This window comes from Trichosurus vulpecula, chromosome 1 (genome assembly GCF_011100635.1).
Source record: "Trichosurus vulpecula isolate mTriVul1 chromosome 1, mTriVul1.pri, whole genome shotgun sequence".
NCBI lineage: Eukaryota > Metazoa > Chordata > Mammalia > Diprotodontia > Phalangeridae > Trichosurus > Trichosurus vulpecula.
Genome location: NC_050573.1, coordinates 511,173,441 through 511,461,798, shown reverse-complemented (window position 1 = coordinate 511,461,798; position 288,358 = coordinate 511,173,441). Strand labels below are relative to the sequence as shown.

The window sequence follows — 288,358 nt, the reverse complement described above, 5'->3', positions numbered from 1 at the left end:
TTCCATCTTTGCAGTTTAGCACATCCACTCTCAAGTCTCTGATTTGTGCTCAGAAAGGAGAAAAAGAAAGACAAAAGCAACTAAAGTTCCAGGAACTCCCCTTTTGGGCTACATGGGCATCAGCAGGTATTTTTTAAACATTCTTGAGGAGACAAGTACTTAGAAGTGAAGACCCATTGAGACAGAAGAGGAAATAAAAGTCTAGGATCTGAACTAGAGGCCTTAATCTCTATCACAGTCATCATCTATTTTTGAGAGCACTAACAATGGGGAGAAGGGGTTAGGGAGGCAAGACAGTCAAGCATGTACCATTTACATTTAGTAATGGAAGTCTCCTGTATTCTACCCATCTTATTTGAAGGACAATCTTTGGACAAAAAGTGATTGCATGACCCTATATCACCCGTTCAGTAGAAACTAGGACCTAGTAAATGGCAAGCACCTGTTTTCAAAAAATGATATAATGAGGAGCTCTGGGGAATTTGGAGTTCCATTTAACAATGGCTTATTCTGGTCACTCCTTGGCACCTGCCAAATACACCACTCAGCCTGGGCTTTATGGACAGAGATCTTCAGAAAAATGGAGCTTGCAGGGTCATAAAGGTCCAAGAAGATAGATTACTAAGTGGCCTGCTTTTTTATCTTCTAGTGCTAGGCCTGTTTGGGACCTCACTTGAAAGAGGCAAATTGTGGGTGACTTGGTAAATGGGGGCCACCAGGATACTCAGGTAGGGACTGTGGATTCTTCAAAACTAACTAAATTATTAAGTCTCTGAGCTGCCCTCTTAGATCATGGTGAGGCTGGTATCAACAACTTATTTTGGAGTGTTTCTGGAATCCTTTCAGTTTTCTCCAGTCACTATATCCCTCAAAGCTTGACTGAGTGGGCTAGACCCTGAATTTTCTTTTTTTTTCTTTTAAATTTATTTATTTAGTATATTTAGTTTTCAGCATTGATTTTCACAAAAGTTTGAATTACAAATTTTCTCCCCATTTCTACCCTCCCCCCAACTCCAAGATGGCATATATTCTGGTTGCCCTTTTCCCCAATCAGCCTTCCTTTCTGTCACCCCACTCCCCTCCCATCTGCTTTTCCCTTCCTTTCTTGTAGGGCTAGATAAATTTCTACACGCCATTGCCTGTGTATCTTATTTTCTAGTTGCATGCAAAAACTTTTTTTTTGTTTTTGAATATCTGTTTTTAAAATTTTGAGTTCCAAATTCTCTCCCCTCTTCCCTTCCCACCCACCCTCCCTAAGAAGTCAAGCAATTCAACATAGGCCACATGTGTATCATTATGTATAACCCTTCCACAATACTCATGTTGTGAAAGACTAACCATATTTTGCCCCTTCCCAACCCATTCCCCTTTATTGAATTTTCTCCCTTGACCCTGTCCCCTTTCAAAAATGTTTATTTTTGATTACCTCCACCCCCATCTGTCCTCCCCTCCATCATCCCCCCCTTTTTTTATCTTCTTCCCTCTTCTTTCCTGTGGGGTAAGATACCCAATTGAGTATGTATGGTATTCCCTCCTCAGGCCAAATCTGATGACAGCAAGATTCACTCATTCCCCCCTCACCTGCCCTCTCCCCTCCTCCCACAGAACTGCTTCCTCTTGCCACCTTTATGTGAAATAATCCACCCCATTCTATCTCCCTCTCTCAATATATTCCTCTCATCCCTTAATTTGATTTTATTTCTTTTAGATATCTTCCCTTCATCTTCAACTCACCCTGTGTCTGCTCTCTCTCTCTCTCTATATATATATACACACATACATATATACATACATACACATTCACATATATATGCATATTCCCTTCAGCTACCCTAATACTGAGGTCTCATGAATCATACACATCATCTTTCCATGTAGGAATGTAAACAAAACAGTTCAACTTTAGTGAGTCCCTTGCAATTTCTTTTTCTTGTTCTTTTTCTTGATTACCTTTTCATGCTTCTCTTGATCCTTGTATTTGAAAGTCAAATTTTCTATTCAGCTCTGGTCTTTTCACTGAGAAAGCTTGAAAGTCCTCTATTTTATTGAAAATCCATATTTTGCCTTGGAGCATGATACTCAGTTTTGCTGGGTAGGTGATTCTTGGTTTTAATCCTAGCTCCATTGACCTCCGGAATATCGTGTTTCAAGCCCTTCAATCTCTTAATGTAGAAGCTGCCAGATCTTGGGTTATTCTGATTGGGTTTCCACAATACTCAAATTGTTTCTTTCTGGCTGCTTGCAGTATTTTCTCCTTGGTCTGGGAGCTCTGGAATTTGGTGACAATATTCCTAGGAGATTTCTTTTTGGGATCTATTTGAGGAGGCAATCGATGGATTCTTTCAATTTCTATTTTGCCCTGTGGCTCTAGAATATCAGGGCAGTTCTCCTTGATAATTTCTTGAAATACGATATCTAGGCTCTTTTTTTGATCATGGTTTCCAGGTAGTCCAATAATTTTTAAATTATCTCTCCTGGATCTATTTTCCAGGTCAGTGGTTTTTCCAATGAGATATTTCACATTGTCTTCCATTTTTTCATTCCTTTGGTTCTGTTTTATAATATCTTGATTTCTCATCAAGTCACTAGCTTACACTTGCTCCAGTCTAATTTTTAAAGTAGTATTTTCTTCAGTGGTCTTTTGGACCTCCTTTTCCATTTGGCTAATTCTGCCTTTCAAGGCATTCTTCTGCTCATTGGCTTTTTGGAGTTCTTTTACCATTTGAGTTAGTCTATTTTTTAAGGTGTTGTTTCCTTCAGTATATTTTTCAGTATTTTGGGGGGTCTCCTTTAGCAAGTCATTGACTTGTTTTTCATGGTTTTCTCACATCCTTCTCATTTCTCTTCCCAATTTTTCCTCTACTTCTCTAACTTGATTTTCCAAATCCTTTTTGAGCTCTTCCATGGCCTGAGACCAGTTCATGTTTTTCTTGGAGGCTTGTGTTGTAGGCTCTTTGACTTTGTTAACTTCTTCTGGCTGTATGTTTTGGTCTTCTTTGTCACCAAAGAAAGAATCCAAAGTCTGAGACTGAATCTGGGTGCGTTTTTGCTGCCTGGCCATATTCCCAACCAACTAACTTGACCCTTGAGTTTTTCAGTGGGGTATGACTGCTTGTAGAGTTAAGAGAACTATGTTCCATGCTTGGGGGGATGCGCCAGCTCTGCCACACCAGCACTCTTCCTTCCCCAAGAACCCCCAACCCGGACTGGACTTAGATCTTCAGCAGGCTCTTCACTCCTGATCTGATCCTCCACTTAATTCCTCCTACCAGGTGGGCCTGGGGCCAGAAACAACTGCAGCTGTACTCCTGTAGCTGCCCCACCTCTGCTGCCCCCAGGGTGGTAGCCGAACCCCGAACTCCTTCCGCTCCTGCAGCTTTTCCCACTAACCTTCTCTGCAGTCTTTGGTGTTTGTGGGTTGAGAAGTCTGGTAACTGCTGCAGCTCACTGATTCAGGGCATTAGGGCATGCTCCACCTGGCTCCTGGTCTGGTTGGTCCGTGCCACTCATGCTGGGCTCTGCTCTGCTCCACTCCACTCTGCTCCCAGCTCTGTGCAGGATAGACCTCACCCAGAGACCATCCAGACTGTCCTGGGCTGGAGCCCTGCTTCCCTCTGCTGTTTTGTGGGTTCTGCAGTTCTAGAATTGGTTCAGAGCCATTTTTTATAGGTTTTTGGAGGGACTCGGCGGGGAGCTCATGCTAGTCCCTGCTTTCCAGCCGCCATCTTGGCTCTGCCCCCCAACCCTAAATTTTCTTAAGGTTGATTTCTTACCTTTTATCCATCATAGGAGCCCATCATTTGATGTAGTTCCTCTACCACAGAGGCTACATCTGGCCTAGTCATCATTATGTCACTAATATAGTGACATATATCAATGCTCCCAGGAAGGGAGGCCTCTTTCAGTCATTGCCACCACAATGTGATGGTAGGAAGGAGAGTTCAAAGTTTAAGGGAGGACAAAGGTAGATTGGACTCCTTTCCAGGTGAACGTCAACTTCTCCTGAGTAGTCTTCACCATAGAAATACAAAAAAAAAACCATTTTCAAGGTTAATAGCTCCATACCATTCACTCTAGGCCTGAACCACCACATAGACAAAACAATTGTAGAGATGTCATTGTTGTAGAGATTGTAGAATTGTAGAGATGGCCATAATGAATCTGTTCAGCTCCCTATAGTCCACTGTCACCTGCTCCTGCCTTCCTCACAGGTAGCATAGGGTTGTTGTAAGATCTGAAATAATGAAATACTCAAGTACTCCAACTTCATTCCATTCCCCACATATCAACCCCCATCAAACTCCCTGATGCACAATGATTTGCTGTTAACTACATGGCATAATTTAGGTAACTCTAAGGGTTCCCATTTGGTCCTACTCACAATAACACGCTGAGAAAGTGATGAAAGGACCCACACAGATACTAAGTTCATAATACTTCTTTCCTCTATCATCTGCCCTCTGCAGCCTTCACTGAATGATCCAAATGGGGCAGGGGCTTTAGAGGTCAGGCTTAGGTTGGGCTAAAGAGCCATAGTTCTCTGCTGTTGAATTTCCCTTAAAGTTTTACTAGCCATCCCATGGGTTTTCTAATCAATTCCATGTTTAGGAGCCATACCTTGGAAAGAGTGTTATTGTTCTCTGACCACTTAGCAAGACAATGGTCTTAGGAACTTCCCAGAGCTCCTTCTCAATGTAATCTTAAGAATTCATTCTGGACTTCCGGGAGTCAGAATGGTGGAGTAAGCAGTAAATTGCTGTCACTCTCCTATACTCACCTCTGAAAATCCCTAAAATAGCACCCCAGAACAAATCCTGGAACAGCACAGCCAGCAGAAAGATAGGGTGGAGTAGTCTTTTGATCCAGAAGACTTGGAGGAGCAGCAAAAAAAAAAAAAAGATCTGTATTACTTGGGTAAAAGTGGGGCACAGTCCAGGACAGGAAGCATCCCAGCAAGCCAGCAGCAAGCGTTACCTCAGAAAACCAGCAGGAGATCCTGAACCACCAAGGTGGTGGAGAAAGCAAATGCCAACACTAGGATCCCCCACATGCATTAGTACAGCTAGGGGAACTAGCTCAGAGAACTGCCAAATGCTTCAGCACAGCCCTTATAATGTAAATGGAATGGAAGATCTTCCCTGCCCATTAATAGGCTTCACATGGAGACCATTAAGGGAGGCTTGATTAAGGGAGGCTTGTTTGTAGGAAGGCTCATGCCTTTTGCTAATTTCTAATTAGGCACTGGGTCACAAGGGTTGTGATGCCCTCTGGCCCTGAGAAGTGTATATATACTCTGAGGTTATCATTTTGCTTTGGGGCTCACTCATTGGAAAAGTGTTCATGTGATTTGACCAGACGAGGTGCTGGGTAGCTGGCTTTGAAAACCCAGATGTTGGTGCTTCTCTCTCTGAAAGCTATGTGTGTATTGCCTTGGTCAGGTAGTTGGATCTGTCTGTTGATCTGTGCTAATTTCTCAGACAGTTAGAAGCCCTATCTGTTGATCTGTGCTATTTTCTCTGCTTGTAATTTCTGTTTGTATTTTCTCTGAAGTTCAAGGTATTGACTTTTCCCCTGAACTAAGTGAATGACATATATGTTTAATTAAAGAAAGATTTTGACCCCTTTAAAGTTGCTTTCCTTTAGAAAAGCAGGTGAAACAACTGGTGCTGGCAGCCATTCTAGGTATGCCAGTGTGATTGCTGTTACAACCCTGGGCAGTCAGGAGTCCTCCTGCAGCCAGACCTCTTCACACTTTGGTGCAGCCCAGGACAGTTAGGCATCTTCTGGCTGCCAATCCTCCAGGTGCTTCAGTGCAGCCTGGGGCAAACAGGGATCCTCCAGGGGCCAGACCTCCAAGTCCTTCAGTGTATCCCTGGGGAAACTAAGAAAATCCCCGCCTGGCCTCAGTACACACCAGACACCACCACTAGGACCCCAGCTTAACACAAGGTAAGCTGCCAGACTCCAACAGCCTCCAGCTGCCAGCACCTAAGGCCCTAGCACGTGAAGCCAGTTAGGAGGCCCCTGGACCCCAGAACAAGAAGCTTGGGACATACTCCAGCAGGAGAGTTACTTTAAAAGCCAGGAAATAGGCCAAAAAATGAGCAAAAAGCAAAAAAGAACATTGACCATAGAGAATTTTTATAGTGACAGGGAAGATCAAAACAAAAACTCAGAAAAGGGCAACCTGTCAATATACCTACATCTGAAACCCCAAAGGGGAATATGACTTGGTTTCAAGCCCAAAAAACCTTCTTGTAAGAGCTCAAGAAGGATTTTAAAAGTCAAATAAGAGAGGTAGAAGAAAAAATGGGAAAAGAAATGAAAGGTATGCAAGCTTGGAAAAGGAAGGACAAAAAATGACTGCAGAAAACAACTCCTTAAAAAGCAGAATTGTCCATATGGAAAAGGAGGTACAAAAGCTAACTGAAGAAAATAACTCCTTAAAATTTAGAATTGGGCAAGTGGAAGCTAATGAATCTATGAGATATTAAGAATCAGTCAAACAAAATCAAAGCAATGAAAAAATAGAAGAAAATGTAAAATATCTCATTGGAAAAACAACTGATCTGCAACATAGTGTTGGGAGAGATAATTTAAGAATTATTGCACTATCTGAAAGCCAAAAGATCAAAAAAAAAAAAAAGAGCCTGGATAACATCTTTCAAGAAATTATCAAGAAAACTGCCCTGAGGTCTGTACTAGCAAGTAAAGTGGAACTTTTTGTTGTCTTTTTTTTTTTTGGAGTACTTTTCAGCACTAAGGCAATCAAGTGCCTTTGAGTCTTGCCTTTGTTTCATTAAGATTGAATTTGATTGAATTGGGAGTCTTTGATGACCTGCTTAAGTCACAGGAAGGCTTAGGTCACATAGGTTGTGATGCTCTCTGACTCTGAAGTGTATATATACTCTGAGGTTAGCATTTTGCTTCTGGGGGCTTACTCATTGGAAGATGTTGGTGCTTCCCTCTCTAGTAACTGTATGTATTGCTATAGTTAGATGGTTAGATGGTTAGAAGCCTGTCTACTGATTTGTGTTTATTTGCTCTGTTTATATAGTATATGCTTGTAATTTCTGTTTATATTCCCCCTGAAGCTCAGGGTGCTGGCTTTTCCCCCTGAACTAAGTGAATGTAGACAGGCTTCTAACCATCTAACTGTAGCAATGCATACAGTTACCGGAGAGGGAAGCACCAACATCTGGGTTTTCAAAGCTGGGGGGCTCCGATGGCTACTGTCTAGAGTCTCACCTGCCCTGAGGTCTGTACTGGCAAGCAAAGTGGGACTTTTTGTTGTCTTTTTTTTTGGAGTACTTTTCAGCACTAAGGCAATCAAGTGCCTTAATTAATTAAACATACATATATTGTAGCCAAATTCCAGAATTATCAAGTCAAGGAGAAAGTATTGCAAGCAGCCAGAAAGAAACAATTTAAATATCATAGAACCACAGGATTACCCAAGACTTAGTAGTTTCTACATTAAAGGATTGGAAGGCTTGGAATATGATATTCTGGGAGATGAAGGAGCTTGAATTTTGACCAAGAATCATCTACCCAGCAAAATTGAGTATAATCTTTGAGGGAGAAACTCAGCTGCCAAGATGGGGGCATGAAAGCAGGGACTTGCTTAAGCTCCCCACCAAATCCCTCCAAACACCTGTAAAAAATGGCTCTGAACAAATTCTAGAGCTGCGGAACCCACAATATAGCAGAGGGAAACTGATCTTCAGCCCAGGAGAGCCTAGATGGTTACTGGGAAGGGTCTATTGCATGGTGTTGAGAGCAGAGAGCAGCCCAGCATGGGCCATGCTGGGACAGACCAGACCTGGAGTCAGCCAGCCGGAAGAGGCCTTGGGGCCATGAAACAGCGAGCTGTGGCAGTTACCAGACTTCTCAACCCACAAATGCAAAAGAGCAGGTTAGGGGGAAACTACGGGATGGAGTTTAGAGTGGTCCAGCTGCCAGCTCTGTGGGTGAAGGAGGTTGTGCAGCGGTGGAGGTAGCAGCAGCAGGAAGCTCCTGAGGCTGCCTCCAGAGAGCCAGCATCAGTGGCTTCTCGAGTCCTTGGCTCACACGGTGGGAGGAATCTAGCAGCAGATCAGAGCAGGAATGCAAGGAGCGCTTTGTGGGCACAAAGGCAGATTCTCTTGCTGTGCCCTGCCTGGATCTGAATTGTGGTCCTGGTTGACAGTTCTTGGGGGAGGAGGAGTGCTGCTGTGACAGAGCCTGGGGTGATGGTGGAGTAGAAGTAGCTCTGAAAACAGCAGTGCTTGGACCCTAAAACTTGGGACCAAGTACTCTCTACTCTACAAGCTGTCCTATCCTGACAAAAAGCTCAAGGGTCAAGCAGTTGGCTGAGAACATGAACAGGCAGCAAAAACGGACTCAGACTCAATGTCAAACTCTAGATTCCTTTTTTGGTGACAAAGAAGATCAAATCATATAGCCAGAAGAAGTCAACAAAGTCAAACAGCTTACATCAAAAGCCTCCAGGAAAGATATGAATTGGGCTCAGGCCATGGAAGAGCTCAAAAAGCATCTGGAAAAGCAAGTAAGAGAAGTAGGGGAAAAATTGGGAAGAGAAATGAGAGTGATGCAAGAAAACCATGAAAAACAAGTCAATGACTTGCTAAAGGAGACCCCAAAAATACTGAAGAAAATAACACCTTGAAGAATACACTAACCCAAATGGCAAAAGAGATCCAAAAAGCCAATGAGGAGAAGAATGCTTAAAAGGCATTTGAAAGTAAACTACATCTTACTAAAAGGTACCATAGACAATGAAGTAATATAAATACTAAACATATATACACCAAGTGTTATAGTATCCATATTCTTAGAAGAGAAGCTGAGTGAGTTACAGGAAGAAATAGACAGAAAACTATACTAGTGGGGTACCTGAACCTCCCCCTCTCAGAACTAGATAAATCTAACCACAAAATAAACAAAAAAGAAGTTAAGGAGGTGGATAGAATTTTAGAAAAGTTAAATATGGCAGACCTTTGGAGAAAATTGAATGGAGATAGGAAAGAATATACCTTTTTCACAGTGGTACATGGCACCTACACAAAAATTGACCATGTACTAGGGCATAAAAACTTTACAACCCAGTGCAGAAAGGCAGAAATATTATATGCGCCCTTTTCAGATCACGATACAATAAAAATTACATGTAATAAATGGCCATGGAAAGATAGACTAAAAATTAATTGGAAACTAAATAATCTAATCCTAAAGAATCAGTAGATGAAATAGTAAATCATAGAAACAATCAATAACTTTATCCAAGAGAATGACAATAATGAGATAACATACTAAAACTTACGGGATGCAACGAAAGCTGTTCTTAGGGAATATTTTATAAATCTAAATGCTTACATGACTAAAATAGAGAAAGAGGAGATTAATAAATTGGGCATGCAACTAAAAAAGCTAGAAAGAGAAAAAAATTTAAAAATCAATTAAATACCAAAATAGAAATTCTGAAAATCAAAGGAAAGATTAATAAAATTGAAGTTAAGAAAACTATTGAACTAATAAATAAAACTAAGAGCTATTTTTATGGAAAAAAACAATAAAATAGATAAACCTCTGGTTAATTTGATTAAAAGGAAGAAATAAGAAAACCAAATTACCAGTATTGAAAATGAAAAAGGTAAATTCACTACCAATAAAGAAGAAATTAAAACAATAATTAGGAGCTATTTTGCCCAAGTATATGCCAATAAATCTGACAATCTAAGTGAAATGAATGAATACTTAGAAAAATATAAATTGCCCAGATTAACAAAAGAGGAAATAAAATGCTTAAATAACCCCATTTCAGAAAAAAAAATTGAACAAACCATCAATGAATTCCCTAAGAAAAAATCACCAGGACCAGATGGATTTGCAAGTGAGTTCTACCAAACATTTAAAGAACAATTAATTCCAATACCATGTAAACTGTTTGGAAAAATAGGTGGAGCCCTACCAAATTCTATCTATGATACAAATATGGTGTTGATACCTCTGAAAAGCCAACACAGAGAAAGAAAATTACAGACAAATTAATAAATATTGTTGCAAAATTTTTAAATAAAATATTAACTAAGAGATTACAGCAACTTATTACAAGGTTAACACACTATGACCAGGTGGGATTTATACCAGGGATGCAGGATTGGTTCAATAGTAGAAAAACTAGCAGGATAATTGCCTAAATCAATAAAAAAATGGAAATCATATGATTATTTGAATAGATGCAGAAAAAGCTTTTGACAAAATTTGGCACCCATTCCTGTTAAAAACACTAGATAGCATAGGAATCAATGGTGTTTTCCTTAAAATGATAAGTAGCATCTATCTAAAACCATCAGCAGCATTCTATGTAATAGGGATTAGCTAGAAACATTTCCAATAGGATCAGAGGTGAAGCAAGGATGCCCATTACCACCACTATTATTCAATATTGTACTAGAAATGTTAGCCTTAGCAATAACAGAAGAAAAAGAAATTGAAGGAATTAGAATCAGCAATGAGAAAACAGAGCTATCACTCTTTGCAGGTGATATGATAGTATACTTAGAGAATCCTAGAGAATCAACTAAAAAGCTACTTCAAGTTATTAACAACTTCATCAAAGTTGCAAGATATAAAATAAACCCACATAATCATCGACATTTCTACACATTACTAACAAAGCCCAGCAGTAAGAGATAGAAATAGAAATTCCATTTAAAATTACTGTAGACATTATAAAATATTTGGGAGTCTACCTGCCAAGACATACCCAGGAACTACATGAACACAACTGCAAAACACTTTTTACACAAATAAAGTCTGATCTAAATAATTGGCAAAAATATCAGTTGTTCATGGGTAGGCTGAGCTAATATAATAAAAATGACAATTCCATTGCAATTAGTTTACTTATTCAGTGCCATGCCAATCTGACTATTAAAAAAACATTTTATAGAGCTAGAAAAATAATAACAAAATTCTTCTGGAAGAACAAAAAGTCAAGAATATCAAAGGAATTAATGAAAAGAAATGCAAGGGAAGATGGCTTAGCCGTACCAGATCTAGAACTGCATTATAAAGCAGAAATCATCAAAGGTGGTTGGTACTGGCTAAGAAATAGAGTGGTGGATCAGTGGAATAGGTTAGGTACACAAGATACAGTACTCAATGACTGTAGTAATCTAATGTTTATTAAACCCAAAGACTATAGCTTCTGGAATAAGAATTTAGTATTTAACAAAAACTGCTGGGAAAATAGTATGGCAGAAACTAGACACAGACCAACATTTTACAAATGTTGGTTACCAAAATGGTTACATGATTTAGACATAAGGGGTGATAGCATAAGCAAATTAGGAGAGCAAGGAATAGTTTTCCTGTTAGATCTATGAAGAAGAGAGGAATTTATGACCAAAGAGGAGAGAGAGAACATTATGAAATGCAAAATGGATAATTTTGATTTCATTAAATTAAAAAAGTTTGACATAAACAAAGCCAACATAACCAAGATTAGAAGGGAAGCTGATTTTTGTAGTGGTTTAATGATGTTTTTTTAAAAATTAATTAATTAATTAATTAATTTATAGTTTACCACACATGGTTCTACATAATTTTGAGTTCCAGATTTTCTCCCCTCCCTCCCCTCTCCCTCCCCAAGACGGCATGGAATCTCATATAACTACCATGTATAACTTCGCATTGAATTAATTTATACACTAGTCAAGTTGTGGAGAAGAATTATGACCAATGGAATAAATCATGAGAAAGAAGAAACAGAACCAAAAAAAAAAACCCCAGAAACAAAAACAAAAGAGAGGCAAAAAAGGCGAGCATGTAGTGCGCCTCAATCTGTATTCAAACTTCACCATTCTTTCTCTGGATGAAGATAGCATTCTCCATCGTGAGTCCCCTAGAGTTGTCCTTGCACCTTATGTTAAAAAAAAAAAAAGAAGGGAAGCTGAAAGCTGGGAAATAATTTTTACAGCCAATGTCTCTGATAAAGGCCTCATTTCTCAAACATGTAGAGAACTGAGTGTAACAACGTTACTTGCAGCTACTGTGGCTGTGTAAGGCAAATAACACCAGCATACAGGAGGGCTGCTAGCAGAGATTCTTTCATCTGCTTTTCTAAGGAAAGCAACTTTAAGGGGTTTACAATTTCACTTTAATTAAACATACATATCTCATTCACTTAGTTCAGGGGGAAAAGTCAGCATGCTGAACTTCAGAGAACACACAGACAGAAATTATATAAACAGAGCAAATAGCACAAATCAGCAGACAAGGCTTCTAACTGTCTGCCCATAGCAATATATACATAGTTACCAGAGAGAGAAGCACCAACATCTGGGTTTTCAAAGCCGGGGACCTTCTTAATGGCTACCAGAGTCTCATCTTGTCAAATCACAAGAAAGCTCTTCCGACTAGTGAGCCCCAAGCAAAATGCTAACCTCAGAGTATGTGTATATATATATATATATATATATATATATATATATATATATATATATATATATATACTTCTTCAGGGTCAGAGAGTATCACAATCATGTGACTCAAACTCATTGACTTAAGCAGGTCATCAAAGACTCTTGATTTAATCAAAGACTCAATCAAAGGCACTTGATTGCCTTAGTGCTAAGAAGCACTAGAACTCCAAAAGAAAAAAGAGCAAAACAAAAAGTCCCACTTTGCTTACCATTGTACTGAGTCAAATTTATAAGAATGCCATTCATTCTTCAATTGATAAATGGCCAAAGTTTTCAGAGGAAGGAATTAAAGCTGTCTATAGTTATATGAAAAAGTACTCTAAATCACTATTGATTAGAAAAATGCAAATTAAAACAGCTCTGAATTACAACCTCATACCTATCAGATTGGCTAATTTGACAAGAAAAGGAAAATGATAAATGTTGGAGAACATGTGGGAAAATTGGAACACTAGTGCCTTGTTGGTGGAGTTGTGAACTGATCCAATCATCCTGGAGAGCAATTTGGAACTATGCCCAAAACTGTAGATACTCTTTAATCCAGCAATATCATTACTATGTCTGTATCCCAAAAAGATCATAAAAAGGGGGAAAGGAAGCACACATAGAAAAATATTTATAGCAGCTCTTTTTTAGTGGCCAAGGATTGGAAATTGAAGCGATTCCCATCAATTAAGGAATGGCTGAACAAGTTGTGGTACATGAATGTAGTGGAATACTATTGTTCTATCAGAAATGATGAACAGACAGATTTCAAAAAAACTTGGAGAGATTTGAATGAACTTATGCTGAGTGAAGTGAGAAGAACCGGGAAAGCATTGTACACAGTAACAGCAACACTGTGAGATGACCAACTCTAATAGACTTAGTTCTTCTCAGCAATGCAATGATCTAAGACAATTCCAAGGGAAACATGATAGAAAATGCTATTCACATCTAGAGAAAGAACTATGGAGTCTGAATGCAGATCGAAGCATACTATTTTCTTTTTTTTCTTTCTTGTGGTTTTTACCTTTTGTTCTGATTCTTCTTTCACAATATGACTAATGTGGAAATATATTTAATACTATTGTACATATATGGCCTATATCATATTCCTTGCCATTTTGGGAAGTGGAAGGGAGAGAGGAGGGAAGAAAAGAAATTTGGAACTCAAAATCTTATAAAAGTGAATGGTGAAAACTATCTCTACATGTAATTGGAAAAAAATAAAATACTGTTAAGGAAAAAAAGAGTTCATTCTAGAGGATTCTGGGAAGATGGTGGAATAACACACAAAATTTCTTGGCTCTCCTAAATTTCTCCACAAACAATGTCTCCTTAAAAATTAGAATTGGGCAAAAAGAAGCCAATAACTTCATAAGACATCAAGAAATAATAAAATAAAACCAAAAGAATGGAAAAAAGAGAACAAAATGTGAAACATCTCATTAGGAAAACAACTGACTTGGAGAACAGATTGAAGGGAGAAAATATAAGAATTGTTGAACCACCTGAAAGTTATTATCACAAAAAGAATATAGACACTATAGTTTGAGATTATTAAGGAAAATTGCCCTTAAGTTTTAGAACAAGAGGATAAAATAGTAGAAAAAAATCCACCAATTGCCACCTGAAAGAGAACCCAAGATGAAAACTCACAAGGACATCATAGCTGTTTTGAAGCTCACAAGTCAAGGACAAAATGCTGCAAACAACTAGAAAAAAACAATTTAAATGCTGTGAAGCTATAGTCGGGATAACACAAGATTTAGCCACTTCTACATTAAAAGACCAAAGGGCATGGAACATTACATTCCAAAGAGCAAAGGAGCTGGATTTGCAACCAAGAATAGTTTACCCAGCAAAGCTGTGTGTGATTCTGAATGGGAAAAAAAATGGATATTTAATTAGCTAAAGGATTTTCAGGTATTTGTGAAGAAAAGACCAGAACTGAATGGAAAATTAGTAGACTCAGGAGAAACATAAGAAGGTAAACATTAAGGACCAATTATTCAGGATTTAATAAAGTCAAAATATTTACTTATATGGGAAAACATTATCTGTAACTCTTAAGAATGTTATTATTACTTGGGTAGTTTGAAAGAGCATACATAGATAGAAGGTTTGGGGTTGAGTTGAGGATGATGGGATGATCTTAAAAAATAAAATTGGGTAGGGAGAGGCAAAATGAAACAACTAACTCATACAAATGAGATGTGAATGAAAAATCTGTTATAGTGGAGATAGGAAGGCATGGAAGCCTGGTAGTGCTAGAACCTTATTCTCGTCAGAATTGGGTTAAAGAGGTAATAACATGTAAGTCTGGAATGGTATAAAAGTCTTCTTAATTTACAGAGAAATAAGAGGGTGAGAGAATAGGATAAGGGAAGAACTTTTATAAGGTGCACAGATCAAGAAATAGGGTAAAGAGAGGGGAAGTTTAGCAGTACCAGATTTTAAACTACATTATAAGGCAGTAATTATTAAAAACTATCTGGTATTGGCTAAGAAATAGAAAGGTGGATCAGTGGAACAGAGTAGACATACAATACACAGTAGTAAAGGATTATAGTAACCTTGTATTTGACAAATGTAAAGATTTAATCTTTTGGGATAAGAATTCACTATTTATTAAAAAATTGTTGGGAAAACTGGAAAGCAATCTGGCAGAAGTTGGGCATTGACCAATATCCTACTCCATGTACTAAGATAAGGTCAAAATGGATACATGACCTAGGGAGATATCATAAGAAAACTAGAAGAATATGGAATATATTACTTATTAGAATTATGGATAGGAAAACAATTATGAATAAACAAGAGATGGAGAGTATTGTGAAGTATAAAATGAATAATTTTGATTACATTAAATTAAAAAAGTTTTGTACAAATATAACCAATGACACCAAGATTAGAAGGAAAGCAGTAAATTGGTAAATACAGATAGATAGATGGATAGACAGACAGATAGATAGATAGATAGATAGATAGATAAATGATAGTTCTTGGATAAAGGTCTCACATCTCAAATATATAGCAAATTTTCTCAAATATGTGAGAATATGAGTCAATCCCCAATTGATAAATGGTCAAAGGATATGAACATACCTTTTTCAGACAAAGAAATCAAACATATGTGTGTATATAGATAGATAGATATAGTCACATGAAAAAATGCTCTAAATCCTTATTGACTAGAGAAATGCCAATTAAAAAACTTTGAGATAGCATCTTGTACCTATCAGATTGGCTAAAATAATAGAAGGGGAAAATGACAAATTTTGGAGAGGATGTGGTTGTTGGTGCAACTGTGAATTGATCCAATGATTTTGGGGAGCAATCTGGAACTGTGTATACCCTTTGACCCAGAAATACCACTATTAGATCCAATTCCCAAGGTGATCAGAGAAAAAGGAAAAGAACCCATATGATGTGAAATATTTATAGCAGCTCTCTTTGTGGTGGCAAAGAACTGGAAATTGAGGGGATGCCCATCAATTGGGAAATGGCTAAACATGTGGTATATGATTGTGATAGGATACTACTGTGCTTTAAGAAAAGATGAGCTAGTTCAGGGGTGGGGAACCTGCAGCTTCGAGGCCACATGTGGCCCTCTAGGTCCTCAAGCCCTTTGACTGAATCCAAATTTCACTAAACAAATCCCCTTAATAAAAGGATTTGTTCTGTAAAACTTGAACTCAGTCAAAAGGCCGTACCCGAGGACCTAGAAGGCCACATGTGGCCTTGAGGCCACAGGTTCCCCGCCCCTGAGTTAGTTGATTTTAGAAAATATATGGAAAGACTTGAATGAAATAATGAAAAATGAACCAAGAGAACATTATATGCAGTAACAGCAATATTGTTCCGAGTATAATTGTGAACAACTAAGTTATTCAGAGTTATAAATGCTAAAATCAGTTACAAAGGACTTATGAAGGAAGATGCTATCTACCTCAAGAGAAAGAACTGATAAATAGAAGTATGCATAGTACAGTTTTACATATATTTATAAATCTGTAGCAAATGGTGTCCTCTAGTGCAGAGTGGGGAGGCAGGGAGGGAGATAGTTCAGAATTTAAAATATAACAAAATAAATAGATTAAATTAAAATTTTAAAAAGAGTTTATTTTACTGCCTTACTCAGTTCATATGTTTTACATATATGCCCTTACTCCATCTGATGGAGTCCCATTCTATCAGTTTCTTCTTCAAGCTAGCATACCTTGGACTAATCTTTAATTTAAACAGCACAATGTTGTTGTTAGCTGGATCTCATCTGTCTAAAGCCCCCATTATCAGCATATTGGAACATATCCTGTAGCCTTCCTGGGCCAGAAACTGACAAAATACCTGGTATTTCTCAAATATATGTTATCAAAGGAGATGGTGATGTCTATGATAGTAAGCAGTATAGTTCTAATTAACAAAGATTATGAAATCCAGTCCTGAAGGCCTTTCTTAGTCCTGGAACTGTCAAATTTACCTGCATCTCAATTCTTTCAGTTACTTTGATGACTAATTCATCTATTTAAAATAGCATTGTACTGTTGGGTAATAGCCCCACTCAAATGAGGACCACAGTGACAGAGAACACTGCAATGCTTGTCCCCAAGGCCAAATCTCTCAACCTCATTCAATGGCATACAGTCCTGACTGGCTCTGTGAATGAGTTGCCAGTCCATTAATTGGGTAAAGGCTCCCTCCTTCACAAAAATATTTGAAGATACAGCTGTTTGACCAAGAGTACCCATTCACATTAAGAGCAGTATTTGCCAGAACCAAAATTGTCTCAACTTCCTGTTCTAAGTTCATCAATTGATTAACCCACACTTATTAGGTTGTGTGTGTTTGGAAGCAGGGGGAGAGGAAGAGTCATGGTTAAAGTGGAGCCATTCAGGTGGATCTCCACATGGAAGTCTGGATCTAATTGCCCCTGAGATAGGTTGGGCACAGAGTGTGGCAGTTTGTGGGGGAAGAGAGGTGGTGCTACATAAATCCAGGAAACCAAACCTAATTTATTTAAAAAGTTCCCCCTCATATTTATAGCAGCTCTTTTAGTGGTGGCAAATAAATGGAAATTGAAGGAATATCCATCAGTTGGGGAATAGCTGAACAAGTTGTTGTATATGATTGTGCTATAATAAATGATGAGCAGGATGCTCTCAGATAAACCTGGAAAGACTTGCAGGAACTGACACAAGGGGAAATGACCAGAACCAGGAGAACATTGTATATAATAATAGCAATATTGCGTGATGATTACCTGTGAATGACTTAGCTGTTCTCAGCAAGACAATGATCCAAGACACTTCTTTTTTTGTTGTTTTTTTGGCAGGGAAATTGGGGTTAAGTGACTTGCCCAAGGTCACACAGTTAGTACATGTGTCAAGTGTCTGAGGCCAGATTGTTCAAGTCCTCCTGACTCCAGGGCTGGTGCTCTACACACTGCGCTACCTAGCTGTTCTGCTATTCAAGACAATTCTGAAAGACGTGATAGAAAATGCTATTCATCTCCAGAGAAAGAATTGATGAAGTCTGAATGCAGATCAAAGCATACTTTTTCTTTACTTTCTTTATTTTTCTTGGGTTTTTTGGTCTGTGTTTTCTTTCACAACATGACTAACATGGAAATATGTTTCACATGACTGCACATGTATAACCTATATCAAATTGCTTGTGTTCTCAATGAAAGGGGAGGGGAGGGAGGGAAGGAGAGAATTTAAAACTCAAATTTTTTAAAAACAAATGTTAAAAATTGTTTTTACATGTAATTGGGGAAAAATAAAATATTAATTTTTTTTTAAAAGAACTTACCTCCTCCCTTGTAGATCCCCATCAGGGACGTGGTTGCAGTGGGAATTCATCTTTGTAAGGCCAGTTTCAGATAACCCCTAATCTTATCTACCTAAAAAGGCAGGAAAAGCATTCCTCCTTTGGAGGCTCTAATAAATTTGGTTGACAGTAAAAGCCCATCCTCTGAGAGCTCCCCCAGGCTATGGAAGTGAGCAGCAGCAAGTAGCTCAACATTGGCTCCCTCAGACCAGGCCCTCAAAGCTAGAGATTCCTCAGGTTTGAATTTCTACAACCACCCCAGCTCCTAGGTGGAGAAGATCTGCCCACTGTCTGATCCCTAAGGACAGGGAGTCACCCTTCTCAAGGGAGCAGTAATAAGATAAACCTGACATTTTCTAGGTGGCATTGATGGGAGCTCCAAATCTCTACCCCTAGTCTGTTCTCCTTTCTCATGACTGGTTCTAGTAGCAATCTAAATCCAGATTTGGAGACCATGGGGGAATGTTCCTGGCTGCTATAAATCAGTTCACACTCCTATCTTGAGAGATCCCCTCACTTGTATAGCCCTCACCAACTCAGCTAGTTGGCCTTTGGCTTTCATTATGTAGTCTCTGAAAGCCAAGACTTCCATCGCAAAGTCTCCAACTGTTGAATGTGCTGGTCCAATTTCCTTTCAGTCTTATTATGCTGGAAATCCAACTTATGCAGAACAGTCAACAACAACCAGGGAATGCTAAAGTGAGACACTCACAGGTCACAGAACAGTTAACAAGAGGAGGTTGACTTTGTTGTAACTCAGCAAAGATATGCAGCAAGGATCCAGTGATACTTAGCTTCTCCAGATCCAGCCCTATATGTAAGTGAGTCTGGGCAAGTTTGGTTGTCAGGGCAGGATATGGTGAAAGATATGATCACTTATGTGGTACTCAGAAGTCCACCAAGTTAAGGGGCCCTGACTACTTGTGCCTAGGACTTCAAGTCTTCAGATCTCCAGGAAGCTATATTAGAAAAGAAATCAAGGACCATCAGATCTTGGGGAAAGCTTCGTGTCTTTTTATAGAACATTAGTCCGTAAGGATTAGGGAATAAAGAGAGTCCTCAGCCTCCCTATGTTGTGGGAAATGTTGATGCAGGTTCTAACTTTGAGTGAGGTAATATCCATTCAGTGAATAGGCCTCTTTAAGAATTTAATCAAGGGATGGCCCCTTTAATTAAAACTCCAAAAAAAAAAAAAGGTTCTCACTTTGAGTGAAAATAAAAGACCTTACCCCAAAAGGGCCAGGGTCTCCCAATGCATCCTGGGCCATCTCCAGTCTTCCTGGTGAATATCAGGCCACTACACCCAGAGGCTCTGGAGGAGAAAGTGAGGCTGATGACCTCGCTCAGCCTTCCCTTACTCAAATCAAAGTCGACTGCAAGTCATGTCATCATTTCCCTGATGTCATGGTCCTCTTCGAGAATGAAGGGCAAACACAACCAACAACAACAACTTTACCTTATAGCCCATTGTCAGGGATGATAAAGTACAAATTGGTTTCTAAGGAAATCATGGGATTCTATAAATTGTATTATAAAATGTTTCTTAGAAGCCTTTTGAAAACAAACAAAAAATCCTTCTTTTTAGAGCAATGGCCTACAGTTTTACTAAAAAGGTAAGGGAAAAGACTACATAACCTCTTTAAGGGATCAGAAGTTATTGGTTATTAAGCCTTGATCCAAATATTAAAGAGTTCCCCAAAGACCCTGAAACACCATTTGTCACAGAAACTATGTTAGGAACAAGATACAAAGTCTTACTAAGATTCAGTGGAATTCTTTCAGGATTTGGAGATGGAAACAGAATATGTAGAGATGGAAATTACTAGTAACTATGATTTTGTCCTTTGTCCTCATTAGGTGACTTATTATCACCAACAATAATACTGATATTTATATCATACTTACAGTATACTTTGCAAACCTTTTTAGCTTCTCCAATCCTTACAGCAACACTATGAGGTAGAAACTAGAGAAATCCTGTAATAGGAGACTGAGCAGTGGCAGCCTAGTCCTTGGAGCATACACAGTATGCTCTGCCTGCTAAAATCCAAATAGAGGCTCAGTGAGCTACTTCTTTCTGGAAGCTCACAATGGTTAATAATGGAGGGGCCATGCTCCCTAATTCAGAACATATATAGGTAGTCTGTGACTATTTCACATAGGCTTACTACATGGTGATGAAAGGTTCTTTAATTGTCTGCTGAGCTGGAATTGAGTGTGTACACAAAAGGCATGAACAGATGAAAAAAGTTCTCTCTCGTCTGGTGGCAAGTGAAGCAAAAGCTGTAATTCTGCAGGTGATGAGAGAGGCAGCAAGCACTCCTTGTGGCTGTCTTATCTCCCTTCCCAGCTTCCAGGTGGTCATGAATGCATGGTAATACTATTTTTCTATTTCTGTTTTATTTCCTTTCCTTCTGACCCTAGGGGAAAGGGCATAAGAGACAGAGTTGCCTTGTGAGCTTAAAAAGACCAGAGAATCCATCAGAAGTCCAGTGATGTGAGTCCATGGCAGATTCTTCAGTGGCCTCAGTGGCCCAGCTCAGTGAGTTAGCCCAGCCCTGAGGAGCAACTTGCTTAAACAAACCCAGTGGTGAATTGACCTGGCAACTGAGACATGTCACGTGGACAAAGGAGTGACTTGTCCATTAGTAGTGCCACACTCAGATGGGAACGTCATAGGTTTGATTTTGAGCCTGCTCTTCCCAAACTGAAGACTTAGGTATAGAGGCAGGGATGTGCTGGGAAAAGTTTAACAACCAGATCTCCAGGGAGGGGAAATGTCAGTATGACATATTTTGAAGTTTAAGATGCCTTATTAACATGTTCTCCATTACTTAAATCTAGATAATCAGCAGAACCATAGAACTTACTTATTTGTAACATTTACTGTTTTCTGAGGTATAAATTCTCACCCTGAAAATTTAACCATCAACTGTGGAGCCAGTTTGAGCAGGTTCTAGCACAGCCCAGTTTAGATGAAAGAGCGCACCCCAGTTTGGAGAATGTTTTTGTACTTCAGTTCTTGCTATGTGTTCTCAGTGACTGTCCTTTTGTAAAAGCTAATTGATATTAGTTGGTTAAATTCCTATGGAAGGACTAATGACTATAGATTAGGTGATATTGAGGAAATACTACAGTGATTGGTATTAGGGAAATTATAACCGGCAACAATATAGGCAGGGAAACTATACCATAGCTCAAGAGTGATAATAGTAGAACTACTTAGGATTATGCCTAGAATATTTAGAGAGAAGTAGTCAATTTCTGGAGACGAGACCCAGCAGTGAAAGTAGGAGTGTATATGGGTTACAACCCATTATAAACATCAGCTTAAGCAGCTTGCCTGTGGTCATACAATAAGGAACACAGCTGAGATCTTAACCTAGATCTCTTCTGATTCTGAATTCAGTGCTTACTCTGCAGTACGATATTGTCCTTGGCCTATTGTTCAGAAGTAACTGTAAAATCATAATCTTCATTTTAAAAGACTGGACAGAATACTATTTCTACGTAACAAAAGTGTGACCTTGAGTAAGTCATTTTATGTCTGGACTTCAATTGTCTTTCTGTAAGTACTATGATCCTATGATTTTGGTTAACCAGAGCCTGACATTAAGAACTGGGGCTTACTGACCTTAGCCCAGTTTTCTTCTGGTGATGCACAGGCTTGGCATAGGTAAGGGTTAATAAGCTACAGATACAAATCTAATATTTGCTTATTAAATATATGAGATATGCTCTCCAGACACATACACTCATACACAGACTTTTTACGGGACACACACCAGGGACACCAAAATCCATGCACATACACCACACGTGCGGCCACAACAAATAAAAGACTTGTGCCCACTGGTCATATCAGTTGCACCAGTGGTGGGGGAAGCTCCCTCAAGGCTACCTGGCAGCTATGGCCTCCCAGCTGGATGCATCTATTTGTGCCCTGATCGGCATCTTCCACAAATATTCAAGCAGGGAAGGTGATAAGAACACTTTAAGCAAGAAGGAGTTGAAGGAGTTGATCCAGAACGAACTCAGCCTGGGAGCTAAAATAGAAGATTCAGATATTGCAGCATTGATGGACAGTCTGGACCGGGACAAAGATCAGGAAGTGAACTTCCAGGAGTTTATCTCCTTTCTGGGAGCCTTGGCCATGCTCTACAATGAACTACTGAAGGGAGAGTAAATAGACTGCAGAGAGGGAAACTGGTGGGAGCCCTGCCCCTGCAGTCCCTAGCTGGCCTGCCGCAGCAAGGGGTACATGGTGGGGGTTTTGTATATTAAATAAAGTCTGGAATTGTGAAAAAAATATATGAGATATGTATCAATATCTCTTATAGGCATATTTAAATATATTATTTCAGCGTGAATGATTTTCTCTCCAAGGAATTTGAGTTATTAAAACAATACCCAGATCAAGGATTGGACCATGTACTCGAGTGAATTTTTTAAGTGGAAAAAATATATATCCATGTGTTTGATCATTTATTAGGCCTTAGAGTAAAATTACATTTCACAGCTCCCTTGTTCCCAGGCCAGGGAGAGAGAGGGAGAGAGAAAGAGAGACAGTCAGGAAGAGAGAGACAGAGTGGCAGAGAGGGACAGAGAGATGGAGAGAGGGGGCCAGAGGCAAAGACATTCACAAAGAGCTGAAATTTCAACATTATTTATGTTACACATTTGTTTGACTCCCTTGAGAAGAATTGTCTCATATGATTTGAAGCCTAGTAATTCCTATGGAATGACGTCTGTGCTATAATTATAGCAAGAACACAGGCTCAGGAGAGTGAAAGTTAATGTACTTGGTTTCTGACATTGTTATTTTATTAAACCGCTGCTCTTTAAAAGAAGTACCTGTGGCTATGGAGTCCCTGTTCACCAAGGTGGGGTGATTTTTCTTCCCATTGGGGAGAAGAGATAATGTAAAATGCCATTCCCTGTTAAATGCATATTAACAAAGCTAATATTATCCTTATAGGGTAGGCAAAAAGAAGTCTTACAGTGAATGCTGAGCTTTCCAGTACATTTCTCCACATGTAACATTGCTCCCAGTAGTTCAGTCAAGCACAGGAATTTGCCCCAGGACCACAATGGGAAAAATGATTTGTATTTTTTTTAAACCACACGTGCAAAGGCCACAATTTTTGTAAGGGGCAAGAAAATAGTTGTGCCAAGTACACACTGAGCATACTTGCTTTGTGAGTGCATGTGCACAGGAGCAGTTTGGAAGGGATTCATAGAATCATGGAGTTGGAAAATTCTTTAGAGGTTTAGCTGTGTGGCCCTAGGCAAGTCATTTAACTGTTTGCCTCAGTTTCCTCATCTGTAAAATGACCTGGAGAACCACTCCAGTATCTTTGCCAAGAAAAACCCAAAATAGGATGGTGAAGAATTGGACACAACTAATTAAAAAAAAATCTAGTGCCTAAGAGGATAGGCATGTTGGTTTCAATTTAACTCTACAAGCCTTTAGTTCTATATATTCTGTTCTATTGTAAGCATTGCACTAGGTATTGGGATATAATTTTTTTAAGGAAAGGATCCCTGATCTAAAAGAGTTTAAATTCTACTAAGGATTAGATAAGCAACTACAAAGTAATTTGAAAAGAGAGTTGTATTAACAGTTAGGAGTGGGGGAGGATTAGCAAACATTTTGTGCAAGAGCTAGCACCTCTTCTAAACCACAAAGGAAGATGAATACTCTAAGAAGCAGAGGTAAGGAGACAGTGCATTCCAAGCAAGGGGGACATTGCTTAAAAGCATGGAGATAGAAGATGGAATAGGCCAATTTGATGGCAATATAAAATTAGCAAAGGAGAATACTACGAAGCAAGTCTAGAAAGTTAGATTGAAGCTACACTGCAAAGGATTTTAAATGCCAAACTGAAAAATTAGTGTCTTATCCTAAAGACAATTAAAGAGTCACTGAAGGTGTCTGAGAAGAGAGGTGCAATGGTTAGAACTGTGCTTTATGAAGATGATTTTGGCAGTCTTGCAGAGGATGGATTGGAGAAAGCAGAGACTGGAAACCAGGAGACCAGTTACAAAGCTGTGGCAATAAACCAATTGTAGTGGATTGAGTCTAATTCAGGCCCGTCTCCTGGTAGTTTAGGTCCAATATTGGAATGACATGAGACACTCATAGGTCCCTCAGCATTTAATAAAATGAGCTTTAATAGCATTCAGTTTGAGGAGACACAACTTTCCTCATCTCCATATGCATCTGGTCCACAGCAAGGTGGTGACTCAAATGACCTTAGGGCATACATGAAAAGGACCCTGATTCCATGTGGGTGGGCCAAAAAAATGTCCTTAGTTGACTGGGAGGAAGCCAGACCAACTAGGCTGGAGGCCATCAGGAAATAGCATTTAAGAGATTTAACTTGATCCTTAGTCTCTTTAAGGCAATCAAGTATTGAGACAGCTTCCTTGTATTTTCGATAAACAAATAGGCTAACCTAAATGAAAATAGGGGGCTGAGTGGAGGAGGGCAAGAGGAACCTTAGTGTATTACATATCATTACTTGGTGGCAAGATACTAAAAGTCATCTAGAGAATATTTCCCCTTTTAAATTGCTTTCTGATTGTTGTTGGACAGATCTAATCTTGGGGATGCAAAGAACCTTTCACAAACAGGAAAAAGATAGCAAGAGCAAAACAAACAAAAAATTTAATGCTCCCTGTAGGAGTGACCAAATGTGAAAGAGAATGAAGATCGGAAGTCCTAGGCTTCATTTTGCCACTTTGAGGGGACCAAGTCCTAGATCTACATGGTATGGTCTGTGTGGTGGATGATGGCAAGTGTTTGCAGTTCACAGTGGTCCTCTTGATGTAATTTGGTAATGATAAACAGAACCAGCACCAGGAATATTTGGGCCACAGGACAGAGGATAACAACTCTGACAGTCAACAATTCTTCATCACAGGTCAGAGTCATCTGTTCTAAGGTGCCCGAGGAGTCTTAATCCTCTTGTGTGTAGTCTATCCTTTTGCTGATGTTGAAACCATCACCACCCTCAATGTTCCTTGGCCTGAAATCAGGATATCTTTTTCCCTTTAGGTCTCTGGACTTCAATGCCATGATCACTTAGGAGATCAACTCTGCTGGGGAGTTGCATCTTATTTTATAGGAGTTTCTCTTTCATTATCATCCAGGAACTCAGTATTCCACTAAATCAGCCAGAGGATCCTGCTTCTTCCCAGGAAATATACATTTACCATGGCTATGTAGCAACACAGTTCCACCATGTTGTTGGAAAGTAAGGTACCTCCAAACAATACTACTCCCGTGTCCCCCAAGACCCTTCTGGCAAGCCCTTTCCTCACACTATCCCAGCAGAAAGGCAATCTATCAATTGAAGGGGATCTGAGTTGTTTCCCCAGGGCATATGGTGCCTTTTGAGGGGTAGGTGGAGTGGGGGGAGGCCAACAAGCATTTATTAAGCATTTACTATGTGCCAGGCATTGTGATAAGCACTGAGGATACAAATAGAAACAAAAGGAAAGTTATTGCTCACAATAGCTGACATAGAGGTTATAGAAAAGGCCTGCATAGATAGCACCTCCCACGAGTTCATGATACCCCTTCTCTTGAATATCTGCTCTCTATAATTTCTCCTTGAAAACTAGGATGCTCTGATGAATCCATTGGGGGTCTCTTGTTATAACAGAATCCTAAATTCTGGTGTCCAGCAGACCTTTATATCTAAGTGGGTTAGGTCTTTTGTTGTTAAATAGTTTCTGTCGTATCTGATCCTCCAGGTCCCCATCTGGGGTTTTCTTGGCAAAGATACTGGAGTGGTTTGCCATTTCCTTCTCCAGCTCATTTTACAGATGAGGAAACTGAGGCAAGCATAGTTAAGTAAGTGACCCAGGGTGAACATAGCTAGTAAGTGTCTGAAGTCAGATTTGAACTCCTGTCCTCTTGACTCCAGGGAAGGCACTCTATCCCCTGTGTTACCTAGAGTTGACAAACAGAAAAACCTGGGCAAATCTGAAGGGCCTTTCTTGTCCTTGATGCTGGATATTATGTTCCGGTATTACTGGCAATCCCATAGGTTTGCTATTGGTATCATCCTCATCAACCTTATGTTTCCCTTTTAACTCCTTGTGATGCCCATCAGTGATCTTTCCTGCCCATTCAGTAGGCCTCAGGTGGGGCTGAGGGAGGATTGATTAGAGGCAGGCCTACACTCTTTACTTACTAAGTACCAGGCCTACACCCTTTTGCTGAGTGGGCATGAAGTCCATGGGCCCTAAAAAGAGAATATGTACCCAGAAGGTAGCCATTAAGAATTCAGAATTCAGCCCAAGGAGGAGATAAGAACTTCAGACCACAGAGCTGCAGTGAGAGTGCAGAGTGGAGAATGGGAACCAGGGAGCTTTGGAGACCAGAAAACTGAGCATGAGAGAATGCAGGCAAGCAGACAGTTGGGATTCTTGGTGTTTATGGGGAGGCCCCAGCAGGGGGGAAGGTTACAGAATGACTTGGTTCCTTGCTGTAATACTGTGTTATAATCTCCTTGCTGTTACATTGAGATGGATTTACTGGTTTTGGAATACATACTGCTATATTGAATTGGAGTTGTTGGTTCTGGGATTTGATCCTCTGATGTCTAAATGAATGTTCTACTTCCCCTGCCTTCTACCTAGAGCATCTCTTATACATTGTGATTCTGAAATATACAGGCATATTCATGATTGTCTTCGAGGTCATGAATCTTGCCTTACTGATACACTCTTTATGGGAGAAATTGTTGTCACCCTCTGCCTTTAGGTCTATGTTTATTTCTATAAAGCAAGAGTTGTTAATTATTTTTGTGTTATGAATCCTTCAGAACCCTTTTCAGACCAATGTTTTTAAATGCATGAAATAAAATACATAGGATTTCAAAGGACACCAATTCTATTGAAATGCAGTTATCAAAATATTTTAAAGAAAAACAAGCTTATGCACCCCAGGTTAAGAGCCCTGCTATTAAGAGTGATTTGTAGCTATATCCAGGTTCCTGTTTGTCTTGATAGGTGAACTCCTCTCAGTAGAAAACCTGACCTCCTATATATTTAACTAGAAAAAAAATTGAGAACATTTGCTGAGAGCTCCCTCTTATCCTCTTCTTATGTCACATCGTCTAGAAGCTTTTTGCCACTATTTCCTCCTTCACCCCAATTTCACATGAAGAAGCGGCCCTTCTCCTTGCTAAGGCAAACCCATATACATGCATAAGTACTTCCATTACTTCCCGCCTTCTCCAGCAGATTGTCCCCTCTATATTCCTGCTCTCTCTAATCTTTACTCTCTCTTTGTATACTGGTTGTTTTCCTACTTTTAACAAACATACTCTTGGCTACTCCACCTTCAAAATGCTCTTATTTGATCCATCCATCCCCCACCTAGCTATTATCCAAAGCTCTCCTTGCTTTTGTAGCAAAACTCATGAGACTATCTCCACCTTCATTACTATCATTCTCCTCTTCTCTTCAGTCTGGCTCCTGACCTCATCATTCAATTGAAAGTACATTTTCCAAAGTAATCAATGATCTCTTGATTGACAAATCTTTTTCTAATCCTTACGCTCTTTGACTTTCCTGCAGCCTTTGACACTGTGGATCATCCTCTTCTCCTGGATCCTCTTCTCTCTCTAGGTTTTCATAACACTATTCTCTTATAGTTCTCCTCTGACCAATCTTTCTCCGTCTCCTCTGCTGAATCTTCATCCAGGTCATACCAGCTAGCCAGTAATGTTCCCCAAGGCCATCCTGGCCCTCTTCTCTTCTCCCTATATACTACCACAATTGGTGAGCTCATCAGCTCCCATGGTTTCAATTATCATCTCTATGCCGATGTTTCTCAAATCTATTCACCCAACATTAACCTCTCTGTTGACCTCCCATCTCTCATCTCCAATTGCCCATCTTGTAGACATCTGAAGTTCAACAGGTCCAAAACTGAATTTGTTATCTCTACTCTGCCCCAATCTATCCCCTCTTCCCAAATTTCCTATTACTATTGAAGGTGCCACCATTATCCCAGTCACCCATGATGGTTTTATTCTATACTCCTCCCCTTCTGTCATCCCCTAAATCTGATCTGTTGCTAAGTCCTGTTGTTTCTACCTTAGTAATATCTCTTATATGTGCTCACTTCTCTCCTTTGCCCAATGTCAAAGGGCAGGGCCTATCTTTGCCTTCCTTTGTATCCCCAGAGATTGCTTACTTGAATTTTCACTTGTGTGTTTTCAATCTGTTTCTTTTTTTCTTACCGTAATAGCATAGGTCTAAGGTCTAGGGAAAGAAAGAAAGGCAAAAACATCACCCCTGCCCTCAAGGAGCATACATTTGAATAGGATGGACAACAGGCAAACAACTATGTACATACACAATATATACGGCGTAAATAGGAGTTTATGTCAGAGGGAAATCACTAATATTGGAGTGGGGAAGGGCAATCAGGAAAGGCCTCTTGAAGAAAGAGGAATTTGACTTATATAAAGAAAGTCAGGAAATCCAAGAATCCAGGAGGCAGAGGTAAGTAGAGAGAATATTTCAAGCATGGAGGGACAGCCATTGAAAATATATATTATATATGTTATATATATTATAATATATATTATAATATATGTAATAAAGTACCTTGCATGAGGAACATTCCGAAGTCCAGTGTATCTGGTTCATAGACTATGTGGAGGGAAGTAAAGTATAAGAGGATTAGAAAAGTAGTAAGGGTTAGGTTATAAATAATCTTTAAAGCCAAAAAGGGGGGGGCAAGGGGATTTTATATTTGATCCTAGAGGTAATAGGCAATAACAGGAGTTAACGATTAGGATGGAATGGCACGGTCAGACCTGTGCTAAAGTAGAAGACCACTTTAGCAGCTGAATGGCGAGAGGGATTAGAAATTGGGAGAGAGAAATTAGAGAGAACGAATTAGAAGGTTAGTACAATAATGAAGATGTCAAGTGAGGAGCGGCCTGTACAGTAGCATCTGTCTGAGTACAAAGAAGGAACTGAGAGAAATTGTGAAGGTAGAAACTATCAAACTTGGCAACAATTGGGTATATAGGGTGAGTGTGCATCAAAAGTGTAAGATGTCACTGAGATTGCCACCTTATGTGACTGAGAGGATGGCAGTGCCCCAATAGTAATATGGAAGTTTGGAAAAGGATAACATTTAGGGAGAAAGATAATTAGTTCTGTTTCAGATATCTTGAATTTGAAACTTTTATACCAATGCTTCCTAAATTTTTCATCTCAGGACCCCTTTATACTCTTAAAAATTATTGAGGACCCTAAAAGGCTATTGTTTTGTGGGTTATAAAGATTTTTACTGTGTTACAAATAAAAGCTGATAAAATTTTAAAATATTTATTAATCATTAAAAATAACAATAACATGTTTATTATATGTTAAAACAAATAAAATATTTTTCATATAAATAACTATATTTTCCAAAACAAAAATAAATGTGAAAAGAATGGCATTGTTTTATATGTTTTTTGCAAATCTCTAATGTCTGGCTTAATAAAAGACAGCTGGATTCTCATATGAAGAAAATCTGGTCCCACACAGATATGTAGCTGGAAAAAAGAAGTAGTTGTAGTATTATAGTATGGATAGTATTATAGGAAAATAACATTGTAGTATTATCGTGAAAATAGTTTTTATCTCAGGAGGGCCCCTGAAAGGGTCTTAAGAACCCCAGGAATCATTTGTTTATAGGGTATTTAGTTTCTGATGTCCTAGAAGCAGTTAGAGATGGGTGATTGTAGCTCATCAGAGACTTTAGGGCTGTATCAATAGTTTAGGGATGATAGTTGAGATAACCAATTGAAGTAGTAAAGACAAGACAAGAGTGTCCAGGAAAGAACCTTGAGGGACACCCATTGTCGGTGGGAGTGACCTGGAGAAAGATCCAGCAAAGGAGACTGAGGAGTAGTCAAGGCAGAAAGAAAACCAGGAGAGAGAAGTGTCACAAAAGGAAAGATTATCTAGCACAAGAGGGTGGTCAACAATACCAAGTGCTGTAAAGAGGTCAGAAAAGATGAGGACTGAGAACAGGCCGTTGGATTTGGCAATTAATTGATTAGTGATAACTTTGGAAGGAAGAGTTTCAGTTGAATGATGAGGATGGAAGCCAGATTATGGAAGGCTTAGAAGAAAGAAAGAGGAAAGGAAGTGAAAGCACTGATTTTAGATGGCTTTCTCAAGGAGTTTATCAACAAGAGAGGAGAAATATAAGATGATGACTTGCAGGCAAGGTAGGATCAAGTTGAGTTGTTTTTTTTTAAAGGATAGAGGAGACATGACTACGTGTCACAGCAGGGAAGTGGTCAGTAAAAAGATTAGGAAGAGAGTATGGATGATAGAGAGGTCAATCTGCTGGAGAAAATGATATTAAATGGGATGGAGTATATGTATATATATAGAAGGGTTTTTCTTGGCAAGAAGAAAGGGCACCTCTTTGTTTGAGACGGGGGTGAAGGAGAAAAATTTTAAGTAAAGTGAGATGAGAAGGAGGGGAAAGGAGGAAGAGCTCAGAGAATGAACTCCAATTTTTCAGTGAAGTATAAGTCAAAGTCCTCTTCAGGGGAGGGTTGGAGGATGGGATACCATGGGAGGCTTTACTCTGTGTTGGGGAATCTAGGCTCCACTGAGTATTAACATACTTCGTCACAACATTGAAGCCAGAAGTCCATCCTCAGTCTTTTGAAGTCATGATTATTTGCTCTTTTGGTCAGAATTTTGAGGTCTTTCAGAGCTTTTTCTCCTTACATTTTTGCATTCATCCCTAGGATGAATTCATCCCAGGATGCAAGACTTTTCAGATCTATTCATACTGAAGATCTGGACTTTAACCCTTTGCACCTTAAACATCCAAATGCAAAGTAACTGAAAATCACACAGATGGGTCTTATGACCATTGCTAACACATCTAAGAGTTGTTACATTTCTATCTGTGTGACCTGTTGTGTAAGTGTGCCTCTATGATCTCATGAATTCTGTTAGCAAGTTAGCCTAGCTGAAGCAGCAAGATGCCCTGAATGTGAAACAAGAATCAGTGGGTGCCAGGCAGGTCAAAGAAGTGCCACTCTGAGACCCCAGTATAGGCATCCCAGGACCCTTTGACCAAGAGCCTCCCGAGAACAGTGGTGCTCAGACTACCCACCATCCCTGTTTTCCAGATCACCCCTTATATTAATTGTCTGTGGTAGAAACCAGAAAAAACATGCCTTTTCTGCCACCACCAAATGCCAGTCAATTGCCACTGATGAACAAGTAAACCCAAGAGCCCTGGGAATAACAGTACTCCCAAGACTCGTAACCATAGTCCGAGGGAATTACCTTTATAGAGAAGGCACTCACCATTGCCACCCTATCAACACCAATTATTGACCAACTTCTACAGAAGGGACAAGCAAACCAACTTAATAGCAGGACACTCCGAGGGTGAGGCAAGGGATGGCATGTGCACATCTCTACATGGAACCATTTTCCCCCGGACTCAGTTGGTGTAAACCCAGGACTCTGTGTCCAAGAGCCCTAGGTCTAGCAGCATCCTCAAGAACATCCATTCTTCTTAGAGTCTAGCTCCAGCAGTTGTCCTCCAGGGGAGTAAACCTAGTGGAAATTCAGACTGGCAACTGCTTCTGCCAGTGCCTCCTCAGCAGCCACCAATGTTAAAGACCCAGGAAAGGAAATGCTTGGCACTAAAACTCTTGGTGTTGTCACATGGTCCAATATCAGAAACAGACATGGTTTTCTTGTACAAAACGGTACTAAAGAAGATGCATTATCATATGGACCTTTCCATCTGACTTGGGGAGAAAACCTGTGTGTATTTTCTCCCTGTATTAGAATGTAAGCATGTTAAGGGTAGCAATTGTCTCCTTTGCTACTTGTATCTCCTGCTCTCAGCACAGAGCTTTGTACATAGTATCATCTTAATAAATGCTTTTCTATTCATTCCTTCTTGTTCTGGGAAAGAAAAGCAGCTGTATCATTTCACTTTCAGCATTTTCTTCTTTCTTGTTTGCTGTCATTGTGGGGTTTAACATGGAACCCTGGAGTAATGTACAAAGGTCACATTGGTTTATACAATTGAAGTCAACTTTGTGTCATCTTTACATTATACAGATGAGGTACAGATTAGAGAGACTTTCATTTATATCTGTACATAAGAGGCTTTCATTTATATCCTATCATTTTTATCTAAGTAGATGTTGAGCATATGAAATGTGAAATCTTTGTGTGGAGGCAGAATTAAGAGAAGATGAGAAGATTTATTAGCGACCAAAACAATATATGTTCTCACTGAAGCTTGATGGAGATATTAGAAAAATAGTAAAAATGCTTAATGTTGCATCAGCTGACATAACAATTGTTTCCGGAGACTCAGACTTCTGAATTCTCACATAAAACACCAGGGAATTTCAACGAGGCAAAAGAATGTAATGGGTAGGGAAGACAGGGGAGAAGAAAGACAAACATTAAGTATGACTAAATTTGACTTCCTCAGACCTTTCTAAAGTGGAGATACTATTGAAAGTCATAGCAGAGGGAGCCAAATGAAAGAGAACATGTTTCTAATTTTGAAACTTAAACTTGTGGAAAGAACTCTCCTGAGCACAAAAATTTAATGTGCTCTTCTCAACACTGAATGTTACCTTTCAAACATAATTCAAAGGTTGTTATGGAGGTACTTGTGGCTGAAATTTAGAAAAACTTTACTGTACTTAAAAATAATAACTGAACACAGAAAAGACTGTTTCCTTCTTAGGGAAAAAGATCTTCAAGATAATTTTTAAAACCTTTTCAGCTAGCATTACTACTACTACTACAACTATTACCACTACAACCACTACAACCACCATTACTACTATTACTACTACCACCACCACTACCACCACCACGACTACTACTACTACTACTATTGCTACTACTACTCTAGCATGTTGTTTCTACCCAAATAATCTAGTACTCTATTATCTGACACTTTCTCAGTCTCAAGTCTAATCATCACACACACACACACACACACACACACACACACACACAGAATTGACCTCATAGAAAAATATTTAGCAATTCTCAGATGCTACTGTAACAGGAGCATGGTTTGAAGTAGGCACCTTCTAGTGGCACATGTGCCCTGGCCCTTTCTAGCGAACCACTTAATAAAAGACATAGGCAACTGAAGATGATTGTTGACTGAGCAAGAAAGACTCAATAGACAACTTCTACTCTAGAAGAAATCCTTCCTATTTAACAGTTCTCCCCTAGACTTTTGCTTAAGGACATAGCTATTCGTATCACTCGGGCGATCAGGAAGTTACCAACTACAATCCTTGAAGCAATATGGCGAAACACTCATCTTACCATTTGACCTGATGCTATGTCCTCTAAATCTTAGTCATTGCCACCAAGCTGCTATTATAACCTAAAGACCCTGGTTTTTATCATCTGACATGCTGCTGCATTTTAAGGTCCACTAGGCCTTTTCATCTACCCTGCAGCTTTACTCTCTTACGTGTATTGTCTCCCCTAATTATCTACGAGCTCCTTGAGAACAGGGACTGTCTTACTTTTATATTTGAATTCCCAGAGCTTAGCACAGTGCTTGATGCATAATCATAATAAATACTTTTCCTTTCCATATCTATCGGTAGAGGGATTTCTCTCTTCCTCTGACCTCAACCCCCACCCACAGCTATGGAAGCTGTTCACACAGCCCAGTAAGAACACATGCTCATTGAGCTAGGCCTGAGACCGGATCTGGAGCTCCAAGATGCCTCTTCTGCCTGTGCTTCTTTCCCTAAGTTAGGAAGCAACCATGTCAGTTTCAAGAGGCTGGGAGCTCCTGGATCTAGGTGCTGGTTGCCTGGCAGAAGGTGGTCTCCAAAAAAAAAAAACCTCAGAGGAAAAGATAATCACCAACTGGATGATAAACCTAAGCTATGCTCTGACTTGCCCAAAGGTATGGACCTCAGACAATCCAGAACTGAGGTGAAGGTAGAATGACTACCTTCTACCCTCAAACAAAAGAGCCTAGAAAGGGTTTTTGGCTCCTAAGTGGTTGGCAGCAGCCATTGATGGTTAAGATAAAAGCCGAACATAAAATAGGACACAATTCAAGATAAGGAAGAGCCTCAAATAGTGCCATGAAGTGTTTCAAGTATTAAATTCCCAGGACAGCATAAATAGGAGTAATACTTATGCTTTAAATCAGGGCTGTCCAACCTTAGGTTATCTTAGCGCCGCATTAAAATAAAATAATTATTCGAGGGCCGCACCCAGAATTAAAAATACAGTACACTAATAGAAAGTAGGGGAACACCCGTTATCAATATGACAGGTGAAGGCACAAATCACAAAAGCAAACACAAAACAACAAAGAGACAACACAGCAGTATAAAGGTAGGTGCATTCTGACTAGTCTGCACTGTATAAATGGAGCGCATCCCACAGATGTATTGAAAATTCCATGCGACAGGTTCAATCTGTAATACTGCTTGAAAACACCAAAGAAAATTAACATCAACAAGATTATTTATTAGTGATGGAATTAAAAAATCTAATATGCATTCCATGCAAATTATTATTTTATTTTTTTCACTCTTGAAAATTAAAACCCACAGGAGGGCCACATAAAATTGCACTGCTAGACACATGCTGCCTGTGGGCTCTATTTTGGACAGCCCTGCTTTAAATATTTGTCTTTGCAAACTTATGAGTCTTGTTTCACATACTTCTTTTGTGTTGGAGGAAATAAATAGCTGTGAGGTACCTGATCTACTTTGTACAATGAGTACCTTTTTAGAAGGAACTCTCTTAACCCCATGGGAAGACATTGTAGACATGGGCCAAAACTAAGCTTTGTTTAAGAAATGCCTCCAAAGTTCTTTATTGAGGGTCTCTTGAGATGGGGACGTTGGTTGAGGGACAAGTCAGAGACTTTGAGAAGAGCCTTTCTCCTTTCATTTAAAGGTCAGAGTCTTCTAGAACTAAATCTGGTACTCATGTTTCTAGGGCAGGAACACTCTAATAGGAAAAGACATCCTCTCCCCCCTGGGCCTGTGGATTTTTATAGGACCAATAAGCAATGGGGGGAGTTTACACAACTGAGTTCTCCCATATAAGAATGTATACTTTGATATGCCAGATAAAGAACTTTGAGACCATTTACAAACATAAAATAAAAGGGCAGTTCCTGCCATTATGGGTTACAGACATGAGAAAAAACAAAGCATTCTCACACATTTTAAAGATGTGCATTCACTTCACATTCTGGAAATCAAATAAAAAAGGCTAGGGAGGGTTTTTGGCTGCTAGCTGATTGGTAACAGCCATTGATAGTTAAGGTAAAGGCCAGTCATGGAATATTAAGCTTTCAAGATATGAATCTCAAGTAGTCATCTAGTCTAACCATCAAATTTTTGTCAGGATAGTACCTAGATTATCCAAGATAAATGACTTTCCTACTCTGGAAATTCCACAGGAATCACCATTTCACAAGCGGCCCAATTTTCATCCTGCAGCTTGTACCTGGGCTTTCCTTTTTCTCATTATGGCACACTCACAGTCCCTCCTTCCTGTTCCAGGTTTTAATGCTAGGACCATAAACCAAATTGGATCTCTGAATGGGAATTGTCCCTACACCCACAGTGAAAGAGCAAGAAAAAAATGTTAACTAAAAGGACATCTACTGAAGATATCAAGTACCTGCTTTGTGCCAAGTTGAAGTTTTATTACATTCTAATTAAAATCAACCATAAATCCCCCCATGAACAATTCCATTCTTACCTCTTTTTTAAAGCAAAAAGGAAACGATGACTTTGGCCAAAGGATTTCACAATTTCGTGAGCAAAACCAGCCAAGTTTGAGAGAAAACAGTTTAGCCGCATAAAGATGTGATATCTTCTATGTCAAACAGCCAAGTTTGGAAAGGACTAGATGTTTACATAGTCAAGTTAGACAAGATACTCATTGACTCTGCTGGAAACATGTAGTTTTTTTTCTTGGCCATACTTCTTAATCTATTTCATACATGACTTTTTTATTTAAGCCAATTACATATAATTAAGCCAAGCATACTCCACTTTGGAATGTGCCTTGGAATAGCATTTGTATAAGTGGTAGTTAAAAATAGTACTGTGCTGTATAGCATCATAGCATTTCATGACCAGCCCACTTGTGGACTGATCTGTGACTGTTTTCCCTTCTGCAAAATGGGAACAACTTCAAAGAGATTTCGAGATTTGTTGAGCTTATATACAAGATTATACACATTGAAAAAAATACAAAGTAACACTAATGTTTTTGTTTTGTGGATGTTTTCCTTTTCATGACTTCCTTTCGTTCAGTCTCCTTTCCAGCCAAACAAGCCGACTGCTGTCCCCCAGGCACAATATTCTATCCTTTGCCTCCATACTGTCAACCCTGCCTGGAGTGCTCTCTCTGTCCTTATCTCTTCCTCTTGGAATCCTTAACTGCATTCGAGGCTCAATGACAAGTGTCAACTTCTACATGAGACCACAACTAATCCCCAAACTGTTAGCACTCCTCTCCCACAACACACTGCATTATATTTACCTTGTATATATTTTATATTACCTTATTTATGTATGTATTGTTTCTACCAGTAAAATGTAAGATCCTTGGACTATTCATTTTTGTCTTTTTGTCCTCAGAGTTTAGTTGTGCTACAGGCACTAAATAAATGTTTATTGAATTTCAGGATCATTATTATAATGATTGAGCATGATTCTCTGATCTGCAATGTTAGGTATTGTAATTTCACACAAGCAAGGAAGTCCTCGACAGATTTGTATAGGGTTGGGAGAATTTAGATCAGTTCTCTGAGTAGAGTACCACTTGGCTTTTTCTCCCCTTCACAGCTCCAGGAAGTATCATTTCAACCTGTGGAGCTAGAATAGAAGCAAGCTAATTCTATTGCTGAAACACATCAAATAATCCTTTCCTTGACATTCCCACTGTTACCACTTTAGTGCAAGCCTTCATGACTTCTTGCATGAACTATTCCGATTGTATCTTATGTAATGTTCCCTCCTCTACTTCGGGTTAACCCTACTATTACACATCTCTAACCACATCCCTGGCACATGGAAACCACTTTCTAAATGTAAAAATGAAAAAGTGTGGCATGATGGACAGACAACTGGACTTCGGGTCAGTAAGATCTCTGTTCCAAACCTAATTTGATATTAACTAACCATGTGACTATGGGGAGGAGGAAGGGAACCAACATTTATTCAGCACCAAGTGCCAGGCATTGTACTAAGTGCTTTACAAATATTATCTCATTTTATCCTGGGAGGTAGGTGTTATAATTAGCCCCACTTTGCAGTTGAGGAAACTGAGGCAGACAAAGGATAAGTGATTTGCCTAGGGCCACAGAACTAGGATGTGTCTGAGACTAGATTTGAATTCAGATCTTCTTGACTCCAGGCCCAGAGCTCTATCCATTGCACCATCTAGCTGCCCCAAGTGACTATGAGTAAGCCACTTAACCTCCAACAGTTCTCTAAGACTACAAGTTATAAATAGATTGTGATCATTGAATAGTTATTGCTCTTTTATTATTCCTGAACTACTGCTCATCCTAAGTGGGCACTTTCAAAATTTATTTTATAACCATTATTAATATTGTTTTAAGTTGGATTATATGTAATTTTATAGGAATGGTAACAAACTTCAGGTGTCCACTCTCTCGGGGAACGTAACAAGAGTTCAATGAATTATACAAATCATGAATATAATAAATTTTTAACAATGTCTCCTTCTAGGCGTAGAGAAAAAGACATAGACTGCACTGTCACATTTTTAATGGTTGTTTTTAAGACTGCTTAAAATCTCTCTTCCATATGTAACAGTATGCCATATGGTGGGACTCTGGGCCCCACCACCTGGAGGCCAAGTGTACTACATTTCACCACTCCTCCAGGATTCTCCAGAATGAGGGTGTCTGCTCTCTCTATTATTGTTGCAAACCCCCATGGATTGTGCTCTACCAATTTTGGGAGTCCCCTATAACCCAAGTTTTATTTAACCACTTAACGGTAGAATTTGCTTTTACAAAGAAATATTTACTTTAAAGATACAACAAATGTACAAACATTCCCCACCACCCCCAACCCTTGTGGATCATAATCACTCTTATACCAAATCAGTTGCAGGGAAGGGGAGAAGCATTAGGTTCACAGAGTGTCTCACTTACTGTATAGCATAGTTGCACCAAGTTACAAATCCAAAGCCCCCAACCTGGGATCAAGTCCTGGGCCCTTTGGCTTCTCATGGCTTCTCTGCTGGGTTGGCTACAACCTTTGCCTGGAATCTTGCCTTCAAGGTCACTACGGTTTGAATTTGGGGGACTCTACTGCCCTATGGTTAGAACTGAAAAGGACAAATGAAACCATACAAACCAAAACCCGAAGCCCATTCTCAGGGCCACTGGGCCAAAAAGGGGGATCAGGTGGGAAAGAACCTTCTCCTTGTAACACCCAAATTGAAGCCCACCATTAATCCCCTTTGAGCCCACCATTAATCCCCTTTATATTTTTGTCTTTGTTTCTGTCCACACTCTGTAATGGCTTGAAAGGGCTTAAGGCATAGTTCTGGGTAGATTGCCCAAGGCTAGTCCCTTGACCCCCACTTTCTCCTGATTCAGCATTCTATATATTCTAACTACATCAGCATTACGTGCAAGGATCAGTTTCAGGGTAGGGTATAAGTTCATCATAAGGAAGGACCACCCTGTTACCAAATAGGGTCCCCACACCCTGGGTTATGGTGCAACTGTTCTGCTGACCAAGCTAGGTTCCTCCACCCTGGTCCCTCCACCCATTCCACCCATTCCAGGAAGCTGACCACCCTGGGAGAGACTCCCTTGTCATAGGATGGTCACACCCGTATATCCTTGCGCCATACTCCCAAATTAGCTTTGAGCTACAAATCCAACCAATGGCTGATCTTTGCTTCCGTACGTCATTGCTTCTGCTAGCGACCCTCCCTCATTGTGTAATTGTGGTTTTTGCCTTTATAAGCATTGTAGTCCCTTGGTTCGGGACTGCCTGATTTGAGTGTACTTCAAGTATGAACTCCAGGTAGTCTCACACTTGGCCAATAAATCTACACTTAAATTTACCTTGAACCCAGGTCTCGTCTTGCTGTTATTTTCTACACAACATCCCCACCCAGCTCAGTTCACAGTATCCATAGTGTGGATAAGTATGATTTTCACCCACTAGAAAGAGACAGCTAGGTGGCATAGTGGATAAAGCACAGGGCCTGGAGTTAGCAAGACTTGAGTTCAAATCTGGCATTAGACACTTAGCTGGATGACTCTGGGTAAATCACAACCTCTGTCTGCCTTAATTTCTTCCTATGTAAAATAAGGGTAATACTAGAACCTATTCACCAAGGTTATTGTGAGGGTTAAATGAGATATTTGTAACCTACTTGATACATAGTAGGTGCTATATAAATGCTATATATTATTATTATCATTATTTAATATCATTATTACTTGTCAAATGGAGAGACCAGAGACAATACTGAGCTAGATTATAAACTTACTTGTAAAAATTTTTTTTTGTTTTTGTTTTTTTGTGGCTTCATTGTCCATTTTTGGGGGGGATTATTTATTTATTTATTATTTTTAGTTTTCAGCATTGATTTTCACAAGAGTTTGAATTACAAATTTTCTCCCCACTTCTACTCTCCCCCACACTCCAAGATGGCATATATTCTGGTTGTCCCATTCCCCAGTTAGCCCTCCCTTCTGTCACCCCACTCCCCGCCATCCCCTTTTCCCTTACTTTCATGTAGGGCAAGATAGATTTCTATGCCCCATTGCCTGTATATCTTATTTCCTAGCTGCATGCAAAAACTTTTTTTTTGAACATCTGTTTTTAAAACTTTGAATTCCAAATTCTCTCCCCTCTTCCCTCCCCACCCACCCTCCCTAAGAAGGCAAGCAATTCAACATAGGCCACATGTGTATCATTATGTAAAACCCTTCCACAATATTCATGTTGTGAAAGACTAACTATATTTTGCTCCTTCCTATCCTATCCCCCTTTATTCAAATTTCTCCCTTGACCCTGTATGTATATTCCCTTCAGCTAACCTAATACTAAGGTTTCATGAATTATACACATCATCTTTCCATGTAGGAATGTAAACAATACAATTCAACTTTAGTAAGTCCCTTATGATTTCTCTTTCTTGTTTATCTTTTCATGCTTCTCTTGATTCTTGTGTTTGAAATTCAAACTCTGGTCTTTACACTGAGAAAGCTTGAAAAGTCCTCTATTTTGTTGAAAATCCATATTTTGCCTTGGAGCATGATACTCAGTTTTGCTGGGTAGGTGATCCTTGGTTTTAATCCTAGCTCCATTGACCTCCGGAATATCATATTCCAAGCCCTTTGATCCCTTAATGTAGAAGCTGCTAGATCTTGTGTTATCCTGATTGTGTTTCCACAATACTGAAATTGTTTCTTTCTGGCTGCTTGCGGTATTTTCTCCTTGATCTCGGAGCTCTGGAATTTGGCGACAATATTCCTAAGAGTTTTTTTTTTTTTGGAATCTTTTTGAGGAGGTGATCGGTGTAGTCTTTCAATTTCTATTTTACCCTCTGGCTCTAGAATATCAGGGCAGATCTCCTTGATAATTTCTTGAAAGATGATATCTAGGCTCTTTTATTGATCATGGCTTTCAGGTAGTCCAATAATTTTTAAATTATCTCTCCTGGATCTATTTTCTAGGTCAGTAGTTTTTCCAATGAGATATTTGACATTGTCTTCCATTTTTTCATTCCTTTGGTTCTGTTTTATAATATCTTGATTTCTCATCAAGTCACTAGCTTCCACTTGCTCCAATCTCATTTTTAAGGTAGTATTTTCTTCAGTGGTCTTTTGGACCTCCTTTGCCATTTGGCTAATTCTGCCTTTCAAGACATTCTTCTCCTCATTGGCTTTTTGGCGCTCTTTTGCCATTTGAATTATCCTATTTTTTAAGGTGTTATTTTCTTCATTATTTTTTTGGGTCTCCTTTAGCCAGTCATTGACTTGTTTTTCATGGTTTTCTCACATCCCTTTCATTTCTCTTCCCAATTTTTCTTCTACTTCTCTAACTTGCTTTTCCAAATCATTTTTGAGCTCTTCCATGGCCTCAGACCAGTTCATGTTTTTCTTGGAGGCTTTTGATGTAGGCTCTTTGACTTTGTTGACTTCTTCTGGCTATATGTTTTGGTCTTCTTTGTCACCAAAGAAAGATTCCAAAGTCTGAGTCTGGATCTGAGAATGTTTTCCCTGCCTGGCCATGTTCCCAGCCAACTTACTTGACCCTTGAGTTTTTCATCAGGGTATGACTACTTATAGAGTATAGAGTACTTTGTCCCAAGCTTGAGGGGCTGTGCTGTTGTTTTCAGAGCTACACAGCAAACTCTGCCACACCAGTGCTACTCTTCCCCCAAGAACCACCAACCTGGACTAGACTCAGATCTAAGCTGGCTCTGCCCTCCTGCTCAGATCCACCAATTCATTCCTCCCATCAGGTGGGCCTGGGGCCAGAAGCAACTGCAGCTGTAGTTCTGTAGCTGCATCACCTCTGAAGCCCCCAGGGTGGTGGCTGACCAGCAAACTCCTTTCACTCTGTCCCAGCAGCTTTTCCCACTAACCTTCTCTGTTGTCTTTGGTGTTTGGGGGTTGACAAGTCTGGTAACTGCCACAACTCACTGATTTCAGGGCACTAAGGCCTATTCCGCCTGGCTCCTGGTCTGGTTGGTCCACGTGACCCACACTGGGCTCTGCTCTGCTCCGCTCCCCAGCCCGGTGTGATAGACCTTACCCTGCACCCATCCAGGCTGTCCTGGGCTGGAGCCCTGCTTCCCTCTGCTATTTTGTGGGTTCTGCAGTTCTAGAATTTGTTCAGAGCCATTTTTATAGGTGTTTTGAGGGACCTGGGTGGGAACTCACACAAGTCCCTGCTTTCCAGCTGCCATATTCTTACTTGTAAAATTTTATGAAGGACTATGGACACTTATGAATAGTTACATTTAATAAGTATCCAGAAGAAGCATATGGTAAAAAAAATGTAATGCATACTGTCATAAATATTATTCAATACTGTATTAGAAATGGTAGCAAAAAAAGAGAAGAAAAAGAAATTGAAGGAATCAGAATAGGCAGCGAGGTAATAAAACTATCTCTTTTTGCAGACAATAAGATGTTATGTTTGGAAAATCCTAAATTTTCAACTAAGAAGTTAGTGGAAATAATTTTAGCAAGGTAGCAGGCTATAATATAAACCCACTAAACCATCAGGATTTCTATATCACCAACAAAACCATGCAAAAAGGGATACCCCATTTAAAATAACTGTATACTGTATAAAATACCTTGAAGTATAACTGCCAAGACAAACCAAGGAACTATATAAACATAATTATAAAACACTTTTATGCAAATAAACTCAGATTTAAATAATTAGAGAAATATTAATTGTTTATGGGTAGGCAGAGCCAATATAATAAAAATTGTAATTCTTTTACCTAAACTAATCTATTTATTCAATGCCACCCCAATTAAATTACTAAAAAAACTATTTTCCTGAGCTAATAAAATTTTAAAATTCATTTTGAAGAACAAAAGCTCAATAATAGCAAAGAAATCAATGGGAAAAATATAAATGAAGGTGGTTTAATAGTACCAGATCTTAAACTACACTATAAGACAATAATTATATCCTTTGACCATTTGTCAATTGGGAAATGACTTGTATTATAAATTTGTCTCAGTTCTCAGCATATATGAGAAATGGGGACTTTATCAGAGTTACTCGCTATACAAATTGTTTCCTTTTAGTCTTTGTTGCATTGGTTTTGTTTGTGCAAAACTTTTTAAGTTAATATATTTAGAATTACCCATTTTACATGTCATAATGTTCTATTTTCTCTTGGTTAGTCATAAATTCTTGTAAGGCAGTAATTATCAAAACTATCTGGTACTGGCTAAGAAATAGAAAGGTAGATTGGTGAGATAGAGTAGACATACAATACGCAGTAGCAAATGATTACAGTAACCTTGTGTTTCTAAAATGTAAAGATTTAAGCTTCTGGGATAAGAATTCATTATTTGGTAAAAAAAAATATTTGGAAAGCAGAAATTCAGCATAGACCAATATCTTATACCATTTACCAAGATAAAGTCAAAATAGACACATAATCTAGATATAAAGGGGGATATCATAAGAAAATTAGAAGAACATGGAACATATTTCCTATCAGACTTATGGATAGAAGAAAAATTAATGAATAAATAAGAGATAGAGAGCATTGTGAGATATAAAATGGATAATTTCAATTACATTAAATTTAAAAGGTTTTGTACAAATAAAACCAATGTAGCCAATATTAGGAAAACATAAAATGGGGAGAAATTTTTAAAGAAAGTTTTTTGTATAAAGGTTTCATATCTCAAATATATAAAGAACTTTGTCAAATTTATAAGAATATGAGTGATTCCCCAATTGATAAATGGTCAGAGGATATGAATAGGCAGTTTTTTGATGAAGAAATCAAAACTATATATGGTCACATGAAAAATACTCTAAATCACTATTGATTAGAGAAATGAAAATTAAAACAACTTTGAGATATTATCTTACACCTATGAGATTGACTAAAATGGTAGAAGAAGAAAATAACAAATGTTGGAGAGAATTTGGAAAATTTGGGACACTAAATTACTGTTAGTGGAGCTGTGAATTGATCCAACCATTTTGGAGAGCAATCTGGAATTATGCCCAAATAGTTACAAAACTGTGTATACCCTTTGACCCAGCAATACCTGTTTCCCAAGGTGATTGGGGAAAAAGGAAAAGAACCTATATGTTTCAAAATATTTATAGCAGCTCTCTTTGTGGTGGAAAACAACTGGAAATTAAGAAGATGCCCATCAATTGGGGAATGGCTAAATGAGTTGAGGTATATGATTGTGATGGGGTACTACTGTGCTGTAAGAAATCATGAAGTGATTGATTTTAGAAAAACATGCAAAGACTTGCATGAAATAATGAAGAGTGAAATGGACAGAACCAAGAGAACATTGTATACAGTAATAATGATATTATTCTAAGAACAACTGAGTCATTTTGAGTATTGTAAATACTCAAATCAACTACAAAGGACCTCTGAAAGAAGATGCTACATACTCCTAGAGAAAGAACTGATAAAGTGAAGTACTTACAGTATGAGTTTACGTATACATATATATCATATCTGTGTCTAATAGTGGTCTTCTCTACGGTGGAATGCGGAGGGAGGAATAAAACAAAAAGAGAACAAAAGAAAACTTGGAAGGAAGCACAGAAAAGCAGGGTAGCTTAGAAAACGATGTTTAGTATTTATTGCATTTTTTTTTTAAAAAAACCAAAAAGTGTGAAATGGAAATTCTTAGTTTTATATTGAATCATCTTTTTATGATGTGTTGGACATGGAGATGTTCCTTTTTTGTCTTTTTATATTTAAATTCCAAATTAATAAAAATTTAAAAAAAATTTTAAAAGCTTGGTTAGATATCTAACTAAATAAAGTTATTCCAAGGGCAATCAAGGATTAAAATATAAGGACTACTAGGAAAAATTTTCACCATTTTCACAAACTCTTATCTTTATGAAGGACAGCAGAACCAGCACATTTTGACCTAATGTCACGGTACCAAATGGAGGAGGTGGAAATGGCACTTGGAAAAACAAAGACAGGAAAAGCAGTAGTATTGGAGAAAGTATGTGTGAGAAGATCCATACAGGAAGTGTTAAAACTGTAAGGGCCTTTAATGACTGTTATATAAAGTATCTGAAAGAGAAAAAGATACTAAAAGTTGAAAAAGAATCTCAGACATTATTAATACCAAGAAGGGTGATATACAGAATACCTACATGTTTACTGTCTTATCTGTAAAAAAAAAGTCTTGTTTAAAAGCATTTATTATGTGTCTATTCTGTGCCAGGGTTGTGCAAGTGATATTCAACAATGGGCCATATCTTTACCATTTTACAATTAATATGATGTAGCAATGTAAGATTACTGCTGTGCTTATTGTTAGTTTATTGCCAAAAGAAGAAAAAAGGATTTGATTCAATCAAACCAAATATCATTTTACCATCTCTTTCACAAGCTGTCTCCCATCCACATGTAGCACCCTCTCTAAGGCTCATTCTCCAAGCTCACACTTCACTGACAGATTAGGTTCCCAGAGGGGAGAATATTCCTTTCCTCAGGGTTCTAGCTTCTAGTACTGTCATGTACAAGCATGACACATGACACATGACATACACAAGGTGTACTTTCTAATATCACTCAGTGAATTGGCATTGACTAGCTTTTACAAAAGGGATGTTACTGAAAAGTTATGGCAAGGTCAGAAATTGCAAAAATACTTGTCATATGGGATACCACCTCCTCTTGTACATATGCATAAGGTATCAAACAAGCCTCCTCCCCCCACCCCCCAAACCAGAGCTATACCCTCCGTCCTGAGCACACAAGGTCCTTAGGATGGAGAGCTAAGCACACATGCAGGAAACATAGAGCCAAGGGCTGCCTGGAGACTCTTGGCCCCAGGAATCCTTTCCTGCCTTTGTGGAGTTGTGCCATCACATTCTCTACTGAGTGTAGCGTAGGAATGGAAGAATTGATCCCCTTTTCCTTGCAGGGTGCGGTGTCTTGGATCACACATTCAGTCAGCTGCTGGGCTGCATAAAACAGGTCATGGCTTCTCACCAGGCTCGCCCGCCTCTGTGGTTACTAATTCAAGTAACTGCTGCTTGATTCCAGTTGCAGTAGTGGCACATCTGCCGGCTCCGATGGGTCTGCCATACTCACTGGGCAATCTTCTCTCAGGTCTTCTCTCACCGAAGATCAAGAAAGCACAAATACATACATACGCAAAACAGACAATAATATGTCTTCATGGACCTATGCAGGGCAGGTTGGGGAACACTGCTCAACTCTCTCCTAACTAGTGGTTCACAACTGTTCTGCCCCCCTTGCTGTCTGAAAGGAAAAGAGTAAAAAGGCTATTGGAGAGATATAGTAATCCTCTTTGTATGAAAATTCAATTCTGGTTCGATGCCTCCTGAGTCAAAAGTTTTTTTGGCTACTCCGCCCAATGGGAAGTTCTTTATCACTCTTCAGTACTAGTCCTTCAGTCACATTACAGAAAATTGGCTTACCAGACTTCTACATGTTGAATTGAAATCTGGGAGAGCTAATGCTCTGTATTCCCATCTGGAAAGGTAAACCTGAGGATGTAAGGACTGGGTCCTCTTTGGCCATTCCTCCCATTATACATACATCAATATTATCCAAAATTCCTTGGAAGATAATGAAATCAGAAAGAATAATAATAAAATAGTAATAAAAGAAATAACCCAGTTCAATGACCCTCTAATAATAAACATCAGGTGAGTTGATAAAATGAGGAGATATATGCTTGCCAAAGCATATCACCACGGTGATAGATGAAATCCAGGGCAGAGTCCTTGTCAAAGGGGGATTCCTTGTGGGTGATGAGATCTTCCAGATTCTTTTGTTTCCTTATGAGATTGTGCTGATTGCATCCAGAACATTGCATAGCCATCTGGAAGAGACACATAATCCTCAAAAGAGTTTGAAGTGCTTGTCCATATAGGAAAGAGCAAGTGGATGAAGAGAGTCTTGCCCAGATTTCAACATGTATTTGGACCTACAGAGCTTTCCCAAAAGTGTGTATATATGGGACAGACAGTACAGATGAACAATGAATGGGACGATTGACAGGAGGAGGAAAGCAGGCTAGGCATCTCATGAAAGCAAAGGTTCATCTTTTCAATGCTAATATGTTACCACTATTGCTATAGGCATCATGGCATAGAACACCAGTTCTTCTGGAGAACTAAGGATGAATATCACCCAGAATTCAGTGGGTGCATGAATGGCTGGTATGACAAGGTTGCAATATGTAAACAACAGAGAACTCCACAGGAGTAAAAGATATGATCAAGGCATTGTACGATAGGAAGAGAAGATGGTCTGATTACAGTGTCAAATTTGAAAGATGACAAATGGATAGGTAGCGTGCTCTACTGGTACTCTCATGACATTGGGAGAAAAAGAGGACAGTCCTCAGTATATTGGATGAACTTCCTATGGTGAATTTTTGGGAGAACCAGGACAAGACTCACACAGGATTGGCAATCATGGATGGGTCACAACCTGTATCACTGCAGGAAATTCCTGAATATATGAGATCACAGTTATTTGAATATTTGAATGGGTTCCCTAGCTCATTTGATACTGATGTATTATTTCCTTCTTTATGTTTCACATACATTTATCATTAAGAATTTAACTGAGCCAGGAACTTGAACCCTGACTGTCTGATTACAGTTTCAAAGATGACTAGAATGATGTTGCACTGTATACGTACAAGGTTATGAGTTTTTGAAGGATTTTGAAAGAGGCTTCAGAGGGACAAGTTCAAGAATAAATTAGATACTTCAGGTTAAGGTGAAAACATAAAAGGTTATAGAGAAGCCCAGCTCTCCCTTATAAACCCCATAAAATAATCTGAAAACCAGGCCATAAATAACCCATAAATAAACAAAACAAGGATGAAAGAAGCATGTCAAGAAATGATAGAAAAAGAGGAGCCATGCCAGGGAAGCCAATGCAAATGCAGGTAAATGGAGATGACTGCAAAGGATAGGATGGGAGCTATCTTATATACCGGGGAAGCCAGTGTGATTTCTTGAAAACGAATCTCAGTCAAGTTGGGGTTTTGAAAAATAGGAGACTCAGCCAACCTGGAACTCTAATAACTGAGAATCTGAAGCCAGATCCTCACCCTAGCCTGTCAGAAGAGAATCTTGGGACAAAATCAATCCCCAGAAGTCACTGAGCCCTCAGAGGATTGGGAGACGTACCAGGAAACAAAGCCAACTCAGCACCTAAGGCAGAGGAAGGTGAGCAGGACTGTAAAAGGGGCCTTAAAAAGTGTGATCTGCAACATCTTGCTGGATGCTATCAGGGCCATGACAGAGGATGAAACAAAGTCATGGCCAGGATTCATGTAAGAACACTGAGACCAGCTGAAGTCCAACTTACAGTCTGCCACCAGGGGACTGAGACAGGAACCACGGTTAAGGAGTAATACAAACCACTCCATATTTATTGTCATTTTCAGCATCAAGACCATAGAGCAGCCAGAACCAAAAAAGACTTATCCAAATCACCTGAGAGCACCAAGGAAACTGGTTCAAGTGCTAAATCTCAGTCCCAAAACTGAGGCTGAAAAATTATCAAACAGAAGGGAACACACAGAATGAATAAATACTATGAGTTAGTAGAAACCCTAGAGGTAAACCAAGGAGAAAAGACAGCAACTTGAAGGAGAGGCTCAGAGGGAAAAATAAAAAGTCTTCACCACAAGGACTACAAGAGTGGCTGGAAAAATGAAGCAAGGGATTTAAAAATGAAAGGAAAGTTTGTGGGGAAAAATGGAAAATAGAATACATAGTTTAGAGCGGAAGGTGAAAAACCTTACCCAAATAGAGCATTCTCTGAAAAACAGAATGAAGCAAACAGAACTTAATGACCCCACGATATTAAGTGGTTTTAGAGCAAAGTCAAAAAGGAAAATAGAAGAACATATAAGGTATCTGGTACCAAAAAACCAACTAAAATGAACATCATATTAAGGAAAGATCATTTAAGACTCATAGGATGCTATGAAAACTATGATCAAACCAAAAAACCTGAATGCTACATTTCAGGAAAACATTTTTTAAAACTGCCTAGATTTATTAGAAACTGAAAGCACAGTCAAAAATTTTAAATCACCACCTGGAAAAAGAAAAAGAAAACTCACAGTAATATTATAGACAAAATCTAGAGTTTCTAAGACAAAAAAAATATTGTTAGCAGTCAGAAAAAAAAAGAGTTCAGGCACCAAGGAACCAGAGTGGTGATCACAAAAGAGTAGGTAAGAAAGAAAATCTTAGAATACAATTTTCTAAAGGCAAAAATTAAGGGTATATGACCAAGAATAGATTAACATGCAAAACTGAGTATAATTATAAGGGGAATGGGTGTAGGGGAGGAATGGATTTTTAATAAAATAAAAGACTTTCAAACATTCTTGATGAAAAGATGAGAGCTGAGTAGAAACTTTGAAAAGCAAACACAGGAAACAAGAGAAATTTGGAAAGTTAAATATATTTGATTAATTGGACATGACTAAACCATGATGAAGTGCCTACATATTAATAGGGAGAGAAGAATCTAATGTTTTTAAAGCTCACAAACACAGGACTTCGATCTGGTCTTGTTCTCTTTTGTTAGTTTTAGGAGAATAAAGGAAAAAGGAATATAATATGGATAAAATGAGAAAGAAAGGAGTAAAAATTACTATGTGGAATAAGTGGAATATTGGTGAAGAATATACAAACATGGAAGAAAGGGTCAGAGTAGCAGTTGTCTAATGACCTAAGTCTTATCTGAATTAGATAAAGGAAACTTGAAAACACATGAACCAACACTTATAAGCACAAAGAGTGTGTAGAAATAAATCAGTCATGAACAGGGAAATAGGAAAATTAGAGTCAGGAAGGGAAAGTTACAAGCAAAAGAAACTTCAACTTCAGAAAAATAGATCATAAAAAGGAGATCAAAAGGAAACAAAGTATGTGAACTGGAGATCAGTATCTAGTTGGGTGAATAGAGGAGTAGCTAAACTGTAGTAACAAAGCATTTCAAAAATAGAATATTGGTGTCCATAAGACTTTTTTTCCCCTTTCTCCAATCCCTTTTTTTCTGGTGAAGAGGAGGGAGGTAGAGAGGGAGAGAAGATAAAGTATACTCTCCCCATCTCAGCAATTCTGAATCACTCCTCAAGTACAAACCCCATTCCCCATTCTTGCCTAATAGATCTGTCACAACTATCTACCTCAATACTTCCCACCAAAGTCCCGTTCCAGATCTGTCTACCCCCTTTTACTGTGTCCTTTAGAATCCCTGTCCTATAATTAACAAAATTACTTTTGCTTTATACCTCTTTGTTATTCTTTCTACCCTCTGGTCCTTATTGAGATATGACTCCCTCCCAACAAAATGATTCCCTTACCAATCTTTCCAGTATTAATTATATGCTCTCTCACACTCCCTGACATGATGTGTCATTATAGAAGAGTAAGAATACTCCTTGCTTCCCTTTGCAACTTCCAGATCTTCTCTCAACCACCATTGGTCAGCAAATCCAAAATTACTATCCAATGAAAATTCTGTTAGCTGTTTCCTACTAAGTTTCCTTCATTCCTCAACAACTTCCATGCCTTGCTCAACCATTCTCTCTATCCCAATGCCTGTGCTCATGCTAGGGAAATTCAACATACTCTTTGATCCTCCCTCCCTAACTTCTGAGTTTTACAAGTTACTCAGTTACCATGTCCTTTTTCTCCACTCCACCTCAACTATATACACAGGACCAACATTTGCATCCTTCACTCCTATTCATATATTGATGAAGAGGTAAAGGATATAGTGCTAGTTGGGCCCATTATAAATTTGTTATCTCATCTTAGCTGGACCCTCACTGCATCAAAGCAAATACTCTGCTTCTCCCTAGTTGATTTGCTATCACAATTTCCACAGGGGCTATTCCCAAACTTTCTCATCTCTTCATAAGCCTCACATGGCATCCCCTTCCCCAGACTCTAAGTTGAGAACCTGAACTCATACTTTACCAGATGGAGTTACAAATGAATTCTATCAAGCATTAAATTAATTTCAGTAATTCATGAGGGAAAGAAGGGATCCTATCAAACTTGTTCCAAGAGAAAAATATGGTCCTGATACATAAACCAGGAAAGAGATCATTATGAGGGGAAAAAAAACCTAAAACTATAGACCAATATCTATAATGCAACAGCAGTGCAAAAATATTGAATTTAATAAACTAAAACAACATATGATCTGGTTGGATTTATACCAGGAATGCTGGATTGGCTCAGTATTGGGGGAAATATATAAACATAGTATATCATGTTAATAAAAACAACAAAAATAACATGAATGTATCAAGGCTTTGACAAAATAAAATACCACTTTATGTAAAAGAGACATTTAAAAGTATATGAAGAAATGGATGGTTTCCTAATATGGTAAATATCTAAAACCAAGCTCTAGAATTATTTGTAATGAAGAATTGCTAAAGACCTTTCAGTAAAATTGTGTAATATAGTTCTAGAAATGCTAACTATAACAATACAGCAAGAAATTTCTCTTCCAAAAAACAAAATTATTGTTTTTGTAGGTGATCAGGTACTTCACATAGAGCAATCTAGAGGTTCAACTAAAATTAATTGAAACAATAACATAAAATAAACTCACAAAATTATCTGCTTTTCTGTATATTATCAACAAAAGCCAGCAGGAAGAAATAGAAAAGGAAATTATATTCGAAGAAAAAACATAACATACTTTGGAGTAAAACTACCAAGATACACATAGGAATTACATGAAAACAACTAGAAAACACTCCTAAATGAATGTAGACTTAAATAAGTGGAGAACTATCAACTATTCATAGCTGGGCCAAGACAATATAATTAAAACAATAATTCTACCTGAGTTAATATGCAGTTGGCAGGCCATACTAGGTGCCAAAGCATTACTTTATAAAACTAGAAAAAATGCAAAAATTCATCTGGAAAAATCAAAGTTCAATAATCTTAAGGGAAATAATGAAAAAAATGGGGTAGGAATGTATGAAGGAAAGGGTTAACCATATAACTAACTTTTACACCAAAGTACACTATAAAACAGTAAATACAAAATTGTTTGGTAGTGGTTAAGAATATAAAAGTTACAGATTAGATGTACAAAACTCAAAAAACAATCTAACATAATAGTATAGTATTTAATAAACCCAAGGATTCCAACTACTTGAGTAAAGATTCATTATTAAAGAAAAATTTCTGGAATAATCTGAAAGTTTCCAGCAGAAATTAGGTTTAGATCATCGTCTCACACTGGATACCACACTAAGATACAAATGGACACATTACCTAGATACCCAAAGTCTTTTTATTTTTTCAGTAGAGCTGCAGGGAAGGTCATATCTTTCATGACTATGGATAAAGGAAGAGTTCTTGACCAATTGGGAGGATTATGGACTCTCTCTCTTTCTCTCTCTCTCTCCCTCCCTCTCTCTCTACGTATACACACATGCATATATATATATGCATATACATATAAATACATACAGACATAATAATATATGAACAATTTTGTAAGTGTATCCATAAAGAGACAAAATGGATAAGACATTCATATAGACAGAATATGGATTTGATTACCTAAAATTACAAAGTTTTCATACAACCAAAATCAATGTAATTAGTAAAGAAAGAAACAAATAGAAAGTTTATTTGATAAGGGACTGAGATACATAAGGAACTGATACAAATATATTAGAACAAGAACTATCTCCCCAGTAGATCATCAAAGGATATCAATAGATAGTTCTCAAAAGAAAAAAAGCAACTTAACAACAATATAAAAAAATCTCTAAATTACTAGTAACAGGGAAAATGAAAATCAAGATAGCTCTGAGGTTCTGCCTTATACCTACTAGCTTGACAAAGATGGCGAAAACACAAAATGACAATTATTGGAAGATCTATGGAACGATAGACACTCTAATATATTGTTGGTGGAGTTGCAAAGTTATTCAACTATTTGCGAAAGCAATTTGGACTCTTACCACAAAAGCCACTAAATTCTTCATACCTTTTGACCCAGTGATTATGATTATGTTTTGTACTCTAAAGAGATCAAAGAAAAATTAAAAAGAACCAATATACAAAAATATTTATAGTGTCACTTTTTGGTGTAGCAAAGAATTGAAAATAAAGTGAGTCCCCATCGATTTGCGAATGGGTGAGGAAATTATGTTATATAAATATATGGGAAAATTAAGCCATAAGAAATGATTAAAAGGTAGAGACAGAGAAGCCTGGAAGACATGCATAAACTGATGCAGAATGAATTGAACATAACCAGAAAAACAATTGATACAATGATTGTGACATTGTAAAGAAAAAAGATTCTTAAAGACTTAAGAATTCTGATCAATGCAATCACCTATCTCTAACAGTCTGACAATGAATGAGGCTTCTTTCCTGTTGGCAAAAGGTGATGGCCTGGGGCAATGGGTGTTAAACTTAATTAGAAAGGGGGGCACTAAACCTTACATAAGGATCCCTGCAGGCTGCAAATTGACTTAGAACACCACATATTAACATTATCTACATTCTATTTTTTTAACTTGTTAAATATTTTCCAATTTCATTTTGAACTGGTTTGGGCCATATTTGGAAGTGTCTATGTGTTTATACCTCTAATCTAGATTTTCAGGAGACTTACATTTTCAGATATGGCCAATATGTGTAATTGTTTTTTGTGAGTATATTTATTTGTTAATGGAAGGCTTTCATTTTTTTTTTATAGGGGGATGGTTAAAGGAAATTGAGAAGAAGTTATAATGACATTTCCAAAAAGGAAGGAAAAAAAATTAGCCCAAACAAATCATTTAAAAACAAAAAGAAAAGAAGGGACATTTGGAAAGGGATAGAGACAAGTAGGACAATGACAGAACTACAAGGATAAATTTGAAATCCCCCAAATCTGTAAATAATGGAGATTCGTGGCTTCATATGCAGTCCTTTTCTGGGTTTGGTTTTTTTTTTTTGGTAGGGAGATTTTCATGTTTGTTATTCTTTGTCAAGCTGATAATAATAAAATGGAAATTTTTAAATAAATGAATTAGAAATTATAGGCCATATCATAAAGTATCATAAAGCTCTCACCAATTCATAAAAGTGGGGTTTTTTCATGTCTTTTTTAAGTTGACTCATGGGTTTTCCTTCTTGAAAAAATATTAATGTTGGAGCCCTTTGGAACTTTGTCTGAACTTCTTTCTTCTGCTTTTCTTCTACTTTTTTTTCTTGCATATGAGGTGAAGTCTCTGACACAACTAAACAATTAAAAAATAAACACACTTTACCTCTTAAATAGAATGTCTGCATTTTACAACTCCTTGATTACTGTTAAGCCTGGGCTCCTATTAATACTGTGAGAATACAGTTGCTCAGAAGCACATTTTCCCCCAATGGAACTTGTTTCTAGAAGCAGTTAAAGGGAAAAACATTCCAAAGAAAAAAGAAACCTGGTAAGGATAATTTAGATGTTATTTGTAAGAAGCAAACAAAAAAACCTCTCTAAATGTAATTCGCTATTTACAGCCACATCTCTATGATTTACATTATACAGAGGTATTTCATAGCACAGATAACCCAAAAGCATCAAATAACTCCCCCCAAATCTAAATCTGGCTCAGAAATATATTGTCAGGCTTTTGCAGCCTAATCATAGTTGATTTATATTAATTGTAGTTGATTTATGTTAATAGTATAGTTACTCTGTATTGACTTAGCCTTCAGAAAAGAATCAATTTGGGATTCAACATTTGTAATCAATAAAACAAAAAATAGATAATCCACATATTGCTATTAAGATTTATAATATATGTGGTTCATGTATTGTATGACACCTGATGTTCCTACAAACAGGTATAAAATATACTTTTCGACTGAAATGCCTAAATTGAAAAATCTGCTCTTTCAGTATGAGTGTCTGTCTACCCACGGCACTCTCTGTGGGGAAAATGATGGATATTTTCAATAATTTGAATGGCTATAATGTGGAGGTGGGATTAATTAGACTTGTACAGCTGAGTCCCAGAAGAGCAAAGTAGAAGTACATAAAAGTTGTAAAGAGACAGATTTTGGCTCTATGTAGCCAATTTCTAAATTTTCAGTGTGAGTATAAGCATTTACACCTTAGCAACTGGCAAATCACTGCAAATCAGGGATTGATTTATAGTTTTGTTAATTGTCCAGACTTAAGGTGATGAACAAAAAGTTAATACTTCAGATTAAGCTTAAAAAGTGTGCCAAACAATTTTTTTTCATAGAGTTAGTTGTTAAACATTTACCGATACACCCCATTTCATGTAAGGAAAGACTCTCCTAACAAGATGGATCCAAAAATGGGATGGGCTAGGATTCCCATGCCTAGAGATCTTCAGTAGAAACTTGAAGTGTTGGGGAAATTAAAGAGAGGATTCCCCTGCTGGAACTAGGTGTCATTGGAGAGCTTCCAACTCTAAGATTCAGCTTTTTCATTATTGTGCAAAATCCTGCCCTGAAAGTGTTCATTTCCTTGATGATGAGGACCTGCAGCAGAGTGTGAAAAATTTAACAAGGAAATTGAAAATGTAGTCAGCAAGGTCAGTTAACAGTTACCATTTTCCAGATGATTTAGAGCTATGATAGATACGAGATGTGTAATTTTTTATGAGAACATGTTGACTACATCAAAGAAAAAACAATTTAGATCAGGACATTTTCAAAGAGATTCCCAATCACCTTTTCATTTTCTAGCCAGAATCAGAACTACAATGAATAAAATCCTAGAATTGAAAGGGATCTTAGAGGTCATCTTGTCCAATATCTCATCCAATGCAGGAAACTCCTTTAGAACGCTATGGACTGACAGTCATCCAATCTCTGATTTCAAAAATGAAGGTATTCATTCCATTTCTGTACTGCTTTTTCTATTAGAAAGTTCTTTCTGTCTTTTCATAAAATCAGGGGTGGGGAACCTGTAGTCTCAAGGGCTCAAGGCCTTCTAGGTCCTTGGGTACCACCCTTTGATTGAGTCTAAGTTTCATAGAACAAATCCTTTTACTAAGGGGATTTGTTCTATGAAGTTTAGCCTCAGTCGAAGGGTTGCACTTGAGGACCTAGAGGGCCACATGTGGCCTTGGAGCCACAGGTTCCCCACCCCTGCACCCTCTGTGAGACCATAGAACAGGTGCTGCTGCATTGCCATAAAAACACTTAGATAATGTGCTCTCTCTCTCTCTTTTTCTCTTTCTTTTTTTATTTTTCCAATAACATTTTAGTTTCCAATTAAGTTTTCAATTACATTTTAATCTGTTCTAGAACACACTTGCCTCTTCTGCCATAGAGGATGTGATTTCCAGACTCTTCAGTATCCTGGTTGGCCTACTCTAGTTAAGTTCCAACTTGTCAACATCATTCTTTAAATATTACACCCAGAACTGGACACAATACTCTAGATATATTTAAATAAATCAGAGTATAGTGGAACTATTATCTCCTTCAGTCTAAATATTATGCATTTTTTAAAGTATCTTCTTGGGTCAAATACTGCATTTGTGGTCATTTAAAATCCTTTTTCATTGGTGTTTAAATTTTTACTGTAACATCAATATTATAAAAATGAACAATTCTGAAGACATTTTCAATATGCTAAAGAAGGAAATATGCAGAACCAGAAGAACAATTCATATAATAATGACAGGATGGTAAAAACAAACAATTTTGAAAACCACAAGAACTATTTTCAATACAATGACTTCCATAGTTACAGAAGACTCATGATGAAACATGCTATCCATTACACACAGGTGATAAATTTAGGGTGCAGAATGAGATATGTGTGTGTAAATATACATAAATATGTAAGTATATATGTATATTCATGTTTGTATACAGTCACTGAGGGACTTCATTTTGCTTAACTATGCATATGTGATATAATAAATGTGATGTCTTTTTTATGGAGTGGGCATAGGAGGGAGAGAAAATAGATTTCTCTTAATTTTTTAAAAAACAGATGTGGGAAGTGTTATGAATGTGAAAAATTGCATGCATTTTTCAATGAAGTCACTGTATCATTAGTTTTACTTAACTGTTTTACTTTGTTATAAGAAATCTCTCAAGAAGTGGGAATAATATGTAAATGCAATGTAAAAACAAAACACATCAATAATTTTTTAAATTAACTGTTGTTTAAAATAAGTCTTTTCCCTCATCGTATATTAGTGTAATCCTTAAAACAAAAATAAAACACCTAAATGCCAGGCTTTTTTTTCCCTATTAGATTTAATCTTATTCATTTCTGCCCATCATTCCAACCAATGGGAATCTTTTTGAATACTGATTCTGTCATCTAATGTGTCAGTTGTAGCCCTTCTAGTGTGATCTCTTGCACCTTCAGACACAAAGGACTTGAGCAGCAACAGAAAGAGAAAGCTCTTGCTCATTTTATCCCTAAGTTCTCTCAGGATGAACATTGATTTCTGTTACCAAGTTTTCTTAATTTTTCTCCCTCTACTGCTTCTATTTCTCTTATAAGGTGATATTTTTCATAATCTTCTACCATCCTTCTTGGTATAAGATTTTTATGGACAAGTTTATATTCTAAACCACTCTTTCCTCTAGTTTCCATTTCTCCAGCTAGCAAGATTATGTTTACTGTTTGAGGCATTTTCTAGGTTCATTTTCTAGTCAATTGATTTACATAGGTTAAATTTGCATGGAGACAGCTAGGTGGCTCAGTGGATAGAGTACTGGGCCTAGCACCAGGAAGACCTGAGTTCAAATTTGACATCAGACGCTTGTTAGCTGTGTGGGCAAGTTACTTAACCTCTGTTGGCCTTAATTCACTGGAGAAGGAATGGCAAACTCCATGGGCTCACAAAGAGTCAGACATTACTAAATGACTGGACAACCAAATTTACATGGAGGAATGGAATAATCAGTTTTGACTTGCTCTCCTCCATCTATTACCCACTTTTTTGCACAAATAATTCATTTAAATGGCTCAGGTAGAGTTATTTAAATTATTATTAAATATTTTTATTATTCTAGATATTCATTAATTCTAACCTTTGCTCTAATAAATTGGTGGCTTGGCCACATTAGAGAGTTGATTCATAGATGATTAATGAATCAGTAATGAGTCAATGTTCTGTCTCTTAAAATATAATGTATTTAGACTTTTGGCCAAGGGAGCTGCCTGAACAGGAAGCAAACAACTCAGCTATCACATACCTACTCCAGCTAAGCCCTTAAGCTCACCCTAGATAAGAAGTGAATTATCAAGAAACCCAGTGAAAAACTATAGTAAATTATTTATATCTCAGAACTGTACAAAGAATCAGTCATAAGCCACATCAGTAGGAAAGAGGACTTCTCTAGCAAAGTTAGTACTTTCTAGCCAACAAGAGACTGGCAGAGTAGCCTGCAATATTGTATGTCTGGAGGTAAAAAGAATAGAAAGCTATTCTGAGAAATCCCCAGGATAGAGAGGCTCTAAGGAGTGCCTTCAGCACTCAGACCCAGACAGTCTAGTTCCTTGGTCACTGAGGCCTCTAATACTTTGTCCTGAAACACTAGAAAGAATTTTGAAGATCCAGTACTCTTATCCTCAAAGATCCATGTGAAGCCTAATCCTGGGTGGTAGTGGTCAGTGCAAGAAGCTGGGGGACTATGGAATAAACTAAACAGGGTTTATACTCATCCCAAAATGAAATATGGGGAAAAGCCTGAACCTAGCACAAAGCTACAGGTCAGGAACTAAAGCTAGGGAGTTGAGTAAATCAAAGGAAATACTAATCGATATTTTTAAAAAAAATTACAGCAAGTCTAGAGATCTTCCAAAAGGAAGAGCAATTATACCTGTATGCAGAAACTCAAAGGAAAAACTGGATTTTCCTCAAGAATTACATAAACGCTTAGAAGAAATGAAATAAGAAAGAAAATGAATAAAAGCCATGGGATACAGAATTGGACAAAGATTAAGAGAAATGGTATACCATGCCCAAGAAATGGACTCGTTGAGAACTAGAATAAGCCAAATAGAAATCAAAGACTCCATAAGACAGTAAGAAATATTAGAGAAAAAAATCAAGTTTTAAAAATACAAGAAAATATAAGACATTTGATATAAAAATCAACTGACCTGGAAAACAGATCATTCAAGAAACATTCATCTCCCAGAAAAAGAACTTTTAGAAAGCTTGGACACTATTTTCAATAACTATAAATGAAAACTGTACAGACTTTTTAGAAGGAGGGCAAAGTAAATATAGAAACAACACACTGACCACCTCCTTAAAGAAACTTCAAAATGAAAAATTCCAAGAATGTCATAGAACTCCCATAAAAAAGAAAAAAAATCCACAAAGAAGCAATTTAAGTACCAAGGAACTACAGTCAGGATTATACAAACTTGGCCACTCCTACTATAAATGAGAGAAGATATTGGAATACAATATTCCAAAAGGCAAAATATATACATTACAGCTAAGAATAATTTACCCAACAAAGCAGAATATATTTATACAGGAAAAAGTAGGCCTTAAATGCACTAAAAGACTTCCAAGTATTTTTTTATGAAAAGACAGGTGATAAGTAGAAACTTTGAAATATAAATACAAGAACCTAGAGAAGTTTAGAAAGGTAAACTTATTTGAGAAGTTAAAAGGAATCATATGCTGATTTAGTACTAACATTCTATGAGGGGGAGAAAAAACAAGTGTCCCTTGAAAAACCTTCATTTCTTCAAAAAGAACTGAGAGAATTAAATAAGAAAATAGAAGTCTTGGGGCAGCTTGGTTTTATTCTGAGGGCTTGGAGAGAATAAAGAGGAAGGAGGGTATAGAAAGGAGAAAGAAGGGGATGGAATTTGTTATTTCTCATAATTGAGATGCATTAGAAGAGTAAAGATGGAGGAAGAGGTCAGGCAAGTGAGCATCAAATTGACCTCACCTGAAATGGACAAAGATAGCCAAATACACACAGAGTTTGGTATAGAAATAAATGAAACCCAACAGGAAACCAGGTGGAGATAGGAAGGGAGGCACATTAAGGGGCAGGATAATACTGGGTGGGGAATAGTTCCTAGCAAAACAAACTACTTGAGAGGCCTCAGAAAGTGAAAAAGTCATATCAGCTCAACTAGGGAACATAAGATCAAAAAAAAATCCTTGGTATTAAGAAATTCACAATCTACTGGTGGAGATAACATGCAAAGAATTACATGCAATACATACAGGATAAATTTGGGATATTCTCAGAGGAAAGGCAAAACAAAGAATTAAAAGAGTACCCTATATGGCCTCTTAGATGATTGGGAAATGACTCAAAAAATTATGGTGTATGAATATAGTGGAATATTATTGTGTGGTAAGAGTAATGAAAGAGGCAATGGCAGAGAATCTGCAAATGGAACAGATGCAGAGTAAAGAAAGCAATACCAGGAGATCAATGTATACAAGGACAGCAATATTTAAAAAAACTACTTTAAAATGGCCAACCATGCCTCCAAAGGACTTGTGACTTATTCCTGGTAGAAGTGTGATGGACATAAGGTACAGCAAGTGACATATATTTTTGGTCATGGCCAATGTGTGAATTCAATATGCTTATTTGTTAAAAAAAAGATTTTTTCTCTCTTTCTCTCGGTTTTTAGGTGTCAGGTATTGGGTGTCAGTAGGACTGGTAAAAATTATACCAAAAATGGTCCTGTAACGTTTTTTCAATGCATGAAATAGAACAGAAGGAAATTGAGAAAAAAGAACAGACAAGCAAGATAGTTTTGAAAGTTATGTACAAATATCTATATTATATATATACTTAAAAGAAAAAAGCAGTATGAAATGGAAGAATCCTAGTTTTGTGTTCTTCTATGTGTGTGGAAATGTTTCTTTTTATATTTACAATCAGAATTTTTAAAAAATATAATCAATTTCATGTTTTGTGATTTTTACTTGGTGCTCACTATGTTAAGGACTTCTATATTTATTTCTTGAAAAAGGTATTCATGATGTATGTACATGAGACTTTTACGTAGTATACATACTGTTGGCATCACCTATTTTTTACTCCTAAATGATATTTTCCAAAATATTTTTGCCTGTTCCTTATGTCCACCTTTGCATTGAAATTACACAGTACTAGTGTAGCAGGGTTTAGGAGCTGACTGCCATTATTCGTAGCCAAGGTGGGGTGATTGCTCCTTATCCTGCTAATTCATTCTCATAATCCTGAGTTTGAAGGTAATCCAGGGATTTTATTGTATATTTATTAATTCCCAAAATGACAAATTCTCATTAATTAATTTATCCCACACCAGTTTATTAATTTTTAAAAATTTTACAAACTGGAGAAACCCTCTCCCAAAAATTGTTGCTTATCTCTATGTATCAAAACCCCTTATCTTCTAGGCTTAAGTCAAAATCAAAGTTTTGGGCTATATAATTCATCAAAAGGGTTACAAATAATAACACACACACATAATTATTTACAACATTTTAATTGTGAATATGACCACCATCATAGTCTTTCATAAGCATCATTTCTACTCTTGATTTCTCCACACTACTGAAAAATTATCCCACCATTCACTTTTTCCAGATATCAGCCAAAGTCTCTCCAGAATCCTCCTCCACAATATTAAGGTTAAATGAAGTCTGTTCAGTAAGTAAATTCTTTCCTTTTGTCCTCTCCTTTCATAGTCCCTTTCCAGCCATGACCAGAAAGCAGTTTCTTCACAGATGATAGTTAAAAGTCTCTTTACAGATGACAGTCAAAACTCAATCTCTCTGTTATTGTTCACTGATGTCTGACTCTTAGTGACCTCATTTAGGGGCTTCTTGGCAAAGATAATAGAGTGGATTGCCATTTCCTTCTCTGGCTCATTTTACATATGAGGAAGCTGAGGCAAACAGGGTTAAGTGACTTGCCCAAGGTCACAAAGCTAGTTTAAGTATCTGAAGCAAGATTTGAATTCATAAGAGTGGGCTTCCTGACCTCAGGCCTGGTACTCTATGCCTTGCACCACCTAACTGTGAGAAAGGAACTCTGTCCACTAAAGAGATGTAGCATGCAGGAGAGAACACAGCTCAGAACCAAGAAAATATAGGATCAACCCTGATGAATAGTTGTGGGACCTTCAGCAACTTATCTAATCTCTAACTGTATTCTAGGTCAGTGTTCCTCCAACCATGCTGCAAAGGAACTCTGAAATACCGTTTTTTAAATGAATCTTATGTTGTTTGTTAATAGAAATGAAAATAGCAATTTTAGAGGATTTTACTACAAGGATCCTGCCAAAGTTTTATTTCAACTGACAGGTTCTAGCATGGGAAAAGTTTGAAAACCACTACTCTAGGCAACTCTCTAAAACCTAAGGCTATCAATTTCAGATAATTTGCTGACCGGTATTGTTAAAGAACATTTCCTTACACTCTATACTAATTAAACTAGTTTATAGTACCTCTCTATACTAGTGAAATCACAGGATCAGTCTGTATTCTTAAAGAGACAGTTACAGTTTCCTATAGTGTCTAGCAGGGCTTCTTAAACTTTTTCCACTCGTGATCCCTTTTCAAGTTTCAGCTACATTTGGCATTGTGTGGCCTGAGGGCAGATGCAGTGCAGTGCACATGCTTTGGGTTCAGAACCAAGGCTGCAGTGAAGTTGTATAATGCAACATGGGCAAGTGATGCCAGAAACACCTCAGATTCGTTATGCATTTGATTGGAAACTTTTACTGTTGCCAAATTTTTCATGACTCCATGTGAGTTGGTACCACAGTTTATGAAGCACTGGTCTACAGAAGTGTTTGGTAAGGCTATTATCGCAGGAAGATATATATATATATATATTGATTTAATCTGAATGGTTTTGTAGAGTTTTTTGTAGAACTCTCTACTTCATTCTTTGCAATCAATGGTGTTTAATAAACTACAATTTTTTAAATACTTATTATAAACACTGCAATGCTATGAGAGATAACATTTAAATCAGGCACAATATTTGCCTTCAAAGTTCTTGTAGTCTGGTAAGGAGGTTTCCCTAATTAAAAACATTTGGGCCCCAGATAGAAGGGGCTCCTCCATTTATTTACAAAATGACAGGAGCACTAAGCAGCCATCTAAAGAATGTATGTCACAACTGCCCAGTAGAACATAAGCTCCTTGAGGGCAGGATAGTATCATTTTATAAAAATCTTTGTATCTTCAGTGTCTTGCTTAATTATAAGTGCTTAATTTCATAATGGTAGGTGCTTAATAAGTACTTGTTTAATTATTGCAATAGTTTCTAGAGAAGCACCATATATTCATTGATTTATTAAAATTGATATATTTTGTTTTGACACAGTAAACACTTTCCAAAAATTCCTACCCTGCATTCACAAAAAGAGTTGAGTAAAAATGCTTAATAGTACAGTAGCAGCAGACATTTGCATGCCCAGACTGCTGCCTGAATGTGTCTTACATTGGCTCACTAAAGTATAGATAAGGAAGAAAATAGTTCCCCAGTTTTCCAGCACTGTCCTTTGTCACAGAGTGGATGAATTGTTGGTCTGCATTAATCAGTCATCAATAGTATAACAACCAATCAAAATTGTTGCTGAGTGCCCTGAGGCTGATTGATAGCTTACCCAGCTAATGACCCTGGTGCAAAAAGTCAGAGGTTAGTTCCTCCCCCTACATTTTTATAGGCACCATTGGTTATTTCTGGGGTTTAAGTCAGACAATTCATTAATTATTTTTAAATGTTAAAAATAAATAATTTTTAAAAACTGATGATAGTGGATTATCTCTCCTTTAGCTGGATTGCAACATCACTCACTCAATCATACTAGTGTTTATTCAGTGCCTACTATATACCAAGCACTGGGGATGAAAGTTCAAAAATGAAGCAATCCTTACTACCTACTAGCTTAGATTATAATGACAGAGACATGTACAAATAAAATGTATATTGCATAAGAATAAAGTTAATAAATACATATATATATCTATATATATATATATATATATATATATATATATATATACAATGTAGTTACATACAGGGTAGTTTGCAGGCGAGGGCAGTAGCAGTCTGGGGGACCAAGAAAGGCTCCATTCAGATGAGGTGGGGGTAAGGGGGGAGTGCTCTAACACACTGAAACACTGCTATCCTGCCATGATGAAAAAGTTAAATTTTCCACGTTAGTGGAAATGAACATTTTAAATTATTGCTGAATATCTGATTGTAAGCTATTATACCTATTTTTAAAACTATTATAAGTTAAAATTGAAAATGGATACCTATTCTGCAGAACTCTCTCATATAGAGACCCTTTGCCAGGAGATAGCCACAAACTGCATAAATTCAAGTCAACTTTGCCAAAAATCCTCACCCAATCATATCTTCAAGCTTATATGGACCCTGTTGCAATAATTCCTATTTATGAGCTCTACCAAATCCATGAAATCTTCTGAGAGTGACCTGGGAAAGGATAAAAAAAATAATCATTTTAAAAATGCTAGGCTCTTACTCAGAGAGTAAAGAGAGCTGGAAGACTATTCCTAAATCATGTGACCTTTGCCCTGAAAGCTCTATTCTTTGTTATCAGGGAAATCTTCCAATGGTTGTTAGCTCATTCAGGACTGACCTCATCTTGCTTCTCTACTGTTGGGCACAATGTTCATGCCAGTCAGAGGCCTTGCAACTGGGATGTTCTCAGGAGGAGTGTCTGATTACACCACATGTGCTAGTTGTGGAAAGTGTATGAAGAAGTATCTTGAGGTAGTTTTCTGGTTAAGAAGGAAAACTTATTGATGTTTATATCTAGTAACAAGTTAACTCTCTAAGGACTCTCCTTAACTATCAAATAATCAACCAGTTCTCCTACCATAGGTTACTTCTTCAAATCTGAAGTCAGTGATGAAGGCTTGCTTCTTACTCCAAAGAATAGCTTCTTGCTTTTAACACTCCAAACTTGAGGGAAACTTCTGGCTTCCTCTTTTCAGTGCAGCAACTTGGATATGCTGGGAATCCCAGTAATCCAAGCAACATACTAGGGCATAGATAGCCTGCCATGATGTAGAAGCCAAACTTTTGCAATTTGATGAAAATGGAACTTTAAATTACTATTGGGAGGTGATTGGAAACTGTTCTGTCCATTTTCACAAAAACTGCAAATAAAAATGGGTGATTTTGAAAATGGATTTCTATTGTACAGAACTGCCTAGGGTGGTGACCACTTACCAAAAGGTAACCATAAACTGTATGGATTTGAGTCAGTTTTACATCAATCAATGTGCCTTGCAGATTGTGTTGTTGCTTTTTCTATTTTAATTTAGTGAGCCATAAATGGTGGATCCAATCATTTAGTGTTTTGAAGAACATTAAAAATTTGCTCTCATATCTAAGCAGCTACTGAATATGTTAAAATATACAGTTCAAAATATATTCTGTATTGACATTTAAACAGTTGGAATTACATGGTTTGTTAGTAGGTTTGTTAATGTACCTGCACCAGATTTGGAGATTCACTCTGGGAACCTTCTACCTATGCACAGTTCCTCTTAAATTATGCATGTTTTATAATTCCACGGGTAAATGTGGTTTTTTAGGGTTATTCCAGGAATAACTCTGTAGAACATTTGACAAATCCTTTGCCTTGGCCTCATACAGAAAGCAGAGAGGAACTAAACTGTGCATTACTAAACTTAGAGCTTAGTAGGTTTCTCTCAGTTCAGAAAAGAATCAAAAGCCTTCAGTTGCTAAGGATTTACTTAATTCATATTACCTACATCTCAAGCAATAGGAAGAAAAATCTCATTGGAGATTAGGAAAATGATGATATCTCTAATTTTTGAATGTTGATTCTGTGATTTCATGGGTTGGTCAGCTCCCCAAAATACTGATGGGCTAATCTACTAGAAATGGCTTAGAGATAATTTAGATCAGGCATCGAAGTGTGATTTTGATTCAGGTTTGCGTCCAAGGTTCGGAATCATCTTGATTTTACAGGACTGATCTTCTGACTCTCCATAAAACTAAATCTTTAAATAAAACCAGAAGAATGTGATAATTAAATACCTGATGACTAAACTAAATAAAAAATGCCAATTCTCTGATGTTTTGTCTCATGAAAAGTAAATCAGGGGCCAAGAAGCTAAGACACACTGAAAAGAAATGGGACCATAAAATGCTAGGAGAGGGCAAATGGATAAACAAACTCTGTCTGGGAGTGAAGGTCTGAGAGTACATAGGAATTATTCAGTGCTTGCCCTAGACCTTATGCTAGACCACACAGAGACATGGCTTTGTCTAGGACATGTATCCTGATAATCTTTACTTGTTGCTTTGGAAAAGACTTTAAATATAAAATAATTGTACAGCTAGGAGGTATTTCTAAATCAGATGTCATTTTTTTCCCAATGGTTCCATCTCCAAACAGGACAAACTTAAATCAATTAGCAAATGGATAAATATCCTCTTAAAGAAATCTGGAAAAGGATCTTTTCGCAATCTCCTTTGGGAACTCATTTGTTCCAGTGCTTATCAATCAGGTCATTTTCTCTGAAGTCTAACCAAAACTTCGTACTAAAGTACCATTTTTTAAAAGTCTAAGGCATTGTTGATTTGCATGTTTTTTAAGGTGCATGTCATATTCCGGAGATATTGACTCCAGAGATACAAAAAAGAAAAAAATTACACATCGAATACAATACTAAGTAAATGACAAGAAATGAAGAACAGTTTTTAAAATCACTCACTTTTAATCTTGGTCCAAATCAGGAAGACAGACAAATAATATTGAGGGATACACATACATGCAGTTGGCAGGGCAGGACCCCTCTTTGTTTTAGTCCTTGACACTATATGGGGACCAAAGAGGTTATATCTTAACAAAGATCTCATGCAAATACCATGCTATTGAATCATTACTGACATCTTTAAAATAAACTACAATTTCATTGACTATGTTCTTCTTCCATCTTTCAGACTTTACATTGTCAGATGTTGTCACTTAGATACAAGTAGAATCTTTTACAGAATGAATTTAGGACACCACCCAGTATATGTCTTTTTCTTCAAAGGTAAGTAGAAGAAATACAAAAGTCTAGGGATGACACTGAGATTCATGTCCAGAAAAGTGAACCAAGGTAATTGTTTGCCTCTATTATCCCTTCATGACTTAGGGAGGTAGACATTTTCCAAGTTGGTCTTCTAGACCTGGACAACAGGATTCCAATAGTTATTTTAGAGAGTTGATTAATTAGAGGAATTGACATCTTAATGTAACACTATATAATGAGTTCACATTGAGCCTCTCTTAAAGCAAACAAAAAAACCATATCCTAGAACCATTTTTCTCAGTTAGATCTTTGTGATGGAGGAATCTAAATCATCCTTAATTCCTCCTTCTAAGATGAGGGTTCTCAAGCTTGGGTTCATGTACTCCCGAAGGGTCTATGGATAAGTTTTGGTGAATCCATGAACTTGGGAAAATTACATCTTTATTTTCTCTAACTTCTAACTAAAACTTGGTATTTCCTTTAATTATGGGGGTTTTTTTTGAGATTGATGGCACAACAAACGTTAAGAACTCCTGCTCTAGGAGCATTTAGTTTGGGTCCCAAGGTTTCCATAAGTTAGTGTTCCTTGGAAACAAAATTTTCCTTTCTCATTTTTCATCATTTAAGTCTGTTGGTGGTAGAAAACATTCAGAATGCAAGCCGGTATCTAAAGCCCAAACAAAAGCATTTATTAAGTGTCTATTATGTGCAGACACTGTGCTAGGCAGTGAAGATATGAAAACAAAATGAAAAATAGTCCTTGCCCTCAAAGAGCTTACAATTGTGATGTAGGATACAATATCTAACTAATTAGAAGGAGAAGGGGCAGTAGCAACTAGGAGAAATCAGGGAAGTTTTCCTGTAGCAGGTGGCACAGATGTGAACCTTGATAGGGATTCTGGATGAGGAGACAGTACATTCTAGGCATGAGAGATGGCCTGTACAGGGGCATGAACATAGAAGATGACATGCTGACATAACTAATTTGCTTCCAGAAGAGCTTCTTTAGCTAGAAGTTCAGCATGGTAGATGGGTTCACAATCCTTATTTCCCAGTAGACTAATTAAATCACACTTTTTTTCTAGTGTAGAGTCAGCAGATAATCATAAGTCAAGACCTTTTATTACCAATTTATTTAGTATATTTTGTTAATTTGAAGGGAGAAAAAGAAGTCAGGGAAAGAAAACTTAGGGCCTTAAGGATTTTAGGGAGCAGGTTGGGGGGGAAGGTGTGTGGTGTGGTGTGTAGTAGAGGAATACAGAGAGGGCTTTTCCTGGATGATGGGGATAAGAGAATGCTGAAGAAATGTTTATAGGCTATGTAAACCTTAGATTCATTCTCTCTCTCTCTCCCTCCCTTTCCCTCCCTCCCTCCTCCCCCTTTCTGTCTCTGTCTCTGTCTCTTTCTGTCTCTCTCTCTCCCTCTGTCTTCCTCCCTCCCTCTCTCCCTCCCTCTGTCTTCCTCCCTCCCTCTCTCCCTCCCTCCCTCTCTCTCTCTCTCTCTCTCTCTCTCTCTCTCTCTCTCTCTCTCTCTCTCTCTCTCTCCCCTCCCTTCCTTCTTCCCTACCCCCCCCCCCCTTTCTTGTACTAGCTGGCAGAGCCTCTTGAAAACATAGCTGCTTACCTGAGCCATTAAGGTATATTTGCAGGTAGCACTACCACTCTGATTCAGCTTTCAGGCAGGAAAACAAACACTGACATCATTTATTGTACAGCCAAGCCTCAGAAGCTCCTTTTCCAGAAACATCACTCAGCGGCTTGTCACTTTTGGATCTGAAAAGAACTAGTCCAACCCTCACAGGCTTTAAATGATCTAGTAAATTTTTAATATTTATTTTCCTAAAATGTTGCTAAGCTAATGGGCTTAAATAATATCCCCAGAAAGAGCATTTCTTGGGTTACTTAAATTCATTTTAAGTGCAGGCCTGTTCATTTAATTGAGTCCTGACATGGCTTTGAATTATGAGCTAGGCAAGACAGGAACACTTGAGTGACCATTCATTACTTCTTGTCTTTCTCATTTCTTCTGAAATACCTCCCTTCTCTAACTAAATCCTGTAGTTTTCTTTTGTGGTCTGTCTCTAGCCTATTTTAATTTATTTACATCTCAATTTTCTTCAAATAAGTTGTCACTAAGTAAAACATAGAGAAGCCCCCCTACTTCCTACTAACTTCCCTAAGTGTTTATTTGTTACATTTGTTTATCCAAATCTTTCTCACTAGCCGCTGAAGATTATGACTCAGAATAACAAGTTATGTTGAGGCTACCTTGGCAAAGATGTTTGTTTTTTTCTCCTCCCCTCATTACAAGATATCAGGGTGAGACTATGAATTTACTTAATACACAAATCACTTAAACTCTCTGAGCCTTCACCCATAAAGGGGGATAATAACTTGTACCTACCTCCCAGGGGCGTCATGAAGAAAGTACTTTGTAGACCTTAAAGTGCTCGGAAAGCTGAGATTGGCTTTCCATAAGCATACTCTAAGCACTGCACTTTCAACAATCCTAAATGGCTCACCATGGCAAAAGCCTCTATCTTTAACATCGATGTTTTCCCAGAGATGCGATGTGGTCGTGAATCATGGAACACAATGATCCTAAAAGAATGAAAATTATAATTGGTGACCCAATGGATAGAACGCTGGTCCTGGAGTCAGGAAGATCTGGGTTCAAATTCAGCCTCAAACACTTGCTAGCTGTGACACCAGGCAAATCACTTAATTTCTGTTTGTCCCAGTTTCCTCAATGTAAAATAGGGATAATAACCTTGCAGGCTGGTTGTAAGGATCAAATGAGATAGTACTTGTAAAAAGTGCTTAGTGCACTGCCCAGTGCATAGTAGGTTCTGAATAAATAATTATTTCCTTCCCTTACAAACAACATGACAGCACATTGTCAGCATCAACAGGTTGCAGAATATTTCCAGTGATGACTTTATTAGAAGAAGTGGTAGAAAAAGGTGGTAGAAAAGTGGTAGAAAAAGGTACAGTCAGGTCATATAGTGAAAAGGAGACACAATAAAGGGCTCAAGAGGACTATTAACACCCTTTAGACACGAAAGGAACAAGAGCAACATTAGGTGGCTCCCTGTGGAATATTTATAAGGAAATGACGTCAATAATATAATGCTACCCTACCTTAGCCTAGTTAGAGGGGCCATCCCTTGAGTCACTTCTTAAAGAGGCCTATCACTGAATGGGTGTTAGAGAACCTGAAAAGACCTTAGCCTGAAAGGGCCAGGGTCTCCCATTGCATCCTGGGCTATCTCTAGTCATTCTGATGAATATCTGGTCACTGGACCCAGATGGCTCTGGTGGAGAAAGTGAGGCTGAAGACTTTCCACAGCCCTCCCTCACTCAAATCAAAGTCAACTTCAAGCCATGTCATCATTTTCCTCTTCGAAAACTAAAGACAAACAAAGCAACAAGCCTAATGCGAATTCCCTCAACATTATCTGTGCTCCCTTCAAACTTGACCACTAATTATACCCCATCCCAAACCCATTTTGATCTGCTTCTATGCCTGGGCCCACACTCTGCCTGGAATACCCTTTCATCTCCTTCACAAATGGAAATTCTACCTATCCTTTAAAGTACAATTCAAATGTCAATTCACCCAGAAAGCCTTCTAAGATCCTCACATTTGGTCAAGATTTTTCATCCTTCAGACCTCACATAGCACTTTATTTGAACTTCATACGTTTGTCCTACATTTTTTGTTCTCTTATCAATCTCCTGCCCCACTTTAGACTGTAGGTCTTAAATGTATCCTTCTTAGAATCTAGCATTGTAGGAAGACCAATAGGGACTGGATCTGGGTTTTTGCTGACATAGGGAACTTTCTCTACTAAACAGGTCAACAACTTGCCCAGGATTCACATGGCCAATATGTGTTAAGGGAAGGACTTGAACCCAGATGGGCTCTGAACCCAGGTCATCTTGGCTCTAAGACCAGTCCTCTATCTACTACAAAGAGCACATTTTACATGTAACATAAATATTTGAGCTGAATAGAAGAAGAATTCCACAAGTCAGACTAATCTTTCTTGGTGGGTAAACAGCCACACCTGTGAGATTACAGATCTTTCACAATTTTATGACAGTAGGATCATAGATTTAGATCTAGAAGAAACTTGGAGATTCTGAGCATTATAATCAGTCGGTCATCACTTCTCTACCCTCTACAACCTTCAAATTAAATCCAGGAAATATCTATTAAATACCCATTATGGGGGGGGGCAGAGCCAAGATGGCAGCTGGAAAGCAAGGACTTGTGTGAGCTCCCCACCAGGTCCCTCCAAACACCTATAAAAAATGGCTCTGAACAAATTCTAGAACTGCAGAACCCACAAAATAGCAGAGGGAAGCAAGGATCCAGCCCAGGACAGCCTGGATGGTCATGGGGTAAGGTCTATCGCATGGACCTGGGAGCGGAGAGGAGCCAAGCCCAGTGTGGGCTGCCTGGACCAACCAGACCAGGAGCCAGATGGAACAGGCCCTAGCACCCTGAATCAGTGAGCTGTGGCAGTTATCAGACTTCTCAACCCACAAACACCAAAGACAACAGAGAAGGTTAGTGGGAAAAGCCGCAGGGACAGAGTGAAAGGAGTTTGCTGTTCAGCCACTACCCCGGGGGCTTCAGAGGTGATGCAGCTACAGAACTACATCTGCAGTTGCTTCTGGCCCCAGGCCCACCTGGTGGGAGGAAAGAAGTCGCAGCTCTCAGCAGGAGGGCAGAGCCAGCTTAGATCTGAATCCAGTCCAGGTTGGTGGTCCCTGGTGGAGGACTAGCGCTGGTGTGGCAGAGCTTGCTGTGTAGCTCTGAAAACAACAGCGCAGCCCCTCAAGCTTGGGACAAAGTACTCTATACTCTACAAGCAGTCATACCCTGACAAAAAATTCAAGGGTCAAGTAAGTTGGCTGGGAACATGGCCAGGCAGTGAAAATGGACTCAGATTCAGACTCAGACTTTGGAATTTTTCTTTGGTGACAAAGAAGACCAAAACATACAGCCAGAAGAAGTCAACAAAGTCAAAGAGCCTACATCAAAAGCCTCCGAGAAAAACATGAACTGGTCTCAGACCATGGAAGAGCTCAAAAAGGATTTGGAAAAGCAAATCAGAGAAGTAGAAGAAAAATTGGGAAGAGAAATGAGAAGGATGTGAGAAAACCACAAAAAAAGAAGTCAATGACTGGCTAAAGGAGACCCCCAAAAATACTGAAGAAAATAACACCTTAAAAATAGACTAACTCAAATGGCAAAAGAGCTCTAAAAAGCCAATGAGGAGAAGAATGCCTTGAAAGGCAGAATTAGCCAAATGGTAAAGGAGGTCCAAAAGACCACTGAAGAAAATACTACCTTTAAAATTAGATTGGAGCAAGTGGAAGCTAGTGACTTGATGAGAAATCAAGATATTATAAAATGGAACGAAAGGAATGAAAAAAATGGCAGACAATGTGAAATATTTCATTGGAAAAACCACTGATCTGGAAAATAGATCCAGGAGAGATAATTTAAAAGTGATTGGACTCCCTGAAAGCCATGATCAAAAAAAGAGCCTAGATATCATCTTTCAAGAAATTGTCTAGGAGAATTTTCCTGATATTCTAGAGCCTGAGGGTAAAACAGAAATTGAAAGAATCCACCAATTGCCTCCTCAAAAAGATCCTAAAAAGAAAACTCCTAGAAATATTGTTGCCAAATTCCAGAGTTCCCAGATCAAGGAGAAAATACTGCAAGCAGCCAGAAAGAAACAATTTGAGTATTGTGGAAAAACAATCAGGATAACACAGGATCTAGCAGCTTCTACATTAAGGGATCAAAGGGCTTGGAATATGATATTTCAGAGGTCAATGGAGCTAGGATTAAAACCAAGAATCACCTACCCAGTAAAACTGAGTATCATGCTCCAAGGCAAAATATGGATTTTCCACAAAATAGAGGACTTTCAAGCTTTCTCAGTGAAAAGACCAGAGCTGAATAGAAAATTTGACTTTCAAAGACAAGAATCCAGAGAAGCGTGAAAAGGTAAACAAGAAAGAGAAATCATAAGGGACTTACTGAAGTTGAACTGTTTTGTTTACATTCCTACATGGAAAGATGATGTGTATAATTCATGAGACCTCAGTATTAGGTTAGCTGAAGGGAATATACATATATAGAGAGACAGAGGGCACAGGGTGAGTTGAATATGAAGGGATGATATCTGAAAAAAAATCAAATTAAGGGATAAGAGAGGAATATATTGAGAGAGGGAGAAAGGGAGAGATAGAATGGGGTAAATTATCTCACATGAAAGTGGCAAGAAAAAGCAGTTCTGTAGGAAGGGAAGAGGGGGCAGGTGAGGGGGAATGAGTGAATCTTGCTCTCATTGGAATTGACTTGAGGAGGGAATACCATACACACTCAGCTGGGTATCTTGCCCCACAGGAAAGAAGGAGGAAAGAGATAAAAAAAAGGGGGATGATAGAAGGGAGGGCAGATAGGGGGAGGAGTTAATCAAAAACAAACACTTTCGAAAAGGGACAGGGTCAAGGGAGAAAACTGAATGAAGGGGGATAGGATAGGAAGGAGCAAAATATAGTTAGTCTTTCACAACATGAGTATTGTGGAAAGGTTTTACATATTGATATGCATGTGGCCTATGTGGAATTGCTTGCTTTCTTAGGGAGGGTGGGTTGGGAGGGAAGAGGGGAGAGAATTTAGAACTCAAAGTTTTAAAAACAGATATTCAAAAAAAAAGTTTTTGCATGCAACTAGGAAATAAGATAAACAGGCAATGGGCCATAGAAATCTATGTTGCCCTACAAGAAAGTAAGGGAAAAGTTGATGGGGGGGGGGGAGTGGGGTGACAGAAGGGAGGGCTGACTGGGGAACAGGGTAACCAGAATATTTGCCATCTTGGAATGGGGGGGAGGGTAGAAATGGGGAGAAAATTTGTAATTCAAACTCTTGCAAAAATCAATGCTGAAAACTCAAAGTATTAAATAAATAAATAAATAATCTAAATTAAAAATAAATAAATACCCATTATATGCAATATATAAAGAATGCTCTAAGCACTTGGGGTGATACTAAAATAAAGACAGGGTCCCTGCATTCAAGAACTTCAATCAAGGATAAATCATGCCCTATGTACTATAACATTCATTCTTTTGAGCCTTGTTATTTCTGGAAGTAACTTTTCTAAAGAAACCTAAGTATCAATAAAACCTACTGTAAAGAGTATTACTTTTTCATGACCATGCACCTCAGAAAAAGTCCATATCTACTCATAGAGGAGAAGAAACTCAAATTGACTGAAAATAAAAGGTCACAAGGTCAAAAAATTAGAAGTGAACAAGATTAGGTGTCTTTCACAACTATGGCAAGGGCAAGAACTCTTTACTAAAGATAAATTAGTGGAAATCATAAAACATAAACAATCTGGGTGACATAAAAGTAAAAAGCTTGCACACAAATAAACAAATGCATGACTAGAAGAGAAATTATAGAGTGGGAAAATATTTACCTCAAATATCACTGATAAAAGTTTAATATTCCAGGTTAGATACACAAGACAGCAGTTAATGACTATAGTAATCCACTGTTTGATAAATCCAAAGGCTCCAGCTTCTGGTATAAGAACTTACTATTTGACAAAAACTGCTAGGAAAACTGGAAAACAGTACAGCAGAAACTAGGCATAGACCAATATCTTACACCATATACCAAGATAAGGTCAAAATGGATACATGATTTAAACATAAGCAAATTAGGAGAGCAAGGAATAGTTTACCTGTCAAATCTATGTAGAAGAGAAAAATTTATGACCAAACAAGAGACAGAAATCATTGTGAAATGCAAAATGGATAATTTTGATTACATTAAATTAAAAAAGTTTTGCATGAATAAAGCCAGTGCAACCAAGATTAGAAGGGAAATAGAAAACCGGGAAACAATTTTTACAGCCAGTGTCTTTGATAAAGGCCTCATTTCTAAAATATATAGAGAACTGATTCAAATCTATAAGAATACAAGTCATTTTTCCCAATTGATAAATGGTCAAAGGATATGAACAGGAAGTTTTTGGATTAAGAAATTATAGCTATCAATCGACATGAAAAATGTGCTCTAAATCACTATTGATTAGAGAAATGCAAATTAAAACACCCCTGAGGTACCACCTCACACTTGTCAGACTGGCTGACATGACAAAACAGGAAAATGATAAATGTTGGAGAACATGTGGGAAAATTGGAACACTAATGCAACATTGGTGGAGTTGTGAATTGATCCAACCATTCTAGAGAGCAATTTGAAACTATGCCCAAAGGGCTATAAAGCTATGCACACCCTATGATCCAGCTATACCACTACTAGGTCTTTATCCCAAAAAAGGGAAAACCACTCACATGTACAAAAATATTTATAGCAGCTCTTTTTGTGGTGGCCAAGAATTGGAAATTGAGGGGACGCCCATCAATTGGGGAATGGCTGAACAAGTTGTGGTATATGAATGTAATGGAATACTATTGTTCCATAACAACTGGTGAGCAGATGGACTTCAGAAAAGCCTGGAAAGACCTGCAGGAACTGATGCTGAGTGAAGTGAACAGAACCAGGAAAACACTGTGCACAGTAACAACAACATTGTGCATTGACCAACTTTGTTAGACTTAGCTCTTCTGAGCAATGCAATGATTTAAGACAATTCCAAAAGGTTCGTGATAGAAAATGCTGTCTGCATCCAGAGAAAGAACTATGGAGTCTGAATGCAGATTGAAACATACTATTTTCTCTTTTGCTGTTGTTTTGGGTTTTTTTTTTTCATGCTTTTTCCCTTTTGTTCTGATTCTTCTTTGAAAACGTGACTAATGTGGAGATATGTTTAATATGATCATGCATGTATAGTCTATATCAAATTGCATGCCATCTTGGGGAGGGGGATGGGAGGAAAGGGGGAAATTTAGAATTCAAAATCTTATACAAGTAAAAACTAAAAATAAATAAGTAAACAATTTTACAGTTTGATATTCCAAATATATTGGGAAATGATAGAAATATATAATGCCAAGACCCATTCCCAAATAGATTTGAGATGAAGGAGTGATACATAAATATATTTCAAAAGAAGAATTATAAATGATCACATAAAATGCTTCAAATCATTAATAGAGAAATTAAAGTTAAAATGACCTTTAGTTTCACTTAAAATGCAAATGGAAAAGATGAAAAAAGATCAGAATAATCGATGTTTGAGATACAGGAGCACAGGCATACTAATACACTGCTGGTAGTGGTATGAGTTATCTAAATTTTTATATACCTATTTGGACTGTTGCAAGAATATTGACTAAACTGCTCACTATTTGGCATATAACCTAAGATGGTCAAAACCAGAAAGAAACATCCAATACATGGCAATATATTAGTAGCTGTACTTGTGGTAGCAAAGAAAAATGAGTACCCATCAACTGAGGAATGGATAAAAAGCTATGGTATATGAATGTAATGGAATAATGTTGTGGAAATAAGTGATATGAGAAATTCGCAGAAACAGAAGGATTTGTACAAACTAATACAGAGCCAATAAGCAGAGCCAAGAGAACGATATGTACAATGACAACAACGTAAATTAAAAAATCACTCTGAATAACCGAAAAACCAGTGAAGTTCCTGGAGAACAGACTATGAAATATACTTCCCTCCTCAAGGCACTGAGGTAGAGAAATTCTAGGACAGAATATGGTACACATTGCCAGATGTGTTCCTTCTATGGGTTGATTTGTTTAATTGTTTTTTGTTTTTGTTTTTTGTCACGAGAGGGGATTCAGTCTAGAGGGGCAGGTTTGAAATGACTGTGCTATAAAGACAAAAGCCATCAATAACAAAATTTTCAATGGTCTATCTAGGGTGAGCCAGATGGGGAAGGAAGAGCTTGATCATAGATTTAAAGCTAGAAAAGACCTTAGAGGTCATTTAGTCTGACCCCTTCATTTTACAGAAGACAAGGCTAACTTGAATGCTCAAGATCACAGGGCGTAAATGTTGGAGCCAGAATTTGGACCCATGTTCTCTGAATTCAAATTTTTTTCTTTTTACTCTAGACTGACTCTTTTCAATAACAAAGGCTTCTTTGACTGAATCAAATGGGTATTTTTTTAGCTAGCTCTTCTGAAACCTCCAGTTACATTGGTCACTGCAGACTGACATCAGCAACCCTGATAGCATTGATATGTGGAGGGTAGGAAATAGAAGTGGTATTCATGAACCTTAGGGTAGGTACCTGTCTCCAATGCAATGTAGTATTTTCCACATTCCCTAAGGGGTTTTTTAGCATTGTCTATAGAGAATCTTTATTAGGGCCTCAGATAAGATCGACCCAGTCAACCCTAAGTCAGGAAGGGGAAATTGATGATAACTGTTGGACAGTAAGGGCAACTGGACAGTCCAAACATAAGCACAGTAAGACTCCAGGCCACCCACCAATCCTGTGGAGTTTGGAGCTGGCAACCTTGCCCAGATCCGCAGAGCCAGGCCCTGAAACATCATTTGTCTCAGCACAGTGCTTGGTTTTTTCCGTTGGCTTCTCAGAATGACCCACTGACCAAAAACGATACCAAACCACTGCTTGGGCTCTGTAAGTTTACAATCCATATAGAAGAAACACTGTTACATAAATCTTGCCAAGTCCATAGAGCCTTTTAAACTCCCAACTAAGAAGCCTAAGAAATTTATGGCAGTGTTGCTAGATGAAGAGGCCAAGTAAACTCACAATGTTGATCTTAGTTGTGTTTAAATTTCTCTTGCCTTCTGGCACTTTGAGCAGTAGTGAAAAGAAATCATTTACTCATAGCGGCATTAAGCATTTAGAAACACTGGGGTACTAGGAGAAGAGCATTAAGAATATAATTTATGTTACACATGTGGTCTCTGAACTAGCTAGCTGTGGGCAGATTTTCATGGAGACACAGTAAGCCTGTCGTGACATAGGTAGTACAGAAATCAAACAGTGCCTGCATGCAATAAATGGAATGGGCGGCAGGAAGGCACCATTTTCCTACCAGGGAAGTCTTTGGAATTAAAACAATCAATGCTCAACTCTCCCCCCTCCCCCAGGCACCCCAGCACAAGAACATCCCTGAAACTAGAGAGATCCCAGGGATTCGGTGGTTGATTCATGTGACAAATATACTTTTGGCTTTATGGATAAAAGGAACCTGTCCCTTGGGGCTCCCATCTTCGGCCCCCTTGTTGTTTGTCCTGGGGTGAAATGCCTCAATTGGTTGGTTTCTCTTCTTTTTTGTGACTGTAAGAGTTTCAGGTTTTGTAATGAATTTATTCCGTTTCGAAAACATTCAGGACTGTAGTTTGAGGAGAATCAGCTGAACCCTGAATAAGAAAAATAAGAACAAAGAAGTTTGATTAAAATTAGGCCTTCATTTACCCAATCTCTCAGCAGCTCTCTGTATTGAATTGAACCCTAGTTGGTGGGGCTTGGGGAGGGGCTTACACTGATCCATCAATCAGTCATGGATAATTTCAACATGAAGATTCCTGACCCTCAATGCATCTTCGAGTAACACAAATTGAAAGATGGCTAGAATCTCTGCATCTTACAGTGAGGAGGAAGTGAAGTGAGGTAGCCTATTATTCTATGCCAGATTACTTTCATTTAGTGCAAGATGAAATGTAATATGATATTTAAACTTGTAATAGACTAACAAATGACTCAAGTAAAAAGTCATGTTAATGAAAATCCCTACATGTGATATATATTCTTCCTAGGAAGATTGCTGATTGTGTGCCCTTTAGGTTCATGGTTATAGGAATTCGCTCCAAGCAGTACCTAACTTTTATCTCTCCTCCTCCCACCTTTTCCAGTTGAGCATTCACTTGTATGTAATCTGAGTATTTTAAATGGGAAAAAACTTAGCAAAGTTGAAACTGGAGAAAATACATCTTAACAGATTTTGTAATTTAACAGCCCAATAAGTCAAACTAGAATTTATTGGAATAACATTGTCGAAAAATGTTCCATCTCTAGACTTTCATAATCAGTGACCTAGATCTTTAAAGGAAAAAAAAGCAAAACACAAGCCTCTAAACTTAGTATTTCTTTTAAAATGAATAAAATTAAATTTGTTTAAACTCTACAGGATTCTTTATAGACACAGTGAATAGTGAAAATAATAGTAAAGAAAAGCCTGGTTTCCAATTACCATGAAAGCAAAGTGTCTTTTTTAATGTTTTCCTTTCTCCTAGCCTTCACCCCACCCTCATTAAGCTTTTGAGTTTGTGCACACAGATGCTTACATTCTTTCTTCACTCAGGAAGAATTCTCTCTACACCATGTGAGGTCTTGGAACAACAGTTAGTCAAGCAAAAAACAAACAAACAAACAAAGCCAAGCTCCTCCCCTATCCAGAAAATTTACATCTCATTATGAGGCTCAAATAAAAAACCACTATAAAAATGTGGGGGACCCTCATTTCCTAGACATTTAATATCTTTCCTAAGGAAGTCTTGTGACCCCACAATCGGTTTCAAAGTATTGTGTGAGAAAAAACCTGAAATGAAATAAAACAAAACAAAAAAAAAACAAGCCTTAAAAGATACAATAGGGAATTCTATATTATTTTTCTTTCCTGTTGTTGTTTTTTCATATTTCCTTTCTAATCAATCCTACTTTTCACCCCTGCAAATACCAAAACAGATATCTGATTAAAATTAAAATGACAAAGCAAACTGTATACAAACTCTCTCTTTCTCTCTCTCAATCTCTCTCTTTTGGCCAGGCAATGGGATTAAGTAACTTGCCCAGGGCCACACTCAAGTGTGTGAGTCCAGATTTGAACTCAGGCCTTCCTGACTCCAGGGTCAGTGCTTTATCCACTGTGCCTCCTAGCTGCCCCACCCCTTTTTTAGGTTCCACACATTTAATTCTATGATTGTTTACTAAATTATACGACTGCATTGCATAGTCTAATTATCAAAAGCAAAGTCATTTGCTTTTTTTTTTAATGAAATTTTCATTCACCAAGTATATTGTTCACTCCTTTGAAGGAAAGCATCATGACTGAGAAAGCAGGCTGAGAAGAAAAGGAAGACATTTGGAAGGGCTATATTTTTGAATCAACAAATCATAATCACAATAACTGACCAGTGGACTTATAGATAGGTCAAGGAATCTCTTGCTATGCTGCAACTTCACCTCCTTGCTGAGCCTCTTAAATCCAAACTGTAAAGCCAAAAACAAACAAGCAAATAAACCCATCAAATCAGAGCATGGAGGATTAGACTGGCTATTTTGCATGACTGTGCCTCTGTTGGTGCCAATGGATTTTGTGTAGACCTTCCTCTACCATCAGCGTTCTTTCTTTGGGGGATATAGCAGAGAGGAGAGGAAGCTTTGAAATCATACAAGGACAAATGAAACAAAATATAAAGAATAGGAAACATCTACTGCTTACCTTCTTACCCACCATCTACTCCTTCCTTATATGTCTATGTGTTAAAATGCATTATTACATAAAGATACTCCTATGTTGGTCTGGGGAGAATGCTGGGGTTTTTTGGTTTTTGGTTTTTTGGTGAGGTATTTTTCCCCAGCATACAAAGACAGTATAAATCATATTGCTAGACATGGTAATGCTGTAGTGATTTTGTTCCTAGAAGGTAAAAATCTGAGGTTTTGATCAAAATTTTTTAAAAAATGATTGGGTGTTTCTTTTCTGGAGGTGTGTTCTGACTTAGTGGTAGGCTAGATTAAAGGTCAAAAGCCCAGAGTTCTTGGAAACTGTATCCATCTATCATAACAGAATATACTAGAAAGCATACAGGACTAGGTCTCCGATGACCTGGGGTATAGTCTTAGGAGGCCCTCTTTAATTATCTGGATAAACTTGGTAAAGTCACTGGATAACCATTGATCTCTGTTTCTCCATCTGCAAGATAAGGAATAGTAATACCTATTAACACTAGTACCTCTGGTGTGAGTACTGCTGAGCCTTTTCAGGGCTGCTTTCCACCTTTGGTGTCCACCTGCCACCCAATTCTCACCAGTGGCTCCAAGAAGTTATAGCATGTGCAGCCGACACACCTTGGTAAATTGGTTCAGCAGACAGGCTAAACCAGGTTGAGGGTAACCAATTGACACGAAACACATCAGTGAGCTGGGGGTGCAGGGGGTGGTTATCTATCCCAAGTGTGTGACGACTTCCCCCAAAAGAATGGGTGGATGTGAACAATTTGTTTCAATGGGCCATGAAGGTGGCAGAAGCAGGTGCCATGGAGTGCTTAGAGGTAGGTTAGACATCGAAGATGTCAAGGTCATCCACTGTATCCTGAGCCATCATCAGTAATCCTGACTTTTGTCTTGCCACTGAACCTCAATGATTCTGGAAGAGATAGTAAGGCTGATGACCTCATGCAACTCTACCTCACTTAAATCTAATATATGCCATTTTACCATTTTTACCTACTTCAAAGTCCTCTGGTATTGGCAACTACTGAAGCAGCAGGTGGAAATACATTGGGAACCTTAGTCATAACCTAGCCCAGGACATAGGGTCATCTTCTTATGGGGCTGAAGCAGCAGTGGGATTCGGCAACCCCCTGGCCTTGTTTAAGGACCACACTGGTCATCTGGAGTGAGGAAAGAACAAGAAAAGGTGCCCTAGAAATCATCTTCACCTAAAACTAACCCTGGTCTGTTTACCGCAATAGGCAGGGATCCTACCCTTGCAACTGAAACACAAAAAAAGTACAAAAACCTTTTCAAAGATGATTGCACTCACAATTTGTACATAGAATGTGTGCACACACTTACAGAAAATGTGAAATTCAGTAGACCAGAAAGATGGGTAGCTCTATTTGTGAGAGAACTCAACAAGTATCACATGCAAATAGCAGCCCTGAGTGAAACAAGGATTGCAAATGAAGGCCAGCTTACCAAAGTCAGAGCTGGGTACACATTTTTCTGGAGTGGTCACAGTGATGGGAAGCTCCATGAAGCTGGCATAGATTTTGTAATCAAAACTAATCTAGTCAACAAGCATGTATGCCTTTCAAAAAGAGTAAACAACAAGCTTATGAAAATATAGTTGCCAGTTACAGGAAAGTGTCATGCCACCACCATCAGTGAATATGCTCCCACCATGAGGAATCCTGATGAGGTCAAAGAAAATTTTATGAAAATCTAGAGACTCTCATCATCATTGTGCCAAAAGAGGACAAGCTTGTAATTCTGGGTGACTTTAACATCAGAGTAGGCACAGACTACCAGATGTGGCAGGGAGTCCTTGGGAGGAATGGAGCCAGAAACAGCAACAGCAATGGTCACTTACTACTGAAGACTTGTGTGTCTCCTGACCTTCTCGTCACCAACACTGGATGCGCCCTTGCAGGCAACATTGTCATTTAATAGACTAAGGAGAAGGTACAGAGAGGATGTGAGAGTGACAAAGGTGATGTGTGGCACAGAGTGCTGGATCAATCATAGACTCATCCTTTCCAACCCAAACATTCATAATCAACAAAAGTAGCAGTCCCAAGGCAAGATAACTACCAGTAGACTTCATGTCAAGAGGTCAGAGCACTTCTCCCAGCATGAACATTTTGTTCCTAACTTGAAGGGAAAGCTGAACCAACACATGGTTGGCAACAGTGAGGCAGAAAAGGTGTGAGATGCACAAATTTAGAGACATCTCTACTCCAAATGTTCACATGAACTATTTGTGCCTGACCCATGGTAGAGCCTTTTGAGCTTGTATTGGTATAATTAGCCACAGTTGGAAACACTGTACTTTAACCCCAACATAGTGATATCATTTTGGTCCTTTTTGAGCACAAAGGACAACAACCAACCAACCTATAATACCTGCTTAGACTACCTAATAGATTGAGTTCTTGTTGCTGCTGTTGTCGTTTTCCAGAGTTGTAATTTCCTTGTGGGGGATTCCCACTGAGGGAAGTCCCTCTGCCAATGCCAATGGGCTGCAATTTGCAATTTTATAAAGTTGCCTGGGGTTCCTAAAGGTTGTGATTTGTCCATGGTAACTTGGTGGGTACAATTAGAGCAAAGACTGGAACTCTGGTGTTCCTGACTCCAAGATCTTCACCCTGTTTCCTCTCAATAAGATTTGTGTGAAGACAAAATCAGATAATAGACACAAGAAAGTTTTTTCAAATAGAAAGAAAAATGCCACCATCAAGTCTGCTGTATGTGTATACTCTTTATCTATATAGTCCCAGGCTGTGGAATCCCTGAGACTGCAGAGACTTTGGGAAGATCTCTCTAGGTTCACAGAGACTTTAGAGGACCTGACCTGGAGAATGGAGAATCCCTGGGCTAGGCTGTTCTCTTTGCTAGAATATAGGAGAACTCTGCTTTAAAGTCCAATGGCCTTGAAGAAGGAACTTTCATCCAAGTTTGGGAGACAAATGTGAGATCTGAGCAGATGAGTGGGTGCACTGGAGAACAAGAGGAGAAAAGAAGGGTGCAAGGCCAATGTGGATTGGAGCTAAAACCAAGAAAAACTGGCATTTGGGAAAGTTGGCAAGAGAGAAATCCAGCCAATAGTTCCTTCCTTCCTCCTGATTTTCCCAGATCTTGTCTCAATTCCATTCTTTAGAAAGCCTTCTCAGACTAGCTGGGAGGGTATTTTTATGTTTATCAGTGTTTTTAATGTTACTTGATACTACTAATAAATTATGTAGCCATTAATAGATATTTTTGTTTCAGCCTATAAATTAAAGGTTTAAAATTGAGAAAAGATTCTAGCTCATGAAATAAGAGATTTCTTCAGGTTTCTCCAGTTTACCTCCAGGGTAAGGGCCCAGGAAATTAGACAGTTTCTGTAATTGTGGTAATTTCTGAGAAATTCCAGCCCCTAATTCACTAGATTTTGAACCTTTGAACCTAAGGAATGAAAAAATTAATAAGGAGGCAAAATAGGATCAGAGAGGTTTGAGGGTTAATGTGGTTGTTCCCCCCACCCCCATAAAAGGGTTATCTGAATTTTTAGTTATGCACAATCTTTGTCAAAATTAATTCACAGATTGCATTCATCAACAGAACAATAAAAAGCCTTTGTGCGTATGTGTGTGTATGCATGCAAGCACACATTTCCCACATTTGTCAGGACTGAAAATTTGCAAGCTGTCCTTGGTTGGTTAATCTCAGCAACCCTGAAACTTTGGCAACAGGAGCAACTGTAGCTTCAGTTTTATTTCTAAGTGGTTTTGAGTAGTGAGCAGTGTTGATCTCCATTATCTAGGAGGTATGTCAGCCTGCTCCTCTGTCCTCACGTAGCTAAATCATAGAATCTGAAACGTGGAAGAGACCATCAAGTCCAACCTATTACCTGAATATTTACAATACATGACCCTTCTGCCTCCATTGCCTCCCAATGCAACCCACTTCATTCCTGGACAGTTCTAACAGTTAGCAAATGTTTCTTTACATTGAGCCTAAATCTGACTCTTTGTAGTAACTCCCACCTATGAATTCCTAGTTGTGCTCTCTGCAGCTAAACAAAGCAAGTCTAATGCCTCTTATACATGATGGTCCTTCAAATACTCAAAGTCGACATGGCCTCCTTAAACCTTCTCTTCTTCTCCAAGCAAAATATCCCCAGTTCTTTCAATTAGTCTTCAATAACATGATCTTGAATCTTTTCATCATCCTAGTTGCCTTCCTCTGGACCCACCTCTACTTTATCAAAGTCCTTCTGAAATGTAGTGCTTAGAAACAAACATAATATTCCAAATGTAGCCTGGCCAGTGCAGAATACAGTGGAATTAATACCTTCCTGGCTTTGGACACTGGGCTTCTTTTAATTCAACTTACTGTCACCCTCACTTTTTGCCATGACAGTGTCATGTCATGACTTATATTGAGCTTACCATTCAGTGAAATCTCAAGATTTTTTCAGATAAACTACTGTCTGGCCAAACCTCTTCCAACTTATTCCTATGAAATCAATTTTTTAATCTGAATGTAAGATTTTATATTTATTCCTATAAAAATTCAATTTTTAAAGAAATGACCCAATGGTTTAGTGTGTCAAGATCTTTCTGGGTCTTGTTTCTGACATCAAATATATTAGCCATCCTATCTAGTTTTGTGTCATCTGAAAATTTCTTAAGTATACATTATGTTTTTACTGAAGTCATTAATGACAATATTAAATATCACAGACTCCAACCACTTGGCTCTGTATACCCTGGGGCCATATAGCCTAATCTACACCCTGGCCATTTTCCACCCGTCTCCTAGAGCATACACTTTCTCCCACCTCCACCCTTTCTACCTCTTGTTCTAAGATCTGTTCTATTGCTTCTAGAAAGGTGTATTGGTAATTAAGGTGGGACTTTTTTTTTTTACTGTTTTCTCTTTTGGAGCACTTAGGTATTCAAGTGCCTTTGATGAGTCTGGCTTTTGTTTCTTTGATTAAATCAGGAGTCTTTGATGACCTGCTTACATCAAGGGAAAGCCTAGTTCACATAGGTTTGAGTCACATGGTTATGATGCCCTTTGACCCTATGCAGGGTATATAAACTCAGAGGTTAGCATTTTGTTTGGGGCTCTCACTCACTGGAAGAGTGTTGTGTGATTTGACTAGACAAGACTCTGGGCAGCTGTTGTTAAGAGCCCCCGGCTTGAAAACCCAGATATTGGTGCTTCCCTGGTAGTTATGTACTGAGATGTTGGACAGAAAGCTAAAAGCATGTCTACTGGTTTGTGTCATCTGATCTGTTGATACTTTCTGTTTGTAATTTCTGTTTGTATTTGCTCTGAAGTTCAGGGTGCTGGCTTTTCCCCCTGAACTAAGTGAATGATATATGTATGTTTAATTAAAGTAAGATTGTTAACCCCTTAAAGTTGCTTTCCTTAGAAAAACAGATCAAAGAACCTGTGCTAGCAGCCTTTCTGTGTGCTAGTGTTACTGGTCTTAAATAGCCACAGTAGCAGCAACCAATATTGTTGTTACAAAAGGTGCATCAAATGGCTGCCCTATTGTTCAACTCATCATTTTTGGGATAGCCTGGACCCTAATTTCCTTTTTCTATCCACCATTCTCCCACATGTGTTGTTTCCCCCATTAGAATATAAGTTCTTTGAGCACAGGGGCTGTCTCACTTTTTTATTTGTATCCCCAGGGCTAAGCATACAGTGCATGGTATATAGTAAGTGCTTAATAAATACTAGTCATTCATTTATTCATTAAAGACCACCTCCTACATTGATACGGACCTATTAGCAACTGAACTGCCAAAAGAAGACAATGAGGGAAAACAAACTTTGAGAACTGCTACTGCTCAGAAAGAAGGCTTTTGGCAAGGTAAAATGATGATGATGATGATGATGATGATGATGATGATGATGATGATGGTGGTGGTGGTGGTGGTGGTGATAGTGATGGTGATGGTGATTATTGTGGTGGTTGTTGCTGCTGCTGTTGCTGTTTTACAATTCTTCACCCCTTTTCAGTCATCCAAAGTATTCAGTAAAGCAAAGAAAAAAGGTAAGTTCTAAATTCATTTTTAAATTTGGATCTTTTATTGAATATTACTTCATAATGAGATATTACTATTTGATTGCTTCAACAAGTATGGATTCAACCAATATGAAAATTATGGAATCCAGGTGACGCACTTTAGGAGGTAAATTAGCTATTTCCACTCTCCTTGAATGTCACTTGGGAAATAATAGATAATGAACAAATATAGGGGTATATTGGCTTAAAAGACTCATGTACTTCTCAGGCAATTCATAAGTGAATCATATGATGACAGGGTAAATTAATTCTTCCCCTGTGATTCAGCATCCAATTCTTAGCATCAGAAGTGATGATGTACTGAATGGTCCTCTCACATCTGAAGAGCCAGCTCATCTTCCTTCAGTGCAAAGCTGAAGTCCATTTATCTTGTGGAATTATGAATAAATAAGGAACCAGACTCATAGTCACTAAAACGTGCTTTCAAGTGCCATCTTTCATACAGACTAGTTCCAGGACTCTAGGTGAATCATTTAACATCAGCTAAGGCTCTAAGTTACAGATGTGTACATATCTGCATCTAGAGAATTTTCCACACCAGGAGTTCTCTGGACTGATGAATTCTTTAGAAAGAGAAAGAACTAAAAGATATATAATGGGACCACAACGAGATGCTAGGTAAAGGATAATTTTGATCAGAAATTATTTTGTTCATGAAAAGAAACTGCAAACAATGCAGTTTTAAAATACTTCACTTATTCTCCATCTAGATTAGTGGTTCTAAATCTGGGGTTTGTGGATAAATTTCAAACTATCCATGAATTAGAATGAGAAAAACTATAGCTTTACTTTCACTGACCTCTGGTTAAAATGTAACATTTCCTTCAATTCTTAATTTTAAAAGAATTCTTCTGAAAAGGGATCGACAGGCTTCCCCAGATTGCCCAAAGGGGTCTATGACAAAAAAGGTAAAAAAGCCCTGTTCTAAATTAAGCCATGTTTTGTTGAAAGACTGAAGGGAAACAGTCAATTGGCCCAAACTTAAGAGGGGAAATAGGACAGTCTGGCTGGATTCTGCATCCAGGAAACCCTGAAGATATTAGTGTGCTTGAAACTTGCTTACCCATTCTTTAGCAACTGAAGTCTTTTTTTAGGAAAATGGACTCCATCTGGTCTGAGTCATTAGCACTTTTTGAAAGGTTGCTTTGAAGATCTTTTGGTGTTCAAAAAGCCCTTAATTGAGCCTCTGAGTGACTTTCACTTTACTAAATGTCTTTTTCTGGGGGTCTTTATGATTGGCCAGCATGAAGCAAGCAATAAATCTGTACTGAATCGTACTGATTCAAATCCCTGTCCAAATTTCAGACCTATGGAACTTGAGCATGTTCCAAGTCCAGCCCAAAGCGTTCGTTGTCTGACCGAAAGGAAAACTTGCTGCAGACAAAAGTCTTTATAGCGAAAACTGCAGGATTCCAGTCACAAGAGAAGTAAACTAGATTGTGTTGTCCTAAAACTGCTACAGACTTCCTAGAAAGTGTGTGTGTTCATGCATGTGTGCACATGTCAGGGAAGGGAGAAGTCTAAGGTCTCTGCTTACCTGTTACATACTATAGCTTAAGTCATGTTCATAGAGATTAGTCTTTGGAAAAGAAATGTGACCTATCAGGGTGCCAATAAAACAAGACAAAGCTCTTTATAACAGGAATAATCTCTTACAGGGGATAAAGTTGGGAAGGAAGAGATGCTAGAGGAAAGCTCTTGTGTGCTCCTACATTTAAACACAAAAAGCATTCTACCCATTTCTGCCTCTGGACCCTTTTTAAAAAATTCTTAAGCTGCGTCTCAAGATCCAGTGGATTGGTTCTATTTATTCCAGCTGAAGTCATCTAAAGCATTTTAGTTCTTAAGCTCTTTGGTGACCTTTTTGGCCATCTGGTGAAGCCTACTGACTCCTCAGAACAAAGCTTTTAAATGCATAAAACAAATACATAAGATTACAAAGTAAACCAATTATGCTGAAATACAGTTATCATAATATTAAAAAAAAAAAACAGTTCATGGGCCCCAGGTTAAGAACCTCTGATCTAAGAGAACTGGTTGCTTTCTTTTGTTTTTTTGGCTCAAAGTGAATTCATCAAAGCAGTCCCTAGTCAGTAGCTCCAGATGTTTCTGCCTCATGTACAGTGTCAACTTTTGGAGAGCAAAGTTATTTCCAAACCTGAAAACAGAACTTAGACAGCTGTGGATTTTGGATCTTTTCCATAAAGACTCATCTAAGAACAAATTTCGGTTACGAAAGTGATAGAAGTATCATTTACTCATTAGTTTCTGATTATTAGATTGGAACTTTTAATGACCAATTAGTCCAAAAACTCTGCTCTCTGGGATTATATGGTATATACCCTTTCCTTTATAGCTAAGGAGGGATCAATTTGGAATGTGCTGAGTTTCAGACCCAGAGGTACACCTAAAATCAGAGATAGCCTACTAGGAGCTGGAAGGAAGATACTGAGGAGGTTTTTCTGGGTAACATTAAAAACTAACTTGGATGATTAACATTGCTAGGAAAGACTGGACTATTTCCACCATTCCCCTCTGCTTCTGCTATCTACCCTCCCCACCCCAAAGAAGGACATTCTTCAGATACTGCTGGATCTCTTTGAGAATTATGTGTTTTTATCAACTTAGAAATACAGCATACTCAAAGTAAGTAATGAGATGATAAGAATATCCCTAGCTGCCCCTGATAAGTTTAAGACACCTGGCCGAGATGAATGACGTCCCAAGTTAGTGAAGAAACCAGCCTTTTTCTGCCACTTGGTTTGGCTCTTCTCTTATGCAACTTATGCCTGGATTCTGTCTGATAAGAGGCAACGCTATAAGGGGAGACTCTTCTTCTGATGCTGACATGTAGCCTGTGAATAAAAAGCATCAGTTCTGTGCCTCAACATTTGCTCTTTTGCGTAGGGAAAGAAACTTAGAGGCTATGACCTGTGAGTTTCAAGAGGTCAGGAGAGAGAGTCATCCAAGGTCAAGTCCAGGAGTGAAATCCATACCGGGTTTTGTAGTCACCCCAGCACCAGTGACCCTAAGGAGTAAGTAACAGCCTTTAGGACCCAGGCCCAGGGTAACAGACAAGGACTTATCCAGCAGTAATCCATATTTGAATGTGATCGAACTTGGTGAAACCAATGCTATAGGGACCCTACGATATTTGGGGCCACTCTCCCCAGAGATTTAGTTTGTGGAGGGGAAAGTGTGTGACTGAAGGTTGGAGAGAAAAGTATGTACTTCTGTTCTTAATATAGCTTCAAAGTAAATATCCTTTTGTAAAAGTTAACTGATTTTAATGGGTAAAGTGGAAATGGGTTCTAGTTACTGGCTGAACAGTGACAGCAACAGCTGTAGAGGGAACACTTAGGATGGGGACTTGAGCTAATAGCACTAGAGAAGAGATACCTTATACCCTTAAGGGTACCCCTAGTATCCTGAGGTGGGGAGATGTGCACAGACTTACTTTAGAATTCTGATCCCAGAGAATACTCACTGCATATTGTCATCATTTTAGAATTACTGGGGGCAGCTAGGTGGTGCACTGAGTAGAGCACCACCCATGGAGTCAGGAGGACCTGAGTTCAAATCTGGCCTCAGACACTCGACACACTTACTAGCTGTGTGACCTTGGGCAAATCACTTAACCCCAATTGCCCTGCCTTCCCCCCTCCAAAAAAAAAAGAAAAAAAAGAAAGAAATACAGCATATTGTAGGTAAGTAAAGAGAAGATAAGAATGCTCCTAACTGCCTTGGATAAGGGCAAGTCACTTGGCCCAGATGAGTGACATCTCAGAGTATTAAAGAAACCAGCAAATGATACTGATAAGTACCACAGGAGGCACGATTAGTACTTGAGAAACCAAATGCTAACTTAGTTCTCAAAAAAAGAGAAGGGAAGAGAGCCTAGAATCTCTTTAAATCTAAATCTCTTTAAAAAATAATTGGTAAAATTCTAGAGTGTATTATTAATACAAATTATTGAATATCTAAGAAAGAGTTTGAAGTAATTGTAATAATTTACAATGGTGGGAGACAGGCATCTCCCATCCAAAGAAATAGCACAATGGTCATTGAAGTTCCATGGATAAAAATAGAACCTTTTGAGTTGCTATTACAAGAGATTGAGGTACCTGGAAACATGAGAAAAGGAATAAAAGCAAAGAAGTTTGAACTTAAAACTTAAGAGCTTTAGTGCCAAGAGTTTGACCTGAATGGCAGGCAGCAGTCTGGGAAGTTTGAGTTGGCATTTTTCCACTTGGGTAAGATTAGCGAAAGGATGGAGGGAATGCTGGCTGCTACTAGGATAATCAATGAGGTAAGCTGTAGTAATGATGCCTGGGGCTATGATGAGACACACTCTTGCTACTGCTTCTGCTACCACTGATAATAATGATATTTTCTTCCTTTTCCTTCCTTATATCCTCCAGAGTTCTCTCTATTGCTCTCTCAGAGTGAGTTCCTGTTCCAAGGTTTTCTATTCTTTAAAGTTATATTTACACCTTCCATTTTAATTAGTACCAATGCCAGCTTTTGCTAAATAAAAACAAAACCAGTCTTAACTGGGTTTGAATTCATGTGTGCCCTTAATTGCAAACAGGGGCACTTCAAGGGGAAAAGAAACAATTTGGGGTATTGGTATACAGAGAGGAAGGCAAAGGTCTGAGGTTTTATTCAAATAGAAGCTCTAAACTAAAATGAGAAAGAGTCTTATGGTTTTGATTTACTGATTTTGGATAAATTTTCCAAAAGTCAGAACTAAACTGGATCTCAGGTTTTTCCTTCCTTTGCCCTGGGCTAAAGTGAGTTAGAGCATTATTCTGTCGTCAGACAGGGGTAAGCTGTTGGATCATGTGGTTTCACTCATTTATCTTTCCCTCTCTTTCCACACCTGCAGAGGGATGTTTTTCTCTCTAGGGAGACTTCCCAGTGGGAAGAGAAAAGTTATGGCTGTTCCTGGATAGAAATACCCACATTCCAAAGACAGGAGGCCAAAAGGAGGAGTACTTTTTCTCCTTTTGGTATCAGCTCCTACCTTAAGCCTATACTCAAACAGGCACAAAAAGAAACATTTTCTAACAATTAAAGCTATCTTTAATTTAATTGTCAAACAAGCCACCTCAAGAGGTAGTATGTTTCTGCTCAATGGAAATCTGATCATTTGGTGGTATGGTAGGTTTACACTGAGAGTATTTGAGCCAGTTCAAGGGTGACTTCTCAAAAAAACTGAGTACAAACCTTCTGTGTTGACAACCATGAAAGGGATGAACAACTTGGATTACCACATAAGAGAAATAGGGAACCTTTCAGGGAAGATGAGTTGTGTTGAGAAAGTATAGATATAGGTTGATCAAGTATCCAAGAAGGAAACTGCATAGCCTGCTGCTGTGTGGAGGGACACTTATGAAGCATAGGAGATGTCCCCTTGTGCCAGAGACATGTAGAATCCCCAAAGGTGGTTGCCAGAGAGTGACAAGTTCAAAGGGAGTGAGTGGAACAGCTGAGGAGACATTCAACTGGGCTTAGAACTCCAGATATCAGTGGATGAAATAGAGATTTAACTAATGGTGCGGAGTGGGGGGGGCAGTGAGATTGTAGGGACTGGGCACCAAAACTCTCTGAAAGGAAACAAAGCTCAGCCTTTTACTACTGTTTTCTAAGGTTTTGGACTATTTGTGTGGCTCGGATGAAATAAAGAATGTAAATGTGCTTTGTGAAGCATTGTATGATATGAGGTGCTATTACTTCTTACTGCATCATGGGAAAATGCAGATCAGCCATAAAGAGGAGAGTATTAATGTAGTTGTTGACATGGCTTGGAGGATCTGTCCTGGGAGATCTGGAGGATCTATCCTTGATCTTACCCTGATGCATATTGCGACATTGAGGCGTGCTATGTTTTCATAGGCCATAACAGAGAATCTGAAGTGTTGACAGATTCTAATAACTCCACAAACATTTGTTATTAAGTCCTTACTTTGTGTTAGGAACTGTGCCAAATGCTGGGATATAAATACAAGAAAAAAGATAGTCCCTGCCCTCAAGGAGCTTGCATTCTAATAGGGGACGGCAACATATAAAAGGAAAATGAAAAGCAGAGGGGAGGTACCCCCTTAGGGGCATGGTGGCAAAGTCTGGAGCATGAAGGATTGCTGGAGTGAACCCTTACCCCAATTGAAGGTTCTTAAAGGGACCCAAAAATGAGAAGAGCCCTCAGGAGGAAAGACAGAAGACAACTGAGGCATGACAACAAAGTCCAGAAAATGAAAGGCTTACCCAAGATAGAAATTATGCTTAGAGTCCTGGTGATAGACTGATCAGTATGAACTAGAGAGGCAGAAAAGGGGATAGAAGACGCTAAGAATTACATAGGTTTTAGACTAGAGGAAAATATATCTTTTTTTTTTAAAAAAAGAGATAGATTTGTTTTTTCACCTTCTGCAACCATCTCTCCTCATTTGCCATAATGATATTTATACAGTACTTTACAACTTGAAAAGTGCTTTTGAAATATTACCTCACTTTATTCTCACAATCTTGGGCAGTAGGTGCTATGCAGATGAGGAAACTGAGCCTGACAGAGGTTAAATGACTTTCCCAAGGTAACACAGCTAAGAAATGGCTAAGGATGGATCTGAACTCATATTTTCCTGACTCTAGGTCCAGTGCTCCATCCTCTGTACCACTTAGTGGCCTTGACAAGTCAGTAAAATTATTACTGACACATACTTTCTGATCTAAGTCTCTTTTTGGTAGCAATTAATTGGTTTAATTTCTGAGAAAAAATTATTGTAATCACTGTCCTGTAATTTCTTCAACTTTTGATTTTCAATAGCTTTTTAAAGTAATTGACATTTAAATCTTAGTCGATGCCATATCTTTTTTTGTTTTGTTTTTGTTTTTTTAAATTTTATTTATTTTTAGTTTTCAACATTCATTTCTATAAGATTTTGAATTCTAAATTTTCTCCCACCTTCCCAAGATAGTGTCTAATCTGATATAGGCTATACACATAAATCATATTAAACATATTTATTTCCACATTAGTCATGTTATAAAGAAGAATTAGAACCAAGGGGAAAAACCATGGGAAAAAAGAAAAAGAAATGAAAAAGAGAGAAAATAATATGCTTTGATCTGCATTCAGACTCTATAGTTCTTTCTCTGGATGTGGACAGCATTTGCCATCATGAGTCTTTTGGGAATAGTCTTGATTCTTGTATTGCTGGGAAGAGTTAAGTCTATCGAAGTTGGTCATCGTACAATGTTGCTGTTACTGTGTACAATGTTCTGGTTCTGCTCACTTCACTCAGCATCAGATCATGTAAGTCTTTCCAGGTTTTTCTGAAGTCTGCCTCCTCATCATTTCTTGTGGAACAATAGTATTCCATTACATCCATATACCACAAATTGTTCAGCCATTTCCCAATTGATGAACATCCCCTCAATTTCCAATCCTTGGCCACCACAAAAAGAGCTGCTATAAACATTTTTGTACATGTGGGTCCTTCTCCTATTTTTATGATTTTTTTTGGATATAGACTTAGAAGGTCTGGGTCAAAGGGTATGCACAGTTTTATAGCTGAGCATAGTTACAAATTGCTCTCTGGAATGGCTGAATCAGTTCACAACTCCACCAACAATGTGTTACTGTTCTAATTTTCCCACATCTTATCATTTTCCTGTTTTGCCGTGTTAGCCAATCTGATAAGTGTGACGTGGCATCTCAGAATTGTTTTAATGAAGAGTCAAATTTTTGGCCTACGTGGCAAAAATAATGGGCAGACTAGAAAAAACTTGAATCTACAATGGCAAAACAAATAAAACACCAAGAAATAACAATAAACTGGGAGTGCAAATACACAGAAGTGAAAGGCAATTTAGAAAAAGGGAAGCAAAAAAAATTAAAAGAAAATATGCTCACTAGGGAGGCAATTCATGCTGATCTTAGAAGTAATACGTGTAAAGACAACTTAAAGATCATAAATCTACCAGAAGAAGATGACAGGACTAAAAACCTTATCGTAACAATGAAGGAAATAATAGAAGAGAAGTGCCTAGAACTTTTGAGTATGGAAAGTAAAACTCCAACTGAAGGAATTCACATATTTCCTTCAAGAAAAAAAAAAAAAGACTACAAACTCCAAGACAAATAGTGGTTAAATTTAACAATTCAATTAATGGGGGAAAAAAAACCAAGTGTTTCAAGTGATCAAGAGAAAGACCTTCAAAAAAAAAGGAAAGGGTATTCAATTGATGCAAGATTACTCTGAATCACTAGAAAATGTAAAGAGGGACTGGAATGATGTGTTCCAAAAAAGCAATAGAGCTCAGGATGCAGCCTAGGGTGACATATCTTGCAAATATGAGCTTAACCATGTGGGAGAAAAGATGACATTTAATAATAAAGGAAAGTTTGGGGGAAATTTTTATAAAGAAAAACAGAAATATAGATATTATTTGCTTCTTGAACACCTCAAATAACAGAAATTTAAGAAGAAGGAATAAATGCAGTTGGCAAGAACAGCGACAGCAACAGAGTGACAATGGAGAACCAAGTAAGAGACTTCTTTCTAAATGTACACAAAGAGATAAAGGTAAGGGCAGAAATCTGGCAGGGGTAACAGTGAAGAGGTAGATGAGGGCATTATGGACTATAATGGTAATATAAATTTGAAGATCTTTCCCACCCATTAATAGGTCCGTGTGACCTGCTTACATCACAGGAAGCCTAAGTCACATGTAGTGGGAGGAGCTTGCTGAATGAGAGGAACTGGAAGAGTGGAGCAGGAAATTCTCAGAGCAGTTACAGCTGGGGGAGAGAGCAGACATGTCCTAGCTGTGCTGTGAATGTGTTTGTTGGTGGCAAGGCCCCAGCAGGGGGCAGGGAGGTAATGGAATGGAATCGTTCTTTGCTGTGATAATGTGTATTCATTTCTTTGCTGCTATGGTGGATTGGGCTTACAGGTTTTGAGATCTTGTTCTCTCATGTCTGAATAAATGGTTTACTTCTTCTACCTTCTATATGAAGAGTCTCATATTTTGCAATCCATATGAAAGATCAACAGATTAAGGAGGATTCTGGAAAGAATCTAGCTGGCAATGACTAAGAGAGAGATACCTTGCCACCTGTGATAATCACACTACAATCTATTTCCTTTTCCTTTATAGAGATGGACAATAAAGGCATCCTTGATCTCCTAGGGGATAACCTCTTCTTCCTGTGTAACCTGGAAGATTTCGGTCAGCTTTTTATGAGTAGTGGATCCCCTGCCTTGTAGAATTCTGCTGTAATGAAATCAAGACCAGGCATTTTGTCAAATGAGAAGAACCTAACGGCATTCAAAACCACTTCTTCAATTGGAAGCTTGGATAGAGAGGAATTGACTTCAACCTGAAGGATACAGTCAGTAGCTACAGCATCAGGTAGCTACACCATCTGGTGATGATAGTGTATTGAAAACACTATGGAAGTGTTCAGCTCATCTCTCCAGGATCATATCCTTAATACTGATCAGTGTGACTCCATCAGCACTGAGTAGCTGAGATGCACAAAAGGTCTTTGGCCCATAAATAGCCTTCAAGGTATTGTAGAAGTGCTTTGTGTTGTTACTATCAGCCTAAAACTGAATCTCAACCACCTTTTTACTCAGCCAAGAATCCTCCATCACTCTAAGCTTCACTTGCACTTTACGTTTGATGGAGTTAAATGCTACCTTCTTAGAGATGGATGAACCATCCTGCTAGTAAACACTGTGAAGTTCTTGTTTTCCAATGAGTAACTTCTGAATTATCCCATCATTTTCATCAAATCGATCCTGATGTTTGCACATTTTCTGGCCCAGATGAGTAAATGTGATAATGTATACCAAATATCTGAAAGCTGCCCACTCTTTTTCTGCTCCACTGTTGCCAACCATCTACTGACTCAGCTTTCCTTCCAAGTTAGGAACAAAATGTTCATGTTAGGAGAAATGCTCTAATCTGCTGACATGGAGTCTTCCAGTAGTCATCTTGCCTTGAGGTTGCTGCTTTTGTTGAATGTGAATGTTTAGCCCGAAGAAGATGAGTCTATGATTGGTCCAGCACTCTGTGCCACACATCACCTTTGTCACTCTCACATCCTGTCTGTCAATTAAATGACAATGTTTGCTGTGAGGGTACTTCCGTAAAGTTTTATTGCTGTTAGATAAATGGAAGACAATGTTGGTGATGAGAAGGGCATGAGACACACAAGTCTTCAGTAGTAAGTGACCATTGCTGTCGCTGTTTCTGACTCCATTCTTCCTAATGACTCCTTGCCATATCTAATAGTCTGTGCCTACTCTGATGTTAAAGTCACCCAGAATTACAAGCTTGTCCTCTTTTGGCACAATGATGATGAGAGTCTCTAGATTTTCATAAAATTTTCTTTGACCTCATCAGGATTCCTTATGGTGGGAGCATATTCACTGATGGTGGTGGCATGGCACTCTCCTGTAACTGGCAATTGTACTGTCATAAGCCTGTCATTCACTCCATTTGGTAGGCATACAAACTTGTTGACTAAATTAGATTTGCTTGAGAAACTTATGCCAGCTTCACAGTGTTCCTCATCATGGTGGCTATTCGAGAAAAATGTATATCTAGCTCTGATTTTGGTAAACTCACCTTCATTTGCCAGCCTTGTTTCACTTAGGGCTACTACGTGCATGTGATGCCTGCTGAGAACTCTCATACCTAGAGTTGTTCATCTTTCAGGTCTACCAGATTTCGCATTTTCCATAAGTTTGCACATATTCCATGTACCAAAGGTGAGTGGAATCATCTTTGTAAAACCTTTTGTCCTTCAACCACAAGGACAGGTTCCCCACCTGCCATGGTAAACAGGCCAGGGTTAAGGAAAGCCACCAGTGTTTAGAGCACATTTTCTATCCCCTTCCTCATGCCAGCAGGTAAGCAGTGCAATCCTTTAAAAGGGTGCTCAGACACCCAGAGGGCTGCTGAATCCCACTGCTCCAGTTCAGTGAGATGACCCTATGGCCCGGGCCGCCTGTGTGCAGGGTTGTGACTATAGCTCCAGTGTATCTGCACTGGCTGCTTTGTCACTAGCCCATTACCACAGGACTTAGGGTAGGTAAAATAGCAACATAGTAAAACAGCAAAATAGTTGGATAGTAATATGATAAAAAAAATTGGAAAAACAATTTTAGAGGCAGAGAAAAATATAAACCTAACTCATAGCTTTAAGTATGATTAGATTAAATGATCCAACAAAATGAAAAAGAGTGACAAATTGGATGAAAAAAACAAAACCCTACAGTCTGTTGCTCACAAGAAACACATTTGAAAAATAAGCCTGAGAGGATAAGGAAAAATTTACTATGCATCAAGAAAATCCAAAAAAGCAGGAGTTGTCATCATTCTATTTGACAAAGCAGAAACAAACATTAAAAAAATTAAAAGGAACAAACATGGTATCTACATTATGCTGAAAGGAACCACAGACAGCAAAACAAATTGGGTAATAAACTTATACACTCTCAGTGCTTTAGTGTCCAAATTCATAGAAGAAACATTATCTGAGCTTCAAGAAGACAGAGACAGTAACACAATAGTGACAGGAGAGTTCAATATCCTCTCCATTTTGTCTAAAACTAATAAAAAGATTTTTAAAAGGTTAAATATGGAACTGAACAAATTGTCAGAAAAATGAGAGTTAAAAGACGGAGGTGTCCTCTGAGTGGGACAGCAAAAGAATATACATATTTCTCAGTACCCCCTGCAGCCTCTATAAAAACTGGCCATGTATTAAGGCTCAAAGACAGTGCAAACAAATGTAGAAAGGCAGAAATAGTTAATGCATCATTTACAAACCATAATACAATAAACATAAAAATAAGTTCAGGGACCAAAAAGAAACAATATAGCCCCAATTTAACAATAAAATTTTAAATAATGAGTGGGTCAAAGAAAAAAAAGTCATGGACACAATATGTAATTACCTAAAAGAAAACAATAATCATGAAACCACATGTGAAAATTTCTGAGATGTATCTAAAGCAATTCTTAGAAGAAAATCATATCCTTAGAAACATTCATTAGAAAAATAAAAAAGAGAGGATTAATGAACTAAATATGCATTTTCAAAATTTGGAAAATCAACAAATAATCTAAAATAAGCACACAAGAAGAGATCTTTAAAATTAGAGGGGAAAAAAGATAAATTGAAAACAAAAAAACCCATAGAAATAATAAATAAAACTAAAGGCTTATTTTTGAAAAGGGACCATAAAATTGATAAACCCTTAGGTAATCTGTTTAAAAAGAAGAGAGTAGAAAATTAAATCAATAGAATAGCAAATGAGGAAGGTGAAATTTCTTCCCAAGATAGAAGAAATAAAAAGAATAGCCAGAACATACACTAACAAAACAGAGAACACAAAATAAGTAGAGAAATACCTTCCAAAAATTAGAATATCAGAAGAGATCAAACAAGATTTAAACCAGGGATGCAATGATGTTTCAACGTGAGGAAAACAATCAACATAATTAATCACATTAGAAACCAAAACATCCAAAATCATATGTTCACTTTAATAAGTATAGAAAAAGTCTTTGACAAAGAATAGAAAATTAGATGAGGCATAAATCAAATCAAATCAAATCAAATACTAGACAAAAATATTAGCCACTGTGATGGAGGAGATCTAGGGCAGAGTGCAGGTCAAAGAGGAATTCCCCATCTATAGTGAGGTCCTCCAGAAGCTCCTGTTCGAGTATGCAAAAATTAATTAAATTGCTGTTACTCTAAATGTAAGATTCTTGTTCAATGTCCTACAAGCTGAAATGTTACTGAAGGAAATGAAACAATACTGATATTGATATCCATTTTTATATGTATAAGAAAATTGAAACTACATGAAACACAGCTTTCAGGTTCTCCTCAGAGAGGAAAGTAAAGAATTAGCAGGCTGGGTTTTACCATGTGCCCAATGACAAAAAGAAGCATAATTTCATGGGACATTTGGTTATTTCCTATTACTGTGCTCAAGATAAACATAAGCAAAAAGACAAACACGAACATAACTATAGCCTATGTTTCAACATCAGTGGCAGAAAATGAGGAGTAGAGAAATTCTACAAAGAACATAATTATACTTTCCAAAATGAACCAGCATATGCTTTTATCCCTGATGACCTCAACACAAAATATAAGCACTGGGAGGATGACAAAACATGTTGGGAAATATAGTTCAGAATTAAAAAAAAAGACACAAAAGACTTAAAAAGCACAAAGAAGCTTCATACTTCTAAATCAAGATAATTTTCTTCAAGAAGACAACCAGAAAACATTGGATGTGTCAAATAACAAAATTAATATAAAAATAAAATAAATACAAACAAAAATCTTCACAAACAGGAAGCAATTGGTTGCCAAAATGGGAGTCATTTCCGTATAAGCTGTATGTGTGTAATCAGATTCTTACAACAAAGCATATCAGAAGGATGATTAAAACAAGGAAGTACTGTGCACAATTATAATTCATACTTGACCTATTCAAATAAGGTTTTACTGCCAAAAAATTAGAAACGGATAAATGAAGAAACTGACATAAAATTTTACTTTTTTCCATAGACACGTAGTAATCATTACAAGGTAACCAGAAGAGTCCAGAAACTATGTTGTTCAAAAAAATTTTTGATTTCCTTACTAAGCAGAGACATATAACAACCAAGGGCAAAACCAGTTTATAATATAATTTCCTTTTAAAATATTATGAAAAAGAATGGTTAAAAATTTTATGTAAGCAATATCATTTAGCAAATAGTGAAGAGGGAAAAAAACAAGTGTGCAAAACACTTGACACAAGATCCAGCTAATCCAGATCATCCCCAAAGCATTTATATATAAAACTGAAAGGAGGCAATCAAATCTATCAAAATTTCTGTATTGAACGATTTTCATCCTCAGTGACAATGGGACAGAATTTGAAAGGTGAGATGCCCCTTAATTCCAGTATTCTCTCCAATATATCCTGTTAACATCTTTTTTGTACATGGTTGTTTGTTAATTGCCTCCCCCATTAGAATGTGACCTCCTTGAGAGCAGAGACTATTCTTTCCCTTTCAGCTCTTTATATGATGCCTGGCATATAGCAGGTAATTAGTAAATGCTTATTGACTCACTTCCAAAGCCATCTCACAACCCACACTAAAAAGAAATCCCTGGTATAATATATCCCACAAGAGCTCATACAACCTCTGCTTAAATCCCTTCAAAGAAGGAGGAATTCACTACTTTCCAAGGCAGTCCATTCTACTGTTAGACAATTCTAATTGTTACAGTTTTTGCTAACATTAAGCCTAAATTTTCCTTTTTGTAACTTCTTTCCATTGCTCCTAGTTTGGCTCTCTGGGGCCAAACAAAACAAATCTAATCCTTCCTCCACATGACAGCCCTTCAAATATTTGAAGATAGTTATTGTCTTCCTTCATTCTTACGGGCTAAACATGCCCAATTGATTCTCAAATGTTATAGATTCAAGGCCTTTCCCCAACTGGTTGCCCTGCTCTAAGCACCCTGCAGCTTATCAATGTCCTTCTTAAATCATGCTGTCCATACTGAACAGAATACTTCAGATGAAGTCTGGTGAGGGCAGAGTAGAGTTGGTCTGTCATCAAACTATTCCTGGAAGTTATACCGCTTTCAATGCAATCCCATCTACCCCAAGCAAGTCAGTCCTTTCTTTGACCCATCCCTTTTTACCCAATATAGCTTAAATTCCACTTCCTTTTTTTTTGTTCTTAGCTTCCCTGGAGAGCCTCAACGCATCCTGAGCTTTAGCATTCCTGACACTACTTTTATAGATTATGTCACATTCATATCTGCCTTCTATTTCCCGACCTTGCTTCCATATTTTATACATTTATCATTAGACAAATTCCAATTTTCTTCTTCTTTTTTTTTGAGGTGGGAAGGCAGGGCAATTGGGGTTAAGTGACTTGCCCAAGGTCACACAGCTAGTAAGTGTGTCAAGCATCTGAGGCCGCATTTGAACTCAGGTCCTCCTGACTCCAGGGCCAGTGCTCTACTCACTGAGCCATCTAGCCGCCTCCAAATTCCAATTTTCATCTTCATTGGAATCGTTTCCCATTGTGTCTTCAGAATTTCATTCTTGAGCATCTCCCATACCTTTTGGGCTGATTTTCCATGAAGTAATTTCATCCATGGGATGCTACTTATCTCTTCTCTGAATCCTTTGAAATTCACTTTTCCTAAATGTAGGTTATATGTCAGACTATGCTGAGATTTCCTCTCCTCAGTCACAAACTCTATATAATGGAGTGGTCATTTTCTGTCTCCCCCGCTCCTCAGCCAACTATACCATCATTTCCAATCTGGCAGACAGTCCCTGTTATTGAGAACTGGACCCAGAATAGAATTTCCCATTGTTCATCCACTACCTTTTAAAGGAGGAAATTATCAAGATGAGCCAAGAAGTACTTAGATGCTCTTTTTGCCAGAAAGCTCTAGCAGATGTCTGGATAATTGAAGTTGCCTATTACTACTATTTCATGGCTTGGTATCAAGTTATCTGTTTCCCACCTTCCTCATTTATTTCCTCTTTCCGTTTAGGTGTATATTCTTGTCTGTAACGTATTCCAAGACAAGATGACTTTTCTCCCTTTTTTGACCTTCACCTACACCACTTCACCTACAACCACTCTGGTTCCTGGATTTCTTCACACATACACCTCCTTAATATACAAAGTTACCAAACCGCCTCTCCCTTTTTTAACCTATTCTGTTCTGTTTTGTTTTTAAAATAAGTTATTCCTAGTCAGGGTCATAGCACAGGCTTTCATTTTCCTGTCTCAGCAATACCTATGAGGTCAAATTTACCCCCTTGCATTAGAACCCCATTTTATTTGTTGCTCTAACTTGAGGTATTTTTGTATAGGCATTTAAAGGAATAGGATTAAAGGTCAGTTTCTTTTTTGAATTTTGTCTCCTTTTGGGTTTTTCTCAGATGCTACCATTCTTTCTTCTTTATGACTATTCTCTATAGCAGAGGTTCTCTACCTTTTTGTGCATCACATGCCCATTTGGCAATCTGGCAATGCCTATGGACCCTTTTTCAGAATAATGTTTTTAAATAAAATCCAATTTTTAAATAATTTTAAAAAGTTAAATGTTTTAAAATAAATATGTAATTTTTTTCATATCCAAGTTAACACACCCCCCTGAAATCTATCCATGGGCCTCAGGTTAAAAGCCCTTGCTGTATGTAGTATCTAACTTATGGGACATATGTGAGCAATCTTCTCCCTCTCACACCCTTTTTAGTTTAATGCCATTTTGATTAAATTTGCAAGATAACTGGAAAATACATTTTTACAAGCCTTTGTTAAGTGTTCCGTCTCTAACCTGGAACCTGTCAACCCTGTATTGTAAACCAGGGCTGTCCAACCTTAGGTTTTTATTGAAACAATAGACAATATATTTTGATTTGCCATTCTAGTGAGAGCTCTGCGGTAGCTCAGCTTAGTTTACTAAAGCATTTATGTAAATTTCTGTCCCTGTAGGCAGCGGCATAAATCATACTGTGGACAGCTCTGTTCTAAGCCATGATCCAGAAATCCAAGTCCCATTTTCTGGTATTACCTTTTTAGTTAAGCTGTTTACTTTCTTTGAATTCTTATACAACCCCTTCCTTCAATTTCTCCTATTCTTCATAATGAGATTTTTAAGTCATATTTCTTGAAATTTTTTGTATTTATACCTTAACCTTAAGCACCTAATTAAAACTGTAGACAGTGTCATTCCAATTCATTTCCTTTGCCTCAATAGCTCCACAGCTACAGTGACAGTCTCCCCTACATCCTCTTTTAGCCTTGTACCAACTTCTAGTCCACTTCATCAATTTGGGCCACATGCCTGTTTGCTTAATCCTATAATTATCCCTCCTGCCTTTTCTTACTTACATTTCCTTCTCTTGCCAGCTACCTTATCCTTATCCTTCTAGAGTTTGCTTCTTCAGAGTCTATTCTCTAATCCCTCTTAACCCTTTTTATCTTCCTTAAATTGTCCTTGATCCTGTCTACACTTCTGCCTAGAAGCAGAATCTGGATTAGTATCTGGACCTAGAGAACATTCTTCAAATTGTCCTCAAGATCTCTCAAAATTTGTCATTTTTTTTGCCCAAATTCAACTTCTGACATATTTCATTAGTCCAAACCCCTCCAAGTTACCTATATGATTTTTTTCTTGATATATTTAATATGAATGTATATGTAGAGCCTATATCAGATTGCATGCCATCTTGGAAAGGGGGGAGGGGAGGAAGGTGGAGAAAATTTGAAACTCAAGAGCTTATGGAACTGAATGTTGAAAACTAAAAATAAATAAAATTTTAAATGATTTTTTCTTATTATTCAGCTCAAAGACTTCTCTTTTCTTCTGTTCTTTCTCACACACAAGCCAGAAATAGAAAAAGTAGAGGATAGAAAATCTGACAACTTAACATGCATCTTAGCTTTGGGGAAAATAAGTCTCAAAGAATCCAGACAAAAGATAGGTAGGATCAAAACTCTTACAGTGCAAGTCAGGTCAGGAGGACATGAATGCTCTTAAGAACTAAATTTTAAAGACACCAAAGGAAAAAAAAATCATTGAAAAGGAATCATGGGAATTGTTTGAAGAGACTAATGTGTCTACACAGGGAACTCACCAAAACCTGTTTAGATTTTTTAAGAGAAATATACGAAGACAGACCCAAGGACAGGTGACAGAGTGTGAATGAGGGTGGCACAGTCCTACAAAAGTTATGTTAGAAATGGGACACATAATGAGATAAGATGAAGGAAGCTAAAGGTAAGAAAAAAATTTTGTAGCTTGTGGGGTGGGGAGGAAGTGTTTAGCTACTCCCTAAAGGCTTCTGATAAAGAGGATCAAAGAAGGAGAGGACCGAAGCTTAGAGTAATCATGATGATGATAACCGACAATAGAAAAAAAGGCAAATTCTCTAATTTTTTTGCCTCTGTTTGTTCCGTCAAGAGAAAAAAAGACCATCGTACTGGAAATAACAAAACAAAAATGACTGAGGAATTGATATCCAAGGCAAATGAGGAGATAGTAAAAGGGTACCTAATTGCTCTTAATGTGATCAGGTCACCTGACACAGAGCAACTCCATCCCTGCATACTGAAAGAACAGGAGGATGTGACTGCTGAACTGTTCTCAGATACCTTAAAACATGCGGAGGGTGGCAGCTGGAGCCAGTTTGTGTCATCTTGTTAGAACTGATAGTTAAATTTTCAGGGCAATCATTGATACCTAGGAAATTGGCAAATACCATAAATCAAGATTTGATTTGTTATTTTGATGAATTCTAGACTTGAGAAAATAGTGCAGTAAATGTTTACAATGCAGATTAAACTTAAAAGTGTATTGTGCATACATTTTTGGACAGGAGGAAGAGCCAGTTGTTAGACATTTACCAGCATACCTCTGAGAAAGGAAGAAGTATTGCAGGACCATAGAAAGACAAATATACAAATTTGCCCAAAAAAGGGAAAATGACAGTCTTCAAATTATAACCTAATTTTTTTTTCATCCTGGAGAAATTATAGAATGAATCGTTAAAGAGATTGGTTGTAAAATAATTAGAAAAGGAAGTGGTCATTACAAAGAGCCAATAAAATAGCTTCATCAGGAGTAAGCCAGCCTTCTTTCTTTCTTTTTTTTTTTTTTAGAGTTACAAAATTGGTAGCTCAGGGAATGTTATGGATATGTTTTATCTATATTTTAGCCAAGGATTTGGTAAGATATCTCATACTAATTCCTGTCAAGAAGATAGAAAAATGTAGCCTAGATGATAATATATATAATTAGATAAAGTGGGTGGACTCCACAAGTTGGCATGAATGATTCCATGCCAGTTTGGCAGGAGGTGCCATGGGCATCTATGTTTGGCTCATACCATTTAATATTTTTGTCAATGACCTGGAAAAGGCATAGATGGTACGCTTGTCAAATCTGCACATGATACAAGGCTGGAAGGAGTAACTAGTCAAATTACAGAGTCAAAATAAAAAAGATCTTAATAGATCAGAGCTATTTAATAAGATGAAATTGATAGGAATAAATGTAAAGTCTTATATTTATGCTTAAAAAATCACAAGAGTAGGAGAATCATATTTGGATAGCAGTCAGCCTGTTAGAGGACTAAAAGCTCGATGGGAATCTGCCTTGTGATATGGCAGCTCCCTAAGACAATGCAGCCACGTACTGCATAGAAAGATGGGGAACCTTTCCAAATAAAGAGTGCCGCTGTACTTTGCCCAGGCAAAGCTTCGTCTGTCGTGTTGTAGACACTATTACCCTTGGAGCATCCAAGATGAAAAAAGGGCCTTGAGTCCTCTGCAGAGTGGTCGAAAGACCTAGGGGTGTTTAGCCTAGAGGAGTCTAGGGGTAAGGTTAGATATGGCAGCCATCTACAAATATATTAAGGGCTATTACATGGAAGAGAGACCAGGAACAGTGGGTGGAAACTGCAAAGAAATAAATTTAGGGTTGGTGTCAGGGAAATTTTTACTGATCATTATAGTTGTTCCAAAGTAGAATGTATTGCTTCGGTAGGTTGTTATTGTTGTTTCTACTTTCTTTGCAGCTCCCTGCTTAGCAAACTGCCTGGCAAATAGTAGGTGCTTAATAAATGATTGTTGGCTGTCAGGTTCCCCCTCATTGGAGGTCTTCAAGAGGTTAGATGACCCCATGTCAGGTCACCTTGCTGTTATCTTTGGCTTTTTGCTAACTAGAACAGATGCTCACTGAGGTCCCTTCTTACAACTCCAAAATTCTGTAATTGTGGGTAACTTCAACAATGTTCTCAAGTCCTAGGAAAGATACAGGGTAAACCCTAATGATTGTTGTTCAAGGAAGATTTCCCTTTGGATTGATGCAACAAATGAGCTGAGATCAGTGACTTTGTGAAAGTTAGTTAGGGAGGATATAAATACCATGGAGGTGGCTCAGTGGATAGAGTGCAGGTCCTGGAGTTAGAAAGACCTGAGTTCAAATCCAGTTTCAGACACTAGCTGTGTGACATTGGGCAAGTCACTTAACCTCATTTGCCTCAGTTTCCTCATCTGTAAAATGAGCTGGAGAAGGAAATGGCAAAGGAGACACTCCTGTATCTCTGCCAAGAAAACCCCAAATGGGGTCACAGAAAATCCGACAACACTGAAACAACTTGACAACAACGTAAATAACTTGATTTCTCTTCAAAAAACACCTTCATGCAAACTAGTCAAATAGCAGATTAAAGATTAAGATTCATTTAAGTTAATTAAAGATTAATTAAAGCTGCCTAAGATTAAAGCACGATGAAGGGTATAAAACCGCCTCATGGGGGCAGCTAGGTGGCACAGTGGATAGAGCACCAGCTCTGGAGTCAGGAGGACCTGAGTTCAAACCTGGCCTCAGACACTTAACACTTACCTGTGTGACCCTGGGCAAGTCACTTAACCACAATTGCCTCTCAAAAAAAAAAAACAAAAGAAACAAACCCCACCTCAGATCCCCCATAACTGTTAAGAGGCTTTGTCCATGTCAATAATAGTGTATATGTATATGCATGTGTAGGTTTGTATTTGAAGCAAAACCAGAAAGGAAGAGAACTCAGCTATCTCTATGTTCACATGTACATTACATGCCACATGCAGACATGTACACATACACAAATCTCTCATAAGGACATTGTTCTCTGCTAGAGGTAATTATCCTTTTGAAATAAACATCTTGTCTGGAAAAATACTGAATACCAAGTGAGGGAAATGCTATTGAAGGGTCCTCTCCATTAAGCTATTCTTTTTCCTGGGAAGTGAAACTCAGTGGCCCCCTGGAGCCTGATCACTACTCCCCAGGCCAGGGTCCCAGAGACTCCCTACTTTTAGATGAATTGTGTGTGTGTGTGTGTGTGTGTGTGTGTGTGTGTGTGTGTGCACGCTTTTCCATGGCAACATTTGTATCTCATTAATAGGGGACAGATTATATGTGTTCTAAGGTGGAAGCAGCAGGACTCTTGTTTCAAAGACTTGGGAGAAGGCAGCCCCGTGCTGGGGATGATTGACTAGTCATACCACTCGCAAAACAGCAGGCAGCCTGCTGGCCAATTACCTGTCTATTTTCCTATGTATATCAGTTTTGCACATTCACTGTACCATAGATGTTTGGTGCTTTTATAAAGGGTCATAGAACTTTAAGCCAATACAAATTTGCATATTTTTCTCATAGTTAAGTAGCTGGTTTTTTTTTTCCTTTTTCTAGTATAACAAATGTAACAAGGGAGACTGACATAGCTCGTCTTAGCTTTCTGATAGCATTGCAACCAGGTCAAATTGCAAAGAATGCAGGGGAACTCCATAGCACTTGACAAGGGCTTTTTTTTGGCTCTTTTCTTATTTCTAAGAGTAAGAGAGTTCAAATACCAACTCAACTTGAACCTCGATGTCTTGCTCTGGGCCACTAGATGGAGTCCCTTTCAAATTAGGGCTTTTTTATCCTAAAAGAACAAAAAAAAACTGTGAAAATTGAGGGTATTCTCTGACATCTGACTTTTAAATATGAAAAATCACAACAATATTAGGGTCTAATTATTTAAATTCTCTGAGTTTTCTGCACATGGAAAACTAGTTATGTGGAATTGGAAAGATAGAACCTGAGATTGGACCAAGTCATCATAGAAATATTTTATTAATCAAATATATTTACATTTCTTTGTCATTTCTCTTGAAACATGTCCCTGTTTTTTTTTTCATTTAAACACAATGTAGTCTTTGCAGATTATATCACAAGAACACAGCTACATGCATGACTTAGTTGGTCCTTGGCAGTTTTTTTTAAAAAGATGCAATTTTATGAAGTAAAAAATGCGAGCAAGCTGTTTACTCTTCTAATTACAGCATAATATGTATTCTTATTACAACAAACAACCTTTACAGCAAACTGTACACACAATATGCACCAGCTAATGGAGAGTATTTGCACCTTCCTGATTGACTATTTGTGTCAAAAATTTCCAAACCCCACCCCAAAGCAGAACAGAAACCCAACAATGACCTTAACTGATTTTAATTTTCTTATGAGAAGTTTATTGAAGATGTATTTGGGGATCCAATAAAAAATAAAATTGTAGTAAGCTTAGGACAAGCACCTTATAGTATCTAGTAATAAATGGTTTTTAAAAGCCACATGTCTGTTTTCATTCAAATGTCATTAGGACATCAAAAGAGGTTAAAAATTGGTAACAGGTAATTAGGTCCACCAATAGCCTTTACGTTACAACATAAGTAAAGTTTGATGACATCAGATATCAAGCTAATTCTGCTCTCCCAGAAGCAAAATTTTGCATCAACATTTGAGGTATTACTTTGCCACCCTCCAGATAGTAAAAGAACCAGAGGAAGGCTTACACTGCAGTGGTGTCTATTTCTGCTGGCTGTGTATTGGCATAGGAAGCCACAACTTAACATTATCTACATTGTATTATATTTTATGCGTTTTATTAAATATTCCCCAATTACATTTTAATCTGGTTCCTGTAGTATGTGGGAGTTTTGTAGGCCCCCTTGCAGCCTGTAAGCTTTGAGTTTAACACCTCTAGTCTACAGCATATTGGGTGGGTCCTCTATGGAGGATTTAAGAGAAAGATACAAAGGAAATTTGTATTCAGACTTCAGAGATCAATCCTAAGGAATTATCTGAGGCACAGAATGGTTAAGCAATTTTCCCACAGTCACACAGCTAAGTAGTATCTAATAGGGTATTTGAACTCAGGTCTTCGTTACACCCAGCTCAGCATATCAAATGGGTGCTTACACCAATGAAATTGGGTCCACTAAAGCAAGTAGTAAAAGGATCTAAGGGGAGGATCACTATTTAGATAATTGCATTTATATGCCTGGCAGACTGCACTACTTGCCCTTTCATGGAGTTTCCCATGAAAGGAATAATTCCCTAGAATCTTCTGTTTCATTGCTCTCATAGGAAGACATGAGTAATTATTCAGTATGAGGTTTTTCAAAAGTCAGATTTACCGAGCTGGTAACAACTATATTCTGCAGAGTGCACTAGTTTTGTTGGTAGGGTGTCTAGGTTCAAATTCTGGCTCCACCATTTACTACTATCTATGTGACTTTGGGGAAGTCACTTCTCTTTCTAGATTTCAGTTTGTTCATCTATAAGATTAAGTATCTGGACTAATTGGCCTCCAAGGTTCCTTTCAGCTACAATCAGCTGCTATTTTTGACAAGTTCTCGATGGGTATTATTTAAAATGAGTGTTCTCTTAGGCATATGGACCCCAAAGGATATGCTGAAATTAGATATGGAAATATCAAAAATTCTTCTGCTGCAGATATCTATCATTAACTTAATGGATGTTATGGAGAGAATTTTTCAATAGAACACCAAAGTGATATGCATACATAATTTCGGGAAGGAAAGACTCGTGTGACAGCTGTCATGAAGTGGGGCACTATTAACAAATGCAAAAGAAGGATCCTGCATTTTACCATCAGATATTAAGAGGCTCGTCCCACACTGGGACAATATATTCAGCTCTCTTGTGGGAAGTCCTAGAATCCTGGAATCCTAAAATTGGAAGGAAGCTCAGAACGTATCAAATCTAAGTCCCATCAGAAACTGGGATCCCATATACGACAACTATGGCAAATAGTAAACCTCTAATAATTTGGGTAGAAAATAGCAACAATATATTTAAATAATTATAAAAATTACTTGCCTTCTGACCAAACCAGTTTTGGGTTTTTTTTAATGCCATGTAAACGTACATTTTCAAAAACTCTAGGGTATATCCCAAGTTACGGATGGTACCCAAGAACCAGTGGAATCCAGTGATCTTTCTCTTTCACAACCTAATCTAGGATTATAATCACTCCATCTGAAACCCACTGTACCTGGCTGCTTTAACACTGCTGTTCACCACATAAATCTATATTCTTAACGGACACAACTACACAATCACTTCACTGATGCTTGAGAGGGATTGGGGGGAGAGACTCACGCCATTCGGTCAGAGCAGAAGAAAGAAAACAGACTAGGTTGAGCCAGGGCCAGGACATATTTTTAATTGTCAATACTTTTCAAGTCTAGTTTTTGTACTGGCTACCCTCCAATAAAATCTGTTACCATCTACGTAGTCATTTAAATTGCAACCCAGCATTTTAATAAGGTTTTCTTTTTAGTAGGGAATTGTAGCTGCTTCGCTTTTGGTTAAACACATTAGAACTATAACTAGTCATTTTTGAACCCAGAGCAAGTTAGAAAAAACCTTGCCTGGAACAAGTGGCTCAAAATATAGCAGAGTTAGAACAGATGGTGGAGGGACCTTACCTGGTTTGGGGCTCCAAGAAGTAAAGAAGCCTGTGCCATCTAGTAGCTTCCTATTTAAGAAACCATTCTCAGTAACCAAGTGCTAAACCCATTTCCCCCCCTATACTGCTGAAGGACTCAAAGTCCTCTCGATTTTGGTAAAGTCTTGGTTGTTCAATCCTCATTGTGTTTCTGAAATGCATAGTTGCAGATGCCACATGTATCATAATATGAAGCCTGAGATTGCTTGCAGGCAGCATGAATCTAAGATTTAAAAATTCTCAACTACAGTGACATTCATTTTAAGAGTTCTTTTCTTTCCATAAGCATACTTCATAAATAAATTGCACCTGTGCCTGGTAATTAAAAACAGACAAAACAAAAACAAATAACAAAACACACTGTTCTCAATTAGAAGTTGTATTTATGACTTCGAGAAGAGTGAATTTTCTTTCTTTAACTGATTACCGAGAAAAGTGTTTGGGGAGGAAACGGAAGAGATTGCTAAATGCTAAAATGTGCCACAGAAGGTACCAGCTTACTAAAAAAATATCAACTTTCAGTTTCCTTTGAATCATCTTTTCAGTGCCTAATAAAGTGGTGACCCAATGACAAACGTAGCATACTGGCATGCAGTGGAGCCCAGCAGAAGAAGTGTGTTTATGTTTCTTCACAAAGGGGCTCTAGGGTTTCTCCACCAATTTCCCATGTTAAGCCTGTTTCTTTGTTCTTCTGTTGATCATGTAGTTCTAATGAAACAATAGAAATCTATTGCTTAAGAAGACAAAGATGGACTTTTGGTGTTAAGTGCTAAGTTCATCTGCAGCACTACAGGCAGCATATTTAGGGCAGATCTCCATAGATGTTCCGAAAGAGAACAGAAGCTAGCTTGCCCTCTCTGTGTATTTGTATCTCACAGCTGACTTGAAGACTACAAGGATATAATCTTGAATGGCCAACAATAATACATAGCTTTCTTTGGGAAGTAATGTCATCTTTTTTCTTTGCAAATTCAAATAAATCCCCACGATGGACAAATCTCAAAAGATTCAATCTTGGGTGGATAAATGTTCCAGCATTCACTTATTTTTTTTTCAGTTTCTCCAAACCTCTTAACCTAATGTGGAAAATCCCATAGCTTTCTGGAGCCTTCTGTTATCACCTAGAGCAGGTCTGGTTTTTTCCTTATCTTTTAGCATTTCACTTCAGGAAGAAGAGAAGCCTGTGAAAAGTCAAATTAAATCCAAACCAAGAAAGGGAGCCAAAGTCATTTTTTTTCTGAAAATTTTTTTTCAGATCCAGTGGTCGCTTACTAATCCTTCTTGCCTAGGCATTCTGCATCCTTAAATGTCCCTAAAATATTGCTCTATTTCTAATATAAGGATAACTTGTCTTCCTTAAAGAAAGAACTACAAACAGCATGAAGAGAAATGAAGAGTTGATAATTTTGCAGGAGATTTGTGAGGGGATTTTCTGTTTCTTTGCTTACAGAGCTGTTGCATAGCAGTAGTGATGCCCTTTCCCCTGCCTGTCAGTTTTTTAGGTTAGGAATCCCAGGAACAAAGTACCAGTAATCATTTTTTAATGATAAGTCAGCCTGTGCACACATTTTGCAAGTTCCAATGAAGAACCAAATCTCCTTCAGCGTACATAAAGAATTCTTACAGTAGTAATTAAAAAAATAAAAACCATAATTTGTATCTATCTACTGTACTAGCAGAGTAACAAGGGCCTCAAGAAGGGCCCTAGACACAATCAGAGACAATCCCACTGGAGACAGCCAGCTCTGAGAGAAGTAGAGGGGTGTCATCAAAAACTGAGAAAGTATTTGACTATTACCACAGTAAGTCAAAGCAAGTCGAACCTATGCAGGTACTTATCCTCTTCCCCTCCACCTAGTGGCTCACTGACTTCTTGGCATCATTTCCAAGATTCAGTCTACACAGGCAAGTCAAAGCCAACCTGGTTATGCACAGTAATTCACTCTTAAAAGGATGTTCTCTAATCAAAAGAGAAGAAGAGATTTTTCTCTCCTCTGTCCTCCATGCATTGCAACAGCTCTGACCTCTTGAACCGTAAAGGACTGAATACTCATGAAAATAATCACTTGCCTAGAATGAAAATACTGGTTTTCCCAACATGCAAACTCACGTACACTATTTTGTTTCTTGTGGGGGTTACCTAGCATAGCATGTTGTAGGAGTTTCAAAAATATTGATTTGCTAAATGAAGGAAAATGGTGGGATGATAAAGTCTCAGACTTCTTTAAAAGAATGAGTTGGAATGGGATGGCTTGGGTCAAAGTAGAAGAAAATGTTAGTTTGTAAGTTCCTGGAAGGCAGGAACCCAGATATATTTCCTTATATCCACCACATTGCCAACACCATAGCATTAGGTACTAGTTAAATTGAATTATGTCAATTGAATAAAACAATACCTGCATGACAACTTATCATCTCTCCACTGGGGGAGGTAGGGACTTCATAGTTCAAGTCTAAAATAAATGCTTACAAGGAGACTTGTGACATAGGCTGTAGTAATCCCTGCCACTGAGGAGGGTGAGGATGGTGGGTTGCTTGAATTTGGGAGTTCTCAGTTGCAGAAGGGTTAAAGCTGATCAGGTGACTGCACTAAGTTCAGAATCCATATGCTGGCAACAAGACTACTTGAAAAGTGGCAAACTGGCCCAGGTCAGAAATGGAGCAGGTCAAAGTTTCCACACTGTTTAGCCAAGGGGATAGATTCTATGAGTGGCCACTGCTCTTCCAACCTTGGGATGTTAAGAAGATCATCTCAAACTAATAGTAGTAAAATAAAATACACACTTAGAAAATATTCTTAAATATTGAAGGAGACCATGCTCAATACTGCCTCTTAAAACTGGGAACACTCAGAGTCCAATTCCTATCGCGATGCAGTGATACCTATATTCCCTTTGCCTTACAATAATTTTCAGAAGACTGTTGTCTGGGTGGTAAGTGAGGAAGAGACAAGATGTGCTTAAATTGCATGTCGTATATTGATAGAATATAATTATTCTACAGCAACTGATAGAATATAATGTCCTCTTTTTATTTCAGTATAGCTTAATGGTAAGGATAAATTGATAATGCTCACTGTTGGGAGAGGCATGAGACAGATGTATTTGACACTAGCAATATGGCTTTCCATATCAACCATCTTCTTCTTTCAGTAAGTAGAGTTTTTAGTTTTTCTTTACACAATTGTTTATTGGTAAATAACCGCTAGGAGTTCTCTTTGCTGATGAGATCACAGGTCCAGAGGAATAACAATAACCCAAAATCGCCACCAGTGGAAGCTAGTGATTGTCACCAACATTTCTCCTTCTGTGTTCCTTTACTGTTAATTTTAAGCAGCAAAGTACAGAAATGAAACCATCGTCTGGATATTTAAAGTGGACTTTTTAATTAGCCTTAAGTATCTGGATAGTAAACATTATTAAATACTTACTATGTGCAAGTGTTAGGCCTTGTTTTAAGGCTGAATGCTCTCAGTAATTATCTTAATTCTTCGCTTCATTTTGTCTGAGCTAGACCTGGCATTGTTTACAGACTTCTGTGAGATTCTTGGCAGTGTTAAAACTGCGAGTGTCCCCATATGCCTGAAAAATTATGCTTTTCTATTTTCTATTTGTTCAGACAGAAAATATTTCTGTGCCAAATTTGAGGGCAAATAAATGCCAAAACCTTCTTTTAATAATCAAAAGGGAAAAAAATAGATAAGTAAGGTCTGAGTGTATAAAAAGTTGAATGAAAATGCCTGCAGTATTCCATGTGTATTCGGCATCAGCTAGCACAGACATCTGGGTTATGAGATCAATTATAATTGAAACTCCTTTTTTTTCCCTTTTCTAGGTTTTATGAACCAAGAGAAAAGGAAAGGTTTCTCTCTCTCTCTCTCTCTCTCTCTCTCTCTCTCTCTCCTCTCTCTTTCTGTCTGTCTCTCTGTCTCTCTCTGTCTCTCTGTCTCTGTCTGTCTGTCTGTCTCTCTCTCTCTCTGTCTCTGTCTCTCTCAGCATTCAGAGACCAGGATTCATGAGAAAAACCCTGTTGAGCTGATTTGAGGGGCTAAACCAAATGTATCTAACTCAAAAATCTGAGTAACATTCATTTTAGGCCCCTCAACTCTAATTATCTCTTCTAAAAAGTATACCTAAATGTGCCATCCTCGAATAATGAACTTCTTGCTCATTTGGGAGACTTAGTGTCCCATATATTTACATTTGCTTACACGCATTGAATTAACCTCTGGGCATTTCCTCTACTATTCTTTCCACTGTAGGGAGGATTACACAAGTTAATAAAGATCCCTAATACCTCAGATGAGCAATACACATTTTTTCCTTCAAGTCCCTGAGAGGTTAATGCCTAGAATCTTTTATTTAAATCAAGAAAAAGAACAGCAAGCATTTGGAAGAACTTAGATGATTTAAGATTGAGAACTAGATGTCTGTTAGACAACCTTTCCTGTGGCAGATTAAAACTGCAGTGACATTTTCTTAAGAACTCAGAACTTAATAGGAGCCAAGCTGTAGCCCTGTTATTCTATTTTATATATGGACATTAGTAAGGGAGGGAAGTGGGAGAGAAGATTAAAGATGGGGAAGTAAAATTAGAAAAAGACTTTATTTACTGAGAAAAGGAAAGCATTATTCGGGGAAGCATGTCATTCTCTGTCCTTTAAAAATCAATTGAACACAATGCAATATGTTTCTATATGGTGATGAAAACAGAGAGCTAGTAGTTCATGTTAGTCATAGAATGCCAGATGTTCCAACAGTGTGTGACTTAGAAATGCTACAAACGAGAGGTTTCTACACCCAAGAGAATCCTTGGAGAAAGATTCAGACTGAGGCACTGGTACCAAGCTGGGGGTTTAGGCAAAGGTATAATGGCTGGATGGGTCCTAGCTTCTTGGAGTCCCAAAGGACAGTGGTGAGAAGCCCCTACTGAGCTATCACAGAATACTGGGTCAACCTCTGTACCAGTTATACCCACAGGCCTGTTAACAGAAAGAAATTGAACTTACCTAGGATACTGATTACCTTATTCTCAAACAAAAAACTGTGAAATTTTGCCCACAGGGTTTTCTCCTTCTAATCTATCAGTGTTTAAGGAAGAGAATTAGTCAAGGGCCTGAGGAATTGGGCAGAGAGTTCCCATTAATAAAATGAGCTCCTCTATGTAGCCCCTGACCTCTATGGTTTAACACAGCACCTTTGATAGCCTGTTCTCTCTCTATATCATCTATTATTAGGGTTTAGGCACAAACTCCAACACTCAGAGAATAAATGAGAAAACAACCCAAGGCCCCACAGACTTTGAAGGAAGAAAGGATCAGAAGAAATAATGAAAGCTTTGAAGGTTAAGCCTTGGATCATCTGGGCCTCTGCAACAATTAAAAAAAATACTTGAAACCTAATATTGGACATTTGGCTTCACATTGGCAAACTTTATTTTAGAGTTTTATAAGCTAAAATGTTACTGAAAACCAGTTTCCTTTACTAGCCGATTTGGAACAATACCACCATTTTATGAAGCTCTGTAGTTTTAAAATGCCCTCATTATCAACAATATCCTGACAGGACAAAAATAATTCTTCTGTCCCTTCCCCCTCTCTCCCGCCTTTGAATTTGGCATCATTTTCTTCCTTGTCTGGGTTCTCCTTCTACAAGACCAGGCTGTTGAGTGAATGGAGCCATGTAAAAAAGTGTGGAAGTGGTGAGCATGGAAAACATGGAAATGAAATGTCCTTCCGTCTGAAGTTAACACTGCCTAGTAAAGGTTCTTGCTTCTGTTTCCAGAGGCCCCCTTCAGGTGTCATAAATGCTATCACAGCTAGCACCAAGCTAAACCAAAATGAGCCAGCAGAAAGAAGGACTTTACATCTGGGTCCATTGAGTCATGCCACTAAAAAAAGTACAGTGAGAAATAAGTCCGTGTGCATTCTCAGTCATAACTGTGGGCAGAAGAACCCATAAGATTCCTCACTTTGGTTCTAAATAATGATTCTTTTAAAAAGCTTTTAGAAATAAAGCAAATACATGGAGGGGCTAGGAATGTTAGCTGTCCCAGGTTCCTTGTCCACTGAAATAAGTCTCATCCCTAGTCATAAATAAATAATTTCTTTCCTGGTCTCACTTCCATGCCAGGATCAATATCTCTTAACATCTTACTTATTTTATTACTGCTTTTGGTTTTCTGGGGCTGATTGAAAGTTGCTCAGAGGAAATCTTTGGTTTTGCTTAAGTGTCCGTGACATTTAATCATGACTTTCCTTGCAGTTTAATTCCAACCAGTCAATCAGTTAATCCACTTCAATTGATTCTGGGCTCTCTGTTATTGGCTTGCACTCATTGGGCATCCGTTGGTGTCGACTCAGCTGGGTGGCCTGCGTGAAGCTCCTCTCACACCTCTCGCACCTGGTGGAGGCAAGAGAGAAAATTGAGACCAGGGAGCTGCTCCTGGGGGGTGATGGGCTTTGTCTCATCCTGCCTAATCAGAACAGACACTCCAAAGTGGCTTCAGATTTTACCGGCTCAAGAGGTTTAATTGGTGGCTCCTTCCAAGGCCTTGATGCCTATGATGGGACAAGGCCTGTCTGATTCAGAACAGAGGGATCTGTCAATAGGCAGGGGGAAGGTGATTTCTCCAGAGAGGCCTGTCCTGCTGTAGCTCTGATCACTGTCAGTTCAAATAGATAAAGAACAAAAAGAGATTTTTAGGAGTGAGCCATCAAAGAAGCAGCTTGTCTGCAGTTTTCTGCTCTGTAACCCCAAGAAGAAATTGATGACAAATAGAATTTCACCTTCTGCTAATTTAAAATCAGGATTTCAACTTCTGTGAGTACAGGAGCCCCAGGGTGATCATCTCTTAGTTTGGAAACAAGAGGAAACACTGCATTTGTTTGCAATGCTATGGGAAGTTCATTGCTTTTTATATAAGCTGCTCACATTAACACAGCCCAACTTTGTTTTGGGCAAAAATACAGCATTTACATATTTTAAGGCTTTAAAAAAAAGCCAAAACATTGGGGTCCCTAGTATTAGTGCACTTGCCCCAAGAATGCAGGAGAGCAAATGATGGGGTAAAAATGAGGTTCCTCTTCTTCACCATGTCTCCTGTCCCTAATTGAAGTAAAAATGTCATCTAGGAGAATTGGTGGTATCCCATAGGAGGAAGCTACATAGATCTCCCAGTCTTTGTGCTATGTTCGCTCACTTAAAAAAAGTTTGCCTCCAAACACTGATGCCCACCAATGGATATAATTTTTTACACACAAAGAAGTGACGTTAGAGGCAGTCAGCTATCATGTGGGCCACGGTGGTGCTCGGTGCCACTGTTTGCCCATGTGCAGTACTAATCATCAGGAATGGCTGCCTTCCACATTTTAGCACACTCCTTCATGCTCATAATTTCCTTTCCCCCAATCTTCAGAGAATAAGAAGCTACAGGGAATTTCCCACTATCAGCTATCCTAAAATCCTTGTTCATGAAGTTCCCCCTGTTTTCTGGTGCCATGTGTTATCTACACTGTGAATGAAAATCTCAACAGCAGAGTCATCATGATGAATTTAGACATTCCTCATCCACCACCAGGGATGGAGGCAAACAATACTCTGCTACCCGCAGGGCATTTTCTTTTCCACTCTTCTCTAAATTGCAGGCGTCTTGCCACCAAAATAATTATTTGTGAAATTTAGACCAAGTATTCACATATAGTTCTGAAATTTTTGCATAGCTTTTAATGAGGAATCCTGTGTTTGGGAGTTAGTGTTCTCAGATTATGTATTCATTCATCAGGGTCCCTGCACCTGCTGAGCGTGTCAAGGGTGCATAAGTTGTGTTTCTTTGATTGTCTTTCGAGGCTTATTTTTAGCAGCCTGCTTCACTGTTAAAAACTGCACTGTGATCTTGACAAATGTAGAATGTCAGCTTTAATGTATCAGACCTATCAGCTCAATGAAAATAACTCAGAAGTATTGATCACTTAATGATTTTTGGTGTATTCATTAACGTCTCTGTGCAGATCATCCTCCCTCCAGAGCTTCTGAAGTGCTGATGACACATTAGTGTATGGCTGATTGTTTATTAGAAAACTGATTAGTTACTGGATTAGTGTGTCAAAATATACTACCTTTCATTGCTTGACAAACTTTCAAATTATTATATCCTTTTTATCATGAAGGCACTTGAATCAATTTCGGTGAGAGGATTAGCTTGGACAATTATGAAGCATAGCGCTGTACCTAACCTGGGATTTTGGTTTTCCAATACTGTGGGTTTGAATATAGAGTTTTTATGGAGTAAGGTGTTCAGGATAACATGTATGAAAGAAACCATGTGGGTAGGCACCTACACAGACTTTTTAGACTACCAGCAGTAAGGAAAGAACTACTCATATTAATGCTGGCTAGCTGGGAGCTCAGAGACCATCTAGACCAGTAGTTCTCAGCCTTTTTGTGTGTGTTGCATGGCCGCATATGGCAGCCTATGGACCTTTCTCAGAATAATGTTTTTAAGTGTATAAAGAAAAAAAATAGGATTATAAAGGAAACCAATTTATATTGAAATGACGATGTAAATTTTTTCCCATACGAGTTCACAGACCATCGCTGGTAAACATTTAACAACTGGCTATCCAGAGGGGAAAGTGTATGCATACATGCTTTTAAGTGTAATTTGCATTATTAATATTTTATACATCACTTTCTTTAGGCTAGACAACAAAAAAAATAACAAATCAAGTTCTGATTTATATAGCATTTGCCAATTTATGAGGTATAAATGCTTACACTGAAATTTTAACAATCAGCTCACAAGTTGATTAGGGCTGGCTCCGACATACCTCCGGAATTAGTTTAAGAATGCCAGATCTATACTAACCTCCCCATCCTACAGATAAGGAAACTCAGGATAAGTACCTTTCGATTCTCCTCATGTGTAAGTGTAACTTCCTTCTGCTCTGGGGCCATGTTAATTAGTGAGACCCGACAATACCCAGCCAGATTCAGCTCCCGACTACAGTTCCCTGCCATCTTCCTGTCATGCCACCCTGATACTGTACCCACCCCATGCTGGGGCTGTGCTGACTGCGGAAAGCTCACTGCATCTAGCCAGCTCCAGTCACCTGACTAAGCGCCACTGACATCTTCCTTCCATGCTTCCCTGCACTTATTCTTTGACCTCTCTCCTCCTTTGGCTATCAGGATATTAATTAAATCAACACTAATAATTGCTTCTGAAAAAGGTGAGTCAATTGATTATACTATGGCTCTACTCACCATCCCTATGATTTCACCCTTTGCTGACTACCATGCCCCATATGTATTGTTTCCCCTATCAGAACATAAGTGCTTAAAATAATTTATTTCCTTCCTCCCACTTTTTCTCTCTCTCTGTTCCTCCTTTTTTTCCTCCCTCCTTTCCTTCCTTCTTCCTTCCTTCCTAAATATCTAACTTTCTAAATTCCTTCCTAAGTATGTATGTGCAAAGAAAATAGAGTGGTAGTTCTCAAGATATAACTATTTTATAGGAAGATCATTGCTAAAAAAATTCCTATAGTGTAGTCTACATGTCCACTCCCTTAGAAAGTGAGCAGGTGAGTAGAAGGTCAGGAGGTGAGTAGAACAAGTTGCTGATTTAATTTGCTTTCCTGGCAGATTCACCTTCTTGGGGGTGGGTATAGTACTAACAAACTCAGGTGACTTAAATATTTCACATCACAAATCTGTACAATAAAAGGTTGGACAAAGGAAGTTATGATCTTTTTGTATGAGAGAAAGTGCTCAGGGTAGATGCTCTCGGGGTAAGCTGCTAAATGTTTAACAACCGGCTCCCCAGAAAAAATGTACTCATGACATACTTTTAGTTTAATCTGTATCATTAGCATTTTCTCTATCACTCCATAAATCCAGACCAGGGAACAACAAGCTATAGTTCCCCCACTGTCTGTTTTTGTAAAGCCTGCAAGATGATTCACAAAACAATAAATCAAACTCCAATTTATAATGCTCATGAGTTTCCAAGGTGTAAATGCTTACTCTGAAAATTTAACAATCCCTCCTGTGGGCATTGGCTCCAGCATACCCTTCAGTGTTCATGAGTTGATGGAATACACCCCTTTCTCTGATATCATCATTTCATGAATTCAGAAGTAAACATACAGTGAAAACTATAGGTTAAAATACAGCCCTGTATTAGGAAATTAATCCTGATCAGTTTTCAAGCCCAGTAGATCTGTTCTTGTATTTCATACCAGTGTGATGGGACGACGAAGAAAAGATGATGATGATGTTAGTGGCAAAGTAGTTGGAGGAGAGGACATGTTCTTGAATTTTACCTTGTGCATTCCACAGACAAGAATGGGATGTGAGTGATGTATTGCATGTTCTAAGTTAGTTTGCATATGGCAGAGTTTTTGACAATGAAACCAGAAAGTTTGACATGAAACCAGAAAGTCCTAAAAATGATAGCAAAGAAAAAGGAAACAACCTTGGTTCTTGACTTTGTATCAGTCTGAAAGTCATAAATGAGACTCGATTTGAACTCATTCTTCACTTAAGGAGGTAGCTGTTCAGTTTCAGTTAGTCAATGAACATTTATTGCCTCTCTGTGTCAGACGAGCACTGGGGAATACAAAAAGAAGGAAAAGATATTCTCTGATCTCAAGGAGCTTACAATGTAGCGAGGGAGGCAACAAGCAAACAAATAGGTACAGGAGAAAGAGGAAATAATTAAAAGAGTGAAGACACTAGAATTAAGAGGTGTTAGGAAAGGCTTCCTGTAGAAGATGGGATTTTAGTTGGAACCTACAGGAAGCTGGGGAAAGCAGAAGGCAAAAATGAGGAGGGAGAACATTTCAGGCTTTAAGGACAGTCAGAAAAAATGCCCAGAGCCAAGAGATGGAGTATCTTGTTTATGGAATAGCAAGAAGTCCAATGCTTGTAATTATAATATAAGGGGTAAAGGTGGTGGCATTCTACCCCTCGAATTCACACACATACACACACACACACTCAAACACATGTGTACATACAACTCAATTTTATTAAGGTCAAGACACCTCAGTTAAGGTATATCACAGAATCAATCAATAGACTTGATTAGGTTTTAATGTGGAAAAAAGCTTAATCTCTACTATGATCCATTTGTCAGATGCAAACTATCTCTCAAGAAGAAAATATTATGACCTGGGACTTATAGATAAAAACAAGCTTGATTTGTGTTTTCAACAGTTTGGGAGTAGGAGGATTCTAGCCTTAGGAGTGTTTTGTGAAGGAAGACTCCTTTACCTGTATAAGAAAGTAACAAGGAAAGGACATTGAAGCTACTGAACCAGTAGTTCACAGTGCATCCACATGGAAGCAAAGAGATAGACTAAGAAAGGCACAAATATGGAGAGATAGTCACCCAAGAGAAGAGATAGCTTCAGAAAGCCCAACCCCGCATGGTAGAGAGAAGTAATAGCTATGAACTTAAGAAGCAAGCACATTTTCGAAGGTAGCTGATCAAATTGTCCAGCAAACAGCTGTACCCAACAGAAGCTGCATGAGAACCCTACAAAGAGAAAACAAGGAACCTCTGGTACCAAGAGTTGTGAGTTTGCCATTACCACATATGTATCCTACACATATATCTCACTATCATCATACTTGAAACTTAAGCTTACTCTCCCCTTCTATGTGTTCTTGGGACAGTGTGTCCTAGACTTTTGAGGGGAAAGTTTTATACCAATTCATCTTACAATACCACCTTAGTACATGTCTTTGCTAAAAGTGAATTCACAGTTCACTGAATATTAATGGAAAGCTTACTAGTGGGAAGGCCAATAAGGTATATTAAGAGGCTATCAAGAGCTTCCTTCACTTAACCCCAATTGCCCTGCCCCCCCCCCCAAAAGAGCTTCCTTACTATCAAAGGTAGTTTAGAATTTGCCTCATGTTAGAAAGAAGAGGAAAACGTGAGATATTTTTGATAATTCAAAAGGGAAGCAGCAAGAATGCTACGCCTATACCACATATTTGTCAAAGTGAATTAAATACTACATTTAGCCCTAGGCCAAGGGCCCAGAAAACAGGTAGGTAGTAACTCAATGCAAGTTTATTTATTTCCTTCTGATGTTTGAACCAAATATTTTAGGTATAAAATATTAAGGTAAGTTATGTTCTTTTTGTAACCAAGACAGGGATGAAAAACATCTCCTTGAATAAATTTATAGCCTGACTGCAGATTCCAAAGGCAAAAGCATGAGGTAGGCATCAAACAAACCTTGTGGAATATTTTGAGGTTTGCCCAGTTATAATGAAGAGAGAGAATATTGTCCTCAGTACACATTTTCCCTGACTTGCAACTATTCATATTCATAAGACCAACTAGTTCCCCATGACCTCTTAGGCCTATGTATACTGAAAAAGGAACCAAAGTCTTTGCTCTGACCTTTTAATTTTTGGTGAATTCCTATTCATTCTTGAGAGTACAGTTTAGGGCCAAGTTTGGATACTTGGATCTACACTTAAGACCTACAACATATACTTAATAATCATAATGACACACATTTTATGGGGCTTTACTGTTTATAAAATACTTCTCCCACAATATACATATGAGTTGGGAAATGTGTTCTTTAGTAAATGTTAATGTTTATTAGAATGCAAAGCTATAGCAAAGCAATAAAAGGAATTCAGACCTCTTGACTTTAAATCTCATCCCTGTTTAGTTACCTAGGTTTTTGATTTTTGGTTTCTGCTTCTATAAACCTCATCAACTTTTTAAAAATCACTTTATAGAAAAAGTTTCTTAAGAAATTTCAGCATTTGTTTTTACCTGATGCACTATACAGAAGATCCCTTGCCCAAACAGAGAAACAGAAAAGAAGTTTGATTTTATATAAATACACTTATACATAAATACACACGTAAAGAGAGAGCATAGCTTAGTACAGAGATGGATAGCCTTGGAAATAGAAGACTTGGGTTCAAGTCTTCACTCTGACACACATTAGTTGTGTAAACAAGGGCCAGTCATTTAATATCTCAGTTACCTGGGAAGCTTTCTAAATCTCCAATGAGTTTCTAGTCTGTAATAGTAAAGGGAATTCTTTACATTGATGAAATAAAGGGCCTGGACCTTCCCCTACTGCACATGTGTATATGTTCCAATTAAGACATTGGATACCCAATTATCAGAGATGTACATATGCACACACAGGTTCACATACTGCCTCTGACCTACACTGGCTGTGTGACCTTGGGCAAGTCATTTAAACCTAGGAAGCTCTCTAAATATAAGTTGAAATAAGTTATACAGAAGATGCTATCCTACATTGATGAAGGGAATTTCCTTACCCTATACCTTTTTCCTTACCCTATACTTATTTTCTATAACTGTGAAATCACAGGTCTAGTCTTTATCCCTAAACGCACATAAATACACATGTACACATATACACTCACACACATATGCAAGGCGTACTATTTAGAGGCTTCATCTTTTCAAGTGCAGTTTTCTTCTTTTAAGATACAGTCTTTAAGTTAATCCCCATTAGTTGAATAAATATAATTAATGTTTATTATTAATTCTATTTTGCTGACTACTCTGCAGTGGGAATTTTTTGAATGTTTTGATTTGTAGGATGGTATAATGACATCTCTGTAATATTTATAAAATCTGAAAGGGTACAGGTATCTATGAACTACACATGACTGCCTCTGGACTGCTTAATCCTGAGATTGTATAATATAGATAAAAGGACTTAACTTTCCATTTTTCCTTACAGAAAGGTGGTTTCCTAGACAGCTCTTCCCTAGGCATGTGGCATATCATGAAGGAAAACTACAAATAGCATGAAGATACCTTGACATGAGCAATAATAGAAGAGAAAGAAGTCTGCTCAATACATCCAGGCCTGGCTAACCAGTTTCCTTTCACCAATTAAATCTCTCAATCTTTCTCTCCCCCCGCCCCTCTCTCTCTCTCTCTCTCTCTCTCTCTCTCTCTCACACACACACACACACACACACACACACACATACACACGCACACATTTTGAGAAAAGCACCATTTCTTAATATGATAAATTAAATTTAAACAAAAATGTTAAATCTATTGGAAACATGACAAAAACAGGCTGTTAGGGGGGAAAATTGAGTGGAGTCAACAAGGTTACACATAAGTAACACCTTAACATTAATAGAAATCTATTTTCCATTTTGACCCTGAAACCTCTTCAATTAATTACTAAAATCTATTTACACAGCTACTAGATAAAAATCAATCTGATTCCTTGCACCATATTCGGTTCACTCCTGCGAAATGGTTTGTTTGTTTTTTAATAGCTTGACTTTGAAATGCCCAGGTGCAGAATGCTTAGGTGCTCCCTGACAGAACTTCCTCACAAAACTCTATGATCAACATTCTGGAAAATGTAAGATTATCATCATTCTCATCCACAGAGATGAGGGCATAATTTGTGACTCCTTGATGGCCAAATGTATGAGCTGCCCAAGGCCAAAGGCACTGATAAATTCCATGTTGGAACAGGCAGACTTGCACCTGGTCAGTGTCTGGCCCATTGTTCTTTTTACGGAATCCAAATAATACTAATTGCCATTGTTTTCAATTATTAATTAATGCCATAAATGAAACCAAAGGAAGAGGGAAATGGAGAGATGCTACTAGGTTAAAAGAAAATGCTCTGTCCTCAATAGTGAAAAAAGCAAAACAAAAAAATGTTCATTCATTTCTCCCTCCATTGGCAGGACGATAAGGACATTTGGGGGCCAAATCAGTCAGATTTATTCTTATCCAGGTCATTGTTTGGTCTCAGGCAGAAAATAATAACATTCCCTGCCAGTTGGTCCAGATATCAAGAATGACACATTATTTAAAGAAACAGTTTTGTTTGCACAGTCCTTCTTCCTGGCTGAGACTGAGCATAGGGACTAATCTTCACATTATTTTGGACAGTATTAGCATTGCTTCAATTCTTTGGTTTTTCCCTTAGCCGGGGAACTGATGCAGCACCCCTATGCCCTTTTCCTTTTTCCTTCTTACACAAAAAATTAAGACCAGCATGGGAAATAACTGAGAGATTCAAAAGGTTTCAAAACAATAAAGTATTCTATACATAAGTCATTAAAAGCTGTCTCAAGGATCATTACAACCTAAGATTTCCATTGCATGTGCCTGTGTCAGCTAAAACTACAACTGCTCTTTGAGATGCTCCTTCTCTGCCAATATTCAGGTTCACTTTTTCTTCCATCACCAGAAACCCTGACAAGGATAGTGATGCTTCTTGTTTCTGGTTTTTGTTCTCTTGTCAACATAGTAATTTTGAAGCCCTAAAAGCACACTGAATGTACAGTCATGATATTTGATCTAAGGTTAAACATCAGGAGGTATGATCAGTCTTGTCCCTAAAACCAAGTAGCTTAGTATGTTTGGGGGTGGAAGGGAAGTTGCTCACTAAATATCTTAAAGAAAGTTCTTCCCTTTGAAGCCATTATTCAATTGACAATTAATCACACCTCTACTTCACTATGGATGAAAAGAATATACCTCAAAGGACTTTTCACAGATTCTCCTCTTGAATCTTAGACTCAAAATTTTAGGACTTGGAAAGGACTTAAAGAAGTTGTCTTATTTGAAGGTAAAGTGAGGTTTCAATGAGGTCAAGTGACTTGCTTATAGTCATAGAGAGATTAATTGGCTGAACCAAAACTCTAAACCAAGTATACAGAATCTCATTAGCCTGGTAACGATCTCTTGAAAAAAGTACAATTCTTCTTAGAGCCTGGATTTTGATCCTCCAAGTGCCTTAACCGCTAGTTGGTTGAGATAAACAGTATGATGCTGGGGACGCTCCCCTTTTTTTCCCTACTCATGAAAGAAGCTGCTAGAAATAGGTGAGAGGGGAAAATGTCTCATGTCTCAGTCACTTACTTGAAGGGTTTTTCTCCAGTATGAGTTCTGATATGGTTGTTGAGGGTGGTAGCCCCAGCAAAGGCACGACCGCAATAGCCACACTTGAAAGGTCTGTCACTGGAGTGGGTAACCACATGGTTCCTCAGTTCAGAAGGCTGGGAGAAGGACTGGGAGCAGTGACCACACTGGTAGGGTCTGAAACAGAGACAGAGCCTGATCATTATCGTCTGCTTCAACAAAAAGAGGAGTTCCTTACCTCGTAAAAAGGGGCCAAATCTTTTGACACTATCCCTGAAGTTTTGTGATTGTGTATCCCATCGGTAAAAAATTTCTGTGCACTCATCTCTAATACAGGAATATTTGCTTATTTATAAATTATATTCATGTATTACTCTACTACTAATAAAGTACATTAATAAACTGTGCACAAAATGGAAATGAAAGATTGAGATAAAGTGAAATAATATTTTTAAAATAGTATTTTGGTTTCAATCTGTATTAAAACCTTTTGATCTCACTAAATAATAATAATGCTGCTTTCAGTGAGAGAAATGCGATGGAATATATCTCATTTTTTTTTTGCAAATCACTTTGTGATTTGAAGGTTCAGTTGGAAGTTTAGTACATTTCATTATTTAATGGTTGTCACAGCTAGCAAGATACCTCACAAAGATATATAGATCCAAAAGGAAGAAGTGCATCATTGCTGGTACTTACTAAATCACGATACTCACTTTTCCAATCCCATCCACTAATTATGAAAAGGTTACTTGTTGAAATTCAGCTAGTAGGTTTACATCTTCCCTGACATCATTTGTTTTTATAAACTAATTGGAAGGTTTTACATTTTAGATATTTAGCAAAAAGTTTCAAATTTCACTGACGTTCTTCATTTGGAAGATTTTTAATCAAGTTAGGAAATGTTTCTAAGTTTTAAAGTGTGCAGATATGGGTTTTTTAATAGGTGACATACTTGTGTAATATTCAGGAATCCATAGCGAGAGAGTTAAGTATACAAGAGGAGAGGGTGGTCAACAGTATTAAATACTGCAAAGAGGTGAAGAAAGATGAGTACTGAGAAAAGGCCATCATATTTTGGCAGTTAAGAAACTGTTGGTTATTTTTAAGAGAACAACTTTAATTGAGTGAGGAGTCAAGAGGAGGAGGAGGAAAAGGAGGAGAAGGAGGAAGAGGAAGAGGAGGAAGAAGAAGAGAAGGAGGAGGAGGAGGAAGAGGAGGAGGAGGAGGTTGAGAACTTAGGAGATGGGTGATGCCCTGGAGGGAAAATGGAAATTAGGAAGAAGGAAAGATTTGGAAGGCAAGATGATGGAATGACATCTATGATGCACATTACAACCTATTTATCCTCTGCTTCTCAGTGTAAAGAAAGAAAAATGTTGGGGCAGTCTTACTCACTAGCCAGTATCCAAGAGCACAGATTCTACCTGCTGAGCGCTCCCAAAGAAGCCACGAAGTCATCTAGGATAGGGTGTAGGATCTTTTAGCAAGAGGTTGGGGTTAAGACAAAGAGAGAAATCAGATCTATTGTGAGTTCTTGGTCCATCCCTAAAGCATAGTGATGGTATTGTTGGGTTGGAGACAATGAATGAATGAAGATGAATTTATTAAGCCCTTCCTATGTTCCAAGTCCCTGAGGCACAAATATTAGCAAAGATAGTTCCTGCCCTCCGGGAGCTTACATTCTAATGGGAAGGCAAAAAAAGGAGGAATGAGGTAGAGGGAGAGGCTCTTTGGAAGTAGACTGACATACCCCTTTGGAGAAGTGGTTCTAGAACTGGAAGGGGCTGGAGCTGGCAGTGAGAGTACTCATGCATGCAGCACCAGGGGCTGGCAAGAAGATGCTATGGAATAAGGAGAATAAAGCAAAGTGAAGCATGGCAGTTCTGGAGATAAAAGTGACAAAAATTGAAGCTAATATGCCCAGAGATGATTGGTTATCATACAGAAATGAAGTGCAGCTCTATCTTCCCATTTTCTAATTCATTGATCACACACCCCTGGCTATTTCCCCTTGCAGGCCAGTCCATGGCCATGGCCCCCACTTTGGGCCCTAGACTTTCAAAGTGGAGTTTAGAAAGAATTTTAATCCCTAGTAGTCTATATCTTTAGTATTATATAGAAAATGCCTACACAACCCTCTAAGGTAAATCAGTTTCCAAAATAAGTCAAATGTATTTCCAATGCTAAAAATATGGTACCAAAATTCATTTTTTAAAAAATTTCCAGACAAAATTTAGACTGCATTTTGTGGCAATTACATGTTTGATCAGGTAGAATGTTGAAGAGAAAGCTTTTTGATAAAAAGAAAAAAGCTTTCAATTATGCAAAGTATAGTATATTTATACTATACTTTTTGCTTGCCAAAGAGTTTTCTCCCATTTATTGTATCCTTTGAGAAGCTGTTATTACCTACATTTGATAACTGCATTTGATAAGGAAACTGGAAGTAAAATCTAAGATGACCAAGATCCAGGGAGAAAGGTCATCCTTGAGTGACTCTGACTTATGCCATACATTTTTATGAAAATATGCATTTATGTGGTTTAGGGTCCTTCTACAACCACAATATCTCATGTGCCAAGGCAAAAAGTGAGAGTACACTTTTAAAATGTCTCCCTATATTTAAACATGCTTTCAGATTTGAATTGTAGGTTGTTTGCTCCTTTTATGAATTATCCATGAGAGGCTTCTCCCTGAAAATCTCTGTTTAACCCAGAAGTGAATGGAGATATGCAGCAAGTGCCACCATTTGTTACCTAATAAAGGATAAGATGGCATATTTTTTTGCAATGGTATGACTCTTCTGGAAAGGCCAATAGAAATCAATATATCATCATCATCGTCATCACGGCTAGCAGCTATAAAGTATTTAAAGTGTCAAAACACTTTACATACGCTAACCTGTTTGATCTTAACAATAACCCTGTGAGATGGGTGCTATCATTAACCCCATTATAAGATGAGAAAACTCAGGCACAGAGAAATTGACTTGCTTAGTGTTATGCATCTCAGTAAAATATTTGAGGTAGGCTCCAACTCAGGTCTTCCCAACTCCAAATCCTGAGTCTATCCCTTGTGCCACCAGCAGAGAACATTTCTCTTTGGCTTGAAAGAATAAATCTATTTGGTTTCATAAACCAGATAAATGTTCAATTCTATTTCAAAAATTCTCTGTGCTGCCTATTCAAGAAGCCACTGAGTTATGTGAAGTCTTTTGAGTCTTCCCCTTTTCTAAAATGTGTCATGTAATTCCACAACAGGGTTCGAATTTATTTATCAAAATTTGCTTAGGAAAATTAGAACTATGGAGAAATATCCATAGAGAATCCTAATTTGTGGCCCTGTTTTCACTGTCTACACTTATACAGCCAAGGGCCAAGGCAGACATAATTGTTCCTCTTAATAAACGTGTGTGCTCAAATGGCTAGAAACCAAAATGAAAGGCAGCAGACAATGGTGGCCAAGCATGTACAACAATTCAATTAAGTGCAAAATAAAGCGTACCCTCTCATTTGTCAAGTGAACTGCTTAATTGCGGCTACTTGCATCACTGATCACAAATACTATTATTTTACAGTGCTTCACAACACTGAGCTCTGATCGTAGAATTTTTTAGCCTGATTAATAGCCTAGGATTAGTCAATAGCTCAATTTAATGCAATTTTAATTACTTCCATTTGGAAATCTATCTAACTGCTGCTCTCCACCAAATTTCAAAGGAATAGATATGTAAAAGTTGTTGGTGGGAAAGTTTATCAACCTTGACAAATTGTACATGCTTTTTCTCATGATCATAATATGTCCCTTTGAGCCCTATTATAATCGTATAAAGTTGAAAATGTTTTTATGCTTTAACCTGTTCTTTGTGGTCATCGTTAACATAAAAGTTTTGAATTGAAAAATAAGTGTTTCTTAGAAACCATGTGTTTAAAATGCTGTGAAAGATTATGAAAAATTTCAACCTGAAAGAATGTATTCATATATGCTATGCCCACTGACAATTGATTTTTGTCTAATCCTGAAAGGGACCATTAACATTATTAGCCTCTGGTTATCTATTTTTAATAGCTACTATGATAAACAATAAACCATTAAACATAAATCCAATTTATCTTTTTTTTTTCCCCAAGAATGCTGTCAAAAGTTTGGTTGATTTATTTCCAGAGTCCAAAGTCAATCTAGTCTTTGTATGTAAATACACAAAAGAAAGCAACTGAAGATCTAAGGTGATCCTGGCTGTCAAGGAGAACTGGGTTCTAAAATATCTTAGCCTATGACAGCATTGAGAAGTTGCCATTAAGACCTGCAGATATTAGTATCTTGTAGCGTGAAGAACCCTGAGGTTTTAGTGCTGGTGGACCAGTAACTGGTAAATAACCTCTTTAGCTCTTGTTTCCACATGAATGAGTGAACGAATGAACATTTATTAAGCGTAAACTGTGCTGAGGGCTGGGGATACAAATACATGCAAGCAAGAAAGCCCCTGCCCTCAAGGAGCTTACCTTCTAATAAGACAACATACATAGGGAAGTGATGGCTTGGGGTCTCCTCATTTGCTATGTCACACAAGATGAAGCATTTATGGACTTTACTACTTCTAGGATCTCATGTCATATAACTAAATGCAATCTACTTTTTTCTGTAAATAGTATTTTATTTTTTCCAATTACATGTAAAGACAGGTTTCAACATTTATTTTTTATATGATTTTGAGTTCCAAATTTTTCTCTCTCCCTTTCTTCCTTCCCTCCTCCCCAAGACAGCAAGCAATATGATAGAGGTTATACATGTGCAATCCTGTTAAACATATTTCCACATTAGTCATACTGTGAAAGAAGAAACAGAACAAAAGGAACCCACACACACACACACACACATGCACACACAAAGAAAAACACACACACACACACACACAAAATGAAAAGCATATGCCTTGATCTGAATTCAGATGTCATCAGTCCTTTCTCTGGATGTGGATATATTTTTCATCATGAGTCTTTTGGAATTGCCTTGGATCACTGCATTGTTGAGAAGAGCTAAGTCTATCATAGTTGATCATTGCATAACGTTGCTCTTATCATATACAATGTTCTCCTGGTTCCACTCACTTCACTGAGTATCGATTCACGTAAGTCTTTCCAGGTTTTTCTGAAATTTCTTATCATTTCTTATAGCACGATAGTATTTCATTACATCCACATACCACAACTTCTTCATCCATTCCCCAATTGATGGGCAACCCCTCAATTTACAATTATTTGCCACCACAAAAAGAGCTGCTATAAATTTTGTACATGTAAGTCCTTTCCCACTTTTTATGATCTCTTTGAGACGCAGAGCTAATAGGGGTATTGCTAGATCAAAGGGTATGCACAGTTTGATTGCCCCTTGGGCATAGCATAGTTTCAAATGGCTCTCTGGAATGGCTGGATCAGTTTACAACTCCACCAACAATGCATTAGTGTCCCAATTTAGGGATCTATTTTTTAAAAATATTATATATTATATATTATTTTCATGTCATCTGCATATACAATGAATGGTAGCATTTCATTATTCTGAAAGCAAATATAATTGATAGTTTTAAGAAAAGAATATACAGACAGCAGCTTTCAACAGAAGCATTTCATTTGAATGCTTCAATCTACTTTTATTTCTACTGCAAATAAAATCAATTTCTAATTCTTTTCTTTCCCTCATTCTGTCTGTATGCCTAGTATGGAATAAACATAGCAATTCTGTGTGAGGGCTCCATTTCTTACCTAAACAACAGAAGTTTACTAAATGAAAACTTGTACAGAAATTTTTTTCTATTTCATATTAAATATCTTTCTCACCTTTTATTGTTCACTTTGTTATGGGAGAAATATCTCCTCTCTGAGTTTATGTGGTAGGTAGCTGCTGCCAAATATATAGTTACCACAACACAGAAATTGCCAAGGTAAAAACCTAGGTTTTATTATTATGGCCTAAGCACAGGTTCAGGCTTCAGAAAAAAAAAACCAATCAATTATGAAGATTCTGACAAAGATTCTTACAGGAAAAATTATGTCAGCATGACAGAGAAATAATTCATTTATATATTACAATATTGTATATTCCTCTTAGGCCATAAAAGTTAAAGAAAACATAGGTCCAAAATCCCATATTTTCTTCAATGTCATAAAAGTTCAACAAACAAACAGAGTCATAATCTCATATATCCCCTAAAGAAACAAACCTCATCAAACAAACTCTAAAGGTAAACTAAGTCAGGTTACTGATTACCACTATATTTAGAGGCTACAAACAGGCTCATTGAGAAGGAAGATTTACATGTCGTCAAGGAGTCAGGGACAGTTGAGATTCTTCCTCTGGCTTCTTATCCGAGGAATGTTAAAGGTTCTAAGTAAATTTTTACAACCCACGGGACAGGTTTTGGTCAGATGAGGTTAATACAAACCAAAAGATGCAGGAGGAATAAAAGGAAATAAAAAATTCCCATAACAACCTTAATTTCTATTTTCTGTACAACCTTTTCTTCTTTTTCACAGATGCTGTCAAATGCACAAAAGTTCAGAAAGAACACTTTTTCAGCTTGTGACTACATATTCTTTGTCTTCCTTAGAATTTAGATGGTTCCTCTCCTTTTTATGTAAAGAAATTACTAAGGAATAAACAGAGTCCAAGTTAGCCTATAACTCTGCATAGGTCCAGGTACAGGTTTAGAACAGAATAAGGATAACAACACAATTTTCTCCCTCCTCTGGCATTATCTGAAACTGGCTGTTCTCTGAAAAAGACTATTCTGGAAAAATGTGCAACTCATTTGCTCTAAGTCTGTAATTGGTTTGGTATACACATACGAAAAGGATGGAACATTTAACAACATTCAGTTTGGTTTGGTTTGAAATTTTTAATCCTCCTTTGATATGGATTTCATGGCATGAAAGCCTCCAGGATAAAAGATGTTCAGTCGGGGCTATATTCGCTCCTTGCTCCATGAAGGCTAGTTCCAGTGCAGATCTCCCAGTGACTTCAAAGGGAGCTCCACCCTTGGGTCACTGCTGGCTGTGTGCAGTGAGGAAAGAACATAGCCCTATCTAAGGAGAAAAATATTTCAGGAAAACTACAGAAGGGGTGAGCCAAAGGGCTTGAAGAAAAGTGCAGTCTAGGAAAAAGATATCTTTGCTCTCTCTCTCTCTAAAAAAAAAAAAGACACCCAGAAAAAAAAAAACCCAGTAAAACGTGTAAAGATGGCTATATCCCATCCCTTCCATCTCCCTCCCTGATACCCCCACCAAAAAAGAAAATTATGGTGATGGATAAATTTCCAGATTCTCCCTCCAGGGGATTTTTTTTCTTCCCTCTGCATATTTTATTTACTGGTTTACATGATATGAAACAAAGACTAGACAGCACAAATGTAAACATCCGAAGATATTCTAGAGGAATCTCCCCCTTTGTGGCTGCATACCAAACTGAATTACCACACACAACCAGCCAACAGGCATAGGGGCAGGGGGGAGGTGGAAGGAAGCCAAATTTAAAAGAACATTAGTGATTTTAAGTACTTTTCTGAAAGGGAGGAGGAACAAAAGAGAAAAGGCAGTTGTCTAAAAATGATTCACTGTGATTGGCGGCTTTTGGTTGCTCCTTTCTAGAGATTCCCAAATGGGGTTTGAGAGATTTCTACAGCACAAAAACAGAAGAGAAAAAGGATTTCTTATTCTTGGTTCAAACAAAACTGAGTCAAGATAACTTCAGCTGGGCAATGAATTCATGGGAAAGAGCCAAAGCTTAGGAAAAATCTCTAATTCAAATATAGATGGACTTCAATTCCAGCTTCCTCCCCTGTCTGATATTGTTTGAAAAGAAAAAAGATAAACAACAGATTAGAAAAAGGAAGAAAGACTTGAAAATTGTCTTAGTTTCAGGGAAGAAATAACATGAACATGAACCTGGAGCCATCTTGAGTAACTCTGTCATTGAAATTTGAGACAAGGGATCCAATTAAGAAGGGGTTGCAATAGTTCAAGTGAGGGGGATACAGACCTAAACTGGGGTGGTGGCTGTGTGAGTTTTGAGAGAAGGGAACAGATGGGGGGATATTGTGGACATAGAAGTAGCAAGACTTAGGTAGATATGTGGAGCGGAGAAGGAAAGAAGCAATAAGCATTTGTTAAACACTGACTACATGTCAGATACTGTTCTTAGTGTTTTACAAATTTTCTCTCTCTTGATCTTTTCAAGAACTCTGGGAAGTAGGAGCTATTAATACCCACCTTTTTTTAGTTGGGAAAACTGAGGCAGATAGAGGTTAAATGTTTTGTCCAGAGTCACACAGCTAGTAAGTTTCTGAGGCTGGATTTGAACTCAGGTATTTCTGATTCCACGCCCTTCCTCTCTACCCACTGTGCTACCTGGTTACCTCTAGGAAAGTTAGTAGTTGAAGATGACAATAAGAATGCAAACCTATATCACCAGAAGGCTGGTGGTGGTCCTAACAGTAATAGAGAAGTTTGGAAGAAGGAAAGGCTTGGGTACAGGGGTGGGGAACCTGTAGCCTCCAGGCCACAGGTGGCCTTCTAGGTCCTCAGGTAAGGCCTTTTGACTGAGTCCAAGTTTTACAGAACAAATCTTTTTATTAAGGGGATTTGTTCTGTGAAGTTTGGATTCAGTCAAAGTCCTGCACTTGATGACCTAGTGGGTCACCTGTGGCCTTGAGGCTGCAGGTTCCCCACCCCTAGTTTAGGAGGAAAGATAATGCCCCACACCTGTCCAGTCTGGGTGACCCAAAATGATAAGTAAGGTTTGCATCAGGGCTGTAACTCACTATCACTACCCAGAGTAAAGAGCCTGCCACCTGAAGGTTGCCCACTGTACTCAGGAGGGCAGGGGATCGGTAGGCTAGGCCAAGGAATTTTCCCAGTGGAACCAGGGCAGCTGATTCATGGGTGCCCTATATAGCTGCTATGAAGAGATGGCTAGTTTAGAAGTGATAAAAGAGGGAATGTTGAAAGAAATGGAAGGAGAAGGGAAGAAACATTTATATAATGCCTACTCCATGCCAGGCACTGTGCTAAGTCCTTTTTAACAAATATTATCTCATCTTCACAACAACCCTGAGAGGCAGGTGCTATTCTTATCCCTATTTTACAGTTGAAGAAACTGAGACAGAGAGGTTAATTGAATTACTAAGCATCTGAGGCTGGATTTGAACTCAGTTATTTCTGACTCTAGGTTCAAAACTCTAGCCACTGTGCCACCAGCTGCTGAGAATTTACTTAGCAAGGGGAGGGGAGTTGAGGCAGAAACATTAAGGAAAGTGGGGCTATTAGAGACAAGCCCCACTATGAGCTATGATAGGAGGGTGAGATGTGACCCTTCTTCTCCCCTTCAGGTAGGATGATCACAAAGCTGCCCCCTTGGGCTTATGCTTCTATGGCCCCTCAGTAAGCTGCCATTCTCAGAGGATGCTTTTAGACTATACCAGGGCTGTCCAACCTTAGGTTTTTATTGAAACAATAGACAATATATTTTGATTTGCCATTTTAGTGAGAGCTCTGCAGTAGCTTGGCTTGGTTTACTAAAGCATTTACGTAAATTTCTGTGCTTGTAGGCTGGCTGCATAAATCGCACTGGGGGCTGCATTTTGGACAGCCCTAGACCATATGTATATCATATCACGGCTCTGCATATGCAAGTTTTTAAACTGATAAGCAAAGTAAAAGGCTCCCAATTGTTAACTGACTGGCAAAAGATGATTGATGCAAATGATGCAAATCAAACACCAGCTTTGACCAAGTTGAACTCCCTTGTGGATGTCTTCCAAGAAGCTCCATACATATGCTCCACGAGAAATTAGTAACAATTTCCCTTAAGAACCATAGGAAGGTAGTACTTAAAGAGTCAGAAGACCTGAATTCAAGCCTTAGCTCTGCCCCACAATGGAATCATTTCACCTCTTTGGGACTCAGTTTCCTCTCCTATAAAATAAGGGAATTGGATGAACTTTCCGTGACTCTGTGAAGCATCTGTACAGAGAATGCCCATCAAATGAGACAATGTGTATAAAGCACTTTGTTAACCTCAAAGATCTACGCAAATAGTTTTATTTTTGTTGCTGCTCAGTCGTTCTGTCAAGTCTGCCTCTTCTTTACCCCATGGACCGTAGCAAGCCAGGCCCTTCTGTCATCCACTATCTCTCAAAGTCTGTCCAAGTTCATGTTTATTGTTTCCATGACACTATTTATCCATCTCATCCCCTGCCATCCCCTTTTTCTTTTGCCTTCAGTCTTCCCCAACATCAAGGTCTTTTCCAGTGAGTCCTGTCTTCTCACTATATGGCCAAGGATTCAGTATTAAGTAATAAATTAAAGTATTAAATTCAGTATTAAGCTTCAGCTTCAGTATTTGACCTTCCAGTGAACAGTGTGAGTTTATTTCTTTAAGTATTGACTGATTTGATCTCCTTGCACTCCAAGAGACTCTCAAAAGTCTTCTTCAGCACCACAATTTGAAAGCATCGCTTCTGTGGCACTCAGCTTTCCTTATAGTCCAGCTCTCACAGCCATCCATACATTGCTACTGGAAAAACCAAAGCTTAGACTATACAGACCTTTGTTGGCAAGGTGAGGTCCCCGCTTTTTGATATTCTGTCCAGATTTGCCATAGCTTTCCTTCCAAGGAGCAAACATCTTTTAATTTCGTGGCTGCAGTCGCCATCTGCAGTGATCTTTGAGCCCAAGAATGTGAATTCTGACACTGCTTCCATTTCTTCTCCCTCTGTTTGCCAAGAAGTGAAGGGACCAGTTGCCAAGATCTTAGTTTTTGGATGTTAAGCTTCAAGCAGCTTTTACACTCTGTTCTTTCATCCTCATCAAGAGGCTTCTTAATTCTTCACTTTCTGACATCATGCAAATTTTAGCTGTTATTTTTTTAAAAAAAAAACCCTTAATTTCCACCTGGCCCCCAATAATTTAAAGTTGATCTGACAATATGATTTGGAAGTCTTTCCATCATTAGTAGTATACCTATATGACAGGGATTATTTTTTAAGGCATCAAACATTTTAAGTTATTACAAAGATCAAAGCTTCTTAATCTTTTTTATCATGGTCCCCTTTGGTCCCCAGTGAAACCTGTGGACCTCTTCTCAGAATATTTTTTGAAAATTTTCATTTGAAGGAAATGCTAAATTTCAGTTAGTCGTTAGTGAAAATAAAGATGTAATTTTTTTTCTATCCAAGTTCATGGGCCCCCTGAAATCTATTCCCCAGACAGTCTACACATTCCAAGTTAAGAACCCCTGACATAGATGATATTGAATAATTATTACCAGGTCCCCACAATCCAGTGAAAAGAAAAGTGTTGAACCTGGGTAAGATGGGTGATTACTTTGGTCATTCAGTCCAAGTCAGGGTACTTGCCTGGACTGTATAAATTCCTCCTTTTGCTTAGCTTTGAATGCCTGGTCACTCTCTGCAAGAATGAAACAAATCGTGGGGCTAGTAAAGTCCTAGGATCTCAATTAAACCTGGACTCTGGCCTATAAGTGTAAATTACATTTGACTGAATGGAAATTGGTCTAATACTTGCTTCCCATGGTGTGGTACTTTGAAAATGTGTATTTTTTTTAGTTGGTCAGAGTTTCTCTGAAAGATTTTAGTTAACTATTACTAATTACACAGCTATTATTTTATAGCACACATATCATAGGAATATAAACCTTAATGCAAATCTTACTTCACTAAAGTAAATTATATAACTGGAGTCTGGCAAAAGTCTATTTCAATGTCTTTTGATTTATTAAGGTCATTTTTCAACTCTTTATAATACAGAAAGCATAAAAATGTGTTATGTTCCACGTTAAAATGATTCTAAGTTTCAGAAACCAGATTCTTCCAGCTATAATTTCATTTAACACACCTTATTTTTAGTTAAGCAGTTAGGAATGGGTGTCTACAGTGACCCTTAGCCTATTCCATCTGAAGTCACTTGATCTCTTAATTAAGTTCGTAATGGAAATCTTGCTTGAAAGTATCTTTCAGCTGGGAAAGCTTCCCAAATACAAAATCATACCAGGAGGCTGCAGCTACACCTGCAGTCATTTCACTGGAAGCAGATGCAAGTGCTTTTAAAAACTTTTGCTTAGTGAATCTTACTACATCCTTATTGGATTCAAAGAAAACACTTTCAAGATGTTCATACCATTTCAGCAGCCAAAATATGTGGTAGGAAGGTGTGCAGGGGCTTGGAAAAGTTTCCACCAGGGGGTACTCCCTCTAGTAAAAGTGACAGATGGAGGAAGGTTTTTGAAGTCACTTCTATTTTAACATTCCCAAAGAAAAAAATGTGTGTTTTGACCACAATTGCAACAGTTATTTCTTTCAGCAATGTTTGTTGCTAAACATTTGACAGTCAAAATGGCACCAATGAAAACATGTATGTGCTAAAATTAATGGCTATTTTAAAAATGTTTATCAGTGGAGATACAGTGAGAGGGCAATAGGTAACTCTATTTTCATACTTACAGCTCATAAGCCAACAGGGCATAAACCCAGAGGGCTGGAAGAATTAATTTCACCTCTCAGAAGAAAGCTTATTCTCACTCTCTGACTATGAGAAGCATCTTCTTGAGACTCGTAGACCAGCAAGGAGAAATTAGGCTGATTATTATATCATAACAAAATTAAATTGCTTTGCCTTATTTATTTTTTTTGTAAATTTGTGTCAAAATTAGAAAAAAAATCCAAAGCTCTTGCCTCCTTAGCCTCTGATGCTTGCCACAGGGAAATAGTTTTCCACTTCTGTATCGTGGTTACATCCACAGTGATTTTTCCAGATACTTAGTATTTTTAGTCAAATCTTCATCACAAATAAAGGAGAGATAAAACACAGAAATCCTTTCCTATTGAATTAATTTGATTTTTGTCTTTTGTGATGCCAGCTATCAAGATTGTCGAATAAACCAGTTTTGATTCATAAATAATGCTTCCATTATATCTACTGTGCCACTGGTCAGAGTACCTGAAATTTTAATTCACTTGTTCAGCTAAATTTCATCCTCAGTTCATGGCCATAAAATTCCTTATTGACAAACTTTCAAGCCAACTTTGACTCTGAGGTATCTAGTCAACATTTTTCTTCTGTGTGGATATTAGTTTATTGAATAAGTGGCATCTGTTTTCCTCCACATCACTGGGAGAGGAGGTATTTCCTTTTGACAGCTTTGCACGATTTATGGGTTTGCATGCTCTGAAGAAAAATAGTACTAAGCAAAAAATTCCAATTCATTACCTCTCAGTACTTAATTAAGCTCATACACATTGCACACTATAGGTGAACTCTGAAATGACTGTGACAGCAGCACAGCAGAGAGTTATATTATCTCTATAAGACAGAGAAGATTTTAACTATCTTGACCTCATTTTTCCATCTATGATATCCATAAATTTTCCTTTTTTTCTCTCTCTCTTAAAACTGGTTGTACAGAACCATTTGAAAAATAAGCTGAATTCCTAGCCACTTCCCCCTAATCTGTGAACCCAAATTGTTTTTATCAACCACAAAGTCAAGCAGTAACCGTTACTATCTGACTTAAGGGTGCTTCAGTCATGGGATGCTGTGGAAGCTCTGCTCACAGGTGGTTTGGTTTGAGGAAGGGGAGTGAACATAGCTAAATTTACACTAACAAATGGTAGGCACATGCCCAAATTTTACCTGTCGGGGTTCTGGGTGCATACGTGCATCTGTAAAAGGATCCGCTGAGTGAATGTCTTAAAGCATTGCCCACATTTCCAAAGGTGCCAGTCACTAAACTCAGAGTTGAGTTGGCTGGTTGAAGTTGGGCTTGCAAGAACTCGCTGGTTTTTTACATTGATTTGGTTAAATCCTGATTCGATGGGCCCAGCCTTATCCAGGAGAGAGAAATTCCGGCTACATGGAGTCTGTGGGAAAACTACAGAGCGCTGTGGTGTGGCAGGAGAGAGCTTGCTGCTTTTATTAAAGGACTGCAGTGTATCTTGTCTGCACATGGCCTCCATTACAGTTGAAGGGACATTCACTGGCAGAACAACAGCAAGAAAGAAAGAGTGGGAAAAACAGATCAGTTTTACAGACAATTGTAGCATGGTTCAAGAAAAAACACTATCATTAAGTAACAGTTCAATCAGCCAATGCTTATGGAATACCCACTATGCGTTCAGCCCCATAATAAATTCTATAAGGATCCATAAAAAAGTTCAACAACTTCACAATCTAACTGAAGAGACAAGACACATGAAAAATAGGGAAACATAAAAGGTTATACTTAGTTAAATAACAAATTGTGTAGTACAGGCTATAAACATTGCAGATGGTCAAGTGAGAGGGAGATCACTGAGCAAAGAAGGGAAAACTTAAGCTATGCCTTTAAGGGTGATTGGACTTAGAATGTGGGAAAGAAGAGGACTTTCTAGGTAAAGGAGGTAATACTAAAGGAGTTGACTAGAATGACCATGGTGTGTATATGGGATGGTGAGGAGACTGGTGTGACTATTAGGAAATAAGTTTGGCTTTCTGCCATGGGGCCAGATTATGGAAGTCTTTGAAAGATAGGAAGAGAAACTTAAATTTAATACCATTGGAAGTTGAATCAGTGAGGATTTCTGACAATAGGAGTAACAGTGAAAGTAAGGTCTAAGAAAAATTAATCTGACAATGGTGTATATAGTGTGGGCTCAAGGTGGGAGGAGATTTGAATCAAGGAGACTTTCAGTAATCCATTTATGACGTGACAAAAGCCTGAACTAGGATGGTGGCAATAGGCATGAAGGGAAAGGAATCAAAGGAATTCTTCCTTTTGAAAGAAAATAATCTAATATTCTTGACCTTTTTTTTGCTCATTTAGAAAAGGAGCTATAATATTAGTAAAAACTAATCAAGTAGTTTCCAGTTAACCTTGACATCAAAAGAATGAAAAATACCAAAGTGTTCAAGAGCAGGAAAATGAAACCACCAAAAGACATAGCATGAAGCAAATTTTGAGACAGTAGGAAGAAAAGTGCAAGAGTGGCAGACGAGAAGGTATGGTAGATGGGGAGGATGCAGGGAAAAGAGAGGGAGACTGACTGAAGGAAATGCTAAGTAGTATAAATTCTTTCTACTGGATTGAGGCAACTTAGCTTTCTCACCTTCCATGATTCTCTCCTAAATATCTGGAGCCTTCAAGTCAAATTCCCATGAGATGACTTTCTGTATTATGAATAAAAGCTGAGTATTATATGGAATGGGATTTTTAGCCATTGTCCTGGACTTCCCCCTTGAGCAACTGATTTTTGAGACACCTATTGAGTGGCTTATTGAGTGATAACTAAAAGGGGCAAAATCAGATGCTGGCAAAGTTGTGAAAGCACAGATATATATAGATAGATATATATATATAGATATATATAGATATATGGATATGCGTGTGTGTATAAATATATAGGATGGAATTATTAATGGGTAAAATCTTTTTGTAGAGTTGTCTAGCAGAATGCAAGAAGAGTCACAAAAATAATAAAACCCTTTGATAATCATTAGGAATGTACCCTAAAAGAATTAATCTGTAACAAGGTTATTTTTCATTTTAAAGAACTAGAAGCCACCTATGTATCCAATACCTAGTTAATGGCCAAATAAACTATATCATGTCAATGAAATGGAATACTATGAAGTCCCCAAAATCACTATAAGGAATGCAAAGGAATTTGGAGAGAGATGTATGAAGTAATGGAAAAATAGAGAATAAACTCAAAAGAAAAATATGTATAGATAGCAATTATAAAAAAGTCAACGTGGAATAATTCAAAGATTGCTGATTGTAAAGTCATGAGACTCAAGTACAAGTTCTGACTCTTCTACGTACCAGTAATGTAACCTGGGGCAAATCACTTAACTTCTCTGGGCTTCAGTTTTCCCGGATTTAAAATGGAGATAGCAACATTTATACTACCTACCCCACAGGTTTATCGTGAGGAAACTGCTTTGCAAACTTTAAGGCACTCTGGAGATGGAAGCTATTATCATAAAAGGCAAAAGATATACACAAAGATGAATTAAATACAGAAGGAAAGGGACACAGGCATGATCACTAACAAACATATGTTCAAATTGTCTGGAGGAATTAGTTTTTTAAGGATAATTGATTTTAAATATGTGTTAAATTGGTTTTATTGCTGCTTAATATTAGGTGTATAATAAATTATTTTTAAAATAAAAGGAAGCTCAACCAGCAAAATGACCCCACTATCGACCCCCACTCTCTCATCTTCAATCTCTCCCTATCTACTGGCACCTTTTCAGCTGACTATAAACATGCCCATGTCTCTCACATCCTTTAAAAAAAACAACTTTCACTTGATCCCACCATCCCTGCTAGCTATCAGCTTCTATCTTTTCTCTCCTCCCTAGCTAAATTCCTTGAGAAAGCCATCTACACTTGGGCCTTCCATTTCTCTCATTCTCCTCCAAACCCTCTGCAATCTGTCTTCCAACCTCATCATTCAATAAAAATGCCCTATCTAAAGTTACTAATGATTTCTTAATTGCAAAATCTAATGGTCTTTTCTCAATCTTGATCCTCCTTGACCTCTCTGAAGCATCTGACACTGTCAGTCACTTTCTCCTTCTGGATATGCTCTCCTCTCTGTGCCAGTGCTTTCTCCTAGTTCTCCTTCTGTTTGTGTGACTAATCCTTCTCAATCTCCTTTGCTGATGCTTCATACATGTCGTGTCTTCTAACTCCGGGTGCCCTCTAGGCTCTGTCCTGGGCCCCCTTTTCTTTTCACACTGTATTATCTCACTTGGTGACCTCATCATCTTGCCTTGTTCCACTTATCATCTCTGTGGGGGTGATTCCCAGATTTAAGTATCCAGCTCTAATCTCTCTTCTGAATTACAGTCATGTATCTCCAACGACTTCCTGGACATCTTGAACTGAATATACCCAAAGCATCTCAAGTTGAACATGTCTAAAACCAAACTCATTGTATTTCCTCCCAAACTTTTTTTTTTTTACACTGTGAGAGTACCACCCTTTTTTCAGTCACCCTGGTCCACAGCCTCAGTATCATCCTTAATTCCTCACTCAAACTAACCCACTTACACATCCCCTTCAAAGCCTCAGTTTCCTCATCTTCAAAATGAGGGGAAGAGACTAAATGATAAAGTTTCTGCCAACTCTAAAGCCTACAGTATTATGAGACCACTCAGACTAGGAAGAGACTATTTCCCGTTAGCTGAGGTCCATCTATTTAGGTCCATGTGAAAATGCAAAGACTGAGTTCCATTCTCAATCTGGTCATACACTGTTGACATAATAGTTAAAATATCCCTAAGCCTAAGTTTCTACATCTGCAAAATCAAAATGAGGTGTTGGCATGGAAAAAACAGTGTTTTAGGTCCCAGGTAAACAGACATCTAATAATTTCATAAAGCAAAAAAGTTGTCTGACCCTCTTCCTATTTGCAACATGACATATCTTGATAAGACTATGTGAAGAGATCTTTTTTTCTCTCAAACACTTCTGCTTAGCCTATAGACAGTTATTTTGGCCCAAGGAAAGAATTCACTATCTGAGATCCTGGAGCTGGTTTCCAAAAGAGAAAGGAGATTTTGACCATAAGTTGAACTATAGTTTCACAGCTCAAACATGAAGATATAAACTTTGGGTCTAGTCCTATGGACGAGGAAATCCAGTAGAAAATTACCTATTTATACACCTAAAAACACAACCCAATGATACTGCAACCTACTGAGGAAAAAGGAGTCATCACCATGACTGAGACATTATGTCATTTTTAGTTTGAGAGTAAGGAACCAAGGAATGGATGGAGAAACAAAGACAGTGATGTGTGTCTGGCACCAATGGTAGGAGAGAGGGAGCTACAGGAAGAATTTTCAAATCTTTTAAATTCACGGATCTTTGGTGTTAAACAACCACCACAGCAGCAACGACAACAAATACTTTGAGAAGCCCTGTTAAGGTATTCAGATTTAAGTATTCATACAAAAATAGGAATGTATGTATGTCTATGTAATTGGATAAATTTAAAACATTGTATTAGTTCGTAACCATCAATCTATGTTAAAAGGGGGTCAAATATAAAATAATAACAAAATCAATATTAGCATAGTTGCAGAGATAATATAGTTGACAAAATATAGGGCTCAGAGTCCTCAACAAGTGCTCAAATATCATGTGTGACCCTGGGCAACTTATTAACCTGAATATGCCTCAACAAATTCCCTAGAACTTATCTACACAGAGCCTTGCGTTAGGGTAATAGCATAGGAGATGGGAAGGTTGCCCTAAAATTCCTCTCAATTCTTTTTACCTTGTCCCTTATCTCAGTTACCTTAAAACAAATGTAAGGAATTTCCTGCCTATGGGAATCAGCACTTTCATTGTTCACTTTGGGGAAAGGTCCTTGATTACATGACAATGAGATAAAGATGAAAGCGTAACTTGGAGACAGATTAAGGAAAAGGAATTGGATTCAGGAACTATAATTAATAATTATAATCTTCATACAAACCATTTAAATACACACACACATACCAGCAACTGCAAAAAGACCTATAGCCATACTGCATTTGTGATGTATCCCACGGAATCTTAGGGTGCTGAAGAAGACAGTTCAGTCCACATAACTGCCCCAGTTCAAAAAGATCTGCAAATGACCCTCATATTACTTTATCAGGAAAACTATTCAAAATAAACAGAAAGCATTACAAGACCACCTCAAGAAGTTACAACACTGCTGAAGTTGGATCAGAGATAGGATAGGAACTAGACTGATGAGGAGGAGGAGGAGGAGGATAGCATTAGTCTATCACTTAAGGTTTGCAAAGCACTTTAGATAGGTTAGTTATATCATGTGATCCTCACAACAGCACTGTGAGTTAGCTGCTATTATCGCTCTCCATTTTACAGAAGAGGAAACAAGCTAACAGAGGTGAAGAGACTTAAGGGAACTCAGAGTCACATAACTCATAGGTGAGTCAGAAATTGATTCAGGTCTTCCTGGCTCCCAGTCTTATACTCTGTCTACTGTATCACTGAGCTGCCACTAAGCTGCAACTCTACTGCTATTAGATGAGCAAAGTCTCTTTCTCAAATACTGGTCAATACCTTCTACGTAAATATAGTCTCAGGGACACGCCTAGAATATTGAGAACTTAAGTGATTTGCCCAGGTTCACATAGCCAGTATGTGTCTGAGATTGAACCTGAACCCACCATTTCACGGCTCCAAGGCCAGCTCTCTATCACATTCCACTTTTCACCTTCCCACTTTTTGTCAAAGAATGACAATTAAAGTGACTAACATGATTTTTTAGTATCTAAAGATATACTAAAAGGTTTGGGACTCCACTCTGGAAATACAAAGGCTAAGAGGGATTGTTAAACTCTACTATGATGTCAGATAAAGAACCCTAGAACTAAGGGGCATCCTCTAAAAATTAAAAGTGGTGAAACGTTTAAATTTATGATCAATAAAAAGGAAGTATAACTTGCCAATTCCTTCCCAGATTGATGTACAATCTCAAAATATGAACTGGTTCAAGAATCATAGTATTACAGAATAATGGAATAGAGCTAAAAGACTTCCTAAAAGTTTAGATAAATGATCTCCAACAGGTTACTAAGTGAAACTAAGTCTTTGTGGAGGGAACTTCCAGTATGGAAATTTTCTCCTACAATGCAGTTAAGCATCTTGTCTATAACTTATCATCTTAAAGAATTGCCTGAGTGTAACAGGAAACTGGGCAGCTAGATGGTGCAGTAGATAGAGCCCCTCTGGGCCTGAAGTCAGGAAGACCTGAGTTCAAATCCTGCCTCAGACACTTACTAGCTATATGGCCCTGGGCAAATCACTTAACCCTGTTTGCCTCAGTTTCCTCATATGGAAAATGAGCTGGAGAAGAAAGTGGCAAACTACTCCAGTATCTTTGCCAAGAAAATTGCAAAGAATCAGACACTACTAAAACACCTGAATAGCAACAACAAAATTGGAAGCTAAATGAAGCACTTATTGTCCATGGTCACATAGTTCATATCAGAATTAGGCCCTCTATCGATTATATCATGCTGCCTCTGTCTATGGAATATATCTCTAATCTTTTGAGGTATATAAATATAATACATCAGAGGGCAGAGGGGTGGTATTCTGGTACACTTGGAGATACCATCACTTTACTAAGATGGTATCATCAACATAGAAGGCAATAGGGAGCTGCTTTGGGGGGGAAATGGAGAACTGGAGTTTTCAGGAACATCCTACTTAGGTCTACTATGTAGTTGGGAAGAGCCTTTTTCAAAGCCTTTTTCATAGCCAAAATGGTTGGACCAGCAGAGGGCTTTTGTAGCATTCACATCTGAGGAAATGTGGTGACTCCCTCACTCAGACCAGGGAAAATATGCAGTAAGAGACAAAGGCCTTAGGGCCTCCTTCTCCTCTCAGCTCCTCAAGGCCATGTGATTCCTGAGAAACAGGCCCGGGTCTTAGGCATTTTTGTTCATTCTTTTCCATTCTAGGGTTAGGATGGAATCTCCAACCTGATCCATGGGGAGCGTGAGCCACAGAGATTCAGAAGTTCAAGAGTACGTCCAGGTGTTATATAGCCAGTCCAGCACTGAGGCATCAAGGAGCACAGATTGAACATTTGAAGTGGCCATTGGGTCTCCAGTCCAGCAGAAGCTGGCAGTAATTTGGACTTGACTTGGTGGGACCAATGCTATATAAGATCTATTATAATCCCCACGTCCCCCAGAGACTTAGGCAGTATAAAAGGGAATTATGTCCCTTGTTCTTGCTATATCTTTGAAGCAAATATCCTTTTGTAAAAGCTAATCTGACGTTTAGTTAAATGAAATTGGAGGGTCATTGAGCCCCTATAATGGGGGAACAGAGCTGTGTCAATGGCAAGAGAAAAGAAACATCCTTAAAACCCTCAGTACCTGAGAATGTAGCCAGGTAGAGAAGGCAGAAACAAGCCTGGCCCAGGGTGTGGGGAAGAGCAACTACGTTACATATGGTTTCCTGTAGCAATAATACTTAGGACAATAATGAGGAGGATAATGATAGTTTTGAGGGGTTCAGTCATGCCCTATCATCCTTTCATATCACAGTCCAAAAACTGTGCAGATGAAGCCATCAGTCTCACCCAATAAACTATTCCTATCATATTATGTGTTAGTAGGAGATTTGGGGTAGAAAACTATGTACTATGGATTAATAAGCCACATGGTCATAGAAAATCAGTTGCCTGAGTCTTATGAATTCAGTTGGTTGACCAAGAGTTGGAGCTGTCTCAGACATCAGAGATGAGGGCTCTGGAGCTATAGTATGTCATAACTTTTAATTTTTGGAGTAGTTTTTCATTTCCCTACCTTTAGATTGCTTTTAAATCTGGGGCCAACACCTGATGTATCTGCAGTGGAAGGCTAATGTAGGCAGAGCCCACTTTGACTGATAGTGGCAATACCGAAATCTTTCAGGAGGCCCAGCCAGGTATACCCTGAAACTATTTAACTGGTGGTTTGAGCATAGTACCACCTGGTGGGAAAATGTATATTACGCTCTCTTGCTAGTTAAATTAATTATGTGACAGCCTGCTTTTCTATAAGCTTGCAGAGAGCAGAACACTAGTTAGTATATGTTGCTAATGCTAACACATAGATCTCTACTTAAATCATCTAAAGTATCTATCAAGTTCCCAGCTAGGCTGTCCCACTGTCACATATGTACTTATGTTTTGTTCTCATAGAAAGTAATGGGCATATGTTTTAACCCAAATCAAAACATTTATTGAGCACCAAATGAGCACTGTGCTAGGGGTTAGGACATGGGTAAGGAACCTGCGCCTTCGAGGCCACATGGGGCCCTCTGCGTCCTCAAGGGCAGCCCTTTGATTGAATCCAAACTTCACAGAACAAAGTTGTATGAAGCTTGAGTCAGTCAAAAAGCCGCACTTGAGAACCTAGAGGGCCCCATGTGGCCTCGAGGCTTCAGGTCCCCCACCCCTCGGAGAGGAGGATACAAAAAGGAACAGAACATTGTCTTTATTTACCATCAAACAGGCAAGCAAAGATAAGGCACATCATACACATAAACATAACCCAGAGTGGAGAATATGATAAATGCATGAGAGGGATACAAACACAGATCCTGAGTCATGAGGAAAATTAAGGTTTTCACAACTAGATGGGGCCATCATATGGAGGCATTTCTTCTTTATTCTATTCTCTTGAAACACGCCTCCCCCCGCAAAAAAAAAAAAAAGAAAAGGTGGGGGAGAATTTGATGGAACCAGAATTTGCCCCAGCGCAGTAATAGCAAATTACCCTGAAGTTTCACATTATGCTATGTCAGCTTAATGCTATAGGACAGCAAAAGTAGAAGGAATACTTGTTTAACATTTATTCCCAGGTGTTTTTTTAAAATTTCCTCTGAAATGAATATGAGTACACATTAGTCTTTACACTCTGCAGGAACTAGTCCCCTACTGGAAGCTCTGAGAGAGCTCATTCCAGCTTGCAGATACAATCTGTTCACATGTGTATTCTGATTGCTTCTTTTGAAAGGCCCACAGTTGACAGAAAGTGGCTCTGTCTTTGGAGCTCTATATGCTCCATTTAGAACTATTATTTATATAAAACAGACAAACACACAAAAATTGTTTCCAGAAGCAAAACGTCTGTATGAAATGCTGGCTTCCCTTTGAGTCACAGTGTCCAGTGTGTATGACTGATGACCTTACTGCTATTGAGAAAGGCATGCCATTATGGTGGTGCAAAGTTATTCTATATGTCCAATGTGAAATGCGAGTTTAAAAGGTTAAAGAAGGTTTAAAAGCCCCATGGGAAGAAAATGACATGTTTTTGGTGGACTCTGGGTCTGTGTTTTTAATGGAAAGTGCTTAATAACTATATATCCACTAAGTAAAATCACATTTTTCTGTCATTTCATTAACAAGACATAATTTAACCAAACACTTTTAGTACCCTGTGATGACTGTAGTAGAAATGCTCAATAGTCATTCAATAAGCACTTACAAAACGCCAGCTGTGGGCATACACAGCACTCTAATGAGGCTCTGTTGGAGAATACAAAAGAAGTCAAATTTGGGACCTTACTATGAAAGGATCTAACCCTTAACTTGTACATCTACTATGCGTTTTGTGTATATGTTTCAGTAGACCAAGATGACTTCCATCCTAATTAAGGTAAGCAAGAAGAAGACAAACATGTAAATGCATGTATACAAAGAAACAAAAGTGCATAAAATGTGGTAAGTTGTTGAGACAGGTACACACAAAGCACTATGAGAGTTCTGGGCATTCTTTACTCAGTTGAGTAAAATCTTTGTGTTATCCAAGGTGAGAAGAATGAACATTTTCCAGGTTGAGCTATGACATTTACGTGATTTTTCAGTATGTTCAAATATATCCTTTCACATATGTGTTCTTTGTGCTCACACAGAGTGTTTTCTTGTCATAGACTCACTATACCCCTTATAGAATATGTGTGGGGCCTCCCAGAGAATCATACAGACCGTGCTCTCCATGCCCATCTGATAAAGCTTTCTGTTTGTTCATGGGTGGTCAAACATAGCCCTTATAGTATACATGGTTTGCCCTTTTGTTTTGTTTTTTTAAGATGTTGCAATCTTTAAAGCAGGAACTGAAATCAAGTGCCTGTAATACCCATTGGGAAAAGAGATTATGATCGTTGGGTATTATAATCAATGACTCAATTCCTTTAAAACTTCCCTTAACCCTTAGAGATTTGAAAATGAGCATACTCTTTTTTGGTTGCATAATCCACAATATCTCACCGCTTTATGTATTTTCCCTTTAGTGTTTCAGGTGGTAAATTACATAGCGCACTGATTCAACGGAGTCTTAACTCCAAATATCAGCTTGAAAAATGTCTCATATGAATCTGATTATAGGATAAGCCAGAGACTGAGAAGCATATTCCAGTTTCTGCCAGGCAATGCATTTTTGGATAGGGGCATGGAGCCAAATCTAGATATTTCCTGACCCCACTTTTACTTTTCATCTGTATGACCCCAGAGTGGTGACTGGTACACGAACAGAAGAACAGCAGGTTATGGTTTCTAGACCAGTTGTTCTAAACATGTTGCAGTCTCTGTATTCTAGTATTAGGATCATGAAATGGAACTATATTTGTAAGTGTGTTATTAAACTTCATGCACCCAACTAAAGTATAAGAAACATACTCCCCCAAGAAACAGCCTGTCCTTTCCAGTTCTTGATTATAATATTAACCAGACTCATATTATCCATTTCTCAGTCCAACACAAAAGCCATTCTAAATGTAATTTAGGAATAATGTTATCTTCTTGGTTTCTTTGTCCTCAAACCTCTACCTCTATACATTCGTTCATACACTATAGCCTTGCTTTAGCTACATCCTCAGGGTCTAAGTTGTGAAGCACATTATGAGCCTTTTTGGTACATCAGGTACTCTTGGATTGAATGCCATATTATAAGTAGGTGTTGTTACACTGAGACTTCAGCATAAACATAGGTGAGGGCATTTGAACCTGGGGCTCTTGTAGGCTTAGTCTAGGTTCCGTTCTGTGTGGGATCAGGGACACAGAGCAGTTCTGGGCAAAGCAACCAAGGGGTATAGAAATCATACAGAAATATGAGAAGTGGTTGAAGGAACTGGGAATTTTAGCCCACCCCCCCAAAAAAAAGAAAAGAAAAGAAAACTGAGTGGAGTACTTGATAGCTATCTTTAAATATCCAAAGAGATATCATATGAAAGAAGGAGATTGTTCTGTGTAGCTCTCCAGAAGGCCGACCTAGTACCAGTCACGTGGAAGTTACAGGGAGATAGCTTTCAACTTTTTAAACAGGAAATTTTTCTAATAACAAGAGCTTTCTGAAAATGGAATGGATTGTTTTGGGAGGGAGGAAGCCCCTTGTCATTTGAAATAATATTTGCCAAAGATGTTGTAGAGACTGTTATTGTATTACATGGATTACCCTTCTAATTCCAGTATTCTGTGACATTCGGATCCCTTAGTCCAATATCTTAAATTAACTCTTAAAAGTGACTAGGTAATAGAGGAACAAGATAGACATTTTCTTCAATGAATATAGACAGTTCTTTACATAAATAACAGAAATTATAATTCCTAAAGCAAGCCAAGGAAACAGGAGAAACACACTACCCTTCCAAAAGACTTGTTTGCAAAGAGGGAAAAAATGGAAAGGGATGACAAATATTGTTATTTTTGACTAATGAAATAAAGACAAGAGGAAAAGAAGGCTCATGAACATTTTCTACTGTAGTGTTTTCTTGTGGCAAAACAAAGGGAGAAGAGAGTAAGAAAATTACCTACTCTTCCAAATGAAATCCATTATCTGTAAACAAAATAAATTAATTCCCTTAATTTCCTCTTTGTTTTTTATCTTGTTGGCTATATCTAAACAACACCCAATTTTCCAGAAGGTTCATCCAAATATTAGTCAAACTTGTGGAGAGAAAAAGTCAGTTAAATGGGTTTGGGGGCATGGTTCACTTTTTGGTTGGGCTTTTTATTTTATTTTATCACCATGCATTCATACATGACGGGCTTTGCTTACTTCGCTCTTGTTTCCCCTGGGGTAGCTCCATACAAATTACCGAATGAGTGAAACTGTCTCTCTGAATTCAATTTATTCCAGCATCTTTCTTCCCTTATTGGACTAGCTGTTTTTCCCTTATCTAGCAAGATTCCCTTTGTTTGTAAACTGTTGAGAATATTAAGCACTTTGGGGAGTTGCTTTACCTTTTATAAAGTACCAGTTAACAAATTCCTGAAGCAGTGAATTAAGTGGTACTCTAGTGGTCTTTGGGGACTTCTAAAGTGCCTAATTTACTTCTGTGAAGAATATAGGTATTATAAAATAAATTACAATAAGTTGCAAATGGATACATGGCCTAAATATAAAAGACAGGTGTATATATATATATATATATATATATATATATATATATATGTGTGTGTGTGTGTGTGTGTGTGTGTGTGTGTTTTATATAAAAATATATGTGTATGTATATATATATAAACTTGGAGAAGAGAAGGAGATAATGTTTCACAACTGTGATTCAGGGGAAAATTCTTAACTAAATTCACAGAAGATAAAATAGAGAATTTTAATTATATTAAATTGAAAAGGTTTTTATTTATTAAATTGAAATGCAATAAAATTAGAAGGCAAACAGTTGACAGAAAAAAAATTTGTAGCAAATTTCTCCAATAAAGGTCAGCTATCCTAGATATAAAAGAAAGTTCAGAAATGGATATCAACATCACAATTTTATGACTACTACATTAATATAGACTTTTAAAAACCCAATTCATTGTTTCATATTCAATATCCCTTTTTGTTCACTCCTACTTACTGAAATGTTCGTGTATGTTGATTATTAAGTGCATAATTCAAAAGAAACTTTAAAAAACATCTAGGCAGTCATGCCTCATCAAAGCTCAACTTCCCCACGTTAACAAATGGCAAACCCAACTGGGTTCAGTCAGAGAAACTTCATTCCTATTTACCAATATGGGATATCCATCCTGCACCCTACCCTTCTTGGTGATATAAATAACCACCAAACCCCATCTTGTCTCCTCCTAAAACTCTACCTCCACTTTCTACTCTCTGAGTCTTACTTCTCTCCTCCTCCTCCTCCTCAGTGTCAGTGTTCAGTAAAATCTATGATGGAGAGGTGTCAAGTATCAAGGAGAGAGGATAAGAAGCAAAGATAGGATGGAAAACCTCATTACTACCATCTAGACTTTGTCTCTCATTATCCTCCTAGCAAGAGTTAACAAAACAGGATAAGAAAGAGCATGGGGAGGACATCCATTTCTAATTGTCACTCTTCACTAATTCCCTTCTAGGGCCAGAGTCATTCCTCACCACCCACAGACTCTCCATTCCCAGTATGGGCTCATTGTATCCCCCACACCTTCTTGTCATCATACCTTTGTCTCCTTGTCTCCTCTGACTTTACCACAAGCATTACCTCCTCTGAAACCCCCAAATCTTTATCTTTTTGTCCCAGCAGAGATGGAGTAAATAGGACAAAACAGGGGCAAACAGGGCCCTTAGATCCATTTTTAAGACAAACTAAATTGTTGGGCTGGAAGAGAAGGATCTTGGGACACTTACCCCAGGACATATCTGAAGGAGTATAGAGAAAAGGAAATAAAGAAAAACCCAAATGCCATTTGGAAGCTTCCCATTTTAAACAATTTTTTTTGCTCATTAGGTGCTAAACTAAGTTGTTTCTATAATAAGGAAGGACTGCAAGTGCTACCTTACACATTTTTAAGCTCTGGAAGGTACCAGGTGCCTTGTCTTAATAGCAGCTCTCTCTCCCATAGCTTCTCTATTCAGACTCTTCATTCTCCACACCAAAGTCCCCCTTATTCTAGAGTCCCTGGCTCTACTTAGTCCCTACCCTGTCTCAGCTCCTAACCTGGGTGACAAGTCATTATCAGTGGTTTGGAGCTGAGTACTTAATTCCACTACCACACAGGTGGAAGGATGGAAGGAGAGGAGTTCTTACTGCTGGGATTTCTCAGGGGAATGGAATATCTGTTCCTGGCTTTTCCAAGTTAGACTCAGAATGTATTTTCCCACAGGAGCAATATTACAAACTGTAAATAGTTTCTAGAGTACTAATAGCACTATGTTTCAGGGATATTATGAGTTAAAGAGACTCATGGGATAGCCCAAGAACCTAACCACCATTTATAATGTTGCTTCCTCACAAATGTATTTCAAGTTCCAAAAACCTGACTTTTATTATGAGCTTTTGGAATAAACCCCATTAATCCATTGGAGAGTACAGAGTATATGTAGAAGACACACTGGAAACTTCTACAAGTAGATTCTGTCTTCAACAATATATTTACTTAACAGTTGTAGAACAAAATGGAAGTCGCACATCTAGAACAACAAGGAAGTCTGACGTGTTCTAAGGAACATAATAAAGAAAATACATATGGGAAACAGCACATGTTTGGGGCTAGATTATTAGGTAATATTGCTTTTAAAAATAGGGACTCTTGGTAAGAAAATTACTCAGAGGATTGGTGTCAGAATAAATAAGAATATATGGATTATTCTCTGATCTATATCAGATCAGAGATCAGACCCAACAACTAAATCTGAAGGAAAATTATGAACTTACATCTAGAGCCAGGACTTCAGCCTTTACCAAGAGAAAATGCATAATACAAAAGATAGAAGGTACCTTAACCACTATTTTACAGATAAGGAAACTAAAGACCAGAGAGGGAAGTGATTTGTCTAATGCCAAAGAACTAGGATCAAAGTCGGGATATGAATCCGGATCTGGTGATGGTAAAGCCAGCATTAAGCTTCGGCTCCCAGTTCTTTTCGTTAACAAAACACAAATCCCCAGGTCATACTTCTAAGTGTCTCCTCAAGGTTACTCTTACTAGCCTTGTGACCCTGGGCTAGTCAGCTAAACTCTTTGCCTCAGTTTCTTCATCTGTAAAATGAGGGTAATAATAGCACAGGCCTCCCAGGGTAGTTGTGAGGATAAAATTAGATAATTTCAAAGTCTTTAGCAAAACTTAAAGCACTATATAAATGCTAGCTATTTAACATTATTATTACTATTAGAAGTATCTCTACCACTCCTCACTTCTGAGGCTGTTTATGATAAAGTGCACCAGCAACCTTAGATATTATATTGAAATATAATAATAATCTTTACACTCCAGGGGTAGGGAAAGAGTGGGAGTGGGGTAAAGAAGGAACATTTCCTTTGATTATGTCACATAGTTTTCTGACTATTTCATATATGTGAGTCTTGTAGCCCACATGAGATTATGAATTTCTTGAGATTTGATAAACCAAGTCTTATTTTTTTGCTTCCATTGGGCCCAGAAGATACTCAACGAATACATATAATAATATATGCATTTTATATGTAATAATATAATATATTTTAATATATGTTATATATAATCTATTATCTATATAAATCTATAATCTAATATATTATTATATATAGTATATTATAATAGATTATATGTAATCTATTATTATATATTATATAATAATAATAACAATTAAAAACAACAAATTGTACATGGAGTTTTAAGGTTTGTATAACTTTTTAAAAATTCTCCATTTGATTCTGCTTGTGACTTAAAAACTGTGAAAAAGGCAAGAGATTACATTAATGGTTAAAGGGAAAACCAATGGAAACTAAAGTAGCAGATACCAAAAAGGTTTGGGCACAAGGCTACAAGATATGCAGCTTATTAAGGGAGGAGGGAATGAGCATTTATATAGTACCTACTATGTATGCAATTCTGTGCTAAAGAAAACATTTTTAACAAATATTTTTTCATCTGATCCTCACAACAACCCTGTGAGATAGATGCTATTATTATCTCCATTTTACAGTTGAAGAAACCGAGGCAAATAGAGGTTAAGTGACTTGCCCAAGGTCACACAGCTAATAAATGTCAGAGGCTGAATTTGAACTCTTGCCTTCCTGACTCCAAGCCCAGTGCGCTGTCCATTGTTCCACCATGTGCAGCTTTGTAGAATATTTATTAAGGATGTCAGATCCTTAGAATCAGATGCCTTACAATCAGTGCTGCCTGTGGGGTGGTTAGAAACTCACCTGGATATGGTGAAATTGGAAGCGTAAAAGGAGAACCAGTGTTATGATAAAGTAAACTTGAAGAGTTTGAATGGATAAGTATGTTTGAATTGAATATTTGGCATTTTGTGGGAGGATACAGTCTAATAGTAAATATGAATATGAAAAAGGTGAGGTGGGTAGGTATTAGGGATGATGTACAAAGCTATCCAGGCCCAGGTAAGCACTCAGCCTCAACCCTTATGTAACTGAACAGGGTCCTAGTCTACCTCCCTCCTTCCCCATTCACTGGCCAATACGTATACCAGCATGGAAGAGCTATGATGGGAAACTGAACAATATTGGGCCTCATAGTACTTATCTGAATCAGGAACTTTCTGAGCTTTACCCAACCTGTTTTGGGAAGAGACGGTCCAGAGTGAAACGATGAGGCCCTGAGCCGCATGTGACTATGAGTGGTAGGTTTGCAACAGAGGAAACTACTGATCTATGGGTGTCATGATGTCCTAACCTATCAATCAGTTAGCTAGGCACAATGGTAGGTGCTGAGGAGACAAAATCCAAACAAATACTGTGAGGAAAATGTGCATATAAGTAAATAGAAAAACATATGAAGCTAATATAAAATAATTTATAAGAGGGAGGCAGTAGCAGCTGGGGGGTCAGGAAAGGTCTCATATAGGAGATGCACTTGAGCTGAACTTTGAAGGAAACAAAGCATTCTCAGGGGGAAAGGTGAAGAGGCATTCCAAGAATCAAAGCCCACCTCCGCAAGGACCTGGAAATAGTAGATGGAACGTCATGAATAAGAAACAGCAAATAGGCCAGGTAGGCTGGAACACAGAGTGTTTTAATACATTTGTAGTACATACTTTCAATACAGTTGAAAATGTAAGCTCCAGTCAGATTATAAAGGACCCAAAATGCCAAACAGATGAGATTATATTTTTTTCTAGGGTCAATAGGGAGCTATGTTGATTTTTGAGCAAGGGAATGACATGGTCAGATTTGAGCTTTAAGGAATATTGCTTTGCAATTGTGTGGAGAATGGGTTGAAAAGGGGAGAGAAGAAGCAGGGAACTCAATTGGAAAATTATTGTAATAGATCAGGCAGGAGGTGGTGAAGGTTGTACCAGTGAGAAGTCAAAGACAAATATGACAGATGTTACAGAGGCAGAGTTGACAAGACTCGGTAACTGGATGTACGGAGAGAGAGTGAAGGGTTTGGGGAAAATGGAAGGAAAGATGATTTAGGTAAAAGAAAATCATTAAATAAAGAGTTGCACACATTTTCATTGTATGCCAAATTTCAATAGCTAAAAGAAACACTTTTGAAAAGCTAGGTTTTAAACATTGATTATGAGACATGAATTTAGAACTGAAATAAGTTCTTACAGTTTTCATCCTGGGCAATGCACTGTAAAGGGATCCCAAAGAAAGATGTGTAGCTGTCATTGTACCACACCAGAAGCTCAGTGCCCCTGGGGATATCGATACAGGCTCGGTAGAATATATTTGACCTATTCAAAACAAAAAGGAAACCCAGCTTAGTAATGTGTATGATGTGTTTGCTCTATCCACACTTTTATAGCCTTCAAAAGTTTCTGTCCTGTTGTTCCTAAACAGTCTCTGTTTGTCATAAATCTGTACCCACCTTATCATCACCAGGCCTCAATTAGTGCCTATAACCAAGCGCCTATAAACAACTTGCATTTTATTTCCATTATGTCCCATGAGAGAGATTCTCTAATGAATCAGAAGGCTATCTCGTCCAAAAAGGACTAGAAATCAAGAACTTATAGAGAAACAATCCATTTTGTTCTGAGAAAAATCCTCTCTCATCAAAAATAGAAAATACACTAGCTCCCCAATCTGATGGGACATTGCCTTCTTATTTGTAAGGGAAAGCATTAAAGAGATTTCTCCAACTTGTAACTGGAAGTTACCAAATCTGTATAAAACTAAACTGTCCTGCCATCTAAGGACCTAGTGAAATAAAAATCCTTTTGGCCTCTTTCTTCCTAAATTTTGATACAGGAGAAGAGTCAAACCCCTGAGTCAGAGAGAAATTCAATAAATACAGGAGGAACACTTCACTCTGAAAGATTAGGCACCAAAACGATATAGCCAAAGTACAAAGAAATGAACATTTTTTATAACAGCTAGTGTGCTGGAGAAAAAATATCTATGGACTGAAAAAAAATGGTGAGACTTCCATTGGTTTTTTTTTCTTTCAATGAAGAATTGCTACAAATATTAGCCTGAAGTTCAAGATAAAAGTGTTTAGGGCTGGTAAGCCTTAAATTTAGTCTTTCTGTAAGGAATTGGCCCTAGCAGTGCAATTTGTTCCTTGTATAACACTGCAGACATAAGGAGAATCCTTCACCACATTTTTCATGGCAGTGAGATATGCACTTGTCAACATATTTTGTCACCACAAAGTGGCTCTTGGCAATAGGATCATAAAGATCAATAAAAAAGTGCAGATTCTCAATATTTTACTTGCAGCTGCAAAAATTTCATTTATCTTGTTATTTTCCTCACTCAGTGCCATTCTGTCTCATGAGGGCACTGCTAGCTAAGCAGAATGTTTTTCCCCAACATTCTATGAATATCTGACAAAAACACCAGCCGTTGTCTGGCCCTCTTGACCCCTCCTCCTCTAGCATTTCCCAAAGCTGTGCATTTTATTAATTCTTTCCACCATTACATTAAAAAAAATCAAAACTGGAGCTGTGCTATAAATTACCGACATCTCCTAACTTGAGAAAAATCAAGACTACTTTGTACTTCAACCTTGTAACATTTCATCTCTCCATTTGGCTTCCCTTAACATAAACACAGTGGTCCGGCAAATGAATGTGCTAAAACCAAATGACACACTTTGCTGCTGAAAGAGCAGAACTGTTTTCAAGCAATGGGTGGTCTTCTTAGGCTTGGAGTAGTCCGAAAGAGAGAAAAAAAGTGTAAGTGTACACCGTTCCTTACAAGCAGACAGGGCTTCCAAAACTCGCAGAAATCTCTGCATGCTGAAGCACATCAAAGGGATTTTTCCCTTTTCGGATAATATTTCCTTTGCTGACATGTATTTAGTATTGTGGATGGATGACTCATAAAGATAGCTTCATGGCTTCCCCACACAGTTGAAGGAGAACACATGCCAACAAACATTATTGTCAGCCTCAAAATAAAAACAAAACGTTCAGCTGAGGGTCAATCAATCAAGGACGCTTTGAAGAAAATTCCATTTAGATATTACAAATCATAACAGAACGAATTTAAACCAGCTGACTTTTTGTGAAGAGGACGTCCATGCACAATAAAAATTAGGCTGGCTCTTCGGTGTCCAACTTTTCTATTTTCTTACACTTGGACTGAGTCATTGGTGATGGATGCCAGTTTTTTAAATTGTGTTTTTGTAGTTCATTTTAGAAAGATCTGAAGTAATCGAAAACAGATCAGCAGAGAGAACTCTAAGTAAAAGCTCCATCATGAAAGGAAAGTTGTAAAATTCACTTAATATTGACAGATGGTAATGACTTACTCATGACCACCTTCCTCTTAGGCTTTTTCTCAGTTTTTTGAGATGTGGCATTTGTCTTTAAGAGTTCTCTTGGTACCCAAAGCATCATTAACCTCTGCTGAATAGACAGAAAAAAGTCTTTGCTCTTCTTCTTGCTGGGTGTTTTATAAAAACATGCATCTATATTAAACACAAGTAAAGAACTTATTATTGTTGGAACTAATCTTTCCTTTGAATTATCATTTTCATTTAAAAAAAAGCCACAGAGAACATCTAGGCATAAAGGCATAGACAGTCAAACTGTTTTCCTTTGAATAAGTTGGTACAATTTAGGAAGGAAACCAGAGTTTCACAACTTTTAACCTGTGTCAGGAAGAAATTTAAAATGTTTCATTCGAAAACCAACACAGAAAAGAAAAATAAATAGCTGTGGGCAAAAATGCAAGTTGGCCCAAAAGGGGAATTCTGCTTTGATGTGTCTATAATGCCTAATAAAGCTAAACAGTTGCTTCTGATACTAAAGGGAACACAATTGTTTATAACTGAGGTCATATATTTATATGACACATGTTTTCATGGGATTTTGGTGTGAGAACACTTAGCTGTGCTTTGGGTTATTTTTGGGTTTTTGTCCAATTGATTTGAAACTGACTACTCACATCTACTCCAACCTTCTTGGCAGTTAAATGAGAAAGGCTTGAACAACAGGTGCGCTGAGCTGATGTGGTTTACTATCTTGTAAATCCCGCTTTTTACTTTGCTTCCCAGACACCTCTAAGTCCAAAGCTGAATGAAAAGGTTGCTTCCATCCACACCACTTAGGAAACCATAGTGCCCCTTTGCACTCTAAAACAACCTCAGCAGCTCGAGCCACATCCCAAGTGATCAGAGACATGCCTGAGCTTTGTGGCAGCTCAGTTAGAGGTGGAGAGATGATACTCTAGGCTCAGGCCAGTTGCGGCAGAACAATCTGTCAACATTCCTACAAGGGTTACCTTGGGCCAGTGATTCACGCATTGCCTTTGTGTAGATGAAACAGCTTCCCTTGGGAGAGAGGCTGAAGGCAGCTGAGTGTGAGGATTCCTGAAGTTAAGTCTAAAGGACAAGGGACCAAATCGCACGCGACTCAGTGCCCCAGATTCTGTCCAGAGCCCCTGGACTCAACTTTATTGGCATCTGTTTTGGTCACCAAGTCATGCACAGCACACTGAGTTACAGGCCTTAAGGATGACTTTCTTTTTGCTCCAAAATTGTGATTTCATTAGTGTGGGGAATTCATACTGAGGAAACTGAATCCACTGATACAGACTGGCAGCTCCTCTGTAACTTAATTTTTGAGATAACTTCATGGGGCACTGAGGAGTTAAATGATTTGCCAACATCCCATAGCTAGCATACGTCTAAGCCTGAACTTGAACCCATTTCAATAAAACTTCAGGGTTGGCACTCTATCCATCAAGACACACTGATTCTCTCAGAATACTAGTCTAATATTATGATTTTACTATAATAATAGAATTGATTTAATTTTGAGTAGTGAATAAAAAGAGGATTCTTCTCTCAGTAATCTTATTCTCAAACTCTCAAAAAGCTAAGAACAAAGCATCATTCGGGAATCTTGCACAAAAATTCTGCCAGCCTAGTCATGCCTTGCAATATTTTTAAAAGCCACTTAGCAGGCCTGAATTTTCATATGTAAGATATGGTGTTTTGACTTCCATGAATGGTAGATAAATCAAGGTATACCTTACCTGTACTGTACTACTGTTAGATTCTGTTCCCCGCAGTGCCTAGCACATCGAATATATCTCATCCAGCTTGACTTACTAGGTTCCCCACCATCAATAAAGTGCTGTAGTGTCCCATCTTGGTCATATATCTAGAGAAGAGGTCAAAAGGTCAAGTAGTTAGAACAAATCATCAGCAATCATTTTTCCTCCTTCTCTTGATGTCTTCATGTGTCTGCTACAGAAATTTATAACCCTGAGATTTGCCAGGGCTTACTGATGCTCTCAGAAACTCAACTGAAATAAGAGGAAATTTTTTTTGGTGATGCAAGTCTATCACAGTTTTCTTATCGAGCCAATCTTTCTCATATTAAACATATTTGTGGTGTCTCAAAGATGTGGCCATGTTTCCCAAAGGATATTTAACCTATTTTGACAAGCAACTCCTAAGTAATGAACTGCTGGATAAACAAAGAAATCTGGATAGAGAGGCTGCACTGACATGCCTGGAACATCTGAACCAAAGCCTGCCAACCCTAAACTCATTAAAGTTCTTGGACATTCTAGAGGTAGAAAATGTTTGCTAAACGAGATGGGGAGGCAGGGGTGAGATGCAGCTATGGAGTTCCACAGAGCTGGAGGGAGAGAACAATTCATTCTAAAAGAGAGAAAATCTCATCTCACTTTAGAGAAGTGTAGGACTTCTGTTGTTAGGAGCTGGAACTATTAAAAGGAATAGCCTCACCAAAGAAAAGAAAGGGGGGGGGGATATTCATTATCTATTAAATCTAAATCTCTTAGTTGAGAACTATTGACAGATGAGATTAGTCAGATTTTTTTTTTCTGGTGAGAGTTCAGGAAAATAAAATCAGCTTTGAATGTAGCAATAAAGACAGCCCAAAAAGGCTGATGATCACATGATATCCTAGTGTAGAGAGTCCCATGTTGGGACACTTGCTTTTGGGACCTTGGAATGGCATATGATCATTGAGAATAACCATTCTCAACCCAATAGTAATAAGTAAATATACCAAGGTTTGACCACTGACCACATTCTCTTGTAGACCACCTTTCAGCCTACTACTTGACTCATTCCCATATTTAATCTTATTATCCCAAGCTCCAGAGTAATCCTAAGGGTTTTTTTTATATTTTCTTTCTAATTTAAAAAATTGGAATCTCTTTCTAATTAATTAAATTTCTACCTTAGTTTATTAGATATTATTTAGAGAAACCTCTTTTTCCAATAGTAGTGACTCACATATTTCTATGTATTAAATACCTTACTAGTATATGAATAAATATTAAAATTAATGAATATACAATTTATTAACAAATGAAATCAATAATAAAAAATACTTTTTTTTACAATATTTTCATTCTGAGAAACATTATAACCTGAGTAACTTCAAACCCTCGACATAATAGTAGATAACTTCACTTCTGGAAACAGAATTTAACCATTCTGATTACTGATTTACTGATTAAAGCTTCAACAATCCTCTCCATGGTCTTCTTAAATACGAGTTAATTTCATTTTCTCTTAAAATTTCCTCTCATTAATCATCAGTCTTTCCAGGATACATTGTAAACCAACAATTCTTCACAAACTTATCTTAGCACTGCCCCATATTGGGACCAATTTCTGCAGGCAGGATGGAGAGGTATCAAAATAGCTACATGGATTTCTGGTATTTGTAGCCTTCCCAGTCCAGGAAGAGACTGGATTATTGCATGGTTTAAGCCTGGGGAATGGAATTCTCCAATCCCAGGATCCATTGAAGAGGTCTATAATGAAACATAGCAAAGAAAAAAGTGTTTGGAAGCAAGAGAGCAGAGCAGGCAAAAGCAGAGGCATGGGTGGGTAGATGGTGAAGAGGACAAGAATGGTATTGAGTGCACTCAGGCTTCACCAGAGAGGTTGGCATATTTGTCAGACAGGACAGCTAGGACTAGAACCTGGTGAACTTTCCCCTGGTTGAGAACAGAGGTGGCATATTTACATCCAGAGTTTACTGTTCTTTTTAAGTTGTTTATCAGCTGTTTTCAATGGTACTTTAAAGGCAGCTGTATCTAGATAAAGACAAGATTGATCTTAATTGCTATTGAGTCCTGTATGTCTTTAATTATATAGAGAGAGTGTAAATACGGAACACTGGTGTATAGACACAGGTCTGAAATCAGGATTGAAGGACTACATCTCTGCCTGGCTATCCAGGATTTTTCTCTCAGCGTGGAGGTGGGTGAATGGGGTTCTGAGCTATCTTTATGAACTCTGTATAAATCTTTTCCTCATAAGCTCCCTGAAATAGTGGTGAAAAGGATCCAGGTTGGTCTGAAGGCCATTATATTACCCTGATCTAAAACTATAAGCTCTTCAATTATGGTAGGGTCGATCAATTTAAACACAGGAGCTTTAGGCAGTTTCTAGCCTAGCTCCAACAAAATGGTGGAAGTCAGGGAAAAGAGAATGTTGACCAAATGGATGTTTATGTCCCAAATATATAATCCAGTAGGAGAAAGGAAAGGTCTAGGAAGATCAGCCCTCTATTTTTCAGTTGGGAGGAGGGAAATCCCTCTTTAACCAAAAATTGCCCTCCAAAGTGCCACCTGCTAATTATAAATTGCAAATTGTGCTGGTTTCATTTTTAAAAATGTGATTCTCTTTTCTCTGAATGGGAGCCCACCTTTTATTTTTTGCTTATTTTAGCAAAGTTTCCAGCAATATATGTCAAGCATTTAGCATGTTCATGGTACACACATTTTAATTTTGGATTTTTCTTAATTTTCTTTTGTTATGTTTTATATTAATTTTTACAGCTTAAGTGTAAAGTAGAATCCAATATAGTATTGGCTATTTTTTGAGGAAGATTGTTGAATATTTAATTCTATTTTAATTTTTCATTTTGCCAAATTTACTATTTTCTCCTTCAATTCTGATATGCAATTACCTTTAAAAGTATACTTTTATTACTTATTGTGAAATTTTTTATCTCTCTCATTGAAGTAACCATTTTTGTTTCTTTTACTTTGAATCCATGATCCAAGCATGATCCAAGAAAAGTAGGCATTGCCCATTCAGAGAAAATAAAGAATGTCATATAAAATCTGGTTGAGAAGTTGACCCAGGGGTAAGCTCATTCTGTACAAAGGAGTAGAGTCCATGCTGGTCTGATACACAAACACCAACATCAAGAGAAAAGCACAAAGGAAGATCTATGTTCTGTTACACCTATGGTTAAGATGTCCACACACATACCCCTTCCCCCCCCAAAAAAAACAACGCAGCATTAGTGTGATAGAAGATGAGAACTATATTACTAGCTTCTGTAAAAGGAGATGAAGCCAGGGAAAGAGACTGCCCAGTGCCCTCAAGTAATGAGCATATCCTCCTCGGGAGTTTCAAATAGGAACTTATAGGTATATGGAGAAAACTGTAAAAAAAATTGATATTCAAAAATTTAGATTTCTAATTAAATTTTTTCAATCAAAAAATTCACATTCTTTCCTTCTACTTCTCTCCCCTACTCCTACTGAAAAACAAGAAAACAAAACTTCTGTTACAAACGTAAAGAGTTGAGAAATACAAACTCCCACAGTGCCCATTTCCCCCTAAAAAAGTGTTTCAAACTGTATTCTGATTTTATCATCTCTCAGTCTGGAGGGAGGGTGACGTGTTTCACCATAAGTCCTTCTGAAGTCTTTATAATATTGTTGTCATTCTATAAATTGTTCTCTTGATTCTGTTCACTTTCGCTGAAACTGTTGTCATCACCATTTCTTAAATCACAATGATATTCTAGCACATTTGCATACCATAATTTATCCAACCATTCTACAATTAATGGGTACCCCCTTAGTTTCTTTTTTTTCTTTTTTTTATTTAATTTATTTAATATATTTAGTTTTCAGCATTGATTTTCACAAGAGTTTGAATTACGAATTTTCTCCCCATTTCTACCCTCCCCCCCCACTCCATGATGGCGTATATTCCGGTTGCCCCATTGCCCACTCAGCCCTCCCTTCTGTCAACCCCCTCCCCTCCCATCCCCTTTTCCTTCTTCTCTTGTAGGGCAAGATAAATTTCTATGCCCCATTGCCTGTGTACTGTATATCTTATTTCCTAATTGCATGCAAAAAATTTTTGTTTGTTTTTGAATGTCTGTTTTTAAAACTTTGAGTTTCAAATTCTCTCCCCTCTTCCCTCCCCACCCACCCTCCCTAAGAAGGCAAGCAATTCAACATAGGCCACATGCCTATCATTATGTAAACCCCTTCCACAGTACTCGTGTTGTGAAAGACTAACTATGCTTTGCTCCTTCCTAACCTATCCCCCTTTATTGAATTTTCTCCCTTGACCCTGTCCCTTTTTAGAAGTGTTTGTTTTTGATTACCTCCTCCCCCTGTTTGCCCTCCCTTCTATCGTCCTCCCTTTTTTATCTTCTTCCTCCTTCTTTCCTTTGGGTAAGATACCCAATTGGGTGTGTGTGGTATTCCCTCTTCAGGTCAAATCCGCTGAGAGCAAGATTTACTCATTCTTCCTCACCTGCCCCCTCTTCCCTTCCTACAGAACCGCTTTTTCTTGCCACTTTTATGCGAGATAATTTACCCCATTCTATCTCTCCCTTTTTCCCTCTCTCAATATATTCCTCTCTTATCCATTAATTTGATTTTAATTTTTTAGATATCATCTCTTCATATTCAATTCACCCTGTGTCCTCTGTCTCTCTGTCTCTGTGTGTGTGTGTGTGTGTCTCTCTCTCTCTCTATATATATATATGTATATATATATATATACACACACACCTACATATATACATACCTAGACATACACATATGTATATATATACATATACACACATATGTATGTATATTCCTTTCAGCTACTCTGATACTGAGGTCTCATGAATCATACACATCATCTTTCCATGCAGGAATGTAAACAAAACAGTTCAACTTTAGCAAGTCCCTTATGATTTCTCTTTTTTGTTTACCTTTTCATGCTTCTCTTGATTCTTGTGTTTGAAAGTCAAATTTTCTATTCAGCTCTGGTCTTTTCACTGAGAAAGCTTGAAAGTCCTCTATTTTGTGGAAAATCCATATTTTGCCTTGGAGCATGATACTCAGTTTTGCTGGGTAGGTGATTCTTGGTTTTAATCCTAGCTCCATAGACCTCTGGAATATCATATTCCAAGCCCTTTGATCCCTTAATGTGGAAGCTGCTAGATCCTGTGTTATCCTGATTGTTTTTCCACAATACTCATATTGTTTCTTTCTGGCTGCTTCCAGTATTTTCTCCTTGACGTGGGAGCTCTGGAATTTGGCAACAATATTGCTAGGAGTTTTCTTTTCGGGATCTTTTTGAGGAAGCGATCTGTGGATTCTTTCAATTTCTATTTTGCCCTCTGGCTCTAGAATATCAGGGCAGTTCTCCTTGATAATTTCCTGACAGATGATATCTAGGCTCTTTTTTTAATCATGGCTTTCAGGTAGTCCAATCACTTTTAAATTATCTCTCCTGGATCTATTTTCCAGGTCAGTGGTTTTTCCTATGAGATATTTCACATTGTCTTCCATTTTTCATTCCTTTGGTTCTGTTTCATAATATCTTGATTTCTCATCAAGTCACTAGCTTCCACTTGCTCCAATCTAATTTTAAAGGCAGTATGTTCTTCAGTGGTCTTTTGGACCTCCTTTTTCATTTGGCTAATTCTGCCTTTCAAGGCATTCTTCTCCTCATTGGCTTTTTGGAGCTCTTTTGCCATTTGAGTTAGTCTATTTTGTAAGGTGTTGTTTTCTTCAGTATATTTTTCAGTATTTTTTGGGTCTCCTTTAGCAAGTCATTGACTTGTTTTTCATGGTTTTCTCACATCCCTTTCATTTCTCTTCCCAATTTTTCCTCTACTTCTCTAACTTGCTTTTCCAAATCCTTTTTGAGCTCTTCCATGACCTGAGACCAGTTCATGTTTTTCTTGGAGGCTTTTGATGTAGGCTCTTTGACTTTGTTGACTTCTTCTGGCTGTATGTTTTGGTCGTCTTTGTCACCAAAGAAAGATTCCAAAGTCTGAGACTGAATCTGGGTGTGTTTTCGCTGCCTGGCCATGTTCCCAGTCAACTACTTGACCCTTGAGTTTTTCAGCAGGGTATGACTGCTTGTAGAGTAAAGAGTACTTTGTTCCAAGCTTGGTGGGATGAGCCATGGATTTCAGAGCTCTTTCTATACAGCCAGCTCTGCCACACCAGCACTCCTCCTTCCCCAAGAACCCCCAACCTCGACCTGACGCAAATCTTAAGCAGGCTCTGCACTCTTGCTCTGATCCACCACTTAATTCCTCCCACCAGGTGGGCCTGGGGCCAGAAGCAACTGCAGCTGTAGTTCTTTAGCTGCACCACCCCCGCTGCCCCAGGGTGGTGGCCGAACTGGAACTCTTTTCACTCTGTGCCCGCAGCTTTTCCCACTAACCTTCTCTGTTGTCTTTGGTGTTTGTCGGTTGAGAAGTCTGGCAACTGCCACAGCTCACTGATTCAGGCAGCTAGGGACCGCTCCGCCCAGCTCCTGGTCTGGTTGGTCCGTGGGACCCACCCTGAGCTCCGCTCCCCTCCGCTCCGTGTGCAATAGACTTCATCCAGTGACCATCCGGGCTGTCCTGGGCTAGATCCCTGCTTCCCTCTGCTATTTTGTGGGCTCTGCAGTTCTAGAATTTGTTCAGAGCCATTTTTTATAGGTTTTTGGAGGGACCTGGCAGGGAGCTCACGCAAGTCCCTGCTTTCCGGTCGCCATCTTGCTACCCCCTTAGTTTCTAATTATTTGCCACTGCAAACAAAGCTCCCACAAATTTTTTTTATACATGGTTCCTTGTTCTCTTTCATCTCTTTAAAGTACAGGCTAAAATGCGTCAAAGGATACATACAGTGTAATTGTTTGGGGTCATAGTTCCAAATTACTTTAGAAAATACCTGGAACAAGCACCAATAGTGCATTAATATACCAGTTTTTCCAAAGCCCCTCCAATATATATAATTTTTCTTTTTTTGTCAACTTTGCTAATCTTGGGGGTGTGAGGTAGAACCTGAGAATTGTTTAATTTGCATCTCTCTGTTAGCGATTCAGAGCATGTTTTTAATATAGCTATTGATAACTTGGATTTTATCCTCTGAAAACTACCTATTCATATCCTTTCACCATTTATCAATTTAGAAATCATTAACAATTGAAAGATGGCTCTAATTCTTATGAATTGTGCCTTGTACAATTATGTACCTTTATGACATTATTATCTTTAGGAACCAGAAGAATATGAATAAAGACTGATGAAAATACTAGACCAACTAAAGGGAAAAGGCCTGCCTGATGCTTTCCATGGATAAATGGCAGTTTAGGGAACCTCTGACAAGTAAGTGGGTCACATAGTATCTTAAGAAGATTTGATTATTAACCTAGAGAAGACAGAAGTGTTGGTGACTTGGCCATGTTCAAAGAGCTAAGGTCTTTTCTAGGATTTCCTGTTCATTATTGCAAATTTGTTAAAACTATGCTCTATTGCTAAGCCACTGAATGACCTTGCTTGAACATATATAATTTTAAAAATGCAAAAGCAGGAGTTCCAACAACTTGTTCTTCAGCCATTAAGTCATGCCTTACTCTTCATGACCCCATGGAACATAGCACAACAATACTTTCCATGGAGTTTTCTTGGCAAAGAAACTACAGTGGTTTGCTTTCTCTAGTGTATTAAGGCAAACAGAGGTCAACTGACCTGCTTGGGGTCACACAGCTAGTTAGTATCTGAGGCCAGATTTGAATTCAAGGTCTTCCTGACTCCAGACCCAGCACTCTATCCACTGAGCCATCTAGCTGTCCTAGCCCACAATACAAAGTTACATTAAAACCCACAAAGTCTTTTAGGAGCTGATGGACAAACAGATATAGACAAATGTTCAAAGACTTGGTTTACTGACTCATATGTGTACCTGCTACCTAATAGAGATCCAAACAAACTTTTGCTCCTCACATAAATTTCAGCTTGGAGGGCTGGGGAGCAATTCTGTACCAAGATAAAAAAGGTTGCCAGAGGGGGGGCGGAGCCAAGATGGCGGCTGGTAAGCACGGACTAGAGTGAGCTCCGTACCCGAGTCCCTCCAAAAACCTATAAAAATGGCTCTGAACCAATTCTAGAACGGCAGAACCCACAGAACAGCAGAGGGAAGCAGGGCTCCAGCCCAGGACAGCCCGGATGGTCTCTGGGTGAGCTCTATTCCACACGGAGCTGGGAGCTGGGAGCTGGGGGCTGGGAACGGAGTGGAGCAGAGCCCAGCCTGAGCGGCGTGGACGATCCAGACCGGAAGCCGGTTGGAGGGGGCCCTAGCGCCCTGAATACGTGAGCAGTTACCAGGCCCCTCGACCCACAAACACCAAAGACTGCGGAGAAGGTTAGTGGGAAAAGCTGCGGGAGTGGAAGGAGTTCGCGGTTCGGCTTCCAGCCCCGGGGGCAGCGGAGGTGGGGCAGCTACAGCTGTTGTTACTTCCGGCTCCAGGCCCACCTGGTGGGGGGAATTAAGTGGCGGATCACAGCAGGGGTGCACAGCCTGCCGAAGATCTGAGTCCAGTCTGGACTGGGGGTCCTTGGGGAAGGAGGAGTGCGGCTCTGACAGAGCTGGCACCTCCCCCCCAAACGTAGAACATAGAACTCTGTAATCTACAAGCAGTCATACCCCACTGAAAAGCTCAAGGGTCAAGTTAGTTGGTTGGGAATATGGCCAGGACGCGAAAACGCGCCCAGATTCAGTCTCAGACTTTGGATTCTTTCTTTGGTGACAAAGAAGACCAAAACATACAGCCTAAAGAAGACAGCAAAGTCATAGAGCCTACATCAAAAGCCTCCAAGAAAAACATGAACTGGCCCCAGACCATAGAAGAACTCAAAAAGGATTTGGAAAAGCAAGTTAGAGAAGTAGAGGAAAAATTGGGAAGAGAAATAAGAAGGATGCGAGAAAACCATGAAAAACAAGTCAATGACTTGCTAAAGGAGACCCAAAAAAATACTGAAAAATACACTGAAGAAAACAACACCTTACAAAATAGACTAACTCAAATGGCAAAAGAGCTCCAAAAAGCCAATGAGGAGAAGAATTCCTTGAAAGGCAGAATTAGCCAAATGGAAAAGGAGGTCCAAAAGACCACTGAAGAAAATACTACTTTAAAAATTAGATTGGAGCAAGTGGAGGCTAGTAACTTTATGAGAAATCAGGATATTATAAAACAGAACCAGAGGAATGAAAAAATGGAAGACAATGTGAAATATCTCCTTGGAAAAACCACTGACCTGGAAAATAGATCCAGGAGAGATAATTTAAAAATTATTGGACTACCTGAAAGCCATGATCAAAAAAAGAGCCTAGATACCATCTTTCAGGAAATTATCAAGGAGAACTGCCCTGATATTCTAGAGCCACAGGGCAAAATAGAAATTGAAAGAATCCATCGATCGCCTCCGCAAATAGATCCCAAAAAAAAATCTCCTAGGAATATTGTTGCCAAATTCCAGAGCTCCCAGATCAAGGAGAAAATACTGCAAGCAGCCAGAAAGAAACAATTTGAATATTGTGGAAACCCAATCAGAATAACCCAAGACCTGGCAGCTTCTACATTAAGAGATCGAAGGGCGTGGAATGCGATATTCCGGAGGTCAATGGAGCTAGGATTAAAACCTAGAATCACCTACCCAGCAAAACTGAGTATCATGTTCCAAGGCAAAATATGGACTTTCAATAAAATGGAGGACTTTCGGGCTTTCTCGGTGAAAAGACCAGAACTGAGTAGAAAATTTGACTTTCAAACACAGGAATCAAGAGAAGCATGAAAAGGTAATCAAGAAACGGAAATTGCAAGGGACTTACTAAAGTTGAACTGTTTTGTTTGCATTCCTACATGGAAAGATGATGGGTATGATTCATGAGACCTCAGTGTTGGGGTAGTTGAAGGGAATGTGCATATATATATATGCATATATATATGTTTATGTATATATATATAAGTGAATGTGTATGTATGCATGTATCTATGTGTATATGTATGTATGTGTATGTATGTGTATATATATATATATGTAAAAGAAAGAGAGCAGACACAGGGTGAGTTGAGGATGAAGGGAAGATAGCTAAAAGAAATAAAATGAAATTAAGGGATGAGAGAGTAACTTACTGAGAGAGGGAGATAGGGAGAGATAGAATGGGGTGGATTATCTCCCATAAAGGTGGCAAGAGGAAGCAGTTCTAGGAGAGGAGGGGAGTGGGTAGGTGAGGGGGGAATGAGTGGACCTTGCTCTCATCGGATTTGGCCTGAGGGGGAATACCATACATACTCAGTTGGGTATCTTACCCCACAGGAAAGAAGAGGGAGGAAGATAAAAAAAATAAAATAAAAGGCAGGGGGATGATGGAGTGGAGGGCAGATGGGGGTGGAGGTAATCAAAACAAACACTTTGGAAAGGGGACAGGGTCAAGGAAGAAAATTCAATAAAGCGGGATGGGTTGGGAAGGAGCAAAATGTAGTTAGCCTTTCACAACATGAATATTGTGGAAGGGTTATACATAATAATACATGTGTGGCCTAGGTTGAATTGCTCAACTTCTTAGGGAGGGTGGGTGGGAAGGGAAGAGGGAAGGGAATTTGGAACTCAAAGTTTTAAAATCAGATGTTCAAAAACAAAAAAACTTTTTGTATGCAACTAAAAAATAAGATACACAGGCAATGGGGCGTAGAAATTTATCTTGCCCTACAAGAAAGGAAGGGAAAAGGGGATGAGAGGGGAGGGGGGTGATAGAGGGGAGGGCTGACTGGGGAACAGGGCAACCAGAATATACGCCATCTTGGAGTGGGGGGGGAGGGCAGAAATGGGGAGAAAATTTGTAATTCAAACTGTTGTGAAAATCAATGCTGAAAACCAAATATGTTAAATAAATAAATTGCATTAAAAAAAAAAAAAGGTTGCCAGAAACCAGTTACATTTGTCAAAAGAGGAATGAGTGACAGTGAGACATTATCCTATTCATAAGTTGCACTTCCTGGCTCTGAAGTGGATTATGACTGAGAAATACAGAAATAATCATAGAAAATGAAGTTGAAATTATGAAATGACAATAATCCAATAGACAACAATCCAATTTGACAAGTGCTAAATTAGATGGTGATTGCCAGAAACAGAAGCAATAGTCAACTATTAACTTGGTATATACACCATCAGCCAAGGAAGACCAAAGTGGACTCATATACCTGTAAAGTCACCAAAAGAAAGAATGAAAACTATATGTAACATCCAAGGAGCTAGATTACAGGCAAATGGTACTATAGATGGAAAGTTGGGGACTTCTAGTAGACAGCATGTATTGATACAAATTTGAAAAATGAAAAAGTGATGCCAAGTGTCAGTTCCATAAAGACACTTCACTATAGAAACAATGGAACATTGGAGCTGTCGAGAGAACCCTGGAGCTGGTAAAAGATTTTACTGGCCCAGGTTGGCTATATTTATCATGAAGATGTGCAAAATATGTACTCATTGTATGAAAAGAAAAGTTCTATCAAGTCATGCTGCATATTTGGAGAACATAAGCACTTATAAACCTTTGGAACCTGTCTGCATTGACTTCCTATTACTCTAAGGACATAGCATGAATATCAGGAAGAGATTAGTGGTGATTGACCATTTCACTACTATACACACACACACACACACATACATATGTGTGTGTATATATATATATGTACATGTCTATGTACACACATACGCACACATATACATGAATGTCGATATTGTATATATATTTATGTATAATATATATGCATATATAATATAGACATTCAATAAAAAACCAGAAAACTATACTAATAATATACTAATAACCAAAGTTATTAAAGTATTATGGGAAAAATATTTCTCAGTGTATGGTCTTTCTGCTAGGATCAATTTGAACTGACAGGCTATCGTCCTGGTGAATATCAGGCCACTGGACCTGGATGGCTCTAGAGGAGAAAGTGAGACTGGTGACCTTGCACAACCCTCCCTCACCCAAATCAAAGTCAAGTGCAACTCATGTCATCATTTCCCTGATACCATGATCCTTTTTGAGAACGAAGGACAAACACAACAACCAGGTAAGGAGATGGTAGCTTAGGCTGGTATCAGGAAATCTAGAACTATACCTTACCACCCTAAAGGGTACCCATAACTTGAGTTTTTCAATGGCATGCTGATTAATGTGTGAGGGACACTGAACCAATACCAAAAATCTTAGTAAAGTCAAAATATGGCATTCCTAGTACATGTGTAAAACTCCACAAGGAATAATGCCAACAGATTTATACCCTAACTGCTGACATTTGGGCATGAGATACACTTGCCATATTGGCTTGTATTTTCAAGGCTCTGAGGATCACCAGACTACATATACTAACCAGTATATCTCTAATCTGAGAAAGAAGCTGAGGGAAGTTTACCATTTGACTGTACCTGTGGGTCAGAAGAACGATGAAGCAAAGAAAGAAATAATGGTGTGATACCTGACTTCACTTCAAAAGAGTGATGGTTGCTTTGAATTGCATCCTAAGGTTACTACCTTAGAGGCTTGGTTAACATTCTTTTTTTGGAGGGGAGAAGGCAGGGCAATTGGGGTTAAGTGACTTGCCCAAGGTCACACAGCTAGTAAATGTGTCAAGTGTCTGAGGCTGGATTTGAACTCAGGTCCTTCTGACTCCAAAGCTGGTGCTCTACTCCCTGTGCCACCTAGCTGCCCCTTGGTTAATATTCTTGTTCTGTTGTATTTTGATCATATGAAGAATAATAACAATAATAATAATAACAATATGATGATGATGATGATAAGTGGGCCACAGCATTTTTTGCAAGGGACTGTGAAATTGAAAACTCCAGGGAGGAATGTAACCCTATGCTGAGATCACTTCCTACAGGTCAGGAAGAGGTTTCAGAAAAACTGCATGGACTTCTGATAGTTGTAGTCTTCCCAGCTGGGAAGCGCTTGGACTATGGTACAGTTTGAGCCTGAGGAACGGATTGCATAATCTTTTGCATTGTCTGAATAAGAAAGTATCTGGCATCAGGAAACCATAGTAAGTAAATAGATAATGCAAATGGCTTGAAACAGACATGAATGGCATTGAGCATGTGCAGGGTCCACCAGAGTAGTCAGTGTCTTCATCCACCAGCATCAGACAGGAAAGCTACAACCACAGTATGATGAACTTTCCCCTAGCTGAGAATCCAGATGATTAGTGTAATGTCGTTTTCTTTTTTCTTTCCATTGGAAAGGATAAATATTTACATAGAGTTTACCATTCTTTTTAAGTTGTTTATTTGCTATTTTACTTTAAAGCCATTTCCCTAGATAAGGATAAGATTGTTTTGAATTGTTATTGAGTTGTTTATGTCTTTAATTACATAGAGAGAGGGTAAATTGGGAGTGCCAGTGTTTATCATGGTATTATAAGGATTAAAATTAGTATTGAAGGACTATATTTCTGTCCAGCTAGCCTGGATTTTCATCTTGATTGTTGGGGAGGGGGGTCCAAGCTTACATTATGAAAAAAATCTTATAATTATTATTTTTATTAATAACTTTTGTAATCTTCCTGATATAGAAAAGGAAGGAAGGAAGGAAGGAAGGAAGGAAGGAAGGAAGGAAGAAAGGAAGCCCTAAGTACCAAAACTCTGATAAAAAACTTTGACCAAAAAAAAAGTTTGACCAAAATCCTTTGGTTTGACCATAAGCTCAGACTTCAAAAAGTCTGAGTCTATTTAAAGGAGAGAAATTTAGGTAATCTCCAGCCTCTTATAAAGGAGTGCAAGGAGAAGAGAATGTTGACCAAAGTGAAGGTTATATCCCACAGCACCTATCTCATTTGTCCATGAATGGAAACCAATCTTGTTTCAAGACAGTTCTAGGGCTGTAGCATTGGGAAACTATAGACTGGGGATGTCTCAGAAATCCTAGAAAATCTAACTTTTCACTAGATCTCCATAGTTCCCAGGGCCATGAATAGTCAGGAGAAATGGACAAGTCAAGTTACCTTGAAAATAACAGAATTTCAAAGAAAAGTCTAAGGAAGGGGACTCAGAAGCTGAATAATCCAATTTGTAACAGAAAAAGAATCCCCTCTACAATATAGCCAACAAGTGGTTAATCAACCCTTCGCTAAAGTCCTCCCAGCTACCATGCCTTCCCCTCGAAGATCACCCTCCATCTGCTTTATATGTACCTTGTATATATCGATTTATTTTCATTTCTTTTCCCCTGTAAGAATTTAGGCTCTTGGAGGCAAGGGCCATTTCACTCTTTTCTTTGTATTCTCAGTTCTTAGCACAATGTCTCACACATAGTTAGTACTTAATAAAGGCTTATTGATTAATCGATTAAATTATCTGATCTGTCTTTCCAAGGAGAACCTCTGAGCCATTCCATTTAGCTTCACTTCCTTCTTCTGGTTTCATTTTTGGCAAGAATGTTAAGACTGATACAATTCAGTTCTTGCAGTAATATTTTCATTTGTTGATGACTGAACAGGGAATTCACATGTCGAGTGTGAATAAAATAAAATTTCTAGACAGTCTAAAAATTATGTGTTTCTAACCATCTTCTTCTCTTCTTCTATGCCACTGCAAAAGGGGACCACAAAAAAATGGAAGGTGATTTCGTACTTTTATTTGTTTTGCTAGTTGCCATAACCAAAGAATTCATCTGCCAGTGGCCAGCCTCTGTGTAATAAGCCTCTCCATACTTACCTTGCCTCAGTATGAAAGCTATTCTGTCTACCATAAGGACTTCGTCAAAGTCTTTCCAACATGGTACAAACCAAAAGTGTTTGTGCTCCATTTGTTCAAGGGTGTGCTGGAGACAGCTTGAACCAATTCACAAGAGCCAGTTTTTAAAATTTTCAGTGTGAGCATTTATACCTTAGAAATCAGGAAATGTCACAAATAAGGCCATAATTATTGTTTGGTTGATTTTCTAGAATTGAGAAAATGACAGAGAAAATGTCAAGAATGCAGATTAAATTTAAGTATGCCATGAGCACTTTTTTTTGGAGAGCTGCTTATTAAACATTTACCAGCACACTCTTAGTTTATATAACCTTTAAGAAACCAGTGTAACTTCCACAATATAAGAAGGCATCAGAGTAGAAATTTGTGATGACCCTGAAGATAAAAAAAAAACACGAAAATGAAGAAGATCCTTCCCTCAAGAAGCTTGCATTCTCCTAGGGGGAAAAACCATATACACAGATAGATAAATACACAGACACAATACATGCAAATGATTTTGGAGGACAGACACCTGGGGGTAGCAGGAAAGGCATCTTACAAGATACGACAGCAGGTGGCACTTGATTCTAGCCATGAATTCCAAGAGGTGCAAGGGAGGAGCAAATTCATTCCAGGCATGGGGATATCCTGTGCAAAGGTATGGAGATTTGATTTGTCATGTTTTGAATGAGGAGCAGCAAGTAAGTTTGGTTGGAAAGTCCAGTGTGTAAGAAAGTAATATGTAATCAGTCCTAAATGGTGGCTTGGAAAGTGTGATGGGTTTCAATGATAAACAAAATGGTTTGTATTTTGTCCTAGAGGCAACAGGAACCTCTGAGGTTTCGTGAGTAGAAGAATAATGCTTTAGATCTGTCTGATTTGTGCTTTAGGAAGATTACTTCGGCAAGAGTAGGAATGATGGATTGTAGAAGAAAGTCTCACAGGCTCTCAAGTGAGTGATACAGCCCCATGAGGTGCTGGTATGATGGAAGGGGGGGTGTGGTAGTAGCCTCAGGTGCAATGGGGAGGTCTTGAATAAAAATGAGGGGACAGGGGAATCATAAGGAAAGATGAGAAGATAAGAAAATTTTGAAAACCCATTCGTACATGTTTCATCTGTTGTGTAACAGAGTTAAAGTCATAGTGATTGCATTATTTTTCAAATAAACACACAAAATGCAAGTTATAACCAATCAGTCATCGAGTCCACCAAAAAGTCTTAACAGGCAAGTGTTGGCAGGCAAGCAGGTTGGGGAAGTCTAGCATGCGTAGGCAGGAATAAGTGTGTGTTTACAATACTTGCTTACAATGTGATACTATGTGGTTACATGATGCAATTGGATCAACAAAATTTCAATGCAGGAAAAAACCCACAAATATACAATAAATTATTAAATTTAAGATGTGTCATTTTTTTAAAAAAATTTTTATAATTTTTTAAAACGACTCAAATTTCAAAAAAACTCATTAAAGGCTTAAAGAAAGTAGATTTCCAAGGAGGTGCAGAGCAATTTTTTTAAAGGAGGCAGTAGGCCTAAGATAATGAAAACTTTGAGAACCTCTGGTCTAGATGCAGGAAGAAAGGTAGCATGATAGTCCTGGTAAGAGGTAACAAGAGACCAAACTAGGTAGTTGTGACATGAACAGAAAGATAAGGAAGGGAAAGGAATACACATTTTATACAGACATTGTATTCTAAGTGCTTTTACAAGTATTATCTCATTTGGTCTCACACCACCTTGCAAGTTGCTTTTCTTATGCCCATTTTACAGCTGAGGAAACCAAGACTAGAGGTTAAGTGACTTGCCTAGGTTCACATAGCCGGGAAGAGTCTGAGGCTAGATATGAGCTCCAGTCTTTCTGATTCTATGCCCATTGCTCTGCCCACTGTACCACCTAGCTGTCTCTAAAGAAACGGGTTCAGATGTGAAAGATGTTGTAGAGGAAGAATCAACAAGGGCTGGAAAGTGTCTGGATATGGAGAATGAAGGAGACTAAAGAGATGAGAATGATTCCAAGGATGCAAACCTGCATGCAGTAGAATGGTGAAATACTCAACAGATCTAAAGAAGTTAGAAGGAGGAATAGGATTGTGAAAAAAAGATAATGAGTTCTCTTTGGAATACGAGGAGTTTTCGAAGTCTGTAGGACACGTAAATGGAGAGGTTCATCAAGAAGCTGAGATTTGGAACTAGAACTCAAAAGACAGATGAGGTTTGGATGTGTCTATTTGGACATCATATAACAACAGCCCAGCTAACATTTATAGAGTACTTAATAAAGGCCAGGCATTATGCTAAGCACTTTACACATATGCTCTTGTTTGATCTTTACAACAACCCTGGAAGGTAGGTGCTATTATCATTTCCACTTTACAGATGAGGAAACTGAGGCAAACAGAAATTAAGTGACTTGCCCAAGGCCACATAGGTAATAAGAGCCTGAGGGCAGATTTGAACTCAGTTCTTCCAGACTCCAGGCCCCCGGCTCTCTATCCACTGAGACACCTAGCGGCATTGAAATGATAGCTGGACTCCTAGGATGAGATCTACAGGACAGAAAACGTGGAGAGAAAAGAGCAGAGGGCTGGAAATAGAACTGGGTTAAACCCACAAATAGAAGGTGCGATATGGATGATTGTCATGAAAAGGAGACTGAGAAGGGTTAGGTCAGAGATGTAGGAGATTTGATACAGAGTGGTGTCGCAAAACTCAAGGAGGAGTGAGTATACAGAGCGGGTCTTCGACCGTGTCAAATGCTGCAAATAGTCGAGAAAAAGGAAGACTGGGGAAAGACAGCTGGATTTAGGAATAAAGAGATTATTGGTGACTTCAGGGAGAACAGTTTTGGTTCAGTCACGTGGGTAGAAGTCAAATTACAAGAAACTGAGAAACAACTGGGAGTTTGGAAAGTAGAGGCAATGAGTATAGTCTATTTTGCTTCTCTGTTCTCTACCAAGAAGTTTATCAAAGGGAGGAGAAGTGTAGCACAATAGGAAAATTACTGATTAGTTTTACTTAACTGATTACTATAAGGAAGGGTACCATGGAGGTATAGATTATTAGGAGTGATTATGGTTTAAATGCATCAGTGACTTTTTTAAAAAAATTTAAAAATTTAGAGAACAGAGAAGCAAACAAAATAGAATTTTTAAAAATGTTTTCATTAATATTTTTTGTCTTTGCCTTATAGTAATTTTTTAAAAGACCTTGCTTTGCCTTCCCCTAACTCTCTCTAAGATCCTTACTGAGTCCTCCCTTGTAACAAAAAAAAAAAAAGACACAGAAGTACCTGATATTGTGATCACAGTTGACAATGTATACACCATTCTGTCCTGGTAACCCCTGTCTTTCACCTGTGAGTAATGTCTTCTCATCTGTTCTCTGGGACCTTCTTTTTTTTCCCCAATTATTCAGTTCAGCTTTCTATTTAGTGATTTTTTTCATTTACATTGTTATTATGCATATTGTTTTAGTTATTCTAGCTTCACTTTGCATCACTTCAATACAATTTTTAATTACTCATATTTGTCATTTCTTACTACACAGATATTCTTTTGAATTACTGATATTTGTCATCCTTAAAGAAATATATTACTTTATTATACACTTATTCCTTAGAGCTTTTTTTTTCCAGGCACTCCTCAAACAAAATAAGATTTAAATGGTTCTGCCTTTACTGTAATGTTCATTATCATACCTAGGCATTTAGAAAACACAGTGGATAAAGTGCTAGACCTGAAATCAGGAAGATCCGAGTTCAAATATGGCACCAGACACTTACTAGCTGAATGACCTTGAGCAAATCAACTCACCTCTGTCTGCCCCCATTTCTTCAACTGTAAAATGGGGATAATATTAGCACCTACCTCACAGGGTTGTTGTGAGGATTAAATGAGGTAATATTCTGTAAAGTGCTTAGCCCAGTGCCTAGCACTTAGTAGGAACTTTATAAATGTTTATTCCTTTTCCCTTGTCATCTTCCCATCTATTCAAAGCAGCAAATTTGTTTCTTCCTTGATTTTCCTTTGGCTACTTTTTACTAGCTCAAAAAAATAGCCCTCTGTTGATTTTAGCATTTATTTCAAACCTTAGCTCAAACAATGATTTTTAGATTGCCGTGACATGATTTTTATAGGACATTACTCTTGTTGTCCACCCTAACGTCCATTACTAACACATATCCTTTGAAAATGTGAGCTTATCCATGAGCAACTGGTCAAGCCAAACTGGCTCTTTTTTGCCACCTCCCCTCCTTCCAAGTCCCCTGCTCCAAACCCTTTTTTCCTTAAATGGATGGTTCACAATTCTATCACCAGGATTTCTCTCCTGATGTCTTCTATTTTCCTTTGAATTAATTTCCTTTTTAGTCTTAGTCCATTGGGGTCCTACCTATCCTATACCAACACCCTTTGAAATCCACCCTCCCTAAATCTAGAGTGTTTCTCAGAATATAGACAGCCTCCTTGTTTATTATAATCTCCAAGACATAAGGGTCTTATATGGTCTTGATATTTCTAGTTCACTTATTGGTTGGAATTGGGTACAAACCAGCTTCTGATGTAAATCCCTCCTTCCTAGACTATGAGCTTCTTGAGAGCAAGAGATGTTGTTTGCCTCTCTTTGAATCACCAATGCTTAGTACAGTACCCAGCACATAGTAGGCACTTATGTCCCTTGACAGACTAACTTGGATCTATAAATTCTGGTTTGCTTGTGAAATAAAAAAGTGTCTTAATAAAATGTAAGCTCTTTAAAGTCAGGGACAGTTTCATTTTTTGTCTTTCTATGCCCAGTGCTTAGCACAGTACCTGACAACAGAGTAAGTGATTAATAAAGGCTTGTTTACTGAAAGATTGTCTCATTACCTTACGGTCACACCTTAAACACGTTTTTAAAACAGAACCCCAAGAGTCTCTGTCCCCACATTCAAACCTATAGCTATTTTATAAAAACCACAATTAAGGGATAATCTTCTAGGGAAATATTCTCAGCATGTATTATAGAATGATTATGCCCAAATCCCTTTGACTTTTGTTATAGTTTGTTAACCACTCTTTTAAGTTTGTATTTCTTTTGTTCATATTTTATCAATACCAGAATAAAGATAAGCAGCTAAAAGTGAATTCTTACCTTTTTAAGGGGATCTTTAAAATTTGCAATTCAATAATATTTACTCTAACTCACACATGTGGTTAAGATAATGATCACATAAATTCCTGCTTATTATGAACCATGACATAAACTGAAAACCACTGTATAAACTGCTTTTTATTACAGCTCAGGCTATCAGGAAGTTCCACTCCCACAAAGGTCTTATTTACTTAGTACAATAATATATTTTCAATGAGCAAGGGAGGGCAAGATTATTTAACAAATGGTCAAGATTATTTAACAAATGGAAAGGCTTAATGAGTGCCATAAGTAAAATCTCCTCTAGGGACCCAGGCCATAACCAGTTCATTGCTTTGTTATTTATATATGCTTACACAAACAGAAGTGCTATCATTATTATTATTATTATTATTAAGGATGGTACTGCTAATGGCAGTGGTAGTGGTAGGAGGAGGAGGAAGAGGGGGAGAAGAAATAGTAGTAGTAGTGGTGGTGGTGGTGGTGGTGGTGGTGGTGGTGGTGGTAGTAGTAGTAGCATTAGCATTATTAATTCATCTTAAAAGGACAACTGTGGTCTATTGCAGTAATTTAAGTACCATATGCATGACACCTCTGTTTTTTGCAAACAAAAAGCATGTTAGAAAGGCTGTTCCCCAGACAAAACCAATGCAATCAAGATTGGAAGGAAAGCAGAAAAGTGGAAAACAGCAAGTGTTTCTGATAAAGGCTTTATTTCTCAAATATGTAGGGAACTGAGTCAAATCTATAAGTCATTCCCCAACTGATAAATGGTCAAAGGTTATGAACAGGCAGTTTTCAGATGAAGAAATTAAAGCTATCTATAGACATATGAAAAAATGCTCTAAATCACTCTTGAGTAGAGAAATGTAAATTAAAACAACTCTGAGGTACTACTTCATACCTATCAAATTGGCTAATATGACAGAAAAGGAAAATGATAAATGTTGGAGAAGATGTGGGAAAATTGGAACACTAATGCATTGTTGGTAAAGTTGTAAACTGATCCAACCATTCTGGAGAGAAATTTGGAACTATGCCCAAAAGGCTATACAACTGTGTATACCCTTTGATCCAGCAATATCACTACTAGGTCTGTATCCCAAAGAGATCATAAAAAAGGGGAAAGGACATACATGTACAAAAATATTCATAGTAGTTCTTTTTGTGGTGGCAAAGAACTGGAAACTGAGGGGATACCCATCAATTGGGGAATGGCTAAACAAGCTGTGGTATGTGAATGTAATGGAATACCATTGTGCTATAAGAAATGATGAGCAGGCAGATTTCAGAAAACCTGGGAAGACATCCATGAACTGATGCTGAGTGAAATGAGCAGAACCAGGAGAACATGGTACACAGTAACAGTAACATTATGCAATGATCAACTATGATAGACTTAACTGTTCTTAGCAATACAATGATCCAAGACAATTCCAAAAGACTTGTGATGGAAAATGCTATCCACATCCAGAAAAAGAACTATGGAGTCTGAATGCAGATCAAAGCATACTATTTTCATTCTTTTTTTGTTTTCCCCCCCTGGATTTTTCCTTTTGTTCTGTTTCTTCTTTCACAACACAACTTACATGGAAGTACATTCAACATGATTGCATATGTATAACCTATATCTTGCCATTTTGGGGTGGAAGGAGAGGAAAAAAGGAAGGAGAAAAGTTTGGAACTCAGAATCTTATAAAAAATGAATATTGAAAACCATCTTCACATGTCATTGGAAAAAATACTATTTACCCCCCCCCCAAAAAAAAGCTATGCCCTCTAATAGCAAGATCACTGGACAAGTTCAGAACTTGCTAATTACCATTTATCTAACCCCCAGAAAATTATTTAACCTCTTCAAACCTCAATTTCCTTCTCTCTAGAATGGGTTACTTCATGCATGGGGTACCTGCCTAACCTCTTCTGAGCCATAGTGTCTGTGTGGAGGGGACACAAAAACAAAAGCAAAATTTCCTTCAAGGACCTTACATTCCAACAGGGGAGAGAATATGTAAACACAGAAAGGATATATAAGTATATTGTCCTTATAGGTAAGTATATGAAGGGAAAATTTTATCAAGACACACCCTGAGGTCACTTTTCACATTCATCATTTTCACAGGGAAGAGGGTGGTCTGTAGGAACCTACAAGAGCCAAAGTGCCCCCGACAAATACAAAGCTCTAAAATTGAAGTGGAAAAAGCAATGTTTTTTTTAAAAAATGAAACAGCTGTAAGCTTCTTCATCCAGTCCAGGAAGCATCAAAAACTGCCAGAGTTTAGCAAAACATGACAAAGAAAGGTGCAAGGTAAAGTATATTTACAGAAGACAGAGCCAGAGTGGTGCCCAGCAACAGACTTTACAGCTTCTACAGGAGACAGGACCAGATGAGCAGCCTGGGCAGCCCAGACCTAGGGCTCCCTAGCATCCAGGCATCCATTGCCCAACCCAGAGCAGAAAGAACAAAGGTAGCACCCAGGATCTTGCAAGAGGGCAGAAATCCTACTACCAACACAATCAATACCAGTGAGTTGGAGACTGTCAGGGCCACAGGAGGGGATGGAGTCAAGTCCATATTCGAGAATGTACAAAGAGAAGGAGATAGAACAGGAGCCAAAGCCTAATTCAAACCACCAGGAAGATGACCCCAAATCCAGAAATTCCTGCAGAGGATGAAGCCTAGTCTTAGTCATTGCATTCAGGACCAAGCAGGGCCTGCCTACACAATCCAAGAGTATGGAAGGGAGCAGAGACTGACCACACACGACCCAGAAACTGACACCGGAGATATGAGTGAACAGAATAAAATGTTAAACTGAGAGAAGCCCAGAAGGTAAATCCAGAATGAAGTGACTCCACAAATCTAAAAAGCCGACCAAAAAAGAGTATTCTAGCTATTAAAACTAAAAAGAGGGCCTAGAAGAAATTAAACAAGAGACACAAAAGATAATGTTAAGTGAAATGATAGCTACAGAGAAAAGGATGAAAAAGAGAATTAATAGCTTAGAACAGATGGTGGTAAGCCTTCCTGAAGAACTGAACTCATTGAAAATTAGAATGCTCTAAACAGAAAGCAATGAATCACGAGATGAGAAATATTAAAATGAAATCAAAACATTGAAAAATGTAAGGTAGCTACTATAAAAAAACAAATGACTTGGAAAACAGGTCAAGAAGAGATAATCAAAGAATCAACGGACAACCTGCAAATGATGACAAAAAAATCCAACCTGGATAACGTATTTCAAGAAAGCATACACAAAAACCAAAAGCAAAACGAAAACAGAGAGAATCTACTGGTCACCTTCTTAAACAAATACCAAAACGAAAACAGTCAAGACATCATAAGCCAAATCCAGAGACTCTAGGTCAAAGGAAAAATACCATAAGCTGCCCAAAAGCAGGGGGAGGTTAGGGGTCAACTGCCAATGATCCAAAATCAGGATCACAAAAGACTTGGAACTACTACCATGGAGGGGGAAGAGTTTGGAAGACTTCTCCATTGAAAATCTTGAAGACCTCTTAAACTCAACATGTCCAAAACAGAACTCACTATCTTTCTGCTCCAAACTCTCCCCTTTATAAAACCTCCCTATTTCCATTTAGGACACCATCATCCTTCCTGTCTTCCTGGTTCAGAATTTTAGCAATATCCTCAATTCCCCATTTCCCTTCACCCTGTATATTCTATCATTTGCAATATACAGCCATTTTCTACCCCTACAACGTCCCTTGAATCTTGCATCTGATCCTTTCTCTACTCACCCAGCTACCACCCCAGTTCAGGACTTTTTCAACTCTCTCCTGGAATATTGGGGTTGACCTCCCTAACTCATGTCACTTCCCTACTTTAAATCATCCTCTACACAGTTGCTACCGTGATCTTCCTTAAGCACAATTCTAACCAGGTCATTCTTGGTCATTTACTTGTTACTCAACAAAATCCAGTGACTCCTATTGCCTCTAAAATCAAATGGAAACCCCTCTGTTTGCTTTTCAAAGTCCTTCCTAATCTGTCCCCAAGCTATTTTCCCAGTCTTATTACCTTATTCCCCTTCTCACATTCTATCATCCATTCAACCTAGACTTCTCTTTGTTCCTCATTTATGATACCTGGTACAGCTATGTGGTGTAGGTGATAAAGTGCCAGACCTGGAGACAGGAAGATTCATCATCCTGAATTCAAATCTGGCCTCAGACATTTACTAGCTATATGACCCTGGGCAAGTCATTTAACTCTGTTTGCCTTAGTTCTTTGTCTACAAAATGAGCTGGAAAAGGAAATGGCAAACCACTCCAGTATCTTTGCCAAGAAAACCCCAAATGGAGTAGTGAAGAGTTGGACACAACTAAAAGGACTGAACAACAACAAATTTCCCATCTCTGTGCCTTTGCATTGGCTGTCTCCCCCACACACCCCACACCCCATACCTGGAACACACTTTTAACTCAGCTTAATCTCTTGAAATCCCTGATTTTTTTCAGCTCAAGCTCCAGTTTCTACAACAAACTTTTTTCTTTATCTTACAGGTACCATTGCCTTTTCCCTCCACAAACTGCGCCACACTGATTATATACGATATATATTCCGTATATACATACATATGTATGTTTGTTTTCCCTGTTTTAAAATTCTGAACTTGACAAAATTCAAATGAGCTCTTCCACAGAATCAGTAAAACAGAAAAGATTGTGAATAAGACTGAATATTATATACAGATTGGTTTTTCTTTTTTTATTGTTACATAATAAACATCTTACTTTCAAATATGTCTATCTTGCCTGTGATTCCTTTTGACCTTTCTTCTACTCTCTTCTGTGCATTTCAAAAGCATGTTTCGATGACCCTGTTTTCTTCCTTTTATTTGTCAGATCCATCCCTAGCTCCCCACTCTTCCCACCTCCAAATTGAGAATAAAGAAAAACAAAACTTTGTACAAATATCCAGTGTTGAGCAAAACAAATGTCCACATGGACCATGTCTGAAAATGTATGCATTATTCTGTATTGTGTCTGTCACCTGTGAGAAGGTGGTTAGCATTTTTTATCATTGGTCCAATTTAAGTACATCAAAGTTGTTTTTATTTACAATGTTGTTCTTACTGTATAAATTGTTCCCCTGGTTTGCTCACTTCATTCTTCATCAGTTCATACAAGTCTTTCCAAGTTTTTTCTGAAAACATCCCTTTCTCATTTCTTATAGTAATAATCTATTTCATTCATATGCCATGATTTGTTCAATCATTCCCCAATTGATTAGCACCCACTTAGTTGCCAGGGTTTTTTTGCCGCTACAAAAGAGCTGCTGTAATTATCTTGTACACATGGGTCCTTTCCCACATTCTTTGATCTCCTCTGGATCCTTTGGGTCAAAGAATATGCAGTTTACTGACTTTGGGGGCAGAGTTCCAAACTGCTTTCCAGAATGGCTGGATCATTTCATAGCTCCAAAAGTACATTAGTTTTCTCACAGTCCAGAGAGGTGAAGAGATTTCCTGAAGGTTATACAGGTAGTATCAGAGAAGACATTTGAACCTGAGTCTCTGAGTCCAGAGCCAGAGGTTTTTCTCCTGTACCACAGCTACCTCAGATTTTATATTGCTTAGGCCCAGAAATATTACTTTATTTGTCTAAGAGCATCCAGCTAGTTAGATGTGGAGTCATCTCATTAGCTCAAGTATTTCGATTACCTGCTTAGACAATACATCATTATATCATGGCTACACTGCTGCTGCCACTAAAGTTTGGTGTTTAGTTTAACTCCTAATCACATACTTAAGTAAAATTATATTCACTACACACACTATATACATTCCAGCATCATGAATGCTTTGAAATGGTTTTGGATGATCAGAGAAGCAAAGTTTTTCATAGTTGATCAACATGACAATATTGCTGATACTATTCACAATGATCTCCGGATTCTTCTCACTTCCATTTGCATCCGTTCACATGTCTTGTTATGTTTGTTTTTTTTCTCTGAAAACACCCTACTCATCATTTCTTATAGCACAATAGTACTTTAGCACAATTACATGCTACAACTTGTTCAGCCACTCCCTAATTGATAAGCATCCCCCTAATTTCCAATTCTTGGCCACCACAAAAAGAGCTGCTATAAATATTTTTGTACGTATAGGTCCTTTTCCTTTGTTCTTTTTGGGGCACAGACCTGGTAGTGGTATTGCTGGGACAAAGGGTATGTACTGTTTTATAGCCCTTTAGGCATAGCTCCAAATTGTTCTCCAGAATGATTGGACCAGTTCACAGTTTATTATTGTACCCATTTTGTGTCATCTCCTCCAGCATTTGTTATTTCTGATAGGTGCAAGGTGGTATTTCAACATTGTTTTAATTTTCATTTCTCTAAGGTATACTGATTTAGAGCATTTTTTATATGTTTTGATTTCTTCTTCTGAAAACTGCCTCATATCCTTTGTTCTTACCAATTGGGGAATGGCTATTATTTTTATATTTTATATACATATATATTATATTTGCCTCAGCTCCCAACATATTTCAAAAATGAGGCCTTTATTAGAGAAACTTGCTGCAAAAAACAAGTTTGCTATTACTTCATTGTCTGTGGTACCTTTTAGCAAAATGTAGTTCTCTTGGTTATCTCTTTTAAGTAGGTCTCCTTTTTGCTTTTGCTTTGTCTACAGCTGAATGAAGCATAATAGATTCTGCTCTAGCCCTTTATTTTAATTCTGGGTGTGTCTATTTTTTTATCCCTTTGACTTTGTTTTATTGTTTTTTGATGTCTCATGGAGTCATTCTCTCCCGCTTGCTCAATTCTAATTTTTAAGGAATTATTTTCATCAGTGAGCTTTTGTACCTCTTTTTTTCATTTAGCCTATTCTGCTTTTCAAGGAGTTCTTTTCTTCAATGAATATTTGTGCCTCTTTTACCCTTAGGACAATTCTGGCTTTTGAGGTGTTATTTTCTTCAGTATATTCTGTGCCTCCATTATCAAGCTATAATTCTCTTTTCATAATTTTCTTGCATCGCTATCATTTCTTTTCCCAATTTTTTCTCTAACCCTATTATTTCTTTCTTCAACTCTTCCAGGAATTCCTGTTGGGCTCAGGTCCAGCTAGCTTTGCTTGTAACTGTTTTCACATTGTTGTCTTCTGAAATTATGTCTTGGCCTTCCCTGCCATCATAGTACCTTTTTAAGGTCAAGTTCTTTGTTGTTGTTTGCTCATTTTTCTGGTCTATTTCTTGACTTTGAACTTTATGTTCAAGTTGGGTTCTGCTCATTCATGGGTGGAGAGGCATTGACCCAACCTTTAGGCTTTTTTATGGTACTGTTTTCAGAATGAGCTGCAGGGGTCTGCAAGTTTTTGGTGCTTCCAAGGGGATGTGATAGGTGAGAGGTGTGATCACACTGCTATCCTGGTCTTACCCAGGAAGGACCCCTACTCCCCTGTAGCAGCAAACACTAGTGATCCACTTGGCCTTGGAACTGTGACCAGGTTCTCTGTTGTCCTGCGGCCACAAGCTCCAGTGCTGCTCCCTGACTTGGAACTGTGACCTAGAATTGCTCATGGACAATAGAGTTGCCAGTCAGCACCAGCTGCACCCAGTGCCAGCAAAGAGTACCCTGTAACCTCTTTCTGACCAGTTTTCTGATCTCCCTACCATTTCTTGGCTGAGAGCTCTGGAAGCTGCTGCTGCCATCACAAGTACCTTCAAGGCCCACCACTGATGCTGTTGCCAAACTGAGCTGGCTCCCACCCAGGGTCACAGAGCTCTCCTGCTGACCTCCTAAATGTCTCCCTCTGACTTTTTGTTGGCTTTGCTTCCTTAATATTTTAAAGTTGTTTGAAGGGGAATGTGGAGAGAGTTCAGCCGGGTTGATGCCTGTACACTGTCATCTTGACTCTGCCCCATCCTGATCACTTTTAAAAACTCAAGTCCTTGAATCTCAGCACGATAACCAAACGAAACCTATTCAAACGAATGGCACTAGATGACTGTCTGGAATTAGGGAGAAAAATCATTAAACCTTTTCTTGAATATCTTCATTTTAATTCTCATTTAGAAAGAAACTATTCCTAAATTCAACAAACATATCACTATGTTAGGTTATTGAATGACTTTTCACCTTGATCAATAAAAAATTTCTGGGTTGTTCCATATAAACATGAATTTCTAGAAGCATGCTAACTGAAAATTTAGCAATGAATTGCCACAGAAAATAATCCCTGGATTGGGAAGCATGAATTTTTAGTTTTAGCCACCAATCATTCTAATGTGTGACATTGGACAGGACACATTGAATGGTTGCCCCTCATGTCTCCATTTAAAACAACTGCCCTTTTAAAAATCCCCTCATCTTTCTGTAAAGTTCAGGAAATTATATTTTCCAATAGCAATGTTTCTTAGCAATTTGAGACCCTCAGTGAAAAACAGGTAGGCTCCCAGAATTATTAAAATAATATTTTGACTTTAGGTTGGCTACAAGTTTATATGACCAGTCAAATACAAATATTTAATATTTGTAGGTTGTAGCAATGTTAACAAACCAGATCATTTATGCAAAAGAATGGTAAATGATGGCATGTGAGAACTGCAAAAACTATGAGCACTCCATCCCAAGACACAGAAAAGCTTCTCCTTTAGATTTCTGTCCTTGAATTAAAAAGAGAAACTGCTGTGCTTTAAAATATTATCATCCCTGACTACTGAACAAGAAATCTCAGTAAAAAATATTTTTAAATTATATAATTCATACATTAATTTCTTATTTTTCTGTATACATGGAATTATAATTTTCTCCTGAATTAGATATTTCATGAAATAACTATTCTATTTTAAAGTTATCTTGATATTGTATCTAGCATGTATTATTGTGTCTTAGGTTGTAGACTATCACTGCCAGAGATTAAGATGGATTCTAAAATACTATCAATATGCAAATGCACAGACAAGGAGTTGTATATTTTTGTAATAATAATCTGTAATTGTTGGTGTTACCTCAGTCAGGGGTTTTTTTTTTTCAGCCAATATTTTTTTCCATGTTTCCACTATCTTCCTGATTTTTAGATACCTTGTGAATTGATCTCTCAGTGCCCTCACAATTGTGTCACTGCCAGCCTGAATCAGTTTGATATACACTTGATCTAATCCAGTTGCTTTTCTCATCTTTGTTTTCTTTAATGCCATCACTATAAACTTATCTGGTACTATGACGCTAGAGTGCAAGTATGGTGACTCTACTGTTGTTGATGGTGGAAAAAGGCAGTTACAAAAATCTTTGCAGATCTTTTCAATTTTTCCTTTGTTTGTTGTTCTCCTATTTTCATCCTAAAATACTTTTGGAATAACTTTGCTTAGTTGAGTCTCACAACAAACTATTTAAATTGGTTTTAAGAGCCTCCATTTCTTTTAGCTTTATGAGTTAACATGGTTCATAATCTTCCATTATTTTTCATAAGATTTTTAAAAACTATTTTCAGGCTCTTTATGTCTCCTTATTATTATACTTGATTTACATCAATTAAACTTTTGCATTTAATTACATAGTTTTGTCAAGTCAACAGGCATTTATAAAGCAATGTGCTATGTCCTTTCTACCATTTGCTAACCTTTTTCCATTATCAATTACTTGTTTAATAGTTCAAAATCGAATTATAGCAATTGTATAATGACTTTGTCTCTCATGTGTTTTTCTGATTTCTATTCCTTTTCATTTCATACTAATTTGACTGAACACACATATTTTGAGAACAAAGGTTCTACAATGTGTATATTATAGGCTTTATTGTCTTTATTTTACAGATGACAAAACAGGTTCCACAAGGTTAAGCCACATCCCTCTCATCAAATAACTGTGGACTAATTCCAAGTCCCTCCTGATGCCCAATCCAGTGCTCTTTGGCAGCTGTAGGGAAGAACAAGAACAAGAAAAGCAAGAATGAGCACAAGAAGAAGAACTAAAGCAAGAATGAGAGCAAGAACAAGAAGAGGAGGAGAAAGGAAAGGAGGAGCAGGAGGAGGGGGGAGAGAACAAGAACAAGAAGAACACCACCACCACCACCACCACCTGACAGCCAGCCTTCTGATGAGGAGCTTTTCCCAAGTTAGCTAGTTGCTTCTTACATCGGTAACAAGTAGTTTCCTGTTTGTTAAAGCATGATCCATTTTAATTTTTGTGATATCATTTGCTCCCTGTCAAGTCCAGCGTACATGAGGCATCTGTGCAGTCTACAGATCTTTGGGTGATCTCATTACTTATCCCTGATTCATGGTTTCCAAAATCTTCCTCTATTCCTACTTTTGCATTGAAGTCGTGAAGAACCAAAATGTGTGCTGATTATTTTGGAAAATACTATTAAGTTATTGCTAGAATTTCCCTGCCTCTTCATATTCTATTATAGATGTTGGAGCATATACTGCATTATTTCCATGTACAAAAATACAAAAAGATCAAGAGTCCCGTGGAATTACATTTCTTATTGTCTTTGAGCTCATGATAAAACTAACTCCACCAAGGCGTTTATTTGTCTCTTCCAGGAGAACCCGTGAGCTATCCTTCCACTTAGTTGCAATGTTTTTGTTTTTTTCTGGTTTCATTTATAGTGAGAATGTCAAGATTGATATGATTCAGTTCCTCCAGTAGTATGTCCCCTGGTTGATCATTGGACAAGGATTTCATGTTTAGAGTGCCAACAGCTAAGTTAAAGTTTAGAGATTGTCCAAAAACAGTATTTTTTTTGGCATTCTCTGCCACCTTTTTCACCACTCTGCCACCATCTCTGAAGAAGCAGAAGGGGGGCTACACAGAACTGAGGGATATTTTGTATTTTTCTATTTTTCTTTGTTTAATAGGTTGCCATGGCCAAAAAATTCATCATCCAATGGCCAACCTATTGGTAATTAATCTTTCTGTACTTAACTAGGCTGGTTCTCAAAAAGCAGATTTAGTCTGTTACAAGGACCTTCCTCAAAGTCTTTCCAGGCTCCACTCTTCACACACACACACACACACACACACACACACACACACCCCACCCCCAAGATTTTCTACCATACGTGCCACAGAAACATCTTCATCCTGAAAGTTCACTCCACCCTTGGACTTCTCACACTGAAAGTACCCTATGTCCCTGCACCCTCTTTCTCTAAGTGGCTGTTCCTCTCAGAACCTCCATTAAAGATGATGCCCAGGCAAGCCAAGTCTTCATTCCTCTCTAAGCAGCCCTCCTCACTCTCCAGACTTTCACTACCATCCTTCCTTCTCTTTTCATCTCCTTTTGATGTACTGTCTTCCTTCATTATCATGTAAGCACCTCGAGGACAGGAACTATCTTTGTTCTTGTTTTTGTATTCCCAGTTTATCACTGAACTCCTTAAAGACGAGGACTATTTTTGTTTTTGCTTATATTTGAATTCCCAAGCTTAGCATACCTTCTAACATATAATAAGCACTTAATTAATGCTTGTTGATTTGACTTAACTTGAGAACTTATGTACTGATTTTACAGAATTGAAGAACCCAGGGTCATCTCTGTGCCACAATGAGGCAGAGGAATAGGACTTTGTAGAAAGAATGTAGAACTTTTGAGAGCTCTTAAAACCTTAATTTCAAGTTGGTTCAGTGGAACTTGGACAATTACTAGCTCTATGATCATGGGCAAGTCACTTAAATTCTTTGTGCTACAATGTCATTTACAAAATAGGGGACTGGACTCAATGACCTCTAAAATCCCTTCCATCTTTTAATCAATGACCCTATGATAAACTATCTTTTATAATATACAAATGGAAACATTGCTTAGTGAACACTAAATGTTGGAAAATTTTGTCTAATAAAACAAAGAGAACGTTTCACATCTTTGATAGTCTCATTGAAATGACTCTAGAGAAATCAGTCTACTGTGTTTTAGAGTTCGTAGTTTCTTGAAATGTTCCTTTTGCCAAACATTTCATTCTTGAAAAAAAATAATTCTAAATATTTAGAAAAGTATCTGAATATCTTAACTTACCTAATTAAGCAAAACATAGTAATTTTTATTTAGGGCTACCAAAAGCTTTCTCCATTACACTGTATACTTGATATTCTATGCTGTGGGCACATAAAGACAAAGCCACAGAGAAAGTGTCAACCTGCATTGGTAAAGAGCAGTTTCTCATCTGGAAGTTGGTCCTCTACTGATGAAATTACAAGTCTAGTCTCTATCCTCAGCAGATTACTAGGAAGAAATGGAGCACAAAAGATAATGTTAACCACCACTAAAAAGCAGTCCTTTCAATTCACAGTGGAATGTGTTGCCATATAAAAAGATTACATAAATGTTGCATAAATATATTCTAGTCTCCAAGAGAGACTATACTGATTGAGGTGAACATGCAAAGGACATATGGTAATCAATACATTAAGTCAACATAATTTAAATAGACAAGAAAGGATGTGCACTTTAAGATTAATGTTAAAATAAAAGTAAACAGCATGGATTGTTATACACTATTCACTTCTGATTTTAGATTTTAAAATGGTTTCCTTATAGCCCCTATCAAAAATATAAAATAATAGATAATACATAGCATTTTACATAAATTATCTAGTTTGATCTTCACAGCAATCTTATAAGGCAGATGATATGATTAGCATGAAACTGAGAAGTTTAGCTAACAAATTTTAATGACAGAATGTGAACCCAGGTATCACAAGCTCCAAATTCTGTGCTCCACCCATTCTCACACTACCTCCCCAGTAAAAGCTGACATTTATCTAATGCTTTATACTCATTATTTCAATTTTTATTTAATTTCTATTCTAATTATAAAAATAATGTAGTGCAGTAGACAGAGAGCTGACCTTGGAGTCAGGAAAACCTGGGTTCCAGTTTTTTCTCTAATACAAACAGGAAGTGCAATCAACAGAAAGTCATTTAACCGCTTGGTATTCCCCTACAACTCTCTTAAGACTATAAATTATAGAATAGCTGCTGATCTGCAGTGACATAGAGAGTCTGTCCACCATCAATATCCTATACCAGTGAAAATACAGTTCTAGATTTCCAAGATACGTGTATTTATATAATATACAACTTTATTTCCTTAATAATGATCTACATTGCAGTTGTATAATTTTTTAAAACTTCTTTTCACATCTATTGTCTCATCAAATTCATAAATTGAACCCTCATTGACACTTCTTTTCCAAACTGATAGTTATTTAATTAGTGGCTGTTCTCCTCCTAGAGGACTATATCCTAACCAAAGGAGATATTTTTTTCAGCCAGGCAAAATTACAAATTGTCCTTGAATTTATTAGTCCTCTCCCTCCTCCCCAAAGACATACTTTGCTACTTCAAAAAATTGGGGATTTCATCCATTTGGATACTCTCTCCATGCCTAGGTGAGCAGTTTGATCATTCTCATCTTCATCAGTTATATTTACATAGTTCTTTAAAGTTTGCAAAGCACTTTTACAGATTTTATCTCTGATTCTCACAAGGGCAGCTCCATGAGGTAGGTATTGCAGGTACTATTGTCTTTGTTTTAGAAAGGACTGAACAGGTTTAATGAGGATAAGTGACTTTCCCATTGTCAAGTAACTATGATTTGATCCTAGATCTCTTCTGACTCTACATCTAGAGTTTGACTTGCTGTAGCTAACAATAATAATAATGATAAGTCCAAGCTAAAATCACTTCTACAGGAAATCTTTCCTGATCCACATTAATTCTAGTAATCTTCCCTCTGTTGATTATCTCCAGTTTATTTTGTATATATCTTGTTTGTTCGTTGTTTTCATGTTGTCTTCCCCGTTAGACTGTGAATTATGTGAAGGCAGGAACTGTCTTTTGCCTTTATTTGCATCCTTAGCATTTAGCACAGTGTCTAGCAAATAGTAAGTGTTTAATATGTTTGCTGACTAACAACAACAATCCAGCCTCAGACCCTTACTACCTGTGTGACTCAGAGTCAAATCACTTAATCTCTATTTGGCTTCAGTGGCCTCGTCTGTAAAATAGGGATAATAATAGCATCTATGTCCCAGGGTTATTATGAGCATCAAATGAGATAATTGTAAAGTTCTCAGCACAGTGCCTGGCACATAGTAAGCACTATGTAAGTGTTATCCATTAATAATAATAACAACAATAATCACCTGATGGCCAACCTTTTAATGAGGAGCTTTTCCCACTTGAGATAGGTGGTCCTTAGAGGACACATAAGTAAGCTTATCCCCAAGCGTGTATTCAGAACCCCTCTAGCTTGGTAGGACTTTTCAAGCTTGTGTTCCATATCAGAGCCTTTGAGACTTCAAGGTAACCTCAACATCACAAGATGTACTACAGCAGAAGTTCCCAAAGTTATTTGGCCTCTGCCCCCTTTTCGAAAAAAATTATTCAGCACCACACTCTGAAATCTAGTTTCTTTAATCCTTTAATGTTTTTTTTAATTTGAGTCATTTCAAAAAATATAATTTTTTAAAGAAGTGACAGCATCTTCAATTTAATAATTTATTCTAAATTTGTGGGGTTTTTCCTGCATTGAAATTTTGATGATGCAATATTGTGTCATGTAACCATGTAGTATCATATTGTAAATAAGTCATTACACACACATATTACTGTCAATGCATGCTGGACTTCCCAACAACGCCCAACATGCTTGCCTGCCAACAGCTGCTTGTTAAGACCTGTCAGCAGACTTGACCACGGATCAGTTATAACTTGCATTTTGTGTGTTTATTTGAAAAATAATGTAATCATTGACTTTAACTCTGTTACACAACAGATGAAATATGTACAAATGGTTTTTCAAAACTTTCTTCTCTTCTCTTCTTTCCTTATGCTTTCACTGCCCCCTTATTTTTGTTCAATGCCTCCCAATTGCACCTGAGGCCACTACGGCACCCCTGGATTGTTCCAGCATCCTCCAGGGGGAGGTATCACCCACTTTGGGAACCTATGTTAGAGGAAGACTTCAGTAGAAATTTATAAAGCTTATTGTTTTAAGCTCTTTTGATGTACAGAAAATCTCTAATGCATCAGTCAGTCAACAGGCATTTATTAATCATTTACTATATTCCAAGTATGCTATAAGCACTGGGAATACAAAAAAAGGGCAAAAAACAGTCCTTGCACTCAAGAAACATACATTATAATGGAAAGATAATATGCAAATAACCAGGTACACAGAAGGTGTGTGTGTGTGTGTGTGTGAGTGAGTGTGTGTGTGTGTTTGTCTGTAGATTTTATTTATAGAGGGAAGAGGATGAAAATAATCTGAATGAAGAAGGCATTAGCAGCTAAGGAGACCAGAAAAGGTGAGATCTAGGGTATATCTTGAAGGGAGTCAAGAAAAACTAAGAGGAAGAGGTGAAGGGGCAGAGCATTCAGGCATAGAGGACAACCAGTGAAAAGGCAGAGGTGGGAAATGGAGTGTTGTATATAAAGAATTGCATACTGGTCACCGTAGTTAGATTACAGAAAGCCTAGAAAAGAGTAAGGTGTAAGAAGGTGGGAAAAGTAGGAAGAAATAAGCTGATAAGAGCTTTCAATGCCAAAGATAGGACTTTATATTTGACCTTGGAGGTAAGAGGAAGGTATTGTTTACTCTGGAGAAAAATCATCTTGGCAGCTGAGTGAAGGACAGATTGGGATGGGAAAAGGAGAGCAGTTAGAAGGCTATAGCAGAAGTCCAAGCAAGAGGAGATAAGATCATGTACTTGGTTTGTGGCTGTATGAATGGACAGAAGGGACCATATAGAGGAGAGGTCGCGAAGGTAGAAATGACAAGATTTAGCATGGATTAGAGTGAGAGTGAGAATGACACCAAGATTACGAGCCTGGGTGAAATGGGAGGTGCCCCTAATAGTAATAGGAAAGTCAGGAAGGGTGTAGGGTTTGGGGGAAAATATAATGAGTTCTGCTTTGGATATGTTAAGTTTGGGAAAGTATGGGAAATCAATCTAGCTTAGGCTGTTCAGGAGGCAATGAGAGATTTGTGACCATATCACAGCAGAGAGACTGGGGCTGGATATATAGATCTGGGAGCAAGTCTATGAAAATAAATAATTATATTAAAAGAGAAACATAGCAGAGGCATAATATAATGATTATTAATAAACATTACACATTTGCACATTAGCTATGACTATTTAGCATCTATCTCTTATTCAATAGTCAATAACCTTGTTTATATGGCCAGACTCTCCAATAACACAGATTGAAATTTCTTGTATCAGTAGATGGTCTTGATGAGCTGTTATGGCTAAAAATATTCATTACCTGGTAGTTATTGTTATAGCGGAGAACAAACACTGAGGCTGGCAAAGAACCAATGACTACACACAGGGCCACATGTCAGCCTCTGATGGGGAGAAGGCCTGAAGCACTTTCTCTCACCAGACACCTTCTAGCAGGAAGAAATCAGACAAAGAGAAGTCAAACCAAGCCGAGTAGGGCAGAGGCCAGCTAATGTCTTTGTGAATGATTCCTCAGCCAATCAAAGAGCCATGTGGTTAGCAGACCTGAACTAGTTACAGAATGTCTATATATGCTCCAAAGCTTTCCAGGGCACTTCTACTACATGCCATCACAAATCTCTAGGAAATAGTTTACCCAGCCTCTTCCACATAAGGAACTGCATCCAGCAAGCATGCCGATGCCACTCTGCGTAGATTCATAAGAACTGGGCATATTGGCCAGTCCCTTTGTTACACAATGTTTCTATAATGATTCTCTCCAAACATAACCAGGTTGATCCTCAGATGACAGACACATGGTCTATCACCAGGCTTTTGAGTGTTTCCAGCTTAGTAGGCCCTGCCAAAGCTTGTTTTCCACTGGCATAAACTTCAAGAACCCAGGGTCAACTCCATGCCCTGATGAAGCATCAGAGCCGGACAATTAGTGGAAAGATATCCTTTGTTCTATTCTAATATATATATATATATATATATATATATATATATATATATATATATATATATATACATATATGTATATATATGTATATATATGTATATATGCATATGTATGTATATGTATATATAACTTCCCTGGTTTCTGTTTATTTTGATAAAGAGGTGTGCTAGATATTTTAAATGGTATTTGCGTAACCAGAATGTGGTGGAAGGCAGTTAAGCTGACAACAGTATGGTCAGTATTACTATCCCTTGAGGGTAGTCAAGGAAAGTGGCATTTATCCTGGGCCCCCAGAGTATTCTGCCCCTGGACTGCCAATATTTGTGGTGTGGCATAGATGTAGTTGTAGCTGAATATCCCTCTTAGAAAAGAGCAAGCACTCAGCAAGGTAGGTAGAGAGAGGCATCTCCATCTATATATACCTCTAAAAAGGAATAGATAGGTCTCTCCATCTATTTATGCCTCACAGAAACAGAGATCATATATAAACAGAAATCATGCAGAAATTACATACAGTTATATCAAATTTGTTAAAGATCTGATGTCTATGTTTTTCCCAATACCTGGGGATCTCATTTCTGCTCTGTTCTATGGGGACAGTGACAATGAAAGTCACTGTCAATCAGTGCACTTGGAAAGTTTCTTATCATTCAAAAGACAGATACCACATCTTTAATAAAATTCCTAGGCCACAGACAGGTAGCTAATGGTCAAGGTACTATCATCAAGCTATTAAATAATGGTGACCAAACACCAAATACTTCTCTTAATTAGCAAAACTGCTATTAAACTACAGGTACAGAAAATAAATTTTGATCATCTTGGGAAGGCCAACCATCTGAAAGTTTAAAATATTTTCAATTTAGTAGAAACCTATAACTTATAGGGTCAATTTTTTTAAATGAAGAACCTCAAATCAGGCAAAATTTAGAATCACTGAATTATAGTATTCCAAAGTTGATAGAGAACCTAGATGTCACCCAACCCAATCTCCCTCTTCATACTGTAATTTCTTTTGCAATTTCTTTGATAAGTCTTCATTCAACCTTCACTCAAACACCTCTGGTTATGGTGTCTGGGCCATGGTTCCACATCTGGTAGAATGGATCACTCAGAGCCTAAGAGTTTAAACAAACAATCCTTTTAACTAAAAACATATTCCAAGACCCTCAGGTAGAAGAAGTTCTCAAGGCATTTTTTTAAAAAGCGGTTTGTGAAAATAAAAACAAATAAAAGGCAAAAAGCTTAAAAGAAGTCAGCAAGGGGGTTTCTTAGGGTCTCAGGAGCTCCCCACCAAAATCCTGAAAACTGCTTTCATACTCTCCTGGGCCAAAAAGCCCATGGCTGGGTCCCAGTCAATCCACATGGGGGGAAAGTTAACCCTATCCTCCCCATGTCTAAGCCACACTTTCCTTGTTCACAACATCCCTGGCTAGCATTATGGGGGATGGGAGGTTGAGGAGTGTGGGGAGGGGAATGGAAAAAGAAGGGGTTACCTAATGTCTACTAAGTTCTATTAGTATCCTAACCCACAATAGCCATCTCACAAGGCAATTCATTTCATAATTGGCTGTCTCTACTTTTCTTTCTTTCTTTGAAAACTCCTTATATTGAGCCTAAATCTGCCTTCTTGGGACTTTTGTTCCTTGCTCCTAGTTCTGTTCTTTGGAGTCATATGGGATAAATCTAACCTTTCTTATATAAGAAATCACTTCAAATATTTGAAGACAATTATCCTTCAAATATCTGAAGACAACTATGTGTGAGGGGCATCATATCTTCCTAGTTGGTTCCAATACTACTAATCATATTTTGGTTTCAGAATATTTTAGACAGGAATCCAAGTAGTATCAAATCTTGTCACTGCAACTCCTGGTGAACTGAATGGCTCAGGACCTGCCTCTGAACCTCAACTAACATGTCAGTCAACTATCCTTTCTTAAGCACTGACTATGTTCCAGGCATTGTGTTAAGTGTTGTAGGACACAAAACGACAGATCCATCTCATCTTGGATGAGAATCCAAGACTCAGAAAGAAAACCACATTTTTACAACTCATGAGGAAAGGGAACCTGGCTTCCAGATGCTGCAAGAGAGTTTCATGGTGGAACAAATACAAACAAGAACTTTCCAAGCCTCTCTCTCTGAGCCAGAGCTCTGCAGTACCATCCAGTGAGCCAGAGAGCATCCAGTTTCCTTGAAACCAGTGCAGAAGGGCATTCTATCCTTTGTTCTTAAGGTCATTACTGTGCTTTAGCTTCCAGACAGAAGGAATAGTTTCCTTTCCTCTATGCTACTGGTGTAGCATGTTACTGCTATAGGCATGTGAGGCTATTCTGGGCCTGTTCAAAATGTGCCAGTGAATAGGACTGTCCCATACATTGCCAGTAGGTCCCCTCCAGGCTAACATGACTTATTGTCCGTATAGGGGAGTGTTTCAAGATACTTCACTGTCTTATTGCCTTCCCCTGAATGTACTCCAGGGACAGCGTCGATCTTAAAAGATCGTGGCCCCGACTTCATGCAACACCTTAGATGTGATCTGACAGATTACCTCCCTTTTTTCTGGAGACTCCACTGCTAGGACTGTATTCTTTCATTAGTCCCAGTGGGCTTTGACAGGAAAGCAGAAGATTGGTGATCCAGAAGCCCAAGGACTCTGAATTGCTGCTCAATCTAAAGAAACAGAACAAATTAAGCCCCCCAAACAGTACCTGACCCTACTTCAGTGTCCTACCTTTTGTGTTTTGAACTTAAATATTACAAAGAAGAAAACAACTAAATAAATATGGAAAGTTGCATAGCACCAATACATGATAGAGCTAACAAGAATGATCATTTTTAATAGTTTAGAAAAAACAATATGTCAAATGTCCAACTTGCAGGACATATTAAAAAAATTGCTGGAATTTTTCCTTTAAAAATATTTTGAGGTGCCTAATTATTTGAATGAGGGTGGAGAAAAATGCTAGTCATCATAGTAATCTGTATGTATTTAACAAAGTAATTCCTTTTTGTTAGGGAGGTGACATGATACAGTGAAAAGAGGATTGGCCAAAGCCTAAAAACATAGATTTGAATCCTGGCTCTGACACTGTTTAGCTTTGTTATCCTGGGAGACTCACTTAAGCATCTGGAAAATAAGGACAGTATTAATCCTACCTGCCTCAAAGGGCTTTCTTTGGGAAAGCACTTTGCAAATCATAATGAATCAATCAAATATGAATCATTATTATTATTCTGCACATTTGTCATTGCAGTATTTACTTAATCTGCTACTAAAAAATTCCTATAAAGCAACCACATGGCAAGGAAAACCTCATTTTTTAAAAAATGAAAAAACATCTAAAGTAACATTTTCTTTGTACTGACTTGTGATTTTATTGATGTCAGGAACTTTTGATGTGGAAACTACATCCGTTGATGCGGATTTGCAAGCCCTCTGTAATTTGCAGTCTTAGAGACTTGCCTAGGGCACTGAGAGATTGTTTTGGGGGCCCCATTCCTCAGCTAGTTTGTGTCAGAGGCAGGATTTGAACTTTGGTTTTCCTGATTTCGAGGCTCTCTCTCTATTCACTAGGCTACGCTAAAGCGCTTGAAATAGCAACATATATGGGTCGTAAAGAATAAATGGTTCTGATTCCCAGGTCTTAAGGCTACTGCTTTCTACCAGCAGGATATCATAATGATCATAATAGCTGTGTGACCACAGACAAGTTCCAACAGCTTTAGGTCTTTGTTACCTAATGTGTTTGAGGAGAGGAATAGGATAGATGATTTTTAAGGTTCCTTCCAGCTTTTAATCGATTATCTTATAATGATCTAGAGGAAGGATAGAATCTTGTATGCCAATATATGCATATTTCCAAGATGAGCATTCAAAAACTAAGGTTCATTTTAATTTGATTCAACAAATTATTAATGCAAGCAATCACAAATGTCAGCTATTGAGACAATATTATTTGTACTTAGTTTGTCAACAATTCCTTAAATTTATAGCAACCAGAAGGTTTGCATTTCAATCATTTTCCCTTTCCCCATGTAAATTATCTGTTTTGTTTTCAGCAAGAAAACATTTTCCCCCATTTTTGGTTGTCACACTTTGGAATGTCTAGAATGACAAATTTCCCAGATGATAATGCTTCAGAGCATCATCGAACATTAAGCGCAACTGCAAACTGCATTCAGTGCCCTATAAAATGACTAAATAAGGGTTATAAACAATGAACTACTCTATTTTCAGTAATGCTGATAAAAACCGGATACTGTACTTTGTCCATTCCCATCCATCAGGTTCTAGAAATATTAGAAAATCATTATGTTTATGTTGAGTTTGCAGATAATACCAACATATAAGTCAAGACTGAAATACAGTAATCAGAAAAACAGTTGAAAACTGTCAATAAATAGTAAAGCACTCTTTGTGGGGCTTCTACCAGGGCAGTTACCCTTTGGACAAAGTGAAATAGGTATTTTAGTTGAGCCGCTGTTACTTAGTACTTGCTAAGTATCATATCAAGTCTTTTCCCAATCTTTGGTTGCTGTGAGGGTTAGAACGTGGAGTCACAGGAGCTCTCCGGAGTTGTTAAGCATTTGGCATATCTCACTTATCTCTAAGGGTGGCAGAGGCCATCAATACAGAGTCCCCCATCAATCAATCTGGAGACATTTCCTGTCAGTTGATCAGAGGAAGACTTTGGGGAATCATCTTTCCATTATCAGGACTTGTTCTGTGATCTAGGCACGCCACTGAACCTTTTACTTTTCACTTGGCAAAAACACATATGCTGGAAAAAAGTCCTGACAGTTCATTCATTTTGCTCCATCCTGGAGCCAGATGATGTTTGACTGGTGAGACCCACCCTCTTTGATGTTGTACTCTTTTGAGAGTGCCCTGCTGTGAAAAAAATTTTATCCTTCCAAATTAAAGAGAAATATTTCTGTATCCAGCTGTTAACTATGACATGTTTGCCATTTTTCAGCCCACTGGCTCTGTGCCATCGTTCAGGCTGTGTTGCAAACCTATCTCTTTCATTCTCCTCCATCTCAGCAACAACATCCACATTGTGCTAGCATCACCAGTGTCCATGTAACATCAACACCAAAGAGGAAAATATGAGTAATCCTTCATTTCTGAGAGTCACCAAAGAAATAGCAGCATTCGGTGATCTGAATTGTTTTCAGTATCTGCAGAAATGTTTTTCACAAAGATTGAAGTTCTTTGTCACAATTTACCAATTGGAAAGTAACAAATCCAGTGCTGATCAAAGTAACCAACCAACAACCAATCAATGCCTCTGTTTAATATATTTACAACTGAAATTCATTTGGATTCCTCTCTCTCCGCAATGCCCCCCCCAAAAAAAACCAAACTTGTTTCATGTGTACAAAGTCCACATCAAAAAAGTGGCATTAAGTCAGTAAGCAGAGTTCTGTTTAAATTAAGACAAATGCCTCATGAAAACTTGAATAAACATTTAAGTCTGAGTAATCAAGAAAACCTGTATCTTCTCATATTTATTAAGTATAATTTGAGGGGTTATAAAATTCACTGTCACGAATTGTGTGTACTCTAAATAAAGGGCAGGCCACATTATTATTGCATTTTTCCCCATCTACTGAGATGGTCAAAACACAACAGTTTCCAATTTTCTTTCCATTCCAACCATACCCTTTCCCCCTTTGTCACCATGTTTACTGACAAGGAAAATTATGACTATTACCTAGACTTTGATACATTCCTCAGAGAAACCTCTGTCCTGAAATTTATCTCAGAATATGATTAGCAGGTTTGAATAATTGCTTGATATACTCATCATACATCAGTTCCACATAAATATTTAAAGAAACTGGAAAAACTGTTAGTAAGGAAATATCTATTTTGGAAAAGAACCACAAAGGGACACAAATTACCATCCTTCACTTTAGTCAATCAAACCCTGGCTTCCTACTAAAAAGGAAATAGATGTTTTGCTGCATTAAAAAAATTAATTAACAGTAGCAAGATGCACTGATTGGGACTGCACTTAACGATTCCATATTTAAGAATTGTAAAAATATGTTCAATCTGTCAGTGTGGAAGAACACTCGACATCATGAGCCCTTGGTTCATCTGCTGGCTCTTCCTTAACTTCTCTGGATCTCAGTTTCTCATCTACAAAATGAGCTTTGGAATAAAAAGACCTAACCTAGCTCTAAAATTCTATGACTTTATGATTCCACAAACAGTATAATCATACAGTGCTCCAAAATAACCTGCATGAGTTTAATATATGATGCAGGAAGTCAGATACAATGTCCAACTCCTTTTGTTATCCAGGCAGGATCACAGACAAGGTGAAAAAATTAAGTTGCTCATTAGCTTCAGTAAATAACTAAGATTACAGAAAATATAGAGATTATGGAAGTCAGCTGATTTCCATAAGGCAATATTTCCAATTGAGAGGAAAATCTTAGCTCTCACCTGGATTTGTTCTGTAAAATCTTCAATTCATAGGATAAGGAAATTGAGGCCCTTAGAAATTAATTGACTAACCTAAGGTCACAAGCTAGTAAGTGGCAGAGGCCTTCTGACTTTAAGTCTTGGCTAGTCTTTGACTTCTTAATGTTTTCATTGACTTGAGTTATAAAATTACCACAATTTGGCAAAAAAAGATGTAATTATGAATTTTACCTAAGCTTATCAGCCACAGAGGAATAAATGAATACTAATCACGTAACAATTGCAAATCGACATTACCCCCCAGCCCTACTCACCATTTGCTCTGGTTTTGTGAGTAGAGTTTAACCACCAAACCCTACTGCTAAGTACTTTGATAGGAAAAATATTAATTATTTTGGAATTAAATAGATCTCCAAAAGGCACGTTTCTCATGTAAAAAGCAGCATCTCTGTTGCCATGGAGGCACACAGAATCATCCATATCCATGGTCCTTATTCTAAGACAGCCTCAGAGTTCGCCTTTTTGGCAAGGAATTTGAAGACTAAAAATTTTTGTCCCAATGAAGTAATGGTTCCCTGTGGTTTTATTTCTTCTCAGACCAATCTAAGGTTTTATTTCTTGGTTGAAATGTGTCACTTCTTTAAGTTATGATATTTTTCTAGAGTCTATTACATTTTTTTTCCTCACCCAAACAAATAAAGCACAAGCATCAGGCACACTCTTTTAAGGGCAACATATTTTTTTCGTCCTGAAGTTATTTAAAAGGCATTTCACAAGTAAATTGGGCTGTGTTGGCATTAGGAATCTCCTTAATTTTTCTATTCACCAAACCCATCCAGGAAGGATCATAGGACAGGGTGAAAGAGAATCTCAATTTCAGAGATCTTCTGGGCTTACATAAGCTTCAGTTACCTTGGATAAGACAATTGTCTAGGCCACAGTTTTTGGCCAACCATTCCCAAGATAACTATTGAAAGGGAAATCTGAACAGAAACCTAGCTTTGTGCTAGACTTGGACAACAAAAGAAACAGAAGATGTCACAGCACATTTTGACTTTATTTCATCTAAGAAGTTGCACAAAAGACAGGTTACACACACTTAATCAGTTATTGTCCTTCGTTCTCGAAGAGGACCAAAATGACATCACTATGCTAGAGTCAAGTTTCAATGTGTCTGACTGTGGCTGATCAGACCAAACATGAGCTCGGAAAGCTCTACCACAGGTTGGGCACAAATAGTCCATGTCAACATTTGGGGTGGATTCTCTAAATTTTCGCATCCTGTGTTTCCTTTGAGCTGTTTCAATTCTGCTTTGCTCATAGAGCATAGCACCTTCTCTGACGTGAGCACGTCATGCTGAGGGGTCCCATGTCACACAATCAATTCCAAAGTTCTTAAGAGAGACCTTGAGAGATCAACTATTGGGGGAGCTAGTATAAATCTTATTCCTAACTGAGGAATGAAAAATGAGAAGATCTTAAGAATGAAATTCTGAAGACACAAGCATAAATTATTCAGAGGAGGAAATCTAAGGAAAGTATTTTGATGTTGTATACAAAGCTCTTCAACAGAGTAAGATTTTAAAACCACATACGTTATAGATGAAAGTAAGATCAGGCATATAAGAAGGAAAGAACAAGAACGGTGACAGTGTCATAATGGTGGGAACACTAAATCCCCGAATGAGTGGAGGCTGATGATAAAAGGACTTGTTTGAATACACTGGAAACAAGTGGCAGACCAAAGGATGGATAGAACCTCCTGATCAGGAAGAATGGGATGATGATAATGGACAATGGTAAGAAGGTGGAACTGCTCAAATTTTAGTTTGTTTCTGTTTTCTCTTTCAAGAAGAACAATCTTTAGGCTTGGAAGTATAGGACAAAAATAGTTAATGGGGAATTGAAAGTCAAGGAAAATGAGATAAAGAGTAAACACCTGGCTTTCCTGAATTAGTTTAAGTCACCTGATCCAAATGAGCTATACCCTCTCATTTCATTTTTCTGGAAAAAGTTATTAGGTTGGTAGATTGTGGAGATAACATGGCTATATTACCATTAAATTTCATGTCATGAATTTGACAAAGTTTCTCAAGATATCCTTGAATTATAAGAAGAAATACCCGACAGATGATAGTATTTTCAAATAAATTAACTCAGAATTTCTTTACTCAAAGAATAGCCATTAATAGAGTATTATGATTTAGAAGTATCAAACTGAATGTTCTAAAAGTATTTATAGCTTGCTTGTCAAATATGTTGATAAAAAGAAGCTGAGAGGAACAAGGATGAGAAGAAACAGGATCTGAAAGTTATCTCAGGTTCAAATTATGGTTCAAATCTAAAAGGATGAAGTTTAAATGCAATAAGCACAAAATTACATACAAATTCAAAAACTAAGAACAGAAATACAAAATAGGGGAGGTATCAATTCATATGGGTAGAGATCTGGGCTTTTATCAGACTGGAAGCTCAATATGACATGAAAGTCAAAGAGGGCAGTGTGATATACATGGTTCCATGATCTTGTGTTCTCTCCTGATTCTTCTTCCACCTGTCTAAACCACTCTTTCTCAGTCTCCTCTGCTGGATCATCATCCAACTCCCCATCATTCCTCCCCACTCCCAACTCTTGGTATTCCTCAAAGTTCTGTTCTGGACCTTTTACTTTTCCCTACAACCTCTCTCTGGGTGATCTCATCAGTTCCCAATTACTTCTTTTTTTTTCTTTTTAATTTTTTCATTTTTATTTAATATTTTAGTTTTCAAGATTGATTTCCACAAGATTTTAAGTTACAAATTTTCTCCCCATTTCTACCCTCCCCCCATTCCAAGATGGCATATATTCTGATTGCCTCATTCCCCAGCCCTCCCTTCTATCACCCCACTCTCCCACCCCATCCCCTTTCCCCTTACCTTCTTGTAGGGCAGGATAGATTTCTATAGTTCCCAATTACTTCTATACAGCCTGCTTGCAAATCTACGTAGCCAGCCCTTGAGTTCACATCTAAATCTACTGTTTTAGGAAGAACAGTGACAAGCTGAAGTATAAACAGAAGTGACTACCCAGTGTAGTAGGATGACTGGGATCAATTCAATTCAAAAGTTTGTGAAGGGAACTGGTAATCTTTAGGATTAAGAATGAAACGGTTTTCAAGTATTTGAAGAGCTATCTTGTTGAAGAAGGACTAGACCTCTGCTTGGGCCAATGAGTGGAAATTGCAAAGAAATCTGTTTAGGTTTGATATAAATAGAGAAAGAATTCAAAGTTCTAGGCTTACCACACTCACTTCTAGGTCATCCTTCAGCCTACTATTTGATTGGTTCCAGTATTTAATCTTATCCCAAGATCTAGAATGGGGTGGGGAACCATGGCCTTAAGGCCTTGATCTAGGATAATCCAGGGATATATCTGTATCATTCCTCATTAAAAAATTTTCGACCTATCTCTCAATCAAATAAGAACAGACTTCCCACCAAGTCTTCAAATATTTATCTAATACACCAGAGAAACCTCTTTTCCCAGTAGGAGTTACATCTCTCTAAATATTAGATCCCTTCATCTCCCCAGATTAAATAAATTTTTAAATTCCTGAATATGAAATTTAACAATGAAATAACTAATAAAGCAAGGACGTAGATATTCACTTAGAGTATTTTAGCTGCAAGAAAGCTCAAAGCTACTTCTGACCCTTATTATAAAGGGTCTTCACTTTTGAAAACACACTTTCACCATTCAGTTCATTCAAATTACCGAAGTCTCTTCTCAAGACTTCTTTTATCCACTTCACAGGATAACACAGTTCTATCAAGAAGGTCTCTCTATCTTTTTTTGTCTTTTCTATTCATGACAAGAATTTTAAACTTCTTTTAAGCCATCACTAAACTGTCTCAAGTAACTGACAGTTAAAACCACAATTTCCACTTGGCTCTTAGAGACACAATAACATAATCCACAGTTTCTGTGGGAAACCCTAGTGAACCAGGTGCTACACAATGGAAACCTGCCTAATGGTTACATTTATTCAAAAGTGAAATGGGTTGCTTCAGGAGGAATTGAGTTTCTCCTCATTGGTTTTCCAGCAGAAAGCTGGATAACCATTTGTCAGTGATAACAGGAATTCTTGTCAAGTACGGGTCAGACTAAGTAGCCTCTGAGGTCCTTTCCAACTTTGATACTGTGACATTTTGTAGGTTATTGTACCTTTATTCAAGGGATGAAGGGGAGCCAATATAAGACTTTTTGTAAAAGAGTGATATAGCTATGGTTATCCATTAGGAATATTGCTCTGGCAACTGTGAGACAGAAGGATTAGAAAGGAAATTAAGTAGATACAGAAGGACCCGGCTTGAAGTGGCTATATAGTCTGGGGTTGAGCAGTGTGTGAACCAAGCCTTCTATAAAGATTCTAAAGTGAAACATTCATGATGGGATACTTGGGGCCTTTACATCACTGTGAGTTTCCTTTTGTATGGTGCCTGTTAATTTGGGATTTGTTCATAAAGATCCTTAGTGGACATTCAAGCCAAAGCACTTACAAGTAGATAGTGGTGGTAGTGTTAATGCCAACTCCACTAGGTTCTGCAGTAGAAAAATTTCCTCAGGTTTCTATGTCACAGTTCAAGATGAAAAAAAAAAGTGGTGACTTCCTGGCTAATACCAGGGGATATATCACAATTAAAAATGAGGTTAGCTAAAGATGGTATGACTAATATCAACAACCAAGGAAAGAACAAGGATTGCTATGTTGTTAAAACTAGGCTATTATTTTTTCCATAAATACTTGGAATTTTTAGCTGTCTTCACTTGCAAATTAGGTCAAATTTATATAAGGCTTATAAAGTGCTTTCTTTACAACAAGCTTGTGAGATAGGAAATGTAGTATTACTAACCCTATTTTACATACAAAGAAGCTAAGGACTATATATATATATATATGCATATATGTATGTATGTATATACACACACATATACATATACATTATATATGTTATATATATAATATACATATAATGACTTGTGCATAATCACTCAGCTAGTAAATGTGGAAACCTGTACTCAAACTAGCTCCTCTGACTCCAAGGCCAAGCCTTTCAATAAAACATTTATTAACAAATATTTCATGTTTCAGTTTCTGCTAATGTGACACCTGATAAGCCCAGAAGAATACTTCATATGCAAATAAAGATGGCGGGGGGTGGGGGGAGGAGATAGAGGGAAGGAGTAGTGGAGTTTCCTAGGGTTCTCTGCCCCTCTATCATTGTTTATTTGTTTATCTACAGAGGAATAGTAGGGAAACGAGGGAAAGAAGGGGGCAGATTTCTCCCACTAGTTCCACATAGGACCTAAGACAGAAGAACTGAATTCAATTCCACCTCTACTACTTAATAATTGTGTGACCTTAGGCAAGTAATTTCCTAAGATCATAGATTCTGGAACTGGAAGGGACCTTAGAAGTCATCAAGTCCAAACCCCTACATGAGGAAACTGAGGTGCAGAGAGATGGTGACTCGTCCGAGATCACAAAGATGGACAGTGGTAGAGCTTAGAATTCAAATCTAAGTCCTCTGACTCTAAGTCCATTGGACTTTCCACTATGTCATATTCATCATGTACAAAGTAAAGGAGTTGTATCTTAAAGGTCACATGTAGCTATACTGAATGTTCAGCTATGCCTAAAACAGCCTGGCTCTGTAATTGATTTGACAGTCCAAAATCTCAAAGCATTAGTCAATTCTGCTGTGAAATGGGTCCCTAGGCTCAATGAAAGACTTAAGATAGTTTGAGAGAGTAATACAAAATAAGGGATTCGGTTAAAGCATTGACCAATTGTTACATAAGGTTTAATGAATTGTCCAGAATCATATAACTAGCAAGTGGCAGATCCAGAATTTGGGAACAGGCCATTATGACTCCAAGTCCTACTCTATCCCATCACCTGAATCAGATTATTGGTGTCAATTTTTATTTCCATGAAAAAAAGTATCCAACCTCTGTAAGTCAGTCAAACCAGTATAATCACTTTCCCATACCTCCTTGCTGATATATGTTCCTATTCTTGCTACCTGATAGTTTAGAGCCCTCAGCTCATTGATAGGAAAATGCCAAGAAAATTCCACCATCCACTATTTGTATTAACACTATACAATTCTTAAACTGAATCACTCTACCTCTTCAGAGCTCCATTTACACCTGTTCTAGGGCATGGACAGTGGCACTGTTCATCATATTTAACCTTCTTAGAAGGAGCTTTCTGTTTTCAAAATTTCACTTATCCTTGCAAGAAGGATTTTAATCAAAATATTTAACTTGATGGCTCCACAGAAGATATACCATTTCTATGAAATGCATATTTTTGATGTGTATATTATGGCTCTAAAGCAAGTGAAATGTACATTAATCATAACGAAAAAATTTTAAACAATCTACATTAATTATGCATAATTTTCAAACTAGTAGATTATTCTTTGCTGAAGGACAAACCCTCAAAAATTCTACTGTTTATTCCTAATATAAAAGTATTTAATTTTAAGTGAATACTGAAATGTTCTTCATTCAGGGATTTTTACTCTTCATTTTTCTTTCTAAAACAAATTTCTTTCTACATCAACATTTCTGGGGAGACTAAGAACAATTGAAAATAGATTTTTTAAATAGGTCAAATTAAGGCAGCTTGCTATGATAGGACCTGAATGCAATTTTAGTTATAGAATTTATTGTAACTGAATCTCAGATTCTTCCCCCCTAATCCCAATGGTAGTAATCATTTTAATGAAAATTCATGACAAGAAACTTAAACAGAAATGTATCACATTCCTAATATTCTAAAATATTCTGAGCCATTAAAAAAGGTATATTCCAAATTTAGCTACTAATTAAGAAGAATTTTTATAGCCCACTCATTCAAAGAGATGGAAAAAACATTTTTTACAACCCATGTCAAATTAGGGAAAAAATAAAACTGAATTCAATTATTTTCTATTTTAAATAATTCATAAAGACAAAATATCCAATAACACTCAATGGCTAAGATAAATAATTTTTCTTCAAACTTGCCTTATTTGACTATGATCCTCTCAAAGTAAAAAGTAGTGCCACCTCATACCACCTCACTTTTATCAGATTGTTGTTGGTGTTTGTCCTTCATTTTTGAAGAGCACCATGACATCAGTAAAGTGATGCCATGACTTGCAAGTGAATTGGATTTAGGTGAAGGAAGGATGTGCATGGGCAAAGATGACAAAAGAAGAAAATGACAAATATTAGAGAGAATGCACGGGCAGCAGTTTCCTGCCACCGATCCTTACCCTGACACAGTTTGCTCTCCACACAACTTCCTAACAGCTTCGCTGGTAAAACTTCCTCCCCTAAAGAAACTTGATTGGCCCCAGGCTCTCTTACACAGCTTCTTTGCCTTGGGCCAATAAAAAAACCCAACTCACGTGGGTTCAGGATCTCTCAGACTTGGTGGGTGCCTTAGACCATGCCAGTTACTGTAGCCATCCAGACTCATTTCCAGATAGGAACTAAAATGTATCCTTGCTGTTGATCCTTATTGTATAACCTTGCTCTGTTTGGCGAATTAAACCTCATCCTTTGTTAAGTGTTCAGTGACTCACAATTACCTCATTTCTTCCTAAGAGAACACTGGCTTTAGAGCCTGGCCTACAACAGGAGGACTATGAGAAAACAGGCACATTTTATACTGTTGGTACAGTTGTGAATTGGTCCATCCATTCTAGAAAGCCATTTGGAATTATGGCCCCAAATTTATTAAACTGTGGATGCCCTTTGACCTAATAATAGTACCACTAGGCTTATACCTCAAAGAGATTTTTTTTAAAAAAAGAGAAAAAGGACCTATACGTACAAAAATATTTGTAGCAGCTGTTTTCATAGCAGCCAAAAATTAGAAACTGAGGGAGTGCCCTCCTATTGAGGAACAGCTAAACAAATTAGAGCATATAAATGTAATGGAATGTTATTGAGCCATAAGAAATGATGAAATAAAAATTTTCAGAGGAAACTGGGAAGACCTCCATGAACTGATGAAGAACCAAGTAAGCAGAAAAAGGTGAACAATTTACATAACAAAAACATTATAAAGAAAAACAACATTGAAAAATCTAGAACTCTGATCAGTGCAATGGCAAGCCACATTTCCTAGAAGACTGGAAAAAAAAACCCACCACACTAGTCATCTACTGACAGAAAGGTGATGAACTTAAAATGCAGGGGGAAACATATATTTTGGGGGATGGCCAAGGTGGGAATTTGTTTTGCTGGACTATGCACATTTATGGTGACAGTTTTGTTTCTCATTTTTTTATTGTGGTGTTTGTTCAACCAGGGAGGTAGTATGAGAGACAGGTTATAAATGCATGTAAAAATAAATAAATATATTTAAAAGCAATATTACTACCCTCTCTCCCCATTATATTCAAACATAGAATGATAAGAACTTAACGTTTCCTTCTTCAAAAAGCAACTATAAGCCTGGGACATAATTATAAACAACTCACTAAAAAGCAAGAAGACACAATAGAAATAATCTACCCTATATATTACTTTCTGTAGAAGTACATACATACACATACGTATGTGTGTGTATATATATGTATAGGTATATATACAGGCAATCATATTGGAGCTTCCACATAAGAACCCTTACAAGACCACCAGATTCATTTCAAAAAACTAAACTTTTGTTCTGATGAAAAAAAAACAGACCTATGAGTGGATTTATTAAAATACTAAATATAACTTTAATACTTTAGATATTAGCATCTTGCTTTCTATTGATCCAAAAATAGCTAACAAATAGAACTCCTATCAACAATAAGACTTGTTTGTGTCCTTTTCTTGCATATGGGGGAAGATAGTAAGTAAGGTATTCTCCAGTCTTTATTCTGACTTCATTACTCGGACCTATGATTTGCAATGCTTTTATTTACGTATAACCTTAGAAAGATATGATCACTTACTAATAAGGATAAAATTGTTATGCTTTCCCCTTTAAACTTTTTTGTGCTTTCTTTTGAAATAAATTACCTATCAAGATTTTTAAATTACTACTAAAAATCAGCAAATACCCAACCAAAAATAGGAATAATTTTATCCTGATGAAATACTCCATAAATCTTAGATGACTTACACATCTATACTTTCAAAGATGTAGTACAACCATTATAACCACTGCAACATAGAAATAAATTTAAAATATGGTATTAATATAAAAATCACATAACGCTAAGAATTTAATATACCTTGCTATGGCGATGCCCAGATCATTTTTCCAAACAAATAGATATGCTCCATCATGTCATTTTGAACTTTTTCTGACCTTTTTTCAAGGAAGAGAGTTACAATTGAGAACAAATGTTTTATGAAAGAAAATTCTGGCAAGTGTATTTGGACAGATATTGATAATGTTTGCATTAGGTGACTTTTATTTGAAATTAAAGATCTCATGACTTTTCAGAACTTGTATTGCTTTGCTCATAAGCTATAGTAAAGAATAGACAAGAATGGAAATGGCATTATAATGACTGCAATAGTTTGCAATATTTTGTGGCTTAATATAAAATATGGTTATCTTCTTTAAAAGCTACAGTTTGAGACACAGATTTCAAATGTGTCTATTAGTCATTCCATAAGCAAATTATAAAAAAAAAATATTTATCTCAGCTAGAGGCTATTCTTGCAATAAGTTTATAACTAGTCTCTAACCCTTCCATCCTTCCTGCTTAGCCCAGGATCAGCTTTACGTTTCACACTAGACTCTGCCAACCTCATTCCGTTCAATCTTATCCAGGTTCTAACATCTCTGCCTCTACCTCTTAACCCTGAGCTCTCTACTTCTCCATTCATTATACCCACAAAGCGTTTATTTCTAATGACTCATTCACAACTACACTGTCCCTACATAATGCCAAGATTATAGACTAAATCAGTCCATTGACTAATCAATCTGTCAAGAGAGTTGATCCACTGACCCCATTAGAAGAGAGCAGTAGAAGATTCCAATGCAGTATTTAAAAGATTTAAGTTTGCTGTGGTTTGGTCAAGCATGCTCTAGTGCATCAAAGATTCTTCAGCTTATTTAGTACAAAGACTGCTTTCAAGAAAGGTGAAATACCATATGCAACATCTTCCCCTTGACCCCATCAACCCAGATTGCTACTGCCAAAGTACTCAATAAAATTTATGGGAAAACAAGTTGTACTACTGACAGAAAAAAAGAGGTAATCTAGGTTTTTTAAAATTAAATATCATGCCCACCCCCAAACAAAGTGAGAAACAACACTTAATATGAAAGACATCTACAGATCACCTCAGGGCTCAGCCTTATAGACTACCAAAAATACCCAGGCCATACTTCAGAGGGCAGGGTGGACTACAAACCAGTAAAAGTCAGAACTCTATACGAATGTGTGAAAGTTATTAGATTTACATGTGCATATATTTTTAGAGTTTTAATTGATAAAAAAGGACTAGTCAATTTCTTCTCTTATCAACAACAATTTATAACAATGTATTACTTAGGGCACTCTGCCAGATTCCGCTTTCCTGTATTAGGGTTCTTAACATACTTAGATCCTCTTCTCCATAAGTCACCCCAAAAGTTTGTATGTAAGAGCCTGAAAGACTAAGCCCTGGATGTTATCCAGCTCTAGGTTTGTTTTTCATTAAGAAAGCAATATGTAAAAATGAGAATTTATTAAAGATAAATTAAAAGTTATATACTGTATTATGATAAGCGACTCTAGGAAGAAATTTGGAATCATGTAAAGAAAGTAAAGAAAATATCCAGAGACTTTGACCATGAGTTTCCACTGCTAGTCATATACCCCAGGGAGGTCAATGTCAAAAATAAACCTACACCAAAATATTTGTAGCCATGCTTTTTGTAGTAGCAGAGAACTAAGAACAAAGAAGATGCCCATCAATTGAGAAATGGCCAAACAAGTTGTGGTATATGAGTATAACAAGATATGATTATGCTATATCATGAATGTGACTAATTTAGAGAAGTCTTGGAAGACTTATATGAAGTCATGGAAAGTGAAGTAAGCAGAACCAGAAAAGCAATATATCTATTGACTACATCATTGTAAATAGAAAGGAAGAACATCAGGCAGGACCACTGAAACTGAATGCTGTGGAATTATAATGACCACACTTGGCTCCACAGAAGAGATATGAGAAGAAATTTTTCCCACACTTCTTCGCAGACATGGAAACTATCATCGTGGCACATTGCATATAAAGCCAGACTTTTCCAATGTTTGTTAGTTTTGCTGAACTTCCCCTGCCCCTTTTTTTGCATCAAATTTGATTTATTCTTTACAGCTCCTCATTCATCTTGATTCAGTCATTAATGCTGCTTCCATCTGAAGGGGCATCCTTCTGTAAGTCTTGCCCTGCCTCCAGTAGGCTGACAGAGTACAGTTGAGCATCCGACAGAGGACCACTGTTTGCGCATGTGTATCGGCAACCAAAAATGGGCTCCTTATCACTTAGTCAACAAGTGCCCTTGACTAGTTTGGCTTTTTCCCCTGAACTGAATGCTGTTTGTATGTTGGACTGGAGTAAGCTTGTCGGCCCCTTCACCTTGCTTCCCTTGCTTAAGCTGATGGAAAGAACCTGTGCTTTCCCGGTCTTTCCACAGCCACAGCTGAAGCAGGAGCTGCCAGTAGCAGAGCTGACCTACGGGAGGAAGCTGAACAAAGACCTCAGGCCAGTGGGTAATCTTTTTACCATAGAGGGGGAAGCATGATTTTGCTTTACGCAATCATGCTTCTCTGTAGCCTCCTGTTTACTCTTTCAAGGCGTACTTATTGGGCCTGGAAGCTTTTGATCAATATATCAAAATGGGGTTGCTGGTGCATGGGTTGGTTACTGTGGAGCCTAAATATATGTTTTGATTCTTCTACCTTCTACTTTGAGAGTTTCTTATATCCGGCGGTTCCGAACCTTTCAGACATGTTTATGATCCTCTTTGAGATTATAAACTCTGCCCTCCTAATACATTTGGCGACGAGGATGGGATTCGAACCCACGCGTGCATAGCACAATGGATTAGCAGCTGTGGCTGTGGCTGTGGCTGTGGCTGTAGCAGCCTCTGGCTCCAACGGGAGCTGCTTTTAACCATCCAGCTTCTGCGGGGGTGTAAGGTACGCCAGGGAAAGCACAGGTTCTTTCAATCTGCTTAAGCAAGGTGAAGGGGTTGACCGGGAAAGCACAGGTTCTTTCCATCAGCTTAAGCAAGGGAAGCAAGGTGAAGGGGCCGACAAGCTTACTCCAGTCCAACATACAAACAGCATTCAGTTCAGGGGAAAAAGCCAAACTAGTCAAGGGCACTTGTTGACTAAGTGATAAGGAGCCCATTTTTGGTTGCCAATACAGCGTGGCTGAAGACAGTGGTGATTTTATAGCACCCCGGGCACTTTACATCCATGAAATACGAGTTTGGACTCTGGACCAGACGCTTCTTCTTGTATTTCCACTTCTCCGCTTCAGGAGAGGGGTGCAGGAGGTCTTTCTGGAGAGATATGTTGGCGCGGGGAGATCTTCACCGCTGGAAAAGCCCTGCCCCTTTTCATTCTTTGTCGTGAAGGATGGCTATCACCAAACATATTTTCAGGATATTAAGTTTTGAACATTCTGTTGTTATTCTTTGCATTTATATTATTGTCATTATGTGTATTGTTTTTCTTATTCTGCTTATTTCATTTTGCATGACTTCACATGAGTCTTCCCATGCTTCTCTGTGTCTATCACATTCATCACTTATTATCACACAGTAAGACTCTGTTAGGTTCATGTACATTCACACGCAAACATGATTTAGCCATTCTCCAAGTAATGGCCATCTCTTTTGTTTCCAGTACATTGAAAAATGTAGGCGATGTAAAAGCAAAAGAGAGAAAAAAATTTTAAAGAGAAAACTAGACTTAAAGTCAGAGAACATGAATTCAAGTCCCTACTATGTTACCAAATAGCTATGTGACTTTGAGAAAGTCATATAACTCTTCTGGGCCTCATCTGTAAAATAAAACGGTTGGAGTCCATGACGACAAAGGTGTCCATCCAAATCTAGAACGTGATTTCTTTTGAAGAGTAAGTGATATGGAAATGAATATATCTTGCACTTGCTACCCACATTTCTGATGGAATCAAAGAATCCAACTTCATTCCTCATCACGTGAGAAAGCATTCTGTGTCCTAAAGAAGGACACTAAAAGGAGCCAGAGAAATTGCTGAGAAAAGTTCTAAACTAGATAAATTAAAATCATATTAAGGAAACTGGAGATAATATATACCTTCCTAAGAATAAATATCTATGGGAAGGTAACAGCTATAACAACTATAATAAGTGTTTTCCTGAATGCTGACATAGCTAAAATTAATATTATACAACAGCATCTCAATCACATGGCACAAGCAGTAATTAATTGTGATACAGCTTCATATTGTGACAGCAATGGTCATACATGTGTTGTCAACTGACAACCTACCCAGATGAAATTGGATTGAGGTGGTTCAACTACTTTTGGTTAGTTCTCTGTCAAGTGTTAGATTTCATGCCTAACATGTGGGTTTCATTGTTTTCTTTCATTGTGGTTTGAATTCTGTGATATTTAAGAATAGATATTACTCCAAGGAAACGTGCAAAAGCTGTAGCTCTCAAAACCCACACTTCAGTGACTGTAAGAGATATTGTAGCAGTTGTTGGTATGAGATAATGAAGTGTTTCAAGAATAATTCAAGCCCCCAATGAAACAGGATCAGTCACAATGAAGTACAAAGGGAAGTGTGACCGAAAATGAAAAACAATGCCCAGGACTGACAAACTATCGTTCAGAAATAACCTAATTAATCCTGAGAAAACAAGAACTTTAGAGGGACCTGGCAACTACAAGAGCTGTTATTAACTCCTGTACAGTGTGGCATGGGCTTTCTAAAGTTGGAAGAAGAGCAAGAAGAATGTTTTCTTTAAATAGCCACTAATCATTGCTTAAAAGAAAATACTCTTATCATGGGCAAGACCGTACAAAGACTAGAATATTTAGGACTGGAGAAAAAAAGGTAATTTTTAAATAAAATTTACCTTCTAAATCAAATCTTTACCAAGATCATTGTCAGAAGAAGTTCAGGTGAACCTGTAAATGTGTAGGGGGCTTCATCAGACTGCAAAAGACCCATCTAAAGCAAAATGTTTGAGGTGATCTTTTACTTCCAGTGGATCTGGAACTATATTGATGTAGTAGGTACATAAATTCTGGGGTTTAATCACCCACCTCACCCACCACTTGACTCAGTGCTTCATATTTAATTTTTTCCTCCTCTGTGCCCATTAATTAGCTTGAGCCCTCACCCAGGTACATTAAATCTTATTTAATGATACTCTTACTTTTTATACTTAAATATTAAAAATACTTTAATACATACAATTTGTTAACAAATTACAGTAATAATAATCACAAAGTCATATCAAGCAACAAGTATTTACTAAATGCCTACTGCGTTCCAGGTATTATAGGATATAAGTACAAAGAATGAAATAATCCCTACCCCTAAGAATATTACATTCCAATGTGGAAGACATATATAACTATATACCACATAAATATAAAATGAATAAATACAAATATAAAAATAAAGTAGTTAAATATAAGGTCATTGGCGGGGGTGGGGGGCACTACAGTTGGGGAGATCAAGAAAGGTTTCAGGAAGATTTTGCCTAAGCTTCATTTTAAAAGAAAGAAAGGCCCTGAGGCAGAAGTAGGAAGGAGGACATTTCAGGCATGTGAGACAGCCAAGGTAAAGACAGAGAGATGGTGTCATTTGTGAAGACCAGAGAAAAGGCTAGTTTTGCAGAGGTTAAGAGGGAGGTTAGAAAGAGAGGCTGGAACCAAGTGGTATAGGGCTTTTAAAAGCTAAACAATGAAGTTTATATTTTATCCTATAAACAATAGGAAGCCACTGTAGTAGTTTGGGTAAGGGAGTCACATGGTTAGAACTGTGATAAGGAAAATGAGTTCGGCAGCAATGTATGGGATAGACTGTATTGGTGAGGCGATTGAGGCAGGGAGGCCAATTAGAAAGCTTTTACAATAATCTGGGTGAGAGATGATGATGACCTGAACTCAAATCCAGCCTCAGACACTGTGCAACTGTGTGTGTGACACACTGTGTGCTGTGTGATCATGTGCAAGTCACTTAATGTCTGTTTGTCTCTTTTCCCTTATCTGTAAAGTGAGGAAAATAATAGCACCTACCTTGCAGCCTGGTTATGAGGATCAAATGACATAATCTTTGTAAAATGCTTAGCATGGTACCTGGCACGTAATAGGAGCTTTATAAATGTTAGCTAGTAGAGCAATAATATAATTATGTGATTTATAATAATAATGACATTATTATTATGTAATTTGCTTATGATCAATATCATAGTCCATATCACCTCAAAACTCATATATATACGTACAAAATATATATGTATATATGTACAAAAATATATATGCATATATATCCGCAAATAGCTCTTCCTTGTCTAGAATTTCAGTATTACTCAACTGTTTGCTCCACATACTGATTAAAGTCTCAAGAATTTTCTTAGCATTTCTCTTCAAGATTACTCAACAAACTTAATTATTTTAATTTGCACATCACTATATAAACTTTTATTAGCTTAGTAGAAAATTGAGAGAGATACATAATTCACAATGTTATTCCCTATTAAAAATGGATACTAAAAATGGATAAGATAAAATCATATTAGAAAAGTTCACAAAAAAGATGGTGAGCATCTTTTTGCCTCCTGCCTGCTATTTAATTTTTGCTAATATTTACCTCCTGCCCCTTCTGTGTCCAATACATGTTGAGTCCATCTATAAAGAATAAGAATTTCACAAGTCTCCTGAGCAACTCTTCTTAAATCAGGTTTCAGAATGCTAATCAGAACTACTCTTCTCTCTCACTACAGTTCTCAGCTAAAGGGAGCCTACAGCTGTATTAAAAGCCGTCCAAATACAGTCTGGACAAAAAAGGAATAAAATTAGTATTGTTTTTAAAACTGTATAACTAATGCTAAATCATAGTACATGCCAAAGACTACAGGCAAAGGAATGTTCATAAGATTATTCTTAAAATGTGTAATGCATCGATGTCTAAAAGATCATAAAGATCTGGACTTAAGAGTAAGATTAAGTTGAAACTGCAGCTTTATAACTGAAATAATGCCTAACTCTACCCTAGTAAGGCTGATTACCTCAGCTTACATCAACTTTTGAGCATATCGTGCAGCTTAGAAACTGAGTGTCTGAGAAATATGCAGCTAAGGTCACCCACTGCTTAGAGACTCCTGTAATAGTCAAGGACCCAGCAGAGCAGTGTTTGATTAGAGATTTGGCCTAACTTCAATTTTTTTTTCTGTTGTGAGACTAATTCATATCTTTGACCTTTGTCAAATATAATATGTCAGGATAGTGGAAGTGGTAATGAAAAATTAATAATGTAATTATTTTAAGCCTCAAGACAGGGAAAATTTACAAAACAGATTAATAAGTCTCACTTGATCCTACTTTCCAAATGCGTGGGTCTGGCTTTTGTGGAATTTGTATGTCATACAGTCAAAAAAAATCGTTTACTGTGTGACTAGGTCCTTAGGAATTTAGAACTTCATCCAGCATTAAGGCATAGGATGATGATGAGTTTGATAATAGCATAAAGAGATGTCCATTGCTAGGCTATTCTTTTGATTCTGATAGCTTTCAAGCCACATCCTGTAGCCCACAGTGAGTGGAAGGTGAAGTATCTCATCCATAGAAGCAACCAGAACAATCAGCATTTTTGGTTAGGAAGTTCAGAAGAGCACCAAACTAAAGAAGCGTGTAACCTAAACTACAGCATTTATTCCTGCTGGTTAAGGGCGGAGGCACTTTGGCTGAAAAACCTGAATTTAATACTGCAGCCAGGATAGTTCTTTTCCCGGGAATGAACATCAGTTCTTAAGCCTGGTGAGCTTCATGCATGTTATATCCTCTTTAAAACATGTTTCGCTAAAACTTTTGACTGAATCATAGATTAAATGTATATTTAGAAGTTTGGGAGCACAAATCTAGGCATATGTGGCTTTGTTTATGGTCTGTAGTCTATATGAGTCATTCAGTGAGTTATCTCAGAGACGATGAATTTCAAATTTAGGGTCATTCATCTGGAGGTGAATATTTGTTAAATAGAATTTGGTTTTTACATATTTAAAATGACTTAGTGGGGCATCTAGGTGGCACAGTGGATAGAGTACCAGCCCTGCAGTCAGGAGAACCTGAGTTCAAATCCAGCCTCAGATACTTAACATTTACTAGCTGTGTGACCTTGGGCAAGTCACTTAATCCCAATTGCCTTGCCAAAAAATCGAAACAAAATAAAAAATGAATTAGGAAGAATGGCACTCAGTGAGCCTTAAAAACAATAATTTGTTCTTTTGATACATTATAGTAACATTGCCTAGTTTTGTAGCCTGTTTTCTACCTAGGGTTCATTCTAATAAGTGGAATTTGTTACATTCTCCTGTTTTACAAGAAAATCAACTTATGAAAACATCATTTCACATAATATTCTAGTATCCATTTCTGTAATAACTTTAGAGTCCTAGGTTTTTGAAACTTATTCAGAGTACTATTTTGTACTAAACATTTATAGTATAAATAGCTGATATGTCCAGTTATTCATTTTTTTACAAGCCTGGTAACATTTTTCCTACGTTAGCCTCATATATTTAAGGTATGTTATGATTTAAACACACGCAAAAATTCAATTTGTTCCTCATGTTTTAAGTAATATACATAAATTATTTTTGTGTGTGCATTTTGGTAATTTAACACATACTTTCTAAACAAGTGAAGAAAATAAACCATGTGTTGATGCTGTTAGTCCTCTATGGGACTCCTGCTCTATTAATAATAAAAATGAGTTTCTCTTACCCCCAAAACTCCTACTTAAACTAATTTTAAGCAATTGTCATGTAAAAAAGAGTCCTTGTTTTTATTGTGTTTCACTGGGATTTACATGTAGCCCTTGAATGCCTTTCATATTTAAAAATAAAGATTTTATTTCAGAAACTTGATCAAGTTTGAGGTTTGGGCATTTACTGCTGTTAAATTCCAGCCACTGTCATTTTTGGTATTTTGTTTGTGAACTCAGAATCCAAAGTCAAGTATATCACAGCTGTAAAGGAAGCATAGATTTGGGAATTCAAATACAGTAGTAAAAATTATGCTATGGAAAACATCTTAAAACCTCTAGATTTATTTATCGGTTTGGTTTCCAGTTTTACAAGAGAAAAAAATGACAGCATTTTGTCTAAAGATTAGAAATTCTTTGTGATGCGACAAAGCAAATCTGAGTAATTGAACTATTTATAATGAAGTATTCCTAAATTTCCTATACTGATCTTTAACTAGTTTAGTAAATGACAAGATATGATGAAAATTTCATTGTGCTATCTGATAAACCACCCAAGTAGTTAAATCAATGCCTTTCTGTTTAACTTCACTATTTATTTTTCCATCAGAGCTGCCAATTCTCTAACATATTACAGAAGTAAAAAGAAACTCCTCTTCATTGATAAACATCACAGATTTTTGTTTCAAATCAGCCTATCTCCTTCTCACTAAAACATACACACACAAATACGAGCTTTCAGTTTTCTGCCACACTTTTAGTCAAACCATTATTCCGTAAAATTATTTACATGCTCTTTTTTTTAAGCTCCATTGACAAGAATACCATAGCTGTTCACATCACCTTTGACCTACAGGGTGTACATCATGTTGTCAACATATAAACAAACACATGATTGGTTGTATTTTAATAGATTCTGTAAATATCAAGATCCAATTTATCAAAAGTTTCATGAAAGTGACAGCTGTGAACATTCTGGATAGTATTTGCAATTCTAATTCCTGCTTTCTATGAAAAAAGACTTTTTCCCCCAAGGGAAATGTAATAACTTACTATGACTATTTTTCTCTGTTCTGATTGAGGCTCCAACTCTGATTCAATGACAGAAGATCCTGGATCGCTGACAAATGAGGTTTATGTCCATTATATGTGAAAGATGCTTAAATTTAACAGAGCAATTGCGTGGAGTTTTTGCCACTAATTTTTAGTTTGTCCTAGTGTATCTCCTACCACAATAATTTTTATTTGGTTTGAATTAAAGTTAATTCTGTTATAATGATTTAATATGATTTTCAGGTGTATTATTATTCTCTATTAAAGATACGTTATTGGGTCCCATTTGTCACCAATCTGCATCTGTGATTCAATATTTTAACTTAACATGTTCTCCTCATAAAATATAAAACTGTGCCTACAAAGGGTCCACCTAGCTTTATGAGTTTTTTTAATGTAATACACCAAAAGAAAATGAAAGGACTAGATATAACTGGTTTTAACACTGACGGATTGTTGAAATTGTATATATTCTATATGTGTTAAGTACCACCTTTTATTAAAGTCTTATTCTGATCATTTTTGTGACATGGAAATGACCCTGTGTCTTCAAAGGCTATGCCAACAGAACATAATTTTTGACAGATTCTTCTGAGCTGGAAAAACTTCAAGCTATGGGTCAAGTGATGGATTTGATGTCTTTATATCTGCACTGCAAGCATCAACCTGGATTAATTGAGAAAACTTCATCATTGAAGAACTAGGATATTTGTGCTGATTTATTTTTACAAGTCACTAAGCCATTTATTAAGTCATGGATGGGATTGTTATATATGTCAGTGGAGGGAGTGCCTCCACAATGAAATCTCAGACACTTCAAGTATTTAAGCCTGTCAAAAGGGTTATCTCAAGGAATAGCTTATTTAGTATGCCTTTCAGGGAACAACTCAAGGCAATTAGGTGGTTCTAGAGCACTGGACTGGGTTCAGGAAGATCTGAATTCAAATCTAGCCTCAGACATTTCCTAGCTCTATGACGCTTGCCAAGTCACTAAACTTATGTTTGACTCAGTTTTCTCATCTGTAAAATGGGCTTAATTCTTCCTAGGGTTTTGGCTAGGAGAAATAAGGTAATATCTGTAAAATATTTTGTGTGCTTTAAATTGCTAGGTAAATATTAGTGTTATCATCCTACTCGTCATTATTATACCAATTGGTGTAGAGGAAAAGCCACCAAATTTGAAGTCAGAGGACTAGGTTTAAATTCTAACTAAGCTACTTAATATCTTGGACAAGTGACTTCAACTCATTGGGCCTCAGTTTCTTTCCTCATGTATAATATGAGAGGGCTATGCCGGATGACTTCTAAGGTCACTTTCCACTCTAGATCTATAATGCTCTGAAATAAAATCTCAATAAGCTTTGAAAGTAATCTGTCAGGAACGTAGCTGTGGCTGCACCTGAACACAATGGGCATGATAATAAACAAAACAATGAAAATTAATATATTGGGTCATGTAAAAGCTTGGCTTTGGTGACATTTTTTTTAATCACAGAATTAATTTCTTCTTGGGAAGCAATTTGTTTATGCTGCTTGTGTGAAGTCAAATTCTAATGATTTTGAATAGTCCAAAATGATTCTTCTCAAATGGGTTACTTACCAAATAGAGAAAAGAGCATAGGGTCATAATCATAGTAAGGGCTACAAAGCACATGTCTTAGTCATGAGACTGATGGACTTGGACTCTGGACCACTTGAATTCAAATCCTACCTCTGACTCTTCATAGCTACATGACTCTGAGTAAGTCACTGAACCACCATGTATCTCCAGCAACTCTGTGACCTCCCATCAAAGAGGGTTGTGATCTGAGATTGTAGAGAGAATTTCTACACTGGGAGTTCCCTTTGTTGATCAAAGTAGATCTTTTGAGGGTTTGTAAATATAGTAAGTAATAATTACAATATCACTAAATTTAAGCATCAGAGTAGAGAATTGTTGAACATAGCACAAAGGAATGCATAATACAAATGCATAAAAAGCGGGCTAATAATAAAAAATAATAATACATAGTAAGAATAAAATACATTAAATATTAGCTTAATTATTTTTCAGACTATCCCTTAAGAGGAGATAGAAGTTTATAAACTAAAACCACACTGGACAAAACATAGACCAATTTATTTTTGAAAATGAGACTAAGTGGATCTTTTAAATCCCTAAATTTCATAAAACTTTTTACAAGATAAATATAGCATATCATACACTTTTCCCACAGAACTAAATAACATCCCAAAGGATTGGTAGTAATTGAAGTAACTAATCTGAAACGACCACAATACAAGACTCTGCTTGGTTCTAATTTACCCACTATATACACTGGTAAAGTAGCTACTCTGGGTCAGCTAGGTGGCACAGGGAGTAGAGCACCAGCTTTGGAGTCAGGAGGACCTAAGTTCAAATCCAGCCTCAGACACTTGACCCTTTTACTAGCTGTGTGACATTGGGCAAGTTACTTAACCCCAATTGCCTTTTTCCCCCCTCAGCCTGACATCCCTTTAACTTGACCCTGGGGTGACTATGAGCAGATGATCTTGGTTCCCTTCTAATTCCAAAGTTCTTTTTCCAGACATCTCATTACAACCAACATAACTAAAATGCACAGTGTAAAGAGTTCACTCTACCATGAATCCAACCCCACTTTTGTCTTTTTTGGAGGGGGGAAGGCAGGGCAATTGGGGTTAAGTGACTTGCCCAAGGTCACACAGCTAGTGTGTCAAGTGTCTGAGGCTAGATTTGAACTCAGGTCCTCCTGACTCTAGGGCCGGGGCTCTACTCACTCCCAACCCCACTTTGATCGTCCTCCTCCTGCTACCCCCACTAGTTACGCCATTGTATTTATGAGCTGCATGAGCCCAAGTGAAGTCACTGAATAATAACCAACACTTCACAGATATGGTCTCATTTAAGTCACATAATAGCACTGTTTTGTAGTTACTTCTGGTATTACTGTCATCTCCATTTTACAGATGAAGAAGCTGAGACTCAGGTCAGAGAAGTGCCTGGTGGGTGAGAGGCAGAATTTAAAGCCAGATCTTTCTGACCAGCACTCTATTCCATTATACCACCCTGCCTCTTAACTTCTGTGGGCCTCAGTTTCCTCACCTATTTTAAAGGGGATAACAATGTCTGTCCTGTTTATCTGACCAATCTGTTGTGAGGAGAACGCTTTGTAAAGTAATACATACTTACATAAAGGGGAGTTACAATACAAAGGCAGCATGGCTTATTAATAGTAATAATAATAATCTCTAGCATTTATGTAACACTTTAAGATTTGCAAAGTGCTTTAGAAGCAGTACATCATTCAGGGCAGCTAGGTGGCACCGTGAATAGAGCACCAGCCCTGGAGGCAGCAGGACCTGAGTTCAAATCCGGTCTCAGACACTTGATAATAATAGCTGTGTGACCTTGGACAAGTCACTTAACCCCAATTGCCTGGCCCTCCCCCCTCCAAAAAAAACCACAGACAAAACAGAAATAGTACATCCTATGATTCTCACAACCCTTGGAGGTAGGTGTTCTTAATCCCATTTTACAGATGAGCGAACTGAAACAGACAGAGGTTAAGTGACTTGTCCAGGGTCACACAGATAGTAAGAATTTGCGAATAGATTTGAACTCAGGTCTTCCTGATTCCAGGTCCAGCACTCTAATTGTCTCGCTGCCTAGTAGAAAGAAAACTTGCCTTAAAGTCAGTCAGTCTTTCATTGCCTCCTCTGACCCTTCATTGTTGTAACAATCTCAAAGAGATTGTTACACAGCCTCTCTGAGCCTGTTTCCTTATCTGTAAAAGGGAAATAAACTTGGACTAGTTGTTCCACCTACTCCACCTAGATTTCAAGCCCAGGTTCCTGGGAGGATGATGGTAACAGTAATAGGGAAGTTAGGAAGAGGGGAGAACTTGGGGGGAAAGACAATGGGTTCAGTTTTGGAAATGAGTTTAAGATGTCTATGGAACATTCAGTTAAAGATGTCTAATAGGTAGTTGGAGGCAAGGCAAGACTGGAGATCAGAAAAGAAGTTGGGACTAGATAAGAATATTTGAGCATTGTCAGCATCATGCTGTGAACAAATGTGAGCTAATAGTGGAGGCCGGAGCATCAAAAAATTTTAGACAACAAAAAAGAAAAACATTTCTTAAGGGCCCACTGGGTGCTGCTTAGATGCTTAGGAGTTCGAAAGTATAAATAGAAAAGGCATTAATTATCTCTATAGTCTCTATCTTATCTAAAACTTACTTCCGGATGGGAAGGACCATCTCACCTGATCATATCCTGAATAGGGGTCCCCCTAAACATGACTATCCAGCTATTATTTGAGAGACAGTGATAGGGAGCTCATTACTTCCTGAATCAGCCCACTTCACTTTAGGAGAATACTAAATGTTTGGGATGTTTTATTCATGTCAAGTCTAAAACTGCCTCCCTGCAACTTCTACCCATTATTCTAACGCTATCTGGGACCAAGTACAACAACTCTAATCCTTCTTAGAAACCATAGCCCTTCAAATACTTTTAGACAAGTACCAACTCTTCTCCACATTAAACGTCTCAAGTTCCTTTACCTGATCGCTCAATTCATGGTTTCTAGTTTCTGAATATATGATTTCTAAGTCACAGGGATGGGAACCTGCAGCCACAAGGCCACATGTAGACCTCTAGGTCCTCAAGTGTGCCCCTTTGACTGAATCCAAACTTTAAATTGTTCTGTGAAGTCTGGATTCCATCAAAGGGCCACACTTGAGGGCCTAGAGGGCCACACGTGGCCTCGAGGCCGCAGGTTGCCCACCCCTGCCTGATCGCCCTCCTCTGGATGTAGACCTTCATGAAATATGGTGTACCTAACTGAATCCAATAACCCAAAGGCTTGTGACAGAGCTAGGAATTGAATCTAGGTCTTCCTACTGTACAACTCCTGTCCTGCACACTATTCCACTATCAACGTAGCATAAAAGTGAATGAGGTTTGTTTTTTACCACAATGGATACTGTTGACACCTATTGAGCTTGCAGTGAACCAATCAATAAGCATTTAATCAGCAACTAACTATGTGGCAAACACTTTGCTAGTCAGTCAATCAGGCAATAGACATTTATTGAGCCCACTATGCCAGGCTCACTGCCATGCTACTATTCCTACTGTGTGCCAGGCACTGTGCTAAATGTTGAGAATTCAAAAAAAGGTAAAAGACAGCTCATCTCCTCAAGTAGCTCACAATCTAATAAGGGAGAGAACATACAACCATGAGCAAACAAGCCACACACAGGATATATTGGAAATAATCAACAGAGACAAAAAAATTAAGAGAGATTGGAAAAGGCTCCTGATAAAAGATAGACTTTTATCTGGTCCTTGAAGAAGACTAGAGGTAGAAACGAGAAGAGAGAGCATTCTAGGCATGGAGGACAGGCAGTGAAAATTCTCAACAACACATCAGGAAATAGAGTATATTGTTCAAGGAATAGCAAGAAGGCCAGTATCACTGGATCACAGAATGGTGAGAAGGGGAGGAGAAGAGGGGGATGAGTAAGAAGACTGGAAATATGGGGCAGGGAGCAGGAATTTTAAAGGGCCTTGAATACCAAACAGAGGTTTTTATATTTGATCCTAGAGGTGATACAGAACCACTGGAATTTCTTGAGTAGATGAGTGATATGGTCAGAAATATCACTTCATCACCTCAACAGAGGATGGACTATAGGGAGGAAAAACTTGAGGCAGGGGGACCAACCAGGCAACTACTGCAAGAGTCCAGCACAAGGTGATGAGTGGCTGGGCAACAGGGTGATCACAGTGTCAGAGAGGAGAAGGGTGCATATGCTCTAGCATATGTTACAAAAGTAATGATGTCACAAAGGTAAAATTGACAGCACAGGCTTCACAACAGATTAGATACAGGAGTAAGAGTGAGTGGTCAAAAATTACACCTAGATTTCAAGCCTAGGTGCCTGGGAGGATGATGGTAACAGTAATAGAGGAGTTAGGAAGATGGGAGAACTTGGGGAGAAAGACAATGGGTTCAGTTTTGGAAATGAGTTTAAGATGTCTATGGAACATTCAGTTAAAGATGTCTGATAGGCAGTTGGAAGCAAGGCAAGACTGGAGATCAGAAAAGAAGCTGGGACTGGATAAGAATATTTGAGCATCATCAGCAAAGAGATTATAATTAAATCTGTGGGAACTGATGAGATCATCACATGAAGTTCTATAGAGGGAGAAGAGAAAAGGCCCAGGACAAAACCCTGAGGGATATCCATAGTTATGAGGCATGACCTGGATGAAGATCCAGCAAAGGAGACTGAAGAGGAGTTGTCAGTTAAATAGATGGAGAACCAGGAGACAGTGTCAAGAAGAGGGTGATTGACAGTGTTAAGGGCCAACACAAAAGTGAAAGTCTCTACACTCAATGAGCTTTCATTCTACAGTCTATAAAGATAACTAGATCTTTTTTTTATACAACCTATTATCTAACTGAAACTTCCCCATACTATACCTCCACAGTTTATTTTTTGAGCCCGAGTGTAGGACTTTATATTTGTTTCTATTAAATGTCAGAGTATTAAATTCTACTATCATTCTAGTGTGCTGAGATCTGTTTTAGGTTTTGATTATATCCTCCAATACATAAACCATCCCTATCAGTTTTGTGTCGATTGCAAATTTGATAAATATATCAACTATGCCTCCATTCAAATCATAGAAAAAACTTGAGCAGTAAAGGGCCAAGGAGAGATATCTGCAACATTCCAATGGAGACTTCCCTTCAAGTTAATTAGTTACCATAATATTAATCTTTACTCTATGGGCCCAGGCATTATTGGTTCCAAATCTCTTCAACCATACTATGATCCACACTTCTTCATCTTGTCCACAAGAATATCATGAGTGACTATCAAATGCCTTCCTGAAATCTAGACATACTATGCCTATAGCAATACCACTAATCAACCTTGATGGTGACCCTATGAAAAAGGAAGTTAGTCTGACATGACTGGCTCATGATGAACCCATGCTCCTAGTGAATAACAGTAAATAACAGTAAGGAAAAATAAAAGTATTGAGGAAGAGATAGTTTCTAAAATTCTGAGTTGGAATCATAGATCTTACCAAAGTATATTATTTTACATACATTGAAAATACACATACTTTTCAATAACCGTAGTAGCAAGAAGACCTCGAAGAACTTTTTTTTTCAGGAACAGTGGTTGATCATAATGTCTTATATGGAAATTTAAGCTGAGACAGCATTAAAAACTTCTGAAAATTTGAGAGATTAGCATCTTGCCATTAGTTAGGAGACATCTTTTCAAAGTCAAAATTACTACTGTATTATAAAAAGGAGAGAGAGAGAGAGAGAGAGAGAGAGAGAGAGAGAGTGCACATGTCCCTCCTGCCAGTCTCACAGATAACCTAGTCTCTGAATTAACCAAGAAGATTGAGGCCATCTGATAGAAATCCCCCCATCATCTCCTCTCTTTCATTCCTCATAACTTCTCATGAACATTGCCTTTCCACTGGTCACAGAAGTGATTTCTCTGCTTCTTTCTTACTAAGATTGATCCCTCCACCATGGTTCTATTCTGTCTCCTGTGAGACCTTATTTCAGTAGTCATCCCTTGTCTCTCATGAACCTTCATAAAGCTCTTTTCGTTACCATGGACTCCTTTCCATCTTCCCATAAACATGCTCAGGTCTTCCTAACCCTAAAATAAGTCTTCCCTTTCCACAGATAGAGAGATAGGCTGATAGATGATAAATAAATAAATAATAGATTGATAGATAATACATAAATGATGGGTGTATTGCTCGATTAACAGAAAAAAATGAATTGGTGGATAATAAACAGATAATTAGATAGATAGACAGATAGATAGATAGATAGACAGATAAGTAAACTGAGCATTTATCAAGTGCTTACTAGGAGCCAGGAACTATGCATAGCTCTAGGTATAGAAATGTAAGAAAACAATATGGCTCCTACTTTCAAGAAGCTTACATTTTAACAAGGCAAGATATAACATAAAGATGAGGTGGAAAGCAGTTGGGAGAGGGGAACGAAAAGCTGCTAAGAAGATGGAGCAATGTGGAGATTGAGCTGAGCTGGGAATGATCCTCAGCCAGGGACTAACCAATCAGATTAACCTTTCTATTCCATCCAGCTAATGTCCCATCTCTCTCTTTCCTTTCACTGATAAGTTTCTTGGAAAAACTCATTGACTCTTCACTCTCTCCTTAATCCTTTGCAATTAAACTTCTTCCCCAACCTGTCAGACCTCCCCTCACAAAAGTCAATAATGGCATATTAATCACCAAGTCTAATTTCTTTTCAGGGATCATCCCCAGCTTTTGACATTCTCATCTGCCTCCTTCTACTGGATACCTCCTTTCTGCTAGTTCTCTTCTCTGTTGCTTTGCTCTTTATCCTCTTCTCAAACTTTTAATGTATTAACCAAAGTTCTATACTAGACTTTCTCCTGCTATACGAGACACTCTCTCGTATACTAAATTGTTCTTTAACTATTACAGGATTCAATCACCATCTCTATACAGATCTTCCATTCTTGCCTTCTTCTGTGTTCCATATCCACATCTCCAACTGCCTACAAGACAAGGGAGGAAAAAGATTCAAAAGAAAATAATGATCTAGTCCAACCTATTAAGAAGAGACTTGTGAAGATGGAGTAAAGGCAGGGATTCACCTGAGCTCTCCCAAACTCCCCTCCAAACAACATTAAAATAATGCCTCAAAACAAATTCTGGAGCAGCAGAGCCAAGAAAAGGAGAATGAAACAATATTCCATCCCAAGACAACTTAGAAAGTCCAAGAAAAGTCTGTCTCATTGAGGTAAGAGTGGAGTGCAGTCCAGCATGGCTCCCACCCCAGCAAACCAGCAGCAGTTCTTGTGACAGCAGTTTCAGGAGATTCCAGCCCACAGATAGTAAAGGGGTCAAAAAACTGCTTAAAAGGAGCTAACAAGAAACCCTTTGCTGGTCAAGGGTGCAGGGCTCTGTTACATTGCCCACACATGGTTGTGGGCTACAGTCCCAGAGTGAAGAGGAAGACTAGCAGGAGTAGGGACCATGTTCACAATTCACCGGGTGGAAAAGAGTGCTTGTGGTCACTCACAGCCCAAAGCACAGGCCATAAAAGCATTACCCATACCTCTCCTTAGATCATACCACCTTGGAAGAACTGAAACTTACAGAGCCCCAGAACTAGCTCTGAACACAGCAGTACAAAAATCCTGAAGTTTGGTACAGTGCCCCCTCTACCCAGAAGAGAGCCCAACTATAATATAAAGTTAAAAGATAGGGAAAAGGCTGTAAAAATAAACAAACATCAAAAAAGAACCCAACCATAGAAAGTTACTATGATGACAGAGAAGGTCAAAACACAGACTCAGAAGGAGACAATAAAATCAAAGAAGCTGTGTGCAAAGCCTCAAACAAAAATGTGAGTTGGTCTCAGGTTGTGGAAGTGCTCAAAAAGGATTTTAAAAATCAGATAAGAGAGGCAAAGGAAAAATGGGGAAAGGAAATGAAAGTGATGCAAGAAAGAATCAACAATTCAGAAAAGGAGGCACAAAAAAATACTGAAGAAAGCAGCACCTTGAAAAAGCTCAGGTAAAAGAGGCACAAAAATCCGCTGAAGAAAAGTATTCCTTAAAAACAGAATTGGTCAAATGGAAAAAGAGGTACAAAAATTTACCAAAGAAAAGAAAATTACAATTGGCCAAATGGAAAAGGAGGTATAAAAGCTCATTGAAAAAAAAATTCCTTAAAAATTAGTATTTGCCAAGTGGAAGCTCCATGAGATAGCAAGAAACAATAAAACAAAATCAAAATAATGAAAACATAAAAGAAAATATGAAGTATCTCATTGGAAAAACAACTGAGCTGGAAAATAGACTTGAGAGATAATTTTGAAATTATTAAGCTACCTGAAAGCCTTGATTGAAAAAAGGAGCCTGGACATCACATTTCAAGAAATTATTGAGGAAATCTGCCCTGCTATCCTAGAACTAGAGAGTAAAATAGAAATTGAAAGTATCTGTTACTCATGTCCTGAAAGAGATCCCAAAATGAAAACTCCCAGGAATGTCATAGCCAAATTCCAGAGTTTCCAGGCCAAGGAGAAAATATTTCAAGCAGCCAAAAAGAAACAATTCAAAAATCATGGATCCACCATCAGGATCACACAAGATTTAGCAGCTTCTACATTACAAGATCAGAGGACTTGGAATATGATATTCTGGAAGGCAAAGGAGCTGAGATTACAATCAAGAATCACCTACCCAGCAAAACTGAGTATGATTCTTCAGGGGAAAAATGGATATTTAATGAAATTGAGGGCTTTCAAGCATTCCTGATGAAAACACCAGAGGTGAATAGGAAGAGATTTAATCAAATGCTTTTTAATTTTGAAAATCAAATACATGAAGATTATGGGACCATAGCTGTAAAGCAACAAGGGTCTCCAGATATCCTTCTACGAATAAAGAAACTGGGGCCCAGAGAGGTCAGTGATTTGCCAGTAATTACACAGTTGATTAGTGGCAGAGCTGGGATTTGAATTCAGGTCTAGTACTCTTTGTACCCTACCACAGGGCCTCTCAAAACACTGGTTGTAAAGCTGCTACTTCTAGAGGGAAATAATTTCTTGTAGTGAAGAATGTTGACTAAACAACAGGTTAAAGAGAGAAGCTACTGAATCTTCTTGACAGGATAAATATTCATAGAAACACACATCTGGAGAAAGAGATCCAGGAGATTCTCTTATGTGTATACATATTTGAGTATATCTGTAGCCTGAAAGGGAATAAGAAGAATATTACATGTTAAGTACTGACTTACTATATTAATTGTAAAGGGGGGAGGGGAAGAACAGTGAATCCTAGGCAGAAAACTTGAAATGTGGACAGAGGGTACTTTGAACTATCAATGGGTTATATTTCATCTTGGACCACTCTGGCAAATAGGAGCGAGCTTGGAGGAGGATGGCTTGTCAAGCAGACTTTGAATTTCTGGCAAATAGCTCCCTTTACATTTCATTTCAAAGGCCTAATTATGTCTGCATAAATAAATAAACGGTGCTCCACAGCTTGATGCACAGCCATTTGTCATATTTAAATAATGGCATCCAAAGTAAATCCCCATTAACATTGTTTAACTTTAATTCTTTGGGAGATTTACTGCTCAAGTGATTAAAAACTGGATTGATTTATTACACTACAATTTAAATGAGACAACAAAACAAATAAAAAGCAGGGTATCAAGACTTAAAAAGTACAACTAGCCCAGCTGGCTTCACCATGAAAAGCAGCTGAAACAGGCGATAGGGCAGGGGCTCAGTAGGGCTCTGGCTTTCCAATCAGATAGCTTGGGTGTAGGTACAGAGAGAGTGAGCAGAGAATTGCAGTTATGGGGCAAAAAAAATTTTACAAATTGCTTGCACCCACCTTCTGAAGAAAGCGTTCTCAAAGCAATTCTTTCCACCTGTAAATTTTTGCCACTAAACCTTTGTAATGCAAAAATTTTGAGTGTGTGTTGGAGGGAGAAAGGGATTGCTATATGTACACAGAACTGGATGCAATTTTATGGCTATTTTTAAAAAAGAAAGGAAAAGGAGAAGCTGAGATGTCTTTACGTAGAGTAAAAAAAACTGCAAAAGTTGATGGTAATGTGTTTTAGGGCTCCCGTAACTCAATTTTTAGAATGAAGTATATTGTATTTATAAGTAAATAAATAAATGACAGAGTTATCTGATTTTTTTCCAGATTTTGCCAGTCTTCGTCATAAATTATCAAGATAGAGAAATAGCTTGGTTTTAGTGCTGTCAAATTCGTCTGCTTCCTTCATGGGTAAAATAGTTTTAATCCTTGATCTTTATTCTGTTCAAAATCAAGGCAGTTCAGCCACACAAAGCGAAAGTGAGTCTGATACAGATACTGCAGAAGACCAGAAATGTGGTATTTGATGCCAACCAGCCATTAAGCTCTTCCTCTTTAGGGAGGTTTAGGTATGTCGCAAATATAGAGGACGTGACCCAGAGTAAACTTGGACAACTTACCAAAGTTAAAAGATGAGGCCTTTGTTTTGGGACTTGGCATTTACATATGATGGCTATTTTTCTTTTTTTACCACTTGAGAACTAAGCCTCAACCAACAGACTAATCAAAAAGCATTTTAAGTACCTACTATGTTTAAGATACTATACTACTGTGAGCTAGGAGACAAAGACAAAAATGAAACAGTTCCTGCCTCAAGAAGCTTACCTTCTATCACAGAATACACATAAGTAAATACGAAATATCAGCAAAGTAAATATTAAATGAGGAGGGACAGCATTAATGTCTGGAGAAATCAGGAAAGGCCTCAAGCAAGCTGTAGTGCTTAAGCTAAGCTTTGAAGGGAACTAGAGACTCTAAGAGTCCAGGACAAGGAGAAAGTAGCTTCTGGGCAGGGGCAGGTAAGTAGTATGGTGTATAAAGTGGCTGGGCCTGAAGCCAGAAAGACTCATCTTCATGGGTTCAAATCTGGCCTCAGATACTTTCTAGCTATAAGCAGACCCTGGCCAAGTCACTTAGCCCTGTTTACCTAAGTTCCTCATCTGCAAAGTGAACTGGAGAAGGAAATAGCAAACCACTCTGATATCTTTGCCAAGAAAACCCCAAATGGGGTAACAGAGTCAGACACAACTGAAAAAACAACCAAACAGCAAGCCTCTAGGAATGAGACAGACCTCCTATAGACAGACCCAAAGGGGAAAATGCTGCATAAAAAAAATTGCAAGTTGGTCCATCTGGTCAGAACACAGAGTAATGGACAGGGTGTCCCTAAAGTCTGGACACATAGGAAATCTCATTAACATCTTATTAACTGTTTCACCGAAGACTCTGTGTTGTTCAGTGACTTCTTTTTCTGGGGTGTGCTAAAGGAGAAGGTGTACTCAATGAAAATAACAGATGCAACACACTTGATTGAACGCATAAAGAGTGAATGTGCTAAAATTGACGGCAACATGAAGTTACGCATCAAGTTCACGTGAATCTTGCAAAGCGCATCAACCTTTGCATCACAGGTGATGGAAATCATGTTGAAGATGTCATTTGTTAATATTCCAATTAAATAAAATGTTGTTGAAAATTTCATTCATTTTATTTCTTGAAAATATGCATTTTTGTCTATGTGTCCAGATTTTAGGAACACCCTGTATAATAAACTTACAAAGATAGGATGAAGCCAGATTGTAAAGGTCTTGAAATGGAAGACAGAGGATTTTGTATTCTATTCAACAGAGAGAAACACCATCAGAAGTATACTTTAGAAATATTGCTTTGGATGAGTTAGAGAGGAGAGTCTTAGAGTAGGAAAGAATTTTAGGAGATCATTGCAATAGTCTAGGAGAGCAGAGATAAGGGCTTGGACTAGGGAGATGGCTGGCTGAGTGTAGGGTTGTTGCAGACATAGAATCAACAAGATCTGGTAATTGATTGGGTATAGGGACCGAGGACTGGGAAAGGTCAAGGATAACTTTGAACTGGGAGACTGGAAAAATCATGGTATCTTTGAAAGAAATAGAGAAGTTAGAGAAAGGAATAGGTTTGGGGAGGAAAGATAATGACTTTTTTTTTGGTCATGTTGAGTTAAAAATGTCTATAGAATATATTGCCAGTGGGAAATATCCATTAGAAAATTGATGATGCAGAACCAGAGGCAGACAAGGGCTGAATCTGGGGGTCACCTACAGAGATAATAACTGAACCTCTGAGAGCTGTCAGTTCCATAAAAATGCTCCAAATATTGTGACTGTCATATAGTAGGTGCTTAACAAATTCTTGCTAATTAAACCAAAAGAGCACAAAGTAAAATGAGATTTGGCAATGATACAATTCATTTTCTTGATTTAAATGGCTAAAATGACAGTAAAAGACCATGTCAGAGCCTGAATTGTCTAGCTCAACTACACACATAACTGCTTACACATGGGCTGCTAGGTGACACGGTGGATAGACTACTAGACCTGGAGTCAGAAAGACCAGAAATCAAATGCATCTTCAAACACTGTGTGACACTAAACAAGTCACTTAATCTCTGTCTGCCTCAGTTTCTTCTTCTGGGGAACCTACCTCTCAGGGTGAAGATAAATGAGATAATATTTTAAAATGCTTTGCAAACCTTAAAGCACTATATAAATGGTATCTATTATTATTATTAAGTAAAAAATTGCTAAATCTCTGATTCACAGAGTTCTCTGTAGACAGCACGATAAATGCATACTGTTTCATTATTACTACTGTGCTGTTATGGTAGATGGTTCAAACTGGAGGTTTACAATGGAACATTTCTTTTCTTTTCTTTTTTTTTTTTTGCTGGGTGGGGGGAAGGCAGGGCAATTGGGGTTAAGTGACGTGCCCAAGGTCACACAGCTAGTAAGTGTGTCAAGTGTCTGGGGCCACATTTGAACTCAGGTCCTCTTGACTCCAGCGCCAGTGCTCTACTCACTGCACCACCTAGCTGCCCTTACAATGGAACATTTCTGCACCAATGTCACAACAGAAAGAGACGTGTGTTCTGATATGTTAGTGTCCAGCATCGCTGACTTTGTATACTGTACTGAAGCAATAACACTACCTTCACTGTCTGACCTTACTCTATTCATTCCTTTTTGGTGTGGCTTTTTCATGGGGATTATAATTACAGTCACTATCTTCCACTTTCAAAGCATAAATTTTTACAGTATTTCAAGGCTTCAAAATTACTTTCTCTCTACCTACTCATCCCCATATACAGTAACTGAACTCCCACGAGTGAATCACCTCCCAAAACTGTCATTTCTCTTTTATCAGCCATTTTATAACCAAAGTCTTCAGATCCCAGACATATCCAGAAAACCTTTTACTACTTTTGCCAGGAGAGTGGGGAACCAAAGAGCCTAAAGAGGAATATTTAGCACATTTGAAATATTTCTTAGAGGAATGAGACTTGTATCTACTAGATGGGGAGCAAGAAAAATCTGCTGTCTGGTGACGTTACTGAAACAAATATGGGAAGAAGGAAGGCAACACTAATGAAAATAATACAGCATACTGTAATATATTTATTCAGTACACTGAGACCCCAAGGATCCCAGAGATATTTTACAACATTTATTTATGTTGGAATCACTTTATCTACCACCAAAATGTAGCTTCCTCTAGGATTAGTATATTCAGTAGCTGTGTGATGATGCAAGATACAAAAGCTAGACAGTGAAAAAGACAGGAGAAATTGAAAGTGCAGGACAAAATTAAAATGAAATATTATCTTACCATTCTTCGCTCAACTCTACATTAAATAAATTTCATGGATCCTGAAGTAACCAAATTACTTCCTGGTCCCATTAACTGAGGCACTGATAGAGTCATGACTCAAAGGGAAGAACCAAGTGCCAAATAGTGAAGCATCAGCGTCCACTTTAGATGTGGTCTCTTTCACTGAGATGCCACACTAAAAACTTGTGAAATGAAACACAGAAGAATAAATACAGAACAGGAAGCATGACATAGTAGTAGAGTATCTTGGGGTCAGAAAGATACGAATTCAAGTTCTGCCCCAGACATGGGCTACTATGTGACTCAATGCTCCCAAACAACTTTCTAACCACAAGCTACAAAGGAGTTTCTCATTACAATAGAGTTCCCCACAATGATAAATAACAAATTAAGGCTTTTTTTTTAAGGACAAAAGGGAAAGGACAACAGATGGCAAAAGGAATAAAAGTCAAATGGAGATAGGATGTAGAATAGTCACCAGAAGGGAGAGTGGAAGGAATGGGACAAGGTTCGAATATCCATGCACAAAAAAATTACTGCAAGAAAAAGAACTAATTATGGAAATAATCCTTCCTATAATAAGAAAAATTACTATATGCAAAAATCATGGGATCATTAAATCTGGACAAAACCTTAGAAATCCAACTTCTCTATTTTATAGAGGAAAGCTTTGAGGCCCAAAGAAGGAAGGTGACAATATCATACAGGAAGTAAAATGGTAGAACCAGTATTGAAAACTACTTATAAACTACCATATCCATTATGCATATGATGACCCTGAAAGAAAAGTATCTCAAGTAACCTACTTGTGATAATTGTGTTTGAACAGAGTCAAGACTATTAAATTCTTAAAACCCACTCAGTCCTATGTCCCCATCTATACACCACATTTCATACATGGAAAGCTTGCTATTTTCATCTTTACAAAATAGTTAGCCAGAATAAACTTACACTTAAAAAGATGAAAAATATTCTAAATTAATCAAAAAGTATTTATTGAGTGTATACTACGTACAAAGCATGGTTCAAAAAAACTGCAGGAAAAAAGACTACATTTTTATATGAAATAATAAATAAAGTTTGAAATACTGTCAAATAAGCTAAAACATAAACGCTCTGTTTTTAAAGCATTAGAATTAGTCACCTAGCTTAACATTGGTACAACTCCAGATTAATTAATTAAAATATATTTTAATTTTAAATGTCCCCTCTTAGTTTTCCACAATTTACAAACAAGAGACATTTTTAATGCATCAGTCATTTCAGGAGAGATTCTTTGGTGACAATGACATTCTAAGAAAAATTACAGACTGCTAGAAAGGGAAGCTCAGGAATATCAATTGACTCTAAAGCATATTTTTAAGGTCCCCCAAAAGACAGCTTTCTTTCTAGTCCACCAACCTCAGTTCTAATCTCCAGTCCACAAACAGTTGCATTCCTATCATTCCAGGAAAGGTGGGGGGAGTTGAGGAGGGAGGAAGATTCAGGCCAAGAAAAGGTTCTGGTCATTGTAGGGGAAGTGCGGGTCCTTCTAAAAGCCTAGTTGATCCATAAGGTGTTATAGAATACAGACCTTTGAGTGATACCACTCTTTGCTGGTAGTGAGGTATATATTCCTCACCAACTTGGCAACACAGACCAATGGATATCTCTTTTTGTTTTCTCTACATCTTTCTTCCCTTCCTGGTTTTCTATCCATTCTTCCCATATCTCCTCATCTCCAACTGCTATCACCTATTTCCCAGTTCCAGAATCCATTTCTTTTAAATGACTCCTTCTTCTCACCTACCCCATTCTACCTTTCTCCCCATCCCTTCTTTAAATTCCTTAAATGTCACTTCATTGCTTGTGCTTGATCATTCTTTCTAATCACTTTTTTAAAATGAAAAATGCCTCCTTTTCATATTCATTTACCTAGTTATAGTCATACGTATACACAAGCATGAGCAACATGAACACAGACATGCTCTCTCACTCTCTCTCTCTCAAAACTAGCCATAGTTAACCTATGATTCTCATTGATTAACCAATTCTCATTGCTTCCTAAAATTAGCAATAGACACTACAGAAAGTAATAACTAGGAAGTATTACAAAACCTTCCTTTCCAGGACAGTTGTGTATTACATCCTACTACTCAAGCCACTGAGACAAAAAAAGTAAACATTTGCTTCACACATAGAAATTCAATGCTTGTACCTTTAAGTTGACCTTTTCTATGCTTTCCCATGTTCATCTTTACAAAACTATATTCTCTTTTCTCATACTCCCCTCCTAGATCCCATTTTTACTCCCCCTGCTACCCTAGACCATATTCTTCTGAGACACAGTTGTTACGTTTAGCAAAACTTTACATGTCAAACCAAAGACATTCCAATTTTGGAGTGTCTTATATGGTGCCCTATGCACAGCACCCTATAAGTACTTATTGACTGACAACACATGTAATGAATAAACTGTGCTTTCTTTTTTTTAAAACATAGGTAGTCCTCAAAATTGAGGGGGGAGGAGAGAGAAAGCTAGAGAGATATCCTTGTCCTAGTCCCTATCTTTCTTAATGAGGTGGATGATCAGGTTTCATCTTAACTTTAAGCACTTAGTTTCATTGGCTTAAAGAGATAAGCCTTTCAATGCTAAACTTTCACCATTGTTATAGTTTACAGTGACTAATGAGTGAATATAAAATCAGATCTCCAATCTTCTTCCCACCCATTAAGCCTCCACCTAAGTACTCTCCAACATTTACACAACTGTCAGATTAATCTTCCTTGTGCACTCATCTGAGCGTGTCACTGCTCCATGCCATTTAATAGTTCCCCATTGCCTACTGAGTAAATGAACTTTAACACTCAGCCTCAGTTTACTCAAATAAGGAGAGTATTGACTCATTAAAAGAATCAAGTGAAACAAAGTATGTGAAAATACTTTGTAAACAGTAAAGTGCAATATGAAGATGAGGCAACCCTATTATTATCCTTCCACTGCACCTGCCACAATATTCTATACATGGGAGGTGCTAAACAAATGTAATTGATCAATTTCCCCCTCAGCTCCCCATTCCACCTCCATTCCCCATTCCACTTCATTATCTTTACTGGAAACTAAAGAGGATGCCCAGAATGACCATCTATCTGTCTTTTTCCTGCTTCATACACAGCAGAAACTCATAAAGTACCCTAATGACTTTGTTTATAACTTATGATGGCATCTTTGGTATTATTGAGATGTATGAAAGATCTGAGCACTTAAGGGGGTAGTCAAAAAAAGTACATTAAAATGTACCTTTATAGTTATTTAGAAAACACTATTCCTCTACCTCATGCGGAATATGATTTAGAACTAGAAAGAACCAGATCAAGACCCATACAGGTGAAGCGACTTGCCAAGGTCACACAATGAACAAGTAAAAAGCTGAGATTGGAACACAATCCTCTCATGCCAGTGTTTCAGGATTACAGTCTTGAGGTCTTCAAAGCAAAGATGCACAGAAAAAAGATTGTAGAACACCCTTATTCTGATTCTGCCTAGGAAAACTAGAGTGGTTAGAATGCCAATTTGTTTACTGCTGTTTATTTAATGTGTCCTTAAAACATCTCTGCACATTAGGCCATGAAAATTTCCATAATGTCAAGCTCCTACCTTCTTCTCCTCCAACACTGGGAAAATGCCAGAAATAAAAGTTAACTCAAATGTTCTACTGCCCTCTGGCAGAAGTCAATACTGGCCGTGAACTAGCCATTAGGGCTATTTCAAGGACAGAAGCTTTCTCACAAGAACTCAGCTCTCTCAAATGCTAAATGAAAAGAGTGTTTCCTGTTCTCCCTGGAGAACCCTATACAGTTCTTAATTAAAAAACTATATGATTCCTAAGATATTTCTAAGCCTGATCCAAATTGAAAGGAAATATTGGCTTGCTAAGCTTCAATTCAATTTAATAAATATTTATTTAGCATCTATTATGTCTCAGGAACAGTGCTAGAAGCTGGGTATACAAACAAAAAAGATAGTTCCCACCTTCAAGAGGCTTACAATCTAACAGAAGAAGATGGTGGGGGCGGGGAGTAGAGAGCATCTTATTCTGTGGAGTTGAAACAAAACAGAGCTATAGATGGAAAGTGGGCTGTAGGCTTTACAAAAATTAGATACCAAAAGTTCAAGTGTCCTTGGAGGGCCCAAGTAAAGTGCAATAGGCCCAGATAAGAAGTGCTATAAGCAAGGAATTCAGAAAAAATCAGCACATTTTGATTTCATAGCTAGAGGCCTTTACTAATTGGATGTATGGAACAAAAGACTTGGGCAGTTGTAGAGAAGATGACAAGAAAAGTCTAATAACAGAGGTCATCTCATGGAGGGCATGCTCAGAATTGCCCTTCCTGACAGTAAACTACATGGGAACTTTGGTAAATTAGTACTTAAAGGATTTGACATTTTAGCAAACTCTGGAGTAGTTCCCTGTTCTTCTCCAAAAGTTGGGGGGGGGGGAGTGGAGGAGTAGAAGAGTGGAGGGTAAAAAGCAAAGCTCTGCTTCAGTTAAAAGAGACAGTTTCCAGTTTTGCTTCCTCACTCTGATACTACTCCAGGCAGCATTATTTAACTCTGTCTTTCAGAAAAGGAGTATCTAAACTAAGATGCATGTGTCCAGGCTAGGAAATGACTCACCTTACAAGTCTGAGTGATCCAGATGCTCTGGGTCCCATTAGGTTGGAGCAAAATGGTAGCAGAGGAAGAGTCTCCAACAAGTACTATAGCCCATAAAGAGGGTGGTTACTGATTGGCTCAAGTCAGTCATTTTACCAATAGACACATACTGGGAGTTGTTTAGACAGGGCAGAGTTAGAGTGAAATATAAAATATCTAATTAGCAGTCCTATAAATAGATTTATATTCTGATGAGTTTTTTTAATTTAATTTATTTAATATATTTAGTTTTCAGCATTGATTTTCACAAGAGTTTGAACTACAAATTTCTCCCCATTTCTACCCTCTCCCCCATTCCAAGATGGCATATATTCTGGTTGCCCTGTTCCCCAGTCAGCCCTCCCTTCTGTTACCCCACTCCCCTCCCATCCCCTTTTCCCTTCCTTTCTTGTAGGGTAAGATAAATTTCTGCACCCCATTGCCTGTGTACCTTATTTTCTAGTTGCATGCAAAAACATTTTTTTTTTTGTTTTTGAACATCTGTTTTTAAAAACTTTGAGTTCCAAATTCTCTCCCCTCTTCCCTTCCCACCCACCCTCCCTAAGAAGTCAAGCAATTCAACATAGGCCACATGCGTATCATTATGTATAACCCTTCCACAATACTCATGTTGTGAAAGACTAACTATATTTTGCTCCTTCCTAACCTATCCCCCTTTATCCAATTTTCTCCCTTGACCCTGTCCCTTTTCAAAAGTGTTTGTTTTTGATTACCTCCTCCCCCATCTGCCCTCCCTTCTATCATCCCCCCTTTTTTATCTTCTTCCTCCTTCTTTCCTGTGGGGTAAGATACCCAGTTGAGTGTGTATGGTATTCCCTCCTCAGGTCAAATCTGATGAGAGCAAGATTCACTCATTCCCCCTCACCTGCCTTCTCTTCTCTTCCTACAGAACTGCTTTTTCTTGCCACTTTTATGCAAAATAATTTACCCCATTCTATCCTTCCTTTTCTCCCTCTCTCAATATATTCCTCTCTCATCCCTTAATTTGATTTTATTTCTTTTAGATATCATCCCTTCATCTTCAACTCACCCTGTGCCCTCTCTCTCTCTCTCTCTCTCTCTCTCTCTCTCTCTCTCTCTATATATATATATATATATATATATATACACATACATATATACACACATACACCCACATATATACATATATATACATACACATATATATATATATATATATATATATATGTGCATAGTCCCTTCAGCTACCCTAATACTGAGGTCTCATGAATCATACCCATCATCTTTCCATGTAGGAATGTAAACAAAACAGTTCAACTTTAGTAAGTCCCTTGCAATTTCTTTTTCTTGATTACCTTTTCATGCTTCTCTTGATTCTTGTGTTTGAAAGTCAAATTTTCTATTTAGCTCTGGTCTTTTCACTGAGAAAGCTTGAAAGTCCTCTACTTTATTGAAAATCCATATTTTGCCTTGGAGCATGATACTCAGTTTTGCTGGGTAGGTGATTCTTGGTTTTAATCCTAGCTCAATTGACCTCCGGAATATCGTAGTTCAAGCCTTTCGATCCCTTAATGTAGAAGCTGCCAGATCTTGGATTATTCTGATTGTGTTTCCACAATACTCAAATTGTTTCTTTCTGGCTGCTTGCAATATTTTCTCCTTGATCTGGGAGCTCTGGAATTTGGCAACAATATTCCTAGGATATTTCTTTTGGGGATCTATTTGAGGAGGCAATCTGTGGATTCTTTCAATTTCTATTTTGCCCTGTGGCTCTAGAATGTAAGGGCAGTTCTCCTGGATAATTTCTTGAAAGATGATATCTAGGCTCTTTTTTTGATCATGGCTTTCAGGTAGTCCAATACTTTTTTAAATTATCTCTCCTGGATCTATTTTCCAAGTCAGTGGTTTTTCCTATGAGATATTTCACATTGTCTTCTACTTTTTCATTCCTTTGGTTCTGTTTTATAATATCTTGATTTCTCATTAAGTCACTAGCTTCCACTTGCTCCAATCTAATTTTTAAGATAGTATTTTCTTCAGTGGTCTTTTGGACCTCCTTTTCCATTTGACTAATTCTGCCTTTCAAGGCATTCTTCTCCTCATTGGCTTTTTGGAGCTCTTTTGCCATTTGAGTTAGTCTATTTTTTAAGGTGTTGTTTTCTTCAGTATATTTTTCAGTATTTTTTTGGTTCTCCTTTAGCAAGTCATTGACTTGTTTTTCATGGTTTTCTTGCATCATTCTCATTTCTCTTCCCAATTTTTCCTCTACTTCTCTAACTTGCTTTTCCAAATCCTTTTTGAGCTCTTCCATGGCCTGAGACCAGTTCATGTTTTTCTTGGAGGCTTTTGTTGTAGGCTCTTTGACTTTGTTGACTTCTTCTGGCTGTATGTTTTGGTCTTCTTTGTCACCAAAGAAAGATTCCAAAGTGTGAGACTGAATCTGGGGGTGTTTTCGCTGCCTGGCCATGTTCCCAGCCAACTTACTTGACCCTTGAGTTTTTCAGCGGGCTATGACTGCTTGTAGAGTAGAGAGTACTATGTTCCAAGCTTGAGGGGATGCGCTGCCACACCAGCACTCCTCCTTCCCCAAGAACCCCCAACCTGGACTGGACTTAGATCTTCAGCAGGCTCTTCACTCCTACTCTGATCTGCCACTTAATTCCTCCCACCAGGTGGTCCTGGGGCCGGAAGCAACTGCAGCTGCAGTTCTGTAGCTGCTGCACCTCCGCTGCCCCTGGGGCAGTGACCAAAGTGTGAACTCCTTCTTTCACTCTGTCCCCAGCAGTTTTTCCCACTAACCTTCTCTGTTGTCTTTGGTGTTTGTGGGTTGAAAAGTCTTGTAACTGCCACAGTTCACTCATTCAGGGCGCTAGGGCCTTCTCTGTCTGGCTCCTGGTCTGGTTGGTCCTCGAGGCTCACGCTGGGTTCTGCTCCACTCCACTCTGCTCCCCTCCCAGCTCCGTGCACAATAGACCTCACCCAGCAACCATCCAGGCTGTCCTAGGCTGGAGCCCTGCTTCCCTCTGCTGTTTTGTGGGTTCTGCCTATTCTGATGATTTTTAAGTATTATCCTCCCAGAAAATTATCACAGTCATTATAAGTTACTGAATCCTATTGTAATTCTTTCAGTTAATATATTCTGTGATTCTTTTATGTTTAGCATTTCTTTCGTGTGTATGAATGACCTGTTCCACACTTGATTTGCATTCAGAACCTTTTTACTTCCAGCTTTCTAAGGAATTCCTAGACACAAGCTATAGTAAATTTGCCACCTGGATGCTATGTAGGAGTCTAAAGAGTTGAAGAGGAGAACAAAGAGCCTAACTCTCCTCTCATCAGAGTCTAGGTTCTCAAGGACTAACTCAAGTTCAAGATGCCTACCTGCTTACAGAACAGGGAGTTGGTGCAGTACTCCAGCTCCTTTGGTCTCTGCAATGATTCTTAATGTTAGAAGCTGATGAAAAAGAATGAGGAAATTGCCAGCTAGTAGAGAGTGTTATTGGGAAGTTAGATGGCTCAGTGGAAAGAGTGCCAGTTCTTGAGTCAAGAAGACTCATCTTCCTGAGTTCAAATCTGGTTTCACACATTTATCACCCATGTGACCCTGAGCAAGTCACTTAACTTGGTTTGCCTCAATTTCTTCATCTATAAAATGAGCTGGAGAAGGAAATGGCAAACTCCTCAAATCTCTTTGCCAAAAAAAAAACCCAAAATAAGGTCATGAAAAATTGTATTCAACTGAACAGCAACAAGAGAGTATTATTCTGGTAAATGAATTTCAAGGGCCAAAAATATTAGTTTGCATAGACAACTTCTAAACTTTCTGGATGTTTTGATAATTATATGTTAGCTTGGTTGTGATCACATGACATATAAGGTTATTTCTACAAATTTTTCTATAGAATTTGAGGTATTAGGAATAAGATTTTCATATAAATTTCAGAGAAATTTATACAAAAATTCATACAAATTTCATACAAATTGTTACTTTAGTAACAATGTAAAGAATCCTACACCAACATGTCTTGATTTTTTTCAAGTTTTGTTGTTTGTTTGTCTTTAACTGGTTTCATTGGTTTGATCTTTAGCCAGAAAGTTTAAACATCACAGAACATATCCCCTTAATAAAAGAATTTGTTCTTTAAACTTGGACTCAGTCAAAAGGCCACACCCAAAGACCTAGAAGGCCACATGTACCCTGAAGGCCAAAGTTTGCCCAGCCCTGACCTAAAGTGAAAGCTTTTGTGAATAGCAAAAAAAAAAAAAATTCTTGATGTATATTAAAAAGTTTGGATGTCATTTTGATGTTCTGTAATGAACAACATTGTTAACTGCCTGAGTATGCTTCTAAGACATTTGTTTCCTTTAGTGACTCTAGATCTGGTTTGGGAGAAATTAATACAAGACACAGTAACTTTAGGAAACAAATTTCTACCACTGTGAAAATTGATGGATGCTATCCTGGCTGTGATTTGTAAAACAACTCTTCTTGTCCACCATGTTTTTAAAAAACCTAAGGTGGTTAAATAAATAAATAAAGTTAATACATGAGTTATCCACATAGAGGTGACTTATAATTCAAATAGAATTAACTATAAAGGCAAGTGCTTTGAAAAACAATCAAGGCCTTATGTTTGGTGCTGTCACTACACACTACATTTATTGGGAATTTCATCACTGTGTGGAGGAAGTTAGTTCCAGGCTAAAATTTGGACAGATGGAAAACTCCCCTGGAACATAACATTCAAGACAACGATCTTTTGCTGAACTTCAAGGAACTTTTACCAGCTTCCTTACTTCTGTATAGTTCCATTAATACTCTCTTGTATACTGCAGGGCAAACTAAATGTCATTTTATGGTGATATAAGTAGCAGCAGAGCTAGTCTAAGTTTTCTGCCAGCCTCCCTTCCACAAATATTTCAACAGGCACAATTCAATAAAATTACTATTTCAAAAGCTACATTTTATACAGTTGGTATTATTTTAAGACCAAATAAGAGGGGAAAGGGTGTTGTTATGTTTATTTGAGTATGTCAACAAGTCAAGTGCCTACTATGTGCCAGCACTGTGCTAAATTCTGGGATTGAAAAGAAAAGCAAAAATACAATCCCTGCTCTCAAGTTGCTTACAGTCTAATGGGAAAGGCAGCATGCAAACAACTATGTAAGAGAAAGATATAGACAGGAGACATTGGGAATAACCTCATAATGAAGACAATGAAATTAAAGATGAATGAGAAAGGCTTCTTGTAGGAGGCGAGACTCTAGCTAAGACTTTAAAGAAGCCAAGGAAAGCAGGAAGTAAAGATGAGGAGAGAGAGAAAGAGAGAGAGAGAGAGAGACAAGAGAGAGGCAGAAAGTTCTAGGCATGGTAGATGGCCAGTGAAAATGCCAGGAATCACACACACACAAAAAGAAAATGCCAGGAATCAGGAAATGGAGACTTCTAAGTCTTTTCCAGCTCTAAATTTATGATCTCACACAACTGCCACTAGTGCTAACTATGGCATTAGGCCACGTGCAAACTGTAGAACAACCTCACAGCATCTTCTAGTGTTAGAGAGGCCTTGGATTATTTAATTCACTCTCTTTGGTTTACTGCTAACAAAACTGAGACCCAGAAAAGAAAAAAAATGACTATTATTACACAACTACTATGTATGTGTGTATATGTGTATGTAAGGTCGTTGAGGACTGGTGATGGCCTGGGATGCAGTGAACAACCTTGGTGTCTTCAATGTCTGACCAAACTCTTAAGCACTCCACAGTGCCTACTTTAGCTGCCTTCATGGCAGTTGAAACAAATTACTCTCATCTGCCCATTCCATTGGAGGAAGTCTTCACAAGCTTGGAGTAAGCATCTCCCCTAACTCACCAACAGGCTTAAGGCCTGTTGGTTACCCTCAACCAAGTATAGCCCATCTGCCAAAATGGTTTATTGGCATATGGCCACTATGCATGCTTCTTGGAGCCACAGGTGAGAGTTGAGTGCCAGGTGGACACTAAAGGGAGACGAGCAGCCCTGAAAAGAGCTCAGCAAGCCTTCACACCAGAGGTGCTAGTCCTCCCTGAATACCCCATAAGGTATTGTACCTTAAAGGTATTGCCCTTTCACATGGCATAGTTTGTTGCTGAGTTAAGCCTATTCAAAGTTCTAAGAGAAGCAATCATTCTGATGTAGAGTTCTGAGATGTTTATCTTGAATGCAACAAGCTGTTATATACTGGAGTGATATGAACATTAGAATTATTTTGTGATTATGGGACAACTGTAATTTATAATAATTATAGACAGAATATGGAGATTTAGTTACTCACTAAGATAGAATCTAGGAGAGGATCTAGAATCTGAACCCAAAAATGAGAGAGAGAGAGAGAGAGAGAGAGAGAAACATTTCAGAAGTTCATCAGCTAAGAAGTTTGAAACTAGAAATGTTGCATATTACATGTGTTGTTGAGGAGTAAAAGCCAGCTAAGCAGAGGAACAGCTTGGAAACAAAGAATCAGAAAAATTGCCCATCCGATTGGCCGAGATGCCATGCTCAGTGAGGTGTTAGTTAAGTAGAGTTAGATCAACTCAACTTAGAAGCAGAAGCATCCATGTAACACAGAAGCTACATTCATCAAGAAACTTTTATGGAGAATTCCCGAGACAAAAAGAGGATACTAAAGTTTGTAGTTCCAGAGTTGTGAGTTATCCCCAAGCACATGGGTTTTCCTCACTCATGTGTCTCCTTAACAAGTTCTTATTAGTGTGGGCCCACACTCCCCCAATAATACATTGGTGGGGGGAGTGTAATCCAACTTTATGTGTGGATTGTGATGCATTTAGTATTCCTGACTTTGTTTTAATATATGAAAACCTGGCATTTTTTATTATTTATTTTTCTCTTGTTAAAAAAAAGCCATTGTGATTAAGATCTAAGCACGTCATTATTGTAAGTGGCTGGTCTTTGTAAATGGAAATGCATCATTTGAGGCTCAAGAGAAATACTGGCAAGTAGGGGAATGTATCTCCCCACACACAACAAGGTTAACCCTAGACTGGCCCTTATGAGAGCAGATTGGAAAAAATAAGCCAGCCCTGTAAGGAAGTAGGTGTCCTCATATTCTATGTAAGATAGATAGGCCAACCCTACACACTCTGATGTTAATGGGATATGAAGATCTTCCCTGCCCATTAAGGGAAGCTTGCTTAGGGGCGCTTACTTGTAGGAAGGCTTTCACACATTTTGGTACTAAGTTGATTAGGCACTGAGTCACAACGGTTGTGATGCCTTCTGGCTCTGAGAAGTATATGTATATACTCTGAGTTGGTATTTTGCTTTGGGGGTTCTCTTATGAGAGAACTGAACAGTCAAGACTGAATAGCCAAGACTGAATAGCCATATGTTCAGATCCCTCCAACTGCTCAGATGTAAAGGCTCTCTCAATCCAGTGGTATATGTAAAATATATAGCAATATTGCTTTGATTCAAGCAGTCATAGCCCTGTCTGCTAATCTAACTTCTCTGCTTGTATTTTTTCTGTATTTTCTTTGCTCATATTTTCTCTGAAGTTCAGGGGACTGACTTTTCTCCTGAACTAGTAAATGTAATTAAAGAAGATTGTTGACCCCTTTAAAGTTGCTTTCCTTTAAAAGCAGATTAAAGAACCTGTGTTAGCAGGCCATTCTAGGCATGCTAGGGTGCTTACTGCTACACACACCCATTCATATATCCCTATTCACACAGCTAAAGTCCTCCCCACTCACCTATCTTCTAAAACTGATGGCTTGGGGCAGCTAGGTGGCACAGTGAGTAGAGCACTGGCCCTGGAGTCAGGAGGACCTGAGCTCAAATCTGGCCTCAGACATTTGACACATGTACTAGCTGTGTGACCTTGGGCAAGTCACTTAACCCCAACTGCCCTGCCAAAAACCAAAAATTAAATAAATAAAATAAAATAAAATTGATCACTTGAGGTCAGTCCTCAGGTAGATTTGCAAGTATAGATGTATTATGAACCATTGTGTCATTTTAACCTTTCTCCCACTATAAAAATAAACATAAATTATATGTAATATATATAAATAATATAAAAATAGCAAATATTAAGCCTAATAGTACCCAACCACATCTATTGAATAAACATTTGCTGAACACCCATCATTGCTTGAGGTTATGAAAAAGGTAACAAATACCCTCATTCTTGGGGAGATTGATTATAGATGATACAGAATCCTCAATTTTCTTCCTTCTGCTTCCTTTTGCCTTCTTCCGCTTTTTTCTTTGTACCTCTGCCAAAGTTTTTTCAAGAATAAAGAGGTTAAATTTAAATAAAAGGCAGCACATGTAATGGAAGGAGCATTGGATTAAGTTCTAGATGACCATCATTAATTGTATAGCCTTATCCTCTCTAGGCCTCAGTGTCTTTTGTCTACAATGAAATAAGCAGTATTTGTACTGGCTACCTTGCAGAACTATTATGAAAAAGCTTCAAAGTGCTATTATAGAAATGTGATTTGTTATGTATATGTCTATTTTGCCTTTTGTGACTAGGTCTGGTAAATCTGGTCAACATAAATGACAAGATATGGCACAAAATGAGCCACAATGATATACTTCTGAAAGAACAGAAATTAACATTTTCCCCTTTAAAAAATCTGTCATGGGTAATGATCCAAAAGTTTAGGAAGATCTGTGTATTTCAATTCTCTATACTCTGTCTATCCTCTTTAACATAAATGTTCCGAGGTTGGCTATCCACCCTCTCAACATTCATGAGTGCACTCCTACCACCACGTGCACACACAAACCACAAATACCCACTTCACTGTAAATTCTAAAGCTACCCAAGAAATTTAACCAAAGGTGGATTAAAGGTGGAAGCAGAACAAACACTAGGACTAATACCAAAAGTCAGATGAAGCCAGATGCAGGGTCTGAGAACATTTGGTAACTATTTGGGATTGAAATAAAAACTAAGGATCAAGCTAAGAGAGGGACTAATAGTCCTATTAGGCAAAGCACATCACTGAGTTATTCATTTCCTTCCTTGCCATACCCTCTATCATGCTCACTATAGGACTGAGGAGTTCATTCAAGGGATCAGATACAGAGCTTGTGACACACACTGGCCAAACCAAACTGCCCAGGCCCCAGTGAGGCATCACAGTAGTGGAAATTGCATTCAACCAGTTGTTTAAACACTGGGGGAAATATCCAGGCTCAGATACTTACTGTGACAAAGGCAACTTTCTTACTTTGAGCAAGTCACAACCTCTCTGAGCCTCAGTTTCCTCATCTGTAAAATGGGGGGAGGAGAAGGAGAAGGAAGAGGAGGGGGAGAGGTAAGAAGAAGGAGAAGGGCTATAGAGTGAAACACAACTGATTTGGAAAGTACTCTAACAAAAAACCCGTACAATATTAACAAAATACATCACTCTAAAGTCACTAAGATTAATACTCCCTCACCAAAAAAGGAGAAAAGGGATTGTCTATAGACATCCTTAGAGCACATGATAAAGAGGTCAAGAACCTACAGAAATAATTTAGAATAAATGAACATCGCTTCACCTAGAAATAATAAAGAACGATAACAAGTACATACAATCAGATTTGGCTAATGTAACTGAAATTGGTTTCTCTGGGATTAAGCCTATGAAATGGCTAAGATCCAAAACCAGAATAAATAGTCTTTCCATGGGCAACAACTGCATGAATATGGTAAATAATATATTAACAAAGAAGCATCAAAAACATGACTGAGGTTTATATAGGTATAGGTTTGTTTTTGGAAACACAGGTATTTATGATGGCAATTCTAGAACCAGGTTATCACCCCCTAGAAATTACTAAAAGGTTATCCTTCAAGAGCCCAGACTTAGTGATCGATGTAGATAATGAAAGGAAGTGGCAGAAACTTTGCAACACATCACTGCATGCTGTAGAAATTTAGCACCTACTTGAAAAAACTATCAAAACATAACTTGGTGGCTAAAAGTATATACATCAGAAATTCACCTTCTGTCACAGACTGACAGACAACAAATCTCCACACTATGAATATAGACCTCAAAATATTCTGTCAAACTTTACCAATAAACTGCATTGAACCCTTGCCACAGAAAGAACTGTCATTCACAAAGGCATGATATTGATCCAGAAAAATTGAAAAAAGTTTTAAATTTCTGTCACCATGCCAAGTACTCATAATCTCCAAGCTATATGAAATGAAAAACTTTTAAAATATAAAAACCTAGAAGAGGAGATCAAAATCATGTGAGAACACAATGAGGGACATATCACCCCTGTTGTCCTCTCTGCTATTGGAATTTTGACATAGCTATGTCAGTGAACCTACAGAGGTTGAACTTACACCCTAATACTTTCATTCAACCAATAGAATAAGTAATTTTATCATCTCGTGCAATAGACGACCATCCATTAAAAGATTTTTTTAAAGCTGGATAGTGTCTTGCTCTAGGACTATTTCCATTTGAACACCATTGAAAAAGACATCATTAACAAGATGATACTAACAATACTAGTATTAGCTACCTCACAAGAGTTCTGTTTAGCCCTAGGAGTCAGTACTAAGAGCAATGGATGAGACTCAAAGAAATACTTTACGCTCAAAATCAGGAGGAGCTTCCTAACAATTAGAACTATCCAAAGCGGCATGGTTCACTGCGGGTTATTTTGCAAAGGCTTCATAGCCACTTGTCAGGTATGTTGCATAGGGAATCCTTTTTCAGTTACAAGTTGGGCTAAAAAGCTTCTAATGTCCTTCCATTTCTGAGATTCTGGGATTCCATGCTGTGAAGAAAGTGTTTTGTAAAGCTTAAAGCACTTTCAGAATAGGAGTGATTTACATGAGCCTAACAAATATTTAATGAATTAGTTTCTTATATCAAAATGAGGATGCATAAACAGCTTTGATGAGTTTCACAAATCCTTAGCCCTGAGATTTCAGAAATCCAGGCGGTGCCAGACCAGAAATTTCCTCTACGATATGCCCCAACAAGTGGTCAAACAGCCTCTGCTTGAAAGATCTGCTTTTTTAAAGGAAAGTATTTATTTTTCTTCATTCACAAGTGTTTAAATGTAGGTCATTTTATGATGATTTGATTCTGGCAGTTATGTTGATCAGGGTATGTTGATCAGGATTCTACAGTCTCTAAACATAGATTATCATTTAGATTGTCAATTTTCCAATTTAAAAAAAAAAAACTAAGATTAAGCTGAATATCTCTAACGCTAATATATAATCATTTATTTGTGTAAATATATGTACATATACAGTCACATGCACTTTTTTATGTAGAGTGGTAAAGGTGGTGCTAGGTTGATTTGTTGTCATTTAATATTTATTGCCCATTTGCAATGTGCTAGGCACTGAAATGTTTTCTTATGCAAAATTCAATATTTGGTGTCAAACCCACCAAATATATTGCTCCTGGCTTGGGGTCCATGTACAAAAGAACTGCAGATTTTAGATTTTGCTCTTGGTTTTTTTTTCTAGTCACAATACTAAGTCCTATCCCCACATTTCTGACTCTCATGTCAGCTTTCTTTGTGAGTAAATCAAAGACTACTCAAATATGAGCTCTGGAAGGGACCTTAGGAGACCATCTAACGCAACCACCTCATTTCCCAGATGAGGAAACTGAGAGCCAGAGAAATGAAAGAACTCACCTATGAATTTCTCTTATTTAAAAGTTAGGGTTATGAGCAAGTACAGCATTTTAATCTAAAGTCTCTTTTCATCATCTAATTTAATCTGATTTTAATAAGAAAAGCCAGACAGTAATTTTTCTGAAAGATTCCTTCTATATTCTATAATTCTGATATGCATTTATTCATTGTTAAGTACAATATCAACTGAACTTGTTAAACACAAATATATTTTAATTCTGAATGATTGAGTCCCAATCAAATGCTATATGTCATTAACTCTAGTACTTTAGTGTCTAGGTGAAATGAATCTTTAATTCCAGATAATCTCACAGATGAATTGTGAAAGTCTTTACATGTGTGTGCACTAGAGTGCACTAGAGACTTATAAATCTTTCCTATTAGTATATATAAATAATTCTCATTATAAATATTTTCCTACTAATAAATACTTTCCCATTAATCCTTATAATCTTATCATGTTATCTCCTTTACACAAAGAGAAACTGAGGTAGAAGAGTTAAGTGAATTCCCAGAAGTCACACAGATAAATAGTCCCTAGACCTGGTACTCAAACTGATGAGAAATTTACTTTTAAGACAATACCACTTCCAGTTTCAAAAAGTACTTTAAAGGAGATAAAGTTCCCACTTTACTAATATTGTCTGTGTTTCAAAAAGAAAACAGAAATTCTTCCTGTACTCTATAGGGATCATTAGAATATTCCCAATAGCCAGCAAAAACACTCGGTTCTTATCAAAACATGCTGGAAAATGTCTGAGAATACCAGAACTACTTCTGTGTTATCAGTACATCTGAAGGCCTAGAATTTCCAAAGAGAAAAGATACATAGATGCGATGATAGTACTAGACATAAAATCAAAATCTATCCATGACTGACCCACTTAAACTTATTTTCAGATGATATTATGGAAATATTACCATTTATAGGTGTGTGGGGGTTTTTTAAGTTGTTTTCTGCTTCAGGGAACTAGTGGTACTAGTTTAGGCAGCTGTGGTTTAACAGAAAGATATGAAATCAGAAGGCCTGAGTTCAAACCTAGGCTCTGCTATTTACTGTTGTGCTATGATGAGCAAGCCACTTAGCTTTTCCAAGCCTCTTTCTCTAATTTATTATATGGGGATAATGATGCTCGGACACACACTTGTTGTGAAAATCAAAGGGCATAATGGATTTAAAGTATATTGTAAACACAAAATCATATATAAATGTCATCTCTCCTTATTAGTAGTCAAATTATGGTGCAATATTGGCACATATATTCAGTTAAAAAAATCCATGTGGAGCCTCTCCACTTTTCAGACATTATATATGTCAAATATTTAATCCTAGGATGCGTTCTCTTTTTATGCTGAGCGTGCTTGCTTCTAGATTTTGCCCAGACCTCCAGCACCCCACTAACACCCAACTGGTTTTACATTTTATATAACAGAAACTAATTTTAACAATAGTCTGAATCAAGCATAATTAAAAAGATGAATTACACAGACACTCTCACCCCCCCAAAAAAAGGATATAACATACTCCGAAACCAAATACAAATAAATGATTTGGGGCTCTCTGTCATTTGAGATCTTCCATGCCACAGCTCCCTTCCATTAGAATGGATAATCAAGAATTAACACTAATTACTATTTGTGCTTTGAAAAAACTAAGAATGCCCAAGTGGGCTAACAATAGTTATTTCTCAGGGCTTTACCAGACACAGAAAACATGGCTTGATTACATTTAATTTGATTCCAATTAAAAAACCCTTAAGAAGTTCCTATTGAATTAGATTACACCAAGCATTCCTGCAGAAGACACTTCATTATCTGAGGCAGTTTCAATTTACAGTCCTCACATAGGAAGGAAAACCCTGTTTGCTTGAGGAGAATAAGCTTCATCTCAGTATTTCATTATTGGGGATATTGTGGCTCTTTGGTTATTAGTTAAACATGCAGGTACTCCTAGGAAAAACTCTGCATTGAGGGGTGCCTCATATGGGACTAAAACTAGAAATGCTATGAAAAACCACAGTACAATCAGAGGCAGCCTTAGGGAATCGTACACATGGATTTAGCTGAGAAAGCCAGGAGAGACCGTGAAATAAAGCAAGTCTTCATATTTTACTAGAGACATGCAAATGATCCTTACTCAACATGATAGATAGTGCAGGTCCCTGGTTTTGACAATACTTAAGAAAAGAAAGTAAACTCCTAGGATCCTAAGATAACAGATAGCTAAATAAATACAGCCACTGTAATGCCATGTAGATTTCAGTTCCCCCTCCTTCTTTAAAACAGAAAACACAGTCTCACACAGTGATAATGTGTACATTCTTATTCAAGGTGTTCTAAAAATTGTCTCTTGGTACTAACATAATCAGTATTGAAGAACTCTCCAACTCAGAGTCCCCAGTTTATGATGGCTTCTCAAAGGTGAAAAATGCTCATGGGAAAATGATGATGTAAGAATAGAAGCAAAGTAAAAGTACTTATTCAGATGACCTAATAAGACTAAACTTATGGAGAACCAGTCTTGGGTAAGCGTAAACTATGTGGTTCATTTGAAATTGCCAGAATTCAGCCTACTATGTGTCTTGGATACAATAGACACCCAGTACACATCTGTTGAATTAAATGTTTAGTATGCCCATCCCTGATTTTTTTCTCACAACTGCAAGGGACCCTGTGGTTTGTGGTTAGTGATTAAGCACTGAGTAGATGTATCATATGGTTATAAGTATAGAAAAAACCTATAGCATTTCAAGCATTTCATGTTGTAACAATGTGTTTATTATACTTTGTAGAAATCATTGATCAAAAATCAACTTACTCTACAATATATCTATTAGTTAATTAGAACTCTAAGGAACAACAAAAAAACACATTATTGACTTTTAGATCTTCAATCAAATAAATATTTACTACTGTAATTTGCAAAAATTATTTCCTTTCAATTTGGGGCACAAAGAGAAAGTGTGCTACTAACTTCACTGAATACTGCAGTCATCAACAAACACAAATTATGGTCAATGTAAAAAAAAAAAACTTTACACATGTAACGACAATCTACAAATATCCTTGTCTCTTCTGCAGGTCTCTTTTACAGATACGGTGCTTTATGACTGTAAACTTATTTTAATGCACAACTGACCTTGAGACAGAGCACAGCAGAACCATAGATGTGTGACCTAGTTTAGTGACCAGTGGCTATAGATATCAGAGAATGTGCTTGCTGTCAATGATCACTGCTGAAACCTGTCTATACCACACCAGAACAATCAATTTTGTAAATGATTGCAATAATCAAGGAAATTGCCTAATTTATAAATCCTTGCATACAGCATTTTAATGGATCCCTACATTTTAATGCTGATGCTGCCAGAGCTAAATGAATTGTTGTCCAGTCTGTCATTACACAAAATGATAAAAGCATTCAGTCTGGTTAGGCAACTACATCTCATGGATATTCAGGGCCTCAGTACATAATCAGTCATTAGTGACTTCTGTGAAAATTTTGCCTCACTAAAGCTTCAGGAATGGTAAAAGGGAGGGGTTTGGGTGCTCCCATCTTTACAGAAATTTTTCATTACACTCTTGGAATCTACAAATATGACAATGCTGAAGCTCTGCTTTTCCCTGAATCATTATATTTTTGACACATCCCCTCTTCGCTTTCTTTGAGAGACCCCATATTTTTTCCCTTTTTTTCTCTGTGTAATACTGCCCCATTTAAAAAAAAAAAACAAACTACACTCCACAGCCAGCATACTTTACTACTCTGAACTTACAAATCATGAATCACGACCATGAGGATACAGTTAGAATCGCTACCCTGTGAGGGGGATGTGCTCTTGCTAACAGGTAAGTCTATATAATCCACACTGAAAGTGGCTCTACGATCTTAGCTCTTTTCATAAACCCCGTTACACACAAATTGCTATTCTCGGTTAAACCTTAAGCAATTGATTTCAGCCAATAGTGTTCTGTCAGTCCTTTACTTACTGCTCAATCTCACTAACCTGACATTTATGGTGTACTGATTGGCCTCTGTCAGTGGTGGTGGTTGTAAATTCACTTTGAAAAGCTTTGTGTTAACAGCCTTCAACCAAGCTCCGAGAAGAGTACGAACAGGCAGCCTGACAATTGCTCGACCTCCTGCCCTTATTACAGTGAGTAAATCAGGCTTTGAGCCATTAGGCTGGAGCCTGAGGCCTACACAAAAAGGATTGACATGACTAAAGGTCAACCTCTGTCACACATGTATGTGTAACAATTTGGATAATGGAATTCTGTAACTTATCTGAGAAAGGTGGCAAATACTTATAAGGAAAGAGTGTATGCTGCTCTGGATTTTCTGGCTTTTATGCTAAGTAGTTATACAAGAGTCTGTATTTCTTGTGTAAATACACAAAGAATGTCTGAACTCATGAAATCTTAGAGTATATAAAATCCACCCAAAAAAAGTGGGGGGGGGAGGGAAGGTGCTCAAAGCAGTTCTGTGAAATACGTAGCATGCCAAAGAATGATTTCTTTCCCATGCTAACCACTGTGTACTTTAATTTGGTATATGCCATCTGATTTGTTATGGATGCACTACCACACATAAATACAAACTGTATTTGCCATAGTGTACGCCATCTTGCATAGTAGTTGTTTGGGATATCTTCGTTCAATATTTCACTTTATGCACGAATTATTAAACCATGGTCTTGAAGACCAAATTTATCATAATGTCCCACAAGATATGTGATTTATAGGTAATAAAAATACTATTTTTCAAGCAATTAAAATGAGACTAAGTTACAGAATGATATAAGTCAAGACACCTGATGTTTCAGTTTCTAGACAATTCATACCCCTGTGCTTCATTTCTCTCATGTGATCTGGCTTTTAAGGTTCATCTATCTAAGAACTTTCGATTTTTGGTTCTTATTTTAATTTTGGGATTGTACTTCTAAGTCAATGTGGGTAACAGGATAAATGTACAAGATATGACATAGTGGGAATGGGGTGGAGAAGAAACCATGGTCATGGACCCTGAAATATACGTATAAGAGCTTTTCTTCACAAAGGCAAAATGCTATCTAATAAGCAACTACCAAAAAATACACAATATTAATTGGCTAATCTACCTTGAATACCTCAGGATTTATAATGTCTGCAATTAAAGTTCACACATATTAAAGTTTACTAAATTAAGTCTCCAAATAAGTTTCTCTATCTTTTTTTTTTAAGAAAAGAAGACAAATAATTTTTTTCTCTTAAAAGAAATCAGAAATACTAAATCTATTATTCAGTATTTGGTTTGCTAGGGCATTCTAGGCAGGGTTAAGTGTATAAACTAAAAGCATGTGAATAGTTTAATTCTAGCTATTTTATTTAAAGGTACACTTCTAAATGTCCAATTTATATTATTAATATTTTTAACACAATACTGGAAATCTTTCCAAAAGGCAGCAGATGGTTTTACAGTCCATGTAAAACTACAAAATGCTCACTCTATCAAACAGGCACCAATGAAAAAGACATCTTCTCCTCAAATGAGGCAAAGCCAAAAATCTGCACCAGCTGTTACTTTGCATAATTTAAAATGCAATAGTAACATTACTATGGTTTACCTTTAAGAAACAAATTATTTGAATTTCACGAACATGCCATATTTGAAATTCGGCTGACAGGTATCCTAGAATATTAAATATTGAATTGCAGAAAAACATTTTTTTTACTTTAGTATAAGCTGTGGCAGCAACATAATTCTATCTTCTGGCATTTTGATGAATCAAGCAACTACAATGCAGAGTCTTTGAATCTATACAGTTACCTAGCCTATCACTGAAACAAGTTTTTCAGTTCAAGATTTTATCTATGCACAGATTCATGCTTGTGGGCACAGTCCTGTGTATGGAATCTGGCAATTTGAGTAAATCTATATAGTATATGTAAAATGTAAAGAAGTCGTTTTCCTTTATTCAATTATTACTTAAAACTGCCACTTAAGCAGCAGTTTAAAAAAAAAAACCTTGCTACTATTTACCATAGACATACATGCTAAAGTGTTTTTTTATTAAGATATTAACCTAAGTTAATGGACAATGATGAAAAATGCACCATTAACTTAAAAGTAAAACTCAAGTCAAAATTTTTTGTCACTAAGTCAAATCATAAATAATACTACAAACTAATCGTCCATATGATCTCAGTTTTCTGAAGAAAAGATGAAGTTTCTCCCATATCATGGATGAAAATAAAATATTCGAATCTGCCCAACCAACATGAAGGATTTTGCAAAACTGAATCTTTCCCTGGAACTCTGATTGAAATTTTAATAAACTCCAACTTCATTTAAGTTACCAGAATAATTCTTCATTTTTGAAAAGAAGTGCAATTTATTTTTCCAGTTGTTGCTAAAATGTCTTGTCAAGCTCGACTTCTGGGTTGAAAAGCTTCAGCTATACTAGCCTATCTTAATCAGAAATTTCATTTTAAACTTCTGGATTTTAGTCCAATAGAATTTTAAGTGTGCCCTGTGTACATTCCAAAAGTCTGGTCTTATTAAATTCTGATGTTAAGCAGAAAGGGGAAACCATGTGCAACCAGATTAATTTATCCCTAGGGGAAAAGGACACATTAATAATTGAGATAATGTTTTCATATATGTTGAAATCAAATGTGCCCTTTCCACTTCTTCATTAGAAAACACATTAGGGAAAAATTATCTCACTCTCATCAATAAGACCTAATTGCTGAGAAAGTCTCTATTTTCTTTATTAAAAAAAATTGGAAAGAGTGTTCCTATTCCTTCCAAATGTCCACAAATGTTATCATACATTCAAGTATTGTTGGAATAAATGCCTATGTTACCAAAGTGAATGTTTACTTAATTCACCCTGGACTATTTTTGTTTTAAACAGCCTGAGTTTATAATATTTTTTTTAAAATACCAGCAAACCCTGAGGCTGATTGAAATGAGTCAAAGTGAAAAAGAAAACTGGGGTGACTAATATTTTGGCTTTATGAAGAATTAATCTCTCTAAACTACAAGAAGTTGTCCTGGCCTTTTTCTAAAAAAACAAAAAAAAAACCTAAGAATGCCTCATGATCTTTCATAGTTGTGAAAACATGTTGTGAGGTAATGGAATGGTATTTAATATACTCTGAATGGCTATACATTCAAAGAGTGTTGGTTATCGGCAAAGAAAATATAAAGTGCATGATAGGAGCTCTCTAGCAAACTAACCAAACAGGTTTCTAATATTTATTTATGGCAAGGAAAGTGGTTCATTTATTTACTACAACCAGGAAAACAAGAAAATTAAAAACATGAGTGCCCGATATGAATTTGAATGTTTGTACAATAAGCAATCATTCTGTATAAAAAGTACAACCATGTTGAAAACAATGAACTGTAAATTGAAACAAAAATCCATCAACTACTTGGTACCAGTGTAGGAAAAATATTAGAAATCCATTTGCAGTACTGAAATAAAGATAAGTTACCCCCAGAACATCCATCAGGACTTAAATATTGAGCTACTAATTTAAAGACATTTTCTCATCTGCAATCGACTTTGAAAAATATGCAGAAAGGAATTAATTATACTTATGACTTAAATGAGACAATCACGAGAAGATACATACATATATAAAGTTCATATTTTGTAAATATGTGTGTATTAATGTTGACCTGCTGGGAGGAAAGGCATTTTAAAAGAATATGTTCAAAAATGGGTTATTATATCATGAGTCATAAAGCACTTAGTGTCAGAATTTCTTTTTTGCCTACAGATACATACTGATTACTTTTTAAAATAGTTTTAAGTATATTACGTGTGACATTCCAGGCCTGAAAGAAAAAACCTAAAATTTGAAGAATAAAGCCAAAATTTGAGATTTTTCTGGTATTAAATATAACTTGATTTAGATACCCAGCAATTTTCAGAAAATGCCTTAGGATGACATGTATCTGCCATATTTTAAGTGATTAAGAAAAATTTTACAACTACTATTAATTGGATGTAATTTTAAGTCTGTCATTACTATGAATGTTATAAATATCTATCAATAGTCTATTATCTATTCACAATATACATTGGAATACTATCCGATCTTTGTAGTATAGTCCTTTTTATAGGTTTTCATTGCTTCCCTGAGATATTTTGCACAACTGTAAAGCCACCATAATCAAAATTTCACAGATATCCACAACCTCATAACAGTATCTGAAACATTCATGTTCTTACTGTCCCAAACAACTATACCAACTTTGCTATTGTGAAAGAAGTAAATAAGTTGCCCAAACATCTATGAACTCAGCACTTCCGGCCTATAGTTAGATCACAAACACATACAACTTTTATATCATACGCAGAACTGTTTCTCCAAATCCAGTATCTAGTACCTAGTAAGATTAAAGATACAGATGAAATGTTCCTCAATGTCTCTGTTAAAATGCTTTCTACTGTACACAAAATAAGACTTTTTTTTTACAAAATTCAACAAATAATTATTAAACACCTATATTGCTAACTATACTCTGCTATTGCTTAGATTTCCAAATGTGTGATATCTTTACTTGGAACACCCAGATGTTCGAGTCTTGTATAAAAACAATAAATGTCTCTTCTATACGGGATTTTCTTATGTTCACAGTTTTGCCCTCTGTCTTACTGGAAATAGAAGCCCTAAATTTAAGGCATAAATAATAGTATTCAGGTTTGCCATTTTCAGAAAGAGGTAAACCTGTATAATTAAGTTATTATGACTGCAAAAGTTTTGAGACCTTAGAAAACTCTTGGCAAACCTCTAACTATATAGTATCATCATTCTTGTGATGTCACAATATCATTGAAAGTACTGGAAAGTACTTTTGTCATCTTTAAGGAAAACTTGAGTTCACTAAGATTAGGAACCAGAACCAAAAAGGAAATGTTTCAAATCCAGATAATTGGATGATTTTCCCCTTAATGTCAGTTTTTATTTCGCAATAGCTTCTTTACCTAGCCCAATTTATCTTCCTCCTTTCCTTCTTTCCCCAAAGAATTTCTTCGAAAGAAGTAATTTTAATATTGTTTGTAGTAATAACAACACAAAGTGTCCCAAAACTCTTGATTCGATTTTCAACTATTGAAGCTTAAAATAGCACTTTTGAGATACTCTGTAGTTGGTAACCTAAACTCTTTTTTTAAATTTTGTTTAAATTCTAAAACCTATAGTGAAATGTTAAAAATGTAAAAAATTGTCTCCAACAATAGTTTAAGGTTGTAACTTAACCAAGAATTTTTTCCCATGATGCTACAGTACGTGTGACCCAGCTGTTGATGATCCAGACACAAACTAAACCTCCCCCACTTTTTACAGCAAGGTCTTTACACAGGCCTTTTCTCATGGACCTAGCTCTATGGAGACAGCTAGCTCAAACATGCTATTCCTGTTAACTCTGGGTAGAACATTTTTAACACACAGGTGCAAGTTTTTGTGGATAAGATGGACTATTTAGGCCACAATCTACTTGGTTAAGATAAAACAGCATGTACTGTAACCTGTCATCTTGACAGGCCGCCCTGCCAAGTTAAATGTGTAAGCAGCTGCAGCAATCTGCTCCATATTACACCAAGGAGGTTCAGCCTTCAGGTACCTGCCAAATTGGCCAGCAAAGTTAGAGTAACTTCTATTGCCCCACCATCCCTCTGCTTCTATAAGGGTGCATCCAACAAATCGCACAATATCTATTCCTTTTCTTAAATTTCACAGTACCTCCGGCAACATGACAAACAATAGTAAAGTTAGTGATGTAAGATTGGAAACTTCTAGAGGGCAGGGACTGGGTCTTATCTTTTGCTCTCTTCCAGGGTCTGGGGTAGGGCTGTATTACAGTAAAAAGCCCTGTGGTAAGGAGATGTAAATTTGAATACTGGCTCTAACAATTCATAGGATCACAAATTTTGATGATCTAGATGGGATCTTCTAGCTCATCTTGTTTAAGTAAATAACTGCCTTTATTTTACAGATAAGGAAACTGATTACTACATGATTATTGCTACAAATGTTTACTACAAAATCAGTGGTATAGCTAGGATTTGAATGGAGTCCTCTTACTCCAAATCAAGCACTGTATCAGACTACCTCTCTCGACTATCTCTCAAGCTTTGGCAAGTCATTTAATCTCTGAGAACCTCTATCTCTTTATCTATAAAAAGCGACTGATATTTGCAACCTACCTATCAGAAGGAAGGCTTTTGTAAATACTAAAGGTCTGTATAAATGCAAGTGATTATTGGATATAGAAGATATCAAATAAATAATTATTTATTAGGAAGGTTATCTAATGTCAATTTTCAGGAACTCATTCACTGTTACTCCCTATACCAGGGGTTCCCAACCTGGGGTGTGAGAAGCTTGTCAAGGGAATGTAAGATATTTGATAAATAACTATATTATCCTATAAATTATTCCAATATAATATTGTTAGCACAAAAAAAAAGTAAGGAGGAAGTCAGAAAGAGTGGTAGTGTTATGTTACATCTGAAAAATTAGAGGCAAATGAAGGCATCATTTCTACTGACCAAAACCAAATGAATAAGGCTTGAGTATGAAGCACTTTTCACGTTGCACTAGAAAAAAAATCAGTAGCTATGATTTCCAGTCAATGAAGTTACAAAATTTGGGATGTGCCCTTGGAGAAATATATCCTATTCTAATTAAATGTGCTCACAAGGTTTTAATTACTTTTATGACTATTCATCTCCATGAATTCCTATTCTCAATCCTGTTGTCAATCAAATTTAAAGCAAAAAACAAACTGGATGCCAAATATGATATGTGGGTTAACTATTCTATGAATAAAACTTCTGACTGACTCACAATTTCTTTTACTGTGTTCTGATAAACATGTAACATTTTAATGACTCAAAAAAAGTTATGTACAAAGTAGTTTTCTTTATGAAAAAAATCCCTTCATTTTGTTTCTTATGCGCATATACATGAAAAATTTCTAGAATTAACTTCTTTTCATTATGAATAGGAGGTACAAAAATGTTCATTGGAAGCCAAGCGATTCTCTAAAGAAAAAGGTTGGGAACCACTGCCTTAGACCTATCATTAGTAAGTTATTTTCTGTCCTACAACTAGGAGTCAGAAGACTTGGGATCTAGTCTTGGCTCTTTTGTCAAGAGCCAAGTCTTGGGCAAGTCACCTCTCTTTAGCTTCCTCATTTGTCAAATGAGGGGATGGATGATTGCTAAGGCCCCTTCCAGCTCTAACATTCTCTGTCTCTTGAGGGAAGAGCAGAAGGCCTGGAACTGCCAGTCTTAGATGGCCAACTCAGGAAACCTATTCTGCATCCTTTCCATGCCTATTGTGTCGCAGTAGGAGTGATCCCACTGAGATCAATTCCATTCAATTAACTATAGACAACTTTTAGACAAGAAGAAACAAATCAGCCAAGTTAGAGAGGAGCCTTAAAGCTTACCTCCCAGAGATGCTGGGTGTTTCTGACAGCTCCCGCCTGCACTTTTTCTGGGGGGAGAAGCACTCCCTGAAACGGTCCGATCCAGGTGCCCTGCTGGATCCTCTGTGCAGCGCAGATACCATACGCCAGGCCTGGAACGGTGCTGGTGCACAGACACACTTCCCGAGGCAGGTCTCGAAGCCACTCGGGCATCTCTGGCGGGGGCGCGGCGGCGGCCGTGCTGCTGGTACCCACCAGCCGGCGAAGGGAGTGCAGGGGGCCGTGCATGGGGCATTCACCATTACGGTTGTCAGCGCACATGTCGCAACCTGCCGAGTGAAAAGAAGGGCCGTGGGGATAGGGAAAGGAGAGACACGTGGAGAAAGAGAAAGGTTTAACAAGGAAGGCGAGTGTGCTTATTCATCCCTATCCACCCCTACCTCCACCCCCACCCCCACCATCCCTGCCAAAAGATTTGACAGTTCTGTCCTGGGGCACGCTGCATTGGAAATGGTGCACCCCCTCCCTCTTCTTCCCCAAGGGAAGACTTGGGCCCCTTCTCTTTGTGACCGTGAAGGCCTTGAGGTGGCCCTAAACCTGATCAGCTTCTGGATTAAATTCGGCGTAAAGGGACCCTCGGTGATCTAAAAACCAAGTGCCCACAAGGAAATACTGGCTGCGCTTAAAAGTCATTCGCACTGTAGGCCTTGCCTGTGGCATCTTCCTAACTGTGGTGTCAAAGCTGGTTTTGACTCTCCGTCTTCTTTTCTTTCTTTATCTCCCTCTAATCTCCTTTTCTCTCTCCTTTTCCTTTCTTTCCCCCCCCCCTCTTCTTCCCTTTTCTCCCCCCCCCCTTCCTTTTCCTCCCGACTTTTCCCAGAGTTAGAAGTGGCATTACATGTTTCTGCCGACGTTGCTTAATTGCACTTTTAAGAACCTTAGAAATATTTCCCCTGGAGTTAGTGATATACAGTAAAATTGATCACCGTCCAGACTAGAACTTTTAAGTTTTAGGGTTGTTTTTTTTTTTAAGCTTTGAAGCTGATTCCTCTTACAAGCCCAAATATCTCCACAAGGAGGGGGTGGGGGAAAGGCCCTGAAGAACCCCATTTGACCGCTCAGTCATCATTTTTGCTGCCCAATAAAAGGTCCTCAGCCTGGGGAAACCCGTCTGTCAAACAACTTGGCATTCAGAAATAGAACTCCAAGAACTAAAAAGCGCTAGTCTGCTTTTGGTTAGTTCTTTCTGGCCCTCTAGGTTAGTATTCCCGTAGTTGACGGGGAAAAAAGTCACCGCTGTCAATAGTGGGGTCATTGTAGGAGTATTCTTATACTTGTTAGTGAGTCCTCGGCTTCGTGTGAAACACTTGGACGGGGCATTGTTAGAGGAAGAAATATCTGACCTGTTAAACCCTTTAGGCTTAAAGGAAACGTTGCGTTTTGTGTTGTTGATGTTGGTTTTTTTAACCTATTGGACTTCTTTTTTCTTTGTTTTCCTAACCTCCCGAAACTAGGTAAAGAAATTAAATGTCCCAAGGCATTATGCGAAGGTGGGATACTTTTTTTCACCTGGAAAAAAAAATCAACTACAGTTGCTGTCACCGCTACGGCCACATACTCCCACTGGAGCCCTCCTGGAGGAGTGGAAAAAGGTAGTCCATAGGCGTTACATGAGTTGTCTTTCTTCCAAAGGGATATTGCAGAAGGGAAGAAGGAGGCAAGGGGAAGATAATTTCAGGCTAGAGATGAAGCAGAGAGCACCAAAAACCTCACTGTTTGGATCCCTTCCGTATCACTCCGCCACCCGCCCCCCTCGACTGGAGCCCTGGAGATTTTGCAAGCAACCTCTAGACCAGCCCAGTTGGGAGCAAGTAGGCACAGGCGGCTGGGGCCGCCTTGTCTCCAGCGAGAACCCTGTGGTTATTAATGGGCTTCGCGGAGACGTGTGGTCTGCTAGCCCCCTCTGCTTCCCGACCTCCTGGGCACAGGAGAGCCCAGCCCCTAGGGCCAGCCAGCTCCAAGCCTTCCTTATCCTGTCTCTGGTTTTCCTGGAATACTGCTAGTCAAGTCCTCCCACCTCCATCCATACCCTGGTCCCACCTTTCACTGAGGCAGCAGAAAGACAGGGCTTCCCACCCAGAAATCATCGACAGACTGCCCATAGAATGCCATGAAACTTAAGCCGCTGCTAACCTGGAGGGTAACAAACTGAATTCAGGAGCTGTTCCAGAGTTCTGAGCCCCCGAATAAACATCCTACATCTTAACTTGCCCACTTTTCAAGCGCGTAGGAGAACAAAGCTGATTTTCCAAGCCTGTCTGCATAGCCTTCCTCATGAGAGGTGAACTTGCACCGCGCCCTCCCCCCCTCCCCAGCACAAAATAAGCTCCGAGCAATTTGATGTCACCATCCTTTATCCTCAGAGCTCAATGTGTGAGCTCAGGCCAGTTCCACTCCTACTCTGAGTTTCCTAATTTGTAAAATTAGCTTTCCTATTTTGTAAAATGAGGATAATAAAACTTTGTACTACTTCCCAGAGCTGTGTTAAAGATCAGATGAGTCATTCTAGCACTTTGTAAACCTTTAAGCACTGTTTTATATACCAGCTCCTATTATTTCTCCTTTTTTGAAGGAGTCAGCTAGCACTCTTGGGCAGCTCCTGGGTTCTTAACCGTCTGTGCTAGATGAAGCTACTATGGGGACCCAACAAGCTCACAAGCACATGGGGCAGTTCACAGTTTCCCTCTGGGTCACTTTTCTTTGGGAAGCAACAGCACACAGGTTCTGGTCAAAGGACTTAAATGCTCTTCTTTAAGACTGAGACTATACAACAATTACTGAAATTCACAGTAATACAAGTCTCCCCCCCCCACCCCAGTAATTTGTAACAAAATAAATCCTGCATGGTTAATATTGTTTTCAATGTTCTTGCAGTTGAATTCACATTTTCATTTATTTGTCAAGGAACTTCTGTTCTTACTCTTCCTGTCACTAAGTGTGTTTGGGGGTGGGGTGGGGAGAGGGGCGTGGTAAATAGGGATTGTTTCAATTTTGTATTTGTTTATCCAGAGCCTACCACAGTCCTTGGCACTTAGTAGGTGCTTAATAAATGGACTAATCATCTTAAAAGGATTAAACAAATTTAAAAGGCCTCTGACTTACAGCTGCTCAGCTAAAATGTACAATGGGGTCCCTTTCCTCAAACTTTCATTCCTGCAAAAAACAGTTTGAAGGGATAATTCATTAATTCTACATAGAAACTGCTGTTTTCTTAGGGTTTCTTCTCTTCTTTAAATGGAAATAAGTTTACATCATGGGGGCTGGAGTTATTTATATCTCTCAGGGACTTCTCAGCAGAAATACCTTCCTCTCAGTCAGTCATTCTCAGTGTAAAATAGGTTATGTGGCTCTGCTTGGGGCCCAGGTTTTACCAAAAGGGAAGCAGAAAATAGAATTCCTCCTCCTATCTCATTGGGCCAACAATATCTCATATTCTGCCTCAGGTGATTGATGGAGAAAACTAAAACATGAGTGATCACATTCAGAAGGAAGAGATGAGCACTGTGTCAACATAGTAGGTAAACAAGAAATCTAAAAAAATGGGGTAAAAAGTTTAGGAAATCTTTGTGTCCAAAACCAAGACTCAATAGAATGAAAATATTTCATCTGAATAACTATTTTGGGGGCTGTTGAAAAGACTGCAGTCTGATTGGGTCACAGGGATCCTTTTGCCTCATTCCCACAATCTTATGTTTGGAAAGATTAAAATAAAAATATGAATGGGAAAATAAATAGATAACATTCATAAATTTTTTTTATTACCCAGCATCTGAAGCTCTTTCAGCACCTTAGCAAAAAATAGCTAAAAAACAAATGACAATAAGCAAAGGCAATTTGCCCATGAAAATAAAAATAAATCACCCAAGGGAGTTACTTAGATGACTTTCCCTTTCTGGTTCACTCAATAAGGCTATGTTGAAGGCAAGAATATTTAGTATTCCCTCCCCAGACATTGTGAACCACTGTCAGTAGACACATTTAGTGCAGGAGACACATTTTTTTTCACTTCCAACACAGCTACTACCACATTATCTTAGGATTGTAGGATCATAGATTTAGACCTGAGAAAGACATTAGTCCAGGAGTGGGGAACTTGCAGCCTCAAGGCCACATGTGATCTTCTAGGTCCTTGGGTGCAGCCTTTTGACTGAGTTCAAGTTTTACAGAACAAATCCTTGGATTCAGTCAAAGGGCTGCACTTGAGGACCTTGAGGGACACAAGTTCCCCACCCCTGATCTAATCCAATGTCCTCATTTCTCAGGCAAGGAAACTGAGACCCAGAGAAAGGAAGTGCTCACAGTTGCTGAGATAGTAAGCTAGAGGTGAGGAAATGGTGTTTGAACCCAGATCCTTTGACTCCAGAGCCAGTACCTTTTCCACTGTATCTCACTGATGCATAAAATAATTTGAAAAGCTATGTACTTCAGCTACCAACCAAGAGACTTAAAGGAGATTTAAATACATATTTTAAATACATTTAAATACATATTTTAAATACATGATAACATACACATACATGCCACAGCTCCAAGAAGCACTCCACAGAGAGAGAGAGCATGTTTTATGGGAAGAGTGTTAGAAACCCAGCTTTGATATTCCTTATCTGACTTTGAGAGTCACTTAACTTCTTGGAGCTTCTTCTTCTTCAACTATAAAATTGGGACAAAAATGCTTCTCCTACCCACCTCACCTGGTTGATCTGGGTAAAGTGTTTTGTAAATCTTAAAGTGCTAGAGAAATGTAGGTTATTATTATATCTTCAATACATTGTACTTCTGTGTCATGTCACATGTACACATTCTGTACATTACTGTGTGACATGTGATGGAAACAATAATGGGATTTTGCAGATGGAGAAACTGAAGCTCCTGAGAATTGGAAAGTGTCATAATCAGTCAGTAAGACAGCCAGTTTTCATTTACTATATCTACAACGCATAAAGATATATACCTTTACTGTCATTTATTTTATATACATATATATTATATATACATATCGGGGGGTGCAAAAAAAAGCTGTCCAGAAGGACCTAAGTCCAAGACCTGAATGTGAAACATATTGACTGTGTGACCCTGGACAAGTCACTTAACATTTCAGTGCTCTAGGTAAATCACCAAAACTATAAATCACAAAGAAGTTGTCTATTTGCATTGATGGAGGGGCACTCCTCATATAAGAATTCCCTATAGCAGTGAAACTACAGTTCACATCCCTATCCCTAGAGCTCTATATTGTATAGTAGGATTGGGGTGGAGGGGGACTTTGGCCAACTACTATAAAAATGCATGAAGATGTATTTTATTTTCTCATGTTACAAAACCTCTTCAGTTGTTGAAGATATTTTAACTTCACCTTTTACCTCAAAGTATTAAAATAATTTTATGATACATGATTTTTAAATGAAATTGCTAATTATCTATTTTGAACAAATAGAGATTATGGGAAGAAATGGTGTATCCACATGTTTGCAGGCATACCATCTGTGAAGACCCATAGGAAAGCTTAGGGGAAAATCAGTAAGCTTTGCATACTTCTTCTAGGAAAGCATGATATGCTGAAATAAATATATTCTCATTTATGGAAATGATAACAAAGATAGAAAGGTATCTCTAAAATTAGGGAGGTGGTGGACATAAAAACATTATCAACAAAGTTTCCTTGACTTTGAAAGATGGTGGGGCATTTCTATATATTCTCTCAATACAGTACCTTGAAAGGCACTTTAACCCAAAGATGTTTCTTTGGTAAGAGTTCCTAGCCATGGAGCTCATGGCCCTGCTTCTGTCTAGAATATGTCTTTTGTTTAATGATCTAGTGCAGAGTGCCTCTCACAGCCATAGTACCAAGATCATTAATATAAGGGTCATAACGATCACCTCTACATAACACCAAACAAACCCAAATGTACACAAAGATACTTTGGAAAAGTGGCCATGTTTTTGGCTTGTTTCCTTGTTTAAACTTGCATTTCCTATCACTTCAAAAATGTGGGGTTTTGTTGGGGTTTTGTTGTTGTTGTCGTTTTACTGTGTTCATTACCAAGCTGACTGAAAATCTTGCTATGTGATTAAGAGAAGATTCTCTTTACAAGAGGTGAACTTTCCCTCATTGTAAGCTTCTTTGTCTCCACTACGACCTTCAATTTCCTTAACTTATTGTCTCCCTTAGATGTTGAAGCAAGGTTAATTAATAAGCATTAATGGAAATGAATGAATGACAGGTCCCAAGAGAACAGGACAAAAAGCACCAGCCTGAGTGAGGACCTCAGCTTTGTCGGCTGCAAGCTATAGATCTTATGTGGCTGTTTTAGGTACACTCTATCAGTAGCCCAGTAGCCTCAGTGTCTCACAGTCTCTGCAAGCCAGACCCAGCAGGATCCAGGAGCCATCCAGTCTCTCAGATCCTCTCCTAGACCTTAGATGTTCCTTTACAGATACCCAGCATTGTTGGCCCAGCAAAAGCTCCAGGCATGCAGCCGAGTGGCAGCCACTGCTCTGCGCCAGGGAGAAACAAAGAGAAACAGGCGGAGAGACAGAGACAGAGACAGAGTGATAGAGTAAGAGAGATAGAGAGACTTCAGTGTCTCTACTAGGTGGATAATGGGGCATAGGCTGTATGTGTGTACACTGTGTGTATGAGAATTCCACATATCATCTCTGTGTGTGTGTTTGTGTGTGTACTTGAAAGGGTATTCATTGTGTACTTGAATGGAGGATGGAGGGGAAAAGGTCATTGGAGAGAAGTAATTTGCCCCTTGGGAGCACTATACATTATAGTAGTCTTCCTCAGTCCCACTCTCAGCCGTCAATGCTTTCCCTTCCTCTTCATCATGTCACCTCTCCACTTTCCTGAGGTGGGGGGGGGCATTAAGAAGGAGGGACTAGTACCTTTCTATTAGCTATTTTCTTTTGGACTTTTGGATGCTATGCTCCTTGTTCAAGTTTGCGCCCCCATCACACATCACAACTTTCATTCTCCCTAGCTATCTCTTTCCCACTATCCCTTCCTCCATGGCTGACATCCTCCTTTGAATAAGCACAGTTCACTTCTATGAAGCTCAAATCAGAAATCATACAACAGAGCAGGTTATCCTGGGAAATAATGAGTGCTATGTCTTTGAAGAGGAAAAATGCATACACGAGGGTGGTTCAAACGGTCATTACTTTTCAAAGGATCTTTTGGAAAGGCTTTGAAAAACAATAAAACATGACCATACGCTAGGGGATAAAAGGGGGTTGTTCCTCCCTCAGAATGGCTTCGGGACAGCAAACTCACCCCTGATTATGCACATATGGATGTGAATATGTATATTTATGTATATGTACATAATGGGAGAGTGGCAGGAGATTTGGGAGAGAGAAAATGTTGGTTTTATTTGTCTTTGAATGACTATTAATAAATTAAATTTGAGTGAGAGTAGCCCAGGCTGAGAGAATATTGTGTGTAGATAAACCTTACTGCCCCCTGCCCCTAAGAGACCCCCATATACAATGTAGAGATGATGAATAGGAGCTGAGAGAGAAGATCGAAGCTGGGTCTGTGCTGGCTCTACTCTCTCCTACAAAACTATAGGGCAATTAATTGTGGCTTGTCCCCTCATCCTTCATCTCCTTGTGGCACATATCGATGGAGATTACTGCTGATGGACCATTTTATCACCTTAAATAAACAGTCACCACCTTTTCTAACCTCAACCTAATATATGGCTATATGTTCTGTTTAAGGATGCTGGATAACTAATGATATAAAATAGCTAAATCATATATGTTACCAGATCTTCTGGACACTCACACAAGAAGGAAGAAAAGAAAAATAGAACAACAGCAAAAATCAACAGCTTCAAATGCAGATGCCTGATACCAGGGGCCAGTCTCTCTTAAGCTAAATATACTCCTTCACCATTAATTGACTGGCATGCTGAGTATATACAAACTACTTGACTGGGTAACATTAGTTTTACCCAACAAATTTATTATGTAGCTGTTTGTTGCATCATGATTAAGAGTTATCAGCATGTCCATAGTGGAAGCTTTTTTCCCCTAAAGGTAAAAGAATAGGCTACAAAGTGATAAGAAAATAGTCGCACCTTTGGGGATCTTCTTACTCCTCTCCTGTCAACTTGGGCACTCAGTTTGACAAATAAGTGCTTGGTCTTATTTGCCTAACTTCTTTCTTGTCCCTCATCTCTACCCACAAAACAATCCCCACAATCACTCACACCCACCCGGAATTCAACTTTGCTGAAAGTCCATATTCTTCAAAGACAGTAGTGGGCAGAGAATAGGAGCGAAAACAAGTTTTTTTTTAAAAATCTCTTTAAAATTGCAAAGGTATCGGTGCTTAAACCACATGGCAATTTCTGAATTCCTTTTAAAAAACAAGATAAAACAAAAATTTGTGAATCAGCTAATTTACTCAGTTTAGGTACTAATAATGGGAAACCCTTTTCAAAGAGATAGCAACTTTTCTTTTTATGGTACTGATAGACAAAAAAAAAAATCAGCAAAAAAAAAAATCCTGAAACACTGAGTCACTGACAAGAGAAATAATGTAGAATTCAGGTTCTATTTATTTACAGTACAAATTTATTTTAAAATCAAAACAAAAGGGAAATATTGCAGGAGTTACAATTATAAGAGTCAGCAAGTCTCATTTAATAGAGACATACATAAAAACCTTACTTTAAAATGCATAAGCTTAAATGAATTATGAGTGTGTTATTTAAATAACAGTGGAAAAGTAATGAACTGATGTATGATTTATGCACTCAACTAGTAAAGACACAACAATTAAAAAAGGAGTTAGACAACATAGAAAATAGATGGGGTCAGTTGGTTGGATCGAAGCAGCTTTCAAATGTTTTGTGTGAACATAACAAACTTCTCATCTGTCACCCAAGGTGAGGTAGATTCTGATACCAAGCCTCAAAACTAAGGTGTTAATGACTCTCTGTCCTACGGAAAATCATCACCACTTGTTAATACAATTCAGAAAAGATATTTTTCTATGTGTATATACTTGGTTGTAAGGGGTGCAAATTATCGATTTTTTAAAAATCAACGATAGAAATGAAACAATGAACCGAAGCCTTCATATTGGTCAGAGCAGAGTTGTGGCATAACAGAACGGGAGAAAATCTGTCTACAAGAACTGTGTCCCTCACTCTGCCCTCTCACCCCACCTCTTCACACCCCAAACGTAGGCAATGTTCTAAAAGCTCCCCCTAAGTTTTCACGTGTTGCCTCGTCCTGAAAATCGCCTTTTCAATTAGCAGGCAAACCAACGCCCATAAGCCCTTCCAAGAAAGTACAGAAATAAAAAACAAAACAAAAACATTTGGCAGTCTTTGAGTTTCTTTAAGACAAACACCCCCTCCCCATTTAAAAGCAATCACTTCTCACTTCATCAGTGTAAAACACATTCCACTGTTTGAAATAACCACCTCACCCAGCTCAAGGAGCATCCTGAACCCGAACTTGGAAATCATGCCTCCCAAGTAACGACTACTCTAGTTAGATTGCCATTTTCTTCCTCAATTGCCCTTTAATTAGCGAGCTATCTGATGTGCTGTTTGTTCTAATAAAACGGTACTTTTCCCATTTCTCTTCTAGTTTCTGCCTCCACCCTTCCCTTTGCATTTAACAAGACTCGCTTTAAGATTCGTCCTTTCCATACTTTTAGCACAACCAAAGCAAGAAGTCACATTAGCACAATGTACAAACGCATTTTTTAAATGATAAATTTTCTTTGGCTTCAAGGAAAAGATATCTGGGCAATAAATATATTCAGTATCAACAGATTAATGGAGAATCTAAAACCCTACAGCATTTCCTTTTCTGGTGACTAGGTTTCCTCCTGGCGAAAGTGTATTAAGTTCCTGAATTGTCCACCAATAGAGTGTACAAGTACACTGTAGCAAACGTAGTCTAAGGAGTCAGTTCTTCCTAAAATTCTACTATAATTTTCTGAGATAAACTACAGGCTCCATGAAGCACTTAGCAGAGCACGATTATTATTCCATTTCACTTGCTCACCAGAAATGCTTTTTCTGAACCACTGTTTAATCTTTTAAAGGTTTATCTGACAGATTTTTAGAACTGCTTCGGAAAGGAGATATTTTCCTTAAGGAGTCTGGAGGGTGACCATAAGTGTATTTTGAATCAATTTAAGAGGATGTTATTTATGAGGCCAGACTTTCTGCACCCTTAAATTCAAGAGCTTTCAAATTCCAGAACAAAACTGGAGAGGGTTTTTTGTTTGTCTTGTTCATTTTGTTTCATCCTTTAAAACTTCTCTGAGAAGCAAGTCAGGAAAGAGGAGTTGGGTTGTTGGGTTTGGGTGTTGTTTTTTTTTTTTTTAATATTCATCATATAATCTCCCCACCTTTCCCCTAGCTATAGTCATAATTTACTTTCCCCTGACCAATATAATCAAATTTATGCACCCTAATACTAATCTAATTCCCATTTTACAATAGAAATTATGGGTTGGTTGCCTCTTCGAGCAGCTATTAAACAAATGGTTGTTTTATAACGAATTAAGAAGTTTCAGGTAAGAAGATGCTTCGAGAAATAACAGCTTATAAAATATAATAGTAAGGGAACTAGGAACAAGGTATTCAAACTTTTCTTAAACAGTAGAGAGGGAAATGAAATAGTAACTAAAGGAATGTTGACTTTAAAATCTCATACTGCTTTCAATTTGAGAACCTCTTAACTTATTCTTAATATTACGTCCGGACGTCACTGGCAGTATATTTAACACTTGTAAGATCTATGAACAGAAGTGTACCTTATTAAACTTCTGAGACCAACAGAAAGAAACTGATGTAAGTCAATATCCATCTTTGGTCATCACTTGAAATTCTACTGTAAAATCTCAAAAATGCTTTTTAAATTTAATTGTCTAGCCAGGAGTCATGGGTAAATTGGTTCTGACACTTAATTTGATCTACGACATAAATATCTGAGAGGTAAGGAAATGCTTTTTGTATTAAATTACAATGTCATACGTTTCACAAAATAAAACTGATAAACTTTTGGGTATTATTGACGCTACCAAGATCTGCAAGACTACCGAGGTGAGTGCAGGAAGGGGGCAGCCCCGAGCCCTAGTCGAGGAAATGAAAACTTTAGGGTTGCCTGTCTTATCTGAGAAGTAGATATTTTTCTTCTCTTCTTTTTTAATGATGAACTTCAAAATAATCCCTGCCCATTGCGTTTGCCACAGTTTAATCTAAGAGAAAAAAAAAACAGTTCTCAGAAATCTGTCTAAATGAAAAGCGGTTGCTTTCATCCCACTGCTGTCTCAAGGCCCCGAAATGAAGCTCCCGAACCACTAACACCAAGAACTTTGCGAGAACGGTCCGAATTTCCACCTTTCCCATGACAGCACAGGGGTCGCTAACCAACCACCACACTCCCGAACACACTCACCGCCCTCAACTCTTCCAGCCAACTCAGAGTTAGAAGAATCTGAACCCTCCAGCTTGGGTATAAGTGACAAGTCTTTCTCTCCCTCCTGTTGTTCTCCCATCCAATTCCAGCTCTATCTCCCAGATCCTATGTCTTTATCCCCGCAAAGTCCTGAAAGATGAGTTTTTTTGCCTGTCCCAAATACTCCGTACTCCACTCTAGAAGGGATAGCTGCTTTGGGTTCCAAGTGAAGGGAAAGGAAGCCATGGGAGAGTTCCCCGTTCAACACCATTACCCCCCCCCCCATCCCGTGCCAGAAAACTTTTACAATAGCATGACCAGGGAACCAGGGAATTGGGAGAGCCAGACTTTTCCCATTTCCTCCTCCCAGCCCGTTTTTAACCAGCGCACCCTCCAGAGATGGAATTAAGCCCTACGGGAGCGGGAGAAGGGGAGGGGTTAGAGAGGGCGCTACATACGGTTATTGGGGTCGCTGGTGTGCTGGTTGAGGGGTATGATCTCCATGCGCTGCTGTCCGTACAGGTAATAGTCCAGCTCCTCTGCTGTGCAGCGAAATCGAGGAACTCCCCTATCGCAGGCGGCGGCCCCGCTGCTACACTTAGAGCCGGAGCCCGAGCAGGAGCCGACGCACAAGTCCTTGCCCTGCAGAGCTCCCGAGGGTAGCACCTCGGAGCTGGAGAGCGGCGCGAATACCGGCAGCTGGGCCACGGGCAGGGCGGCCAGGCCGGCCAGGGAGGCGGCCGTGGCCGCGGAAGCGGCGGCGCACGACGAAGAGGCCGAGGCTGCGGTAGAGGTGGTCGAAGAAGCCGGAGTGGAGGAGGCGGAGGAGGCCGAAGAGGACAGGGAGGCAGGGCGCGGGCGGAAGCTGTCAACCACGGGCTCAGCGCGCTCGGGCGCCGGAGGCGGCAGGGGCAGCGGCGGCGGCTGGCCCAAGACGCCACCGCCGCCGCCCTTGAGCGGGGCGCTCTGCGGGAAGAGTTGCTGCCAGTGCTGCAAGTAGGCTGGGTCCACTTTCAGGAAGGACGAACCTCCGGGGTCTCTGGGCTTGAGCATGTCGGACGCCTGGAGTTGGGAGAAGAGGGGCGGAGAAGGGAAGAGAAGATTGAATCGAGTTTAGGGGGAGCGGTCAGACCGGGGAAAGGATGGCCAAAGCAGACGCTGGGGAGGAGAGGAGGAGGAAGGAGGAGGAGAGAGACCCAGCTAGGTACGGGTCCCAATCCCCCCTTGGCCAGTTCCAGAAAGGAGGACCGCAGGCTCAGAGTGCTCCGGAGAGAGAAAAGCCAAGGCTTCCAGAGTTCTGGGGAGAATCTTCCATAACTATATCAACTGCTCCAGCAACCTCCCTTCCCCATCCCCTCACCCCCACCACTTTCGTCGCCAACTCCGAAGCCACAGAAAGTTTGCTTCCAAATAGCGGAGCGAAGAGGGAAACCTAATTGCCAATTGGTGGGGTTTTTCAGACCATCCTCACCCTCCCTGGGTGCCCCCCAAAACTCTTTCCTAAGCTGAAGCCTTCCCTCTCTTCTCACCCTATACCCCACACCCCCGACCCAGAGGGAGGAAGCTGCGTTTCAGGAACTCTTCACTCTCACCAGACTGCCCACTAAACAGGGAGCCTTCAACCAGGTATTAGGAGTACCAGAGCCACCGGAACTCGGCAACTTAGGATCACTCAACACCCAGCGCAGGAAAAAGGGAGTCTCCTTCCCATTCCCATTATTCTCCCATCACCTCCCACCCCACGACGCACCCTCCCCCCCCCCTCCCCAATCCTTTACGCCCTTCTCCCAAGGGGCCTCGATTCCAGAATTTCAGCTTATACACCCCTCCCCCACCCCTTACCTGGGAACCGAGGGGTGCTGGACTTGGAAGTGGAGAGCTGGAGAGAGACGCCGTGTGTGTGTGTGTGTGTGTGTGTGTGTGTGTGTGTGTGTGTGTGTGGTTACATGCCCCAGAGCAGTCTCTGAAGATCGCGAGTCGCCAGGGGAAAGAATCGGAATGTGAGGTTGATCAAAGGGTAAAGGATCCTGGAAGCCAGCGGAGGGAGCAGTCGGAACTCTGAGCTGGAAGTGGCTGGGAGAGATCCCGGCAGCCTAGACCCGCCGTGGGGCTGCGCTTGGCAGCCACGTCCCGGCTCTTCTGCCTTGCTCTCTGGCAGCCTCCTTGCTGAACACGTGGGTTTTACGACAGCACAAAACACAAGTGTGTGTGTATATGTGTGTGTGCGCGCGCGCGTGTTTTAGTGGAAGAGAAATCGAGATAGAAAGACGCCGACAGAGGCACAGACACCCTACAGAGACAGACACAGAGAGGAAGGCAGACAGGCGGACGGACCAGGAACGAAGGAAGAAAGAGTCGAGATAGGAGGTTACCACTCCGTAGGATCCAGATGCTAGTCTGATGATCTCTCCCTTACACACCGTCTAACACCTCCAATTTTTATTTTATTTATTATTGACATCTCTCGTTCTGTTGATCACTCTTTCTTTCTATGATTTTTTTAAGGTGCCTTTTATTCCTTTATCTTGAAACAAGAAAAAATTAAGAAACGTAAAAGGAATCTCCACATGCCTATGTTTCCGACCTGGGAGCTGTGAACACAGACTCTGAGGATTTCCTGGGAACTTTTGCTCCCCCTCTTACCCTCCAACGCTTCCCCTGAAGTGTTAGAGTCAACTTGATGTTTGAGTCAACTTGTCTAGCCATGCATATTCTCTAAAAGAGAAATCCTCCCGGGAGAAAGTTCTATTGGATGGAAGGGGTGGCGACGATGCTTGAGAGAAACATTTAATAAAAAATAGATGCAGTTTTGATTTCAGGGTTTAGAAGCCTGGACACTCATTTTCTTCTAAAGGAACTATATCTTGCCCTGGAACTTATGTAATGTCACCGTCCTGTCTGCAAGGCTTTCTTTTACCTGAGAAAGTTATCACAGACTTTCTCCCCTTTATCTCTCTGACTACGTCTGTTTCACCTTTTGCTTGAATTCTTACGGTTTTCTCTCCTCTGGATCTCCTCTCTCTTTTCTCCCTCAAGCATTTCTTCATTCTTCTTCAGTTGTCTGGATTCACATTTTGGTGGCACAACTGTGCCTTTACACTTTTGATTCTACTTACCGTCTGTTCTCTCTGGCTTCTGGAGAGGTCCACTTCCAGAGAGCCAGGAGGAAGCAGCAATACCCGCTGTTTACAATCTGCCCCATTGGAGCATAGACCTCTTTCCAGAACTCAGGTTTCAAAAATCTACTCAAACGCACCAGGATGCATTTAGGTTGAAAACACGTTATATGCTGGAGCTTCTCACTCCACCACTCTCTCCCTTCTTTTTGCACTACCAGGATTTGGAATACGGGGATGTCTTCGAAAAGCACCAAGCTTTCCTCTTGTTTACTCCTTACATAGAGCAGATAAGAAAACAGAGGAAGCAATGTTTATCTTTAAAAACACACACACACCGCAACACAATTATTTGAAATCTTCTATGAGCCCTTTCATTTCCCACTTTGTGTTCCTTTTTCTACCCTTTCATTCATTCTAGCAGAGCCTGGGAAAAGTTGCTGTTTAGATTTTGTCTGCGTCTAACGCAGGACATTTTAACACAAATTTGAACAGAGCTCCTCTAAAAATGTTTTGACTGGCGTCATTTTGACAAGGTCATCCGTCATGTGCTGTGTAGATTGATAACACCTAAGCTGAAGTCAAACACCACTAGGAAAAAAACCCCCACGATTTTATGGGCTGTGAAGCTAACCATACAATCTAAGCTGTCTTTGATCAGCTTTAGTGTGTCAGATAGAAAGAATTTTCAGCCCTTTTCTCGACTAATCTAGCCTTAGAACTTCTGAAATGTTCTTATTCAGGCTCCGGGAGAAGACAGAAAGTCTCTTTCTCACACTTTCTCTGTCCAGTGCTGAGAAACAAGCTGAAGGGCTGCTTCCAAGCAAGAGAAGAACGATGCTGCCTCTCTGGGGTTTTAATTTGAATTCTCACGTTGTCATTGTAATATCATCAATTCTTCTCCGGCATTTGCCTCTGTCACTGTGGCCTTTCCAGCTCCCACTCTAAACATGCAAGCACTCTTGCCTTTCCACTCTACATCTTCCCCAAATTCCCCAAAGCCCGCCTTTTTCTCTACCAATTCATCACCTTTCAAAGTTTGAGAAGCTTCTGTGACCCCCATTCACTTTAGAATTTCTCGAAATGTGGGTTCGAAGTGTCTCTTATTGGGGCCAGGAACCTGAAATGATGCCCCATGTCTCCTACCTCCTCCTTCACCGTCTCATCACCGGGATAGCTCCCTGCCCCTCAACCTTGAAGTCATGCTTCTGTAGTGGTGGAACATCCAGAAGGAGACAACATATCTTCTTCTTAGCGCTGCAGAAAGGTGAGTGGAGGACAGAGGTAGGCTGATGTCCCCTGTGTTACAGATCTGTTCTAACATCATTGGAAAATTAAGGTAAATTACTTGCTCCTGAATTCAGCACTGAGAGAGGATGGGGCCAGAGCTTTCTGAGTTCTGGGTCTGGGAAATGAAGTGGAGGTAAGCAGGGGCAGTTTTGAGCTGAAGAAAGCTTTCAAGATAGTGTGTCTTCCCAGCTGCCCCACCCCACCCCCATCTGTAGGGTTACCCGTATTTAGGCATGGAAACAAGGGGGCCTTCCTGGACCATTTCACACAATTACAGAGGCAGACAGACTGATGGCAGCCTGAATGACTGGTGCATAAGAGAATAATAGTAAGTAGAAGAAAAGGAGAAAGTTTGAGAGCAAACCAAAGAGAAAAGAGTGAGGGTGGAATAGAGGCAAAAAAGAGATGAAAGAGAAACTCAACTAGGAGACCAGGTTGAAAACCCTTAGCACAGAGGAAAAGTCTTTGCTGGGAAGGAGTTACCTTTGAGAAGTGAGAGGCTGGGGAAGGAGAGGCACCCAATTCTATGTCAGTGTATCCCTGGTGTCAGTGCATTCTTACAAGACCTAGGTACTAGTCTCAGAGCCCTGAGTTATGAGAAATGAATTGAGGACTCTGAAGGAATGGCAGAGAGTGGCCAGACAAAAGTAGGATTTGATCATCTGGGACAAAACACCTCTGAATCAGTATCTCACCGCACCAGTCTAGTCCAATGTTTTCCTTCTGTATGGACCTTGAGATTTTGAGGCTTTCTGAACCTTGGCTTAGATTCTCACCTCACCTAACCTGTCTCTAGAGATGTACTTTATCATCATCATTACTGTTTTTCTCTCCTATCTTCTGTTCAAATATTCATCTATCATATTGCATGTAGTGGATGCTCTTGGTTCTTTTTCTTCTTTTCACTTTTATCCCCTCCTTCCCTCCTCTCATCAACCATGCCTCCCTTCCCCCCTTCTACATTCCCTTCTTTCTCTCACCCCCCCCATCATTATACAGAGAAAGACGATGGAAACAAATCACTTCACCGGCTCAGGAAGCGATCAAACCTTTATAAAAGTCCATGGCTTCCAAATCAATAGGCGAATATTTGCTGGGAATTTGTTCCAGAGGAATAAATAAGAAGTGTGAGTGTATTAAATGGAAGGGAGGACCTAGTGGTGTTTTTCTTCATTGATTAATGACCTCTAAAATAAAACATGCGGGAAGAGGAGCCAGGATCGATAAATTAACTACCCAAATTCATCATTTTCCCAGGGAAAAAATTAAAATAATCCCCAGGAAGCCAATTCTCCTGTTGTCTGGGTGTTGTGGAAAAGAGCTGGGGTTGAAGAGGAGAGGGGCTACCCGAGGCAGCTGAAAGGCGGTGAAGTGATTCTGTTGGGGAAAGCCTCTATCTGATTTCATTTGACATGCAATTAAAAAGTTTGCCTTTCATATTAATTAATTTCTCCTGATGAGGGAAGACAAATGGTCGGTTTCCCTTGACAGGAGTCCGATAAAGAATTCAGCAGCTTTTCTCCCTGCCCTAGGCCTCTCTTGGTTCTAGTTTTAAGGTCATGGGTGGCTGAGTTAATAATTCATTAATATAGACATTCTGAAAGGATTTGCAGATTCCCCCTGCAAATTCTTTTTTCAGGGAAGAGGAAAAAGAGAGGAAGGTAGAATTTAGGAATGAAGAAGGTAAGGAGAGAAGCGAAAGGGAAGGGAGAAAGGAAGGAGAGAATAAAGGAGGGAGTATCCTCCTCCCCATCCATATAAAAAACTTGGTTGAAGATGGGCATTCAAAGTGGAAAAGGAAATTCTCCCTCAAATATCCTCTTCTTTTCTATTCCTTTCAAAAGCCCCTTGAAGAGCAAAGATATCCAACTTTGTAGACCTACAATGAGCAAACAAAGGATGACTTGGGCTCAGTGGGATCCCCTTCATCTGGTTCCCCAAAGAATATTCTTCACAACTTTTAGAGGACTTTGAAATCCAGAATCAGAAAGAAATTTCTCTTTCCAAATGAGGAACTGGTATTATCCAAGGTAACCTCAGGTTCTCCTAAGAATTGCCTTAGAAACCAAATAAGAGCTGTCCAGAGTACGTTATTTTCTTTGCAAGAATGATGGTGTCCTAGGCTGTTGGACTGTTGACTATTTGAAGGAACATTTACAGAAATATCAAGAACTACAGTTTGGGGCATTTATAGATATTCTTATATTATTCTTATTCTGCTGTCTTTCTCTTTTTTTGACTGCAGTTGGCTCACAGTCCCATAACCAAGAAAGGGAAAAACCCATGATGAAGCAAACAATTACTGCCCTGAGAAATAGCCATTCATGACATACTGTTTTAGGAAGGGATTTAGTATGATCAGAGCCACCCTAAAACCACACTAACCATAACTGCATAGATATATGACCAAGTCACTTAATCTTTCTTAAGGCAAATCACTGAACTACCTTAATTTCTCTCTTGGAAAAAAATCAAGGATACTGACTTCTGCTCTGACCCTCCCTTAGCCATCATCCACCTTCCAAAGTATATAGTAAGAATCAAGGAGCTGAGTGAGGTGAGCGATGTTTCTTCTGAGAAAGAGGATATGTGTATGCAAATGTATGTTGAAAAAATTGTTTTTAATCACTGTTTAGCTTATCCATGGTTTTCTTAATGTCTCCTACTTACTTATTCCCACCTATTCCTAAAGTGGAAGAAAGAGAATGTAAAAGATCAGATGAGACATGTCAAAAGTTTTGGAGGTTACATAAGGAAGATGTATAGAAAAATTAGCACATCAAGTAAGGAAATGACTTTGTGGTGGTGACGCAGGAGTCACACCAGTTAGCATTCTAGTTGTCTCATTTACCGCCAATCGGATGTCCACTGGACCATATACATGTGGGTTTTTTTTTTCTTTTCTTGTTGTAGTGAAATTAACAATCAAAGTGCTGTTCTCTCCACATCTAATATCACAACACGCTGCAGTGAAAAATGAAGTTTTCCTTCATTTTGTTGAACTAAGTACTACCCTGGAAGTTAGAAACTAATATCAATCTATCTTCTTACCACTTTTTCTCAGTCTCTGGAAAGAGTGTCAGCAACGAGATTTTGCTGCTATGGACAGCACCTGTTCCCTTGAATTGTGCTTGACCCTACAACTCATTTCACCCTGGCCACCCAACAGCTGTCACTCAAACAATGACTTCAAGGCACTACAGACCTGATTTGGATGTGAACTACTGACCTAGAGGTGAAAGGCTCCACTGTCTATTACCAATCCCTAGTCACTTAATTCTCCCAGGAAATCCTTTAACTATATTCTTTGGTTTAGCAAACTATGATTTCCTTTTAAGACCTCAGGAGTTTGAAAAAAAAATCAAATGGCCCTTTTATTTCATGAAGAACTGATGTATAGCCAATTAACCATTTAAATATCTGCTTTTTAAAAAACAGTATGACAAGTAAAGGAAAAAATAATAATTGGGCAAGGGATGTACCCTTCATCACAAGATCTTGCCATTTTCCACCCCCTCCCTCTTCTCTTTGCCTCAATAATTTTATCATGATTTTAAGAAAGGATTTATTGGTCTAACACTAAAATCCATAAGTCAAAAGCAATCTACCAACCTATTAATTAATCAACCATTATTTGCTGAGCACTTATTATATGCAAGACACAATGCTGGGTATTATGAGAATATCAAAGTTGTACGAACTGCTTCTCAAGGAGGTCAAGATGTATTTGAGGACAAAAGGCATAGGTACAAAATCTTATTAAAGGAATGTCAAATGAATGAATAGTACAGGCAGAAAATGTTATGAGTTCAAAAATCATTATTGGCCCAGATGGGTAGGGAATTTATTGCCTACATAACTTTTGACAAGTCATTTAACCTCTTTGGGCATCAGTTTTCTCAACTAGAAAATAAAAGATTTGGACTAGATGTCTCCCTAAAGTCCCCTTCATATTAAATTCTGATCCCATGACCCTATCATCCTGGAATTTGGATAAACAGAAATGAGAGAGCAAAGAGGTTAACTCTAGCTCTTGGGTAGAGTTCTAAAGGAAATGTACTCTAGCCTCCAGAAGAGCAGTAATGGCTGTGTGGACCATGTGTATAATAAAGAATTCCACCTCACCTCACTCCTGAATGAAGCTGGCAGCAGAATCCAGCAAAAAAGAATGCTATACCCAGGTCCAGAGGACCTGAATTTGAACCTGGATCTGTCACTTTGGCATTTCTGTCATCTTGGGCCACATCCCTTCCCCAGGACCCAGTTTTCTCATGTGTAAAATGAATTGATTGTAATAAGTCATCTCTAAGACCTCTTGTTCAGTTGTTTTTCAGTTGTGCTTGACTCTTTGCAATCCCATTTGGGGTTTTCTTGGCAAAGATACTGGAGTGGCTTATCATTTCCTTCTCCAGCTAATTTTACAGATAAGTAAACTGAGGCAAACAGAGTTAAGTGACTTTCCCAGGGTAACACAGCTAGTAAGTTTCTGAGTCTAGATTTGAACTCAAGAAGAAGCCAGTACTCTATCCACTAAGCCTCCTAGCTACCCAAGATCCCTCCTAGTTCTAAATTTATAACTTTTCTTTTTCAGAACAAAAATGACAGGATTTACTTATCACCTTTGCATAGAATCAATATATTCAAACCTTAAGATTTTTTACAGAGAATGATCTGCCCTGAAGTCCTGAAGTTTTACATTTGTGGTTAAAAGTCATCATAAGAACCATTGAAGGAAAGTGGAAAGGTCTAGAGAGAAATTATCAGATAAGGCTTCTAATACAAAGACAGGTCAATGGTATTAGCTCTTTGTTTTATAAATGGATTTTTAAATAATTGTTATATTGGAAGATTTTGAGGTGAGAAAATCCACTTCCCAAGCCCCATTTTAGCCCTACTATGGAACACTCTGATCCAAAATAAGGGAGGAAATGAAGTATCACAAAAAATCATTTATGATTTTTAGGATTTGAAATAATTAAAAATATTATGATAATTTGGGGGGTATAAGACATTAAATTTATAAAAATCTGCATAGCAATCAACTATTTAGAACCAATGAATAGAACCTTGTATAGCACCACTTCTGTGCTAGCT

General features: G+C 38.1%; 2 protein-coding genes across 2 annotated transcripts; one reads left to right on the top strand and one right to left on the bottom strand.

Annotated features, from left to right (window-relative positions):
- The first annotated feature begins 22,212 nt into the window (after positions 1–22,212).
- Positions 22,213–22,502, top strand: LOC118855835 (protein S100-A6-like). The gene has a single exon (XM_036765893.1). It carries the CDS (start codon positions 22,213–22,215, stop codon positions 22,486–22,488), a length of 276 nt encoding a protein of 91 aa, XP_036621788.1. The 3' UTR covers positions 22,489–22,502.
- Positions 22,503–117,404: 94,902 nt separating this feature from the next.
- Positions 117,405–279,911, bottom strand: PRDM6 (PR/SET domain 6). Its single transcript, XM_036734375.1, has 7 exons — positions 279,317–279,911; positions 267,384–267,691; positions 161,999–162,126; positions 158,120–158,244; positions 140,746–141,088; positions 127,040–127,216; positions 117,405–117,519 (listed from the first exon to the last, which is right to left on the bottom strand). Exons 1-7 carry the CDS (start codon positions 279,909–279,911, stop codon positions 117,405–117,407), a joined length of 1,791 nt encoding a protein of 596 aa, XP_036590270.1.
- Between the last annotated feature and the right edge of the window lie 8,447 nt (positions 279,912–288,358).

Excerpts from the sequence above, each read along its gene's own strand:
- PRDM6 (XM_036734375.1), bottom strand. The coding sequence starts at position 279,911 with ATGCTCAAGCCCAGAGACCCCGGAGGTTCGTCCTTCCTGAAAGTGGAC. Across the intron at positions 162,127-267,383 it reads ACACCCAGCATCTCTGGGAG|ATATATGACCAAGATGGGAC; the intron begins GTAAGCTTTAAG and ends CCTCTTCTCTAG. Across the intron at positions 127,217-140,745 it reads TGCACCCAGAACCCCGACAG|ACCCTACCAGTGTGGTCACT; the intron begins GTAAAATTTGGG and ends TCTCTGTTTCAG.
- LOC118855835 (XM_036765893.1), top strand. The coding sequence starts at position 22,213 with ATGGCCTCCCAGCTGGATGCATCTATTTGTGCCCTGATCGGCATCTTC.